Here is a 288,358-nt window from a genome sequence, read left to right as displayed (position 1 = left end):
TCATCAGAGAGGGTTAGGTCTGGAGCCCAGAGCCTGGCCCAGGTCCAAGTCCGGTCTCTGGAAGGGCCTGCCCACTGGCAGCAGTGCAACACTGGAAGAGGTGGGATGGGGGCTAGTTCTGGGCTAAGGGGGCTGTTTCTGATGGACTTTGGCTGTCTGCCTTCCAGGGGAATGTGCTCAGCTGTCGGAATGAGGTAAGGAGCTGCGGCCTCACTGTGGTGAGTGTGGGTGTGTGGGAATCAGAGAGCCCCCCTTTCATAACAAGCCCTCTAGCTCAATCCCTGGGGTCGGACATTTATTTGCAGAGTTTGATATACAGAGCTTGGGATCCTATGGCGTTGGCAGGTAGGGGAAGGGCTGGCATCAATGACCCCTTCCTGGTAGAGGATCTATTTCGGGCCAACTGTGAGAACAGGCACGTCCTGACTGGAATTGCAGGGAAGCAGAGTTCCCAAGTTGGCAAAGGCCCCATACTGGCTCCTTGTCCCCCTCCTCACCCCCTCCAAGAGCCCTGCAGGGTCCCCCACCCAGGCCATGTCTCCATCCTGTCCTTCCTCTGTCCCAGGAATTCAAATTCATCAAGGACATCGAGATGGTCCAGAAGGCTGCAAATCTGTACACCGTGCAGCCCAATGAGCATTTTGGTGCCTGGTTCCAGGCTGTGGAGCCCCTGAGTGAGGAGGCGAGGTGAGGCGGGGCAGGAGTTGGGTGAGGGGAGGGCGGACTCTCTCTGCAGACCAGCTCCAGTGTCCATGGCCGTGGCTCCATGGTCAGCCTCAGATCTGGCTGCATGGTGACCCCTGGGGCCCTGGGACTCCAGCTGCTGGGAGGCTCTGGGAGGCACAGCTCAGGCGTGGCTCCTGGGAGCCAACAACTCCACTCTGTCCTGTAGCTACAGCCTGTCCTGTCAGCTGGAGCCACGATACCAGTGGGCCAGAAAGATTCGACTCTTCTTCAAAGACAAGAAGAGCCACTCATCTTCCGGCCCAGGGCTGAGTGAGTGTCTGGACTGGCAGTGGCTAAATCCAGGGGCTCAGTACAGATTCAGGCCAAGTCTGGGCCAGGGGAGTCAGACAGCTGTGGTGCTGGGGCCCCAGCTCCTCCGCTGAGCAGTCCTGTCACGGGCGATTCCCCTTGCATTTCTGGGACTGGTTTGTTCCTCTGTGAAGTGGGTGACACTAAATATCAGCCCCTGTGTCAGGGACATGGGGTGCTGTTGGCTGACTGAGCACTCAGCACCGGGGCTGGGGCACAGGGTACAGTGGGTGCGGGGAGGGGGGAGAGTATGCTGTGTTTCTGGGGGAGGCCCCCTAGGAAAGTCCTCTCTCTATCCAGACACCAGGCCCCCAAAATAGAGCCCAGCGGTGGTGGCAGATGACGCTCCTGAGACCAGCTGAACTGCAGCAGGGACACAGCGGGGACACTCAGTTGCACAGGGCCACCTCTCAGAGGCTGATGTGAGTGAAAACTTTGTGATCCATTTCCTGGGGTCCCTGAAGGCAACAAGGGAGTGGAGGGAGTGGACGATCCCCCCATCTCCCTCACACATTTTCCCCAGCGCCTATTTCCCTCTTTGGAGGGGCCATGTTTTTGTTGTCAATGATAAATGCTAAGTTTGGGTATTCTATTAAATTTCTGATTTTTCTCAGCCTGGGAGTGGACATGTGATTCTTTCACTCTCTGTGCTCATGAAAATGAGATCCAGAATCTCACATTCCTCCTTGAATTCAGAAACCTCGCAGAGTCCTCAGCTCAGGGCATGTGGTGAAGGGAGAAGTGCCAGTGCCATCCCTGGCTGCTGAAGGACAGTCCCGTGTCCCCCTCACTCAGAGGACAGGATCATTGCAGTGTGGTTCACCTGGTCCTGGAGCAGAAGCGGCCCCTCCGATCTCCCGGGGCTGAGACGTTGGAGGGACTTTCTCTGGCAGAACAACAGCCATGGAAACGGGGGTGTCTTTAAAAGTAGCACTTGCTTGGGGCCAGCCCAGTGGTGCAGCGGTTCAGTTCCCATGATCCCCTTTGGCCGCCTGAGGTACGCTGGTACAGATCCTGAGTGCGGACCTAAGCATCCCTTGTCCAGCCACGCTGTGGCAGGTATCCTGCATATAAAGTAGAGGAAGATGGGCACGGATGTTAGCTCAGGGCCAGTCTTCCTCAGCAAAAATAGGAGGATTGGCTGCAGATGTTAGCTCAGACCTAACCTTCCTCAATAGCCAAAAAGCTGGCCCTGGCCTGTGCCTAACACAATTCCTGCCCAGGACCGTGGCTGCCTTTCTGCAGTTGGAGGACGAGGGAACATTTTCCCAGTTCCTCTTGCCCAAATGAGGAACTTGTTTTCTGATGCAGCCCCTGGAATTGCATCCACTGTAAGTGGGGAAAATCCTGTAAAACCTCAAAATGTGCACGTGGAGAGGGCGAGGCTGGAGGAAGGCCCTGTGCAAAGGGACTAAGGGCAGGCAGGACCCTCCCTCTCTGGGCCCCTCTAGGGTCTCCCTGTTCACCTTTGACCTGGGCTTGGTCCTCCTGGGATTCGGGTCCATGACTCTGATTCCCGCTTCCTGCTTATTTTCTCTCCAAGGGGAAAGATTGGGGAGGCAGATTTTAGCGCCACAGCCGGGTCTCCCTCCACGAACCTGGTGCTCCCTGTGAACTAGGATTTTCAGCATCCCTGCACTTCCGCATGCAATTCTCTCTTAGGGCAGAAATTCCCTAGATGCCCCTAGCCTTTCTGTCAGGTCCATCATGGCCACTCCTTCCAGGCTGGATCTGATGGATCCCAGGTGAGCTCTGGTTTTCCACACTAACAGACCATCATCCTGACCAGGAATGACCCCACAGTGTTCCTTGCTGCCCAGGGTGACCTCTGGGCCCGTGTGGTTCTCAGGTCCATGGACTTGGACAATCACCAGTTTACACACTCTGGTGTAATTTGACTGGCTTTTCCGAAAGTGGTAGCTGGGCCCGAGCCCATGAAGCATGTAGCCCCTGGGGTGACTGGGGTCTTTTCCACAGTCTTGTGCGGCGGTTCTGTCATCGAGGTGTGAACCTTTCCTGTTGGGAAGTTGGAAAGATGAGGCCTAAGAAAGGTGTGAGTTGGGGATCCTGCGGGCAATGCCACCAAACATGTTCTGTGGATGTGCATGGACACAGCCTCACCAAGTATAATCCGGAAATGCTCCCCATGTGGGTGTCCAACAGACACTGGTCTGGCTCAACCAGAGAACCCGCCTGAGAACCAACAGCTAAAGGGTGACCTCCCGGCCTTTCGAGCTTCATCCCCAGGAAACACCATGTAAGCAAGGAGCAGATGAATTGCTTGTCACTTCTGAGTTATCCCCTCCTTCCTGATCGCTGCAAGTGTCACTCAGACACTTGGCAGGCTGGACTCTGCCAGGGAGGCCGTCTCAGGACAGCCAGAAGCTGAGGATCAATCCTGGTTCCCGGCAGCCCAGGCCCTTGCTGATGCGGCACAGCCACCCAGGAAAGAGACTTGCCAGAGGAAGGTGGGGAAGGCTGTGCTGTCCCTCCAGGGAGAAAGAGTCACGGCAGGTCCCAGGGCTAGTCCAGGGCCAGGATGAAGGCATGGGTGTCCCACGAGTGTCTCCTCCAGGACTGGGGTGCTCCTGAGAGCCGACCCGGCAGGTAGCAACATTCAGTAAGTCACGTGGGTACAGCTGTGGCAGAGGAGGGACAATTTATCCCATCTTTGGGTTTCCAAATTGGAAATTGGTTGCTGAAGTCCATGAGTAAAGCAGTTAGAAAATCTGGATGACATGTTAATTTTTGAAGGAAAGTATGAGTTACCAAAACTGGCTTCCCAAGAGCTAACTAAAGGGAAGAGAAAATAACAATGTGAATCTCTTGAAATCCCTCAGGTGCATATAGTGTCAGAGAGAAATCATCAGAATATTTGAGGAACTGGAAAGCAGGGTTCTGTTTAAACTGTTGCAGGTGTAAGGTGGGGATGGGTGCTTGCATCTCGTCTTCCAGTGTAAGTGAAAACAAGATCACATTAGGAGTGAACTCAGTCTTTCCAAAGTGGTGTAAGACATGGGATTGTACTCCTCACTCACGTCCCTCAAGAATATCTTGCCACGTGGTCCATTCATTGATGCATCTTCCATTTACAGGAGCTAACAAAAAAATCTGTCCCATTGACAGCCATACCATCCAGCTAAATTCCACCTCACCCAACTCACAGTGTCCCGCAAGCCTCTCTTGGTGATCTGTCTCATCACAGTGAGGGATTCATGCCAGAGTATTCCAGAACCTTGGGAACCATATTCATACCACCTCCAATTGCCAAGACAGGAGGGTCTCTGAATGGGAAACCTGACTCTCAAACACTGCCTTTCCCTTGGCTCGCCTTAGGATTTCTCCCTGAATGACATGATTGGCCCATTCACCTGACTGCTGCCCCCTCGGTTTTGGTGGCTCTGGAAGAGGTACCAAGATGTACTGGCCTTTCCTTCACCATTGAGGAGACCAATGAGAACCCTTCTTGACTCCTCAACCTGCCCTTAGGTTTTGATGTGTACACTGCCTGTCCCAGTGACCACAAGACCTTGGAGACCACTCTGACTCTCCTTAGGGAATTGAACTCTAACTACAACCACCAGACTAGAGCAAAACTGGGGCCACTGTTTTAGGAACAACTTCAGCATTTGCAGCTAAGGTTGGAACACTTCTGGAGATCTACCAAAGCCCCTGGGTAAGGGGTCTGGATTCTGGAGAGAGAGATTCTGGTCTTCACCAATGGGTTCTCTCATCCAATCATAGGGAAAGGCAGAAGCTCTACGTATGTCATCCCAAGGACTTCTCAGTTTGTGAGATTATTAACTGGGTTGGGAAGGAAGATGATGGTGAAGAAGAAGTGCCATGGAAACATTGAGACTCAGCCCAGGGTCATGCTCAAGGCCAATGCATCCACCACACTGCTCCTGGGAACATTGGCTGAGGACAGCTCACAGCTCTTTCCCTCACAGGACATGCCCACAGCATAGGGAACCACCTAACCTTAGGACACAGCCCTCTCGAGGGACAGCCAGAGGCCCATGTCTGGCTGATAAGGGAATAAGAAGCCTGGTCTCAATTTGGGACAACACCAAAGGGCTGTCCCAGCTCCAGAGATCCTTGAGAGTTGGCAGAGACTCAGTGGCAACTGTCTTGGCCTTCAGCTTCTCCTTCAACTATCCCTGCCTTGCTAACTTCCCATAGGGATATCTCCCCAGAACGCTTCCCTAAACCTTCCACATGGAATCCTCCCCCTCACAGTCTCTTTTCAGGGTCCCATCTGTGACAGGCAGTAATCAGGAGACATTAATGCAGAACACAGCAGCATGAGATTCGGCAAATGCTGTTCTGGAAGAATGATCTGTTAGACAATCTGAGAGGGTAGGTCATTGTAATCTCCAGGATAACTTAGGTAATGCTCTGGTAATAAATGCAACAATTGAGAAATTCATGACTAAAGATGTATTTCTCCTCAGATTTACATCATATATTGATAGTCGAGGTGAAGGGACCCCTGCTTCCTAAGTGGGGCAAGGCTGATGGAGGCCCCACGATCTTGTTGGTACACCATCTGAAACTGATACCTTCTTCAGTTGCCACCAAAGGACAGAAAGAGCACCTAGGGTCTTACACCTCCTCTTTTATTCTTTGGCTTAAAAATGATGCCATTGGTTGGAAGGTGCCACATATCCTTTCCAAAACCAAGAGGTCTAGGAAACATAGTCTTCTGTGTGCCAGAGTGAAAGCAGAAGTGGATGCTGGCACCACACTCTCTTTTCACCAAATGATATGATTGCTTTCCCTCTCACATAGAGAATTCACTCACCCTCTTTCCCAAGGAGGACATCTGAAGACCCGGTAGACTCAGAAACCCTAGCCGACCCTTGGGCTAATGGGACAAAGACTTCAGGGGCCACACATGACAAAGAATACAGAACTCGCAGGAAATTTCAGAAATATCAGAAAATTCACTAAAGAAATGAACAAGGACTATTATAATAAGCAGAAACAAGAAACGCTGGGGATGGGGAGAACCTGACATCCTCAATTGTTACATCATCCTATTCCAAATACTCAGTCTCCTGCAAGAAGTTGCAGGGCATACAAAGGGACAAAGAAAGATGGCTCATACAGAGGAAAACTTCATGATTAGAAGGGGCCCTTGAGGAAGCACTGAGGGGTTACCGCAGAAACTTTTGTCTGCTTGTTGCTATTCACATTCCTGTGCTGAGCCTATGTCTTCATAAGCTTGTCGCGGGGATGCTTAACAGCTCTGTTTCAGGGTAAGACAGAGTCAGAGGTCATGGATACCAGCACCTGATTTGTCTATTCTCTTCTGTCTTTCTCCATGACTATATCTACTGTCTCATCTTGCTTTACAAGCAAAACCTGGAAAACCTACCAAAGCAATTGTTTTTGGGTTTTTCTACCAATAGTACAGAAAATATGGCTGTTACTTTTGGTGCTGAAACTCAATTTTGTGGAGCAAATTTCAACCTGAATTTGAAGTTTGTTTAAAATAGTTAAACATAGAATAACCTGATGACCTGGCACTTCCACTCCTAGATATTTACCCCCTAAAGTCGAACACAGGTATACAACCAACAATTTGTCTAGGAATATTCACATCAACCCTGTGCATAATAGTCCAAGGTGCAAGGTCCATCAACTGATGAAGGGAGAAACAAAAATGGGGACATCCATGCAATGGGATATGAATCAGCCATGGAAAGAAGTGAACTGCTGATGTGTGTATAATCTTTAAAAACACTATGCTAGTGAAAGAAGGCAGACACAAAAGGAGAAATCTTTATGTTTCTATAGATACGAAAAGTCCAGAAAAGGCAGATCAATAGATAGAATGTCCCTTCCTGGTTGCCAGAGGTTGGGCATAGGGTGGAGTGGGGAGCGACTGCTTAATTTATATGCGGTTTCCTTTAGGATGATGAAATCTTGTGGTCCAGACAGCAGTGATGATTGCACAGCACTGGGAATGTCCTAAACCCCACTGAATTGGGGGGTGATTCACCTTTTCACAGTGAATTTTACGTGACGTGAATTTTACCTTAATTTAAGAAAACAATACAGAGTTCATTAGCTCCCACAACAGAGTGTCAAGAGCCCCTGTGGCTCAAGGATGAAAGGGCTCTATCAACAACCTCATGACTACTCCAGGAGTGGTAGATTTTCATTTTCTCTCATAGTGAGAGTGTTCTGTCCATTGTCACAAGACTATTCGATTCTTGGCCCCAAATGTCCAAAGACAGTGAGAGAAAATATGCCCTGTCATACCCCTTTTCACTAGACAGGGCTTTCCTTCCAGAAGCCCCAAGGGAACTTTCTGGGTCAGGGTTGCAATCCAGCCCATCACTAAGCTACACTTTGAGCAGTGACAGGATTGCATTCAATTCCTTCCCCACTGTTCTCAGGTGAGAAGAAAAGGTCATGTCGCCTGAGTCCATGAGATGGGAAACACCCAAACCAAACTTAGGTTCTAGCAAGGAGAAAGCCATCAGTACACAAATAACTCCCTGTTCTAGGATTTAATTTTCTTATTAATAGACTTTACTTTTTAGAATAATTTTAAGTTTACAGAAAAATTCAGCATGGGGCTGGCTCAGTGGCATAGTCGTTAAGTTTGTATGTTCCAGTTTGGTGGCCCGGGTGTCCCAGGCTCGATCCCGGGTGCAGACCTATGTACCACTGATGAAGCCATGCTGTGGTGGTGTCCCACATACAAAATATAGGAAGATTGGCACAGATGTTAGCTCAGCAGCAGTCTTCCTCAAGCAAAAAGAGGAAGATTAGCAATACATGTTAGCCCAGGGCCAATCTTCCCCAGCAAAAAAAAAATATATATATATATATACAGCAGACAGCACAAGTTCCAATATCCTCCCTCATACCCCAGTTCACACACACTTTCCCTTGTCATCAATATCTTGCATTTGTGAGATACATTGGTTATATTTGATGAGCCAACACTGGTACAATATAAAGTAAACAGCTTATATTAGGGTTCACTCTGTGTGTTTTATCTTTAATGGGCTTTGAAGAATGTATAAGGACATCTATCCACTGTTACAGTATCATACACCATAATTTCTCTGCTATAAAATTCCTCTGTGCTCCTCCTATTCATTCCTCCCTCCCTCTGCCCAAGTCCTGGTGACTACTGAAGTTTTTACCATCTCCTTGGTTTTGTCTTCTCCAAAATGGCACATAATTGGAATCATACTGTGTGCAGCCTTTTCCAATTGGCTTCTTTTACTAAGAAATGTGCATTTAAGATTCCTCCATGTTTTTTTCTTGGCTTGATAATTCATTTCTTTTCTATTGTTGAATAATATTCCATTGTTTGAATAGACAACAGTTTGTTTATCCATTTACCTCTTGGAGGGCATCTTGTTTACTTGCCATCTTCTCCAATAATGAATAAAGCTGACATAAACATTCAACTGTAGGTTTTCTGTGGATATATGTTTTCAATTCATTCAAGTATATACCAAGGAGTGAAATTGCTGGATCTTAGGGCAAGAATGTCTAGCTTTGTAAGACACTTCCAAACTCTCCTCCAAAGTGGCCGCACTGTCTTGCATTCCCAACAGCGATGGATGAAGTTTCCTGTTGCCCCATGTCCGCCTCAGCGTTTGCGGTTGTTAGTGTTCTGGGTTTTGGCCGTTCTAATAGGCCTGTAGTTGTATCTGATTGTTATTTCTAATTTTCAGTTCCCTGATGGCAAGGATGTTGAGCATCTTTCTGTGTGCTCATTTGCCATCTGTGTATGAAAGGGCAGAAACAGAATGGACTGCAGGAAAAGAGATGGCTGGGATGACAGGAAAGTGGAGGCAGAGATGATCTTCAGGGCTAACTAGGCACTGACTATGCCCTCTGTCAGATAAATTGTGGTCTACCTAACATTGAGTTTTGAGTGAAAACTCCATAGTATCTGGTTGTGCACACATATATCTTATTGAGGCTTGAGTTTTTATATATGTTTTACTGAAAGATGCTGTAAGCCCTATGTATAAACAGGTTGCTGTACAGCAGGTGATGACAGTGTCAGAGATGATGAGAGTCTATCTTGAGTGGATGGTGTCTGCTATGCAAGCAGCATGTGTTGCCTATCACCAGAGGCAGAAACCCAAACACTTCTGCCACTGCGTCTTAGTATTGGAGTCTCCAAGGAAAACACAATGCAGCCAAGCACTGGGTGGGACAATGCTTTACTCACACAGAGGAGACAGAGCAAGATCAGTTTCAGTGGTAGGCAGTGGTCCCCCATGGCCAGTGGGTTCCTCCTGGCAGCTGAAGCAGCACAGCTGGCCTGCACACACCCTTCTCATGCTGTAGAAGAAAGAACCTGACCCTCTCTGAAAGGGACAAGTATAGCAGTGGAGTTGGCCAGCTGCCATGTGACGTCCAAGCTTAAGCAGAACGAAGGAGAACACATTGAGTCTGGAATGGGAAAAGATAGTCCCACAAGAGGTGACAAGTCCAGCACAGGCTGTGCAGACTCCTTACCTCTTGGTGAGGAAGTGTTCCCCGCCCAAGACTCCTTCCTAAGTGGCCCAGTGAGGGTCCACAGACCACATGAGCTGGATTGCCTCTCCCGGCAGTGTCAGTGGCAGCCAATGCCTCTCCCATTACACATTCTCATTTTGCATTTGCCACCAGAGAGAGCCCTGAGAGGAGCTACATCTCTTTTATCTCTTGGAGGACACTTCATTCCTGAGAAGTTTCCGTATTCTTGGCTAATTGGGTTCATAATCTAATCATTTTTATATTTGTGTATGTAGCATGCGCAGTATCCCCTCTCTAATGTTCAGTTCACTTGCAACACTGGAGGTGCTTACTATTATATTTCTATTTTAGAGCTGAAGATTCTGAGGTCAGAAGAGATTACATAACATCTACAAAGTTATTACGTTTACTAAGTGCTGAAGCCATGTTACCAGGTCAGACAAGCTTCCTTCAGAGCTGACCTTTTTAACCTCTAATGACTTCTTGTAGAAAAGAGAAGAGTAAATGCAAGTGCTTTCTCAAGATCATTGATTGAGGGAGTTCTTTGAAAAGAAAACAAAAAGCAACGCCTTCGTGTTAGGAAAAAAGCTTACAGTTCTCCTTTACCTGGTGTCTCATCTTAATTTTCACAAGGAACACCTCACTTCACCAAATCTATGTGGGTTTTCCCCACACCAAGCAATTCCGTGGACACCAGCTGGGCGTTCTACAATTTAACCTAATTCTGATGCTCTGTAGCTGGAGATAGCATCAGATCCCACTGGTTGAGGGCTCAGTCCCATGACACTGCCCCCCATTTCAGATGCCAATGGCAAGTGGTAGGTCCCCAGGTTACCCACATTTTCTGTCCAATTTAGCTACAAATCAGAGGTTACCACGACTTCCTCCTCAGGTTCGATTAATTTTCTAGAGCAGTTCACAGAACTCAGGGAAACATTTATATATGTTTACCAGTTTATTGAAGGATATGATGAACGATACAGATGAACAGCCTAATGAAGAGACACACAGGGTGAGGTTGGGGAGGGTCCCGAACATGAGAGCATTTGTCCCTGTGGAGTCGGGATGGATCACCCCCACTGTAGACAGATGTGTTCACCAACCTGGAGGCACCCCAAAGCCCACAGTATTGGGATTTCATGGAGGCTCCCTCACATAAGCATGACCGATTATTAACTCCACTTCCAGCCCCTCCTCTCTCTCTAGAGAAGTTGGAGGAGAAAGGGGGGATGGAAATCCCAAGCTTCTAATCACAGCCTGGTCTTTCTGGTGTCCAGCCTGCATCCAAAAGCCACACAGGAGCTCACCCAGAGTCGCCTAGTTAGAACAAAAGAAGCTTCTATTGCTCTTGGCACTTAGGAATTTACCAGTGTTCCAGGAGCGCTGTGTCAGGAACTGTGGGCAGAGACCTATCTATATTTCCTATTATCTCACAATGTTTTTTCCATTTCACATTACTGTCTCCAAATACTGACTGTCGATACAGCACATGTTTGCACCCTTCTCTGCTGTATTAAGCCTGGGTGGGCTTGACTGCTCCCAGAGGCCACAGACGGGGAAGCGTCCGTAATCTGTAACGCCTGTTCATGAGTATCTGACTACAAATACTCTGCTCCTCAGGCATATGCAGACATGGATAAACTGCAGCCAGAGGCTCAAAATCCGGAAAGAAGGGGCTATTAGAAGCTGAATCCCTATAGAGGATAGAGGGGGGAAGAATTTTCCCTCTATTCTTCTAGGTTCTTCTGGCTGTTCTAAGAGTTAAATTGACATAAGACAGAAAAAAGGAGAAAAAGAAAGCAAAGTTTAATAACATGTATGCATGGGAGAAACCTAGGAAAACTGAGTAACTCACCAAAACGGCTGAAGCCACCACCTTAATTACCAACTCAAGCTGAAGACACAGGGGATGTTGGCGGTGGGGGTTTGGGACTTCCAGGGGCAATTCATGTGGAGATGGAAAAGTAAATGTTTGGTAAATAATTGTTTGCCGTACCTGGCAGAGACTTTGGATACAGAGAGGACTGTGATCCACTGGGCCTTTCTGGGTTCCTCGCTGTCTGTCACACCTCGTTCATATCACACTGTAGTTTCCATGGTAAGAGTTCCCTCCTGGAACAGGCCTTCCATCTAAAATTCTTTTAGGCAGTTATGGGGAAGGTCAAAGTCTTTTGCTCTTAAAATTGATCAAGCCAAAGAGACACATTTTGGGGTAGCAAATTCTGCTCCCCTACAGTAGTAGTTAGATTCATGAGGAACTGGAGCAAATGGGAAATGTAAAGTTCTCCTCAAAGGAGGCCCACATTTTAGTTATCAGCATTATTACATATTTAAGTATGTAATGCATACATAGCACAACCGTTCAAAAGGCAAAAGGGGTCAGCAAACTTTCCTTCCAAGTGCTCAGACACACAGTAGTTCACTTCAGAGAGAACAGTGCTTTAATTTTGGTGTGTATCCTTGCAGAGAAGTTACTTTCATATACAAATAGGCAGATGCTGAAAATACACACACCTACCTATATGCATATATAAATATATAGGTCTATACTATGCTAATATGCAATCTCAAATACATATATGCATTTCTAAGTATTTATCTTTTTCTTCACACACATGTGGTTCCAAGTCAGTACATTAGACGTGTCGTCATTTCCCACAGCTTCAAGTTAGGTCACAGTATGTGTGGCTGCACCCTAGGCTAAATAACCCGTCTTCTACTAACATGCATTAAGGATTTCTCTGTATTCTTACAAGCAGCGCTCCAATTATTAAAACTGCATAAACTACAGTTTGCATCTATGTAGGCTTACACATAAGTTAAATTTTCAAAAGTGTATTTTCTGTGTGCATTTTCACTTGTGATGAGTTTTCACTTGAGTGTCTTTTCACTTGAAAAATTTCTCATGGTGACTGTACCATTTTACGTTTTCACAGCAATGTGTGAGTGTCTGTTTCCCCAGCCCACAGTTCCTACTCTGACTCTCCATTCTTCTTGCGCTAATGCTCTACTTTCTCCTCACCTCAAATATCATTCAAAGAGACATTTTCCCTCTGTGTCAAGGCTCAGCGAGGATTCCACACTTGTCACTTTAGCCACATCTGTACTACAAACAGGAGAACACTGCAATATTATTCCTTTTGTAGGTTCAGCAAAATAAAATCTCATTCACACACATATTTCTAAGATTACTTAGGGTATTTCAATCTCCGACAATGGATAAAAACTAGGCTGAGAACATGATCCAGTACCTCTATAAAGAGTTTAACTGTTTAAAAAAATGTTACGTTTTGTGGACACTGAAAGCTCATGGAATAGGAGTAAACATGAGTTGGGAACTGTGAAATAATAAGAAATATATATATTGATGTCAGCCCCTGGTTCCTGACACAGAGCTCCTAAAACCCTTGTAAAAACCTAAGTGGTGAGAGCAGTAGCAGCATCTTTTGTCCCAACAGGTGACTCTGGTGGGCCCCTGGATGACTCCAGGATGGGGGCTGGTTACCAGAAAGACCAAGTCTTGACTAGAAGTTTGGAATTTTGAGCCCCATCCTTCATCCTCCAGAGAGGGAGAGGGGCTGGAAACGGAGTTAATGATTGATCATGCCCACGAGAGAAAGCCTCCAGAAAACCCCAACAGTACAGCGTCTGGGGAGTTTCTGGGTGAACACGTGGAGGTGCTGGGAGAGTAGCACACCTGGAGAGTGCATGGATCTGTGCCGGTTCCCCATGCCTTGCCCTAGGCATCTCTTCCATTTCGTTGTTTCAGAGTTATATTCTTCTATGATAAACTGGTAATCTTAAAAGTAAAACATATCTCTGAGTTCTTTGAGCTGCTGTAGCAAATTAAATTGAGCCCAAGGAGGAGGTCGTGGGAACGTCTGATCTATAGCCTGTCGGTCAGAAGTGCAAGTGACAACCGGGGCTTGGGATTGGCATCTGAAGTTGTGGGGGGGAACAGTCTGGTAGGACTGAACCCTCAAACTGTGGAATCTGATGCTGTCTCCAGGTAAACAGTGTCAGAATTTGGGTGAATTGAGTTGCATTGTAGGACAGCCAGCTGGTCCAGGGTCCTGGGTCCAGGAACCTCAAAGAGGAACAGAGAAGGAAGTGACATGAAATAGCTGTTCTTTAATAATTCTAAGAATTAATAATATTATCTGAGGAAATGTGGAAATCACACAAGCCAGGAAAGGAGAGACAAATGGCCATAAGATGCTTGTACAATAAAAAGAAATGTGAAAATTTGTTTGTGTGCTATAGAATTTTGCTTGTGTGTGTGCATTTTAAAGTATTATAACTTAATATACAATTATAACCCAGTTTCAGCTATCAGTATCGTAACAAAATAATTTCCCCATACAAAAAAATAAACACATTTTAACGGCTACAAAATTATATTGAGGGTGTTTCGTTACTTAAACATCTCAATCTTTGGGAAATTTAGTTGTTTTCCATAATATGCGATTATAAACGATGCTGGTATTAACATATATTTATACTAAAACATTCTGTATATTTTTTATTTTCTTACGCTAGGCATATAAGAGAGCATGAACTGAGAAAAATTTTAATTGCCCCTAATTTATATTTCCACCAGCACTACATAAAGCTTCTTACCTCAACAGCGTTACCATAAGGGATTAGTATTTCTTTAAACAATAATTTTGGAAAGGGAGCCTTGGAATGCAATCACAAAGGTAACCATTGCAGGACAGGAATTCTGAGTTTCCTTCCTATATAGATTTTAAGAACTCTGCCTAAAGCCAAAGAGAAGCCTGATCTTCTTTTCTTTATTTTTTTATTTTTCCCAAGGATTGGCACCTGGGCTAACAACTGTTGCCAATCTTTTTTTCTCCTGCTTTTATCTCCCAAACCCCCCCTGTATAGTTGTATATCTTAGTTTCACGTCCTTCTAGTTGTGGGATGTGGGACACCGCCTCAACGTGGCCTGATGAGCAGTGCCATGTCTGCGCCCAGGATCCGAACCCTGGGCCGCCACAGCAGAGTGCATGAACTTAACCATTCGACCACGGAGCCGGTCCCTGGATCTTCTTTTATTTTATATGAATTTTTTTTTCTTTTTTACCCCTTTTACAAAAGAAAGATCCAACATCAAGTGATGGAGCCATTGGCCTCCCCAAAGATGTTCACAGATCGCTGCATCCTTTGTCTCTCTTTTCTGGGAGGGGTGCATGTGATCAGGCTGTGTTAAACAACTTGATCACGAATATCATGTTGAGCTAGCTGATTTAATTACTCCTTCCCTGAGACTTCAGTGCCACAGGGACTGCTGGATTTGGAAAAAATGACCCGAGACCAAAAGGGGATATTGGATAGGTTCCAGAACTTTTTAAAAATCTCTACTGCAGCGGAATGAATAAGACAACAGAGAGAAACTTTATTAAGCTGGATTTCAGGGTTTCTCAGCCTAGGCTTCCACTATAGGGATAATGTCCCGAGCAGAGAAATTTTTCTGTTAATCCTAGATCACTTAGAAGAACTATTACTTACTTTTGGAGTGCCAGAACTGACATGTTGAACTAGGACATTGGAAGCAGGAAGAGTTAACAGTGGATGTCTGTGGAGTCTGCTGAGGAAAAGTTTGTCTTGCCATGTCTCCTTAATGGACACAAGAAGGTTCATACGTATGAGGGAACTCCATTTTCCTATGAATATGTCCTTGCCTCATTGAAATACAGGAATTTTCTATAATTCAAAGGATGGAATATATCTTCAAGAAAATTCTGAATGAGAATCAAAGCAAACAATGCTTTATTTTGATAAAAAACAACAATAATAACAAAAACACTGAAGCAGTTATGCAGGTGCCATATCCCTCTGGTGTGCTGGGTTCCCTGCCCTGGTCTGAAGAGGAGAGTCCTCGCTACGACCTCACACAGCATTCCCTTCTGTATGTCTATGACATCTTCCATGTGTTTACTCCTGGAACACAAGGAGAGATCTCCAACTCAGTGACACCATGCCAGTTGATGCACGCGGGCCATCTGGCCACTGAGGGCTCTGACAGTCTTCACTGATGGTCATGAGCTCATGATGCATGGCACAGAACAATCTTCTCCACTTTGCCAAGTTTTAATATCCTCCACGATTACAGTGTTTAGACAATGAGTTACATGCTTATACTTTACAGTAGCTGGGAGGGGTTTCCTTCCAACTTCTGGTATTGGAGGGAAATAAAGGACAACTTTGCGAGTCAGTCAAGCCATAGGAGACACACAAAGGCTGTTCACATTGTAGGAAATAATCAGATCTATTTTTTTAAAAAAATCAGTCTGTTGATTGTTGAAGTCATTCTCTCCAACGTTTTGTCACTTGCAGAAATTCTTGTATGAATTCATTATAGGAGAAACCGAGTTTCTTCTGACTTTCTTATTATAATTAGAAACAGTGAGATGAAGGTGCTTAATAGGATTACTCCAGGGCAAGAGGGGTCCCTCTCTGAAGGGTCCTGTAGATGTGGATTTCCTACATAAAATAAGTAGAATGATGGGATTTCATCTTTAGTTTGAGAAGAGGTCTTTTCATTAAACGTTCTTGGAAACAAGAGGGCGAGATGTTCACAGTAGCAGGGATAATGAAACTATTTTGAAATAAGCAGAACTTCAAACTGAGGAAACCTAGGGGATTTTTCCAGTGGCAATGAGGAAAGCGGGAACTGGAGAGACTATGCCACCAGCTTGGGGTAACAGGAACCTCACAGCTCCAACGGTGATCTGTCAGCATGAAGGAGGGTTAAGTGGTCTGAATCATCAGAATATGAAGAAAAGGACAAAAAGAAGACACCACAAGTCAACTCAGACCTAGGAAGAGACCCAGAGGCTTCACTTTGGGATCCTCCATGGTTAATAAACCTGTGTTCTTTCATAATTGTGAAAGGAGGCTTGCCTCCCCCAACAGTCACATTCAATTTCTATTATTAAGTTGACAAAATTAAGAATTTTCTTCTTTCTCCTCCAAAGCATACTGACAAATAAATACTAGATTTGCTGAGGCAGGATTCCTGTTTTGAGATCCACAGAAAAAAGAGCCTGAGTGAATTGTAGCTCTGTGAAAATAATCTTTGAAAATGTCCAGTTAAGCTTATTTTAAGTACTGAGGCAATCAGATTGTAACCTACGGACTCAGAGGTCACTGTGAGCTGGTCATTGACGTGAAATACATTTACAAAGAACAGTTACACTTGTCCTGAAAACAGTGTTTGTGCTTTCAGTTTTTTAGAATCTGAATTTGGAGAAGAACCTGATTGACCAAAATTATAACTTTAAGAACTTCATGAATAGAGAAATTTCTTTCTTTTCACCTTCCTTTCTTCTATTTCATTTTCATTGTGAAATATACAAACACAAAAAATGGATACATATTAGACAAGGAGAACTGATCGGTGGTTACCAGGGGAAAGGGGGGGTGGGGGGAGGGCACAAAGGGTGAAGTGGTGTACCCACAACATGACCAACAATAATGTACAACTGAAATCTCACAAGGTTGTAAACTATCATAATCTTAACAAAAAAATGGATACATATAGATGGTTATTAAATAAACAACTGTGTGACATCAACCCAGGTCAAGAAATAGAGTACTACTACCACCAGTAGGTCTCCTGCATGCCCCCTAGTGTTGCTAGACTCCTCTTGCCCCCAGGGTATCGAATATCCAAATTAGCATAATAACCCTCCCTTGCATTTCTTTATACTCATGTCTATTTCTATGCCAAAATCATAGTCTGATTTTTGCCTGTTTTTTTTCCCTTGTGTAATTAGGGTAACATATATATACTGTTGCATCTGATTTCTTTCATTCAATATTAAGTATTTAAGATTCATACTCAGTGTTGCAAGTTAATCCTATTAATACACCATTTTGTTTATTCCTTCGATTGTTGATGGAGGTCTGGATTGTGTTCACTTTTGGCAGTTACAAATGATGCTTTTGAGACGATTCTTCTGTGTGTGTGTATATATATATACACATATATATATATCTGGTTACCATTCACATGGATTTACTTATGGTATTAAGCAGGGATCATAGGGTAACCATATCTTCAGCTTTACTGGGGATATTGTCATTTTTTTTCTTCAAAGTCAACAAACCAATTGATAGTCCCACACTGTAATTCCCGTATCTTCACATTCTTGCTGACACGTAATACTGTCCAGATTTTAATTTGAGGCTTCTGGCGGGTGTGTGGTGATGATTGTGGTGTAAATTTACTCAGCCTTTTCTTTTCTGTAACTCTGTCCCTGGTCAAGATTTGTGTGTGGGGGACAGGGTAGGAGGGAACCCGGGATTCCTACATCATCCTACGTGAAAATGTTTGTGGGGCACTGATATCATTTCTTTTACTTTACTTGGTATTTCAAGTGCACTGTCCAGTAGTGTGGCCAGGACACAGAGTCATTTCTCAAGGACCCCACGGAGTCTAAATATTAGACTCTAAATATTAGGTCTTCTTGTTTCCCTTTGAAATAGCTTCTTTTGTCCATCTGATAAAACAACCTCGAGTACTCTTTTTAAAAACAATAATTAAGATATAATTGACATATTATATTAGTTTCAGGTGTACAACATAGCGATTCAATATCTGTGTATATTGTGAAATGGTCACCACAATAAGTCTAGTTAACATCCATCACTATGCATAATTACATATTTTTTCTTCTGATGAGAAATTTTAGGATCTACTCAGCCACTTTCAAATACACAATATAGCGTTATTAACTATGGTTAATATAAATATAAATAGAGTCAACAAGTGCGTTACATCCCCAAGACATTTATTTATAGCTGGAAGTTTGTTATTCAACCCTCTTCATCCCTTTCACCCCCCACCTCAATTACTCTTGAGGGAGCATAAAATCCTCATACTGACTAATCGTGGGTACTTCCAAATTATTTGTCAGCTTCCACCCAGATCTTGCATTGAAAATCTCAAAGAGAGAGTTTAGATTTTCTTTCCTTCTCACTGCCTGACCTGACCAAAACGTCATGCATCGCTACTGGCCTATTGCTACATCCAGGAGAGTCACTTGAGGAATAGACAAAACTGGAGGAAAAAACACATGGATAATTTATCACTACATTGTCATCACAAGCATGGAATTCACCAATGATGCCTAGGAAGAAATTGGGATCATTTATGGAATAGTGTAAAGAGAATATAGGAGATATCTCAGCTGAAGAGAAAGAAGCTACAAAAAATAATTATGCAAAAGATGGAGCAATAAAATGCATCAGGAGATTCAGGAGCATAAACAGAGTTAAGGGAAAAAAATGACCCATATTTTCTTAGTTACTCATTATGGAGAGCAGGATCAATTCCTAAAAGGTCAAGTAATTCTGATTCTGATGTATTTGATGATAATGTTTATTACTAATGGTAATTTGTATTTTCAACTATCATCATGTAATGCTGATAATTTGCATATATAATTTATATTTCTATAGTTATTGCTACTCTCCTCTTAGACTAGTGACCATTATTTTGAGCGACAAAAACACAGTGCCTTGAGATTATCTGTCTGTTCACTATATGTGTTAAGTTATTGAATTTTTGTCTTGCATCAATTTTTATTTCATTAATTGATTGTCATTTAGATGATTCAGATGTTTACACATAATTATCAAGTCAAATCTCAGTATTCCTTTAGCATTTCTCTCTTCAGTTATGGTTGGAAAATCTGTCCCTAACTTAATATTACAAAAACATATGCAGATGTATCTCCAGATCGCTTTTACATTTAATTATTCATTCCATTTTGACTATTATAGCTTAGCCTAGAGAATTACGTAAATATGCATTACTTCACTCCTTCACACCTTTTAAACGCAGCTAACAGACACTGAATAAACCAGCTCATCCCAGGCGGTATCAGGAGTTACTTGCCCCACGTGCTGTCCCCAGGCTGCAGCCGCCTGAGGGGACTCGCCCGGGGCCCCGCCCTCAGAGCTCACACCCGCCGTGCGCTCTCGCCCCGGGGCCGCCCCGCCGACCCTCCCGCGCGGCTCTGCGCGCACAGGCCGGACGCTCGGAGCCGGCGCCAGGCCACCCTGCTCTGCCTCCCCGGCGCAGCGGCGCCTCTGGGCCGAGCACGCGCACCAGCGGCCTCCGCGCAGGCTCCGTGCCCGCGCACGCGCCCTCGCGTCGCGCTCCTGGCGGAGACACCTGCGCTCGGGCCCGGCTCCGGGCGGTTCTCCCGGTGCCGTTCCACCGGGACTTCCGCGCTTCGGCGGCCTTTCTGACGAGCCGCGGCGCCCGGAGATGTTCAGGTTGGAGCGACACTTCCCAGAGGGCAGCGGTCACGCCAGATCTTCGGCTTCCATTCCGTTTTCGCGCGGTTCTCCCTCTTCGCAAGGTGAGTGGAGCTCATTTGTGGATGTGTTAGCACAGGATGCGGGAATCCTGTGAAGCGAGTCAATTCGGAGCCCGACGTGAACCAGGAGGGGTGGCAGTGGAAGCGCTCACAGCGTGGAGGCCGGTAGTAGGGACGCCAGTCCTCACGGGACTCTCGGGCCTGAACGGCAGAGGACGGTGTGTGTGTGTCTGTGGGGACAGACAGGCAGCGTGTGGCGGGGTGTGTGTGAGAGACGCGAGTGAGCGGTGGGATGCGCCTCCGTGCCGTGGGTGTGGCTGCGAGGCTGTGACAGGTGCGTGGCTGTGCTGGGGTGACGGGGATTTGGTGCATGTCCTTCACCTGTGCGGGTGTGATGGCTGTGGCTCTGTGGCGTCACTGTCTGGTGGCTCTGGGCTCCCTGGCGCTTCCTCCTCTTCTCTTCTCACAGCTACTTGGCTGCAAGAGGGAAGTAGGATATTGAGCCCTAAAGAAGATTTCCAGCCAGGGGGCACCGAGGTTAGTTTGGGAAAGCCTGGGGAGTTCTCTACTTGGGAGCTCTGAGGGGCGGCTACTGTCTCAGAGCCTCGGGGTTCCCAGAGCTGGGACCCCAGGAACGTGCTGTAGACCTATTCCCGTAGTCCAGGCTCTGTCCTCCTGCCATCTGTTTATGAGCAGGGCGGGTGTGGACCTGGATAGTGTCCTACATGTAAGGGAGTCATTCTGTGCCCCAAGAACAGCCTCGTGCCTCCTGACTTCCTCCTCAGTCCTGCCATCCCCAAAAGAAGAACCTTGATGAGGGAAAAGAATTGGTTTACACACAAAAGTCAACATTGAGGATGGTTGATTTTCTTTCATAAAATCATTGATTTTAAATTATTGATAGAAGAAAAGTTTAACAAAACTTTGCATTAACATCTGATTTTTAGTTGTCTTCCCAAAAACATGTCCAAATACTAATTGAAATAGAAGAAAATAAGGAATCATTTTATTTACCCACATGCCTTTTGTTGCTGCTTAAGGGCACTGTCAGTCTTACTAATGTTCTCACTGTATGAGACGCTCGATCACATCGGATTTTTTGGGCAGGTTATAATTCACAAATGTCTCTTTGTTTCTGCTCCGTTTCGGTGGGAGGGAAATTTCCTCTTTCCTAGAAGCTCTTGATTTATAAATTAAAAATGCATTCTCAAGTAAAAGTCCTGATTTCCCCCCCCCTTTTTTTTTTGTGAGCATTATCAGAGCAGGGCTGATAAGCACAATTTTATCCTAAAAAGGCAAATTCTTTCTTTTATAATACCCAGTTAGGGGACATGCAATGTTCTTCAATAAAAATAGCTAACATATTTATACAGGATTACAACATATTATTAAGTTTTTATGTAGATGATATTTCTCTAAGATATTCATGCTTAAGAAGTGATCTTCATACTCTTGCCTCTACTGATGAAAACCCCAAGACGCTAATATGTCATGAACTCTAAGAGCAGTTACATTTAGAAAATCTGAGAACAGAATCTATGTCTTAAGTTTCAACTGGATACCTTTCCCCAGTTATGAGTGCGTACTTTACACTGGGACCAGTATCATCCTGATTAATAATCCTGTACATGCCATCACATAGCAGGACCAAATTAATTAACCTGTTCCCTCTTAGATTTTTGTGTTTCTAGTTTTGGCTGTCAAAAACTGCGTATTGAAGATACTCATATCTCTTCTAGCCCAGTCTCTTCTAGCCAGTGTTTACGTATTCACTGACCAGATTATTCTCTCCTATGTGCTCAACTTAGTAATATTAAGAGCTATAATGGAGGAAGGAAGAAATTAAGTCCTGTAAAGAAATGATTTGAGCTTCCCGTGTCAGGACTGTAGTTGCATGAGAGATGGAGATCCCATTTGGCCAAGCAGGGAAAGACTGACATTCTCACAGACATGAGTTTTCTGGATAAATGTGATAAAGCCCAGCAATGAACGGTCTCTGGAGGCGGAGATCCAATGCTCTGTGAGGTTTTTGGAATTGAATAGCAATATGAATTAGTGATTGTAATATATGGATCATGGTTCTTGGTAAGGAATTTCTGAATGATGAGTACAATGAATATTTTATTGCTGACTAGGAGGTGCTGAAATTGAATGACCTTAGTATAACTCTGCATCATCATATATCGAGTATTCTCTAAATCAGGAACCGCAAAAGTGTTCAGTGAGGGATTGTTAATGGCCATAAAAGAGAATAAAAACATAAGCTGTTTAAGTTATCAGAGATGAAGAACAGAAAAGACCTTAGATATGTTGTCCAACCTAGTGTACAGAAACCTAGTCAGCTGGAGATGATTAAATCTATTATAACTGTAAGTTTGAGTGCTATGCAGCCATTCAAAATATTTGTTAAAATAAGAAAACTATGTGGCATAGGATTTAACATAAAGAACTTCAGGATTGAAGACATCCCTTAGTTTATCAAACCCTCTTATTTTTCTATCCCTTGTGACAATGTCTTTATTTCATTTGGAGTGTTTAGTCCATTTACATTTAATGTAATTATTGATACATTTAGATTAAGATCATCCATTTTATTATTTTCTGTCTTTTCCATCTGGCTTTTGTTCCCATATTTCTCTGTTTTGTCTTCTTGGGTTAATTAAGTATTTATTTAAAATTCCATGTTAATTTGCTTCTTTGCTATACTTTGTGATCATTTTTAGTGGTCACGGTCTGTATTATAATATATATTCTTAACTATTCAGAATCTACTTAGAGTTAATATTGAACTCTGCTCTTACTCGTCAAGTGTAAGAACCTTGCAATTTATAGCCCCATCTTCTATATTGCAGCTGCCATATATATTGCATCTATCTTTATATAAAACTATAATACCATGTTTTTAATAACATCTGTATTGATATAGAACACAGCACATATTTAAAGTATACACTTGGATTCATTTATTTAAAATTTTGATATAATAGACCTATAACATTCTATTAGTTTCAGGTGTACAACATAATGATTCAATATTTGTATATATTGAGAACTGATCACACTAAGTCTAATAAATATCCATCGCCACATATAGTTACAAATGGATTCATTTTGAAATGTGTATACATCCATGAAACCATGACTACAGTCAAGATCATGAACAAATCCATCACTCCCAAAGCCTTTGTAATCCCTCCCACCTCCCAGCCTCCTCCCCCTCTGCCTCCAGACAACCACTGATCTGCTTTCTGTGACCATAAATTAGTTTGCAATTTCTAGAAATGTATATAAATGTAATCAAACAGTATGTTTTCTTTTTTGTCTTGTTTCTTCCACTCAGCATAATTACTTTGAGATTCATCCATGTTGTTTCATGTATCAGTTCAATCCAATATATAGCTGAGTAGTATTCCATTATATGGATATATTATAATTCATTTATCCTTTCTCCTGTCAACAGACATTTGAGTTGTTCCAGTTTGGGGCTATTATGAATAAAGCTGCTATAAACATTTCTGTGAGAGTATCTGAATGAGTCTAAGTTTTTATTTCTCTTAGGTAAATACCTAGGTGTAAAATTGTTAGGAAGTAAGGTAGTTGTATGTTTGACTTTAGGAGGAATTGACAAGCTGTTTTCCAATTTTTAAAACTGTTTTATATTCCCACTATTAATTTATGACTGCTCCATTGACTCCACATCTTTATCATCCTTCTTATTATCAGACTTTTGAATTTTAGCCATTCCCTCTAAACTCATTTTTAACCTGAATGTCACAAATTTTGACATGTTCTATCTTCATTATTATTCAGGTCAACATATTTTAAGTTCCATTTGAAATTTCTTCTTGGACTCATGGGTTATATAAATATGTATTGCCTAATTTCCAAACATTTCCCAGATATTTCTGTTACTGATTTTAATAATTCCATTTTGGTCTAAGAATACACTCTGTGTGATTGGATATTTCTAATTTATGAGACTAGAGTTTTGTTTCCCAACATATGGTCTAACCTGGTGACTGTTCCTCATGCACTTAAGAGAACAGGTGTTCTATTGTTGGGTGGAGTTTTCTATAATTGATAATTAAGTCTGTTTGGTAGGGTTTTCTTCTTTGCTATTACTGATTTGCTATCTATTTACTGAGAGAAGTGTGTTGAAGCATCTTTACCATTTTATTTTTTTCCTATTACTTTTCACTTCTGTTTGTTTCCTATGTTTTGAAGCTATTATTATGTACATTCACACTTGTGAATGTGGGCTTGAGGAATTGGATACTTTTTCATTATGAAATGGCTTTCTGACTCTGGTAATATTCCTTGTTCTGAAGTCTCCTTTGTCTGGTATTATCACAGCCACTACAGCTTTCTTTGGATTAGTGTTTCCATGATATTCTCTGTCTATCCTTTTACTTTTGACCTATTTTTCTTTAAAATGTATATATTGTGTAAATGTGTATATATATATTAAAATGTGTAGTATTGTCCTTTCTTTCTTAAACCCAGTCTGACAATCTCTAAATGTAATCATTAGACAATTTACAATTGATGTAATTATCTATATCAGCAGTTCTAAAACTTTAACTTGTAGAAGAGTCAGCCGGAGAGCTTGTTAAGCCATACTTTTCTGGACCCATCACCAGTATGTTCGGTGGAGCCCATGAATCTGCAATGCTATCAAGTTCATAGCTCGTTCTAATGCTGGTCCAATAACCACATATCTATGCATTTATGTCTCTCTGTACCACTGGTGCCTTTTTTCCTGTCTGCCTATCCGCTGCTTATTTCCTTTTCCCACTTTCTTGCCTTGTCTTAAATTGAATTTTTTCTTTTGTATTTCCACTTCGACTTATCAGATATACCCCTTTATTTTATTTTTTGAGATTATTCTATGGTTTCCAGTATTTACCCCAGTCCATCCTCAAATACTGTTATACTGCCTAGCATATAAGGTAATGTTCAACAGTATATTTACCTTTCACCTGCCTATCCTCTGGATTATTTTTATCATACAGCTCACTTCTGCCTATAATGTACATCATACAATGCATCATTATTATTTTTGCTTTATGCATTTAGTCCTTTTTTAAAGAAATTTTAAAAATTCATTCTTCCCCTCCAAAATTCTTACACCTGGCAGACACAAACTAAGGAGATCTCTCAGAGCTTCTTTTTATCTATTAATTTAAACCAAGTGGTAACATAATTTGATTGGAATACAGCCACACCCATTCGTTTATATATTGTCAATGGCGGCTTTCCAGCTACAACAGCAGAGCTGAGTAACTACAAAAATATTTATTATCTGGCCCTTTATGAAAAAAACTGCTGATCCTCAGTTAACGGCTCTAGAGGAACTACCAGAATGAGTGTCACTCAGGGGGATGCACTGCGGTGGTGCTCGAGGTGCTCTGCCCTGGGCTTCTTCCCTCCCCCTTGGCTTTCACTCACCAAGTGGACACAAAGTAGAGAGCAGCTTTGGTCTTCCTAAATATACGTTAGTGACAAGGTAGCTGGCATATTTAGGGGATTAAGAATTCCTTAATAACCAGACACCGAATAGCCAGACAGCTGAGGAGGACAGTGCAATAAAACCACATATAACAATGAATAAAACTGCATATAACACTTGAGGCAGAATATAACATGCTTGGCCATGGCATATTATTCTCTTGAAAAACTGCTCAGTTTTTCTTGTGAATATTTTAATCAGAAGTTTTGTACAAATATTCAAAATTGGTATTAATATTGATTTTATACATTAATACTCAAAATTAAGAATTTAATAGTCTTAAATTTTTATCGCCATTACATGTTCATTAAAAGTTAGAGGTGCAGGCCTGGTGGTTAAGCTCGCATGCTCCACTTTTGTGGCCCAGAATTCACAGGTTCAGATCCTGGGTATGGACCTCTACACTGCTCATCACAGCATGCTGTGGTGAGCATCCCACATACAAAATAGAGGAAGATTGGCACAGGTATTCGCTCAGCGACAAACTTCCTCAAGCAGAAAGAGGAAGATTGGCAACAGATGATAGCTCAGGGCCAATCTTCCTCACCAAAAAAATAAAAAAAAATATATACATACAACTTGATTGCTAACCCATAGGGCTGTTTTTTTCATTTCATTTCCTTTCTTGTGATTTTAATATTAGAGTGTTAACCACTTTCCCAAATTCATCTGACAGACTAGTGTTTCCATTTATACTTTGTTTGAAGCCAACAGATTACCTGGGTACCTGCCCCAGCCCAATTCCTTTGAGCACTTCTCATCCTGGTAGTACTGCTGAGTCCCACATAAAGGGAGCATCTCTAAATGAGCCCCTCAGTGAAAATCAGGTATCATGTGTTCTTGGCCAATAGTATGCTGGAGCTCAGGGCCATTCTACAAGAGTATAAAATGCCATGTGGCTGCTTAGCCGTGTTTCAATACTTACCAGCAAACTTAACAATAGTGCAGATTCTTTAATGTGTGAAGGTTTTAAAGCAGGGTGAGAAATATCCACTAATAGTTTTATTTGTTTAATGTACCATGCCTAAAGTTATAATTGTCAAATAATTGTCATTTCATTAAACTATCAACATCCCCTAGATTTGCACTGTCAGATACAATAGCCACTAGCTACTTGTGGCTATTTAAATTTAATTGATTAAAATTAAATAAAATTAAAAATTGAATCCTTCACGGGTACTAGCCATAACCAAGTGTTCACTAGCCACGTGTATTGGACTTTACAGATAAAGAAGTTTTCTATCATCATAAAACTTTCTATCAGATAGGAATATTCTGAATACCTACATTTGACATAAATAAAGAGAATTTTATGGATTTAACTAATTAAATACTGCCACACATTTAATCATTTGCAAAATTAATTGAGTACTGTAAAGCATATGGTTAAAATCATAAATCTTTGTCAGATATTTGAAAGCATCTTAATTCTTGTCTAGTAGAAACAATACGCAAAAATATTGTTTAAAAATAGTAAATTGGAAAAAAGTTGACTTACATTTTGTTATTACCATTTTTATGTTTATACATACTCATATTCTCATTTCTTACCATATTTCCCCTATGATTATGATAACTGGACGATTTTAGATAATTCCTGCAGTTTCCATGTTTTTGCCTCACACACACACAAAGTGTAATCACAAAAAGTGAATGTTTTGGATCTAGCTTATCAACCAAATATTTCTCAGTCAGGGCCTAGGTCTTGGTGACCTTGCGATGGAGGCCCCTAAATATCTCTCCTTTATTTCCTTCTTACAAACACGTGATTGAGATGGGTTAAGTTATAGTTTCAGACCCTTCCTCCCCTATGATGGAGTAACAAGGATAGCAGGCACTCTTTCACCTCAAACAATTTAAAAATATAAAAAATATGTGTGAAATGACAGTGTTCAGACATTAGTCAACTGCTCAAGACTAAGATCCCTGACTGCATAAACAGTCAAGGTGAACCCTAGTATTTCTCCAAAAGTAATGAACCAATAGCCACTGTGGAAAACCTCCATAATATATGGAATATTGGGTAAAGTATGCAAAAGGAGACTGGCTTAATAGAGAGGAAAAATTAGACCTATGACATAAAAAAGCCCTTAACCTTTTATAAGCTACTCCGGTCTTGCCTAACAAAGCTTAAAAATGCACCTTGAAAGGATCAAACACTTTCCAAGTTATACCACCTGCAAAGAAGCAGGAAAATGTGATACATGATCAGGAGAAAAATCAATATTTAAAACTGACTCAGATATAGAATTAGTAGACAGGTTATTAAAATAGTTATACCTATGTTTCATATGGTGACAAAGATAGAGCAAAATATGAGCATGTTAAGAGAGTCATGGGAGATTTTTAAAAACCCAAATTAAACATATGGAAATGAAAACTACAATGCCTGAAATGTAAAATACATTGGGGAAATTAACAACTGATTAGGTACTGCAGAGAAAAGATTATTGAGGTTGAAGGTATACTAATCAAAAAGAAACAGAATGAAAAGACTGTAAACTTATCAGTGAGCTGTGAGACAACTTTCAGTGACCTAATATTATCATTAAAGCTCCCAAAGAATGAAGAAAGAGGAGGGGACTGAAAAATTATTTGAAGAATATGGTAAACAATTTTCCAAAATTGATGAAAATTATAGACCTAAAATTAAAACTCAGTGAACTGTAATCATATGAATGTAGAAATATAAACCAAGGCTGATCATAACCCATGATTTTAAAACAGTGATGAAGTAAAGAGGAAGTCAGCAGAGAAAGGAGACTCATTATGTAAAGAACAAAAACAAGAATAAAATCAGATTTCCTTTGGGAAAACAAAGGTAGAAGGCAATTGAGCAAAATCCTCATGCAGTGCTGAAAAGAAAAATATTTCCTTGAATTCTATGCAAAGTAAAATATTTTCGTAAAAAAGTAAAAATTTGTGTATGTCCAATTTTCTCACAGACATAAGAAATGAAAGAATTGATTTAACAGCATACCTGCACTATAAAAATGTTAAAGTCCTCCAGACAGATAGAAAATAAAGTCAGATGAAAACTTAGATCTACACAAGACATGATAAAAATGTGTGTAAGTATATTTCTTTCTTATTTTTTAAATTAGTAAAAAGATAACTGAGTGGGACCCTCAGAATGGTGTCATGAGGAGCTTGGCAATTTTCCCCAAAAAGCAATGATGCAACTGCATAACATTATTAAAACAATTACTTTCACTCTATGGAAATTGAGCAAACACATAAACGAATCAAGACGCATTTATTCAAGCAAAACTACTGAAGTCCAGGAAGGGACATTGGGAGTGTCCAGAGTTTTAGCATAGGGATGCTCCCATCTCCCTCTGGCTGTTTTACCAGAGCTGAACAAGCTATGAAAACCAGCAGCTTTGAGCTCTGGGATACTGACATGAGTTGGAATGGAGTATGGAAAAACCCCATGCCTGGAGGTGTTGTGCAAAAGGAATATGAACCTCAGTGCAAACAACTGGGGATGGATAGCTAACACAGACGGTCTGAGGGTGCAATATCATGAGACTAACCAGAGGTTAATCAAGGCAATTCTGGAAATGAGAAAGCCAGAGAAGTTCTTAATAAGATTTGACATAGTGGTGGGGGTCCGGAAGGTTGGTTTATGCATAAAAGTTGTGAGAACCCTAGCCATCTGTCCATCTCTGGCTGAATACGAGGCCTTGAGTATGCAAAGAGGTGACAGGAGAAGGCCCTGCAGAAAGTAAAAAGCCAAGGATTTGGTTTTTTTTTATTTTTATTGAGGTCATAATAATTTATATCACTGTGAAATGTCAGTTGTACATTATCGTTTGTCAGTCACTATATAAATGTGCCCCTTCACGCCTTGTCCCTACCCCCCAACACCCTTCGCCTCTGGTAACACTAAACTGTTTGTGTGTTAGTTTATCTTCCACTTATGAGTGAAATCATATGGTGTTTGTCTTTCTCTGTCTGGTAAAAGCCAGGGATTTTAATGTGTTTCCCAACCAACACTCAGAGCCATTGCCAAGGGGTAGAAGGCTCACCTAATCAAGGGGCTTATGGACAACATCTGAGCATTCATTGGCTGACCACTAAGATATGCTGACCCAGAAGTGACTCTGTGAAGCCAAGCTTAAAGGAAAAAAAGAATTTAAAAAATAACAATAAACTGGTCAGAGACATCAGCATCTCCACGTTGCAAAGGAGACAGATTCCAGAATTAGTCAAGTCAGTACACAAAAGCAACAATATCAATTCCTGGGGGAGTAGTAGATCTAAATCCAGAGTTGGTGCAATATATTATCTAAAATATCCAGGTGTCAACAATAAAAAATGGGAACTGCAAAGAAATGGGAAAGTGTGAACCATACATGGGGAAAAGTGAACAGAAACTGTTTCTGGGGGAGGTGAAGATATTGGACTCAGGAAAAAAATACTTAAAAGGAGCTATTATAAATATATTCAAAGATCTAAATGAAACCATATTTGATGAACTAAAATAATGTGTACAATGGCTCATCAAATAGAGAATCAATAAAGAGAGATTACTTTTTAAAAAGAAGATAATAGAAATTCAAGACATAAAGTGTTGAATATCTGAAATGAAAAGTTACACAGACAAGCTCAACAGCAAATTGAGTTGTTAGAAGGAAGATTTTGTGAACCTGCTCATAGGTCAATGGAGATTATCCAGTCTGAAGAAACAAAGATAAAAGGAATAAAAATTAACAGAATGTCACAACCTGCTGGGAAAACAATCAAGCATAGCAAGCATACACATGACAGAAGTTCCAGGAGTATAGTAGTTACTTTGAAGGAGAGTAGAGAAAAGGACAGAAAAGTTCTTTGAAGAAATAATGGCCCAACATTTCCCCAAATGAGGAGAAACCAATCTACAAATCCAAGAAGGTCAACAAACTTCAAGTAGGATAAACAAAAGGAAATTCACATATAAACACATCATAGTCAAGCTACTGAATGCCAAAGACAAGTAGAAAATCTTGCAAGAAGCAAGAGAAAGAGGGCTCATTACGTACAAGGGAACCACAAGCAACTGACAGCTGACCTCTCTTCAGAAACAATGCAGGCCAGATGACATTGAAAATGCATTTTTCTCTTTTTTTTAACTGATTGTAAAGATGATTGCACAAAACAATGAAAAAACTGTAATGTTGGACCTATATAAATATGTAGTATGTGAAAATTGCACAAAGACAGGGAGGAATGGAGCTATATCGAAACAGTTTCTAAACCTTACTGGAAGTAAATATTAATCTGAATAGTATTATGTTAAGATGTATATTGTCTTCCCTTGAGTAACTACTAAGAAAATAATTCAGGCTATTAAGAGAACCAGTAAAATGTTTCTCTAGAAAAAAATATATTTGATATGAAAAAGCAGTAAAAAAGGCACAAAAGCACATAAGACATAGGAAACAGCAGAATGGGAGATAAAAAGTTAACAATATCGATAGTTGAATTAAATTTGAAATGTATGAAGTACTCCAATTGAAAGCTGAGATGGTTGGGGCCAACTCTGTGGCACAGTGGTTAAGTTCATGTGCTCTGCTTCGGTCACCCAAGGTTTGCAGGTTCTGATCTCAGGTGGGATCTATCAGCTCTCATCAGGCCACACTGCAGTGGCATCCCACTAAAGCAGAGCAAGATTGGCACAGATGTTAGCTCAGCAACAATCTTCTTCAAGCAAAAAGAGGAAGATTGGCAACAGCTGTTAGCTCAGGGCCAATCGTCCTGGGTGGGGGGGGGGGGGAGCAAAGATTGTCCGTCTCAAAACAAAACAATATACAACTGGATGCTGTTTACAAGAGACAAACTTTAAATTCAAATAGACAAATAGGTTCAAAGTAAAATTATAGGAAAGTACACCATGCAAATAGTAACAAAATAGCTGGAGTGGCTATATCAATATCAGGCAAAATACTGTTTGACGCAAAAAATGCCACTAGAGACAAAAAGGAATATTTTATAAGGAGGAAACTGGCAACTTACATAATTATTTAACAGTTATAAACATAAACATATTTGAGAGCTGAACAACAAAATATATGAAGCAAGTCTGGCAGAATTAAGATATAAACAAATTGTCAACAATAGCTGGGGTCTTTAATATGCCATTCTCAGTCTGCGTCCAATGAAGGAAGAGAAACCTCACAGTAATTTGAACAGGAAACTGTTAATATAAATGACTAACATAAGGGGATTAGAATAATGAGAGATTAGCAAGTAAGTAAACAGAATGCTACAGAATGTAAGACTAGAGATATAAGGAACACCAAACAGGGCTGAGATTGAGAGCCCATGGGAGATCCACTTGACAGGACTGAAATCCAGACCTTGTGGGAGAGGGCAAGGCCTTTACTTACTGAAAGGACTCTGCGAGTAAGCCATGGTAATGGATCTTCAAGAAGCCCACCCCCTAGTGTGCTGCGTAAAGCTGTCCGTGGGGAATCTCACCAGAGATACTTAAGTGCGAAACTGTGCAATGGAGGACACACATGGAAACTGCTGATTACTGAGAGCTGCTGGCATCAGGCACTGGAGAAGCTCTGAGTGACGCAGGAGCCAAGCAGATACTCTGCCATAAAATAATCCAAGGATAGGTGTGTGATTAAAGAGCACAGATGTATTTACAGAGCAGCCAGAATGAATGATATTATACCTGAGTCAATAATTTTTTAACTGTCAAACAGCATTCCCAATAATGGAGAGAAAAACTAGATTAAAAAATGAATATGAACAATCTTATCTGCCAATTTGAATGACGTCACATGTGTAGAATAGAGGCAGAGACCATATGCTAGGCTATAAAATGACTCAATATATTTAAAAGAACTGAAATAATGTAAAGTTCTCCTATCACAACATAATTGAATTAAAAAGCAACAGAAAGAAATGTGGGAAAATCTCAAAGTTTGGAAATTAAACTACATGCTTCTAAACCGCCCACATGTCAAAGAAGAAATCACAATGGAAACTAAAAATAATTTGAATGAATGAAACAAAAACAACATCTCACAACTGATAAGAAGTAAACGAGGATGCAGAGGAAAATTTATAGCTTTAACACCTATATTAGAAAAAATTATTTTAAATAAATACCTAATTGTTCACCTTAAGAAGGTAGAAAAGAGGAACAAACAAAACCAAAAGCAAGCAGAAGGAAGGAAATGATCAAGAATAGAGCAGAATTGGAAGTCTATTAGAAATAATCAAAAATTACAGCAAAGATGCAGGGTACAAAACAAACTTACAAAGATCAGTTGCATTTCTATACTCTAATAATGAACTAAGAGAATTCAAGAATACAATCCCATTTACAACTGCAACAAAATGAATAAAATATCTAGGAGTAAATTTAATCAAGGAGGTAAAACACCTATACAATGAAAACTATATGACATTACTGGAAGAAATTGATGATGACATAAAGAAATGGAAAGATATTCCATGAACTTGGATTGGAAGGATAAACATAGTTAAAATGTCCATACTACCTAAAGTGAGCTACAGATTCAATGCAATCCCAATCAGAATCCCAACGACATTCTTCATGGAAATAGAACAAAGAATCCTAAAATTCATATGGGGGAACAAAAGAACTCAAATAGCTAAAGCAATTCTGAGGAAAAAAACAAAGATGGAGGCATCACAATCCCTGACTTCAAAATATACTACAAAGATATAGTAATCAAAACAGCATGGTACTGGTAAGAAAACAGGCACACAGATCAGTGGAACAGAAGAGAAAGCCCAGAAATAAAACCACACATCTACAGACAGCTAATCTTTGACAAGGGGGCTAAGAACATACAATGTAGAAAGGAAAGACTCTTCAATAAATGACATTGGGAAAACTGGACAACCACATGCAGAAGAATGAAAGTAGACCATTATCTTTCACCATAAACAAAAATTAACTCAAAATGGATCAACTACTTGAAGGTAAGACATGAAACTATAAAACTGTTAGAAGAAAATATAGGCAGTAGACTCTTTGACATGGGTCTTACAAAGATATTTTTGAATACCATGTCTCTTCAGGCAAGGGAAAAAAAGAAATAACTGGGACTTCGTCAGACTAAAGAGCTTCTGGAAGGAAAAGGGAACAAGGATCAAAATGAAAAGACAACCAGGGCTGGCCCGGTGGTGCAGTGGTTAAGTTCGCACGTTCCACTTTGGCGGCCCAGGTTTCGCTGGTTTGGATTCAAGGTGTGGATCTGGCACCACTTGGCAAGCCATGCTGTGGCAGGCGTCCCACATATAAAGTAGAGGAAGATGGGCACGGATGTTAGCTCAGGGCAAGTCTTCCTCATCAAAAAGAGGAGGATTGGCAGTAGTTAGCTCAGGGCTAGTCTTCCTCAAAAAAAAAAAAAAGAAGAAAATAAAATATACTAAGGCAGCAGGGCAGAAGAAAATAACTTGCAAAGGAACCACATCAGGCTTTCAGTGGATTTCTCCGCAGAAACCTGACAGTCTAGGAGAGAGTGGAATGATCGATTCAAAATCCTGAATGACAAAACTTTCAGCCAAGAATACTCTATCCAATGAAAATCTCCTTCAGATATGACAGAGAAATAAAAACTTTCCCAGATAAACAAAAGCTAAGGGAGTTCATTCCCACAAGTGCCCCCCTACAAGAAATCCTCAAGAAGGCCCTCATATCTGAAAAAAGAAATAGGAAAGGTGCTACAAAACCCTGAGCAAGGAGATGAATAGGTAGGCAATGATCAAGAAGTGGCATATCTCTATCAGATCAGGTTAGTAAACAATTCTAACGTCAAGGATAATATAAACAGAAAATACCAAAACAAAAATGACCTCATCTTTTTATCCATAGACTCACAACACAAGTTGGAAAATGATATGACAAAATAACTAGAAGGGAAATAGTAAAGGGATGGAATCAGTATAGTCTAAGGAAGTAGGAGGCTGTCAGAAAATGGACTATCTCAACTATGAGATTGTTTATATGAACTTAAGGGTAACCAATAACAAATAATCAGAACAGACATCTTTACAATAAACGAGGAGGAAAAGAAGAAAACCAACAGAGAAAACTACCTAATCAAATTGGTAGTCCAAAATACACAGGAAGGAAACAAAGGAAATGCAGAAGAACCAGGAAATGTGTGAGAAGATGGTAGTGTTAAGCCCTGTATATCAATAATCTCTCCAAATGTAAATGGATTGAATTCTCCAATCAAAAGACACAGAGTGACAAGATGGATTAAAGAACAAAACCCAACAATATGCTGCCTCCAGGAAACATATCTCAGCTCTAGAGACAAACATAGGCTCAGAGTGAAGAGATAGAAGACAATACTCCAAGTCGATGGCAAACCAAAGAAAGCAGGTGATGCCATACTTATATCAGACAAAGTAGACTTCAAGATAAAACTGATAAAGAGAGACAAAGGGGCAGTGTATAATAATAAAAGGGACTCACCACCAAGAAGACATAACACTTATAAACATGTCTACACCCAACACAGGAGCACCAAAGTACATAAAGCGACTATTAACAAAGCTAAAAGGAGATATTACCAACAACACAATAATAGTAGGGGACCTCAACACTCCACTTACATCAATGGATAGATCATCCAGAGAAAAAGCCAACAAACAGATACTGGACTTAAATGAAAAACTAGATGAGATGAATGTAGTAGACATATATAGAGCCTTCCATCCCAAAACAGCAGAATACACATTCTTCTCAAGAACACATAGAACATTCTCAGGGATAGAGCAAATATTGGGAAACAAGGCAAACCTTAATAAATTTAGGTAGATTGAAATCATATCTACTATCTTTTATGACCATAATGCCATGAAACTAAAAATCAACTACAAGAAAAAAGCTTGGAGAAGAACCAAAAATGTGGAGACTAGACAACATGCTACTGAACAACCACAGGGTCGTCAGAAAAATGAAGAAATCAAAAGATATTTGGAGGCAAACATGAATGCAAACAGCATGTTGACTCTTATGAGATGCAGTAAAAGCAGTCCTAAGAGGGAAATTTATAGCAATACAGCACCACGTTAACAAACAAGAAAAAGCTCAAATAAACTATCTTAATCTACACCTAACAGAATTAGAAAAAGAAGAAGAAACAAAGCCCAAACTCAGGAGAAGCAGGAAAATTATAAAAATTAAGTGCAGAAATAAATGAAATAGAAACAAAAAACACTGTGAAAAGGATCAATGAAACAAGGAGCTGGTTCTTTGAGAGGATGAAGGAAATTGACAAACCCTTAGTGAGACTAAGAAAAAAAGAAAGAAGTCTCAAACAAAATTAGAAATGAAAGAGCAGAAATTTCCATGGATAGCACAGAAATACCAAAGATTATGAGAATACTATGAAAAACTATATGCTAACACACTGGACAATCTAGAAGAAATGGGTAAATTCTTAGACTCTTACAACCTCCCAAAACTGAATCAAGAATAAACAGAGAATCTGAATAGAGCAATCACAAGTAAAAAGAGTGAAACAGTAATCAAAAACCTCTCCAAAAATAAAATCCAGGACCAGATGGCTTCTCAGGAGAATCCTGCCAAACATTCAAAGACAATTTATTACCTATTCTTCTCAAACTATTCCAAAAAGTTGAGGAAGATGGAAGTACCCCTAACACATTCTATGAGGCCAACATCACCCTGATCCCACCACCAGACAAGAACAATACAAAGAAGGAAAATTACAGGTCAATATCGCTGATGAACATAGATGCAAAAATCCTCACCAAAATATTGGCAAACTGAATACAGTAATACATTAAGAAGATCATACACCATGATCAAGTGGGATTCATACCAGGGACACAGGAATGTTTCAACACCCACAAATCAGTAAATGTGATACACCATATAAACACAAAAGGAGGAACAAAAACCACATGATCATCTCTATAGAAGCAGAGAAAGCATTTGACAAGATCCAGCATCCATTCATGATAAAAATTCTCAATCAAATGGGTATAGAAGGAAAATATCCCAACATAGTAAAGGTCATATATGACAAACCCACAGCCAACATCATACTCAATGGGGGAAACTGAAAGCCATCCCACTGATAACAGGAACAAGACAAGGATGCCCACTCTCTCCACTCTTATTCAACATAGTACAGAGGTTTTGGTCAGAGCAATTAGGCAGGAAAAAGAAATAAAAAGAATCCAAATAGGCACTGAAGAAGTGAAACTTTCACTCTTTGCAGTCGACATCATTTCTATATATAAAATGTTTAGAAAACTCTAAAGAATCCATCGGAAAACTCTTAGAAATAATCAACAACTACAGCAAAGTTGTAGCATACAAAGTCAATGTACAAAAATCAGTGGCATTTCTATACTCTAATAACGAACTAATAGAGCAAGAACTCAAGAATACAACCCAATTTACAATTTCAACAAAAAGATTAAAATATCTAGGAATAAACTTAACCAAAGATGTGTAAAACCTATACAAGGAAAACTATAGGACATTACTGAAAGAAATCGATAATGACAAAGAAATGGAAAGATAGTCCATGTACACGGATTGGAAAAATAAACATAGTTAAAATGGCCATACTACCTAAAGCAATCCACAGATTCAATGCAATCACAATCAGAATCCCAATGACAATCTTCACAGAAATAGAACAAAGAATCTTAAAATTCGTATGGGGCAACAAAAAAACCAGAATAGCCAAAGCAGTCCTGAGAAACAAGAAGAAAACTGATGGCATTGAAGTCCCTGATTTCAGAACATATTACAAAACTGTAGTAATCAGAACAGCATGGTACCAGTACAAAAACAGGCACACAGGTCAGTGAAACAGAACTGAAAGCCCTGAAATAAAACCACACATACATGGACAGCAAATCTTCAATAAAGAAAGCAAGAGGGGCTGGCCTGGTGGTGCCGTGGTTAAGTTTGCACGTTCCTCTTTGGTGGCCCGGGGTTGGCCAGTTTGGATCCTGGGTGTGCACATGGCACCACTTGGCAAGCCATGCTGTGGTAGGCATCCCACATATAAAGTAGAGGAGGATGGGCACAGACGTTAGGTCAGGGCCAGTCTTCCTCAGCAAAAAGAGGAGAATTGGCAACAGACGTTAGCTCAGGGCTAATTTTCCTCAAAAACAAATAAGTAAATAAAAAATAAAGGAACCAAGAACATAGAATGGAGTAAGGAAAGCCTCTTCAATAAGTGGTGCTGAGAAAACTAAAGAGCCACGTCTAAAATATGAAAGTAGACCATTATCTTTCTCCATAGACAAAAATAGACCCAAAATGGATCAAAGACTTGAATGTTAGACCAGAAACTATAAAACTTATGGAAGCAAATATAGGCAGTATACTCTTTGTCATCAGCCTTAAAAGGATCTTCACAAACATAGTGTCCACTCAGACAAGGGAAACAAAAGAAACAATAAACAAGTGGGACTTCATCAGACTAAAGAGCTTCTGGAAGGCAAAAGAAACCAAGATCTAAATGAGAAAACAACCCAGGAACTGAGAGAAAATATTTGCAAATCATATATATGATAAGGGATTAATCTCTGCAATATATAAAGAGCTCACACAACTGAACTATGAAAGAATAAATGACCCAATCAATAAGTGGGCAGAGGATATGAAGAGACATTTTTCCAAAGAAGATATACAGATGGTCAATAGGCAGATGACAAGGTGCTAAACATCATTAATCATCAAGGAGATACAAATCAATGCTACAGTTAGATATCATCTTATGCCTGTTAGAACAGTTACAATGACCAAGACAAAAACATAACAAATGTTGGAAAGGTTGTGGAGAAAAGGGAACCCTCATCTACTGCTGGTGGGAACGCAAACTTGTGCAGCCACTTTGGAAAACAGTATGGAGATTTCTCAAAAAGTTAAAAATAGAATTACCATATGACCAGGCTATCCCACTACTGGGTATTTATCCAAAGATCTTGAAATCAACACTAAGAGACGTATGCACCTCTATGTTCATTGCAGCATTATTCACAATAGCCAAGATGTGGAAGCAACCCAAGTGCCCAACGACTGATGATTGGATAAAGATGATGTAGTATATATATACAATGGAATACTACTCCACCATAAAAAGCACATAATTGTCCCATTCACAACCACATTGGTGGAACTTGAGGGCATCATGTTGAGAGAAATAAGCCACACAGAGAGAGAAAAGAACATATGATTTCACTCATATGTGGAATATAAACAAACTTATGGACAAAGAGAACAATTTAGTGGTTACTGTGGCAGCAGGAGAGTGGGTACAAGGGGTGCGGTGGCACATCGATATGGTGTTTGATAAATACTGATGTACAACTGAAATTTCACAATGTTATAAACTAGTTAGACCACAATAATTTTTTTAAACTGGTTTTTTGGAAAGTTCAGAAAAGGTGAGACAACATGAGTGACATCAGCCTCATGGTGGAATTTTCCCCCTTGTCACTCCCCTCTAAGTTACAGCCAAATGGACATGCACTGACCAACATAGGATTTCCTATACAGCAGTAGAGGATGCCTAAGAGATCCATGCGTCTATACATCTGAATGTGGGTGGACTCAACCCCCAGTAAGCAGTGGAACTAGGGGAGAAGCCCCCACCACCCTCCCTGAGTGGCAGCAATCCAGGTTGTGGATCCTCACACAGTGGCTTGCACAAGTGGTGAGGACAGCCCAGCTCACCTGACTGCCAGTGGAGCATGGATGGTGGCAGCCTGGCCTGTGTGACTGCTGGCACAGTGGAGGTGGCCTGGCCCACACAACTGTGAGCAAACTGGGTGGGGGCAGAAGAAATAGCCCCTTTGCCCCAGCACTGGCAGGTGGAACCTGTGACCAGAGGCTTCAGGAAACACAGCAGATCTGGTGACCTAGCCCCCACTGGTGGCACCCCCCAACACCAGCTCAGCTGGAGATACATATAGTTCTCCAGGTCCCTGGCAGGGATAGTGACACCTATGAACCCAGCACCCCTGGCAGCAGTGCAACGAGCACCTTCAGACAACCCAGGACAAGCATCACCGGTCATGCATGGGGCAGCAGCATCCAAGCCTATGGGAGCCAACAGAAAGCCAGTGGGGTCTCAGATAAACCAGCTTCTCTATACCTGGAAGACCTAGAAAAAGAACAAACAAAGCCCAACGTCAGGAGAAGGAAGGAAATAATGAAATCAGAGCAGAAATAAATGAAACAGGAAGTAGAAAAACAATAGAAAGGATCAATGAAACTAAGAAGCGGTTCTCTGAGAAGATAAACAAAATTGACAATATCTCAGCCAGATTCAGAAAAAAAGAGAGAAGACTCGAATAAATACAATCAGAAATTATAGAGCAGTAACTACAATGGACACTGCAGAAACACATTGGATTACAGAAGAATACTATGAAACACTGTATGTCAACAGACTGAATAGCCTGGAAGAAATGGATAAATTCTTAGAACCATATGACCTCCGAAAACTGAATCACGAAGAAATAAAGAATCTGAATACACCAATCACAAGCAGAGATTGAAACTGTTATCAAAAGCCTCCCAAAGAAAAAGTCCAGGACCATACAGCTTCTCTGGTGAATTCTACCAAACATTCAGAGAAGATTTAATTCCTATGCTTCTCAAACTATTCTGAAAAATTGGGAGGATGCGACACTTCTGAATTCATTTTCTGAGGCAAACATTATCCTGATATGAAAACCAGACAAGGATGACACAAAAAAGGAAAATTACAGGCCAATATCAGTGATGAACATAGACGCAAAAGTACTCAACAAAATATTAGGAAATTGAATACAACAATACATTAATTGGATCATAGACCACGATCAGGTGGGATTTACTGTAGGGGTGCTGAAATGGTTCAACATTAGCATATCCATCAATGTGATGTACCACATTAACAAAATGAAGAATGAAAATCACATGATCATCTCAATAGATGGAGAGAAAACATCTGACAATTTCCAATATCCATTTATGATAAAAACTCTCAATAAAATGGGTATAGAGGGAAAGTACCTCAACATTACAAAGGCCATATAGCACCAACCCACCGCCAACATCATACGCAATGGTCAAAAAGTGAAAGCCATTCCTCTGAGAACAGGAACAAGACAAGGGTGCCCACTCTTGCCACTCTTCTTCAACATAGTACTGGAAATTTTAGCCAAACAAGTAAGGCAAGTAAAAGAAATAATAGGTATCCAAAAAGGAAAGGAAGAATTAAAACTGTCACTATTTGTGGTTGACATGATTCTATATACAGAAAACTGTAAAGAATCCAACAAAAAACTATTAGAAATAATCAACAAATACAGTAAAGCTGCAGGGTACAAAATCAACATTCAAAAATCATTTGCATTTCACTCCGTAATGGGGGCCTGCAGTTTGCTAGTTTGGATTCCGGGCATGGACCTACACACCGCTCATCAGGCCATGCTGTGGTGGCATCCCAAATAGAAGAACTAGAATGATTTACAACTAGGATATACAACTATGTACTGGGGCTTTGGGGAGAAAATAAAAGAGGAAGCTTGGCAAAATACGTTATCTCAAGGCCAGTCTTCCTCACACACACAAAATCACTTGCATTCCTATACACTAATAATGGATCAGCAGAAAGAGAAGTCAAGACTATAATCCCATTTACAATTGCAACAAAAAAGAATAAAATACCTGGAATAAATTTAACCAAGGAGGTGAATGCCATATACTCCAAAAACTATGACATTAATGAAATAACTCAAAGAAGACAAAGACATGGAAAGATATGCCATTCCCATGTATTGGAAGAATAAACACAGTTAAAATGTCCATATTACCTAAATCAATCTACAGACTGATCTACAGATCAATCTACAGATTTAATGCAAACACGAATGGAATACCAATGACATTCTTCATGAAAAGAGAGAAAAGAATCTTAAAATTTATATGGAAAAACAAATGACACTGAATAGCCAAAGCAATTCTGAGGGGGGAAAAAAAACACTTGGATGTATCATGCTCCCTGAACTCAAAATATACTACAAAGCTGTAGTAGTCAAAACAGCATGGTACTGGCATAAAAAACCCAGATATACAGATCAATGGAACAGAATTGAAAGCCCAGAAGTAAAACCACACATCAAGGGACAGCTAATCTTCAACAAAGAAGGCAAGAACACACAATGAAGAAAGGAAAGTCTCTTCAATTAATAGTGTTGGGAAGATTGGACAGCCACATGCAAAAGAATGAATGCAGACCATTGTCTCACGTGATACTCAAAAATTAACTCTAAATTGATTAAAGACTTGAATGTAAGACCTGAAACCATAAAACTCTTAGAAGAACATATAGGCAGTACAGATTGACGTAGGTCTTAGTAGTATCTTTCTGAATACCATGTCTCCACAGGCAAGGGAATCAAAAGACAAAATAAAGAAATAGGACTACATCAGACTAAAGAGCTTCTGCAAGGCAAAGGAAACCATCATCAAAATGAAAAGACAACGTACCAATGGGAAGAAAATATTTGCAAATCATACATCTGACAAGGCGTTACTTTCCAAAATATATAAAGAGCTCATACAACTCAATAACAAAAAAAAGAATAATCCAATCAAAAAAATGGACATAGGATACGAACAGACATTTTTCAAAGAAGATATCCAGATGGCCAATAGGCACACAAAAAGATGTTGGACATCACTAATCGTCAGGGAAATGCAAATCAAAATGACAATGAGGTATCACCTCACACCAGTCAAATGGCTATAATTACCAAGACAAAAAATAACAAATGTTGGAGGGGATGTGGAGTAAAGGGAATGCTCTTAAACTGGTGGTGGGAATGCAAACCGGTGCAGCCACTATGGAAAACAGTATGGAAATTTCTCAAAAACTTAAAAACAGAAATACTGTATGATCCAGCCATTCTGCTACTGGGTATTTATCAAAAGAACATGAAATCACTAATTCCAAAAGATATATGCACCCGTATGCTCACCACAGCATTATTCACAATAGGCAAGATATGGAAGCAACCTAGGTGCCCATCAAGGGACAAATGGATAAGAAGGTGTCGTATATATACACAATGGAATAGTACTCACCCATAAAAACAGACAAACTCATCCCATGTGAGACACCATGGATGGATCTTGAGCAAAACAAGTCAGACAGAGAAAGAAATACTGTATGATTTCACTCCTATGTGGAATATAAGCAAACACATAGATGAGACTAGATTAGTGGTTACCAGAAGAAAAAGGGATGAGGGAAGATGAAATGGTAAAGCCACATATGTATGGTGACGGATAAAAACTGAATTATTGGTGATGAACACAATGCAGTCTAAAGAGAAACTAAAATATAATGATAGACACTTGAAATGTATACAAGGTTGAAAGCCAATATGACCCAATAAAATAATTATATATATATATGTATATATAAATACATATATATACATATATATATTTAAATACAGACAGTGACCACTAAAAATAGGCACATATAGAAAAAGCAAGTTAAAATGGAATTTTAAATAAATATTATTAACCCCAAAGAAGAAAAAAAGAGAAAGGGGAACAAAAGCCAAATGGAAAAAAAGAAAACATACAGCAAAATGGATGACCTAAATCTGTCAATTATTACATTAAATGTAAAAGGATAAAATTCTCCAATTGAAACTTAGAGTTTGTCATAACAGATAGAAAAACAGGATTTAAAAAGAAACAAAAGAATATCTTAAATACTCAAAATCTTTGTTAAATTCTATCATACATAGTTTCCTTATTTTGACAAATATTTTGAATGGCTGCATAGCACTCTAACTTATGGTTATAATAGAATTAATCATGTTTAGGTGATTATGATTTTATACATTAAGTTTGACAACATATCTAAGGTCTTTTACTGTCACAGAACTATACACTGAAAAGTGGTTAAAATGGCAAATGTAATGCCATGTATACTTTCCAAAATAAAGTAAAAGAATGATGTGCTTATCTACCACATGGACGAACTTTGAAAACCTCATGCCAAGTGAGAGGAGCTAGACATAAAAGGACACATATTGCATGATTCCATGTAGACTGAATTTCAAGACTCAGCAAATCCATGGAGACAGAAGACGGGTTAGTGGTTTCCAGAGTATGGGAGGACCAGGGATAGGAAGTGACAGCTAACAAGGACAGGGTTTCTTACTAAGGTGATAAAATGTTTTGGAATTAGATAGTGGTACTCATTTGTACAACCTTGTGACTATAGTAAAATGTTTTCTTTTGAGTACATTTTTACAAGGTGAGTTTTGGGGCTGGCACAGTGGCATAGTGGTCAAGTTCAGCACACTTTGCTTTGTTGGCCCAGGTTCACAGGTTTGGATCCCAGGCATGGTCCTACACCACTCAACAAGTCATGCTGTGGTGGCATCCCACATACACAATAGAGGAAGATGGGCACAGATGTTTTCTCAGGGTCACTCTTCCTCAAGCAAAAAGAGGAAGACTGGCAACAGGTGTTCGCTCAGGGCCAATCTTCCTCACCAAAAAAAAGAAAAGAAAACAGTGAATTTTATGATCATGAATCTATCTCAACTTAAAAAGTAACGTAAAAATTTACAACATAAATTCCTTACCATCATGGTGCTCTCCTAGGTCATCAGAGTTTAATCACAACCCGACAGTGGTGACTGCAGTCAGAATGACATCACTGCCTTATAAAACACCAAGTCACATTATCTGAATCTCCCTAGTGGCCTTCGATGCATCTATTCCTATTCAGGGTTTACTTTACTTACCAGAAGGAACGTAAAAGTGTCAACTATGTCATTTGAATCTTTTTATCACCCCGAATACTAAGATGGCATGGTCTGGAATATCATAAGCACTTACTAAAAATCTGATTATTCTACCCCAAATTCTAGTTCTAGACATTTCTTAAGAAAATACTGAGATAAAGAAATGCATGTACGAGTATGTTCAATACTTAGTTTTTGACACCCAAAAACCAGAAACACAAAATTCTAACAGGGAACAGGTTAATTAATTTGGTTCTGCTACATGATGGCAGGTACAGCATTATTAATCAGGATGATACTGGTCCAAGTGTAAAATATGCACCCATAACTGGGGAACGGTATCCAGTTGAAACTTAAGACATAGATTCTGTTCTCAGATTTTCTAAAAGTAACTGCTCTTAGAGTTCATGACATTTTAATGTCTTGACTTTTTCATCAGTAAAACTAAGAGTGTGAAGATCACCTACTAAGCATGAATATCTTGGAGAAGTATAATCTACATAAAAACTTAATAATATGTTGTAATCCTATATAAATATGTTAGATATTTTTACTGAAGAACATTGCATGTCCTCTAATTCGGTATTATAAAAGAAAATTATTCTTAGATTAAAATTGTGCTTATCAGCCCTGCTCTGATAATGCTCACAAAACAAAGGGAAAAAAAATCAGGACTTTTGCTTGAGAATGCATTTTTAATTCATAAATCAAGAGCTTCTAGAAAAGAGGAGGAGGAAATTTCCCTCCCACCGAAATGCAGCAGAATCAAAGAGACATTTGTGAATCACAACCTGCCCAAAGAAGCTGATGTGATCAAGCGTCTCATAAAGTGAGAACATCAGTAAGACTCTCAGTGCCCTGAAGCAGCAAAGAAAGACGTGGGGAAATAAAATGATTCCTTATTTTCTTCTATTTCAATCAGTATTTGGAAATGTTTTTGGGAAGACAACTAAAAATCAGATATTATTGCAAAGTTTTGTTAAGTTTTTCTTATATCAATAAGTTAAAATCAATGATTTTATGAAAAAAAAAACTATCCTCAATGTTGACTTTTGTGTGTAAAACAATTCTTTCCCCTCATCAAGGTTCTTCTTTTGGGGATGGCAGGACTGAGGAGGAAGTCACGAGGCACCAGGCTGTTCTTGGGGCACAGAATGACTCCCTTACACGACACTCTCCAGGTCCACACCCGCCCTGCTCATACACATAAACAGATGGCAGGAGGACAGAGCCTGGACCACGGGAATAGGTCTACAGCACGTTCCTGGGGTCCCAGCTCTGGGAACCCCGAGGCTCTGAGACAGTAGCCGCCCCTCAGAGCTCCCAAGTAGAGAACTCCCCAGGCTTTCCCAAACTAACCTCGGTGCCCCCTGGCTGGAAATCTTCTTTAGGGCTCAATGTCCTACTTCCCTCTCTCAGCCAAGTAGCTGTGAGGAGAGAAGAGGAGGAAGCGCCAGGGAGCCCAGAGCCACCAGACAGTGACGCCACAGAGCCACAGCCATCACACCCGCACAGGTGAAGGACATGCACCAAATCCCCGTCACCCCAGCACAGCCACGCACCTGTCACAGCCTCGCAGCCACACCCACGGCACGGAGGCGCATCCCACCGCTCACTCGCGTCTCTCACACACACCCCGCCACACGCTGCCTGTCTGTCCCCACAGACACACACCGTCCTCCGCCGTTCAGGCCCGAGAGTCCCGTGAGGACTGGTGTCCCTACTACCGGCCTCCACGCTGTGAGCGCTTCCGCCGCCACCCCTCCTGGTTCACGTCGGGCTCCGAATTGACTCGCTTCACAGGATTCCCTCATCCTGTGCTAACACATCCACAAATGAGCTCCACTCACCTTGCGAAGAGGGAGAACCGCGCGAAAACGGAATGGAAGCCGAAGATCTGGCGTGACCGCTGCCCTCTGGGAAGTGTCGCTCCAACCTGAACATCTCCGGGCGCCGCGGCTCGTCAGAAAGGCCGCCGAAGCGCGGAAGTCCCGGTGGAACGGCACCGGGAGAACCGCCCGGAGCCGGGCCCGAGCGCAGGTGTCTCCGCCAGGAGCGCGACGCGAGGGCGCGTGCGCGGGCACGGAGCCTGCGCGGAGGCCGCTGGTGCGCGTGCTCGGCCCAGAGGCGCCGCTGCGCCGGGGAGGCAGAGCAGGGTGGCCTGGCGCCGGCTCCGAGCGTCCGGCCTGTGCGCGCAGAGCCGCGCGGGAGGGTCGGCGGGGCGGCCCCGGGGCGAGAGCGCACGGCGGGTGTGAGCTCTGAGGGCGGGGCCCCGGGCGAGTCCCCTCAGGCGGCTGCAGCCTGGGGACAGCACGTGGGGCAAGTAACTCCTGATACCGCCTGGAATGAGCTGGTTTATTCAGTGTCTGTTAGCTGCGTTTAAAAGGTGTGAAGGAGTGAAGTAATGCATATTTACGTAATTCTCTAGGCTAAGCTATAATAGTCAAAATGGAATGGATAATTATTTGTAGAAGTTCTGTGGTGAAAATTATGCAGATATTTTGTAATATTGATTCAGGGACAGATTTTCCAAGCATGCCCAAAGAGAGGAATGTTATTAAAATTTTAAGAGTTGACTAGATAATTATTTGTAATCATCCTAATCACTTGAATGCAAATCAATTAATAAAAGTTAATCCTAGACAAAGATTTGATAGACTTATTTTTAAAAAATATAAGGAGCACACTGATAGTAATCTTAATTCCATTTTTTCTCAATAAGATAGGTGTCAGTAATCTAAGTGGAAAGGGAATGGTGAACTACCATAGGACCCAGCTATCCCACTACTGGGTATCTCTTCAAAGAGCTTGAAGTCAGCAATTCCAAAAGTCCTGTGCACCCCAATGTTTATTGCAGCATTATTTACAATAGCCAAGACATGGAAACAACCTAAGTGCTTCCATGGATAAAGAAGTTGTGGTATGTATATGCAATGGAATACTACTCAGCCATAAAACAGAACAAAATGGTCCCATTTGCAACAACATGGATGGAGCTTGAGGGAATTATGTTAAGTGAAATAAGCCAGATAGAGAAGGACAATCTCTGTATGACTCCACTCCTATGAGGAATTTAAACATGTGGACAAAGAGAACAGATTAGTGGCTACCAGGGGAAAGATGGGGTGGGGGGTGGGCTCAAAGGGTGAAGGGCTGCACCTACAAAACGACTGACAAACAATGATGTACAAATGAAATTTCACAAGACTGTAACCCATCGTTAATAAAAATTTTAAAAAATAATTTTAAAAAATTAAATAAATAAGACTTTTAACACACCGCCTCCTCAATATTTATGACATATTTGATAAAGAATTCACACATTAAAATATGCCTATGGGCACTAGGCCTTTACTTTAAAAATTCACTATTAAATTCCTTCGCGTATTAGGAAGACCTGCTAAAAAATCCACACCGAAAAACAAACCCCCTTAGCTTTATACAGATAAACAAATAATTTAGCCAAAAAGAAATACTTGGGAAACGACTGGAAGGAAACACTAACAAAACTTAGCAAGAGTGACAAGGCAATGGTAATGAGCACGCCGTCTTTCAAAAGAAGGAATCATTCAAAATATTTCTTTATCAGAGACACAAAAACAATCATGTCCTCTGGTACAGTAAAACCACTTTAAAGATATATTCCAGCACCCTGCTCCATTCCATCCCATTTCCTGCATATATTCTCTATCAGTGCACATCACACTATATATATATATATATATATATATATATATATATATATATTCCAGCACCCTGCTCCATTCCATCCCATTTCCTGCATATATTCTCTATCAGTGCACATCACACTATATGTTTATTCCTGAGCTCTAAACTTCACGTACAAAATACACATCATCCTGAATAAGAGAGAGTGCAAGACGGCACAGTCAAGCACACAGACCCAGCGCCCTCTTCACAGTCTACTTTCCTTCAGAAGGTGGGCAAGTTCCTTGACCTCCAGATCTCGTTTTTCTCCTCTGCCAATATTTATTCATCGACTGCATCCTAGTTACTGTCCAAAGAAATTTATCAGCAGTTCTCTATATTTTAGATACCAGACTTCCCTCTGACATACTAATGGCAAGCATTACCCCATTCCATTGACTTTCTTTTTATCTTTGTTTTCTTTGGTGTAAATGTTTCTTATTTCCATATATATAGGATTTGAATTTTTCTTTTTTGCCACCAATAATTTCCTTTAATGTTTCTATAATTTCTATGTTACTCAGTAATTCCCCTGTCTGGGATTGTATCCTAAGAAATTAACATAGACTTGGACACACTGAAGGGGATCACACTTATGTGGAGATGGCAGTGGTGGGGAAGGACAGAAAGGGGTGGAAATGTATAAATTTTGCATTGTTTGACAGACATTTTTACTTCTTTCAGTTTTTAAAAGAGTGCCATTCCTGTCTTCCATTGTAAAGACCAGGGAAATAAAAACCTAATGTTGAGATATAAAAGAGAAGCTTGAACAAAAATTGACATTTTAAAAGATGTTAATTGAAGGATTATGTATAATAGGAACATTAGAAATACCTTAAATAGCTAATACAAAGAGAGTGATTAATTTGTAATATATAGCATATATAAAACATAAAAAATATACAGCAATTAATGAAAACATTTTCTTTTCAAGAAAGATGTGGGTTTTTAATAACTGAAAATTTAACATTTAATTAGATCATCAGGGACATAATTAGATTGAGCTATTTGCAGGAATTTTTAAACTATATTTTTTGTATAAAAACCATTATTACAATGCTGGAGGAAATTAAAACACAAGAAAGGGTCACGCGATCTTGCCAGATCACCCAGCTCCTCCCAGGCTTTGTCAATATGTGCGTGTGACTTGTAAATAATTGTAGTCTGTCAACTCTGTATTTATACATTTTCAGAGGTGATTTTGGAGATGTGTGCTTAAATTTTACAGAGATTTTTTAACAGTGTTTTCAATCATATTTTATGAGTTCTAAAGCACCATAAAAGAAAAATATTTGTCACCTTATATAAAACATCTACATAATAAAAACGCCAATCAACATCTTTATTGTATTTCTGCTATGTTTTCTCAGACAGTTTCTGAGGGAAGAACCATCAACAGGTTTTACTTATTGCTGGAAGAAAGCGGCAATCAGTGGATGAGAAAGGAAAGTCTGAGTGAGTTCTACTTTCTTTAAGTCTCCAAATGGACACTTAAGGGGGAAAATGCTGATCCAGAGCAATGGCTGACAGTGTTCCGGATTAAGTGAGAGCCTATTCATCCTCTAAACATGTAAGACTGATTGGGAAACAGCTCTATATTTGTTTTCTAGAAAGACTCCACAGTTTATACTTGTGGCCAAGTAATGTTAAATTTTGTCATTCTTACTAATTTTTTATAGCAATACCTCTTGCTCTTGATGTCTCAATACTTTAACTAAAAATGCTCATAATTTCTAATGGTAGATCCAAGGATATTGTTATTATTGTTGTTGTCATTATTAGTATTTTAAAGTACCATTTATTGAAAATCTACTATTTGCCAGGTACTCTAATATAATTTATCTTAAAACTCCATGGAGAAGAGACTGTTATCAAACTGAGGTTTATGAAGAATTACGTCTCTTGCCCAAGGCCATATATGGCCTTCAACCTTTGGATTTAAAACAGTGGCAGGGTAGAGATTAAAACCCAAGTCAAAACCCACACTCTTTGCCACTATCCTGTACTCATCTCGGGCTCCTGCTAGACACACTGGAACCACCTGTTGGATATGCCAGAAACATCTGTCAGCTACACTGAAACCACCTGCCAAATATGCCAGAATCAGGTCCCAGACATGGTGGAAACACCTGCCAGACACGTCCAAATCACCTGTCAGATATGCCAAAACCATGTGCCACGTATGCCAAAACCACCTCACGGACACATCTGCTGGATACTCCAGAAACAGGAAAAGCACAGGACGGAACCAGGTGCCAGACAAGCGTGAAGCCCCTTCCAGACTAGCCTGAACCACTTGCTGGACCAGCCTGAATCACTTTATGGACATTCCAGAACCACATGCCCAGCACGCTAGAACCGAGTGACTGACACGCCAGAACCACCTGCTGAGCACACCTGAACCAGTCACTGTGAAACCACCTGCCGGATACGCCAGAACCAGGTGCCGGACATGCCAGAACCACCTGCCAGATACGCCAGACACAGGTGTCGCACATGCTGAAACCAGGTTCCCAACATGACTGAACCACCTGCCAGACACGTTGGAGCCACCTGCCGGATATGCCAAAAACAGCTGTTGCACATGCTGGAACCAGGTGCTGGACACACCTGAACCACCTGCCGGACAAGCTTCAACCACCTGCTAGACACAAGGGACCCACTTGCCAGACACACCATCATCACCTTCAGGAAACGCCAGAACCATCAAGTGAACATGCCAGAAGCACCAGCCGAACATGCCAGAGCCAGGTGCTGGACATGCCATATCTGCCTGGCAGACATACTGAAATCACCTGCCAGATATGCCGGAACCAGGTCCCGGATACGCCAGAACCAACTTCCAGGCAAGCCAGAAAAACCTGCCGGACATGCCGGAACCACCCCTCAGACTGGCCAAAACCACGAAAATGAAATGACGGGATCATGTCCTGGACACGCTGGAATTAACCACCGGACATACTGGAACCAACTGCTGGACACCCAGGAAGCACCCACTGCACATGTCAGAACCACCTTCTGGACATACTGGAAACTCATGCCAAGTACACAGGAACCCCCTGCCTGACAAACTAGAACCACCTGAATGACATGCCAGTATCACTGGTTGGACATGCCAAAACCAGCTGCAAGACAAAACTGAAACACCTGCCAGACAAGACTGAACCAACTGCTGGACACACCTGAACCACTTGACAGCCACTCCGGAACCAAATCCTGGGCACGCTGGAAATACCTCTCAGATATGCCAGAACCAGGTGCTGGACACGCTGGAACCATCTTCCAGACAGACATGAACCACCTGCTGGACATGCCTGAACCACCTGCCGGACATGCCGAAATCGCCTGCCGGATACGCCAGACCCAGGCCCCTTATATGCCAGAACAACCCGCCAGACATGCCAGAAACACCCGCCAAACACACTGGAACCACCACACAGACACGCCAGAACCACCTGCCAGACATGCCAGAAACACCCACCAGACACGACTGAACCACCTGGAACCACCCACCAGACACACTGGAACCGCCACTCAGACACGCTGGAACCACCTGCCAAACACGCTGGAACCAACTCACGGACACTGCGGAAGCACCCACTGGACATGCCGGAACCATCTTCCAAACGTACCAGAACCACATGCCAAACACACAGGAACCACCTGCTAGACAGTTCGGAACCACCTGTTGGATATGCCGGAACCAGGTGCTGGACACTCCAGAAACACCTGCCAGACAGACCAGAACCACCTGCCTAACACACCGGAACAACCTGCTGGACACGCCAAAATCACCTGCTAGATACGCCAGAACCAGGTCCTGGATACGCGAGAACCAATTTCTGTAAAAGACCAGAACAACCTGCTGGATATGCCGGAATCACCCACCTGACATGTGGGAACGAACTGCCAGACAGACCAGAACCAACACCTGGACATGCTGAATGCACCAACCGGACACGACAGCATCAGGTCACGGACATGCCGTAGCCTCCTGCTGGACATGCCAGAATCATGTGCTGGACATGTAGGAACCAAGAGCAGGGCACGCTGGAAGCACCGAATGGACACATCAGAACCACCTTCTGGACATACCAGAAACTCATGGCAGACACACAGGAAGCCCCTGCCTGTCACGCTGGAACCACCTGAATGACACGCCAGTACCATCTGCCAGACATGCCATAACCATCTGCCAGAGAACACTGAAACACCTGCCAGACAAGACTGACCACTTGCCGGACATGCCTGAACCAGTTGATGGACACTCCAGAAACACATGCCGGGCATGCTAGAACCACATGTCAGATATGCCAGAACCAGATGCTGGACATGACTGAACCACCTGACTGACATGCCAGAACCACCTGAATGACACGTTGGTACCACTGACTGAACATGCCGAAACCACCCACCAGAAAAAACTGAACCACCTGCCAGACAAGACTGAACCACCTGCTGGATACACCTGAACCACTTGACAGACCCTCCAGAACCATATTCCAGGCATGCCAGAACCACATGTGAGATATGCCAGAACCAGGTTCCGGAGGTGCCGAAACCACCTTAAGGACAGGCCTGAACCACCTGCTGGACACGCCTGAACCACCTGACCGACATGCTTCAACCACCTGCTTGACTCCCCGGAACCACCTGCTGGGCACCTGTTGGATATGCCGGAACCAGGTGCTGCATACACTGAAACCACTTGCCAAATGCCCCAGAACCAGGTGCCAGACATGGTGGAACCAGCTGCCAGATATGTCCAAATGACCTGGCAGATATGCCAAAACCATGTGCTGGTCACACCAAAACCACCTCCAGGACATGCCGGAACGATCTGCCAGATACGCTAGAAACAGGTACAGCTAGGGTGGAACCAGGTGCCAGACAAGCCCGAAGCAGCTGCTGGACTAGCCTGAACCACCTGCTGGATGAGCCTGAACCACCTGCTGGACCATCCTGAATTACTTTATGGGCATTCTGGAACCACATGCCAGGCACGCTGTAACCAGCTGCCCAACATGCAAGAACCACCTGCTGAACACACCTGAACCACCTGCCAGCCTTGTGTGAACCACCTGCCAGACATGTGGGAACCACCTGCCGGATACACCAGAAACACATGCCGAAACCAGGTGCCGGACATGACTGAACCACCTGCCGGACATGCTGGAGCCACTTGCTGGATATGCCAAAAACATGTGTTGCACACCCCGGAACCAGGTGCTGAACATGACTGAACCACCTGCCGGACAAGCCTCAACCACCTGCTGGAAGTGACTGAACCACTTGCAGGACATGCCACCACCAACTTCAGGACACACCAGATCCATCTGGTGGACACGCCAGAAGCACCAGCCGAACATGCTGGAGCCAGGTGCCGGACACGCCAGAACTGCCTGCTGGCCACACCAAAATCACCTGCCAGGTATGCCGGAACCAGGTCCCGGTTATGCCTGAACCGACATCCGGACAGGCTGGAAAAACCTGCCAGTCACACCGGAAACACCAGTCAGATTCGCCGAAACCACCACCCCAATTTGACTGGATCAGGTCCTGGACACGTCGTAGCCAGCTGCTGGACACACTGGAATCACCTGCCGGATATGGGGCAACCAACTACTGGACACCCCAGAAGCACCCACTGGACACGTCGGAACCACCTCCTGGACATACTGGAAACTCATGCCAGACACACAGGAACCCCCTGCCTGACATGTTGGAACCACCTGAATGACACACTGGTACCACTGGCCGGACATGCTGGAACCACGTGCCAGACCAAACTGAACCACCTGCCAGACAAGACTGAACCACCTGACGGATACCCCTGAACCACTTGACAGACACTCCAGAAACACATGCCGAGCATGCCAGAACCACCTGTCAGGTATGCCAGAACCAGGTGCCGGACACGCCGGAACCACCTTCCAGACATACCTGAACCACCTGCCGGACATGCTGAAATCACCTGCCAGATATCCTGGAACCAGGCCCCTTATATGCCGGAACAACCCACCAGACATGCCGGAATCACCCACCAGAAACAGTGGAACTACCACACAGATACATCAGGACCACCCACCAGACACGCCAGAAACACACCCCAGATATGCCGGAACCACATGGAACCACCCACTGGACACACTGGAACCACCAACCAGACACACCGAACCAACTTCCGGACACAGCGGAAGCACCCACCAGACACGCCAGAACCATCTTCCAAACGTACCAGAACCACATGCCGGACACACAGGAACCACCTGCCAGACACACCAGAACCACCTGTTGGGTATGCTGGAACCAGGTGCCAGATACACTGAAACCACCTGCCAAATAAGCCAGAACCAGGAGCCAGACACGACAAAAACACCTGCCAGACGAGCCGGAACCACCTGCCTAACATGCCGGAAAAAACTGCCGGACATGCCGAAATCACCCTCCGGACACACCAGAAACAGCTCCTGGATATGCCAGAACCAATTTCCATAAAATGCTGGAACAACCTGCTGGACACGCCAGAATCAACCACCGGACACATCGGAACCATCTTCCTGACATACCAGAAACTCATGCCAGACTCACAGGAACCCCCTGCCTGTCACGCCGGAACCACCTGAATGACATGCCAGTACCATCGGCCAGACATGCCATAACCACCTGCCAGAGAAAACTGAACCACCTGCCAGAAAAGACTGAGCCACCTGCTGGACATGCCTGAACCACTTGACGGACATTCCAGAACCACATGCCAGATACGCTGGAACCACCCACAGTACAGGCCTCAACCACCTACTGGACACGCCTGAACCACCTGGTGGACACACCGCAACCACCTTCCGGATGCGCAGGTACCATCTGGTGGACATGCTGGAACCACCTGAATAACATGCCGGAACCACCTGACTAACATGCCGGAACCACGTGCCAGACACGCCAGCACCACCTGCTGGAAACCCCGGAACCACAGCCCAGACATACTGGAAGGACATGCTGGACACGCAGGAACCAATTGCTGCACACACCTGGACCACTTGCTGGACACCACCAAAGCACATCCTGGAGAGGCCTGAATCAGCTGCTGGACATGCCCAAACCACCATTTGGACACTTCAGGACCATGTTTCAGAAATGCCTGTACCACAGGACGGCCATGTCTGGACCATGTGCCAGATGCATCTGGACCAGCTGACAGACATGCCTGAACAACCAGCTGCACACCTGGCCGGAACTACCTGCCAGGCATACCGGAACCATCCACTGGAAATGCCTGAATCACCTGCCTGATATGTTGGAACCAACTGCCGGAAATGTTGGAAACAACACCCGGACAATCTGCAACCACCCACTGGAGACACCAGAATCAGATCCTGGACACACTGGAAGCACCTGCCGGACACTCTGGAACCACCTTCTGGAACCACTGGAATCACCCACCAGATACGAAGGAACCACCTTCCGGACACACCAGAACCACTTGTCAGATTCGGCGGAACCAGGTGCTGGACATGATGAAACCACCTGTCGGATATGCCAGAACCAGGTGCCAGACACGAGAGACCCACCTGCTGGACAAGCCAGAACCACCTGCCTGACATGCTGGAACAACCTGCCGGACACGCCAAAATCACCTGCCTCATACACCGGAACCAGGTCCTGGAAAAACCTGCCAGCCACACCAAAACCACCACCTGCACTCTCCGAAACCACCAACCCGATTCTGGCAGTTCCTGCAGGTGGTTCCAGCGTGTCTGGCAGGTGCTTCTGGTGTGCTGGGACCTGATTCTGCCATCTCCGGTGGGTGGTTCCAGAGTGTCCTTGTGGTGGTGTCCAGCAGTTGGTTCCAGCGTGTCAGGCAGGTGGTACAGGTGTTTCTGGGAGGTGCTTTGGGGGTGTCTGGCGAGTGGTCCAGGTGTGTCTGGCAAGTGGTTCCAGTATGTCTGGCGTGTCCTTCCAGTATGTCTGGCCTGTAATTCCTCATGTCCAGCCAGTGGTTCTGGCGTGTTCGTCACCTGGTTCTGGCATCTTTGGCAGGTGGTTCCGGCAAGTCCACCAGATGGTTCTGGCTCATCCTGAAGGTGGTTATGGCATATCTGGCAGGTGGTTCAATCATGTCCAGCAGGTAGTTCAGTCTTGTTCAGCAGGTGGTTCAGTCGTGTCCAGCACCTGCTTCTGGCATGTGAGAAAGCTGTTTCTGGCGTATCCGGCAGGTGGCTCCAGTGTGTCCGGCAGGTGGTTCAGTTGTGTCCAGCACCTTGTTTCTGTGCGTGTGACACCTGTTTCTGGCATATCAGGCAGGTATTTCTGGCATGTCCAGCAGGTTTTTCACTCAAGTCTGGCAGTTGGTTCAGGCGTGTCCAGCAGGTGGTTCTGGCGTGTTGGGCACCTGGTTCCAGCGTGCCCGGCATGTGATTTGGGAATGTCTGTAATGTGGTCCTCGCTGGTCCAGCAGGCGGTTCAGACTAGCATGGCAGCTGCTTCAGGCTTGTCTGCACCTGGTTCTGGCCTGTCCTGGACCTGTTTCTGGTATATCTGGCAGATGGTGCCGGTGTGTCTAAGAGGTGGTTCTGGTGTGTCTGGCAGATTGTTTTGGTGTACTCAGCAGGTGATTTGGAAGTGGCCAGCAGGTGTTTCCTCCATGTCTGGCAACTGGTTCTGGCGCATTTGGTAGGTGGTTTCAGTGTATCCGGCACCTGGTTCCCCCATATGCAAAAGGTGGTTCCAGCATGTCTGGCAGGTGGTTCCGGGGTGTCAGACCAGAGATTCTACCATGTTTTGCAGATGGATCAGTGCTGTCCAGCAGGTGGATCAGTCGTTCTGGCAGTGGGTTACAGCATATCTGGCGGTGGTTGTGGCGTGTCCAGAAGGTGGTTCTGTTGTGTCCAGCAGGTGGTTCTGGTGAGTCAAGAAGGTGGTTATGGCATGTTTGGCAGGTGGTTCAGGCGTGTCTGTCAGCTGGTCCAGGTGCATCTGGCACATGGTCCAGGCGTGGCCGTCCCGTGGTCCAGGCATTTCTGAAACATGGTTCTGACATGTCCGAAAGATGGTTTGGGTGCGTCTGGCATCTGATTCAGTCCTCTACGAGAGGTGCTCTGGGGGTGTCCCACGGGTGGTCCTGGTGTTTCCGGCCAGTGGTTCAGCATGTTCGGCATGTCATTCGAGGATGTCTGGTCTGGGTTTCCGGTTTGTATAGCAGGCGGATCCAGCGTGTCTGGCGCCTGGCTCCGGCATGCTTGGCAGGTGGTTCTGGCATGTCCACCAGATGGTTCCGGTGCATCCTGAAAGTGGTTATGGCATGTCCAGCAGGTGGTTCAGGCTTGTCCGTCACTTGGTTCCGTCGTGTCCAGCACCTGGTTCCAGCATTTGCGTCACCTGTTTCTGGCATATCTGGCAGGTGGCTCCAGCGTGTCCAATGGGTGGTTCAGTCATCTCCTGCACCTGGTTACGGTGTGTGCAACCGCTTTTTCTAGCGTATCCGGCAGGTGATTCCAGCATGTCCAGCAGGTGGTTCACGCTAGTTTGGCAGGTGTTTTGGGTGTGTCCAGCAGGCGGTTCCGGCCTTAGGGCACCAGGTTCCGCTGTGTCCAGCACTTGGTTCTGGCATATCCTGCAGGTGGTTTCAGTGTATCTGGCCCCTGGTTCCAGCATATCCAACAGGTGGTTCCGGCGTGTCTAGCAGGTGGTTCAGGTGTGTCTGGGAAGTGGTTCTGTTACATTCGGAAGGTGCTTCCAGCGTGTCTGGTGGGTGATTCCAGTGTGTCTGGCAGTTGGTTCCAGCATGTGTGGCTGGTGGTTCCATCGTGTCTGTTTGCTGGTTCTGATGTGTCCGGTGGGTGCTTCTGGGGTGTCCGGCAGTTGCTTCCCACATGTCCAGAGGGTGATTTCACCACATCCAGCAGGTGGCTATGGCGTGTCCAGGACCTGAATCCATCAAGTTGGGTGGTGGTTTTGGTATGTTTGGGTGGTGGTTCCTGCGTGTCCAGCAGGTGATTTTGGCGTGTCTGGCAGGTGGTTCTGGTGAGTCAAGCAGGTGGTTGCAGCGTGTCAGGCAGGTGGTTCAGGCGTGTCCAGCAGGTGGTTCAGGCCTGTTCGGACAGTGGTTTCGGTGCATCCAGCACCTGGTTCTGGCATATCTGACATGTCGTTCCGGCGTGCCCAGCATGTGATTCCAGATTGTCCATCAAGTGTTTCAGGCGTATCCAGCAGGTGTTTCAGTCTTTTCTGGCAGGTGGTTCCGGCATGTCCTGCCAGGGGTACTGGCATGTCATTCAGGTAGTTCCAGCGTGTCAGGCAGGGGCTTCCGACATGTCCAAGACCTGATTCTCGCGTCTCCGGTGCATGGCCCCAGAGTGTCCGGGTGGAGGTTCCGATGTGTCCAGCACTTGGTTCCAGCATGTCAGGCAGGTGGTTCAGGCGTTTCCAGGGGATGGTTCCGGTATGTCCAGCAGGTAGTTCAGGTGTGTCCAGCAGGTTGTTCAGGCATGTCTGTCAGCTGGTTCAGTTGCATCTGGGACATTGTCCTGGCATGGCCGTCCCATGGTCCAGGCATTTCTGAAACGTGGTTCTGATGTGTCCAAAAGGTGGTTTGGGCGTGTCCAGCATCTGATTCAGGACTGTCCAGGAGGTGCTTTGGTGGTATCTGGCAGGTGGTCCAGGTGTGTCCAGCATTGGTTCCGGCATGTCCAGTGTGTCTTTCTAGAATGTCTGGACTTTGGTTCTGGGATGTCCAGCAGGCGATTCCAGTGTGTCTGGCACCTGGCTCTGGCATTTCCAGTAGGTGGTTCCTGCATGTCCACCACATGGTCCCAGTGTGTCCTGAAGGTGGTTCCGGCATGTCCAGTAGGTATTTCAGTCCTGTCCAGTAGGTGGTTCAGGCTTGTTCGGCAGTTGGTTCAGTTGTGTCCAGCACCTGGTTCCAGCATGTGTGACTCCTGTTTCTGGCATTTCTGGCAGGTGTTTCCGGTGTGACCAGCAGTTGGTTCATGCAAGTCTGGCAGGTGATTCAAGCGTGTCCAGCAGGTGGCTCTGGCATGTCAGGCAGCTGGTTACACCTTGCCCAGCATGTGGTTCCAGAATGTCTGTAAAGTGGTTCAGGGTGGTCTAGCAGATGGTTGAGGCTAGTCATGCAGCAGCTGCAGGCTTGTCTGGCACCTGGTTCTGGCCTGTGCTGGACCTGTTTCTGGTGTATCCGGCAGGTGGTTCTGGCATGTCCTGCACATGGTTTTGGTGTATCTGACAGGTGATTTGGACGTGTCTGGCATGTGTTTCTGCCATGTCTGGCACCTGGTTCTGGTGTATTCGGCAGGTGGTTTCAGTGTATTTGGCACCTCGTTCCAGCATATCCAACAGGTGGTTCCGGTGTGTCAGGCAGGTGGTTCAGGTGTTTCTGGCATGTGATTCTGGTACATCTGTAAGGTGGTTCTGGGGTGTCCAGTGGGTGCATCCAGAGTGTCTGGCAGTTGGTTCCGGCATGTCTGGAGGGTGGTTCTGGCATGTCTGAGTGGTGGTTCCAGTGTGTCCGGTGGGTAGTTCTGGCATGTCTGTTGGGTTGTTCCGGTGTAAAAGAGGCCAGGTTCCGGCATATCTGGCAGGTGATTTCGGCGTGTCCAGCAGGTTGTTCCAGCGAGTCAAGCAGATGCTTGCTGTGTGTCCCAGTAGGTTGTTCAGGCATGTGCAAAATGTGGTTCAGGTCTGTCCTGAAGGTGGTTTCTGCATGTCTGGCACCTGGTTCTGGCATATCTGACATGTGGTTCCAGCGTGCCTGGCATGTGGTTCCAGACGTCTGTAAAGTGGTTCAGTAATATCCGACTGGTGGTTCAGTCTTGTCTGGCAGGTTGTTCAACTTTCTCTGGCTTGTGGTTCCAGCATGTCCTGCCAGTGGTACTGGCGTGTCATTCAGGTGGTTCCAGCATGTCCGGCAGGGGTTTCCTGAGTGTCTGGCATGAGTTTCCAGTGTGTCTGGAAGGTGGTTCTGACGTGTCAGGTGGGTGCTTCCAGGGTGTCTGGCAGTTGGTGCCCACATGCCCAGTGGGTGATTCCAGCGTGTCCGGCAGGTGGGTACAGCGTGTCCAGGACCTGATTCTGTCATGTCGGATGGTGGCTTTGGCATCTTTGGATGGTGGTTCTGGCGTGTCCAGCAGGTGATTTCAGCATGTACGGCAGGTTTTTCCACCCTGTGTGGAAGTTGGTTCTGGTGTATTCAGGACTTGGTTCTGGGGTATCCAGAAGTTGACTTTGGCGTGTCTGGCAGGCTGTTCTGGTGTGTCTGGCAGGTGGTTCTGGCTTGTCTGGCAGGTGGTTCTGGCATGTCCAGCACCTGGTTCTTGTGTATCTGGTGGGTGGTTTCATGGTGTCCAGCACCTGGTTCTGCTGTATCTGACAGGAGGTTCTGGCGTGACTGTCAGGTGTTTCCAGGGTCTCAGGCAGGTGGTTCTGGTGTGTCTGACTGGTGGTTCAGCTGTGTTTGGCAGGTGGATCAGTGCTGTCCAGCAGGTGGATCAGTTGTGTCTGGTGGTTGGTTTCAGCATATCTGGGGGTGGTTCCAGCATTTTCAGAAGGTGGTTCTGTCATGTCTGGCAGGTTCTTCTGGCATGTCAGTCAGGTGGTTCTGGCATGTCAAGAAGGTGGCTCCATCATGTCTAGCAGGGGCCCAATAGCCTGCATCCCTTGGCAGACAGTCCAGAACCACCTGCCAGGCATGCCAGCACCACCTGCCAGATAAGCCAGCACCAGGTGCCAGACATGACTAAACCACCTGCCGGACAACTTGAACCACCTGCTGGAGAGGTCTGAGCCACCTGCCAGACATGCCAGAACCACCATCCAAATGTGCTGGAACAATGTGGTGGACATACTGGAACCACCTGCCAGACATGCCGGAACCATGTCTTGGGCACGCCGGAACCACCTACTGAACAGGAAGGGAAAAGCTGAGAGACAGCCCTGATCCACCCAACGGACATGCCATAACCACAGTCCAGACGTGATAGCATCACCTTCTGGACATGACAGAACCACATTCTGGACATGCCAGAACCACTCCTCAGACACACCGGAACCACCCACCGGACATGACAGAACCACCTTCCAGACACGCCGGAACCACCTGACTGACACCCTGGAGCCATCTTACTGACATGCAGGCATCACCCACCGGACATGCCGGAACCACCTGCGGGACACACTGGCACCACCTGCTGGTTACACCAGAATGAGGTGGCAGGAATGCCAGAACCAGCTGCCACACCAGCCTGAAAAATCTGTCAGACCAGCCGGAACCACCTGCTGGACATGCCTCAATCACCAGGCAGACACACTTCATCCACCCGATACACATGCCAGAACCAACTGCAGGACCCACCGGAACCACCTGCCGGACACACAGGAACCAAATGCCAGTCACATGGGAACCACCTGTCAGATACACTGGAACCAGGTGCCTGGTTCACTGAAACAACAAGCTGGATAGGCCAAACCAGGTACCAGACACACTGGAACCAGGTACCAAATATGCTAAACCCACCTTCTGAATATGCCAAAACCAGGTGCTGGACACTCCCAAACCACCTGCTGGACACAGCCAAACCACCTTTTGGACATGTCAGATCCACGTTTCAGAAACACCTGGACCACGGGATGGCCATGTCTGGAAAACGTGCCAGGTGCACCTGGCCTACCTGATGGACATGCCTGAACAACCTGCTGGACATGCCCGAACTATCTGCCGGACATAATGAAATGATCCACTGTAAACACCAGAACCGCCCAGCAGACATGACAGAACCACCTTCTGGTCTCGCCCCAGCCACATGCTGGACACTCTGGAACCACCAGGTGGACAAGATGGAACCTCCTGCCAGATATGCCTTAACCACTGGAGGGACAATCTGGAACCACCTGCCTGGCACGCAGGATCCACCTGCCAGATATGCCAGAACCAGGTGCTGGAGTCGCCGGAACCACCCGCTGAACTGGAGGGAACCATCACCTGGACACGCCGGAACCACCTGCTGGACAACTCTTAACCACCAGCCAGACATGCTGGAACCACAGACCAGATATGCAGGAAGGTCATGCTAGACACAGCAGAGCCATCCGCCATACCTACCTGGACCAGCTGCCACACACACCTGAAGAACCTGCTAAACACTTCCGAACTGCCTCCAGACAAACCCAAACCACCATTCTGACACATCAGAAGCACGTTTCAGAAATGCCTGGACCACAGGACTGCCATGCCTGTAGCAGGTGCCAGAAGCACCTGCACCACCTGACGGGCATGCCTGAACAATCTGCCAGACATGCCAGAACTACCTGATGGACATGCGAGAACCACTTCCCTGAGATGATGGAACCACCTTTTTGACAAGCAGGAACCATGCCCCGGACACACAGTAACCACATGCAGGACACATTGATCCACCAGCTGGACACAACTGATCCACCCGCCGAACACAGCTGAATCACCCACGGGACACACCAGAATCACCTGCCAGACATGATGGAACCACCTTCCGGACATGCTGGAACCACTCATTGGACACACCGGAACTACCCACTGGACATGATGGAATCACCTTCTGGGCATGCCAGAGCCACCTGACTGACATGCAGGAACTAACAGACTGAGACACCAGAATCACCCGCCAGTCATGCCAGAACCTCCTGCCGGACACACCACAACCCCCTGCCAGTTACAGCAGAACCAGCTGGCAGGAACACCAGAACTGGCAGATGGACAAGTCTGAACAACCTGCCGGAGCAGCCTGAATCACCCACCGGACATGACTGAACCACCTGCCAGACACGCCAGAACCACATGCTTGACTCGCCAGAACAACTTACTGGACGTGCTGAAATCACCGGACGGATACTCCAGAACCAGGCCACTTATATGCAGGAACCACACACAGGACAAGCTGGAATGACCCGACGGGCAGCCTGAACCACAACTCAGACACACCGGAACCATCCACCAGACACCCCAGAGTCAGGCCCGGGACACAGCACAACCAACTGCAGGACATGTAGGAATCACCTGTAGGACACACCGGAACCACCTTAAGAACATACTGGAACCACATGCCAGACACACAGGAACCACCTGCCAGACACCAGGGAACCAACTGTCAGATACGCTGGAACCAGGCACCTGATATGCTGAAACCACCTGCTGAATACACCAGGACCATGTGCCAGACACGCCGGAAGCATGTGATGGATACACCAGAAACAGGTCCAGCACAGGCCAGAACCAGGCACAGGACATGCCTGAAACACCTGCTGGACACACCAGAAACACCTCCTAGACCATCCTGAACCACTTTACGGACAATCCGGAACCACATGCTAGGCACACCAGAACCAGGTGCCCAACACACCAGAGCCACCTGCTGGACATGCCTGAACCACCAGCCAGTCTTGTAAGAACCACCTGACAGATGCACCAGAACCACCTGCCAGATATGCCAGAAACAGGTGTCGCACATGCCAAAACCAGGTGCTGGACATGATTAAACCACTTGCAAGACACGCCAGAACCAGGTGCCGGACATGCTGGAACCACCTGCCACACATTGAAATCACCTGCCAGATATGCCAGAACCATGTGCCGGACATGCCAGAATCGCCTACCAGACATGCTGGGACCATCTGTTGGATACACTGGAACCAGGTGCCTGATTTGCTGAAACTACCTGCTGGACACGCCAGAAACAGGTGCTTGACATGCCAGGACAACCCACAGGACACGTCAAAATCACCTGCATGATACCCAGTAACCATGTGCCAGATATAACAGAACCACCTGCTGGACACACTGGAGCCACCTGCTGGATGTGCCAGAAACAGGTGCCCCACAAAACAGATCCACCTGCCAGACAAGACTGAACCATCTGCTGGTGGGGCCTGAATCACCTGCCAGACATGCTGAAATCACCTTCCGGATGCGCCAGAACCATCTGTTGCACACACCAGAACCACCACCAGACATGTGCAACACACCCGCGTGACACACTGGAACTAACTCTCAGACACATCAGAACCATCATCCGGACACTCTGGAAGCACCCACCAGAGATGCGAGAATCACGTCCAGAACATGCTGGAAGCACCTGCAGGACACGCCAGAACCACCTGACTCACATGCCAAAATCACCTGCCGGATACGCCTGAACCACTTGACGGACACTTCAGAATTACATGCCGGTCATGCCGGAACCATCTCTCAGATATGCCAGAACCGGTGCCAGACACGCTGGAACCACCTTCTGGACAGACCTGAACCAACTGTTGAACACGCCAGAACCACCTGCTTGACTCGCTGGAACCACATGCCGGACATGCCAAAATCATCTGCCAGATATGCTGGCACCAGGCCCCTTATACGCCAGAAAAAACTGACAGACATGCCAAAACCACCTGTCAGACACAGTGGAACCACCACACAGACATGCAAGAACCATCTGCCAGACACGCCTGAAGCACCTACCGGACACTACAGAACCACCTACAACCACCCACCTGACAAACTGGAACCACGACTCTGACATGCCAAAATCACCTGCCAGACATGCCAGAACCAACTTCCGGACACGCCGGAAGCACCCAATGGACATGCCGGAACCACCACTCAGATATGCCAGAACGACCCGCCAGACAAGCTGGAACAAACTGCCAGACATACCAGAAGCACCTTCCAGACACTCTGGAACCGCCTTCCAAACGTACCAGAACATCCCAGACACACAGGAACCACCTGACAGATACTTCGAACCACCTGTTGGCTATGCCAGAACCAGGTGCCGGATACACTGAAACCACCTGCCGAATACACCAGAACCAGGTGCCGGACATGCCAGAAGCACCTGCCAGAGAAGCCAGAACCACCAGCCTAACACGCCAGAACAACCTGCCAGACACGCCAAAATCACCTGTAGTTCCGGCATGTCCAGCACGTGGTTCTGGCATATCTGAGAGGTGGTTCCAGCATGCCGGGCATGTGATTTCAGAGTGTCCGTGAAGTGGTTCTGGAGTATCTGGCAGGTGATTTCGGTGCTCCGTCGTGTCCAGGACCTGGTTTTGGCATGTGCGACACCTGTTTCTGGTGTATCCAGGAGGTGGTTCTCACAAGATTGGCAGGTGGTTCAGGCTGGTCTAGCAGGTGGTTCTGGTATGTCGGGCATCTTGTTCTGGTGTGCCTGGCATGTGGTTCTGGATTGTCCATCAAGTGGTTCAGGCTGCTCTAGCAGGTGATTCAGGTGTGTGTGCCAGCTGTTTCAGGCGTGTCCGGCACCTGGTTCTGGCCTGTGCCAGACCTGTTTCTGGTGTATCCATCACATGGTTTAGGAGTGTCCAGCACACAGTTCTGGCATATTCTGCAGTTGGCTTCAGTATCCTGGGCGCCTGGTTCTGGCATATCTGACAGTTGGTTCCGTGGTGTCTGGCAGTTGGTTCCCGTGTGTCTTGTGTGTGTGTTTCCAGTACATTCTTAAGGTGGTTCCTGCGTGTCCGACTGGTGGCTACTGTGTATCCGCGACCTGATTCCGGCGTGTCCAGTTGGTGCTTTCAGAGTGTCCAGGTGCTGGTTCCGGCGTGTCTGGCAGTTGGTTCCCACATGTCCGGTGGGTGATTCTGGCGTGTCTGGCAGGTTGTTCTGGCCTTTGACAGAAATTGGCTCTAGCATATCCAGGACCTGGTTCCGGTGTATCTGGCAGGTGATTTTGGCATGTCTGGCAGGTTGTTCTTGCGTGTTAGGCTGGTGGTTCCAGCATGTGTGGCAGGTGTTTGTGGCATGTCCGGCAACTGGTTCTGGCGTATTCGGCAGATGGTTTCAGTGTATTTGGCACCTGGTTCTGGCATATCCAACAGGTGGTTCCGAAGTGTCTGGCAGGTGGTTCCTGTGTGTCTGGCCTGTGGTCCTGGTACATTTGGAAGATGGTTCCGACGTGTCTATTGGGTGCTTCTGGCATGTGCAGGAGTTGTTTCTGGCATTTCAATGTCATGGTTCCAGTGTGTCCGGTGGGTGGTTCCAGGTGGTCTGGCTTGTCAGGAGGGTGCTTACTGTGTGTCTGGCAGGTCATTGAGGCATGTCTGTGTGGTGGTTCCAGCGTGTCTGGTGGGTGGTTCCGGCATTTCTTTCGGAGTTTTACAGCGTCTAAGGGGCCTGGTTCCAGTGTATCCAGCAAGTGATTTTGTCGTGTCTGGCAGGTGGTTCTGGCGTGTTTGGCAGGTGGTTCAGGCATGCCCAGCAGGTGGTTCAGGTCTGTCCGGGAAGTGGTTCTGGCGTGTTCAGCACCTGGTTTTGGCCTGTGCTGGACCTGTTTCTGGTGTATCCGTCGCATGGTTCCGGCATGTCCGGCACATGGTTCTGGGTTATTTGGCAGGTGGCTTCAGCGTACCACGTGCCTGCTTCTGGCATATCTGACAGTTGGTTCCATGGGGTCTGGCATGGGTTTCTGGTACATTCTTAAGGTGGTTCCTGCATGTCCGGCAGATGCTTCAGTCTTGTCTGGCAGTTGGATCAGTCATGTGGGGCACCTGGTTCTGGCATGTGCTGTGCCTGTTTCTGGCGTATCCGGCAGGTGGCGCTGGCATGTCTGGCAGGTGGTTCCATTATGTCTGGCACATGGTTCCCAGGTATCATGCAGGTGATTTTGACGTGTCCTGTGGGTTGTCCCAGCGTGTCTGACACCTGATTCTGGCATGTCCAGGAGGTAGTTTCAGCGAATCAGGCACCTGGTTCCAGCATATCCAACAGGTGGTCCTGGCATGTCTGGTAGGTGATTCTGGTGTGTGCGGCACATGGTTTTAGTGTATCTGGCTGGTGATTTCGACGTATCCAGCAGGTGTTTCCAGCATATCTGGCACCTGGCTCTGTCATGTCTTGCAGGTTTTTCATTCATTTCCCGCACCTGGTTTTGGCGTGTGCAATACCTGTTTCTGGATTATACTTCAGGTAGTCCCAGTGTGCCCAGCAGGTGGTTCTTGCAAGTCTGGCATGTGGCTCAGGCATGTCCAGCAGGTGGTTCTGGCGTGTTGGACACCTTGTTCCAGCATTTCTGGCAGGTGGTTCCGGACCATTCAGCAGGAGGTTGCACCATGTCCCCTACCTGATTGCGACATGTGTTTTGGGTGGTTCTGGTGTGTCTCTGTAGTGCCTCCAGTGTGTCCTGCAGGTGGTTCTGGCATGTGTGGTTGGCTTTCCTGGCGTATACGGAGCTTGGTTCCAGCCATCAGTCGAGTCTGGCTGTTGGTTGCAGCTTATCCAGGGGTCGTTCTGGCATCTCCATAAGGTGGTTCCAGTGTGTCCAGCAGGTGATTCTGACATGTCTTGTGGGTGGTTACGGCACATAACCCTAGGCCAGATATAATCAAATGATACACTGGATATGCCAAACCACTAGCCAGAAACACCCAGACCAGCTGCTGGACACCACCAAAGCACTTCCCGGAGAGGAGCAAATCAGATGTCTGGTACACCCAAACCATCTTTTGGGCACATCAGAACCACGTTTCAGAAATGCCTGGAGAGGTCAGCCATGCCATGTGCCATGCCATGTGCCAGGTGCACCTGGACCAGCTGACTAACAGGCCTGAACATCTTGCCAGACTTGCCGAACTACCCTCTGGCCATACCACAACCATCCACCAGAAACGCCTCAACCACCTGCCTGGCACGCTGGAACCAACTGCTGCAAACATGGGAGCCACCACCTGCAAACTCTGGAACCAACCCCAGAGATGCAAGAATCGGGTCCCGAACATGCCGGAAGCACCTGCCGGACATGGTGGGACAACCTGCACGAACTGCCAGAATCACCCACTGAACACAATGGAACCACCTTCCTGACACGCCAGAAGAACCTGTCTAACATGCTGGAACCACCTGCCAGGCACGATGGAATCAGATTTTGGACATGCTGGAACCACCCTAGGACATGCTGCAACAAACCACCAGAGACGACTGATCTACCTGCTGGACAGAACTGATCCACCTGTCAACCATGGCTGAACCAGCAGCCGGACAGAGCGGAAACACCTGCCAGACACCCCAGACCCACCTTCCTGACAAGCTGGAACCACAGGTCGGATACAGCAGAAGTAGGTGCCAGACAATGCGAATGCACCTGCCAGATATGCCAGAACCAGGTTCCAGACATACCAGAACCACCCTCCAGACATGCCAGAGCTAACTGCCAGACACTCCGGAAGCACCCACCGGACACGCCAGAACCACCTTTCGAACATAACAGAACCACATGCCAGATACACCTGCCCCACCTGCCAGACATGCCTGAACCACCTGTTGGGTATGCCAGAACCAGGTGCCGGACACACCAGAACCACATGCCGAACAATCTGGAACCGCCTGCCAGACACGCCAAAACAACCTGCCGGACATGCCAAATTCACCTGCCACACATGCTGGAATCACCACCCAAACATGCCAAAACCACCATCTGACATGATGGAATCAGGTCCTGGACACGACATAGCCAGATTCAGGGCATGCCGTAATCACATGCCAGACATGTGGGCACCAACTGCTGGACACCCCGGAAGCACCCACCTGACACGTTGGAACCACCTTCCAGACATACCGGAAACTCATGCCAGACACTCAGGAACCCGCTGCCTGACATGCTGGCACCACCTGAATGACACGCCAGTACTACTGGCAGGGCATGCCAGAACCACCTGCCAGAAAAAGATGAACTACCTGCCAGACAAGACTGAACCACCTGCCAGATATTCCTGAATCACTTGACAGATAATCTGGAACCACATGCTGGGCATGCAAGAACCACATGTCAGATATGCCAGTAACCAGGTGCCGGATGCCCAAAAACCACCTTCACAACAAGCCTGAACCACCTTCTGGACAGGCCTGAACCACCTGCCGGACATGCGCAACCATCTGTTGACTTGCCGGAACAACGTGCCGGACACGCCAAAATCCCTTCCTGGATACACCAGAAGCACGCCATTATATGCCGGAACAACCCAACAGACATCTGGAATCAACTGCCGGACACTCCAGAAGCACCCACTGGACACGCCAGAGCCCCCTTCTGAACGTACCGGAATCACATGCCAGACATCTACCAGACATGCCAGAACCACCTATTCTATATGAGGGAACCAGGTGGCAAATACACTGAAACCACCTGCCAAATACACCAGAACCAGGTGCTGGACATGGCAGAAACACCTGCCGGAAACGTACAAATCAGCTGTCAGTTACACTGAAACCGTGTGCAGGACATGCCAAAACCATCTGCCGGATATGCCAGAAACAGGTCTAGCACAGGCCAAACCCCGGTGCCGGGCAAGCCTGCAGCTGCTGCAGGACTAGCCTGAACCATCTGCTAGACCACCCTGAACCACTTTACGGACATTCCAGAACCACATGCTGGGCACGCCAGAACAAGCTGCCCGAGACACCAGAACACACTTCCACACAGGCCGGAAAAGCCTGTGGTACATGCCTAAATCACCAGCCAGACACACAAGAACCACCTCCCAGACATGCCAAAACCACCACCTGAAATGAGGGAATCAGGTCCTGAACACACCATAGTCACCTGCCTGACACCACGCAAACACCTGCCAGACACACCAGTACAACCTGTCGCATACAGCAGAACCAGGTCCAGACACCCTGAAACCACTTGCCAAAGATGGCAGAACTAGGTGCCAGGCATGCCAGAACCACCTGCCAGACATGCCGGAACAACTTGCCAGACACACCAAAATCACCTGTCAGATATGCCAGAACCAGGTCCTGAATACACCAGAAGCAACTTCCACAGAGTCTGGAAAAACCTGCTGCACATGCTGAAATCACCTGCTGGACATGCCGGAACCACCAACTAGACATGCGAAAACCATGACCCAACATACAGAATCAGGTCCTGGACACACTGGAATCACCCTCCGGACATGCAGGAACCAAAAGCCGGACAACCTGGAAGCACCCACCTGACACATCACAACCACCTTCCAAAAATACCGGAAACTCATGCCTGACACACAGGAACCCCAAGCCTGACACACTGGAACCACCTGAGTGACACGCCAGTACCACTGGCAGGACATGCCAGAACCACCTGCCAAACAAGCTGAACCACCTGCCAGATACGCATGAACCACTTGATGGACAATGTGGAACCACATGCCGGGAATGCAGGAACCACATGTCAGATATGCCAGAACCTGGTGCCGGAAGTGCTGAAACCACCTTCTGGACAGGCCTGAACCCACCTGCTGGACATGCATGAACGACCTGCCAGACACACCGCAACCACCTGCTTGACTCGCTGGAACCGTCAGCCAGATAGGCCAAAATTATCTGCCAGATATGCTGGAACCAGGCCCCTAGACGCCAGAACAACCCAACAGACATGCCAGAACCACCCGTCGGACACACTGGTACCACCACTCAGACACGCCAGAACCACCCACCAGACATTCCGGAGCTAACTGCCAGACACGCTGGAAGCACCTACCAGACATGCCAGAACCACCTTCCGAACATAACAGAACCATATGCCAGATACCCCTGCACCACATGCCAGACATGCCAGAACCACCTGTTGGATATACCTGAACCAGGTGCCAGGTACACTGAAACCACCTGCCGAATATGCCAGAAACAGGTGCTGGACATGGCGGAACCTGGTGCCCTAAGTGCAGAGCCACCTGCTGGACACAACTGAACCACCTGCCAGACTTGTGCGAACCACCTGATGGACATGCTGGAATCACCTGCCAGATACTCTAGAAAAAGGTCTTGCACACGCCGAGACCAGGTGCCGGACATGACTGAACAAACTGCCGGACACGCTGGAGCCATCTGACGGATACACCAGAAACAGGTGTCACACACGCTGGAAGCAGGTGCTGCACACGACTGAACCAAGTGACGGAACAGCCTGAACCACCCACTCGACACATCGTAACCAACTTCAGGATGCACTGGAACCATCTGCTAGACATGCCGGAAGCACCTGCTGAGCACTCTGGAACCAGGTGCCAGACACACTGGAACCGCCTACTGGACATGCCAGAAACACAGGCAAGACACAATTGAAGGACACACCAGACATGCCGAACCACTTGCCAGAAACACCCAGACCACCTGCCAGACACCCCCAAAGCACCTCCTGAATAGGACTGAATCAGATGCCGGACATGCCCAAACAACATTTCGGACACATAAGAACCACGTTTCAGAAATGTGTGGAACATGGGATGGCCATGCCAGGACCAAGTGCCGGATGCAACTGGACCACCTTACAGACATGCTTGAACAACCTGCCGGACACACTGGAACTACCCACCAGACATACTGGTACCATCCACCAGAAAAACCTGAACTACCTGCCTGACGTGCTGGAACCAACTGCTGGGCACATTGGAACCACCACCCAGACACTCTGGAACCATGCACTGGAGATGCCAGAATCAGGTCCTGGACATGCTGGTACCACCTGCAGGAACTGGCAGAATCAGCTGCCGGATACGGTGGACCACCTTCTGGAAACGCCAGAACCATCTGCTGGACACAACGGAACCACCTTCTTGACACACTGGAACCACCCCTGGATATGCTGCAACCAACCACTGGACATGACTGATCCACTTGCCAGACAGCACTGATCCACCTGGCAAACACAGCTGAACCACCAACCAGACACACCAGAACCACCTGCCTGACACCCTGGAAACACCTGCCTGACATGCTGGAACCACCTGTAGGATATGGCAGAACCAGTTGCCGGACACTGTAAAACCACCAGCAGGATATGCCAGACGCAGATGCGGAACACACCACAACAACATGCTTGACATGCTGGAACCACCTGCCAGACACGCTGAAACAACCTGCTGGACACACTGAAATCACCTGCTGGATACGCCAGAACCAGGTCCTGAATACGCCAGAACAAACTTCTGCACAGATTGGAAAAACCTGGCGTACATGTCAAAATCAACTGCCGGACATGCCAGAACCACCACACAGACATGCCTAAACCACCATCCGACATGATGGAATCAGGTCCTGGACGTGCCGTAGCCATCTGCCAGACACGCTGGAATCACCCACCGGACATGTGGGAAACAACTGCCGGAAAACCCGTAAGCACCCACTAGACACATTGGAACCACCACACAGAAACGCCAGAACCACCAGCCTCACACGCTGGAACCAACTGCTGGACACCCTGGAAACACCCACTGGAAACGCCAGAACCGCTTTCCTAATGTAAAAGATCCACTTGCCAGACATACCACAAACACCTGCCAGACACACCGGAACCACCTATTGGATATGCCAGAAGCAGTTGCCGGACATGGTGGAATCTGGTGCCCTAAGGCCAGAACCACCTGCTGGACACGCCCGAAACACTTGCCAGACTTGCGTGTACCACCAGCCAGACATACCGGAATCACCTGCCAGATACGCTAGAAAAAGGTGTCGCACATGACGAAACCAGGTGCTGGACACGACTGAACCACCTGCCGGACACCCTGGAGCCACCTACTGGATACGCCAGAAACAGGTGTCACACATGCTGGAACCAGGTCTTGGACACGACTGAACCAAGTGACGGACAAGCCTGAACTACCTGATGAATTCATTGTAACCACTTTTAGGATGCGCCAGAACCATCTGGTGGACATGCTGGAAGCACCTGCCAAACACACTGGAGCCAGGTGCCAGACACACTGGAACCGCCTGCTGGACACGCCGGAACCCCAGGCCAGACATACTCAAAGGACATGCCGGCCATGCCAAACCACTTCCTGGATACACCCGGACCACCTGCCGGACAACCCCAAAGCACCTCCCGGAGAGGACTGAATCACATGCCAGACACTCCCAAACCATCATTCAGACACGTCAGAACCACGTTTCAGAAATGCCTGGACCACGGGACGGCCATGCCTGGACCATCTGCTGGATGCACCTTGACCAGATGACAAACACGCCTGACCCACCGGCCGTACACCCTGGAACCACCTGCTTGACTCGCCAGAACCACCTGCCCGACACGACAGAACCACCTTCTGGACACACTGCAACCACCCCAGGATATGCTGCAACCCACCACCCGACATGACTGATCCACCTGCTGGACAGCACTGATCCACCTGCGAAACACGGCGGAATCACCAGCCTGACACCCCAGAACCAACTGCCAGACATGCCGGAATCACCTCTCACATATGGCAGAATCAGGTACCGGATACCCTGAAACCACCTGCCGAATATGCCAGAACCAGTTGCCAGACATGGTGGAAACACCTGGTGGCCACGTCCAAATCACCTGCTGAATACACCAAAACCATCTGCCGGACACAGCCGAGCCACCTCTTGGACTTGCTGGAACCATCTGCTGGTTATGCCAGAAACAGGTCCAGGGCAGGCCAGAACCAGGTGCTGGACAAGCCTGAAGCAGCTGCCATACCAGCCTGGACAACCTGCTGGACCAGCGAGGACCACTTTATGGACATTCCAGAACCACACGCCAGACGTGCTGGAACCAGGTGCCTGACACACCGGAACCACCTGATGGACATGCCTGGACCACCAGCCAGGCTTGAGGGAAACACCTGCCAGACATGCCAGAACCACCTGCCAGATACGCCAGAAACAGGTGTTGCACATACCAGAACCAGGTGCTGGACATGACTGAAGCACCTCCCGAACAAGACTGAACCACCTGCCTGATGTTCCGTAACCATCTTCAGAATGCGCCAGAACCATCTGGTGGACATGCTGGAACCATCTGCTGAACACGCCGGAGCCAGGTGCCAGACACACCCGGACCACCTGCCGGGACCTGATTTTGGTGTCTCCGGGAGGTGTTTGCAGATTGTCCAGGTAGTGGTTCCAATTTTTACAGCGGTTGGTTCCAGAGTGTCTGGGAGGTGGTTCAGGAGTTTCTGGTGGATGCTGGGCGTATGTCCGGCGGGTAGTTCCAGAGTGTCCAGCAGGTTGTTCAGGCGTGTTGGGCAACTGGTTCTGGATTGTCCGTAAAGTGGTTCAGGCTGGTTTAGCAGGTGGTTCATGCGTGTCCGCCAGCTGTTTCAGGCGTGTCCAGCACTTGGTTCTGGCCTGTGCTGGACCTGTTACTGGTGTATCCCTCACATGGTTCCGTCATGTCTGGCACATGGTTCTGGCATATTCGGCAGGTGGCTTCAGCATACCGGGCGCCTGGTTCCAGCGTATCTGACAGTTGGTTCCATGGTGTCTGGCAGGTGGTTCCTGTGTGTCTGGCAGGTGGTTCTGGTACATTCTTAGGGTGGTACTGGCGTGTCCGGCAGGTTGCTGCTGTGTATACGGGACCCGATGCGATTGTGTCGGGTTGGTGCTTTCAGAGTGTCCGGGTGTTGGTTCCGGTGTGTGTGGCAGTTGGTTCCCATATATCCGGTGGGTGATTCTGGCGTGTCCAGCAGGTGTTTCCCGCGTTTTATGGAAATTGGCTCTGGCGTATCCAGGACGTGGTTCCAGTGTATCTGGCAGGTGATTTTGGTGTGTGTGGCAGGTTGTTCCAACATGTAAGGCTGGTGGTTCCGGCTTGTGTGGCAGGTGTTTGTGGGGTGTCCGGCACCTGGTTCTGGCGTCTTTGGCAGGAGGTTTCAGTGTATCTGGCACCTGGTTGCGTCATATCCAACAGGTGGTTGCGAAGTGTCTGGCAGGTGGTTCCTTGTGTCTGGCATGTGGTTCTGGTACGTTAGGAAGATGGTCCCAGCATGTCCGTTGGGTGCTTCTGGCATGTGCAGGAGTTGGTTCTGGAGTGTCAGAGTCATGGTTCCAGTGTGTCCGGCGGGTGGTTCCAGGTGGATCTGGCGTGTCCAGTGGGTGCTTCAGCTATGTCTGGAGTGTCATTCAGGCATGTCTGTGTGGTGGTTCCAGATTGTCCGGTGGGTGGTTCCCACGTGTCTGTTGGGTTTTTCCGGCGTCTAAGGGGCCTGGTTCCAGCGTATCCGGCAGGTGATTTTGTGGTGTCTGGCAGGTGGTTCCAGCGAGTCAAGCAAGTGGATTTGGCATGTTCGGCAGGTGTTTCAGGCATGTCCAGCAGGTGGTTCAGGTCTGTCCAGGAGGTGGTTCCGGCGTGTCCGGCACATGGTTCTGGCATATGTGAGAGGTGGTTCCGGTATGCCCTGCGTGTGATTCCAGAGTGTCCATCAAGTGGTTCTGGCATATCCGGCAGGTGATTTCGGCGTGTGAGTCAGGTGGTTCTGGCATGTCCTGCAGGTGCTTCTGGCGCCTTCTGGACCTGATTCTCGCATCTGTGATAGGTGGTTCCAGAGTGTCCAGATGATGGTTCCGATGTGTCCAAAAGTTGGTTCCAGCCTGTCAGTCAGGTGGTTCTGCTGTGTCTGGAATGTCATTCCCTGTTGTCCTGCATTTCGTTCTGGTATGTATGATGATTTGTTCCGGAGTGTCCAGAATTTGGTTACGTCGTGTCCAGCTTGTGGTTCCGGCATTTTAGTCACATGGTTCCGTCATGTCTGGAACATGCTTCTGTCTTGTCTGACCTGTGGTTCCAGCGTGTCCGTTGACTGGATCAGGCTTGTCTGTCAGCTTCTTACTTCCTGTTCAACAGGTGTTTCTGGCATGCCCATGAACTGGTTCCTGTGTGTCTGGCAGGTTGTTCTACTTTGTCCACCACATTGTTCCAGCACGTTTGGATGGTGGTTGTAGGGGGTCCAGCAGATGGCTCAGGTCTCTCCAGCAGGTGGTTCAGGTTGCCCGGCAGGTGGTTGAGTCATGTCCAGCACCTGGTTCTGGCTTATCTGGCAGATAGTGCTGGCATGCCCGACAGGTGGTTCTGGACTGTCCACCAAGTGATTCAGGCGTATTGGGCAAGTGCTTCATTCTTCTCTGACAGGTGGTTCAGGCCTGTCCAGAAGGTGGTTCTGGCGTGTCCAGCACCCAGTTCTGGCATATCTGACTGGTGGTTCCGGTGTGCCCAGCATGTAGTTCCAGAGTGTCTGTCAAATGTTTCAGGCGTATCCGGCAGGTGGTTCTGTCTTGTCTGGCAGGTGGTTCAGTTTTGTCTGGCAGGTGGCTCCGGCATGTCTGGCCAATGGAACTGACGTGTCATTCATGTGGTTCCAGTGAGTCCAGCAGGGGGTTCCTGTGTGTCTGGCATGAGTTGCCGGTATGTCTGTACGGTGGTTCTGACGTGTCTGGTGGGTGCTTCCGGGGTGTCTGGCAATTAGTTCCCACATGTCTGGTGGGTGATTTGGCGTGTCCAGGAGCTGATTCTATCATGTCTTGGTTGGTGGTATCAATGTTTCCGGGTGGTGGTTCCGGCATGTCCAGCAGGTTTTTCTGGCCTGTCTGGAAGATGATTCTGGTGCATTCTAGACTTGATACCAGCATGACCAGCAGGTGATTCACACAAGTCTGGCAGGTTGTTCAGGCTTGTCCAGCAGGTGGTTCTGGTGTTTCTGGCACTGGGCCCGGCATATCCAACGTGTGGTTCCAACGTGTCCGGTGTTTGCTTCTGGGGTGTCTGGCAGTGGATTCCTACATTTCCGGTGGGTGATTCCGGCATGTCCAGCAAATGGCTACAGCGTGTCCGAGACCTGATTGCATCAGGACGGGTTGGTGGTTTCGGCATGTCCAGGTGGTGGTTCCAGCATTTCTGGCAGCTATTTCCAGTCTGTCCGGAATTTGGTCCTGGCACATCTGGCCGGTGACTTCAGTGTGTCCAGCAGCCTGCTGTGGCATGTCTGGCAGGTGGTTCTCGCTTTTCTGGCAGGTGGATCTACTGTGTCCGGCACCTGGTTCTGGCATATCCAACAGGTGGTTCCAGAGATTCCAGCAGGTGGATCCAGGGTGTCAGGCAGGTGATTCCGGCGTGTCCGGCCGCTGGTTCAGCCATGTTTGGTGGGTGGATCAGTGCTATCCAGCAGGTGGATCAGTTGTGTCCAGTGGTTGGTTTCTGCATATCCGGGGGTTGCTCCAGCCTGTCAGTCAGTTGGTTCCGGTGTGTCCAGAAGATGGTTCCGTTGTGTCCGGTGGGTGATTTTCCACTTCCTGTATGTGATTCCAGCGTGTCCAGAAGATGCTTCCAGCCTGTCTGAGACCTGATTCTGGAGTCTCCAATGTCTGGTTCCAGAGTGTCTGGGTGGTGGTTCCGACATGTCTGGCATTTGGTTCTAGTGTGTCAGGCAGGTGGTTCACTGCCGGGAGCCATCAGCCTACAAGTTAAGCCTCTGCCTTTTGACACAGTCCAGGAGAGAGATGAAGGGACTCACGGCGACCCTCAAGGGAATCTACCAGGCTGCCCTTGAAACAAGTCTCCCTGGTACATTTGACTTTCCTGCTTCTGCTTACTCTGTTGTACATCTGGCGTTATTTCAGGGGAATGCAGCCCGGCCCTGGGAATGAGAATGATACAATACAATATTCTAGGGAAAGTTCTGGGGAAAAACATCTTCTAGGGAAAGAACATTCTGACCCGTCCTTCGGTCAGGTGAAGCGATGGGAGTGGAGAGGGAACAAAGAAATCTGTAGCCCCCACAGATCTCTCTGGGAGGATGGTGGTTGCCACGGCCCACTGAGTCAGGAGGCCGCTGGGGGTAGCCTCCTTGAAGTACAGAATTACAGAAGCTTGACTCCCCCCGGGCCTGCACACAATCCATTGCTCTTAGGACTATTGTCTACCTTACAATCAATTACTCTTAGGACTATTGTCTACCTTGCAAAAACCCGCTTACGCGAGCCAAAGATATGTCCTGGGACTGTTTCATGAAATCATCCTTGCATACCCTGAGCCCTATATAAATCATACATACACAAAATAAAGTTAGACTTGGACACTAAACTCCTTGTCTCACTGCCTGCTCCCTCGCCGACGCTGTCCATCCCTCAGGAGATCCTGTTCAGCTGGGGCTGGACCCCGGCATTTCACGTGTTTCTGTTGGATGGTTCCGGTGTGTCCAGTGGGTAGTTCTGGCATGTCCGGCAGGTTGTTCAGGCATGTCTGTCAGCTGGTCCAGGTGCATCAAGCACATGGTCAAGGAATGGCCCTTCTGAGGTCCACATATTTCTGAAACGTGGTTCTCATGTGTCCGAAAGGTGCGTTGTATGTCTGGCAGGTGATTCAGGCCTCTCTGGGCAGGGCTTTTGGGGTGTCCGGCAGGTGGTCCAGGTTGGTCTGGCAAGTGGTTCCTGCATGTCTGGCATGTCGTTCCAGTATGTCTGGCCTGTGGTTCCGGCGTGTCCAGCAGGTGGTTCTGGAGTGTCCCGTACCTGGTTCTGGCGTGCTGTGCAGGTGATTCCGGCATGTCCAACTGATGGTTCCAGTGCATGCTGAATGAGATTATGGCATGTCAGGCAGTTGGTCCTGTCGTGCCCACCAGGTGGTTCAGGCTGGTCAGGCAGGTGGTTCAGTCGTGTTCAGCACCTGGTTCTGGCATGTCTGACAACTGTATTTGGCATATCAGGCAGGTGGTTGCAGCGTGTCTGGCAGGTGGTTCATGCAAGGCTGTCAGGGGGTTCAGGCTTTTCCAGCATGTGTTTCAGTCGTGTCAAGCACCTGGTTCTGGCATGCACGACACATGTTTCTGGTGTATAAGGCAGGTGGCTCCATCGTGTCTGGCAGGTCTTCAGTCGTGTCCGGCACCTGGGTTCAGCATGTGCAAAAACTGTTTCAGGCATATCCAGCATGTGGCTCCAGCAGGTCCAGCAGGTGGTTCACACTAGGATGTGAGGTGGTTCAGGTGTGTCCAGCAGGTGGTACTTGTGTGTCAGGCATCTGGTTCCAGCATGCCCAGAATGGGGATCTGGAATGTCGGAATCACCACACACACATGCCAGAACAACCCATCACACTTGCCAGAAACAACTGCTGGGCACTCAAGAAGCACCCACTGGAAATGATGGAACCACCTTCCGAATGTACCAGAATCACATGCCAGACACACATTAGCCAACTGCCAGACACGCCAGAACCACCTGTTGGATAAGCTTGAACCAGGTGCCGGATACACTGAAACCACCTGACGAATATGCTATAACCAGGTGCTGGATACAGTGGAACCTGGTGCCCTAAGGCCTGAACCACCTGCTAGACAGGCCGGAACCACCTGCCAGACTTGTGTGAACCACCTGCCAGACACGCCGGAATCACCTGCCAGATAGGCTAGAAAATGTGTCTCACATGCAGAAACCAGGTGCTGGACATGAGGGAACCACCTGCCGGACATTCTGGAGCCATCTAACCGATATGCCAGAAACAGTTGTCGCACACACTGGAACCATGTGCTGCACACGACCGAACAAAGCGACGGACAAGCCTGAACCACCTGCTGGACATGACTGAACTACCTACCGGACATGCCAGAACCACCTGCCAGATATGCCAGAATTAGGTGTTGAACATGCCAGAAGCAGGTGCTGGACACGACTGAACCACCTGCTGAGAAAGACTGAACCAGCTGCTGGACATGATTGAACCACCTGCCGGATATTCCATAACCACCTTCAGGATGCACCAGAAACATCTGGTGAACATGACCCAACCACCTGCCGTACACGCCGGAGCCAGGTGTCACGCACACCCGGACCACCTGCCAGACACCCCAAAGCACCTCCTGGAAACGCCTGAACCACCTGCCCTGACATGCTGGAACCAATTGCCAGACACATCAGAACCACCACAAGGACACTCTGGAACCACCCACTGGAGACAGTAGAATAAGGTCCTGGCACGCCGCAAGCACCTGCCAGACATGCTGGAACCAGATGCGGGACCGCCAATATTGGGTTGGTGGTTTCAGCGTGTCCATCTGGTGGTTCCAGCATGTCTGGCAGGTTTTTACAGGACCTGGTTCTGGCATATGTGGCAGGTCATTTGGGCACGTCCAGCAGATTGCTCCAGCGTGTCCAGCAGGTGGTTCTGGCTTGTCCGGCAGGTGGTTCTGGCATATCTGAGAGGTGGTTCTGGCGTGTCCGGCATGTGATTCCAAAGTGTCCATCAATTGGCTCTGGCATATCCAGCAGGTGATTTTGGCATGTGAGTCAGGTGGTTCTGGCGTGTCCTGCAGGTGCTTCTGGCACTTTCTAGACCTGATTCTCGCATCTGCGTTGGGTGGTCCAGAGTGTCCAGATGATGGTTCCAACGTGTCCGCCAGTTGGTTCCAGCGTGTCAGGCAGGTGGGTCACGCATGTCCGGCGACTGGTTCCGGCGTGTGCCACAGACGGTTCCGGCGCATCCGGAAGGTGGTTTCGACATGTCCGGCAGAGGGTTCAGTCTTGTATGGCAGGTGGATCAGTCGTGTGGGGCACCTGGTTCCGGTGTGTGCTGCGCCTGTTTCTGGGGTATCTGGCAGGTGGCTCTGGTGTGTCAGGCAGGTGGTTCCGTTATGTCTGGCACATGGTTCCGGGGTATCATCCAGGTGATTTTGACGTTTCCTGTGGGTTGTCCAGGCGTGTCAGGTAGGTAGTTTCGGGAATCAGGCACCTGATTCTGGCGTATCCATGAGGTGGTCCCGGTATGTCTGGTAGGTGATTCTGGCGTGTGCAGCACATGGTTCTATCGTATCCGGCAGGGGATTTCAAAGTGTCCAGCAGGTGGTTCCAGCATGTCCAGCACCGGGTTCTGGCATGTCTTGCAGGTGATTCAGTCGTGTCCGGCACCTGGTTTTGGTGTGTGCGATACTATTTCTGGTGTGTCCATCAGGTGCTTCTCTCTAGAATGGCAGGGGGTTCAGGCATGTCCAGCAGTTGGTTCTGGCGTGTCGGGCACATGGTTCTGGCTTGCAGGGCATGTGGTTCTGGATTGTCCATCAAGTGGTTCAGGCTGTTCTAGCAGGTGGTTCAAGTGTGTCCGGCAGCTGTTTCAGGTGTGTCTGGCACCTGGTTCTGGCCTGTGCTGGACCTGTTTCTGGTGTATCCATCACATGGTTCTGGTGTGCCCAGCACATGGATCTGGCATATTCAGCATGTGGCTTCAGGGTACCGGGCACCTGGTTCTGGTGTTTCTGACATTTGGTTCCTGTGTGTCTGGCATGTGGTTCCAGTACGTTCTGAAGGTGGTTCCCGCGTGTCTGGCAGCTGGCTACTGTGTGTCTGGGACCTGATTCCGTCGTGTGCTGTTGGTACTTTCAGAGTATCCAGGTGTTTGTTCCGGCGTGTCTGGCAGTTCGTTCCCACATATGTGGTGGGTGATTCCGGTATGTCTGGCAGGTTATGCCAGCCTTTTCCAGAAATTGGTTGTGGCATATCCAGGACCTGGTTCCGCTGTATCCGGCAGCTGATTTTGGAGTGTCCGGCAGGTTGTTCTAGTGTGTTAGGCTAGTGGTTCCGGCTTGTGTGGCAGCTGTTTGTGGCTTGTCTGTCACCTGGTTCTCGCGTATTTGGCAGGTGGTTTCAGGCTATCTGGCACGTTGTTGCGGCATATCCAACAGGTGGTTCCGAAGTGTCTGGCATGTGGTTCTGGTATGTTTGGAAGATGGTTCTGGTGTGTGCTTTCGGTGCTTCTGGCATTTCCGGGAGTTGGCTCTGGTGTGTCAGAGTCATGGTTCCAGTGTCTCCGGCTGGTTGTTCCAGGTGGTTCTGGCGTGTCCAGTGGGTGTTTCCAGTGTGTCTGGCAGGATGTTCTGGCCTGTCTGTGTGGTGGTTCCAGAGTGTCCAGCGAGTGGTTCTGGTATGTCTGTCACTTTTTTCTGGCATATAATGGGCCTGGTTCCAGGGTATCTGGCAGGTGATTTTGGTGTGCCTGGCAGGTGGTTCTGGCCAGTCAAGCAGGTGGTTCCAGTATGTTCAGCAGGTGGTTCAGGCGTGTCCAGCAGGTGGTTCATGTCTTTCGGGGAGGTGGTTCCAGCATGTCTGGCACGTGATGCTGGCATATCTGAGAGGTGGTTCTGTCATTCCCGGCATGTGATTCCGGAGTGTCCGTTAAGTGGTTTTGGCATATCCGGCAGGTGATTTTGGCATGTGAAGCAGGTGGTTCTGGTGTGTCCTGCAGGTGCTTCCTGTGAGTTTTGGACATGATTCTCGCGTCTGAGGTGGGTGGTTCCAGAGTATTCAGATGATGGTTCCAACGTGTCCGACAGTTGGTTCCAGCATCTCAGGCAGGGTGGTCACACAGGTTCAGCAGGTGGTTCCCTTATGTCTGGCACATGGTTACAGGGTAGCATGCTGATGATTTACACGCGTCCTGTGGTTTTTCCAGGCGTATAGGACACCTGGTTCTGGTATGTCTGGCAGGTACTTTCAGCAAATCAGGCAGCTGGTTCCGGTATAGCAAAAAGGTGATCCCGGCGTGTCTGGTAGGTGATTCCAGCATGTGTAGCACATGGTTCCGGCATATCCAGCAGGTGATTTCAAATTGTCCAGCAGGTGGTTCCAGTGTGTGCGGCAGCTGGTTCTGGCGTGTCTTGCAAGTGATTCAGTTGTGTCCGGCACCTGGTTTTGGCGTGTGCGACACCTGTTTCTGGTGTATCTGGCATGTGATTCTCACTAGACAGGCAGGTAGCTCAGGCATTTCCAGCAGGTGGTTCTGGCATGTTGGGCACCTGGTTCTGGTGTGCCTGGCATGTGGTTCTGGATTGTCCGTCAAGTGGTTCAGGCTGGTCTAGCAGGTGGTTCTTGTGTGTCCAGCAGCTGTTTCAGGCGTGTCCGGCACCTGGTTCTGACCTGTGCTGGACCTGTTTCTGGTGTATCCATGACATGGTTCCAGCGTGTCCGGCACATGGTTCTGGCATATTTGGCATGTGGCTCTAGAGTACCAGGCGCCTGGTTCCGGCATATCTGACAGTTGGTTCCCTGGTGTCTGGCAGGTGGTTCCTGTGTGTCTGGCATGTGGTTCTGGTAGGTTCGAAAGATGGTTACGGCATGTCTGTTGGGTGCTTCTGGCGTGTCCAGGAGCTGGTTCTGGCATGTCAGAGTCATGGTTCCAGTGTGTCTGGTGGGTGGTTCCAGGTGGTTCTGGTGTGTCTGGTGGGTGCTTCTGGTGTGTATGTTGGGTCATTCAGGCATATCTGTATGGTGGTTCCAGAGTGTGCGGCAGGTGCTTCTGGCATGTCTGTTGGCTTTTTCCGGCTTCTAAGGGGCCTGGTTCCAGTGTATCCGGCAGGTGATTTTGGCTTGTCCAGAAGGTGGTTCTGGCTTGTGAAGCAGGTGTTTCAGGCATGTCCAGCAGGTGGTTCATGTCTGTCAGTGATGTGGTTCTGGCGTTTCCAGCACATGGTTCTGGCACTCTGAGAGATGGTTCTTTCATGCCTGTCATGTGATTCTGGATTGTCCTTCAAGTGGTTCTTGTGTATCCGGCAGGTGATTTTGGCGTTTGAGTCAGATGGTTCTGGTGTGTCCTGCAGGTGCTTCTGGCACGTTTTGGACCTGATTCTCACATCTGCGGTGGGTGGTTCCACCGTTTCCAGATGATGCTTCTGAAGTGTCCAACAGTTGGTTCCAGCATTTAAGGCAGGTGGGTCACACAAGTCCGGCCCAAATCTTTCGGCTGAGGCACAAATGATTGTCCTTCTACATGCTGATGAGGAGAGAGATGATAGGATTTTAACCAACCACTCTTTGGAAGTTAAGAAAAAACTTGCTTTCCACAGTGCTCTTACAGCATACTGGCAACCTCTCATGCCGCCCTTGTGCATGGGTGGAGAGAGTGTTCAGAAAGCAGCTATGGAAGAAAGGCCAAGTTTGCTCAGCAGAGTCCTACATTGCCCTAAAACTGCAAGGCACAAAACACTGCCTCCAACCCTCAAGGGGAGATGAGCAATAATCCATCTTGCTTCCAGCTCTTTAGGAAGCTGAGAAAGAACTCACTTTCCACATTATTCTTATAGTGTACCTTGAACATCTCATACAAAGGCACCTGAAATGCTATTTATTTGGAGCCCTTAACTCATTGCTTTAGAACTTCTGCTTTTGGGGCATTTCCATCTTGCCAACCCGGCTCAGACAAAATGCCTACATCTTCTCCTTAAGCAAGGAGGCTGAGGCCCGAATGCTTGTGTGTACACATGCTTAGGAGGAGAGAGACAATAGGCTTTTAACCAACCACCCTTTTGCACTGGAGGAGAGAGTGTGAGAAAGAACCTATGGAAGAAAGGCCCCTTTGCTCTCAGCCGTGCCCTACATTGCTCTAGAGGTGGAAGGCACAAAGCACTGCCTCTATCCCTCAAGGGGAGACAAGACACAAACCATCTTGCTTCCGGCTCTTTAGGAAGCTGAGAAAGAAGTCGCTTTCCACAGTGCTCTTACAGCATACTTGGAACCTCTCATAAACAGGCAGTTGAACACCATTTCCTCCCAGCCCTTAACTCGCTGCTTTAGAACTTCTGCTTCTGCCACATTTCCCTCTTGCCAACCCGGCTCAGGGGTAATGGCTACATCCTCCCCTTAAGCAATGGGGCCAAGGCCCGTATGATTGTGATTCCACAAGCTTAGGAGGATAGAGACAAGAGGCTTTTAACCAACCACCCTTGTGCACTCGTGGAGAGAGTGTCAGAAAGACCCTATTTCAGAAAGGCCAATTTGCTCTCAACCATGCCCAATATTGCTCGAGTGGTGGATGGCACAAAGCACTGCCTCCATCCCTCGAGGGGAGACAAGCCACAAACTGTCTTGCTTCCAGCTCTTTAGGAAGCTGAGAAAGAACTCACCTGCTGGATATGCTCGAACCAGGCACCTTAGATGCTGGAAAAACCCGACAGGCATGCCAAAAGCACCCGCCGAACACTCTGGAACCACCACACAGACATCCCATAACGACCCACCAGACTCACTGGAAGCACCCACCAGACACACCAGATCCACCTGGAACCACCCACTGGACACACTGGAAACATGAGTCTGACACGCCAGAACCAACTTCCAGACATGCTGGAAGCACCTAACGGACAGGCCGGAACCATCTTCCGAACCTACCAGAACCACATGCCAGACACACAGGAACCACCTGCCACACACTTCGGAACCACCTGTTGGATATCCCGGAACCAAGTACCAGATACACTGAAACTACCTCCCAAATATGCCAGAACCAGGTGCCGGACATGCCACAAACACCTGCCACACAAGCTGGAACCACCATCCTAACACGCCAGAACAACCTGACGGACACGCCAAAATCACCTGCCGGATACACCGGAACCAGGTCCTGGATAAGCCAGTACCAATTTCTGGAAAAGGCTGGAAAATCTGCCAGACACGCCAGAATCACCCACCGGACATGCGGGGACTAATTGCAAGACAGGCCAGAAACAAAGCCAGGACACTCTGAAAGCATCAACCGGACAGGATGGAATCAGGTCCCAGACACACTGTTGCAACCTTCTGGACATGCCGGAACCACCTTTCGAATGTACCAGAACCATATGCCAGACAGACAGGAACCACCTGCCAGACACCATGGAAGCAACTGTCAGATACACCGGAACCAGGCTCCCACTATGCTGAAGCCACCTACCGAATATGCCAGAACCATGTGCCAAACACGCTGGAACCATGTGGCAGATACACCAGAAACAGGTCCAGCACAGGCCAGAACCAGGTGCCGGACACGCCTGAAACAGCTGCCGGACACACCTGAAACACCTGCTAGACCAGCTTGTGCCACTTGACAGACAGTCCGGAACCACATGCCGGGCACACCAGAATCAGGTGCCCGACATGCCAGAACCACCTGCTGGACACGCCTGAAGCACCTGCCAGTCTTGTGAGGACCACCTGCCGAGAACTCCAGAAACAGGTGTCGCACATGCCAAAACCAGGTGCTGGGCATGAATGAACCACCTTAAAGAAATGCCAGAACCAGGTGCCAGACACGAGTGAGTCACCTGCAAGACATGCCAGAACCAGGTGCCTGACATGCTGGAACCGCCTGCCAGACACGTCAAAATCACCTGCTGGATACACCGGAACCATGTGCCGCACAGGCGGGAATCATGTACCAGACATGCCGGGACCACCTGTTGGATATGCCAGAACCAGGTACCTGATTCACTGAAACTACCTGCCGGACACACAAGAACCAGGTGTCAGACAGGCCTCAACAACCAACAGGACACGTTGAAATCACCTGCATGATACCCCGTAACCATGTGCCAGACAGAATGGGACCGCCTACCGGACACACCAGAGCCACCTCTCAGATATGCCAGAACCACATATTGGCCACGCCAGAACCACCTCCCGGACAGACCTGAACCACCTGCTGGACATGCCAAAATCACCTGCCTGATATGCTGGAACCAGGCACCTTGGATGCTGGAAAAACCTGGTAGACATGCTGTAACCACCTGCCACACACTCTGGAACCACCACACAGACATGCCAGAACGACCCGCCAGACACACTGGAAGCACCCACCAGACAAGGCAGAACCACCTGGAACCAGCTGATGGACATGCTGGGACCATGACTCTGACATGCCAGAACCAACTCCTGCACATGCCTGAAGCACCCAACGGACATGCCTGAGCCATCTTCCGAACGTACTAGAACCACATGCTAGACACTTCGGAACCACCTGTTGGATGTGCCGCAACCAGGTACCAGATACTCTGAAACCACCTGCTGTATACGCCAGAATCAGGTGCCAGACATGCCACAAACACCTGCCACGGAGGCCGGAACCACCAGCGTAACACGTCGGAACAAACTGCTGGACACACCAAAATCACCTGCCGGATACACCAGAACCAGGTCCTGGGTACGCCAGAAGCAATTTCTGGAAAAGGCCAGAACAACCTGCCAGACACACCGGAATCACCCCTGGACATGCGGGAACCAAAGGCCAGACATGCTGGAACCAACACCTGGACACTCTGAAAGTACCAACCGCACACGACCGAATCAGGTCCTGGACGCTTGGTAGCCACCTGACAGACACGCTGGAACCACATTCAGAGCATACCGGAACCACATGCCAGACACGCAGGAACTACCTGCCAGAAACCATGGAACCCACTGTCAGATACGCCGGAACCAGGCACCCAGTACGCTGAAGCCACCTGCCGAATATGCCAGAACCATGTGCCAGCCACGCTGGAACCATGTGATGGATACACCAGAAACAGGTACAGCAGAGGCCAGAACCAGGTGCCCGAAATGCCAGAACCACCTGCTTGACACACCTGAACCACCTGTCAGTCTTGTGAGAACCACTTGCCGGATACAACAGATGCAGGTGTTGCACATGCCAAAACCAGGTGCCAGACACATCTGAACCACCTGCCAGTCTTGTGAGTACCACCTGCCAGATACACCAGACACAGGTGTCGCACATGTCAAAACCAGGTGCCGACATGACGGAACCACCTGCAAAACATGCCAGAAACAGGTGCTGGACATGCTGGAACCACCTGCCAGACACGTCGAAATCCCCTGCCGGATACGCCGGAACCACATGTCACATGTGCTAGAATCGCCTACCAGACATGCCGGGACCACCTGTTGGATAAGCCGGAACCAGGTGCCTGATTCACTGAAACTACCTGCCGGACACGCCAGAATCAGGTGTCAGACATGCATGGAAAACACACAGGATATGTCGAAATCACCTGCATGATATCCCGTAACAATGTGCCAGAAAATAAACTACCTAGGATGTGTGAAATCCTATTGAGGCATATTCATATAATGCATTTATTATCATCTTTCTTGCTTTTTCTGTTTTATTGTTATTATTATTTTTTTTGAGGAAGATTAGCCCTGACTAACATCTACCACCAATCCTCCTCTTTTTGCTGAGGAAGACTGGCCCTGTGCTAACATCCATGCCCACCTTCCTCTACATTATATGTGGGACTCCTGCCACAGAATGGCTTGATGAGTGGTACGTAGGTCTGCACCCAGGATCTGAACCGGCAAACTCCGGGCCACTGAAGGAGAACATGCAAACCTAACCACTGTGCCACCATGCCGGCCCCAAGTTTTCTGTTTTTTTAAAGCAATTTCAATTCTTGCATTTGTTTCACCAGCAGTGGTATCATCATCTTGGACAGTTCCTCCAGAGTCACAGTATCTAAAATTTGGAGCATTTTTGTTGCTTGTTTGGATAAGTGATGTCAGAATGTCTAGTAAATCTTCCCTAGGAGAACTATCTAGAACTAAAAGACATTTCAATTTAGCAACTGGTGCCGTGGCCCCAATCCTGTGCAGTGGTGGCAGATCCTGAGTATTGCTGGCCAGGTAGGTCATGCTGGGGATGAGACTTAGGATGGTGCTCTGCAGCCCTTGAGCAGGCAGCTCCACACCTGCACAGCTGCAAATCCAGTCCACACTGGGTGCACATGGGGGAGCTTGGAAGCAGGAAGCCATCTGGGTGAGCAGCAGCAGGAAGTGGCTGAAGAAAAATTATGGGAAGATGAGGGGAAAAAATGCATAATAAATAAAGCTTGCCTTGTTGTGCAGATAAATCTCTCAGTTAAAAAAATTCTCTAGGGGTTGGCCTGGTGGTTCACTGGTTAAGTGGGCACGTTCCGCTTTGGTGTCCTGGGGTTCGCCGGTTCTGATCCCGGGTGCAGACATGGCACTACTTGGCATGCCATGCTGTGGCAGGTGTCCCACATATAAAGCAGAGGAAGATGGGCGTGGATGCTAGCTCAGGGCCAGTCTTCCTCAGCAAAAAGAGGAGGATTGGCAGCAGTTAGCTCAGGGCTAATCTTCCTCAAAAAAAAAAAAATTCTGTAGGGGCTGGCCTGGTGGCACACGGGTTAAATTCACACATTCTGCTTTGATGGCCTGGGGTTCACCAGTTCAGATCCCAGGTGCGGACCTACACAACACTTATCGAGCCATGCTGTGGCAGGCATCCCACGTGTAAAGTAGAGGAGGATGAGCATGGATGTTAGCTCAGGGCCAATCTTTTTAAGCAAAAAGAGGAGGGTTGGTGGGGAATGCTAGCTCAGGGCTAATCTTCCTAAAAAAAAAAATTCTCTAAGAGTCATTCTCTTTCTGGTGCAGATGCTTTTACTAATGGAAATTTCCTTTATAAACATACATTTCCTTTCCAAAGAGGAAGTCTATCCTTCATTTAAAGCAGTCAAGGTGGAGATCAAGAGTTTTTCCTGCATCTGCTGGCTCTCGATTGCTTTTGGCTCAAAATAATTTGTATGTCAAAGTACCATACTTTGGGCATCTTCAGCATTCCTTCAAGAAGAACCAACTTGTTCTTGGAAGTCTCTGTCTCCTCCCCAACCCAGATGCACTCAAGCTGTTAGGGGACAACAGCAAACAAGGTTCTGCCACAAGAAGCTTTGGGGAAGCCTCTTCACCCTCAAAGGCCTGAGACACACTAGAGAGATAGATCACTGCAGGTTCTTCAGCCATTGAAAATAATATAAACAGCTCCATTCTCATAAATTTAACAACTTGAAAACAAGGAACAATTTACCAAAAATTTCAAACTAACAAAACTCAACCAAGATGATAGTATTTTCCTCAATCGGGCACTGCCAGCCAAGCTTTTTGCCACAAAACTCAAGACTTGGATTCATGCGACACACCTAAAGAAAGCACAAACCCTGGGGGGAACTGTACATCATTTGGTGACTTAAAAATAAAGATTTATCCAAATGGAAGCAGACAGTATCTGATGCGAAGGTTTCCAAGGTGTCTGGACCAGGTCTGTTGGAAGTTTGTCTGCCAAACCTTTGATGATGACATGACACTTCAGATCATCTCCAATGCCTCTGATCTTGAAAACATACAAACTTTAGGTAAAAAGTGCCAGAGAGTTCTCCCTCCTCTCACTCCGTGTTCCTCAAATGTGGCCACAATAGGTTTCCAATCTGTGTGTTTTTCCTCCAACATGGGACATGACTCCCAGAGAAGGTCCTTCCTGGCATTGAGGGACGAGAGGCTACTGAAAGTGGAAAAATCTGACTGCAGATCAACAATGCTTTCAGAGAAAGATCGCAATCAAAATGGGGACAGGTGAAAGTTAATAAACGGAAACGTAGTTGAAATAGTGTTGGAAGGCTAATAGAGGGAGTTCTCATGCCCTATGTCAAAAGCACAGTGCAACAGGAAGAATAAAGATTTTCTCTTCCTGACCAGTCAGAAACTAAGCCAAGGAGAGACTGTCACAACTCTGCCAATGAAAACCACTGCCCTCAAGACTGTGTCCAATAGCCCCCCAATTTTCCCCACTCTGAGATAATAGAGCTTCTCCTCTCTTTCTTGCTGGGTGCTCCTGCATGGCTCGCCATGGTTGCACACTCCAAATGGCTATTCTTTACTAATCCCAGATAAACCAATTTTCGCCAGAGAAATAACTGGCTGTCTATTTGTTTAAGGTCAAGACTTGTTAATAAGCCAGAGATGTAGAGAAAACATTTGATAAAATCGAACTCCTGTTTGTCATAAAATTTTCTAGCAAGTTTGAAATAGATGGAAATTACTTTCACTTGTGAAGGTCATCTACAGAAAATGCACAGTTGACTTCATGCTTAACAGGGAAACACTAAATGATTCTCCCCATAATAAGGAACAAGGAAAGGAATACCACATTCACTATTCTTATTCAACAAAATACTGAAGCTTCTGGCAATAACAGAAGTAAAGGAAATAAAAGCCATAGAGTTTAGAAAGGAAAAAATATAACCATTCCTAGTTTCATTGTTGTCTGTGTAAAAAAACTCTGGGAACCTACAAAAAAAAAAATCAGAACTAATACATGAGTACAAAAAGTTCACCAAGTACAAGATCAACACACAAAAGACAATTTTATTTCTACAACTAATGATGAACCTGCAGATGATAAACTTGAAAATGCTGTATTATTTAAAACCACTCCGAAGAACATGAAGTATTCAGGCATATATTCAAGAACATGTGTACAGGATCTGATGCTGAAAATTATAAAATACCGATTACGGTAATTAAAGAAGATGCAAATAAATTGAGAGACTTACTATTGTCAAAGACAAATGCAGCAGAAATTAGTTAAAGTGGTGAAAGCAGATTTTATTCAGTAACGGCTGACAGAAGCTGAGCTGTGCTCAGATTTGTACGGAGGTGAATTTAGAACTTTAAAGAGGGAATGAAGGAGGAGGGTTCAGGGGCTCAGTAGAGTCAAAGAAGTGAAAAAGTACAAAGGTTGGTCAGTGTCACTGTGATTAGACCCACCGTGTTCGTTACTTTGCAGTTATCAAAGTTAGGATTCTATCCTCACTCAGAAGTTGAGAGAAAGAGTCTCTATCTGTCTTAATGATCGTATTTCAAAGGAGTGGCTCTTAGGTCCTTTAGAGAATTGTGAGAGATACATATCGACAGTTGTAAGCCCTCTTTAGTAAATACTATAAGAAGGGGGATCAGAGGCCTGTAATTGGGTGTTGACTAAAATAAATAGCAAATTTTTCTGTCAGCTTTGAGCTCTCAGGAAGGCATTTTAATGGTGGGCTGGAGTCATTCCGGTTACACAGACTTACGCTGCTAGAAGCCACGCCAGAGTTTGGTTGAGTCTCCTCCTGGTGTGGGGGTTTGGAAGGAGTTGTTATGTGCTGAGAATTCTGCAGTCCTCACCATGTTACTGGATAGAATAATGAGTACAGGTCTCAATTATCCCAAAATTGATCTATAGGTCTAATATTATTCTAATAAAAATTCCACCACAGTTTGTAGACAGAGACACCTTTTTCTAAAATTTATATAGAAAGGCACATAGCTGAGAGTAGCTAAAACAATCATGACAGGAAGAATAATGCGGCAGTAAACACTTTAACAATATTTAGTATTGCCTTGTAGATACTGTAATCACAGCATCATCATTTTCATTGTAGGGCAGCTACATAAATCAATGGAACAGAGTAGAGAATCCAGAAATGGACCACAGAGTTATACCCTAGTAATCTGTGACACCAAGAGTGAACCTTAATGTAAATTATGGACTTTGAGTGATAATGGTGTGCCTATGTATGTTCATCAATTGTGAAAAGTATACTACTCTGATGAGGGATATTGACAACAGAAAGGTTATGCATATGTGGGGGCAGGGACTATATGAGAACACTGTATATTTCATTAAATTTTGCTGTAAACGTAAAACTGCTCTAAAAAATAACATCCATTTATTTTTTAATAGGCAATACAAGAATACCTTGTGGTGATAAAACTAGTCATTATTTTAGCTGTGATGGATACACAAGCTTGCACATCTGATAAAATTGTACAGAACTAAATACACAGGAGGAAATTAGTACAAGTAAAACTGGAGAAATCTGAATAAGATAGTGGGTTATATCAATGCCAACAAGCTGGCTGTGGTATCGTCCTATAGTTTTGCAGAATGTTATCATTGTAAGGAACCAGGTAAAGTGTACACTGGAACTTTTGGAGTTATTCCTTACAGCAGTGTGGAATCTACAACGATCACACTATAAATTTCAATTAAAAATAGTTGGCAAATGGAAAGTCAGTCTATGTTCTAAGTTAGGAAGTTTCATTAAGTGGTCAGTCCCATTACTTTATAAATTGAATATAATGCCAATAAAAATTTTAACGAGCTTTTCTGTTGAGTTAGATAAATGATCCTACATGGAAAAAATAAACGCATAAGCTAAGCTAGGAAAATATGGACCAGGAAGAACTCTGAGGGAGGAACTGCTCTATCACACGTTAAAAATATTGCAGAGACTGTAATGCAACAGGAGAGGATTGTTGCATGTACAAGAAGAGGAGAGAAGGGAAAGGGAGGGGAGAGGGTGGCAGAGGTCAGGGGAGTGGGGGAGGGGTGGCCTGATTGGAAGTTGCTGACATGGGGAAGCTGGAGGTCACTAAGTAGAAGGCAGGCATCCTATGTGATGGTTTAGGGAGCATACGTGGCTTTCTCTGGTGGTCCTGTGCTGAAAGCAGAACGAGAGTTTTGGAAACTGGCAGTTATTGACCAAGTGCTGACTGCTCTGTGCTGAATGCTGCAGGGGCTGTGATTTGGCTTCTTGGGATGTTTGCTTCCCACGTTGGGGGTCAGAGTTATACTGTCATATATGATCTGGCCTTTGTCCATTTGTATATTCAGTCTCAAAAAAACAGTCGGTGCACAAATTCACCAGTTAGCTCGTCATTAAAAAATCGTCTCTTGGAAAGTTAAACCTTCAAAAGTTAAAAAGATGAAAATGTTAAAAAGACGAAAGTTGCAAAATAAGTTTTATAGATGAATATGAAGAAATTGAATAAGAATCTCAAAATTATCCTTCAACAGATTAGGGTGTCATGAAACAGGTTTCTCAAACTTAAAGTCCTATATTAACATTATTTTCTAAAAAAGAAATTTGGCAAAATGAATTAAAGGACTTAAAATGTCCTTAGCGTTGACTTCATGTTACACTTCTAGTAATTTACAATCAGGAAGTAATTCTAAATAGCAATATGTTTTATCTCCTAAATTGATTTTTTTGTGTAAATTATTGATTAAAAAAAGAAAAAAAAACTAAATCAAATGTCCAGCAGTTAAGTATATTTACTTGAGAATATATCATACAAACTATGTTTAAGTAGAGTGTCATTTTTATTATCAGCATAGGAGAAAAGATGAGTTATGGAAGGGATTCTGCTCATGCTCAGTTATTTCCTTTACTTAACATTAAATCTTGAATAAAGTATAATGTCAAGCTGACTCATTTACTCCTTCATTTTAAAAGCTGAAGACTATTTCCTTGGTTTTTAAATAATGAAGTGTAAAGAAGGGGGTGAGGTGTTGAAAATAACTTCCACTGAGATTGACAGTAGCAACTGCTCTTGATTTTTTTGAGAGCTGTGGGGTCACCCATCAAAGCAGGAATGCTATTTATGTTCAGAAATTAACAATCTGAATTTTATTAGAAATTTTGACTTCTATACACCCTCAAAAAGTAAACTCAGGAATTTATTTTAATTTTTAGCTCTGTTGAGGTATGAGTAATAGACGAAAAATGCACACGTTTTCTATATGTGTATTGATTAGTTTGGACATATGCATATACCCATCATATCAGCACCACAACCAAGTGCTGAACACATCCATGACCTCCAAAACTTTCCTTGTGATTTTTGTGTGTTTTTTTAAGCTTAGGAATTTCATGGATTTTAACCTTATGCTCAGATAAAAGAGGGAGAAGATGAGGTGTACATTGTTTCATTATGGTACCTTAAGACATAGGCTTTCAACATACACATGACTTCTGAAAAGCAATATTTATTACTCTCACAATGAAATATTTTCTCCTATTTCCTTCAAATATATGGCCTTCTTATTCTACCCCCCACCCACTTCCTTTTTGAGTAGGGACTCAGGAGAAATTCCCAATGGTACAAACAAACAGTGTCCAAGGGTTGGCTGCCCCTCAGCCCTGCAGGCTTTTCCCCTGTGAGAAGCGCCCACTTTGCATGTGTGTGAGCCAGTGTGGAACAGGATAGAGTATGTCTGCAGACTGGTTCAACCTGCTGAGCCTCTTTGCTGCTTCTAACCTATGGCCACAAAAAAGGCTAAATGGAGGGAAATTAAACTTTGATGTGTTGATGATTGAAAAGGAAAGTGCCTTGCTCTCTAAGGGATAAAGTCATTTGGAGGAAAATCAAATAACTATCATAGTTCTTTTTTCCTATCTTATTTTTCCACTGAAGCCACTAGATATTTCAATCTTTCTGACTTCCTAACAGAATCCAGTAGTACTTTCCTTTTCTAAGGCCAATGAACTGTTATGTAAGGGGCTTCTATTGCTTTTTCCAAACCGTCCTGGGATTCTGTTTATCTACTGTTCATTTTTCACCCCCTGCTTTTCAGATTGCTTTGTTCACTGTCCTTGTAAAATAAATGTGGCTCATTAAAATAACCAGCAGTAATATGTATCTTTTTCACTGCATTTTTTCTAATAAATATGCTGAAGATTTTCTGTATTCTGCATGTGAATCCTTTGTTGAATATTGGAACTGGGACAATCTCTTCGCATCCTGTGACTTGCAAATTCCTTCTTGTAATGTGTCTTATGATGAACCGAAAGCCTAAATTTTAATGAATCCCAGTTTACCGATATTTCTTTTATGGAGAGTGTGTGTGTGTGTGTGTGTCTTCTTTGAGAAGTTTTTCTACCCTGTGGTCCCGAGGATGTTTTCTTATGTTGTCTTCTAGAAGTTTCATTATTTTACCTTTCCCCTTTAGGTCAAAGTGCCCAGGAATTGAGTTTTGTGTATCGTGAGGGTAGGGCTCAAGGTTTCTTTTACATCCATATGCTCATCTCTACGAGTAATAACAGGCAGCATTGGGACACGTGGACACAAGCCTGGGAGTTAGGGGTCCTGTATTCTCAGCCTTAACCTTCCTTTAAAGCACCCTCTGAACTTGGGCAGGTGACTTTCCCAGTTCTCCCTCCTCTCAGACTCCTTCCTTCCTTTCTTCCTTCTATCCTTCCTCCCTCCCTCCCTCCCACCATTCTTTCCTTCCTTCCTTCCATCTATCCACCCGAGGATCTGTCCAGGTATCAATCTGTCCAACTGTCCTCCTGCCTGTTCGCCTGTTTCTCCTTCTCTCCTTCCATCCTCTTTCCTCCCATCTCTCCAACTTCTCTTCATTGTGTGTATTCTTCCTGCTTTCCCTGTGACCCTCCATTTGTCCGCTCTTCCTCTGTCCATCCAGGTATCCCCTCTATCTGTGCCTCTACCTATCTCTTTGTTGCGTCTCTCTCTTCTTCAAGCACACTGTCTCTCTTGGGTTCATCTCACTCACAGGCTCGAACATCCCTCTACTCACACAATCCCTCCTTCTGTCACTCACATTTATGGCTCACCTGTGAATGGTTGTCCCGGGACAGCCACTGTTGGAGTGCAGATGAGCCTGTGGGACTTCACCCACTGTGTGGGGTCTCTGTGTCTCCCAGACGACAGCCCTTTCCACAGCTCCTGAGCCAGGCAGAATGTTCCTGCCTACTTCCTCATTGATTAAGCAACCAGAAGCCACCACAGGCCTAGGGGGCCCCTCTTCCTTCCCCAGAGGAGCTCTCCAGCCCCACACCTCAACTGAACAATTCTTACTGGGCAGCTGGGAAGCCGAGGTGTGCAATTCTGCTTTGAGGGCAAGCATGCTGATCACAAGGATTATACCAATATTTCAATCTGATGCAGCCCTCAGAGAGGCCCTAGTCTTGTGAAAGTCACAGAAAATTCTAATACAAGGTGGGATGTTTTGAGGAGAAGCACCTGGCATCCTTTGGGTGGGAAGGGCTCTCTGGAGGATGTTTTGCCCAATTGGGGTCTTTAAGAAGGAGTAGGAGTTATATAGGGAAATAAGGTGTGGAACGTGTTCCTGGCAGAGGAAATTGCATGAGCAAGGGCCCTTAGGCAAAAACAGCATAGTGTACAGGGGAAGTGACAGGAATTTGGTTTGCCTGAAGCACAAAGCCTAACTCAGAGTGAGTGCATCAATGAGGCTGAAGAGTCAGCAGGAGCCAGATGTGCAAGGGCTTTGAGTGCCAGGTCAAGAAGTTTGAATTTAACCCTGAAGGCCTTAGGGAGCCATGGGTGATGCTAGAGCAGGAGTGTTCTAGTGAGATCTTCATTTCAGAAAAATGCTTCTAATGTTCAAGGCAGAGAACGTCCTTTAGACAATGCATCCAGTGAGTGAGTTGGTTCCGGTGAGAAAAGATCAGATCTACCTGGGGTGTGAATGAACAGAAGGAATGCATTGAGGAGCAATCTGTAAGTACAATTGGTGTTCCTGGCAGGTGAGGGAGGAGGAGCTGAGAGATATGCTGGCTTCAACTTGGATGAGCACAGCATTGGGTGGTGGTTCCACTGAGAGCAAAGGCAACAGATGATACTGAGTTCAGGACTCTGATCTGGTCTCAGGCCAGCTCTCAGTGATGGCCATCTCTCTCCCTCTCTTCTTGCAGCCAAGGGGCACGACCTGAAGGCCCTCACACTCAACTCCACCATCTCCAACATCCAGTATGTGACAGACATGAGCAAGGGCTCAGCCACATTGAACTCCACTGAGAGAGGCCTGCAGCACCTGATGAGACCCTGGTGCCAGCAGCTCCTGGCAGGATGAGTCCCAGCCAGCCGCACCCCACCTGCTGTCTGTCCTGCTCGTCCTCCTCCTGCCTCCTCCCCTGCTTGGATCCTTGTTCAAGAAGAGCAGCCTGGGCCCCTTGTCTTGGGCTGTAGACTGATCCCCCTCAGGGAAGTCCCTTTACTGAACATTTGAGAGTCATGCACACTTTCGGTGACTACCCCAGTTTTCACTCTTCCCACTGACTGCCAATTTTCTCCTCCCTCCCTCTGGCCCCCATTATCAGAGCATTCAGGACATCTCTCTAGAGTCCCCACATTCCTCTCTCCCCGGGCCTGCGGAGGATGGGGCAGCCTCCAGCATGGAAGCTGTCTGCACCCACCACACTGACCCCATGGCTCATGATGGAGAGTGTGACAGAGACCCCATGTGACAGAGAGCAGCATTCCTGGGTGCTGAACCAGCTGACCCACCATGTGACCCCGAGGGGCCTCTACTCCCTGGTCAGGGACAGCCTTTTTGTAAGTTGTGAGTGTTCGTGCTGAGCTGGATTGACAGTGATCATTACTTATGCCTGTTCTGCTTTATTTCCTCTCTAACAAGTCAGCCCAGGTTCTGAGTGGGGGACACAGAAACCACATATGTAAAAAGTTTCAACTTACAAACGGAGACTATGTAAATGAATTTGTTGATCCCAATAAAGAAAAATGTGAACTATCTCACTATTAATTTTTATATAGATTGCCTGGACAAATGGTAATATCTTGGTTATAATGGGTTTAAATATACCATTAAAATTAGTTTCACTTGTTTATTTTTACTTTTTTGAATGTGAGTATTTAAAAAAAGTTTAAATTTCATTAGATAGAGTGTGAAATTCTACTGTTGGACAGCACTGTTCAAGACGTGAAAATAAAGCCCAGAGAAAGTGGTTAGGGACAATTTTTCCAAGGAAAGAAGTCAATCTGACCCACGTGGCAAGATGCAGAAAACAGTCTCATATACACATACATACACACACACACACTTAGAAAGCAAGACCAACATCATCATAGAGTTGAACCACTACTTCTCAAGTGGCAAGAGGTTGCAGTCCTACATTGTTCTAAGTGGACAAACCTCAGGAAAGGAGCCAGGAGTCAAGAAAATTTACCGATCAGGAAGATCTAAAACCAGAGAGTAAAGGTCAGGATCTTTTGTGAAGTTCCCAGCCCTGGATTCTGTTAGAGACTCAATACGTTAGCGAGAACTTTGCAAGAAGGGTTGTTACAGAACTCACCTATCCTTTCCTATGTAAAAATACACAAGTTTTGTAAAGAATACTAGCTCCTGCCAATCAACGAAAAGATGGTAGAACACGAATATCGCCCTTGTAAATCACTCCTGGATTAGTGAGCCAGTCAGGGAACTGATGACAGTGGATTGAGCTGGACCTCACTAGGCTGATTCTGACTTCATGACCATCCTGTGGATTGTCTCATGCCAGGACCTCTAAAACATGCTGCCCCCACCACTCTTTTGCCACCAAGGTCCACCAACCAGACCTTGCTGACAAATGCCTTGGCTGGGCCCCTTCTGACAACACCTGGAGGACTCTCCCCAAATCCTACTCCGTCACAGCGCTCTTCCACCAGCCACTGGCCAGGGAGGCATTTCCTCCAAGGCTGATACTCTGTGTGCCCAGCTCTGGGAATGACACGTCTCCCTCAAGTGAAGAAAAGGATCTGAGTTCAGAGCCTGTGGGCTTCAGCCATTAGGACAAGGCCTGGGGTTTGCTGCCAGAGAGAAGAGAACCTGTGGTGGGTGTGGGTCCCAGGGTTCAAGAAGCCCCCGTGATTCCTGGATAGAATCCCAGAAGATGATGCAGGACAGAGGAGGAATGGTTGGGTGTGATTGTGCTTGGGAATGTCCATAGGGAGGCGGATGTGCCATTGGTAATGCCTTCAACAGTGTTGTTCATTCATCGATTCATCCTGTCTCAGGGAGTGCTGTCTACATCCTTCCAGCGCCTAGTCTCCCATCTGGAGCAAACAGACAGCATCAGAAGAACATTAGCATTTCATTCATAATGTATGCGTACAGGGCATGTAATGTGCTGGATGTTGCAAGTGTTTTGAAACATTAACTCCTTTAGCACTCTGCATCTCCTCACAAATTAGGTACGCTTATCCTTCTTGCCAACAACAGATAAAGAAACTGAGGCACCAAGGAGGTAAGTACTTTGCCCTCTACCAATATCTAGGAAGTGATTGAGGTGGAATTTGAACATAAGATGTTGGCTCCATATTCTCTGCTCTTAACCATGTTCTTTGCTCTCTAAGACTTCGCACCATGAAGACGATGGCTCAGTGTATCCATTTTCTTGTTACACCCAGTAGCCCCACTCTTTGATCTCTGTCTGAAAAAGATGCTATTCCCATCAAAACTGTTGCACATACACAACCAAAATGACTTCTCCCCATATCCCATGTCCTGGAAAATACATAGAGGACATTTCAAAACATTTCTTGCCCAGGCTGGGAGTGCTTCTGGGAAATCCCACTGTTTCTGTAATAAGCCAAGGGCAGGCTGGGAGCTGTGTCTCAGGGGAAAGGTGAGCTCAGGAGTTACCATGGGGTTACAAAATGGATGGGGGGCCTCAGCAGGAATTGACTTCAAGATCTGGTGGTGTTTCAAGCTGGGTGCTAATTTTCTGGCTTTGGGTGTAGGGGCTGGTGCTGGATTCCAGGGAGAGGGGAGTCTCCCTGTGTTCTTGGGGAAACCAGACCCTTGAAAGCAAGGGAATGAGAGTTTCCTTTCACAATGGACTTGGGAGGGGAAACATTCAGCCCAGAAGAGGCAGTCACGATCCTGAGGAAACCGGAAGAAGCTGCCTCCTCGTTCACCAAGCAGAAAGCCCTCCTTCATGGACTCACCTTATCCAGATGAGACCAAGAAGGAGGACATCATGAGATGCCCATGCAGGTGGGAGATCTGTGACAGTGGAGCCTATGCCTGGGAGGCTCTGAAAGCCATCATAGGGGTGACATTTGCTATGAGCAGGGTACCAGATGAGAGGCACGCCTGCCTGTGTCTGGGAACAGTTTGAGTGTCAGGGAGAAGGCACTGCTGGCGCAGAGACTCACAGGAAGAAGTGGGTCTGACCAGACAATGTCAGAAGGATGGCGGTGTAGCTGGAAGGAGCCTGAGAAGAGAGAGGAGGGCAGATAGGGACAGGCAGGCCCAGAGGGCAAGAACTGGCAGACAGTGCTTTTTCCCGTCGTTCTCTGATGACACTGCTCTAAGACGTTGCACCTAGAAAATACGAAGCCTTAACATCTCACAAAGTGTGTGTGCCAGGAATGGGGCACAGCTTAGCTGGGTGCCTCTGCCTCAAGGTCTCTGTGAAGTAGGGGCTGTGTCTCTATTGCGGCTTGACTCGTGGAGGGTTTGCTCCCAAGTTCACTCACATGCATGTTGACGGGGTCTGTTTGGACTGAAAGTCTGAGTTCCTGCCTGTCTGTTGGCCGATCATTCCCTCCGTTCTCTCCTATGGAACATCTTCATAGGACAACTGAAAACATGCACACTTGCTCCACCAGTTCCAGAGAATTAAGAGGCAGAGAGAGAGACAGAAAGATGGAAACAGGAGGAGGGAAACAGGGACGGGGCTGGAGAAAATGAGTAAGAAGGAAGGGCCAGGCTTTTTATTCTTAACCCTGGGTTGCGTGCCATCCCATCACCTTGGCTGCATTCTGTTCAGAAGCCAGCTCCTGACCACTGTGCATTCCACAAGGATGCACATAGCAGAAGACAGTGAGCACCAGGAGCCATGGTGGAGGCTGCCCACTACATAGGCCGACACAAGGCACTTGGGTCTGATTCTAAGTCAAACAGGAGACCACGCAAGGTTTCATGCCAGTGAATGGAAATATCTGAATTTCCCCTAATTTCCACCTCTTAGAGGTGCAGACCTGGAAACGAGGCCCAGAGGGGCAGTGACTTTCTCAAGGTCACAGAGCTGGAACCCAGGCCTGTTTTGAGGGCTACTCCACACTACATCCCACTCCTTCTTGTCATTCTTTCATCTCTAAGTGTGTGCATCAGACACATGGTAACCAGACCACAGGTGTTGTCGCTATTGTCTGTTCTACACCTGAGGATGTCCTGAGGGAGATATTTCTGGCCTCGTCCCCATCGTGCAGGTTGGGTGATTGAGGAGCGCCTGGGAGGCACAATGGCGTTTCCAGGACACAGAGCTTGTAGGAAAAAAGAGGTCGGAACTCAGCTGCATGTCCTCAAGCTTGAACCCTGCTTTCATCACAAGGTCCTGTGTTGGGATCTGTGCTGGCTATTTGTGTACAGTTCTGGAGGTGACATGGGCAAGGAGGGTGAGCAGCCAAGATCCCAGAGGGGTTTTCGGTGGGTATGATTGAAGGAAGGGGACCAGGTAAGGGAACCTTGAGGAAGTGACCTCACTTCCTTGGAGACAGACCCCAACAGAACTTACCACACTGGTCTCCAGGCGCCCACATTCTAGACATAGTGTCCTACGGAGCTCACTTGAGTGGAGACATTCAAGAGAACAGCATGTTTTCTTGTTGTCTCCCGAGTTGTGGAGGCTGTGGCTTCAGGAAAGCCAAGAAAAAGAGCGTTTTCAGTCACTATAGACACTGGCTTGGCCCTCACCTGCACCGCCTCTGTCCATTTGTCAGGAGGAGCCCTCTGGTAACACAGGGCAGGCCAACAGGGTTAGGCCACAACTGGGTGCCACCCGCACACCCCTTTGAGCCTCCTTGTGTGTCAGAGGGGGAATGGAGTGAGGGACGGCAGGGCAGAGCGGGGACCCACCCTGGGCAGGAGCCGTTTGCTCGGTGTTGGAAGCCTGACAGTGCGTCGTGTTCCCAGCCTAGGTGGTGGCTAACATGATAGGAGAGTGGGTGCTGGGGACCAAACTCCTCTACCCATAGGTTAGTCCCAAGCCATCCAGGTGTCATCTCATTCCCTCCCTGGCTGGAGGTCTATGCAGACACTGCTGAGTACCTGATCTGTGCTGGGGTTTCCTCCCGTGGCCAAGGCGAGGCAGGCCCCTCAGACCTCCCGGCCCGGCTCTCGGGCAGTGTCTTTGCAGAGCTGCACGCAGGAGGTGGTCGAAGAGCTGACGGATGGCTTCGGGTACTCCATCTCCCTGGACAGGGACCAGCTGCACCACATCATCATCAATAACCAGGGCAGCTCTGAGGTGAGAGTGGGCACAGAGGGGTCTTCCCACCCAGGCCCCTGAGATGACCAGGGCAGGCCCAGAATCCAACCTTAAACTGCCGTTCTCCTGGGACCCTAACAGGGCTGTCCCGCATGAGTGTCCCACAGTCCCAAAGGAATCTGGACTTCCGCTCCTCCCCACCAGCTGCATAGGAGGGTAGGAGGGCACTCTTTGCATTTCCCTAGGAAGATTAGAGAAAACGTTGTTGTCCTTGTCACTTCTCAATAGGCCCTGAGTATCTTTGAATTTTGCCTTTTTTGGAAAATGGAACCTCGACAACGAGGGTCTCCAAACTCCCTTTAATGTAAGAGAAAAAACCATCAGCGTGTTTTTGGAAGTCAAAGGGATTCTCAGAGTGTGTCACTGCTCTGTACACTGTTTCCAGACCGGGGCGGGGTGGGGTGGCTGCATAACATTTCCCTCCAGGTCAGGGCCCACTGAAGCCTCAGGCAATTAGAGGGGCTGGCCCTCAGCCCTCACTTTGGGAGGTTCTCAGCTCTGACCCACAGGACCTAGAGAAGCCACTTGGCATGCCTAAGCCTCTGTTCTCTGTGGAGAGGGGGTGTCTGTTGAGGATTCACTGGGCTGGTGCTCTTCACAGAGGGAGGTCTGTCATCCCTCAGTGAGCAAATGGCCTCGAGGGAGCTCAGTGTGGAATCCTTCGCAGGACCAAAGTCAGATTGTACTGTGAGAGCCCAGAGCCTTGCTGAGTGTGGGAGCCTCTGTCTCTCCTGTTGCACACGTCTAGGAGGGGCTAGGAGTTCCTGGGTCAGCTGCAGACCTTGATAATCCTGGTGGTTTGTAGTGGTGGCCCTGACCCTGTGTCCTCCTCGTCCCACCCAGAGTGAAGATGAGTCCACTCTGTCTGTAACTGAGGCCTGCAGGATGTGTGCCCTCCAGGCAGGCATGATGCAGAGGCTCTCAGAGTCTGTGCTACCAGCCTACCCCAGCAGAGTCCTCTGCAGTGTCATCACCTCCCTCTGCAGCGACTCAGGCACCAGCACAGCCCACCAGGTGCTGGACCAGCTGTTTCCCAGGTGACTGCCCGCCTCCTCCTCAGCACAGTCGTGACTCTGCCCACTGCCAGCTGTGTGTCTTGCCTTGGGAATGTCACCGCATCTCTCTGAGCCTGAGTTGGCTCCTCTGAAACGTGGGGTGGGAGAGGATGAACTTGCTAGGCTTCTCCCAGGGATGAATGGGCTCAGCCCTCCAGGTGCTGCCCTGGTGCCTGGCTCTGCAGAGAGGGTGGTGGGCCATGCTGTGGTTGCTGGTGGTGATTATTTCTCTGTCCCCCACAGAAAGTAGTCTTCCTCTCCCTTCACTGGCTTGTGGCTTTTTGAGTTTGGAAAAGCACCTGGAGAGCACCCTGTCAAGGAGTTTGAGAGGCCATCCAGCTGGTCCTGGTGCTTGTCCTTGGTGTAGCCATTTAGGGATCTCTAGGGCCACAGAGGGGCCACAGGCCCACTCAGACACCCGGGGTGGCTCTGGTTGGAGGTCATTCAACAATGTCTATGAAGGACCTACTCTGAGCAGGACTTCTGGACACACTAAGTGTCACTCAGTGAATGAAGCAGACAGCCACCCTGGTCCTCCCCTCTATTCTGAGAGTCAGACAGTCCCACTTGACATCATTCACAGGTCCCATCTACCCTCCATCCCGGGCGATGCCCTCATCCCCTTTGGGACACATGGAGGCAGCTTGGCCCATTGCGTGCAGGATGCTGGAGGACAGCACCACCTCCCAAAGTGAGTGGTCATTGGGTGCAGACGGAGGGCCTCCTGTCTCTAGCAAACAGGGTGCGGGGAGAGGATGGAGGCTGTGGCCGGGTCAGGCCTGGGAGAACCCTGCATCTCACCCATCTTGTGATTCCCATGGGAGGGCTGAGTTCTGGTGGCTTCCACTCTGGCAGGACTGGACTCAAAGAGAGCTGTGCATGGGTCCCAGGCCCCTTGAGAATTGGAAGGGAGGCTGGGCTGCATTGTCCCCTAGAGACCCACTCCCAGCAGAGTCCCAGCCCCTCCTGCCTCCCTTTCTCCACATCCACACCTTGTGAGCACCACAGCCAGGTCCATAATAGGAGGTGTGTGAGCAAGCTGCTCCCAAATCTGCTGGAGTCTTCATTCCAGTGGCCCACATGCATGCAGGGCTTGGGTAGGCTGTGTCCAGACCCTTGGGGAGGAGAGTATCGGTGGGAACCAGAGACTCTCACAGACTCTGTGTTCAGCCTGCTGGATGAGCAGGCCTGCCACAGCCAGGACAGCCAGCCAGGGCTCAGGGCTGGGATGGGGCCCTCCTCTGGAGGGGGAGGGTCTGGCACAGGGGCGCAGATGCTAACAAGAGTGCCTTGGGAGGGCGGTGTTTAAGGAAAGGCCAGGCCACTGACTCTCTGGCCCATCTGCCTCCCCGCAGTGCTATCTATTTCCTGCTGGGAACCTGGCTGGGCCAAGGGCAGGATTGCAGGGAGCCCCTGCAGTTTCCCTGTTGGACCCTGCAGCTGGCCACTCTGCACGTCAGCTTTGGTGGCTCCCACGTGGAGGGCCATGCCTACCTTCTGCCAGGCCACCTGGAGCATCTCAAGGCCATTGAGGCCAAACGGAAAGGTAAGGGGACTGGAGTCTGGGAAGACTGTCTGTGTTGAGGTTCATGGGCTAGCGTTCCCTTAGAGGCAGTGGAGTCCTTCCTACCTTTGGAAAGGCACAGAAACTGTCAGGTGTGTGCGTGAAACTTTCTCTTTATCCTGCTCCAGAGCCAGCTCCAAAGCTCCTGCCACTTCCAGAGCCAGAGCCAGTGCCAGCCCACGGGCTGGAGCCAGCTGCACCTCCAGTCTCACCACATGTGGTAGAGCTGGAGCCAGCAGCCCCTGAGTCGGCCACTCCAGGACCAGAGCAAGGGCCACCATTAGAGGCAGCCCCAGAGCCCAGCTGCCCCTGGGCCGTGACCACCGAGGACCAGCTGCAGGAGGAGAAGCCGAAGATCTTGGACTTCCCTCCCCAGCTGGTGGCAGAGCAGCTGACGAGGATGGCTGCGGTGAGTGGAGGAGCTCGCAGGGCGGGTGGCCCCTGCCTTCCCGGTGCCATGAGCCGCCCCACACCTGCCATTCCCTGCTCAGGATTCCGATGATCTGAGTCCAAATCCCTGCTCCCTCCCTTATCAACACTGTCACCTGGGCAGCTTTCTTTCTCTCCAAGCCTTCGCTGTCCCCTAGCGAACAGGGGACAGTAGAGACGGACACTCCGAGCACCTGCTGTACAGGGTGGCTGTGCCGATGAATGAGGTGGGAGAGAGTGGAAGGTGGGCAGAGTCTGGCCCTTTGGTGGGGGATGGGCACTCACTGAAGTGCTGCCAGGTCCTTGGGTGGATCCCCCATCTGCGCAGGTGGCCCGGACAGCCTCAGCACTTATCAGGAAGGTGATGTGTATTGACTCCAGTGGAGAGTCAAACAAAGCTGGGGGTTGTCCCTGCCTCGGGGGGAATGTGCATGGGAATGGGGAGTGGGACCCGAGGGGCACTGGGATGGGTGAATGATGGCCTTTCTGGTGGGCATGTGTGGGCTGCCTTCTGGAGTTTGGAGGAAGTGAGATGGGGCTGGGAGCAAATGTCCCCTCCCTTCCCCACAGTCCTGAGTCCGGGGTCATCCTGGACTGGGTGCATTCAGTGGACACAGACAAAACCCAGGGACTCCCACAAGCCTCAGGCCACATGCTCTGCTTCCTGAGCTCCAGTTCTGATCTCACCCTGCCTGGGCCTATGGGGGACTGTGGACGCTGAGCTGGGGTGCGGCAGGACCGGGTGACACTCCGCATCTTCTGCAGGAGCTGTTCAAGACGTTGGTGCCCGCCCACTGCCTCGGCTCCATCTGGTCTGAGCGCGACAACAGGGAACGCGAGTCCCTGGCACCCACCGTCCGTGACACTGTGATGCACGACAACACCGTGGCCAATTGCATCCTTGTCACCTGCCTTGGGGACGCGAGAATGACAGCGCAGGACAGGGCCAGGGTGGTTGAGCTGTGGATCAGGGTGGCTGAGGTAAGCCTTGGCACGCCCTGTCTGGATGCATGGGAATTGCCTCTTGTTTCTCAGCTCTCAGGATTGAAGTCTGGGGTCTTAGTCCCTGGACTGTCCCTTGACCCTCATGCCAGGGCCACGTTGACCTTGACTTGAGGTCCCAGTAGGGACAAGCTCAATTCCTTGTGAGCAGTGTTACTCGTCGGGTGGCAGGTGTGCCCTCCCTGGTTTCCCTGGGCATCTGTCTCCTCCAGGACAGGAGAAGTCCGTGAGGGGACAGAAACCAGAGGCAGCAGAGCTTCAGCTCCCCCTCACGGCTCCATCTCTTCGCTTCCCCAGGAGTGCCAAGGCCTCGGGAACTTCTGTTCCCTCCACACAATCCTTTCTGCCCTGCAGAGCCCTGCCATTGCCCGTCTCCAAGACACCTGGGGACAAGTTTCCAGGTGGGTAGTGGGTAGTCTGCTCTCCAGCCAAGCACCATGAGGGTGAGGTGGCCCAGGCAACCTGATTTGGGCCGGCATGTCCCCCAAAGTCAGCTGAGACCACCTGGGAGGCAGCGAATGCCGGGAACAGGGACTGACCTGGGTGCTGGGTCTGAGTCTCTCAGCGCCCTTAGGCCAGCAGTTCCATCCCAGGGATTCATTTCCTTCCAGACCAGATCCTGGCTTGAGCCCAGGTGGAGATTGTCAGGTGTTTCCTTTGCAGCAACAGAAGCCTCTATGCAGCTGAAACCAACACTGTTCCAAGGAGATCTGTTTGGGACATCTGGGAATGGAGGCCCCAAGGGACAAGAGGAGAGGCCCCTCCACAGTCCCATGGGGACCTTAGAGCTCAGAGCACCCCAGCGAAATCCCTCATCCAGGCCCCAGGCAGTTTGGATCTGCTGGGTTCTCAAACAAATGGGACTTGCCTTCAAGCATCCCACAGTTTTTCTTGCTTGCTTTCTTTCTTTCTTTCCCCACCCTGCAGGGAGAGTTCTCGAACCTGGAAGAAGTGGGTCAGGAGAGAGAAACGCGTGAGCAGGGAGCTGCTAGTGCAGGTAACCTGGAGGCTGGAGATCTGGAAGGAGGCCAGAAGGAGAGGGGAGGGGAACATCCCAAGGGGATCCTAGGAGATGGGGCTATGGCAAGGCTGGGCCCAGGGTGGGGGTCAGAGAGCCCTGTGAGGGTGGGGCAGGCTGGGGCCACTCAGCCAGGTCCCCCAAGACACCCTGCCCTCCCCCTCCCTGTCTGTTCAGCTGGGGTCTGGACGCACCCCTGGAGTCCAGAGGTCGGGGCCTTGGTCAGATTTGGAGCCAGGGGTGGGGTGAAGGTAGCGGGGACAGGGCCTGTAGCTGGCATGGGGAGCAGCCTCTCCCAGTGGGTCCTTGAGCCAGTCACTGCCCCTCTGGGGGCCTCCGTCTCCTCCTCTGGGAAGTGGAGGGAGATGATCAGCAGCGCAGGCCTCCCAGCGGGGTGCTACCATCCAAGGGAGGACAGGAACGGGAGGAGATTTGTGCCGGCTCCTCCTCGAGACGTGAGGGGAGAGCAGTGATGACACGCAGATGACTCAGTCCTCAGGAGACTCCTGGAAGCAGGTGACATTCTCCACACACTTTTCAGCTGAGGAAAGAGGGCCAGGGAGGCCTGGGCAGGCCCAAGGTCACACAGGACTGAGTCCTGGAGCTGGGACTGGTCTAGAATCAGAGCACCCTTCAGTTTGGAGCAGCAGAGGCAGCAGGGGACTGGAGCCGATGGCCAGGGTCTGAGATCAGGGGCTTTGGGGGGACATGTGGAGGGGAGTATGGGCACACTGACCCTGTCTTCGGCCCCAACAGGAGGCGACCTCTGTGTTAAAGACTGCAGAGAGGGCCCGCCAGGGAGCCCAGGAGAGGCAGTGGCAGCAGGTGAGGGTGACTGTGGGGGAGGGGCGTAGGAGTCAGAGGAGAGGGGGCGCCTCCTCCCAGCTGGAGGCCTCCCTCAGGAGAGGGGCCTTCCTCCTCAGGCGAATCTGCTGTGGCTGCCAAGCATGACAGGCCTGCAGTAGCAGTGAGCAGGAGGAGGCCTGGAAGGGCTGGCAGCAGGGCAGATTTGGGGTGGGGAAGGGCAGGGGCCACTGCCCCTGGGAGACGCCAACAGCCAGCCCTGGGACTTGACTGATGGAGTTTGGTGTTCTGGAGGGGAGCGGGGGAGGGAATTGTGTGTGTTGGGGTGTCCCGAGGATCCTAGGCTGCTCTGTGTGGGAGCGTGGGGTGGGCAGGAGGCTGGGCTGAGGGGTTTCAGGGGAAGGTTCATGGGGGCACCTGAGAGCGGGAGCTCATCACCATGCCCATCCCGATGGCGGCACAGGGTGTCGTCCCCTCCCTGGGGACGGTCTTCCGTTCCCTGGAGCTGCTGGACGCTACAATGGAGGATTATGTGGAGGTGAGTGAGCCCGGAGGTGGGTCCGGGGGCTCAGGCTCCTGAGGGTGGGGAGGAGAGAGTCCTGTCCTGAGCCCTGAGCTCTCTGCATTTGGCAAAGGTCCTCTCAGCAGGGCCTCCAGCCTCGTGTGGGAGTTGGGGTGTCAGGCCCATCTCCCCAGTGGGTGATTCAGGCTCTGCATAAGCCACTGTCCAGGTTCCCTGGGCTGCTGAGGCTCAGAGCCGCCTGATTGTGTGGCCGCAGGAGGTGGTGTCTGAGCTGGACTCAGCGTTTCCCTCTGGCCCTGCCAGTGAGGGAAGAGAAGTCGGGCCCCTCCCAGTCAGGAAGCACATCAGTGGCTGAGCTGTCCCTTCCTGCCTGAGGCCTCAGTCTCCCCACGTGTCATCAGAGAGGGTTGGGTTACAAGGTCTCTTGCCTCAGTTGCTCTGTGCCCCCTGCTCTGGAGCCCAGAGACTGGTCCAGGTCCAAGTCTGGGCTCTGGATGGGCCTGCCCACTGGCAGTAGTGCAGCATTGCAAGAGGTGTGGACGGGGGCTAGTGCTGGCCAAGGGGGCTGTTTCTGATGGACTGCGGCTGTCTGCTTTCCAGGGCAATGTACTCAACTGTCAGAAATGGAATGAGGTAAGCGGCTGTGGCCTCCCGGTGGGGAGGGTGGGGGTTGGAAATCAGAGACCCCCCAGCAGTGGGCAGGACCCCCTTTGGCCCAATCCCCAGGGTGGAACATTTATTTGCACAGTTTGATATACAGAGCTAGGGATCCTATGGCATTGGTGGGTGGGGGAAGGGCTGGCATCAAAGACTCCTTCCTGGAGGAGGAGCTATTTTGGGCCAAGTGTGAGAGCAGGCAAGTCCTGACTGGAATAGCAGGGAGGGAGGGTTCCCAAGTGGGCAAAGGCCTCAGACTGGCCCCTTGCCCCCTTCCTCACCCCCTCCACGAGCCCTGCAGGGTCCCCCACTCAGGCCCTGTAGGCATCCTGTGCTTGCTCTGTCCTAGCAATTCAAACTGATGGAGGAGATCGAGCTGCTCCAGGAGGCTGCAAATCTGTACACCATGCAGCCCGACGAGCACTTTGGGGCCTGGTTCCAGGCCGTGGAGCCCCTGAGCGAGGAGGAGAGGTGAGTCAGGTCAGGAGTTGGGGGAGGGCAGGGCAGACTCTCTCTGCTGACCAGCTCCAGAGCCCACGGCCATGGCTCCATGGTCAGCCTCAGATCTGGTTGCATGGCGACCCCTGGGGCCCTTCGACTCCAGCTGCTGGCAGGCTCCAGGATGCACATGTGATGTGTGGCTCCTGAGAGCTCCCAGCTCCGCTTTGTCCTGTAGCTACAGCCTGTCCTGCCAGCTGGAGCCCCGATACCACTGGGTCAGAAAGATTCTACTCTTCTTCAAACACAAGAAGGACCGCTCAGGGCAGAGTGAGTGTCTAGACCGGCAGTGGCTGAATCCACGGGCTCAGGAAACATTCAGGCTGAGCGTGGGCCTGGGGAGGCAGACAGCTGGCCCTGGGTTCCAGCTCCACTGCTGAGCAGTCCTGTCCTGGGCGGCTGCACTCACGTTCCTGGGATTGGTTTCCTCCTCTGTGAAATGGGTGACGCTAAATATCAGCCCCTGTGTCAGGGACAGATGGGGTGCTGTTGGCTGACTGAGCACTGAGCACAGGGCTGGAGCACAGAGCGCAGTGGGGGCCGGGATGGGGTGTGCACTGTGTTTCCAGGGCAGGCCGCTCAGGAAATGCCTCTCTTTCTCCAGACACCAGACCCCCAGCCAAGGGCCCAGTGTTGGTGGTCGATGACCCTCCTGAGACCAGCTGAGCTACAGCGGGGACACAGCGTTGACACTCAGGGTGCACAGGGCCACCTCCCCTGATTCTGATGAGGAGAACTTTGTGATCCGTTTCTTGGGGTCCCCTGTTGGCCACGAGGGAAGGCTCCAACCCCTCTTCTCCCTCCCCCCTTTTGCCCAGCACCTATTTCCCTATTTGGCGGGGCCATATTTTGTTGTCAATGGTAAATGCTCCGTTTGAGTATTATATTAAATTGTTGCTTCTTTCTAATCCTGGGAGTGGAGGTGTGAGTCTTTCGCTTGCAGCGCACATGGAAACCAGATCCAGAAACTCACATGCCTCCTCGAATTTAGAAATCTCCCAGAGTGAGCAGCTCAGTTTATGTGGAGAAGGGAGAAGTGCCAGTCCCTTCCCTGGCTACTGAAGGACATGCCCAAGTCCCCCTCCCGCCGAGGACAGGATCATTGCAGTGTGGTTCACCCTGTCCAGGAGCAGAGATAGCCCCTCCGACCTCTTGGGACTAAGCGGTTGGAGGCGTTTTCTCAGGCAGAGCCACAACCACTAAGCTGGGCGTGTCTGTCAAACTAGCACGTGCCTGTCCCTAGCACACGTCCTGCCCAGGACAGTGGCTGCCTTTCGACACTCTGCCGGAAGAGGGAACATTTTCCCAGTTTCTCTTGCACACAGATTAGGACCTTGTTTTCTGATTCAGTCTCTGGAATGGCTTCAGCTCTAAGTGGGGAAAATACCGTCAAAAGCTCAAAACGTGCACATAGAGAGGACGAGGCCAGAGGAAGGTCCTGTGGACATGGACCATGGGCAGGCAGGACTCTGCCTTCTTGGGCCCACTAGGGGCTCCCTGTTCACCTCTGACCTAGACTGGATCCCCCTGGGCTTCTGGTCCCTGACTCTGAATACCATTTCCTGCTTGTTGTCTATCCAAGGGGAAAGCTGTGGGATGCAGCTTTTAGGGCCTCAGCCAGGTCTCCCTCCAGAAACCTAGTGCTCCCAACAATCTGTTCCAGAAAATATCACCAGAGACAACACTTTCCAACTCATCTTATGAGGCCAGCAGAACCCTAAAAGCAAAACTAGAGTTTAAAAGTAGGGAAAACTTGAGAACAACAAGTCTCAGAAATGAGCAGTTACCGTTTTCTACGAAATATTAGAAAACTGAAGCCAACAATGTAAAACAATCATACACCAGGACAAAGAGGAAATTTTTTCAGGTATGCAAGGTTGTATCAGCATTCCAAAATTAAATCAATGTGATCCACCCTGTCATAGGCTAAAGGAGAAATTTATACATATATGTCAGTTGGTATGTGGGGGAAGTCATCAGATAGTACATATTAGATATGTCAGGTTCTTTCTCTATCAATTGCACCTCATTAAAGCTCTTACAAAAATGAACCTAGATATAGAATTTACACTTTCACAAACTTTTAGAAAATGGAACAGAGACCTAAATGTAATGCAAAACAATACAACTTCTAAAAAGATTATGCAACAAACTCTAAGTGGACTTGAATCTGGAATTATGTTATTAAGATACAAACTGAAAATATAATCTAGGAAAAAAAACTGATGTTAGACTTTCTTTATTATTTTGGTAAGGAAGGTTGACCCTGAGCTAACATCTGTGCCGATTTTCCTCTATTTGGCCTGTGGGATGCTGTCACGGCATGGCTTGACAAGCTGTGTGTAGGTCTACACCCAGGACCCGAACCTGTGAACCCCAGGCTGCCGAAGTGGAGTGCGTGAACTTAACCACTGTGCCAGTGGGCCGGCCCCAAGTTAGACTTTATTAAATTAAAAACTCCTGCTTTGTGGAAGGCAAAATCGATGAGTCAAAAGACAAATTACAGACTGGCAGACGATATTCGCAAAACAGATATATGATAAAGAAACTATGTCCAAGATATATGTAAAGAATTCTTAAAAGTCAACCATAACAAAAAAATAAACAACCTTATTGAAAAATGGGCAAAAGACCTGAATATATCCCTCACCAAAGAAGACATACAGATGGCAAACGAGCCTGAGGACAGATGACCACTGCCACAGGTCATTCTGGAATTTCATATAAAACCTCAATGAGATACTTCTACACACCTATTAGAACTGATAAATGCAGGAAACTGGAGCCCGGTTCCGGTGTATCTGACAGTTGGTTCCATGGTGTCTGGCAGGTGGTTCCTGTCTGTCTGGCATATGGTTCTGGTACATTCGAAAGGTGGTTCTGGCATGTCCAGAAGGTTGCAACAGTGTGTCTGGGACCTGATTCCATCCTGTCCGGTTGATGCTTTCAGAGTGTCCTGGCTTTGTTTCTGGCCTGTCTTGCAATTAGTTCCCGCATGTCTGGTGGGTGATTCTGGCGTGTCTGGCAGATTTTCCAGCCTTTTCCAGAAATTGGTACCCCCGTATCCAGGACCTGGTTCCGGTGTATCCGGCAGGTGATTTTGGCGTGTCCGTCAGGTTGTTCTGGCGTGTTAGGATGGTGGTTCCAGCTTGTGTGGCAGGTGTTTGTGGCATGTCTGGCACCTGGTCCTGGCATATTTGGGAGGTAGTTTCAGTGTATCTGGTACTTGGTTCCGGGATATCCAACAGGTGGTTCCGAAGTGTGTGGCAGGTGGTTCCTGTGTGTCTGGCATGTGGTTCTGGTAGGTTCGGAAGATGGTTCCGGCCTGTCCGTTAGGTGCTTCCAGCATGTCTGGAAGTTGGTTCTGGCATGTCAGACTCATGTTTCCAGTGTGTCCAGTGGGTGGTTCCAGGTGGATCTGGTGTGTCTGGTGGGTGCTTCCGGTGAGTCTGGTGGGTCGTTATGGGATGTCTGTGTGGTGGTTCCAGAGTGTTCGGCGGGTGCTTTTGGCATGCCTGTCGGGTTTTTCCAGCATCTAAGGTGCCTGGTTCGAGCATATCCAGCAGGTGAGTTCTTTCTCAGCTTCCTAAAGAGCTGGAAGCAAGACAGTTTGTGGCTTGTCTCCCCTTGAGGGATGGAGGCAGTGCTTTGTGCCATCCACCTCTCGAGCAATATTGGGCATGGTTGAGAGCAAATTGGCCTTTCTGAAATAGGGTCTTTCTGACACTCTCTCCACGAGTGCACAAGGGTGGTTGGTTAAAAGCCTCTTGTCTCTATCCTCCTAAGCTTGTGGAATCACAATCATACGGGCCTTGGCCCCATTGCTTAAGGGGAAGATGTAGCCATTACCCCTGAGCCGGGTTGGCAAGAGGGAAATGTGGCAGAAGCAGAAGTTCTAAAGCAGCGAGTTAAGGGCTGGGAGGAAATGGCGTTCAACTGCCTGTGTATGAGAGGTTCCCAGTATGCTGTAAGAGCACTGTGGAAAGCGACTTCTTTCTCAGCTTCCTAAAGAGCCGGAAGCAAGATGGTTCGTGTCTTGTCTCCCCTTGAGGGATGGAGGCAGTGCTTTGTGCCTTCCACCTCTAGAGCAATGTAGGGCACGGCTGAGACCAAAGGGGCTTTTCTTCCATAGGTGCTTTCTCACACTCTCTCCTCCAGTGCACAAGGGCGGTTTGTTAAAAGCCTATTGTCTCTCTCCTCCTAAGCATGTGTACACACAAGCATTCGGGCCTCAGCCTCCTTGCTTAAGGAGAAGATGTAGGCATTTTGTCTGAGCCAGGTTGGCAAGATGGAAATGCCCCAAAAGCAGAAGTTCTAAAGCAATGAGTTAAGGGCTCCAAATAAATAGCATTTCAGGTGCCTTTGTATGAGATGTTCAAGGTACACTATAAGAACAGTGTGGAAAGTGAGTTCTTTCTCAGCTTCCTAAAGAGCTGGAAGCAAGATGGATTATTGCTCATCTCCCCTTGAGGGTTGGAGGCAGTGTTTTGTGCCTTGCAGTTTTAGGGCAATGTAGGACTCTGCTGAGCAAACTTGGCCTTTCTTCCATAGCTGCTTTCTGAACACTCTCTCCACCCATGCACAAGGGCGGCATGAGAGGTTGCCGGTATGCTGTAAGAGCACTGTGGAAAGCGAGTTTTTTCTTAACTTCCAAAGAGTGGTTGGTTAAAATCCTATTGTCTCTCTCCTCCAAAGCATGTAGAAGGACAATCATTCATGCCTCAGCCGAATGATTTGGGCGGGTCTTGTGTGACCCACCTGCCTTAAATGCTGGAACCAACTGTTGGACACTTCAGAAGCATCATCTGGAAATGGTGGAACCACCCACCGCAGATGTGAGAATCAGGTCCAGAATGTGCCAGAGCACCTGCAGGACACACCAGAACCATCTGACTCAAACGCCAAAATCACCTGCCCGATACACAAGAACCACTTGATGGACACTCCAGAATCACATGACGGGCATGAAAGAACCATCTTTCAGAGTGCCAGAACCATGTGCTGGAAACGCCAGAACCACATCACTGACAGACATGAACCACCTGCTGGACACGCCTGAACCGTCTGCTTCACTCGCCAGAACCACCTTCTGGACAAGCCAAAATCACCTGCTGGATACACTGGAACCAGGCCCCTTAGAAGCCGGAAAAAGCCAACAGACATGCCAGAAGCACCTGCTGCACACTCTGAAACCACGATACAGACATGCCTGAATAACCCACCATACACACCAGAAGCACCCACCAGACACACCAGAACCACCTGGAACCACCCGCCGGACACACTGGAAGCATGACACTGACACGCCAGAACCATCTTGCAGACATGCCAGAAGCACCCAAAGGACATGCTGGAACCATCTTCCGAACGTACCAGAACCACATGCCAGACACACAGGAACCACCTGCCAGACACTTCGCAACCACCTGTTGGATATGCCGAGACCACGTGCCAGATACACTGAAACCACCTCCCGAATACACCAGAACCAGGTGCTGGCCATGCCACAAACACCTGCCAGACAAGCCAGAACCACCATCCTAACACGCCAGCACAACCTGCCAGACATGCCAAAATCACCTGCCGGATAAACTGGAACCAGGTCCTGGATACGCCAGAACTAATTTCCAGAAAAGGCCAGAACAACCTGCCAGGCAGCCTGGAATCCACTGCCAGGCATGCGGGAACCAACTGTCAAACACACCAGAACCAACACCTGGACACACTGAATGCACCAACCACACATGAAGGAATCAGGGTCCGGACACACAGTAGCCACCAGCCGGACACACCAGAACCACCTTCAGAACATACTGGAACCATATGCCAGACACACAGGAACTACCTGCCAGACACCATGGAACCAATGGTCAGATACGATGGAACCAGGCACCCAGTACACTGAAGCCACCTGCTGAACATGCCCAAACGCTGTGCTGGACATACCAGATCCATATGATGGATACACCAGAAACAGGTCCAGCACAGGCCAGAACCAGGTTCCAGAAACACCTGAAACAGCTGCCGGACACACCTGAACCACCTGTTAGACCAGCCTGAACCACTAGATGGAGAATCCTGAACCACATGCCAGGCACACCGGAACCAGGTGCCCCACACGCCAGAACCACCTTCTGGACATGTCTGAACCACCTACAAGTCTTGTGAGAACCACCTGCCGGATACAGCAGATACAGGTGTCACACACACCAAAACCAGGTGATGGACATGACTGACCACCTGCAAGACATGCCAGAACCAGGTGCCAGACACACTGGAACCACCTGCCAGACACCTCAAAATCCCCTGCTGGATACGACGGAACCTTGTGACACAAACGTTGGAATCATTTACCAGACATGCCGGGACCACCTCTTGGATATGCTGGAACCAGGTGCCTGATTCACTGAAAGTACCTGCCAGACACACCAGAACCAGGTGTCAGACACGCCTGGACAACCCACAGGACACGTCAAAATCACCTGCATGATACCCTGGAACCATGTGCTAGACATAACAGAACCACCTGTCAGTTACACCAGAAACAGGCGCAGTACATGCCGGAACCAGGTGCCCCACACGACTGATTCACCTGCCGGACAAGACTCAACCATCTGCCGGACATGCCGAAACAACCTTCTGGGTGCGCTGGAACAATCTGTGTGCACGCCTGAACCACCTGTCGCACAAGTGTGACCCATGTGCCTGACATGCTGTAACCAACTGTTGGACATGTTGGAACCATCATCTGGACACTCTGTAACCACTCACCACAGTCGTGAGAATCAGGTCCAGAATGCGCCGGAAGCACCTGCAGGAGACGCCAGAACCACCTGACTCACACGCCGAAATCACCTGCCGAATATGCCAGAACCACTTGACGGACACTCTGGAATCACATGCAGGGCATGCCAGAACCACCTCTCAGATATGCCAGAAACACATGCCGGACATGATGGAACCACTTTCTGGACAGACCTGAACCACCTGCCGAACACACCAGAACCACCTGCTTGACTCACCAGAACCACCTGCGAGACATGCCAAAATCACCTGCCGGATACACTAGAACAAGGCCCCTTAGACGCTGGAAAAACCCGACAGCCATGCTGGAACCAGCCTCTGCACACTCTTTAACCACCACACAGACATGCCAGACGACCCGCCAGACACACCGGAAGCACCCACCAGACACACCAGAACCACCTGGAAACACGTGCCGGACACACCGGAAACATGACTCTGACACACCAGAGCCAACTCCCGCACATGCCAGAAGCACCTAACGGACACATCGGAACCATCTTCCGAACGTACCAGAACCACATGCCAGACACACAGGAACCACCTGCCAGACACTTCGCAAACACCTGTTGGATATGCTGAGACCATGTGCCAGATACACTGAAACCAATGGCGAATACGCCAGAACCAGGTGCCGGACATGCCACAAAAACCTGTCAGACAAGCCAGAACCACCATCCTAACATGCTGGAAAAACCTGCCAGACATAACAAAATCACCTGCCAGATACACCAGAACCAGCTCCTGGATACACCAGAACCAATTTCTGGAAAAGGCTGGAATCCCCCACTGCACATGCGGGAACCGAATGCCAGACATGCAGGAATCAACACCTGGATACTGTGAGTGCACCAACCACACACAACTGAATCAGGTCCTGGACACACAGTAGCCACCTGCCAGACACGCTGGAACCACCTTCAGAACATACCGGAACCACCTGCCAGACACACAGGAAACACCTGTCAGACACCATGGAACCAACTGTCAGATACGGAACCAGGTGCCCGGTACGCTGAAGCCACTTGCTGAATACGCCAGAACCATGTGCCACACACGCAGGAACCATGTTATGGATACACCAGGAACAGGTCCAGCACAGGCCAGATCCAGGTGCCAGACACGCCTGAAACAGCTGCCAGACACCCTTGAATCACCTTCTAGACCAGCCTGAACCACTTGACAGAAAATCCATAACCTGGTTCTGGTGTGCCCAGAATGTGGTTACGGTATCCGGTACCTGATTCTGCCATATGTGAGAGGTGATTCCGGCATGTCTGACAGTTGGTTCCGGGATGTCAGGCTCGTGCTTCCGCTGTGTTTCATGGGTGGATCAGTGCTGTCCAGCACATGGATCAGTTGTGTCTGGTGGTGGGTTGCAGCATATCTAGGGGTCGTTGCAGTGTGTCCAGAAGGTCGTTCCGTCGTGTCCAGCATGTGGTTCTGGCGAGTCAAGCAGGTGGTTCCAGCGTGTACGGCAGGTGGGTCAGGCGTGTCTGTCAGCTGGTCGAGGTGCCTCTGCCAGATGGTCCAGGCATGGCTGTCCCCTGGCCCAGGCATTTCTGAAATGTGGTTCTGATGTGTCCAAATGATGTTTGGGCATGTCCTGCATGTGATTCAGTCCTCTCCGGGAGGTGCTTTGGGGTTGTCCGGCAGGTGGTCCGGATGTATCCAGGAAGTGGTTCGGCATAGCCGGTGTGTCCTTTGAGAATGTCTAGCCTGGGGTTCTGGCATATCCCACAGGTGGTTCCAGCGTGTCTTGCACCTGGATGTAGCGTGTTCGGCTTCCAGCATGTCCATCAGATGGTTCCAGCTCATCCTAAAGGTGGTTACAACGAGTTCATCAGGTGGTTCAGGCTTGTCCATCACTTGGTTCAGTCGTGTCCAGGACCTGGTTCCAGGATGTGCAACACCTCTTTCTGGTGTATCCAGTAGGTAGCTCCAGGGTGTCCTGCAGGTGGTTCAGTTTTGTCTGGCACCTCGTTTTGGTGTGTGCGACACCTTTTTCTAGAACATCTGGCAGGTGATTCTGGCATGTCTTGCAGGTGGTACTTGCATGTCTGGCAAGTGTTTTGGGCATGTCCAGCAGGTTTTTCTGGCCTTAGGGCACCAGATTCCGCCGTGTCCAGCAACTGCTTCTGGCATATCCAACAGGTGTTTCCGGCATATCTGGTAGGTGTTTGCGGTGTGTCTGGCAAGTGGTTCTGTTACATTGGTAAGGTGTTTCCAGCATTTCCAGTGGGTGCCTCCAGGGTGTCCAGCAGTTGGTTCTGACCTGTGTGGCTGGTGCTTCTGGCGTGCCTGTGTGGTGGTTCTGAAGTGCCTGGCTGGTGCGTCTGGGGTGTCTGGCAGTTGATTCCAGCGTGTCTGGCAGGTGGCTATGGTGTGTCCAGGACCTGATTTCGTCATGTCAGGTGGTGGTTTAGCATGTCTTGGTGGTGGTTCTGGCATGTCCATCAGTTGATTTTGACATTGAAGTTGGTTCTGGTGTATTCAGGACCTGGTTATGGCATATCCAGCAGATGATTTCAGCTTGTCCTGCCTGTTGTCTGGCGTGTCTAGCGGGTGGTTCCGGCATGCCCGGCAGGTGGTTGTGATGTGTTTGGCATCTGCTTCTGGCGTATCCTGCATGTGGTTTTACAGTGTCCGGCACCTGGTTCTGCCATGTCCGACAGGTGGCTCCAGTGTGTCAGGCAGGTGTTTCTGGGATGTCAGGCAGGTGGTTCTGGTGTGTCCGGCTCGTGGTTCAGCTATGTTTGGCAGGTGGATCAGTGCTGTCCAGCAGGTGGATCAGTCATGTCCGGTGGTTGGTGGCAGCATATCCAGGGGTGGTTCCAGCATGTCAAGAAGGTGGTTCCGTTGTGTCCAGCAGGTGGTTCTGGCATTTCCAGAAAGTGGGTCCACTGTGTCCAATGGGTGATTCTGCCAGTTCCTGCACGTGATTCCAGCGTGTCCAGGACCTGATTCTGGCATCTCCAGTGCATGGTTCCAGACTGTCTGGGTGGTGGTTCCAAGGTGCCCAGCAGTTGGTTCCAGCATGTCAGGCAGGTAGTTCAGGTTTTTCCAGTGGATTGTTTCAGTATGTCCAGTGGGTAGTTCAGGTGTGTCTGGCAGGTTGTTCAAGCATGTCTGTCAGCTGGTCCAGTTGCATCTGGCACTTGGTCCTGGCATGGCCGTCCCATGTTCCAGGCATTTCTGAAACATGGTTTTGATGTGTCCGAATGTGGTTTTGGCCTGTCTGGCATCTGATACATTCCTCTTCAGGAGATGCTTTGGGGTGTCCGGCAGGTGGTCTGGGTGTTTCCAGGAAGTGGTTTGGCATGTCCTTCAATTACGTCTTGCCTGTGTTTCTGGCGTGTCCAGCAGATGGTTACAGTGTCTCTGGTACCTGGCTCCTACGAGTGCAGCAGGGACTTCCAGCATGTCTAGCAGGTGGAGCCACCTGCTGGAAATGCCAGAAACAGGCACAGCCGGACATGCCAGAAGCACCTTAAGAATGTACCAGAACCACATGCGAGACACACAGAAACTACCTGCCAGACACCATGGAAACAACTGTCAAATATGCCGGAACCAGGAGCCCGGTACACTGAAGCCACCTGCTGAATACACCAGAACCATGTGCTGGACACGCTGGACCCATGTGATGGGTACACCAGAAACAGGGCCAGCACAGTCCAGAACCAGGTGCCGGACACACCTGAACCACCTTCTAGACCAGCCTGAACCATGTGATGGACAATCTAGAACCACATGCCGGGCACACCAGAACAAGTTGTCCAACATGCCAGAACCACCTGCTCGACACTCCTGAACCACCACTCAGTCTTGTGAGAACCACCTGCTGGATACACCAGAAACAGGTGTTGCACATGCCAAAACCAGGTGCTGGACATGACTGAACCACCTGAAAGACATGCGAGAACCAGATGGCACACATGCTGAAACCACCTGCAGGACACGTCAAAATCCCCTGCCGGATACAGGGAAACCATGTGCCGCACATGCCAGAATCACCTACCAGACATGCCAGGACCACCTGTAAGATATGCCAGAATCAGGTGCCTGATTCGTTGAAACTACCTGCCGGACATGCCAGAACCAGGTGTCAGACATGCCTGGACAACCCACATGACACGTTAAAATCACCTGCATGATACCCCGGAACCATGTGCCAGACATAATGGAACCACCAGCTGGACACAACAGAGCCACCTGCCAGATATGCCAGAAACAGGCACAGCACATGCAGGAACCAGGTGCCCAAGATGACTGATCCACCTGCCAGACAAGACTGAACCATCTGCCGGACATGCTGAAACCACCTTCTGGATGTGCCTGAACCATCTGTGGCACACTCTGGAACCACCCACCGGACATGTGTGATGCACCTGCCTGACAAGCTGGAACCAGCTGTCAGACACATAAGGACCATCATCTGGGCACTCTAGAACCACCCACCACAGACACGAGAATCAAGTCCAGAATGCGCCAGAAGCAACTTCAAGACATGCCAGAACCTCCTGACTCACATGCCAAAATCACCTGCCAGATATGCCAGAACCACTTGATGGACACTCCGGAAGCACATGCCAGGCATGCCTGAACCACCTCTCAGATATGCCAGAGCCATGTGCTGGACATGCCAAACCACCTCCCAGACACACCTGAACCACCTGCTGGACATGCCTGAACCACCTGCCAGATATGCTGTGACCAGACCCCTTAGACGCTGGAAAAGCCTGACAGACATGCTGGAACCACCCACTGGACACACCAGAACCACCTGGAACCACCAACCAGACACACTGGAACCATGACTCTGACATGCCAGAACCAGCTCCCGGACATGCCAGAAGCACCCAACAGACATGCCATAACCATCTTCCAAACCTACCAGAACCACATGCCAGACACACAGGAACCACCTGCCAGACACCAGGGAACCAACTGTCAGATATGCCGGAACCAGGCGCCTGGTACCCTAGAGCCACATGCCAAATATGCCAGAACCATGTGCCGGACACGCTGGAACCATGTCATGGATACACCAGAAACAGGTCCAGCACAGGTCAGAACCAGGTGCCGGACATGCCTGAAACAGCTGCTGGACACACAAGAACCACCGGCTAGACCAGCATGAACCACTTGACGGGCAATCCAGAACCACATGCCAGGCACACCAGAACCAGGTGCCCAACATGCCAGAAACACCTGCTGGACATGCCTGAACTACCTGCCTGTCTAGTGAGAATCACCTGCCAGATACACCAGAAACAGGTGTCGCACACACCAAAACCAGGTGCCGGACATGACTGAACCACCTGCAAGACACGCCAGAACCAGCTGCCGCACACACTGGAACCACCTGCTGGACAATTCGAAATCACCTGCCGGATATGCCAGAACCATGTGCTACACATGCCGGAATCACCTACCAGACATGCCGGGATCACCTTTTTGCTATACCGGAACCAGCTGCCTGATTTGCTGAAAGTACCTGCCAGACATACCAGAACCAGGTGTCCGATACGCCTGGAAAAACCACAGGATGCGTGTAAATCATCAGCATGCTACCCTGTAACCATGTGCCAGACATAAGGGAACCACCTGCCGTACATGCCAGAAACAGGTGCAGCACACACCGGAACCAGGTGCCCCACACGACTGATCCACCTGCCGGACGAGACTGAACCATCTGCCAGACACGCCGAAACCACCTTCTGGGTGTGCAGGAACCTGTGGCACACGCCGGAACCACCTGCTGAACCTGTGTGACCCCCCCTGCCTGAGATGCTGGAACCAACTGTGAGACACGTTGGAACCATCATCTGAATACTCAGGAACCACCCACCTCAGATGCAAGAATCAGGTCCAAAAGTCACAGGAAGCACCTGCAGGACACACCAGAACCACCTGCTTCACATGCCGAAATCACCTGCCGGATACGCCAGAACCACTTGACGGACACTCTGGAATCACATGCCGGGAATGACAGAACCACCTCTCAGATATGCCAGCATCACGTGCCAGACATGCTGGAACCACCTCCCCGAAAGACATGAACCACCTGCTGGACACGCCTGAACCACCTGCTGAACATACTGGAACCACCTGCTTGACTGGCCAGAACCACCTGCCAGGCACACCAAAATCATCTGCCAGATACCCTGGAACCAGGCCCATTATATGCCAGAAAAAAGTGACAGACATACCAGAACCACTCGCTGGACACTCTGGAACCACCACACAGACATGCCAGAACAACCTGCCAGACACACTGGAAACACCCACTGGACACGCCAGAACCAACTGGAACAACCAGCCGGAGACACTGGAACCATGACTCTGACACACCAGAACCAACTCCCGGAAATGCCAGAAGCACCGAAAGCACACACCAGAACCATCTTCCAAACATACCAGAACCACATGCCAGACACTTCGGAACCACCTGTTGGATATGCCGCAACCACGTGCCAAATACCCTAAAACCACCTGCCGAATACACCAGAACCAGGTGCCAGACAAGCCACAAACACCTGCCACACAAGCCGGAACCACTAGCCTAACACACTAGAACAACCTGCCGGACACTCCAAAATCAGCTGCCGGATACAGCAGAACCAGGACCTGGATATGCCACAACCAATTTCCGGAAAAGGCTGGCATAACCTGCCAGACATATGTGGGAACCAACTACCAGACACGCTGGAACAAACACCTGGATACTCTGAAAGTACCAACAGCACACGACGGAATCAGGTCCCGGACACACGGTAGCTAGCTGCCGGACACGCGGGAACCACCTTCAGAACGTGCAGGAATCACCTTCAGAACATAGTGGAACCACATGCCAGACACACAGGAACCAACTGTCAGAAACACCAGAACCAGGTGCCCGGTACCCTGAAGCCACATGCTGAATATGCCAGATCCATGTGCCAGACACCCCAGAACCGTGTGATGGACACACCAGGAACAGGTCCAGCACAGGCCAGAACCAGGTGCCGGACACACCTGAAACAGCTGCCGGACACACTTGAACCACCTGCTAGAACAGCCTGAAACACTTGACGGACAATCCGGAACCACATGCCCTGCACACTGGAACCATGTGCCCGACACGCCAGAACCAACTGCTGGACATGCCTGAACCCCCTGCCATTCTAGTGAGAAGCACCTGATGGATATACCAGAAACAGTATTGCACACACCAAAACCAGGTGCCGGACACGACTGAATCACATGCAAGACATGCCAGAACCAGGTGCTGGACACACTGGAACCACCTGCTGGACACTTTGAAATCCCCTGCCGGATACGATAGAACCATGTGCTGCACACGCTGGAATCACCTACCAGACATACCGGGACGACCTAATGGATACGCCAGAACCAGGTGCCTGATTCCCTGAAACTACCTGCCTGACACGACTGGACAACCCACAGGAAACGTCAAAATCAACTGGATGATACCCCGGAACCAGGTGCCAGACATAACGGAACCACCTGCCTGACACGCCAGAGCCACCTGGCAGATACACCAGAAACAGGTGCAGCACACACCGGAACCAGGTGCCCCACACGACTGATCCACCTGCCATACAAGACTGAACCCTCTGCCGGACATGCCGAAACCACCTTCCGGATGCGCCGGAACCGTCTGTGGCACACGCCGGAACCAGCCGCCGGACATGCGTGACCCACCTGCCTGACACGCTGGAACCAACTGGCGGACACGTTGGAACCATCATCTGGACACTCTGGACCACCCAACGCAGATGCGAGAATCAGGTCTAGAAAGTGCCAGAAGCACCTGCAGGACACGCCAGAACCACCTGACTCACATGCCAAAATCACCTGCTGGATATGCCAGAGCCAATTGACGGACACTTTGGAATCACATGCTGGACACGCCAGAACCACCTCTCAGATATGCCAGAACCACCGGCCGGACAAGCCAGAACCACCTGCTGGACACGCTGGAGCAATCTGCTGGACGTGCCCAAATGACCTGCCACATATGCCAGAACCAGGTCCTGTAAAAACCTGCCAGACATGCTGGAACCACCAGACAGACACGCTGAAACCACCAACCCAATATTGGCGGTCCCGCATCTGGTTCCAGCATGTCTGGCAGGTGCTTGCGGCGTGCCAGGACCTTATTCTACTGTCTCCAGTGGGTGGTTCCAGAGTGTCCTTGTGGTGGTTCTGATGTGTCCGGCAATTGGTTCCAGCATGTCAGGCAGGTGGTTCAGGCGTTTCCAGGAGGTGCATTGGGGTGTCTGGCAGGTGGTCCGGGTGTGTCTGGCACCTGGCTCCGGCGTGTTCAGCAGGTGGTTGGGTCATGTTCACCAGATGTTTCTGGTGCATCCTGAAGGTGGTTATGGAATATCCGGCAGGTGGTTCAATCATGTCCAGCAGCTGGTTCAGTCTTGCTCAGCAGGTGGTTCAGTCGTGTCCAGCACCTGCTTCTGGCATGTTCAACACCTGTTTCTGGCATATCCGGCAGGTGGTTCTGGCATGTCCGGTAGGTAGTTCAGTCATGTCCAGCAGGTGGTTCAGGCTTGTCTGTCACTTTGTTCGGTCGTGTGCAGCACATGGTTCCGGTGTGTGCGACAACTGTTTCTGGCATATCGGTTAGATGGCTCCAGAATGTCCGGCAGGTGGTTCACTCATGTCCAGCACCTGGTTTCTGCATGTGAGACACATTTTCTAGCCTATCTGGCAGGTGATTCTGGTGTGTTCGGCAGGTGGTTCAGACAAGTCTGGCAGGTGGTTCCGGCCTGTCCAGCAGGTGGTCTGGCCTTAGGGCACCAGGTTCCACTGTATCCAGCACCTGGTTCTGGCATATTCGTCAGGTGGTTTCAGTGTATCCGGCACCTGGTTCAAGCTTATCCAACAGGTGGTTCTGGCGTGTCTGGCAGTTGGCTAATGTGTGTCTGGCATGTGATTCTGGTACATTCGGAAGGTGGTTCCATCATTTCCAGTGGGTGCTTCTTGAGTGCCCAGCAGTTGTTTCTGGCAAGTGTGATGGGTTGTTCTGGCATGTGTGTGTGGTGATTCCGACATTCCAGATCGACATTCCAGGCATGCTGGAACCAGATGCCTGACACACAAGTACCACCTGCTGGACACACCTGAACCACCTCACATCCTAGTGTGACCACCTGCTGGACATCCTGGACCCACATGCTGGATATGCCTGAAACAGTTTTTGCACATGCTGAACTCAGGTGCTGGACACGACTGAAGACCTGCCAGACACGATGGAGCCACCTGCCTTAATCACCATAAATATGTGTTGTGCATGCCAGAACAAGGTGCTGGACACTACTGAAACACATGCTGGAAAAGCGTGAACCCCCTAACAGCCTTGCATGAATCACCTGCCAGACATGCTGGGACCACCTGCCTGATATGCCAAATACAGTTGTCAGACATGCCAGAACCAGGTGTTGAGCACGACTGAACCACCTGCCTGACCAGCCTGAACCACCTGGTGGGCACGACAGGACCAACTGCCTGATGTACCATAATCTAATTCATCATGCACTGGAACCATCAGTTGGACATGCTGGAATCACCTGCACAGCACGCCAGAGCCAGGTACCGGACACTCCAGAACCACCTGCTGGACACGCCGGAACCACAAGCCAGACATACTGGAATGACATGCCAGACATGCAGGAACCACATGCCAGACCAACCTGGACCACCTGCCTGACACCCGAATCCCCTTCCCAGAGAGGCCTGAATCACCTGCCAGACATGCCCAACGCACCTTTCGGACACATGAGAACCACGTTTCAGAAATATGGGGACCTCAGAAGGGCCATTCCTTGACCATGTGCTTGATGCACCTCGACCTGCTGACAGACATGCCTGAACAACCTGCCGGACATGCCAGAACTACCCACTGGACACACCGGAACCATCCAACAGAAACACGTGAAATGCCGGGGTCCAGCCCCAGCTGAACAGGATCTCCTGAGGGATGGACAGCGTCGGCGAGGGAGAAGGCAGTGAGACAAGGAGTTTAGTGTCCAAGTCTAACTTTATTTTGTGTATGTATGATTTATATAGGGCTCAGGGTATGCAAGGATGATTTCATGAAACAGTCCCAGGACATATCTTTGGCTCGCGTAAGCAGGTTTTTGCAAGGTAGACAATAGTCCTAAGAGTAATTGTAAGGTAGACAATAGTCCTAAGAGCAATGGATTGTGTGCAGGCCTGGGGGGAGTCAAGCTTCTGTAATTCTGCACTTCAAGGAGGCTACCCCCAGTGGCCTCCTGACTCAATGGGCCGTGGCAACCACCGTCCTCCCAGAGAGATCTGTGGGGGCCACAGATTTCTTTGTTCCCTCTCCACTCCCATCGCTTCACCTGACCGAAGGACGGGTCAGAATGTTCTTTCCCTAGAAGATGTTTTTCCCCAGAACTTTCCCTAGAATATTGTATTGTATCATTCTCATTCCCAGGGCCGGGCTGAATTCCCCTGAAATAACGCCAGGTGTAGAACAGAGTAAGCAGAAGCAGGAAAGTCAAATGTACCAGGGAGACTTGTTGCAAGGGCAGCCTGGTAGATTCCCTTGAGGGTCGCCGTGAGTCCCCTCATCTCTCTCCTGGACCATGTCACAAGGCAGAGGCTTAACTTGTAGGCTGATGGCTCCCGGCAGTGAACCACCTGCCTGACACGCTAGAACCAAATGCCAGACATGTCGGAACCACCACCCAGACACTCTGGAACCAGACATTGGAGACTCCAGAATCAGGTCTTGGACAGGCCAGAAGCACCTTCTGGACACGCTGGAATTACATACAGGAAGTGGAAAATCACCCACCGGACACAAAAGAACCATCTTCTGGGCACACCGGAACCAACTGACTGACAGGCTGGAACAACCCCCGGATATGCAGAAACCAACCGCCGGACACGACTGATCCACCTGCTGGATAGCACTGATCCACCCACCAAACATGGCTGAACCAGCGGCCGGACACGCCGGAATCACCTGCCTGACACGCTGGATCCACCTACCGGAATCTCTGGAACCACCTGTTGGATATGCCAGAACCAGGTGCCGGACACAGTAGATCCACCTGCCAGAAAAGCGAGAACCACCTGCCAGACATGCCGCAGCAGCCTGCTGGACACACTGAAATCACCGGCCAGATGTGCCAGGACCAGGTCCCAGATATGCCATAACCAAATTCCGGACAGACTGGAAATACCTGCCAGAAATGCTGGAACCACCACCTGGACATGCCGAAACCACCAACCCATCCCGATGCAATCAGGTCTCGGACACGCTGTAGCCATTTGCCGGACATGCTGGAATCACCCACCAGAAATGTAGGAATCCACTGCCAGACACCCCAGAAGCAAACACTGGACACGTTGGAACCACATGTTAAATATGCCGGGCCCAGGTGCCGGAAACACCAGAACCACCTGCTGGACAAGCCTGAACAACCTGCCAGACTTGTGTGAATCACCTGCTGGTCATGCTGGTATCAAGTCTAGAATGCACCAGAATCATCTTCCAGACAGGCCAGAAAAACCTGCCGGACATGCCAGAACCACCACCTGGAAACATTGATACCACCAACCAGACATGACAGAATCAGCTCCTGGACACGCCAAATCACCCACCAGACATGCAGGAACTAACTGCCAGACACCTCGGAAGCACCCACCGGACACGTCAGAACCACCTTACAGACATACCGGCAACTCATGCCAGACACACAGGAACCCCCTGCTGGACTCACTGGAACCACATGAATGACACATCAGTACCATTGGCCAGACATGCTGGAGCCACCTGCCAGACAAAACTGAACCACCTGCCAGACAAGACAGAACCACCTGCTGGATACGCCTGAAACATTTGACAGACACTCTGGAACTACATGCTGGGCATGCTGGAACCACCAGTCAGATATGCCAGAATTGGGTACTGGACACGCCAGAACCACCTTCTGGACAGGCCTGAACCACCTGTCAGAGAAGAATGAAGCACTTGCCCGATACGCCTGAATCACTTGGTGGACAGTCCAGAACCACCTGCCGGGCACGCCAGCACTATCTGCCAGATAAGCCAGAACCAGGTGCTGGACACAACTCAACCACCTGCCGGGCAACCTGAACCACCTGCTGGAGAGACCTGAGCCATCTGCCGGACCCCCTACAACCACCATCCAAACGTGCTGGAACAATGTGGTGGACAAACCAGAACCACCTGCCAGACACACAGGAACCAGTTCATGGGCATGCCAGAAACACCTGTTGAACAGGAAGTAAGAAGCTGACAGACAACCCTGATCCAGTCAACGGACACGCTGGAACCACAGGTCAGACAAGACAGAATCATGCTCCAGACATGACGGAATCATGTGACTAAAATGCCGGAACCACAAGCCGGACACGATGTAACCAAATTCTGGACACTCCGGAACAAATCATCATACATACCAGAACGAAATGCAGGACAACAGGGAATGACATTCCAGACACAGCAGAACCACCTGACTGACAGCCTGGAACCAACTTTTGGACACATCGGAACCATCATCTGGACACTCTGGAACCACCCACCACAGATGCAAGAATCAGGTCCAGAATGCGCCAGAAGCACCTGCAGGACACGCCAGAACCACCTGACTCACACGCTGAAATCACCTGCTGGATATGCCAGAACCACTTGATGGACACTCTGGAATCACACACAGGGCATGCCGGAACCACCTCTCACATATGCCAGAACCATGTGCCGGACACGCCGGAAACACCTCCCGGACAGACCTGAACCACCTGCTGGACATGCCAAATCCACGTGCTTGACTCGCTGGAACCACCTGTCGGACACGACAAAATCACCTGCCGGATACCCTGGAACCAGGCCCCTTAGATGCCGGAAAAACCCGACAGACACGTGGGAACCACCCGCCGGACATTCTGGAACCACCACACAGACATGCCTGAATGACACTCCAGACACACCTGAAGCACCCACTGGACACGCCAGATCCACCTGGAACCACCCGCCAGACACACTGAAACCATGACTCTGACACTCCAGAACCAACTCCTGCACATGCCAGAAGCACCCAACGGACATGCTGGGACCATCTTCCTAACGTACCAGAACCACATGCCAGACACAAGGAACCACCTGCCAGACACTTCGCAACCACCTGTTGGATATGACGCAACCAGGTGCCAGATACACTGAAACCTCCTGCCAAAGACGCCAGAACCAGGTGCCGGACACCCCACAAACACCTGCCACACAAGCCGGAACCACCAGCCTTACATGTTGGAACAACCTGCCACACACACCAAAATCACCTGCCAGATACACTGGAACCACGTCCTGGATACGCCAGAGCCAATTTCCATAAAACGCGGGAAACACCTGCTGGACACGCCAGAATCACCCACCGGATATATGGGAACCAACTGCCACACACACCGGAACCAACACCCGGACACTCTGAAAGCACCAACCCGACACAATCGCATCGGGTCCCGTACACACAGCAGCGACCTGCCGGACACGCCGGTATCACATTAAGAATGTACCAGAACCACCTGCCAGACACACAGGAACTACCTGCCAGACACCATGGAACCAACTGTCAGATACGCTGGAACCAGGCGCCCGGTATGCTGAAGCCACCTGCCGAATATGCCAGAACCATGTGCCAGACATGACGGAACCATGTGAGGGATACACCAGTAACAGGTCCAGCACAGGCCAGAACCAAGTGCTGGACACGCCTGAAACAGCTGGCGGACACGCATGAACCACCTGCTAAACCAGCCTGAACCACTTTACGGACAATCCAGAACCAGTTGCCCAACACGCCTGAACAACCTGCTGGACACTCTGGAACTACCTGCCAGACATACGCCCAGCGTCCACCAGAAACGCCTGAACCACCTCCCAGACACTCTGGAACCAACCGCTGTAAAAATCGGAACCACTACCTGGACAATCTGCAAACACCTCCCGGAAACACCAAAATCAGGTCCCGGCAGGTGGTCCGGGTGTGTCTGGCACCTGGCTCCGGCGTGTTCGGCAGATGGTTCCGGCATGTCCACCAGATGGTTCTGGCGCATTCTGAAGGTGGTTACGGAACATCAGGCAGTTGGTTCAATCATGTCCAGCAGCTGGTTCAGTCTTGTTTAGGAGGTGCTTCAGTCATGTCCAGCACCTGCTTCTGGTATGTGCAACACTTGTTCCTGGCATATCCAGCAGCTGGTTCAGTCGTGTCCGGCACCTTGTTTCTGTGTGTGCAGCACCTGTTTCTGGCGTATCTGGCAGGTGGTTCTGGCATGTCTGGCAGGTGTTTCCCTCAAGCCTGGCTGGTGGTCCAGGCATGTCCATCAGGTGGTTCCGGTGTGTCAGGCACCTGGTTCCAGCACGTCTGGCATGTGGTTCTGGAATGTCCATAAAGTGGTCCTCGCTGGTCCAGCAGGTTGTCCAGGCTGGTATGGCAGCTGCTTCAGGCTTGTCCAGCACCTGGTTCTGGCCTGCCCTGGACTTGTTTCTGGCGTAACCAGCAGATGGTTCCAGCGCGTCCAAGAGGTGGCTCGGCTGTGTCCGGCAGATGGTTTCGGTGTATTCAGCAGGTGATTTGGACGTGGCCACCAGGTGTTTCCACCATGTCTGGCAACTGGTTCTGGCATATTCGGCAGGTGGTTTCAGGGTATCCGGTACCTGATTCTGCCATATGTGAGAGGTGATTCCGGCATGTCTGGCAGTTGGTTCTGGGGTGTCAGGCTGGTGATTCTGCCGTGTTTCACAAGTGGATCAGTGCTGTCCAGCAGGTGGATCAGTCATGTCGGGTGGTGGGTTGCAGCATATCCTGGGGTGGTTGCAGTGTGTCCAGAAGGTGGTTCTGTCGTGTCGGGCAGGTGGTTCTGGCGAGTCAAGCAGGTGGTTCGGGCGTGTACGGCCGGTGGGTCAGGCATGTCTGTCATCTGGTCAAGGTGCATCCAGCAGATGGTCCAGGCATGGCCGTCCCGTGGTCCAGTCATTTCTGAAACGTGGTTCTGACGTGTCTGAATGATGGTTTGGGAGTGTCTGGCATGTGATTCAATCCTCTCCGGGAGGTGCTTTGGGGTTGTCCAGCAGGTGGTCCGGGTGTATCCAGGAAGTGGTTTGGCATGGCCGGCATGTCCTTGGAGTATGTCTGCCCTGGGGTTCTGGAGTGTCCAGCAGGCGGTTCCAGTGTGTCTGGCACCTGGCTCCAGTGTGTTTGGCAGATGCTTCTAGCATGTCCACCAGATGGTTCTGGCGCATCCTAAAAGTGGTTACGATGAATTCATCAGGTGGTTCAGGCTTGTCTGTCACTTGGTTCAGTCGTGTCCAAGACCTGGTTCCAGCATGTGTGACACCTGTTTCTGGCGTATCCAGTAGGTGGCTCCATGGTGTCTGGCAGGTGGTTCAGTCGTGTCCAGCACCTGGTTTCTTCATGTGCGACACCTTTTTCTAGCGTATCTGGCAGGTGATTCCGGTACGTCTGGCTGGTGGTACACACTAGTCTGGCAAGTGTTTCGGGCATGTCCAGCAGGTGGTTCTGGCCTTAGGGCACCAGATTCCACCATGTCCGGCAACTGCTTCTGGCATATCCAATAGGTGGTTCCGGTGTGTCTGGCAGGTGTTTGTGGTATGTCTGGCAAGTGGTTCTTTTACATTAGGAAAGTGGTTCTGGCGTTTCCAGAGGGTGCTTCCAGGGTGTCCAGCAGTTGGTTCCAGCGAGTGTGGCTGGTGGTTCTGGCATTTCTGTGTGGTGGTTCCAATGTGTCTGGTGGTTGCTTACGGGGTTTCCAGCAGTTGTTTCCCACGTGTCCGGTGGGTGATTCCAGCGTGTCTGGCAGGTGGCTACGGCACGTCCAGGACCTGATTCCGTCATGTCGGGTGGTGGTTTAGCCATGTCTGTGTGGTGGTTCTGTCATGTCCGGCAGTTGATTTCGAAATGTACGCCAGGTTTTTCCAGTGTGTGCAGAAGTTTCTTCTGGCGTATTCAGGACCTGGTTCTGGCGTATCCAGCAGGTGATTTCAGTGTGTCCAGCAGGTTGTTTTGGCATGTCTGGCCGGTGGTTCTGGCATGTCAAGCATGTTGTTGTGGTGTGTTCGGCATCTGCTTCTGGCGTATCCCGCAGGTGGTTTTACAGTGTCCGGCACCTGGTTCTGCCATATCCTACAGGTGGTTCCAGCATGTCAGGCAGGTGTTTCCAGGGTGTCAGGCAGGTGGTTCTGGTGTGTCTGGTTGGTGGTTCAGCCGTTTTTGCCAGGTGGATCAGTGCTGTCTGGCAAGTGGATCAGTCATGTCCAGCGGTTGGTTGCAGCATATCCAGGGGTGGTTCCAGTGTGTCAAGAAGGTGGTTCCATTGTGTCCAGCAGATGGTTCTGGCATTTCCAGAAGGTGGTCCACCGTATCCGGCAGCTGATTCTGCCAGTTCCTGCAGGTGGTACCAGCATGTCCAGGACCTGATTCTGGCATCTCCAGTGCATGGTTCCAGAGTGTCTGGGTGGTGGTTCCAATGTGCCCAGCAGTTGGTTCCAGCGTGTCAGGCAGGTAGTTCAGGTTTTTCTGGTGGATGGTACCAGTATGTCTGGTGGGTAGTTCCAGTGTGTCCGGCAGGTTGTTTAAGCATGTCTGTCAGGTGGTCCAGTTGCATCTGGCACTTGGTACTGGCATGGCCATCCTGTGTTCCACACATTTCTGAAACGTGGTTCTTATGTGTCTGAAATGTTGTTTGGGCATGTCCGGCATCTGATTCAGTCCTATTCAGGAGGTGCTTTGGGGGTGTCCGGCAGGTGGTCCGGGTGTTTCTGGCAAGTGGTTCGGCATGTCTGGTGTGTCCTTCAATTGTGTCTTGCCTGTGTTTCTGGCATGTCCGGTAGGCAGTTCCAGTGTGTCTAGCACCTGGTTCCAGCGTGCTCAGCAGGTGCTTCCGGCATGTCTAGCAGATGGTTCCAGTGCATCCTGAAGTTGGTTATGGTGTGTCGAGTGGGTGGTTCAGGCTGTTCCATCACTTGGTTCAGTCGTGTGCAGCACCTGCTTTCAGCGTGTGTGACACCTGTTTCTGGCGTATCCGTCAGATGGCTCCAGCGTGTCTGGCAGGTTGTTCAGTCATGTCCGGCACCTGGTTTCGGCGTGTGCGACACCTTTTTCTAGCATATCTGGCAGGTGATTCCAGCATGTCCATCAGGTGGTTCGCACAAGTCTGGCAGGTGGTTCAGTTGTGTCCAGCAGGTGGCTCTGCACTTAGGGCACCAGGTTCCGCCATGTCCAGCACCTGTTTCTGGCATATTCGGCAGGTGGTTTCAGTGTACCTGGCACCTGGTTCAGGCATATCCAACAGGTGGTTCTGGCATGTCTGGCATGTGGTGCAGGGGTATCTGGCATATGGTTCTGTTATGTTTGGAAGGTGGTTCTGGCGTGTCCGGTGGGTGCTTCTGGCGTGTCTGGCAGTTAGCTCTGGCATGTCTGGTGCGTGGTTCTGGCGTGTCTGAGTGGTGGTACCAGTGTGTCCGACGGGTGGTTCTGGCATGTCTGTTGGGTTGTTCTGGCGTCTAGGGGCCTGGTTCCAGCATATCTGGCAGATAATTTTGGCCTATCTGGCTGATGCTTCCAGAGAGTCAAGCAGCTGGTTTTGGTGTGCCTGGCAGGTCGTTCATGCATGTCCAGCAGGTGGGTTCAGGCCTGTCCAGAAGGTGATTTCAGCACTTCCAGCACCAGGTTCTGGCATATCTGACATGTGGTTCCTGCATTCCCGGCATGTGGTTCCACATTGTCCATCAAGTGGTTCATGCGTATCTGGCAGGTGGTTCAGCTTGTTTGGCAGGTGGTTCTGGCATGTCCTGCCAGTGGTACTGGCGTGTCACTCAGGTGGTTCCAGTGTGTCAGGCTTGGGGTTCCTGTGTGTCAGGCATGAGTTTCTGGTATTTTTGTAAGGTGGTTGTGATGTGTCAGGTGGGTGCTTCCAGGTTGTCCGGCTTTTGGTTCCTGCATGTCCGGAGGGTGATTCCAGTGTGTCCAGGACCTGATTCTGTATGTTGGGTAGTGGTTTTTGCATGTCTAGGTGGTGGTTCCGGCGTGTCCGGCAGGTGATTTCAGCATGTGCAGCAGGTTTTTCCAGACTCTGTGGAAGTTGCTTCTGGTGTATTCAGGACCTGGTTCTGGTGTATCCGGCAGGTGATTTTGGTGTGTCTGGCATCTTGTTCTGGCCTGTCTGGCAGGTGGTTCTGGCGTGTCTGGCACCTAGTTCTGCCATCTCTGGCAAGTGGTTTCAGGGTGTCTGGACATGGTTCTGCCATATCCGACAGGTTGTCCTGGTGTGTCTGGCAGGTGTTTGCGTGGTATCAGGCAGGTGACTACGGTGTGTTCAGGACCTGATTCCCTCATTTCAGGTGGTGGTTTTGGCATGTCTGGGAGGTGGTTCTTGTGTGTCTGTCTGGTGATTTAGGCATGTACCACAGGTTTTTCCGGCCTGTGTAGAAGTGTGTTCTGGTGTGTCGGGCAGCTTGTTCTGGCATGCCCGGCATGTGGTTCTGGAATGTCCGTAAAGTGGTTCAGGGTGGTCTAGCAGATGGTTCAGGCTAGACCTGCAGCAGCTGCAGGCTTGCCCGGCACTGGGGTCCGGCCTGTGCTGGACCTGTTTCTGGTGTATCCGGCAGATGGTTTCGGCATGTCCTGCACAGGGTTTCAGCATAACCAACAGCTGATTTGTATGTTTCAGGCAGGTGTTTCTGCCATGTCCGGCACCTGGTTCTGGTGTATTTGGCAGGTGGTTTCAGTGTATTTGCCACCTGGTTCCCGCATATAGAACAGGTGGTTCTGGCATGTCTGGCAGGTGTCTGGCATGTGATTCCGGTATGTTCAGAAGGTGGCTCCGGCATGTCCAGTGGGTGCTTCTGGAGTGTCCGGCAGTTGATTCTGGGATGTCTGTTGGGTTATTCCGGCATATAATGGCGTGCTTCTGGTGTATCCAGGAAGGGATTTCGGCGTGTCTGGCAGGTTGTTCCGGCAAGTCAACAGATGGTTGTGCATGTCCAGCAGGTGGTTCAGGCCTGTCCAGAAGGTGGTTCAGGCTTGTCGTGAAGGTGGTTTGTGGGTGTCCAGCACCTGGTACTGGCATATCTGACATGTGGTTCTTGCATGCCCAGCATGTGGTTCCAGATTATCTGTCAAGTGATTCAGGAATATCTGGCAGGTGGTTCAGTCTTGTCTGGCAGGTAGTTCATCTTTTTCTGGCAGGTGGTTCTGGCATGCCCTGCCAGTAGTACTGGCATGTCATTCAGGTGGTGCCAGCATGTCAGGCAGGGGGTTCCTGAGTGTCTGGCATGAGTTTCCGGTATGTCTGGAAGGTGGTTCCAACGTGTCAGGTGGGTGCTTCCGGGGTGTCCAGCAGTTGGTGCCCACATGTCTGGCATGTGATTACGGCATGCCCTGAATCTGGCTATGTCGTGTCCAGGACCTGATTCCATCATGTCAGATGGTGGTTTTGGCATGTTTGGGTGGTGATTCCAGCATGTGTGGCAGGTGAATTTGGCATGTCCGGCAGGTTGTTTTGGCGTGTCTGGCAGGCGGTTCCAGATTGTTCGGCATGTGGTTCTGGTGTGTCCGGCACCTGGTTCTGGCATACCCAACAGGTGGTTCAGGCATGTCTGGCAGGTGGGGCAGGTGTATCTGGCATGTGGTTCTGTTATGTTCGAAAGGTGGTTCTGGCGTGTCCGGTGGGTGCTTCCGGAGTGTCTGGCAGTTAGCTCTGGCATGTCTGGAGGGTGGTTCTGGTATGTCTGGAACCTGGTTCTGGCATATCTGGCAGGTGCATTCGCATTGTCTGGCACCTACTTCTGCTGTATCCGACCTGTGGTTCCAGCTTGTCGGGAAGGTGGGTCTGGGGTGTCTGGCAGGTGTTTCCGCTCTGTCCGGCTGCTGGTTCAGCCATGGTTGACAGGTGGATCAGTTCTGTCCAGCAGGTAGATCAGTCGTCTCTGGTGGTTTGTTGCATGTCCTAGGGTGGTTCCAGCATGTCCAAAATCTGATTCCATCGTGCCTGGCAGGTGGTTCCAGCGTGTCAGACAGGTTCTTCTGGCGTGTCAGGAAGGTGGTTCCATTGTGTTCGGTGGGTGATTCTGGCAGTTCATGCAGGTTGTCCCACCATGTCCGGCAGGTGCTTCCGGCGTGTTCGGGACTCGATTCTTCCTTCTCTGGGGTTGGTTCCAGAGTTTGCAGGTGGTGGCTCCCATGTTTCCAGCAGTTGGTTCCAGCGTGCCAGGCAGGTGGTTCAGGCGTTTCTGGTGGATGGTTGCGGTATGGCCAGAGGGTAGTTCGGCAAGTCTGGCAAGATGTTCAGGCCTGTTAGTCAGCTGGTCCAGGTGCACCTGGCACATGGCATGGCACATGGCATGGCCGACCTCTCCAGGCATTTCTGAAACGCGGTTCTGATGTGCCCAAAAGATGGTTTGGGTGTGCCAGACATCTGATTTGCTCCTCTCCGGGAAGTGCTTTGGGGGTGTCCAGCAGGTGGTCTGGGTGTTTCCAGCAAGTGGTTTGGCGTATCCAGTGTATCATTTAATTATATCTGGCCTAGGGTTATGTGCCGTAACCACCCACAAGACATGTCAGAATCACCTGCTGGACACACTGAAACCACCTTATGGAGATGCCAGAACCACCCCTGGATAAGCTGCAACCAACAGCCAGACTCGACTGACGGCTGGAACCAAGCTCCTTATATGCTGGGAAAACAGACCACATGTGCCAGAACCACCTGCAGGACACACTGGAGGCACTACAGAGACACACCAGAACCACCCAAAACACACGTCGCAATCAGGTAGGGGACATGGTGCAACCTCCTGCTGAATGGTCCGGAACCACCTGCCAGAAATGCTGGAACCAGGTGTCCAACACGCCAGAACCACCTGCTGGACATGCCTGAGCCACATGCCAGACTTGCAAGAACCACCTGCTGGGCACACTGGGACTACCTGAAGTATAATCCAGAAACAGGTATTGCACAGGCCAAAAACAGGTGCAGGTAATGAATGAAAAACCTGCAAGACATGACAGAACCAGGTGCCAGATATGCTGGAAACACCTGCTGGACACGTCGAAATCACCTGCCAGATACACCGCAACCATGTGCCACACACACCAGAATCACCTACCAGACATGCGAGGACCACCTGTTGGATACGCTGGAACCAGGTGCCTGATTCGCTGAAACTACCTCCTGGACATGCCAGAACCAGGTGTCGGACACGCTGGGACAACCCACAGGACACGTCAAAATCACCTGCATGATACCCGCGAACCATGTGCCAGACAGAATGGAACCACCTGCCGGACACGCCAGCGCCACCTGCCAGATACACCAGAAACAGGCGCAGCCCACACCAGAACCAGGTGTCCCACATGACTAATCAAACTGCCAGACAAGACTGAAGCATCTGCCGGACATGCAGGAACCACCTTAAGAATGTACCAGAAACACATGCCAGACCCCATGGAACCAACTGTCAGATACGCTGGAACCAGGCACGTGGTACGCTGAAGCCACCTGCCAAATAAGCCAGAACCATGTGCCAGACATGCTGGAACCACTTCCTGGACAGACCTGAACCACCTGCTGCGCACGCCTGAACCACCTGCCGAACACGCCAGAACCACCTGCTTGACTCACCGGAACCACCTGCCAGACACACCAAAATCACCTGCCGGATACACCAGAACCAGGTCCTGGATATGCCAGAACCAATTTCTGTCAAAAGCCAGAACAACCTGCCAGACACACCAGAATCACCCACCGGACATGTGGGAACCAACTGCCAGACACGTCGGAACCAACACCAGGACACTCTGAAAGCACCAACTGGACACGCCAGAATCAGGTCCCGGATACACAGTAGCCACCAGCCAGACACGCAGGAACCACCTTAAGAATGTACTGGAAACACACACACAAGACACACGGGAACCAACTGCCAGACACCACGGAACCAACTGTCAGATATGCCAGAACCAGGCGCCCAGGATACTGAAGCCAACTCCAGAATATGCCAGAACCATGTGCTGGACACTCCTAAAACATTCTGGTGTATCTGCTGGATACACCAGAAACAGGTCTGGCACAGGCCAGAAGCAGGTGCCGGACACGCCTGAAACAGCTGCCACACACACCTGAATCACCTGCTAGACCAGCCTGAACCACTTGATGGACAATCCGGAACCACATGCCAGGCACACCGGAACCAGGTGCCTGACACACCAGAACCACCTGCTAGACCAGCCTGAACCACCTGCCAATCTTGTGAGAACAACCTCCTGGATACACCAGAAACAGGTGTCGCACATGGCAAAACCAGGTCCCGGACACGACGGAGCACCGAAATCACCTGCCAGATATGCCAGAACCACTTCACGGACACTCTGAAATCACATGCCCGGCATGCTGGAACCACCTCTCAGATATGCCAGAACCACGTGCTGGACACGCCGGAACTACAGGTGATTTTGGCATGTCCAGCAGGTTGTTCTGGCATGTTAGGCTGGTGGTTCTGGCTTGTCTGGCAGGTGTTTGTGGCGTGTCCAGCACCTGGTTCTGGTGTATTCAGCAGGTGGTTTCAGTGTATCGGGCACCTGATTCCGGCATATCCAACAGGTGGTTCTGACGTGTCTGGCAGGTGGTTCCTGTGTGTCTGGCATGTGGTTCTTCTACGTTTGGAAGATGGTTCGGGCGTGTCCGTTGGGTGCTTCCGGCATGTCCGGGAGTTGGTTCTGGAGTGCCATAGTCATGGTTCCATCATGTCCAGAAGGTGGTTCCTGCATGTCAGTCAGGTGCTTCCAGTGTGTCCTGTGGGTACTTCTGGCATGTCCTGGCCCTGATTCTCGAGTCTCTGGTGGGTGGTTCCAGAGTGTCCCATTGGTGGTTCCAAGATTCCGGCAGTTCGTTCCATCGTGGCAGGCAGCTGGTTCACCCATGTCCAGTGGGCGGTTCTGGCATCTGCAACAGACGGTCCGGAAAGTGGTTTCGGCATGTCTGGCAGGTGGTTCAGGCCTCTCTGGCAGATGGTTCAGTCTTGTCCCTCAGGTGATTCAGTCGTGTGGGGCACCTGGTTCCGGTGTGTGCTGCACCTGCTTCTGACGTATCCAGCAGGTGGTTCCGGTGTGTCCAGCAGGTGTTTGTCATGTCTGGCACATGGTTCCAGAGTATCATGCAGGTGATTTCGACGTGTCCAGAGGGTTGTTCCAGTGTGTCAGGCACATGGTTCTGGCGTGTTCGTCAGGTAGTTTCTGCAAATCAGGAACCTGGTTCTGGCGTAACCAACAGGTGCTTCTGGCATGTCTGCTAGGTGGTTCTGGCGTTTCTGGCACGTGGTTCTGGCATATCTGGGAGATGATTTTGACGTGTCCAGCAGGTGGTTTCAGCATGTCCAGCACCTGGTTCTGGTGTATCTGACAATTGGCTCTGGAGTGTCCGGCATGTGGTTCTGGCGTGTCTGGCAGGTGGTTCCAGCATGCTGGGCACCTGGTTCTGGTGTCTCTTGCAGGTGGTTCAGTCATGTCCAGCACCTGGTTTGGGCACATGCGACACCTGTTTCTGGAGTATCCGTCAGGTGGTTCCGGCGTGTGTGGCAGGTGCTTCTCACAAGTCTGGCAGGTGGTTCAGGCATGTCCAGCAGGTGGTTCTGGCATATCAGGCACCTGGTTTTGGCACGTCCGGCAGGTGGTTCTGGACCATCTGGCAGGAGGCTGTGCCATGTCCCCTCCCTGATTCCAGCATGTGATTCCGGTGTGTCTTAGTGGTGGTTCCAGTGTGTCTGGCGGGTGGTTCTGGTACCTGCGGTGGGTGGTTCTGGCAGACAAGCTTGGTTCCAGCAAGTGACTTCAGCTTGTCCGGCAGGTGGCTCTGGGGAGTCAAGCAAGTGGTTCTGGTGAGTCAGAGAGTTGGTTCTGGTGTGTCCTGCAGGTGGTTTAGGCATGTCCAGAAGATGGTTCAGGCCTGTCTGGAAGGTGGTTCTGGAGTGTCTGGCACCTGGTTTTGGCATATCTGTCAGGTGGTTCTGGTGTGCCTGGCATGTGGTTCCAGAGTGTCCGTCAAATGATTCAGGCGTATCCAGCAGGTGGTTCAGTCTTGTCTGGCAGGTGGTTCAGTTTTGTCTGGCAGGTTGTTCCGGCATATCCGGCGGGTGTTACCAGCTTGTCATTAAGGTGGTTCCAGCATGCAAGGCAGGAGGTTCCTGTGTGTCTGGCATGAGTTACTGGTATGTCTGGAAGGTGGTTCCCATGTGTCCATTGGGTGCTTCTGGGGTGTCTGGCAGTTGGTTCCTGCATGTCCAGTGGGTGATTCCAGCCTGTCTGACAGGTGGCTATGGCATGTCTGGGACCTGATTTTGCCGTGTCCAGTTGGTGGTTTCAGCGTCTCCAAGAGGTGGTTCTGGCTTGTCCAGCATGTTTTTCTGGCCTGTCTTGAAGTTGCTTCAGGCATATCTGGGACCCGGTTATGGCACATATGCACGTGATTTCGGCTGTCCGGCAGGTTGTTCTGGCATGGCAGGCAGATGGTTCCAGAATGTCCATAAAGTGGTTCAGGCATCTCCAGCAGGTGTTTCAGGCTTGTCCCGCAGCTGCTTCAGGCATGTCCAGCACCTGGTTCCGGCCTGTTCTGAACCTGTTTCTGGTTTATCTGGGAGATGGTTCTGGCTTGTCTGGGAGGTGATTTTGGCGTGTCCGGCACATGGCTTTGGTGTATCTGACAGGTGATTTGGACATGTCCAGCAGGTGTTTCTGGCTTGTCTGGCACCTGGTTCTGGCATTTTCAGAAGGTGGTTTCAGTGTATCCAGCACCTGGTTCCAGTGTAACCAACATGTGGTTCTGGCGTGTCTGGCAAGTCATTCCTGTGTGTCTAGCACGTAGTTCATGTACATTCAGAAGGTGGATCCAGTGTGTGTGCTGGGTGCTTCTGGCATGTCGGACAGTTGGTTTGGGCATGTCTTGTGGCTGATTTCAACGTGTCCGGCAGGTGGTCCTGGAGCATCTGCCAGGTAATTGTGCTGTGTCCCGGACCTGATTCTGGAATGTGTGGAGCATGGTTCCAGCGTGTCTGTGTGGTGGTTCCAGTGTGTCCTGTAGGTGGTTCCGGCATGACTGGTGGGTGGTTCCGGTGTATAAGGAGCCTGGTTCTGGCATATCTGGCAGGCGGTTCTGGTGAGTCAAGCAGGTGCTTCCAGCATGTCAAGCAGGGGTTCAGGCATGTTCAGCAGGTTTTCCAGGCCTGTCCCGAAGGTGGTTCCAGAGTGTCCAGCAGTTGGTCCTGAGTTTCAGGCAGGTGGTTCAGGCGTTTCCAGTGGATGGTTCTGGTATGTCTGGTGGGTAGTCCCGGCATGTCCAGCAGGTTGTTCAGGCATGTATGTCAGCTGGTCCACGTGGATCTTATACATGGTCCAGGCATGGCCGTCCCATGGTCCAGGCATTTCTGAAATGTAGTTCTGATGTGTCCGAAATGTGGTTTCAGCATGCCCAGCACCTGATTCAGGCCTCTCCAGAAGGTGCTTTGGTGGTGTCGGGCGGGTCGTCTGAGTGTATCTGGCAATAGGTTCTGGTGTGTCTGGCGTGTCCTGCCAGTATGTGTGGCCTGTGGTTCCGGCATGTCCAGCAGTCAGTTCCAGCATGTCTGACACCTGGCTCCAGCGTGTTTGGTAGGTTATTCTGGCATGTCCAGCAGAGGGTTCCACCGTGTCCCAAAGGTGCTTACGGTGTGTCTGACAGGGGTTCAGTCATGTCCAGCAGGTTGTTCAGGCTTGTCCAGCTGCTGTTTCTGTCGTGTCCAGGACACGGTTCCAGAGTGTGCAACACCTATTTATGGTGTATCAGGCAGGTGGCTCCATTTCAGTCGGCATGTCTTCAATCATGTCCAGCACCAGGATTCAGCATGTGCCACAACCGTTTCTGGCATATCCAGTAGGTGGTTCAGGTTTGCCCAGCAGGTGATTCAGGCATGTCTAGAAGGTGGTACTAGAGTGTCGGGCACTTGGTTCCAGCGTGCCCAGCATGTGGCTCCAGACTGTCAGATTACTTGCTGGACACCCTGGAGCCACGTTTCAGACATGCCTGAACCACCAGCTAGACATGCCTGAACCACCTGCTGGACATCACGGAACCAACTTCTAGACATGCTGGAACTACCTGCCAGAAACGCTGGAACCACCAGTCAGATATGGTGGAACCTGGTGCTGGACACAGTGAAACCACCTGCCGGATATGCCAAAAGCAGGTGCCTGACAGGCTGGAACCACCTTCTGAACATACCAGAACCACATGCCAGTCACACAGGAGCCACCTGCCAGACACTCTGGAACCATATGTGGGAACCGGTGGAATCACCCTACGGACACCATGGAACCACCTTCCGGACATACCGGAAACTCATGCCAGACACACAGAAACCCCCACCTGACACGCTGGAACCACCTGAATGATGCACCAGTACCACTGGCAGACAGGCTGGACTCACCTGCCAGACAAGGCTGAGTCACCTGCCAGACAAGACTGAACCACCTGCTGGATACACCTGAACCACTTGACCAATAATCTGGAACCACATGCCGGGCATGCTGGAACCACATGTCAGATATGCCAGAATCAGGTTATGGACGTGCGGAAACCACCTTCCAGACATACCTGAACCACCTGCTGGACATGTCTGAACCACCTGCGAGACACGCCAAAATCACCTGCCGGATACACTGGAAACAGGCCCCTTATATGCTGGAACAACCCGACAGACATGCCAGAACCACCCTCTGGACACACTGGAAGCACCACTCAGACACACCAGAACCACCCAGCAGACATGTCAGAACCAACTGCTGCACATGACAGAAGAACCGAATGTACATGCCAGAATCACCTTCCGCACATACCAGACTCACATGCCAGACAAACCTGAATGAGCTGCTGGACAGGCCAGAACCACCTGCTAAATACACCAGAACCAGGTGCTGGACATGGAAGAAATACCTGCCGGACACGTCCAAATCACCTGTCTCATATGGCGAAATCATGTGTCGGACACGCTGGAACCATCTGCTGGGTATGCCAGAAACAGGTCCAGCACAGGCTGACACCAGGTGCCAGACAAGCCTGCAGCTGCTGCAGGACTAGACTCAACCATCTGCTGGACCAGCCTGAACCACTTTACAGACATTCTGGAACCACATGCCGAGCACGCTGGAACTAGGTGCCCGACATGGCAGAACCACCAGATGGACACACCTGAACCACCTGCCAGATTGCATGCACCAACTGATGGACATGCCAGAACCACCTGCCAGATACACCAGAAACAGGTGTCACACACGCTGGAACCAGGTGCTGGACATGACTGAACCAACTGCCAGACATGCCGGAAACACCTTCATGATGCCCCAGAACCATGTGGTGGACATGCCAGATCCACCTGCCGAACTCACTGCAGCCAGGTGCTGGACACACCAGAACCGCCTGCTGAACTTCCCAGAATCAAAGTCCAGACATTCTGGAAGCACACGCTGGACATGCCGGAACCACTTGCTGGACACACATAGACCATCTGTGAGACATCACCAAACCACCTCCCAGTGAGGCCTGAATCAGATGCCGGGCACGCCCAAACCACTTTTTGGACACATCAGAACAACGTTTCAGAAATGCCAGGACCACGGGATGGCCATGCCAGGACCATGTGCCGGATGCAATTGGACCAGCTGACAGACATGCTTGAACAACCTGCCAGACAAACTAGAACTACCTGTCGGATATACTGGAACCATCCACCGGAAACGCCTCAACCACCTGCCTGACATGTTGGAAGCAAATGTCGCACTCATCAGAACCACCACCTGGACACTCTGGAACCACGCACTGGAGATGCCAGAATCAGGTCCTGGACACACCAGAAGCACCTGCTGGACACACTGGAACCAGCTGCGGGAACCAGTGGAATCACCCACAGGACATGACGGAACCACCTTCCGGTCACCTGGAACCACCTGACTGACACGTCAGAACCACATATTGGAAATGTCAGAACCACCTCCGGATGTGCTGCAACCAACGACCTGACATGACTTATCCACCTGCTGGAAAGCACTGATCCACTGGCCAAACACGGCTGAACCACCGGCCGGACACACTGGAACCACCTGCCTGACACCCCAGAAACACCTGCCAGACACGCCGGTGCCACTTCTCATATATGGCGGAACCAGGTGCCGGACACCATGAAACCAACTGCTGGATATGCCAGAACCAGATGCTGGACATGCCAGAACCACATGCTGGACAAGCTGGAACCACCTGCCAGATATGCCGGAACAACCTGCTGGACACACCAAATTCACCTGCCGGATACACCAGAACCAGGTCCTGAATATGCCAGAACCAACTTCCACACAGGCCAGAAAAACCAGCTGTACATGCCAAAATCACCTGCCAGACACGCAGGATCCACCACCCAGGCATGCTGAAACCACCACCTGACATGACGGAATCAGATTCCAGACACACTGTAGCCACCTGCCAGACACACCGGAATCACACACTGGACATGTGGGAACCAACTGCCGGACATGCCAGAAGGACAGCAAACAGACATGCCGGAACCACCAGCCACACATGCTGGAACCAACTGCTGGGCATGCCAGAAGCACCCACCGGACACGCCAGAACCATCTTCCAAATGGAACAGAACCACTTGCCAGATCCACCTGAAGCAGCTGCCAGACATGCCAGAAACATCTGTTGGATATGCTGGAGCCAGGTGCTGGATACACTGAAACCACCTGCAGGATATGCCAGAACCAGGTGCCAGACATGGCGGAACCTGGTGCCCTAAGGCCAGAACCACTTGCTGGACATGCCTGAACCACCTGCCAGACACGCTGGAATCACCTGCCAGATATGCTAGAAAAAGGTGTCACACACACAGAAACCAGGTGCCGGACATGACTGAACCACCTGTTGAACACACTGGAGCCACCAGCTGGATACACTGGAAACAGATGTCGCACACGCTGGGACCAGGTGCTGGACACGACTGAGCCAAGTGACGGACAAGCCTGAACCACCTGCTGGACCCACAGTAACCACCTTCAGGATGCACCAGAACCATCCAGTGGACATGCTGGAACCACCTGCTGAACATGCCTGAGCCAGGTGCTGGACAGGCTGGAACCGCCTGCTGGACGTGCCAGAACGCCAGGCCAGACATACTCGATGGACACGCTGGACATGCCAGACCACTTGCTGGAAACACCCGTACCATCTGCTGGACACCCCGAAAGCACCACCCGAAGAGGACTGAATCAGATGCTGGACACGCCCACACCATCTTTCGCACACATCAGAAGCACATTTCAGAAATGCCTGGGCCACGGGATGGCCATGCCTGGACCATGTGCAGGATGTACCTGGATCAACTGACAGACATTCCTGAACCACCTGCTATACACGCTGGAACCACTGGCTTGACTCGCCAGAACCACCTGCTGGACACGACGGAACCACCTTCTGGACACTCTGCAACCACCCCCAGATATGCCGCAACCAACCGCCAGACATGACTGATCCTCCTGATGGGCAGCACTGATCCACCCGTGAAACACGGCAGAATCACCAGCCTGACACCCCAGAACCACCTGCCAGACCTGCTGGAACCACCTGTCATATCCGGCGGAACCAGGTGCCAGATACACTGAAACCACCTGCCGAATATGCCAGAACCAGTTGCCGGCCACGCTGGAAACACCTGCCAGCCACGGCCAAATCACCTGCTGAATACGCTGAATCCATCTGCCGGACACACTGGAACCATCTGACAGATATGCCAGAAACAGGTCCAGAACAGGCGGGAACCAGGTGTAGAGAAGCCTGAAGCAGCTGCCGTACTAGCCTGAACCACGTGCTGGACCAGCCAGGAGCACTTTACAGACATTCTGAAGCCAAATACTAGGCACACTGGAACCAGGTGCCCGACACGCCACAACCACCTGCTGGACACGCCTGAATCACCACCCAGACTTGTGTGAAACACCTGCCAGACACTCTGGAACCACCTGCTGGATATGCCAGAAACAGGTCTTGCACACACAGAAACAAGGTGCTGGACACGACTGAACCACCTTCTGGGCACGCTGGAGCCACCTGCTGGATATGCCAGAAGCAGGTGCCGAACAAGACTGAACCACCTGCTGGACATGATTGAACCTCCTGCTTGACATGCTGTAACCACCTTCAGGACACACCAGAACCATCTGGTGGACATGCCGGAACCACAGGCCAGACATACTGGAAGGACACACTGGACATGCTGGAACCACATGCTGGACACTCCTGGACCACCCGCCAATCACCCCCAAAGCAGCTCCTGGAAATGCCTGAACCACCTGCCTGACACGCTGGAACCAACTGCTGGACACCACCACAAGGACACTCTGGAACCACCCACCGGAGATGGCAGAATCAGGTCCCAGCACGCCGGAAGCACCTGTCAGACACGCTGGAACTCCCTGTGGGAACTTCCAGAATCGGGTTGGTGGTTTCGGCGTGTCTGGGTGGTGGTTCCATTGTGTTTGGCAGGTTTCTCCAGGACCTGGTTCTGGCGTATGCGGCAGGTGATTTCAGCGTGTCCGGCAGGTTGTTCTGTTGTGTCTGGCACCTGGTTCTGGCGTATCAGACAGGTGGTTTCATGGTGTCCGACACCTGGTTCCGCTGAATCTGACAGACGGTTCCGGCGTGTCCATAAGGTGGTCGCGTTGTATCTGGTGGGTGATTCAGGCGGTTACCGAAGGTGGGTCCAGAGTGTCCGGCATGTGCTTCCAGCATGTCCGGGACCTGATTCTGGTGTCTCCAGTGGGTGGTTCCAGATTGTCGGGGTGGTGGTTCCGACGTTTCTGGCAGTTGGTTCTAGCGTGTCAGGCAGGTGGTTCAGGCATGTCTGGTGGATGGTTCTGGTATGTCCAGTGGGTAGTTCTGGCGTGTCCAGCTGGTTTTTCAGGCATGTCTGTCAGCTGGTCCAGGTGCATCCGGCACATGGTCCAGACATGGCTGTCCCGTGGTACAGGCATTTCTGAAACGTGGTCCTGAAGTGTCCAAATGGTGGTTTGGGTGTGTCTGGCAGCTGATTCAGGCCTCTCCAGGAGGTGCTTTGGGGGTGTCCGGCAGGTGGTCCGGGTGTGTGCAGCAATTGGTTCCAGCGTGTCCATTGTGTCCTTGCAGTATGTCTGGCCTGTGGTTCCGGGGTTTCCAGCAGGTGGTTCCAGTGTGTTCAGCATGTGGTTCTGGCATGTTCGGCAGGTTGTTCCAGCATGTCCACCAGATGGTTCCTGCACATCTGGAAGGTGGTTGCAGCATGTCCACCAGGTGGTTTAGGCTTGTCCAGCAGGTGGTTCCAGTGTATCCAGCATGTTGTTCCAGAGTGTCCATCAAGTGGTTCAGGCGTTTCCAGCAAACAGTTCAGTCATATCCAGCACCTGGTTTCGGCATGTGTCACCGCTGTGTCTGGCTTATCTGACAGGTGGTTCCGGCATGTCCCCAGATGATTCTGGTGCATCCTGAAGATGGACATGGCCTGTCCAGCAGGTGGTTCAATTGTTTAGAGCAGGTGGTTCAGGCTTGTCCAGCACCTGGTTTCGACGTGTGTGACACATGTTTCTGGTCCAGGAGGTAGTTCCGGCGTGTTCAGCAAGTGGTTCTGGCGTTTTGGGCACCTGGTTCCAGCGTGCCTGGCATGTGGTTCCGGAATGTCTGTAAATTGGTTCAGGCTGGTCCAGCAGTTGATTCAGGCTGGTCCAACAGGTGGTTCAGGCTAGTCTGGCAGCTGCTTCAGGATTGTCTGGCACCTGGTTCCGGCGTAGCAGGACCTGTTTCTGGCGTACCTGGCAGATGGCTCCGGCATGCCTGGGAGGTGTGTCTGATGTGTCCAGCACATGGTTTTGGCATATCCGACAGGTGGTTTTGATGTACCCGGCATTGTTTCCACCATGTCCGGAACCTGGTGCTGGGGTATTTGGGAGGTGGCTTCCGTGTATGCAGCACCTGGTTCCGGCATATCCAACAGGTGGTTCCAGCATGTCTGGCAGGAGGTTCCTGTTGGTCTGGCATGTGGTTCTGCTACGTTCAGAAGGTGGGCCCGGCATGTCCGGTGGGTGCTTCCAGCGTGTCCAGTAGTTGGTTCCAGCGTGTCTGGCGGGTGGTTCCAGAGTGTCTGAGTGGTGGCTCCAGTGTTCCTTGGGGTTGTTTCATGCATTTTGGTCAGGTTGCTCTGTTGTATAATGGGCCTGGTTCTGGTGTATCCGTAAGGTGATTTCTGCACGTCCAGCATGTGGTTCTGACGAGTCAAGGAGGTGGTTCCGGCATGTTCAGTAGGTGCTTCAGGTCTCTCTGGAAGGTGGTTCCAGCGTGTCTGGCACCTAGTTCTGGCATGTCTGACAGGAGGTTCTGGCATGCCCAGCATGTGGTTCCGGAGTGTCCGGCATGTGGTTCAGGACTGTCCGGCAAGTGGTTCAGTCTTATCTGGCAGGTGGTTCAGTTTTCTCTGGCAGGTGGTTATGGCATGTCAGGCCGATGGTACTGGGGTGTCATTCAGGTGGTTCTGGCGTGACAGGCAGGGGGTTCTTGTGTGGCATCAATTTCCGGTATGTCCAGAACATGGTTCCAACATGTCTGGTGGGTACTTCCAGTGTGTCCTGATGTTGGTTCCCATATGTCCGGCAGGTGATTCCGGCGTGTCCAGCAGGTGGCTATGGAGTGTCTGGGACCTGATTCTGTCGTGTCTGGTTGATGCTTTCAGCATGTCCAGGTGTTGGTTCTGGCATGTCCAGCAGTTGGTTCACGCATGTCCAATGGGTGATTCCGGCATGTCTGGCAGGTTGTTCCGGCCATTTACAGACATTGGTTCTGGTGTATCCAGGACCTGCTTCCAGCGTACCCGATAGGTGATTTTGGCATTTCCAACAGGTTGTTCCGGCATGTCATTCAAGTGGTTCTGGCGTGTGCGGCAGGTTGTTTAGGCACGTGCAGTGCCTGGTTGTGTCACATCCGACAGGTGTTTCTGGCGTTCCCGGCATGTGATTCCGGAGTGTCTGTCAAGTAGTTCAGGCATATCCGGCTGGTGATTTCAGCATGTGAGTCACGTGGTTCTGGCATGTCCTGCAGGTGCTTCCGGTGTGTTCTGGACCTGATTCTCGCATCTTAGGTGGGTGGTTCCAGAGTGTCCGGATGATGGTTCCGACATGTCCGACAGTTGGTTCCAGCGTGTCAGGCAGGTATCTGACAGTTGGTTCCATGGTGTCTGGCAGGTGGTTCCTGTGTGTCTGGCATGTGGTTCTGATATGTTCTTAAGGTGGTTCTGGCGTGTCAGGCAGGTGGCTACCGTGTGTCCAGGACCTGATTCCGTCATGTCCAGTTGGTGATTTCAGAGTGTCCAGAGGTTAGTTCCAGCATGTCTGGCAGTTGGTTCCCGCATATCCGGTGGATGATTCTGTCATGTCTGTCAGGTTGTTCCAGCCTTTTATGGAAACTGGTTCTGGCATATCTGGCAGGTGATTTCGGCATGTCCGGCAGTTTGTTCCGGCGTGTTTGGCAGATGATTCCGGCTTGTCTGGCAGGTGTTTCTGGCATGTCCAGCACCTGCTTTTAGCGTATTCAGCAGGTGGTTTGAGTGCATCTGGCACCTGGTTCCGGCATATCCAACAGGTAGTTCCAGCGTGTCTGGCAGATGGTTCCTGTATATCTGGCGTGTGGCTCTGGTATGTTCGGAAGATGGTTCCGGCATGTCCGTTGGGTGCTTCCAGCATGTCCAGGAGTTGGTTCCAGCAAGTCTGGCACATGATTCCAGCGTGTCTGATTGGTGGTTACAGTGTGTCTGGTGGGTGGTTCCGGCGTGTCCAGTGGGTGCTTCCTGTGTGTCTGGCAGGTGGTTCTGGCATGTCTGTATGGTTGTTCCACTGTGTCCGGCAGGTGGTTCTGGAATGTCTGTCGGGTTTTTCTGGCATTTAAATGTTCTGCTTCCAGAGTATCTGGCAGGTGATTTCGGAATTTCTGGCAGGTGGTTCAGGCGTGTCCAGCAGGTGTTTCAGGTCTGTCCTGAAGGTGGTTCTGGCATATCTGAGAGGTGGTTCTGGCATGCCTGGCATGTGGTTCCAGAGTGTCCGTCAAGTGGTTCAGGCGTATCTGGCAGGTGGTTCAGTCTTGTATGGCAGGTGGTTCAATTTTGTCTTGCAGGTGGTTTTGGCATGTCCAGCCAGTGGTACCAGCGTATAATTCAGGTAGTTCCAGCATGTCAGACAGGGGGTTCCTCTGTGTCTGGCATGAGTTTCCCATATGTCAGGAAGGTGGTTCCCACATGTCTGGTGGGTGCTTCCGGGGTGTCCAGCAGTTGGTTCCTGCATGTCCAGCAGGTGGCTATGATGTGTCCGGGGCCTGATTCCATCATGTCAGGTTGGTGGTTGCGGCATGCCTGAATGATGATTCCAGCATGTCCGGCAGGTTTTTCCGGCCTGTCCGGAAGTTGCTTTTGGCATATCCGGGACCTGGTTCTGGCATATTCAGCAGGTGATTTTGGTGTGCCCAGCAGGCAATTTCGACATGTCTGGCACCTGGCTCTGGCATGTTCAGCTGGTGCTTCTGGCATGCCCACCAGATGGTTCTGGCATGTCCTGAATATGGTGATGGTGTGTCCGGCAAGTGGTTCAGTCTTGTCCAGCCAGTGGTTGAGGCTTGTGCAGCAGGTGGTTCAGTCGTGTCCAGCACCTGGTTCTGGTGTGTGCAACACCTGTTTCTGGTGTATCCGGCAGGTGGTTCTGGTGTGTCCGGCAGGTGGTTCACGCAAGGCTGGCAGGTGGTTCATGCATGTTCAGCAGGTGGTTCTGGTGTGTTGAGCACGTGGTTCCCGCATGCCCAGCATGTGGTTCCAGAATGTCCATAAAGTGGCTCCGGCTGGTCCAGCAGTTGGTTCAGGCTTGTACAGCAGGTGGTTCAGGCTAGTCCAGCATCCGCTGCAAGCTTGTCTGGGACCTGCTTCTGGCCTAGCATGACCTGTTTCTGGCATATCTGGCAGATGGCTCTGGCGTGTCCAGGAGGTGCTTCCGGTGTGTCCTGGCACATGGTTTTGGTGTATCCGACAGGTGATTTGTACATGTCCGGCTACTGGTTCTGCCATGTCTGGCACCTGGTTCTGGGGTATTTGGCAGGTGGTTTCAGTGTACGCGGCACCTTATTCTGCCATATCCAACAGGTGGTTCCAGCGTGTCTGGCAGGAGGTCCCTGTGTGTCTGGCATGTGGTTCTTGTACATTCAGAAGGTGGTTCCAGCATGTCTGGTGGGTGCTTCTGGCATCTCCAGCAGTTGGTTCTGGCGTGTCTGGCAGGTGGTTCCAGAGTGTTTGAGTGGTGGTTCCCATGTGTCCGGGGGTTGGTTCCGGGATTTCTGTCAGGTTGTTCCATTGTATAAAGAGCCTGGTTCTGGCATATCTGTCAGGTGATTTCTGCATGTTCAGCAGGTAGTTCTGGCGAGTCAAGGAGGTGGTTCCACCGTGTCTGGGAGATGGTTCAGGCACATCCAGCAGGTGGTTCAGGCCTGTCTGGAAGGTGGTTCCAGCGTGTCCAGCACCTGGTTCTGGCATATCTGAAAGGTGGTTCTGGCATACCCGGAATGTAGTTCCGGAGTATCCATCAAGTGGTTCAGGCGTATCTGGCTGGTGGTTCAGTTTTCTCTGGCTGGTAGTTACGGCATGTCCACCCGATGGTACCTGCATGCCATTCTGGTGGTTCTAGCATGCCAGGGAGGGGGTTCCTGTTGTCTGGCATGAGGTTCCAGTATGTCCAGAAGGTGGTTCTGACATGTGCGGTGGGTGCTTCCGGGGTGTCCAGCAGTTCGTTCCAGCATGTCCAGCGGTTGATTCCAGCGTGTCTGACATGTGGCTACGAAATGTCCAGGACATGATCCCGTCATTTCACTTTCGTGGTTTTGGCCAGTCTGAGGGGTGGTTCTGGCGTTTCCAGCAGATTTTTCTGGCTTGCCTGGAAGTTGGTTCTGGCATATCCGGGACCTGGTTCTGGCATATCTGGCAGGTGATTTCAGTGTGTCTGGCAGGCAGATACGGCGTGTCCAGCACCTGGCTCTGGCATGTTCGGCTGGTGCTTCCGGCACGTTCACTTGATGGTTCTGGCGTTTCCTGAAGGTGATGATGGCGTGTCCGGCAAGTGGGTCCCTTGTGTCTAGCAGGTGGTTGAAGCTTGTCCGGCAGGTAGTTCAGGTGTGTCCAGCACCTGGTTCCAGCATGTGCAACAGCTGTTTTTGGCATATCCGGCAGGTGGCTCCAACGTGTCTGGCAGGTGGTTCAGTCATGTTGGGAACCTGGTTTCAGCATGTGCGACACCTGTGTCTGGTGTATCTGGCAGGTGGTTCTGGCATGTCTGGCACCTGGTTCTGGCGTATCCGGCAGGTGGTTTCACAGTGACCGGTTCAGGTGTGCTCAGCAGGTGGTTCTGGTGTGTCAGTCACTCGGTTCTAGCGTGCTGGGCATGTGGTTCTGGAATGTCCATAAAGTGATTCAGGCTGGTCCAGTAAGTGGTTCAGGCTAGTCTGGAAGGGGCTTCATGCTGTCTGGCACCTGGTTCCGTCTTGTGCTTTTCCTGTTTCTGTAGTATCCAGCAGATGTGTCCGCAAGGTGGTTCCGGCATGTGTGGCACATGGTTTTGGCGTATCTGACAGGTGATTTGGACGTGTCTGGCAGGTGTTTCCACCATGTCCGGGACCTGATTCTGGCATATTTGGCAGGTGGTTTCAGCGTATCCAGCAGATGTTTCTGGCATATCCAACAGGTGGTTCCGGTGTGTCTAGCAGCGGCCCAAGATGTGTACAGGATAGTGGCAAAGAGTGTGGGTTTTGACTTGGGTTTTAATCTCTACCCTGCCACTGTTTTAAATCCAAAGGTTGAAGGCCATATATGGCCTTGGGCAAGAGACGTAGTCCTTCATAAACCTCAGTTTGATAACAGTCTCTTCTCCATGGAGTTTTAAGATAAATTATATTACAGTACCTGGCAAATAGTAGATTTTCAATAAATGGTACTTTAAAATACTAATAATGACAACAACAATAATAACAATATCCTTGGATCTACCATTAGAAATTATGAGCATTTTTAGTTAAAGTATTGAGACATCAAGAGCAAGAGGTATTGCTATAAAAAATTAGTAAGAATGACAAAATTTAACATTACTTGGCCACAAGTATAAACTGTGGAGTCTTTCTAGAAAACAAATATAGAGCTGTTTCCCAATCAGTCTTACATGTTTAGAGGATGAATAGGCTCTCACTTAATCCGGAACACTGTCAGTCATTGCTCTGGATCAGCCTTTTCCCCCTTAAGTGTCCATTTGGAGACTTAAAGAAAGTAGAACTCACTCAGACTTTCCTTTCTCATCCACTGATTGCTGCGTTCTTCCAGCAATAAGTAAAAGCTGTTGATGGTTCTTCCCTCAGAAACTGTCTGAGAAAACATAGCAGAAATACAATAAAGATGTTGATTGGCGTTTTTATTATGTAGATGTTTTATATAAGGTGACAAATATTTTTCTTTTATGCTGCTTTAGAACTCATAAAATATGATTGAAAACACTGTTAAAAAATCTCTGTAAAATTTAAGCACACATCTCCAAAATCACCTCTGAAAATGTATAAATACAGAGTTGACAGACTACAATTATTTACAAGTCACACACACATATTGACAAAGCCTGGGAGGAGCTGGGTGATCTGGCAAGATCGCGTGAACCTTTCTTGTTTTTTAAGTTCCACCAGCATTGTAATAAGGGTTTTTATACAAAAAGTATAGTTTAAAAATTCCTGCAAATAGCTCAATCTAATTATGTCCCTGATGATCTAATTAAATGTTAAATTTTCAGTTATTAAAAACCCACATCTTTCTTTAAAAGAAAATGTTTTAATTAATTGCTGTATATTTTTTATGTTTTACATATGCTATATATTACAAATTAATCACTCTGTTCGTATTAGCTATTTAAGCTATTTCTAATTTTCATATTATACATAATCCTTCAATTAACATCTTTTAAAAGGTCAACTTTTGTTCAAGCTTCTCTTTTATGTCTCAACATTAGATTTTTATTTCCCTGGTCTTTACAATGGAAGACAGGAATGGCACTCTTTTAAAAACTGAAAGAAGTAAAGATGCCTGTCAAACAATGCAAAATTTACACCTTTCCACCCCTTTCTGTCCTTCCCCACCACTGCCATCTCCACATAAGTGTGATCCCCTTCAGTGTGTCCAAGTTTCTGATAATTTCTTAGGATACAATCCGAGACAGGGGAGTTACTGAGTAAATTAGAAATTATAGAAACATTAAAGGAAATTATTGGTGGCAAAATAGAAAAATTCAAATCCTATATATATGGAAATAAGAAACATTTACATCAAAGAAAACAAAGATAAAAAGAAAGTCAATGGAATGGGGTAATGCTTGCCATTAGTATGTCAGAGGGAAGTCTGGTATCTAAAATATAGAGAACTGCTGATAAATTTTTTTGGACAGTAACTAGGATCTAGTGGATGAATAAATATTGGCAGAGGAGAAAAACGAGAGCTGGAGGGAAAGGAACTTGCCCACCTTCTGAAGGAAAGTAAACTGTGAAGAGCATGCTGAGTCTGTGTGCTTGATTGTGCCGTCTAGCACTCTCTCTTATTCAGGGTGATGAGTATTTTGTACACGAAGTTTAGATCTCATGAGTAAACATAAAGTGTGATGTGCACTGATAGAGAATATATGCAGGAAATGGGATGGAATGGAGCAGGGTGCTGCAATATATATATATATAGTGTTACATGCACTGATAGAGAATATATGCAGGAAATGGGATGGAATGGAGCAGGGTGCTGGAATATATATATATATATATATAGTGTGATGTGCACTGATAGAGAATATATGCAGGAAATGGGATGGAATGGAGCAGGGTGCTGGAATATATATATATAGTGTGACGTGCACTGATAGAGAATAGATGCAGGAAATGGGATGGAATGGAGCAGGGTGCTGGAATATGTATATACAGTGTGATGTGCACTGATAGAGAATATATACGGGAAATGGGATGGAATGGAGCAGGGTGCTGGAATATATCTTTAAAGTGGTTTTACTGTACCAGAGGACATGATTGTGTTTGCGACTCTGATAAAGAAATATTTTGAATGATTTCTTCTTTTGAAAGACAGCGTGCTCATTACCATTGCCTTGTCACTCTTGCTAATTTTTGTTAGTGTTTCCTTCTAGTCATTTCCCAAGTATTCCTGAGAAATGAAAAATCCACTTTGTGCAAGATTTTTTTTGCATCTCCTGCTGCATCTGACAGGCGAGCTCCGCGTGGAGATGGGGGCGAGGTGGGTGGGGTCGTGTGCAAACAGCAGGACGGGGGCCTCTCTGCAGGGTCGACAGCTGTCAATGCTGCCCAAGGACATGATGCCCCAGGGTCACGTGGCCTGGGAATAAATACTGAGCCCCTGGAGAAAGGAAAATGGACAGGAAGCGGCTCGGTTTAATAGATCGACTTATAAAAATCAGATGCATCGAACGCCGCAAGTGTCCACAGCTGCATAAATGGAGGAACAGCACACGGTCCATTGTGGAGGGAATATTACGCAGCCATGAAAAGGAAGGAGATTTGGACATGGGCTCCTTTTTCATGGCTGCATAATATTCCACTGCACAGATGGACCGTATTTTGCCCATTCGTTTTCGGTCTCATTTATTCCTCCTGCAAACAGTGCTCCTGAAAGCGGCTAGATCGCCGTCCCAGGATGCAGGCATCTGTTTTCGTGCTTTCGGCACCGAGGATGGAGCGTTGGTTTTTGCATGGGGAAGGAGACAAGCAAATGTGGGGACCAACTGGGCCCTTTTGATGGTGGTTTTGAGGTTGGGAGGCAATGCTGTCCGGGAGTCGGTTTGTGATGGGTGATTTGGGTCAGTCAGGTCCTGTGCATCTGAAGGACGGTGGTCAGACCTCGGAGGCGGAAGGAGGCAGCGCCCGCCATGCCCTGTGACCTCCCCACCACCAGGCTCGTCAAAGGGGGACGTGGCCTCTGACTCAAGACCCTAGTCATCCTTTGAATCAGAGATCAGTTTGTTTTTTTTCTGAGGAAGAGTGGCCCTGAACTCACATCCATGCCCGTTTTCCTGCATTTTGTATGCAAGATGCTGCCTCACATGGTTTGATGAGCAGAAGAGGCAGGAGGGACCCTCCCTGGAGGACCCGACCCCATGACCCTTCACCCCAACCAGCTCCGGGTCCCTCCCAGAGCACACCCCGCCCCCGCCTGCCTGGGTCAGTGTGCAAATGAGCGTCACCTGCTGCGTGGCCCTCGAGGCCCTTTGATGTGTGGCCGACACCGTGGGATGCTGCCTGGGAAACGACTCAGGAAAAGGCAGCCGGCTTAATTGAGGTGAACATGAAAGCCACTGCTATGTTAATTGGGGCCGCTTGGCCCCCAACCGAGTCAGGATTCACATCTTTCATGCAGCAAGCTGGGCGTTAATCACCCCCGGACACCGAGCGCTCGGCTGGGGAGCCCTGGGGGGGGCCGGGTGTCATCGGCCTGAATATAAAGGAATGGGGCGTGAGCCGGGGGTGTCTGCATATCAGATGCCGGAGGGAAGATGGGGTTTAGGGGAATCGTTAGTGGGGGGCAGTCGCCTCCGGTCCCACCACCCGGGTTGTCGGCCCGCCCTGTCGGGGCTGCCTGGGCCGCTCGGGGGCTGGGAATCAGGCTGAGGGGTGGCCAAGTCTGCAAAACGGGATTGGATGGGTGAGGCAGAGTGCAGGTCTGGAGAGTTCCAGGTGAAGGGCCGTTCAGGGGCTTGAACCCCAGGGATCCGTCCTACCCCATCCTGGAGCCCAGAGTCTGAGGTCAAGGGTTGCAGGGCTGTGCTCCCTCCGGAGGCTCCACGGGAGGGTCCCTCTGGCCTCTTCCAGCATCTGGGGCTCCAGGGTCCCTGGGCTGGTGGCCGCCTCCCTCCCGTCTCTGCCTCCATCCTCACGGGGCTGCTCCTCTGCATCTGTGTCTCCTCTTCTCATAAGGACCCCAGTCCCGTTGCATCAGGACCTCATTTCACCTCCTTAAAGAGCCATGTCCAAATCCTGACATGTGCCAAGGTCCTGTGGTCAGCGCTCCTGCCCTGTTCCAGCCTGCAGTGCCTGGTCCCCTGGGATGGGGAGGAGATGTCCTAGTTAGGTGTCTCAGGAGAGCTGATGAAAATTCATTTCAAGGGCATTGTGGTTTAGAGCGAGTCCCATGAGCAACAGACATTTTCAATATCTCATAGTAGCAATAACTTACTTTGGTTTACCACTTTCAAAGGGGAAATCTGCCTGTCTTTCTTCCTTTCCCCAGATATTATCCAGCTTTGTAATGCAAACAATGGCTCCCCTGTTGTTCTCACTGAAGTGCGGGTTACAGTGGAAGGCGACATCATGCCCTCTCTTGAAATCTCAAGCAAGCCTGTTTTAAACCAAAGACCAGAGTTAGTAAAATGATTCAAGCTGTGCATTTGCATCAAGTGAAGAACATGCAATTTTCTAAAGAGCAAATCATTGTATAAATACATGACAATTTTCTAAACAGAAAACACACTGACGGTACACTGGGCCAAGGACTGGATGTAATACATGAGCATCTGACAGGAAGCAAGACAACGTGCTGAGTTTTTTGCCTCGTTGTCTTGGTCACGTCATTCTAGTCAGCTGTCATTCCCTCTTTACCACCTCTACCCATGAAAGGTCTTCAAGGTTTTCTCACAGAGGTTTAGGGCCACTTTGAGGGCACTTTATGCTTTACTTTGCAGAGAATAACGGTTACCTCCTTCCTGCCCTGCCAGCCTGCTTTTAATCCCTATTAATAGCAAATAAGAGCTTTCAAATACTCGGCTTCCTCATAGTTAACCAAAAGCCAAGTCCTGACACAGCAAGAGCTAGACAACATCGTTAAAGTTCAGTATTCCGATGCTAAGTTGTAAAGTCGTGACAATAAATGTGGTAAACATTCCATGATGTCAAGTGGAACTAATGAAAGTGCTGCTTGGCTTTTTTTTTTTTTCTTCAAAGATTTTATTTTTTCCTTTTTCTCCCCAAAGCCCCCCGGTACAGAGCTGTATACTCTTAGCCGTGGGTCCCTCCAGTTGTGGCATGTGGGACACTGCCCCAGCGTGGATCGATGAGCAGTGCCATGTCCACGCCCAGAATTCGCTCCAATGAAACACTGGGCCGCATGCAGCAGAGCGTGAGAGCCTAACCCCTCGGCCACGGGGCCAACCCCACGAAAGTGCTGCTTGGCTTTTTGACCCCAGTTCCTGCACTTGGATGTCAAGGCAAACACAAGTCCTGGCTGTCGAATCACTAACTCTTTCCCTCAGTGTCTCAGCGAACCCCATAGAGCACTGACAGAATCAGCATGTGCTCTGGTTTTAAAGCAACGTCTGCACTCTAGACCTTTTAACAATGATTCTCTGTATGTTTTGATTCACCCAGTAATGAACACATACACCACACTGTGTCTTCCAATGATTAAATTCACAGGGAAAAGACCAAGATAGCCAATGGCAATAGAATTTGTATTTGACTGAAAATCCAATGCCTATATTTCCTCTGCAGTGAAAAGCAAGATACTGTCATCTCTACTGCCTTCAGTGTTCTTTTTTTCTTGTAATTCCTCACATAGAATTTGCAGGACCAAGCAATAATTTTTTCATTTTAGACCACCTTAACCACTTCAACCAGAATTAGTTCTGAGTGGCCGCAGTGTCAGTCTGCATCTCTAGTGTTCCTGGAGCTAAAGTTTCCAGTGCAATAACCCTAAATAAAGCAAAGATATGTATATCAGTGTGGTCCTGCATGAGAGGGGTCATACAGGGAGGAGAGCAGATATTAACAAATCATGAGTGCTGTGTGCACAGGGTAAGGTGTGCTGGGTCCTACCTTATGTTGGGAGGAAAGATGGACGAGGACATAGGCAGAGGGTATATATGTTTTGTACTTTGCTGTGAGGCAAGCTTTATTGTGCAGGGAAGAACTGTGCCATCAGAAGCTATACAGGCTGTGTGGAAGTAGCAGCTGACTTAGGGTGGTGACCTTCATGCAGAACCAGAGGAAGCTGGCTGGAGGTTGGAGTGAGTGGGCCATTTGGATGTAAAATGATCAGATCAGAGTTGAGTCTATCTCCTGCTAACAGAGGAGGTGGCTCCCTTTGATTCACCAGGAAAAAGGTGACAGACACTCATGGAGTCTGTTTGCAAATTATTGAATAAACCTGTGTGCATAGCTTGACTTTGTGCCTTTTGTGTCCTGGTCATAAGACCCAGAAACACAGATGAATTAATGGCTGCAGTAGCTTTAGTGGCACCACTGACCTCAGGGACGGGCGTACTGGACAGCTTCAGGATATCCTTAGCCTTCTTGTTTTACACGTAGGTATAACCAGTGGTGATCACCAGGCCCAGGCATCCCAGGGCAGCCATGGATCAGCACGGATTTACCTGTTAGCTCCAATCTTACCCCATCCTAGCTCACCTCAGTCAAACCAGTTCCAATGGCAAAGGTTGATTTATTTTGAGGAAGTCTTGTAACTTGAGGGATCTGTTCAAATCTTCTAAGTATATAGAGTCTGCTCAGAAAACTGGGGTTCTCCATCCTGCCACTTGTCAGCTGTAGACCAGGCTAACACCATAGGAATCTGTAACCCTGCTGTTGCCCCCACTATGAAGATAGAAATGGCAGCTGAGCTCGCAAGGTCCGAGACTGCACTGTGACCTGCACAACTGCGGGGAGGTTTGTACGCACATCAGGACAGAGTGGCATCACTTTCAAGCGCTCAGACCAACTCGGAACAATGTCCAGTGGGGTCTTTTTGTTTTCACACCTTGTTTTTGATGGGCATGTAGACATAATGTGCATGCTTGGTTTTTTAGACAATGTATGGCTCAGAGGTGGAGAGACGGCCAGGCATCACATTACAAAATCTCCACGTTTCCTTGAGCTCTAAGGTTTTCACTGCCAGGAAACACCAACAGAATGGGTTTCCTGCTATTCCTCTTTGTCCTCAGAAAGTAGGACTCTGTTTTATTCTTGATTCTTCTGGTTTAAGATTCAGTGAGGGAAACGTTGTCCCCGTATTGGGAATACATATTGATTTATGGGATAATCCCGTACTGTGGTATAGCCAAGATTCTAAATGTGTAGTTTTAAAAATTCTAAACCAATCAGCAAATACGACAGATTTGCTAATCTTGCTGTTCACCTATTTGCATTGCGCTTCACTGTGCCCAGAATTGTTATCAGCATGCAAGGCGTGACTCCTCCAGGCAAAGGCAGGTCACAAAGCACAGTCTGGGAATAAAAAAATATATATGTGGTAAATATTCCATTTGCACTTTTGGTATCCTCTTAATATGTTGCCTCTATGAATCATTACTGTGTTGTTTTGGTAGCAAATTTTCATTATTTAAAAAATTTTAATTTATGTTTTTATTTTTTATCATTTTAGTTGCAGTAACATTGGATTATAACATTATATAGCTTTCAGATATACATCATGATATATTTCAAATTCTGTGTAGACTGCATCATGTTCAACACACAAAAACGAATTATAGTCCACCCCCTCACATGTGAACCTAATCACCCCTTTTGCCCTGCTCCAGCCCCGATTCCCCTCTGGGAACCACCAATCCAATCTCTGTTGCTAGGTATTTGTTTGTCGTTATTTTTATCTTCTGAGTGAGATCATACGGTATTTGACTTTCTCCCTCCGACTAATTTCACTCAGCATAATACCCTCAAGGACCACCCATGTTGTCACAAATGGCCGGATTTCATCATTTCTTATGGCTGAGTAGTATTCCATTGTGTATACAGACCACATCTTCTTTATCCATTTGTCCCTTGATGGGCACCTAGGTTGCTTCCATGTCTTGGCTATTGTGTATAATGCTGCAATGAACATAGCAGTGCATGTATCTTTATGCCATTGTGCTTTCAAGTTCTTTGGATAAATACCCAGCAGTGGGATAGTTGGATCATATGGTAGATCTATGCTTAATTTTTGCAAGAGGCAGAGGAAATTCCAGGCCTGAAATGCAAAGGAAACGCATGCATTTCCCACACCAAGGGCCCCCCAACCTGTGCAAGGCTGGCTGCATCCCCAGATCCCTCCCCACGTTCCCTGCTTCTGGAGGACTCTTCCCAGAGAATGGGGGCCATGAACAGCAGCCAAAGCCTGATCAAGTCAGTGGGGACTGAAGGACAGTCTGGCAGCAGAAAAGCCATGCTGGCTTCCAGGAGAGGGGCTGGGTGGGTGATGGGAGGAAGCCTGGTCTCTAGGGAAAGTTGCTTCTCTTCTCCAAAGCAGGTATGTGGAAAGTAAGATGCCTCACAGGCCAGGCCAGGGCCACATGGCACTGCTACCGCTCTGCACACTGTCACCACTGTGGTGGAGAGAGATGCTGGAGCTCATGCCGACAGAGACCCTGAGTGCCTGTGCACAAGGAAGGAGTGGAGGCACCAGGTTTTCTATGTCCCTGTGTGGCCAGGACAGCGGCACTGCTCAGGGATGTCAATGCTATAATGAAGTCTGTGCTATTTATCTGGCTACTCAGAAAGGGTTTTCAAAGCAAGAGGAAAGAGGAAATAGGGTAGGAAGGCAGGCCCGGGCCAAGCGGCCTCCGTCACCTCCATGTGCTAAGCAGGCCCCCTCTCTGGAAGGGGTTTCATCGACAGCCTTTCTTTCTACTTCCTGGGCACAGAAACTGAGCAGGAACCCAATGAGAAGGAGGGTTCTGGCCTGGAATGGGGTGTAGCAGCTCCCCATTGGTTTGATCCGAAACTCCCAGGCCATGGAGACAGAGGCCAGGTATGGGGTCTTGGGTTCTTGCCTTTACGGGGGCCCCAAAGGCTTTAGGCTTCCCCCTCAGCTTCCTCTGGTGCACTAGAATGACTCTGGCATCAGTCTGAGGAAGGGAGGCTTTCTCAGAGATCAGCAGCTCTCCTCTGGAAAGGCCCCACCTCACCCCATGAGACTGACTCACAGCAGCGTGGCCCTGATGAAAGTTCACAGCTTCCAGAAACCAGAAGCCTCAAGGTGATGCTCTGAGGAGCAAGGGGCAAAGGAAAAGAGACTCTGCCTGGTTGGCTTCTGCTGGGGCTTGGGAGGGGTTGAGTGGAAGAGGCTGGGACCCCAGACCACCCGGGCTCTAACAGACCCTCAGGGAAGTGGGGGCTCTTCCCACCCTGTGATCACATGGCTCCTGCTACCAACAGAAAAGGTGAAGCTTGGCCAAGGCCAGCATTATTTGGGGGAGGGGACGTCACAGGGGAGGGAACGGCTAGGGAGCAGGAGCACCATCAAATTCCCTGGTCTGGGCCGAGCTTGTCTTCTGCACGTGCAGTTGCCTTATTTGGAGGCAGGAGGTCTGCTACGGCACTATTTCCAAGGTATTACTATGGAAATGCAGAGTAACCCTGAACGCTGTTATTCTGCCTGGGAGTTTTTTCTCTCAAACCAGCCAGCTTTGGGGGATTTGCATGTGTGTCTGCTGTTCCCCAGCAGGAAGCTGTTCAGTCTCCAGGAACAACTCCCATTTGATTTTGCCAGGGACACTACCTTCCAGAGGATGCTAGCCTAGGACTCCTTGGGGAGGGTAGACAGAGGGCAGACAATGACCATCAGCTGAGAGCAGGCCCAGAGCTGCACTCTACTAGTAGGAGGGTTTGCGCAGCAGCCCAGGGCAGGCAAATCCAGGGGAGACCCGGGGGGCGTAGAGGAGAAGGGGGACCCAGTTCCACCCAGGCTGATCTCTGCCACTCAGTGAAGGAGAGAGCACCAGGAAGGACTGCTGAACCCTGGGGGTAGCCACGTTCTGCTATGCCTGGACCTCTGCCAGGCTCTGGGCCTTGCAAGATGCCCAAGGGACCCCCAATCTCCACTCTGCTCATTCTCAGGGTTACTGCGAGTCTCGATCAGGCAAGAACACTTGGTAACAGTGAAGCCTGAGTGCAGAGGAAAGGAATAACATTTACTGAGCACCCACACTGGGCCCAAGACCTCCTTTCAAGCTCACAAATAATCCTATAACTGGATCAAAACAAGCCTATTTTGCAAATCAGTTCACTGAGGCTCAGAACCTTTCCTGGTGCCCTGAGCCCCTGGACCCTGGCTGGGGAAGAGAAGGAAGAGGAGAGGGGTCTTTGGGGAAGGACTGGACCTGGTGGGACCACCCCAGCCACCTCCCACTCTGGTCACATGGGAGTCAGAGCAGGGGCACAAAAATCAAGACCAGCACCAATTTTTTCCATTTATGGTCAAGGCCCCAGAGCAAGAGTAGGGTCCCCAAATTGCCCTTCACTTGGCTCCCCTTTCTCAGCCTGCTCTCTGCAAGAGCATCTCTGTGTCGAAAGTGGAACCGAGCTGAGTCCTTCCTTGGACTGTGGCGCACGAGGAGTGTGTGCAGCCAGCAACCCCTCCTGGCATGCTCTTTGCTTCCCAGCAGCTGGAAGGACAGCCAGGGGAAGAGACACACGCTCTGCTACTGCTTCTCAGCACCTGCCCCCTGGCTGGAAGCCTCCTGGGGCAGCCCCAGACCACACAAGCAGGCCACCCTGTCCCTGTAGTGGGTCCTGCCCTGTGGCTTGAAGAGGAGCATGCAGATTGTAGCCCACAGACCACTGGAAGGATGGAGACAACGTGCAGGGCTGGTGACCACCTCAGCCCTGACCTGAATCTTTCCCTCACCCCTAATTTTAGGCTGGGTCCTGAAGCCCTTGAATCTTCTGGGGTACTCTCGCTTTGCCCCAGCTCCTCATCTCTGAAACCACAAAGTGGACACCAACTGGCAAACCCACTGCCTACCTGTGGCGTGGGTGGCTCGACTTTCTGCTTCTTCTTCTGCTTCTGTTTGTTGGTCCTGGGATAGAACATGAGCATCTCCAGCCACCTGGGGAGAGAAGAGAGGACCGAATCAGACCCCTGCTCTCAGGAACTAGGACCATTTCTTGTTGGGTGGTCCAGGCACCAGGCTCAACACTTCCGGACTGGAGGCACCCACCCAGTGGCCAGGCCTTTGGACACCCAAGCAGGGCAGAGCACTGCCCAGATTAGAGCCTGCCACTGCTGGGGCAGGAAGTGCCAGCAGCACAGCCTAGGACAAGCACTGTGCCAGGGCGGAAATGTTCACTCTCTTGATTGTGCTGATGTTTTCAAAGGGGTATAAATTGTCAGAAGTTATCAAATTATGCATTTCAAATATGGACCCTTTATTATATGTCCAGTCCGTATTAATTAGAAGAGCTATAAATAAAACAAATAAGGTGTTGGCTTGACTTCTCGCTTCTGGTCCATGATGTTAGGAGCCTGGAAGTCTCCACTCCATCCCCAAACACTAAACAGCTGAACAAACTGAAAAGGCTCCAGCTGTTCTTAGGTTCATAAGAGCAGTGAGGTCATAAGGCAAATTGCCACCCCCAGATTGGGGAGACTCACAGATGAACACAGAGAATCACAACTGAGCCCCCGAGGGGACCAGTGCTGGGGCAGGGAAGCCTAACCTGTAATGGACAATCTGCAGGAGCCCCAGTGTGGACAAGTGTGGACCCTCAGAGAGTTAAAACTCCAGGAGGACCTGGTCACAGGGGCCCAAACTTTTGTGAGTTTTGCCTCCAGCAGCTGGACCTGCTTCTTACAGTGAATGTCTGAGAAAAAATATTGTGCTTCTCACAGAGGAAAGAAAAAATGAACAATTTTGAAATATGCTAGAGCATTCTGTTCTTAAAAAGTCTGCTCTAAGGAGAAACTATTTTACTAGAACCTGACGTGCTAAGGTTTGATCAGGGACACACCTACCTGTGGGGACTCCAGCCCACTTCAGCCATCCCACCCTGCCTACGTGGAGGACGCAGAGCACACGTGACGTTCTCTAAGCACATGGATGTGATCTCTTCTGATGCCTCTGGGAAGGAATTGGGTCCAAAGTTACCAGAAATGAAAGGAGAACGAACATTTATTGAGTATCCACTAAACGTCAAGTAGTTTATTAAAATGTCACCCCGTCAGATCCTCTCAACGCTGCATTTATAAACACTGTACATCTTTTTCAGAGAATACATTTAGTGAGATATTAATTCTTTCAATGTCAAACAATTCTAGTTTTCATTTATTCGAAATTATCTAATTTTGAAGTTTGATATTTCATGTACTACTCCTTCAGTTATATACTCTAAGCATTTTGTGATCACCAGAAATTGCCCAGTTTTTTTTTTATTGTGGTAAGAACCCTTACCCTATGGTCGGCCCACTTAACCAAGTCATAAGCGCACACTGCAGTACTGGGAACTCTGGGCACAGGGCTGTGAGCAGCTCTCTAGAACTTACTCATCTTGCACGACTGAAACTTTGTGCCTGTCGGACAGCAGCTCCCTCTTTCCTCTTCCCCCATCTCCTGGCAATCACCATTCTCCTCTGTTTCTGTGAGTTTGACATTTTTTTCTTCTTTTTTGGTTTGGGGGGGTATTTTTCCAGTTTTAATAGGGCATCACTGCCAAATAAACGTGTTATCTCTTTACAATGACATGATTTGATACATTGCAAAAGGATTCCCCTCATCAGGATAAATAGCACATCCGTCACCACACAGGTTTCTCTTTTCTTCTCTTTCTTTTTCTTGCGAGCATATTTAAGTTCTCTCTTCGCAAATTTCAATGACACAATGCAGTGTTGTCAACTATAGTGAGTTGAACCCTTTCAGATAGCTCGCATAAGTGGAATCACACAATATTTGTCTTTCTGTGACTGGCTTCTTTCACTCAGCACAATCCAGCGATCCCACTTTGGGGTATATATCCACCAGAATTGACATCAGAATCTCAAAGAGACATGTGCATTCTTGTGTTGACTGCAGCCTTGTTCGCAAGAGCCAAGATATGGAAACAGCTTAGTGTCCATCGACAGATGAATAGATAAAGATAATGCCAAGAAATATTACTCAGCCTGAAAAGAGGAGGGTATTTTGCATATGCAACAACATAAAGACATTTATTTGACAAGTGACTGCAGACTTCTGTTTGGGCCAAATGGAGTGAGCCCCATGCACCCTCTCTCTCTCTGATGACAAATGAAACTCTGGCCAGAGAACAAATAATTGCCATCTGATTTTCTAAATTCACCAAGTGAACAACTCCCAGTAACTTGAATCCTGATACTGACCAGGTCTGAGACAGGTTCTGTTGGGGTTTTTACATAAAACAATATTTATATATTACAAATGCTTTAAAAATATACGCAAAATAAATTTGAAAATATGCACCAAAATATGGGCAGAGCTTAATAAATGGTTATAAGGCAGTCCCCCTATTGACCACCACCAAGGTCATTCCCGTCCTCTGTGACATTTGTTCAGTCTTAGTTGTACAGGAGACTGCAAATTAGTACTTCCTGTGTCCCTATGTTACTGTCTCTCTAGGCATTTCATTGTGTGGAGTTCGTCAATGTCTCTGGAATGAATCATGAGAAGAATATTATTTATCGTATTATGTAAAGAATGACACTGAAATGAGTCTGACCGAGTTGGTGTGAACGTTATGCAGCATTTTAAACGCCCTTTTCCCTCAGCAGTGCTATCTGGGGCAGAAGGAATGGGCAGAGCAGCTGAGGGGATTTGGAATTAGAGAGGAGCAGGAGGAAGACAAAACTTCTCCAGTAATCTTTGCAATTTAACCACCACATTGGCGTTCTCACAGCGTGAAATCAAATATGATTTTATGTTCATTCCAGGATTGCTAGCACATCGTTTCATAAAATGTGCAGGGTTATTGTTTCCTTTCTCGTCATCTGTATTTGAGAGCCCCAACTCACCTCAGACAAAGGTCCATACTGAATTATTATGTGTCTTCTATTAAACAAAGGATTCTTTGATACAGTGCAGAAAAATACGTACTTTGATGAGCACGAAATTTGAAGAGAAGGAGCATCTAAAACTTAAGAGGAAAAAGAAGAATTAGAAAAAATAATTGAATTATCTGAAAAACACAAATAATATCAGCTTTCATAAGTCACTGTAAAATATAGAAATAAATGACTAATGACATACTACTTATAAATAGCTACTAAAATTAGGACATTTTTAGAGCTAACGCATTTATTATATATTCCATCACGAATAAGTTGGGAGGCCATAGTAATGAGCCAGGACCCCTGACCTCTGCAGGGAGCCCTGACCCAACCCCAGAAACTGTCTCAGACACTCTCAAGGCATCATGGGTCAGAATCATTCCTTCCTATAGGGAAGGTGTGGAGCCAGTGGTGAATGGAGGGATTGGGAAGCTGGATATGGGAGAAGAACCCGGGGCTCAGGGGCCCTTCACAGAGCAGGAAAGTGCAGGGAGGAGCTCCCCCTGGTGGCTGTTGGGTGATGCTGCTTGACCCAGGTCAGAGCTTTCCCTGGGCTGTGCTGTTTACGTCTGAAGGACCACGCTGATGCACACTGCCCACCATGGGCTAGAGGATCAATGAGTCCCGTTTCAGTGGGTCCAGTAACTTCATTTTCCTCTCCCGCAGTGTGTCAAGTCTCCACCGCTAGAAGCTCACAAGCTCTCTCTGCGCTTGGGGTGTCTGGCATGTGGCTCAGTGCGTCTTCATATCTGCTGTCCCCCAATTCTGTGTTCACCATCGCCCAGAGATTTCAATCATCTAGTCTCAGCCCAGATGCCCCCTGGGGTCAAGGTGAATGTTTCTGCATATAACGCGGATGGTACTTGCACCTATGCTCTGCTCAAGTGATACCGTTCCTGATGGTTTGGGTTTCATTATTTTCCTAGAATTGGAAAATGAAATTGCCCTACATCCTCTCTTCTTTTTCTCTCTCTCTATATGTAACATATAATATACAACATATATAAGATGCAACATGTAACACATAATATGCAATATGTAGCATTTCATACATTATAATGCATTTTACATACGAAGTTCTCTCCATATGATACATTACATATATTTATGTTTTTATATGTAATTTTATAATATGCATATTAGTTTAAAATAAATAGAAATTCCTTACTTTATATGACTGTTTGATGTAGCTAATATATTTTTAATCAAGTTCTGTAGTTTTACTCAGTGTGAGGGCTGATAGAACAGGAACGTTACTACAATGGAACCTCCTCCCTATGTTAGGGCTCTTCTCCCATTGCTGTACTAAAAACTCTCATAGCCTGTGACTGTAAGGTACTGGGCCCTAATCAAGATTTTTTTAAGAGCTCCCTGGAATTATTAAGTGTTAGGTGTCTAGGATCTGAATCCAAAAGAACAGATGTTTATCCAGCACTTTCCCAACCAAGGAACCACAGGGAAGAGCAGGAGACGTTGTGGATTGACCTGAGGGAGGTGAGCACTGAATGAGACGGCATTGAATGTGGAGATCACTGTGGGTGGTATTGATGGATACCTGTGCAGTATTGTCATCCAGTCCGTGAACATGGCTGCCCTTTCACTTATTTAAATTCGTTTTTTTCAGTAATGTTTGTAGTTTTCAGTTTACAGCCTTTTCTATTTTATTATTTTTGATGCTTTTGGAAATGGAACTGCTTTCTTAATATCCTCTTAATCTTGTTGTTTGTTGTTAATTAGAAAACCAACTGATTTTTGTAGAGTATTACTACCCTTAAGTCCCGTAGGAGATACCAGATAGAACCCATTAGGGTTATGATAGGAGTCGGTTTTCCTATTTTGAAACAGAAGGATAACAAGTATTGAGGCAGGTGGGAATATGAAAATGAAGCACTGCCATCCGTGAGCAGTACAATGAGTAACCCTGGATCCACCTCTAAAGGCATTGAGGAAAAGTAGGGATTTTCCTGAAGGTTTAGTGGAGGCCAGAGAATAGCTATCACAAAGTACACCTGAGAGCAAAGCTTCTTCAAAATCCCCTTCGAGTAGCTCTGTCTCCCTAGATTTCCATTCCTTTTGGCAGCTGCCCCAACTCTCTCTTCTCCCTCTCTGCTCGTTTTCCCCAGTCAAGCTCATTTCTCTCTGCATCTTTCTTCTCCAAACCCCCTCAGCTTGCATATCCACCCAGTGATAAATACCAAGCCCCACCTCGTGGTCATCCACTCCTCTGCAGCTTCTCAAGGTTGCCCCAGGACTCTGAAGCACCAGCATTCTTTCCATCTAGCATCACTTTGGAACGTGGTTAGTGACGTAACTCATCAGTGAACAACATGGGCTCTAAATTCTGACTTCATCTTCGCAAACCGGGTGACCTCAAACAAACGATATCCTTCCTCTGGAGCTGTTTTCCAATCTATAAAATAAGGATAATATAAGTACGTGGCCAGCATGATTGCCGTGAGTATTAAATGCGATGATGCCTGCAAAATACCGGTCTGTAGTGACTGTGCAGTAACTGTTAGCCATCAGTACTATTATTCATCTGCTGGAAAATTCTATGAGGTCAGTAGGGCAGTGGTTCCTGTTTTGATATGAACAAAGCAAGGACCCCAGTGGTGAATTGATTTGCTCAAGGTTGTACAAGACAGGCAGCCAAGCCAGAGGTCAAATCCCATCCCTTGAGTCCAGAGCCTTTGGATTTCTGCCCAATTTCTTGAGGTCAAGACCTGACAAGCAAGTGCTGGTGAATGGGGTCCCCCACAGCTTGGATGCTGTTTAAGAATTCTGAGGAGAGGCGATACCCCTTCCTGGCTTCAGTTTTCAGTGCCAACATTAAATTATGATGATGTATGACATGAGATTGTGTCCCCTGCTGGCCCCTGAAAGTTGCATTTCTTCTGAGGGTGACTACAGAGGATCCATTTTGCTGTTCTCAGTAGGTCTGGAGTGACCTACTCTAGTCCCTCTGCTTGGGACACAAAGCTCATTGCCCTCATGAGCCATTTCTCACAGCAGCCACTCAGGGACTTCCTACATACTTCTAGTTTGCCTGGATGGTGCCCCCCCTTAGGGTGTCATCACTTCATTAAAATACAGAATTAAAGTTTGTCACTGGACACCCAGCCAGCTGTCAGGATCCCCCCACTCCTCCTGCCAATGTCACACACTTGGTACTTCCCAGTATAGTGTGGTCTTTAGGGAATTCTGGAGTCAGACAGATATGAGTTCAAGGTCTAGGTGTGACACTAAATGTGGACTTGGTTCAATTTTTCAGCCTCTCTGAATCTCCATTTCTTCATCAGTAAAATGGGTATTTGGATAATGAAAAGCAGGCAGTTAATACTTCCTCGGACTCTGGTAGTTCATGAGACTGTGTCAGTGAGCTATGACTACACTAATGTCACATAACAGATAACCATAAACCTTAGGGGCACATGACAATCAGCAATCCACAGAAGAACAAATGTAAGTAGCCAACCCAAATGTGGACAGACTTCCCTGCATTAGTAAACAAAGCATGTCCAATTAAAGAAAACCCAAGATACCATTTTTCATCTATACTTAATGGGAACTCTTTAAAAGATAGACTTTACTTTTTAGAACAGTTTTGAGATTGATAGAAAATTTAAGAAAGACAGCACAGAGAGTTCCCATACACCTCTGTTCTGGTTTGCTATTACTAGCATCTTACCTCAATCGGGGATATTGGTTACAACAGATGAAATTATACAGGTTCATTGTTATTAACTAGATGTATGACTGTTGATGTTGACTTTGATCGCCTGGCTAAGGTAGTGCTTGTCCGTTTTCTCCACTGCAAAGTTACTGCCCCCTCTTTCCATACTGTGCATTTTAGGAAGGAATTCCATGCACAGGTCTCTCCCTGGTTGATGCCCCCTCAGCTCTCAGGATCAGGGCAGAAAAAGGAAGATGTGCACAGCTGACTCTCTCCCAGTTCAGGCCTCATCCTGATGCAGTACCACGTGACCTATATAGTGAGGGGTATGTCTTCAATAGCAAATATTTACTGAATACCTACCTGGTGTTGAGTCTGGTGGTTGGCAGTGGAATGCCAGGCTGTGCTAGACAGCCTCATCCCTGCTCAGGGAGCTTGCCCTGAAGTAGGAACATTAGGGTGGGAGGCATACATGGGGCCATCCTTCCCCAACTTCACCACTGGAGACAGGGAGGCCAGAGAGGACACTGCTGCACTCATGGGTCTGTGATGGGATGAGCGTTGGTGGGATGATAGGAGAGCAGGGAATCAGAGGCAACACGAGAGCTGAGGGCACCTGGGAATGACGTGAAGAGTCCTCGGGTTTAGGCGAAGATGTAGAAAAGTCCATGAAACGATATAAACAGAGGAAGATGGAGATAAACAACATGACCTGGGAGAAGTGAACTACCAGGGAAATGCGATTAAAATTCAGGAATTACGAGACCCTGGCAGGGCAAGTGCCTTAGGAATCCCAGAAGATGTGCTTTGGTTTGTCAGGTGGAGGGGCTTGGTCATTGGTTGAATGTGATCTACTGAGGCTGCTGGAAAGGAAGACAGGGAGAGGCCACATGTCAGCAGGGTGAGAAGTGAAGGGCGGGTGAGAGAGTTGACAGAGGGAGGACAGATTCCCCTCCAGGAAGCCTTGCATGGGAAGTGTAAGATGGAGGAGTCCAAATCTGGATGTCCTTCACTGTGTGTCATAAAAATAGAATAATGTTAATTTGTAGATTTTTGTCACAGGAGAAGATAAATTCAAAGCTTATAGATTGATTGCCCTTTAAAACATTAACTGTTTATGTCCAACAAAGAAAATTTGCTTCTTTGGCCCCAGCTTGGTGCCATAAAAGTACTATACTCAAAAACATTCTTTACCACCTTACTGGTCTCCTCAGTAAGATGAGCTGAATAACATTTGGACTCAAGTTTAGACTCTAGTGTGTGAGATTCATGTGTTTAACTTTGTGAAAATTGGTCTCTGACACGTTGGGAGCTTATTTCCTGAGATGTCTGAGAGGATCCTTCCATCTAATCTACTGACCCTGTGGTGACTGAGGACTGGAATCTTCAAGCTCAGGAATTACTGTTCTTGAGTCCTGAGGTGATTCCCAGGAGCTACGAAAACTTTCCTTTTCTGACCCTGTATTTTTCTAGAAATTCACCACCCCCACACACTTTTTTGTTACAAGGAGCTGAAAATGATTTCGGGGGCATTAGCTGACTGGTGTCTACGTGATGAGAACATAACGGAGGTAGTAGAATTTTGGAGAAAGCGTTCTTGGTGGGATATTACAGGAAGGAAAGGAAAGGAAAGGGTCGAGTATGATTGTGGAGACTCTAATCTTCAGTGACTGAAAGTATTGCAGACAGGGAGCTGGGTGGACCCACGCCACGTGGGGCTTCGGCGTCATTCTGCAGTTGTGCCTTTTTGTAAATCACTATCACTCTCACTGGCTTGGATTCAAGAGATTGCTTGGTTGACACTCCTGAAATGAAAAACCAACGATTGTCTTAGTATAAGCATATTCTCAGATACTAGACTCATCTCATTGCGATGAAATGGATTTTCCTAAAGACTTCCTCAGAGCATTGAGGTAAATGTCTGAAACCAAGAAATGTCAAAAATAGGAAGGGGCTCATGATACAGGCCCCCAGGTTCTGAATCTAAACTCTACCTTCTAGAATGGACTCCTGCCCATTAGCTGTGATTAGCGAGGCGCCAATAATACCAGCTCTAGCATCAGGGGCACTTCTACTAGCCTTCTTAAATACTTTTTCACAAATTTATTTTACATCCATTATCTTACTTAATCTTTACAACACTCCTAAGATTTAAACATTATTACCCCCCACAGTTTAGAGATGAAGAAACTGAAAACGAGCTAGAATAATTGGCCAAAGATCAAACAGCCAGGAAATGGTAGCACAGGAGTCTGCAGTACTCTGAAAGGTTGTCTGACATCAAGTCAGCTCCTTTTTTCTCAATGCTGCTGCTCCTCTTAATCTGTTTCAAAGAGCACTGGAATTCCTCGGTGCTTCAGGGACCCCTGAGCAGCAGCGCCTCGGGGCCCTCACTCTGGTTTCAACCAGAGCACATCTATTATACACATAATAGATTTGAAGTTTTGTTTGAAAAAGTTCCCAGACACTCTATTATCCCATGATGTCTCCTAAAGCTGTTACGAGCTGCACCAGCAACTTCTTGAAGTCAGAGACCTCGACTTCTTCTTTCTTTGGTCTCACAACAGTGTGCAACCCTGCCTGACCTGTGAGCCAGCCTGTGGAAGGAGGAGCAGATGGGAATCACTGCCCTTGGGATGTGCTCTGGGATCCCCCATCTAGGTATCTCCCATGACCCCTGGCGGCCTCGCTGCCTGTTTCTCACCGAAGTCAGTCGAAGGATCTGCAGCCTTCTCGCTGCCATCACAATGCGTGGACCTCTCCCCCAGGAGGGAAGCAATGTCTTCTCCGAAGTCAGTCGAAGGATCTGCAGCCTTCTCGCTGCCATCACAATGTGTGGAGCTCTCCCCCAGGAGGGAAGCAATGTCTTCTCCGAAGTCAGTCGAAGGATCTGCAGCCTTCTCGCTGCCATCACAATGCGTGGAGCTCTCCCCCAGGAGGGAAGCAATGTCTTCTCCGAAGTCAGTCGAAGGATCTGCAGCCTTCTCGCTGCCATCACAATGTGTGGAGCTCTCCCCCAGGAGGGAAGCAATGTCTTCTCCGAAGTCAGTCGAAGGATCTGCAGCCTTCTCGCTGCCATCACAATGCATGGAGCTCTCCCCCAGGAGGGAAGCAATGTCTTCTCTGAAGTCAGTCGAAGGATCTGCAGCCTTCTCGCTGCCATCACAATGCATGGAGCTCTCCCCCAGGAGGGAAGCAATGTCTTCTCCAAAGATCTGGAGGCTATTCTCAATCAAAAATTGCACAAGAGAAATCTGCAACACAAAAGGGTAAAAACGGGGTGTTCTTTTTCATATGGCATAGTTATAAATCACATTTCACACATGAATCTTGGCTCTAACAAAACTTGTGAAAGAATACTAAGAAAAATTCAGAGAACCAGTTTTCTCTAAGAACGAACTGTGATACTTTCGTGAGTACTTTGGGCACAGGTTTTAAAATACTTTTCATCAGTGGACTAAAGGCATAATTTGTGGTCTAGTTTAAAAGCTAACATTTTTATATCAATGGTTACATCTTGAAAACAAAGGCAATTTTCAAATGTAACCCACATAGGATGTTTGGGGGAAGATGTATAGTCTCTTATGAAATTTTATCTATTCATTTTCATTAAACATTCTTTCCAGTTTTGTTGAGATATAATAGACATATCGCATCTTAGGAAAATTTATAAAGCACCCAATAGACACGGATACGTGAAATTCATTTGTAAGTTTAGGTGCTGCTTAAACTTGGGCAGCAGAGATTTCTGTGGGTTTTTGTGAGGGAAGAAAGCAGCTGGAGAGACACCATTCAGTTTGTCTGGCTGCAGCCCCTCCTCTTGCATTGCCTGCCCCACCCTTACTTTCTGGGAAACTCTCTTGGGAAACAGCTATGATCTTATTGGGCATGTTGTAGCTCTGATAGGATGTTCTGGAATCTTTTACTAGTTTCCTCACCCTATAGCAGAGGCAAAATAGTAGCCAAGTATTTTTCTGAATGAGCCACAGCTGGCAGAGGCAGGCCAAGGTGTGTGGAGCCATGGGTGCTCATATTGCCCAAGCTGCCTAGGATGTGCCAGTAATGACCAGAGGAGCTGGGTGTTGTCACCATCGTGTGATGAAGAAACCATGGCTTGGAAACTTTGCCCAGGGTTACACATCCCTCAGTGATTAGGCTGAGAGTTGAACCTTGGCTTGTCACACTCCAAAGCCCAGGTTCTTTTCTGTCATATCGGGCCACTCCTCTCTCTGCTGTTCAGTCGGTCCAGAGTTTAGTCTCGTGGAAAGGAAGGGAGGAGAGACTCAACTGCTCACAGTTCCCCCTTAACAACCCTCCTTCCCATCCCCACAGAGGAGGATAAATGACTCTGCCACTCAATGGATACACTTTCAAAAACTGGTCTGTCAGAGTTAACACCGTCCATTTTGGGTTCCAAGTGGGGACTCTGACCCCTAGGGCATGCAAATGAGAGCTTTCATTACCTTTCTTGTGATGTCACTTTCTAATTCTGCGCTGCAGGCATTGGGCAAACAAAGAATGCTTGGGGCTATGCAGGTGGCTAAGTTGTAAGCTGTCATCTGATTGACGGACGAATGCTGCTGAATGTTGTGCAGCACTCCAAAAAGATAGCGCAGGAGCGCTGCATTGGCTCTGGGCAGCTCGTCCAAAAGCCTAAAGACACAAAAATGGACCTTTAAAGACAGCACGTCATTTTGCTCAGGAAGTTGGAAATACAGAGAAAGGGAACAGAGGACTTCTTTGTAGAGCAGGCACAAAGCCCAGTGAACATGCACGAGTATGCAGAAATGGCCCTCCTAAACATGCTGCCTGAAATATTTCCCTGAAACGCCTAGAACGTGTTCTCATTTGGGCCCATCTTATTAACATCGAATTTAATCTAAATATATTTTAAAACTCTGAAACATTGCAGAAACTCTTCAATTAAAGTTCACAAAAGCTCATTGATTAAATTAAACAGCGATGAAATTTCAAAGGCTCCCTTTGTTTTGAAGGTAGCAATATAGGAACACTATCTCAGGGTAAGAGCCCAGCAAAGTTCCAGGCAAAAATGTTTCATTGAGTTCAGTTCCTGAACCAGATAAGAACTTCTCTGGCTAGTTAAGTGTTTGACAAAGGTAAGACCATATCCCTGGCAGATTGGTCCTTTAGCATCTCTCTTGGACCAAAGGATTTCATCTGCTCTCAGTTTCATATTGTCAAATAAAAATGGCAAGTAATAGGATATATTGGAATATATGAGGAAGCCATTTTGGTGTACACCTAATTCGGGCCTGACCTTGTCTTTCCAAAAGGGCCTGACCGAGGCCGTTGAGCATGCATTGTATATCTGCTTTAGAGATTCCCTATGGCAAGAGCAAAAGGCCCTTGAGATAAAGGTGCAACTTCCCTCCCCCTGCCAACGTTGGTGTCTCCTTGAGGATTAAGCATCTTTGCTTAGGCTAGAAACTGATTGCTGCGCTCACCTGTGACTGCCCAGCTTGAGACAATAGACTTGTCTCCTGCTGCGCCCTTGGAGATAGCAGACCCACTACCTGCTGTGTCCATCAAGTGCTGTGCCGACAGCGCACTCTTGAGACTATTGTGGGAGGGACATTTCAATCATGTGAAACGCCCTCTTTGAGGGTATATAACCACCCTATGTACCCCCACTTCTTTGGAGTGCTCTGTTCCTTTGTGGAAAGACCTCCCGGGTTATAATCCTAAAATTTAAGCTCAGAATAAACTCACCCAAATTTTCATTTATTGATTGGTTATGGATTATTTTCGTCGACAACATATTCAGAAGGTATAAAATGGTCAAGGATTCCTTATTAACAAGACTAGGAGAAGAACAAGAACTCAATAAGAGCAGTAAGGCATGCCACTGTCTTTGAACTGGCCTCCGTGGGAGCGGTCAAATCAAACTCTTTGGCATTGGTCATTATTTTAGTGGACAAAGCTGTAAAGTATAAGCTAATATTTTCCTAAGAGTATGTTGATTGTACTTTGGAGGTGTGCCCCAGTAGAGTAATCATGGCATCATTACCTCTGAGTGGCAGCGATTTTCTCCTCCTCGTTCTCTCCATCAGTTATACTGACCCATTTAGCATAGAGGTCAGATGTAAAGACGCTCCCTGGGATGTTTCGAAGAAAATCCTTACACACATCAAAAGAAGAGTATTATTCTTATGGCAAATACATATTGGACAAATTACAGGGAAAACATGGAGTTGAAAAGTTGAGTTTCTGTCCCCACTTCCTTCTCAGGCTCCCCACACTGTGACCCATGCAGAGCTCAGCTCCACCTCTCCACTGACTTGCACACCCTGAAGTGGGTGCTTGGACTTCTAAAACTTAGAAGCATCAAAGCAGAGTGGGCCACAGTGGGAGCGAAGAGAAAGCCCCCTTCTATCACCTGGAACTTCCTCTTGGTGTCCATTTTAGTAAACTAGTAGAAACTGACAAGGTCCGGTGAGACGTCATCCTCAATCCTGCTAGTTTCTTGAGAAGAAATACCCATCCCCATTTGAGACTCAGTGCTTGCTCTTAACTCAAGCAAGAGAAGTTCTGAAACAAACCAAACGTGCACACCCTTGTGCTCTCGCACACATATTAAGAGAGAACTGAGCCTTCTGACTTGAGGTATGTGTGCTCCTTGGGAGAACACTGCGTCACAATAGCCTTGTTCATCCTGGTTTTAACTGTATGAACGTTCGATCCTGCAGACTGGGAAGCAGCAGACATTGGAAATATATCAAAATCCCCAATGGGTAACAATGTGTTACCCCTTACAGTCTGTGAGTGGGACATACATATCCTTCCAAAAGAAGAAACTTACTAAAAACTTAGATACATTGCAACTTCAGGCCTCTGAGTATCAGGGCTACAGATGCACAAATGTCAGCTTCCTAAGTGGAGGCCTGGAACATCTGTCACTTTAGAGGGCTGAGGAACAAGTTTAACATCGTAGAATTGGGCCTATTAAAATTGGCGAAGCTTTAATGTTTGTGCAAGACTGAGGGGAAGTTGTTACGTTGTCTTGCTAGCTTCCAAGCACACCTAGCTTCCATTGTTCTCACTCAGCAGCACATGCCTTCTCTTAGTCGTGGCTTGCTCGAGAAGTGCCTCAGGGCAACTATCCTAATTAGAATCTAATGATGGTTCACTCATGCTAATCCCTATTGAGCTGCTGTTAGTGCCAGGCACTGTTGTGAGCACTGGGGACAGAGCAGAGAAGCCAATGGACAGAGTCCCAGTCCTCTCACTTTGACTATGTTGATTGGTGTGTGGTACCCATGGTATTGTAGCTAGCCATGGTAGTTAGTGCTTTTCACCGTGTTTCCTATGGAGTGCTTCCAATATATTTGGAGGGAGGAAGCAGTCCAACTCTGGCCGGCTCTTTGAGTCTGGGAGCGTGCAGGAGGGCCCTTGCCTCATGCGTACCACACTACATGCACTCGGAGCATGTGTCTCCTTTCTGTTTCCTGAACCCTGTTCTGTGGAAGCCCATTGGTGAGGCTGAGTGTGGTGAAGCCAGAACATGACCCGAGCAGAATATGCCAAGGGTATTCACTGCTGGACCTCTGTTTTTAGACAGCTCAATGGCAAACTCAATGTGGTCCTGATGACGTACTCATTTCTTTTTTAGGTCAACACCCCAGTTCACTGGGCATGGTATTATCAAAGCCAAGTTGCAAAGTCTGATTCCCCACCAAGATCAGTCAACTTTAGGAATGTCTAAGAACTATACCCACAAGTGGCCTCCCCCTGGCTAGTCTGTACTTATAACAGAAAGATAGGCAAGACTCTGCTGATGGGCAACTCTAACTCTTGCTGGAAAATCAGTTCCAGGTGGGCACCTCACAGAAGGCAACACTCAACTTGCTATTTGCATGCCTAGTGTATATTTCTAATCATCCCAGTGTCACAGTGGTCGACTCTAAGCCACTTCTGAACTGTCCCTATTTATGACAGAGCTGAACAATCATGGGGAACAAGGAAAGACCAAATGGAATCTCGATTATAAGAGAATTTTAATAACCTATTGTAGTCATTTCTACTTATGACATTCCTCTTTAGAGCTGTTAACAAATACCAAGATGGATTGAGTCAATTCTTTCCCTGTTCTATGATTCCCTTCATAGAAACATAACTGGATATTTGTGATTTAGCGGTATCATTTAAAAACCTTTTTTGTATAAATCTATTGAATTTTCAGAATTCCAAACAAATTTTCGTTGCTGCACCTACTTTAAAAGTCAGATTTATAAGAAGAAGCATGTGGTAGGAGCTTGTTACTGTGTGACCATAATCGTGGGTGGTGGGTTAAGCTTAACAAACATTAATAAAGGATGCCAAATTTGGTAAGGGTGAAAGAAGGCAAAAAAATAGTGAAGTCACCCCTACACTACTTTTAAATTAAAAGAGACAGGCGAAAGAAGGATGAGGAAGTGAACGGAGCTTCTGGTCACTCATTGAGCATTTTTTGATTCATTGGATGACAAATGTTGGCTTACTGACTACGGTCAACCTCTCTATCTATTTTCAAATGTTTCGTACGAATTTTCTTTTGTACACTTTGCTTTCATTAGGACAATGGTGAAGAAGTCATCAAAAACAGGATGTTTGTTCTGGTAAACGTTCTGTATATCTAAGTGTGTGTTTAGAATTTTTATTATTATTATTCTGGGATAATGTTCAGGAATGAAGAAGGAGAAGGTAGTGTGTGATGAAAAAGGAAAGTATATCTAACATTTGGGGCTTTTAACACCCAAACTAACACCCTTAAATTTGGACTTCGTGAAGTGTTTTTCAGTTTCTCAATCTATTATGCCTATTATGGTTCCTGGGCAATCACGGTGAAGGAAATTGATCATGTACCTTCAGAGTTACGCTGTGTGTGGATAATGCTAGAAGTTTCCCTACCTTTAAGACACATGCGACCACAAGAACAGATTCACAGTCCAGGTTCACTTTGTCCCCAGCATTTAATGTCTCCTTTAGGGCTCTGCATGATTTCATATTGGCCGACTTTCTGAATATGCCCTCTGTGAGCGGCCCTTTTTGCTTAAGAAAGCAAAGCATATCCTATAGGGAAGAAGACAAAGGAAAAATCAATGGCACCTCGTATCCAGGAGCCCAGAGCACCCACTCCCCCCTTGTCAGAGCTGGGGTAAGCGAGGTACAGTGCTGGAGGGGGGGGCATGCAAGCAAACATGGAATTTTTTTTCTCAGTGTCTCTATTTTCTACCCAACCATCCCTTCTACATTCATATGCTGAAACATTTCAAACAGTTTTTAAGTCAGATTTTCCTTTTCAGTGAATTGACACTTTGGAATCAAACTTCCCTGCTTCCAGGCCTTTGTGGAATCACCCGCTCCTACTCCACCAATCTTTCCTCATCGTGCCCTAATATAGCTGCTCTTCCCCAGCTATGGAAATCTTCGTGCCATACCCGTGTCCCATTGTTCGTTCCCCTTTAAGGGGCTGCGTACCCCATTTCTACTTCCTGGATTGCTTTCCCTCTTTTCAAATCGGGCTCTCCAAACCCCTCTCCTCCTCCTCTAATTACATCCTCTTCTCATCACTCTTTCCTTTCCTTTTGCTGCATCTTCATGTCCTCTGCTTGTGGTGCAGAAAGGCTCTAGGTATTGGAGTCAGGTAATCCAAGGGACCTGAATCCTATGATGCTACATCTTGGCTGTGTGGCCTTGGGCACAGTGTACACTTTAGTGAGGTTTTTTTTTTCTCGTTTGTGAAGTGGGAATAATGATAATCATAGCTACCCCCTAAATTTGCTGTGAAACTTGCAAGGACTGAGGTAGTAGGAGCATGGGACTGGCATGACACATTTCTTCACCGTTAGCCTAAAATTCCCTAGATCTGGTAGAGTGCTTGGAGAGATACTGGACACTCAATAAATGTTGACACTGACAATTCCATACACCAATTTGAGTTAACACAGGCCAAATTCTGTGGCTGTCACTTGACACATTCTATTTGGATGAAAGGATCCACATATGCCAGAGGCTGAGTCTGTATGCTTCAGCACTGGAAATACAGGTCAAAGTCACCTGAGAGATTCTGAGGAGTGAGATTGAGTAGACTCAGCTGAAGGAGGCTGAAGACTACTGTGGAGTTCAGAGAAGATGAGATGGGGTGGACTCTCAGAGACTCATCCACATAAAGCCCATTTGCATTGATCTGAGCAGGCATATGTGGGTCTTTGCTGAAACCTATGGAATGGACATGGGTATCTTTTCTTTGTCGTGTTTGCTTTAGGACTCAGCAGTACCTAAATCAGATTTTATTCTTTGACGTAATATTAGCAAAGCTTTTCCCCCAAAGCCAGCGGCTGTCTAAAGATTTCTCCATTTAGGGATAGATTTAAACGAGACACTTGACCTCTCAGAGTTCTCCCTCCTCAGGAAAGCCACAGAAGACCAAAATGAGACCCACCAGAAGAGAAGGGGGCAGGCTGTCGCGTTCGCACACATCCCCGAGGCTGACACCGAAGAGCTGCCCTGGCTTTGCGGATGGTGGCGTCACGTACGGAAGGTCCTGGCAGGCGCTGGAGCCGCGCCGGAGGGCCCAGTTGCCCATAAAATTAATTCTCACTGACTTCTGGCCTGAATCCGAAGAAGAAGTGAGATTATCAGTAGTAGTTAGTTTAATTTACTTACGGCACATTCATTGCGATGGCAAGAAGAAAGAGGAACTGAGTCAGATTTTGCACAGAATTTCCCACGTTCGGAAATTGGCCAACTGCATCCTTGTGGTGTTAATGTGCTCTTCTTCCCCTCATCCTGCAAACCTAGAGGCTTGCTCAGACTCGGGGTCACTTCTTCCAGGGGAAATGCTTCCTAGGCAGTGCTCTCTCCTGCCTGCTGCATGAGACACTTCACTTGTACTTGTCCGTGTTTTCTGATGTTCAGTATGAACAGTGGATTCAGGTGACAGATCACATTTCGAAAGCTAACCAGGTTTGGTTTTCAAATCAAGCAGAGTTTGGCAATCATCTACTTTCATAGTAAGTCTTCTCCCACTCTTAGATTCCCTGTTTGCTTTCTGAACGCCCAACCATGGCCAACTTTCTTTCAGCAAAAGGATCTGCCTTTCAAGACACAACCTGCCTGAGCCCACTTCTCAGCCAGCCTCTGGCCTCTGCTCTGGGGGCCACAACGCTCAGGCAGCTCCATGATGACTATCAGCAGTCAGGGTCCTTGGGAAGTAGTCATTAAATGCTGGCTATGTGGTAAGATTCCAGGTGGCCGTGTTTCTTCGGACACCCCACAAAGCTACCCAGAGATGATTTTTAACTACCCAACAGAACCTCTCAAAAGAATGCTTTTCAAAAGAAAGGTGATCAGCAAGGAAAAGCTGAGTTCCAAGTTTCTACTGCTCAGCTATGAATGTTTACCTAAGAAGGTACCTTAACATTTGTTTAAATCACATGTTTATACCGAATACTAAAAATGTCAACAGAGGAGCCAAGTTGTAGAAGGATAAACAGTGAAGCAACATTTCACCAAGTAGCCTTCAACGCCCAACCACTCGGCCTTCCTGGGAAGGAGTGAGTGCATCTCCATGTCCACTCACGTGGATGCAGTGCTCCTGGGGCTGGACCAGAGAGAGCAGGATCCGAGAAACAGAAGGCTCCTGGTTCTGCCACTTAGTCGGATAAGTTTACTCAAAACTCTTTGAGCTTTGGTTTGGTCAACTTTAATGTAAATGATGCTACCTACACCTCTTTGGACTAAATACTAGAAGGTCCCACTCAGCATAAGGCATGGCTCATAGCAGCCTTGATAAATCTCATCTCCCTCACTCAGAGGGCCTAAGGAGGCCTAGACATCTGTCTCCTCCCCCCAAAGCAGACCCCACCCCCATTCTCCATTTGATTTCACTGCCTCCAGAAGGTAGCAGTCATGAAGGAATGCCACCACTCCCCTAACTAAGGCTTCTTCCTGCCTGGCATTTGATACCCCTACCATTTTAAAAAGAGAGAAGAAAGCCAATACATTCTTAACTCCAGGAGAAGATTTCTATATGTCTGCATGTACAAATGTTTGTCTCAGATACACGTTAAAATATAGGTTGAGTTGTTGTATGCAACCTGTTTTTCCTACTCTTAACCTGATTTTATTATTTCTAAAACTATCCAAATGTATTCCATTATTCAGCTTAAACAAGAATGCTCTGAAGAAGAGTGCTCTATCCCTTGATACAAAGCTACACATTCAGCTACTCTATGAGCATAGACAGAAAGTATAGACAGTGAGCTAACATCTGTTGCCAATCTCCTTTCTGCTTGAGGAAGAGTGGCCCTGAGCTGACATCTGAGCCTATCTTCCTATATTTTGTATGTGGGTCACCTCCACCGCTTGGCTTGATGAGTGGTGTAGGTCAGCACCTGGGATCCAAACCCACGAACCCTGGGCCACCGAAGTGGAGCGCACTGAACTTAACCACTACACCACCGGGCTGGCCCCCAAAACCTAGCTAGTTTTAAACAGTCCTGGCAAGATTTAGGTTAGTGTTTCCTCATGCTCCAATTAGGGTGTGTGTATTAAAAAATAAATTTTTTGAAACTTTATCCTTCTAGAATAACAATCATAATAAAAATACTTTGAAGTAGAAATTCTATTCTGGCTCAAATACTTCCCAAATAAATAAAATGTCTTCTTCAGAGAAAGAAATATCAATGGGAGAATATTGGAGTGGTAGGGGAAAAAATGACAAGAAGGAAGATAAAAAAGCCCTGACCGTAAACATTCAGTCTAGTTTTGGTCTCACCCTGGGTCTGAAGCAGACGTGGAAAGCGAGCTTGCTGTGGGAACAGACTTGAGAGTCCAGTTCTCTCTGGAATCCCAAGGCCACTTCAGCCGAAGCCCAGAAGAGAGTCCAGTTCAATTCCATAACTCTTTGCTCCACTGGAGTTTTTGATTCCAGGTGTGTCTAAGACATGTGGTCATTTGGTCCCCTCCCGTGACAGACTGAGATACTGGACAAATCCCTGAGATTGGGAAGGCACGTTCTCGGGTTGTAGAAGCACATGCTCTGAGAAGACACATGGATGTGCAGACACAGAACTATATGGCAACAGTGCTCTGGGGATACAGAGAAGGGAGCAACTGTCTACCCAGAAGAATTAAAAAAGAAAAAAACCTTCCTAGAATTGAGCTGGGTCTTGATTTCAGACCTTTGGAGTTTCTCTAAGCTTGATTCTGGGCAGGTACTGGGTTCCTGTCCACACGGGCCCTCCACCCACACATGGAAAATCAGCTCTGTGTCACGCGTTTGGGAAGTGGAGACATGAGCCAAGAGAAGGCGCTTGCCGGAGGGGAGGGGCTCACCTGTCCTCTGCTGGTTCCTGGCTGGGTGCCTTGGCTTCAGGATGAATTGGCCTTGCATGTCTGGGGACTCCTGGAAGGTGGAGCCCTCTGGTCCCTGTGGCAGGAGCCCAGTGGCTGGACGATGACTCATTTTAATTATGTAGGGATGCTCATGTCCTGTACAGAGAAAAATCTAACTATGCATCAGGATGATGGTGATGGATTAGGATCAAACCTCCTTACTGTGAGCGTGTGGGCCACACCAGTGTGTGCTGCCATTCTCCTTGAGCTTCTGGATGAAGAAGGCTGTGCTCCCGAGTGAGCGCCACGTGCACCCTCATGGGGGACACCTTGCAAAAAGCAGGTGCCCAAGCAAAAGAGTTTAAAAAGGAAAGAGAAAAAGATTTTTAACCACGTTGCTTTCTTTGGAATTCATAGATCTGTAAGTGCATTGCACAATGTTGACTTTTGCTGTGTTTCCCTCCAAGAATATTTAATGCCTTCTAGTTTCTGCCTTGACGCTAACTAGATCTGTATATCTGAGGGAAATTACTTGATCTCTCTGAGCCTGACATTCATCCTTTTAAATGCTTACCCTCACACAGACTTATAAGGATCAGGGAAAATATATTAATAAACATTGGTGGTCAATGGTTTTTAAAGAATTGGACCATATATGTTCAGAATTGCTGTGATCACTGTTGTCTCACTCGTAATGTCATTTGAACACAGATTTTTCGTTTCCTTTTGTCAGTTCTAAAGACAAGGGCTCCTCAAGAGCAGCAGGGCTCTGTGCCTTCAGCTGCCCTCCCACGGCTGCCCACCCTCCCAGGGCCCTGCCAGGCAGCCAGCAGAGGGAAGGCTGCATGGTGTTGGAAACCCAGAAGCAAAGTGCAAAACAGTGTTTACAGAGTGGAAAACTGCCCCCAACATCACCTGGAGTTGCCTGCCATGTGATTTGTTTTGCTCTTCCATGCTTTAAATTGCTTCCTCTCCACAGAGTTCTCTGTGGAGAATTGCACTTTTCCCCAACAGTGTGGTGTGGATTTCATTCTTGAAGAATACAGGCATGCCTAGTTTTATTGTGCTTCCCTTAATTGCATTTCACAGATACTGCACTTTTTACAAATTGAGAACTTCCGGCAACCCTATGTCAAGCAAATCGATCAGCACCGTGTTTCCAACGGTGTTTGCTCGCTTTATGTTGCTGTGTCATATTTTGATAGTTCTTGCAATATTCCAGTCTTTTTCATGATTATTATAGTTGTTATCGTGATCTGTGATCAGTGTCTTTGATGGTACTATTGTAATTGTTTTGGGGCACTATGAACACTGCTCATCTAAGATGGAGACCTTAATGGATAAATGTGTGTGTGTTCTGACCTCTCCACTGACCTGACATTCCCGTCTCTCTCCATATCCTCAGGCCTCCCTGTTCCCTGAGACACGACAATATGGAAATTAGGCCAGCTAGTAACCCTACAATGGCCTCTAAGTGTTCAATGAGAGGAAGAGTCACACACCTCTCACCTTAAATGAAAAGTGAGAAATGATTAAGCTTCCTGAGGAAGCCATGTCGCAAGCTGAGGCGGCTGAGAGCTAGTCTTCTGGCACCAGAGAGTTAGCCAAGTCATGAAAGCAAAAGAAAAGTTCTTGAAGGAAATTCAAAGTGCTCCTGCAGTGAACACACCTTATTGCCGACAGGGAGACAGTGTTAGTGGTCTGGATAGAAGATCAAACCAGCCACAACACTCCCTTCAGCCCAAGCTCATCCAGAGCAAGGTCCTCACTCTCTTCAATTCCGTGAAGGCTGAGAAGACCTCCTGCCAGGTCTGCGACAGAGCCTGTCCCTTCCCTTGTCTTAGTCCCTCTATTTTCCACACTGAACAAATTTGCTGATCCAAGAATTATTATTATTCTTTTAGCTCACTCGCTCTAATAACGATTTTAGGAGAGGTGTAATCGATTTATCAATAACCTCAAGAACAATGCTAGAAAACTCGGCCTGAGAAACAGCAAAGTACCGGTGGTTTAGTCAGTGAAGACGTGAGGAGTTAACTGCCATTATCTCATCTTCCTTATGATGCTGAGAAAAGTTTCAGACACAGAGCAAGTATTAAATAAATATTTGTACTTGGATTCAGAGGATTGGCTGGATTTTTTAAGATTCTCACAAAATAGAGGCTACTTAGTAGTTAGGAAATGGAACAGAGGAATTCAAGACAGGAATATAAAAAAATAAATAGATGGGAAAAGAAATTCCAATCCAGGTTGCCATCATACCTGAGGAAGTAAGTATGTATAAGTTTTTCAAGACAGCTCTGCTTGTCAAGTAAAAAAGTAAAGAAGAAAAACTCACATTTCCCACAAACTAGACCATAAGCCGTGGAATGAAGAGATGTTCTCAGTGCCTGGGATAGAGTAAGTGCTTAGTAATTATTTAATAAATGTAGGAAGGAATATTGCATAAGATTTTCACTTTTAAGGGTCTTGGAGCTTGAGACCGAGCAACCGTTCCTTTGAGACTTCAGAGTTGCAGTTTTCCACCCAATCAGCCCCCTCTGAGATGTTCCCCGACACTTACCAGTGAGTGGGCATGGGGCCTCTTTCTTGCCGGAACTGACCCACAGCTGGTAATCTTTCTCAGAGCCCTTGGAAACAAAAAGAACTATGTGTCACACTAAATCTTTCACAGCAGGTACCAGTTCCTTAGCATTTCTGCTTCCAAAAAGAAGAAATTGGGGCCAGTATAAATGCTATTTGGTCAATGGGGGTGGCTACAGTTTTTCGGAGTCAATGGCGCCGATTTCAGTAACCCCTTATCCCTCTCACAGCCTCCAATAGACCATCCCTGATTCTTGTCCCTGTTGATGAAGGCCAAGGATCCATGGAACCACAATGCAGTCAGCCCCTCAATTTGGGCGTGGCCGATAGCAAAAGAAATCACAGTTATGCCCCCTTTATTAAGGAGGAAAAGTCTAATCTTGAGAGTCCTGCCTTCTGCTATCTCCAGACTCCTTGGAGAATGTTGGCTTTTGCCTTCAAATGTCCCTGCCCAGACAAGCATGTTGTCCAGAGAGCCACACACCCTGCCATGACTGTTCCATGAAAGTAAAGCTTGAAAGGCCTCGATGGCTCAGCAACCCTGAGCTAAAGGAGGCGGAAGCCCAGGAGGCCTTGAGGAGATGGCCCAGCGAAGTCAGCGCACTGACTCTGGTGCAGACGCGGGAAAGAAGCCACAAGAACTGTAACCGAGAGAACAGGTCAGATGCAGAGCACAGCCACTCCCAGCAGAATCGTTGCCAGTAATGCTGTAAAGCCTACTCGGAACGAACAAGTCAAAATTATAAAGACTGCTGAATTATTTTAAAGAGTTCTCCAAGAGAGGATAAAGCAAAAAATGTTTGAAACGGAATTGTTGGTGATCGATAGGTACCGTGCTTGCCCTTGACTCCCGATTAAAAATCAGTCTAGCCCTTCTGAAGGAGAGTCCCAGCTATGGCAGCCATCACACACACATACACAGGCACACACACGTGCCTGCACAGCTAAATCTGCTCAAAATTGTGTTGCAAATAGGAAATGAGAGCTAATAAAAACCTTTTAAGGTAGGGATTGGAAACACTGTGTTGGAATCTCTTCAATCAGGCATACATATATAGCCAAATAAGCCCAACTCTTCATTAAAATAGAAATTTTTTGTCTAGTGAGATTGATCACTTTATGCTAAGGAAAATTAAAATCATGAAATAAAATGAGCTATATCATTAATCAATCTCCCTAACCTCATCCCTAAAAACACTCACTCTCTTCCAAGGTTTAATTGTTATTCAGAGTGTACATATCTTCTAGGTTAGAAATCAATGCAGAAGTGTGCTTTACTCATGCATATAAATTCCAATTCATTTAAAATGTATTATTATTAATTCTGTTTGTACAGAAATCATTGGCTCCTTATGGAAAATTCTGGGTGCCCTTAGCTTTTAAGAGGCTTTATTATACCATTGGGTTAGGCAAATTTTAAATACAAGTCTTGTAATTATGCCCTGTCACTGTAGCAGGGCATTTTCACATTTCCAGAGAATTTTATTTGAGGAGCCGTGCTTTACAAGTGCTTCCTTGTTTTCTGTCCATCTGCATGTCACTCTCCCTCTCTTTTCCCTGACACAACCTCGTCCTCAAACATATGTATCTCTCACCAAAAAGAATTTCAACAGCTCACACCAGCTCCATCAAAATATCAAAGAGCAGACACTTAAAAGCAGAACAGGATGAAAGTGATGTGGACACAAACGCCCCCGGATTCGTGGTCTCATTCAGAACTTGTCTCCTCCTTTACCAATTCACAAAGGGCATCAGCCAACTCATCCTCAGGGTCTGCATCAATGGGATGGAGCCTGTAGCCAGGTGGTCTTTATATCAAAGTTCACAAGAAAACATCTTATTTAGGGTTCATCATACTGAGATTGAGTCCTTGAATGACAACCAGGGCAAATGGCAATGGGAGGGGAGGAATCAGGAACGAATATACAGAAGGAACAGTCCAGTGGAGGAGGAAATATTTAGAATCTTATGTGATTGTCCATGTATAAGATACATACAATAAAAATGCATGTTGCCATTAGCACTCTAAAATTATAGCCCAATTTCATTATGCTATTACTTTCCATTTGCACAAAATTTAAAATGGGAATACAAGAATAGCAACCATATATAGGTTAATAATATAGCTTTGCTGCCTTCAATTTCCAAATTTGAAGGGGGACAAAATATGACTTTGAAATCCATAATAATCACTTGTCATGATGGGTGGTGCATTATGCAAACATACACACACACACACACAAATCTCAAAAATTAAAGTTGGTTTTTAAGTAAAAATAGTTTGCAGGTAACTTACAGTTATTCCAAGCATTGGTAGTGACATGTTGATAACGTTATTCACTGTATCCGAATTGGTCACTGTTACAGTTACAGACTGTAAAAAATAAATGCGAAAAATTGCTATAATTTAAATTTGAAAAATTTAAATAATTTTTGTCAAATTACTATCCGTATTCTAAAGGCAAGCTCGTTTTCAGGTGGTGACACAGCACAGCACATGCAGAGCACGAACCCCTAAATACCATTTACTTTCATTCCTTTGTATAACATGAGGCTAGTAGGAAGCATTTCAGTAAATCAAATATTTCTCTGAAAGGATTTGTGGCACAAAAAACATAACAGCTTAAGCAAGAAGGAGAAAGACTGAGAATTCTGGGCGGGCCCGTGGGCTGGTCCTCAGCACCTTGAGGCTATTTCTGTAATGGAGGGGGTGTGGTTTAAAAAGGAGGAGCTGAACCCTTTCTCTTCCTGAGTTGTGCTTTTGTAATATGGCTTTATTTCTTTGCAATTACATACTTGGTGTTGGTAAAATCAGAAGAACTGGCTATAAAAGGCATTTTTTAAAGCTATTCTTTAGTGAGTACTTTCTTTGTGTCTGGCATGATGGTCACTAAGTTTTCATTGTCAAGATATGTTGAGACAATTAAATGAAACCAATGAGTCCAGGAAATTAGACTGAAAATTTGAGAAACTCAAGTTGCATTCCAAACTCTGCCAGTGACTAGGGTATTCACAATAGCTCCCTGCCACACCTCACAGTGAGAAACTGCTCCATTAAAATAGGAAGACAGTTTACAGAAAAGTACCCGAAAGCGATTGATAGGATTCTGAGATATCTATTGAACTCTCTGAACTCCAAAAGACATTTTAAAAGAAGACAAACGGTAACCAAGAACACTGACTGCGCACATAGTTTGAGAGTATTATCAGGCAGGAAGGCCCCTGTCCTAAATCAACGGTGCTTAAAGAAGACAGACAGCATAAGGGGACACTCAGAGGCTTGAAGATGACATTAAAAACAAAGGGAATCCTTTCATAATTCATTCCTTGTCCTTTCATTGTATTTTTCTTCGTATGAATTCAATTGCTTGATATGACAGATGGCCCTGAAACTTGCTTATAATGGGACTTCTATCAATGAAAGCATTCATTGATTTCCAACTACTTGTAGCCCTAAGGACTATGAGAAAGTGCTTCAGAACCCAGTGGTAGAGCTCCGAGCGCCCAGACGCAGGCATGCTGGGAGCTTCCTGTGCTGACGTGTCTGGGGGCATTCAAACATGGGGTTTCCCTCGGGACCTAACCAGAAGTAAGGGTGCTGCTGTTTTTAAGATGTCTGAAGTCCCTTCAAGACAATCAAAAACTCTCCCATGAAAGATTTTTTAAAGTAAAAGAATCTCTTTTCAAATGCTAATCATCACTCCCTAATTTATCTGGTCTGTAACATAACGGTTTTTCCTGGCATAAGGAACATATTATATTCCAAATAGTCATTCCAGGGATGTGTGTATTTCTTCCTGCATGTTGTCTGTTCTCCAAAACAGATAAATTCCAGTAGACAGAGCTCTTTGCAAACAAACGCCTTAAAAAAAATAAACTATTTCATCAAATAATTTGAAAAAAATGGAAATGTGATTTTTTTCATAAGAACTAAAGTGTTACTTGATATATGAAGAACCAGGAAAATGTGATCAATTCTCAAGAGTTGAGGACAACCCTGAGATGATCTAAACGTTCAAATTATTAGCTAAAGACAGCTATTACAATTATGCTCAATTATAGAAATGAAAATATGGTCATAATAAACAAAAATATAGGAATCTCAGCATAGAAATTAAAAATATTGAAAAATAGAAATTTTTTATCTGAAATTTGAAAAAAAAATTGAAACTACACAGGCTAAATTGCATAATGAAGATGACAAATGGAAGAGGAAATGATTTTGAAAGTAGATAATAGAAATTATCCAATGTGAAGAGGAAAGGGGAAAAAAGAAGACTGAAAAAATTAACAGAACCTGAGGGGCCTGTGGACAACATCAAAGTGTCTGATATACGTGTAACTAGAATCTCAGAAAGAAAGAAGAGAAAAAACGGGGAAGAAAAAAAAATGAGGAAATAATGACCAAAATTTCCCAAACTTTAGACATAATTTACATTCATAAAGACATAAATTTAAAAACTCAAGAAGTTTAGAAAATGCCAAACAGGATTTTGTTTGGCAAAAAAACAGATTCAAGGAAAACCATGCTCTGATACTTACCCACACTGCTAAAAACCAAAAATCAGAAAAAAATCTTGAAAGCAGCTGAAGAAAAATGACAGATCATATGCAGATGATTAATGTTTGAATGATCACAGACAACTCATCAGAAACATAAAGACCAAAAGACAGTGGAACATCTTTAAAGCGCCGAAAGAAAAAAAATTGCAGGCAAAATTCTACATCCAGCAAACATATCTTTCAAGAGTGAAGGTGAAATAAAGACATTTTCAGATAAAAGAAACTAAGAAAATCTGTAGGCACCAGATCTGCATAAAAAGAAATGCTAAGGAAAGTTTCTCCAGGGTGAAATGAAATAGAATTAGAGGGAAATTTGGATCTTCGGGAATGAATGAAGAACATTAGAAATGTTTGTTTTGTGTCACGTTTATGCAATTAAAGTTCATTTTCAAAAATTTAAAGGTGATTTTCCATGAAAAATTCTGACTGCAACCCCTGCCCTAAGTGAAATGAGAGCAGGCAGTGTGCTTTGCTAGGGAACTCTCCAGTCTTATCTCCTCAAGCAGAGCATCTCTCGGATACTCAGCAACAGATCAGAATATTTGCATGGCTTTCCTACTGGCCAGGAAATAACTGTCTTAAACTGCCTCTTTTTCCACCTTCACATACTATCGTGTGTGATCGAGAGCTCCCGTAACAGATAACAGAACAAAGTGATATGAAAAACACCCAGAATATTTGCTCCTCAGGGTAAATGTCTTGGCTCCTGCACTACAGTTTCAGAGATCAAATTCTATAGAAACAACTGAGGTGAATGGTTTTTTTCCCCAGTGGCATCAACAAAATAAGGTAGAAATATACTGATCTCTTCAAAGTCTCAACCTTTTCAGTTCAATTAGTGCTGACATTCCTCAGAATGAAAGACTTTTCAAAACTTCTCCGCATTTTTAATACCTGACCCTCCAGTAGATTCTCTCCTAGAAGAGGGACATTACTGAGGCCAGCCGGCAAAATGGGAACATGAATGGTAGCTTCAAGTATTACACCAATGTTCAATGTACTAAAGGCGATAACTGTATGGTGTTATAGAAGGGAATACCCTTATGCTTAGGACATACCCAAGTGTTTAAGGATAAAGGACCATGACGTATGTGTGACCCTCAAAAATAGGTATCTTCATACACAATATGGAGAAGGAGAGAGAGACAACAAAATAAATGATAAAGCAAATGGAGGAAAATGTTAACCAAATAGGTGAATCTAGCTAAAGGGTATATGGGTGTTCTTTATACCTTTTGTATTTTTGCAACTTTTCTGTCACTTTACAATTATTCCAAATAAAACATCCTAGGAAGAAAAAAACTGTGGCAACAACCCAGGCCACTCTGCATGTAGCAACAATTGGGAAAAATGTTTCATTCTAATAGGAAATACCTGGTTGTGAAAATCACTTTATTACAACAAGCCACTATAATTACCATTAGCAGGATCCAGAGAAACATTAGGAACGTTTACCATGCAATATTCTTTCCATGCTTAAGCACTGAAGCCATCATAGATTCCTCTTGCTTCATATCACCTGGGATTCACGTTTTATGTCACAGTATGGATACAGGAAAATACAGTTTTCCACTTGGTACCTTCTAAATTCTTTCTCTTCCCCTCTCTTCCTTTCTCCCTCCCTCCCCCTCATCTCCCCTTCCTGTTTTTCTTTCCTTCTCTCTCCCTTTCTCTCTCTCTCTCTGTTTCTACCTCCATCTCTCTCTGTCTATGTCTTTCTCTTTCATTCTGCCCAAATAACGAACTTGGAATTTAATTTAATTTTTGCTCTTAAAAATACTCACACAGACACAGTTCTTAATGTCCTCAGTGATGATTTTGAGGGGAATGCTCTCTGGCTGGTCCTTCTCTTTGGCTAGATTGATGCACCTAATCACATTCAATAATAACCCAAAATAGAGTAGGATGGATTAGCTATTAGCTTCTTTTCAAATAATCTATACTGCTAATATTTTCAGTCTACTTGGTTATTTTTGAAAGCATATAAATAGACTCGGCAAAACCAAATTATGAGTTGGAAGAATATGCAAAAATACTTCATGAAAGTAAGACATGACCCAGAAAATAACGGGTTGCCCCTGTCGTGTGAGATTTGGCAGTAGATCCAGTCCTCAGAGCTTTCCTGCCTGGTTGAAGGGCCCAGCACCTTCCTGGGTTCAAGGGTAGGAAGTAGCAGCTGCTTTGAGAATCACTCAGTAGAGTAACCTGCACTTAGGGAAATTGAGCATGTGTTTTGAGAGTAACATTGGATCCAATCATTAGGTTGGAGAGAAGGGGAAGATGAGAGTGACAAGCAGAACTTCCTCAAAAATAAGCAAAACATGCATGTAAGTGAGAGGACATTTTTGCAGTAGCAGCCGGGTAAATCTAAACAAGGAGTTATTTGAGGATGCTCGGACAGCTTCTACTAGAGAGAGGGAGAATAGTTTGAGGGCGTTGCCATGAAGAGATCTGCAATCTTTTATTGTGGATCAAAGATTTAGAATATGTATACTGAAAAAATACCTTTGAAGGGAAGAGTGCCATTTTTCCTTTAGTTCTGAAGAACTGCAATTTAAAAAAAGGGAGAAAAAATTAACTACATAAAATACTTATACTAAGATATTAGAACTGCCATTGCAGATGAAAATAGCAGCAGCCGTTTATCACTGACGTGGATGTGCGTGTCAGTTGTGCTCTCCTCATCGTTGGGCATTTGATGGGCCCTGCTGTTTTCCAAGCAGTGTTACAGCGATGGGAAATAGATCGTAAAGTGGGAGAGCAGTTGGTGTGGAATCTAAACACGTAATTGCAACTATGTGAGGCAAGCTATGTGATCACGGGCAAATCAATTAACCACTCTTGAGTTTCAGTTTCCAGAACAGGAAAAGGGTTAATTATACCTCAGAGCGTTCCTGCAGCTGGCAGTGCTATTCAAATATAAAAAAGAACTCCTGTGAACCCAGAAGTGTAGACTCAGGATGTCCAGGGTCGGGGAGCCACATTCCCCATCCTCGTGCCAGTCTTAGAACATGTCTCGGAACACTAACTTGTACTCTGGGACCATACCTTTGTCTTGAATTGTCACCTCTCTATAGACACCAAATAAGACAATATGTACACAGCAATTCAGGCAACCCAGTATTTGATGACATGATTAATTTTATTTGTATAATTAGATACTATTTTTAAGGGAATGAATTTGAGAGTATAAAAGCAATTTTTCAAACTGACTTGGACTATTTAATAGTACTTGCTCACGGAAGATATTCCAGTGATTTAAAAACACAGCTACTCGCTGGGGATTAGGGGCAGGCTGTTGAGAGGGGCCTTAAACCTTACTCCATGTACCCTGAACACCCACCTCCCCAAGAAGCTCCTAGAGCCCATTTGAAAAAGCACTCATCCAAAAAGGAAAGGAAATTACTCCAATAGTTCCCACTGTTCATGATCAATTTGCACATAAAAACCTTTTGGGGGAAAGTACATACAAGTGTCATTATGAGAGGTCAGAAAAGGAGTCATTGAATACAAAAGCTGTAGGTCTTACCTGAAGGTGGCCACAAAGTTCACTGTGGGCCAGCCCAAAACAAAGGACCTCTTGGCAGAGGTGTCGGCTTCTCCAAATTTGTCCAAACAGTTGGCAATCCATATGGTGTTCAGGGGTACTTTATTTTTTATTTTAAAGTTTTTTTTGTAACTAGAAAGATAACCAAACAAGACCTCTGTTAGTTTGTTTCTTAAATGTTATGGGAACAGCTGTGCTCATGGTAAGATGCCAATTCTCACTGCCCCAGGGTGCAACATGCCTCCTTTAGCTCTGTGAGCCTCTGTGCTCTGCACAGTCAGGGGTTGGATGGGTCTTTACAAAGTGTGTGCTGAGTGACGCCTGGCCCAGGGAGGCCCTGAAAACACAATGGCAGCAAATAGCCATTTTTCTGCATGTTGAGGATTGAGTACGGACCATACTCTACATTTTAGAGCTTTTTTAGAGAACCATTAATTCATTTATTATTCATTTATTATTGTTATATTTATTATTATATTCACATATATCATTTTATTTACTTAATGATTTATTATTACTATAATTAATTTATTATTTGTTCATGTCTTGCTTACTTTAAAAAGCCTTTGAGTAGCTGAACAAAGATACATGATACATGATTTATAAAGATAATTATACAACTTTTTTCTTGAGAATCAGACTAAAACAGCAATAAGCTTGGATCAGAGGAATTTAAAATACATTCTCAGCCTTAATTTTTTAAAAGATTTTCTAGCGTTTAAGCATAGGTTATTTTAAATTTCCTTTATTAAGATTTCATTCATACCATTTTCTATCAGGTTCCGGATCAAACTGAAAAACTGTTAGCACGCGGACTGAGCTCAAAATTCAACCAATCAATCGATTGGTCCCACATCAGTGCCCAGGAGGTCTTACATGTGAGTCATGGAGATATTTCCCATTTATCTCTGAGGAATCGGAAGGTGATCGACTTTGTCAGCAATGAAATGGTTTTCCGACAGTTTCTGCCTAATCTCCTTTGACCTCTGACATGGAAACCACTATATCTCTCGGTTAACTCACAAATTTAACACTCAGGCGAGCCTGAGATTTAGATGGTACAAGTCCTCTGAAGGATGCCTAGGGAACACGGGCACGCCACTTCGGAATTGCCTCCTATTCAGAACCACATGTGGAAACGCTAAAGCTAAAATGAGATCCAAGACACCTCAGGTTCAAAAACCCCTAAGACTCTGCTGACTCATGGAACAGTTAAAGCAAAAAGGCTTTGATGGGATTTATGAAACGAAAATAATTCTGCAGGAAGCCTACCTGAAGGGTGACCTAGATTCAAACGTTAGGGTACAGTGGATGCAAATACGCCTTGTGACACAGGTGGCTTCTTAGACATTTATTTCACATTTTTACCCTATGTTGATGTATTTGAAGATTTGTGTGAAACACAATCAATTCTCAGATAAAATAATTGTTCTAGATCGTAACTCTAAAAGCATTACGAAGCTAAAAATAGTCTACTGCCTATAGGAAAGAGAGACATGTATCTACCTGTTTTTACAGATTTTAAAAGTTTTGTCATGTAGATGTCCATGTGTGGAGACACCTAAGGTACTGTGTGGAAAATTCCAAATATGTGCACCTGAAAGAGTCGTTTCTTTAATTCTCTCCAAAGTTCCATAAAGTCCCAAGATTATCCACTTCCATGAAACCAAACCACGGAGTTGTCAAAAGCCCAGAGTATGGTTTTCAGTCTCCTATAACATTTATTGAGCTCCCACCACATGCCAAGCACTATTCTACATATTTTACAAACATTACTTCACTTAATCCTCAATCCACTATATCTATTAGCTCCATTTTATAGATGAGGAAACTCACAGAGAGATTAAGAAAATTGCCAAAAGCAAGAGATGGGCTTTGAAGCCAGACAGCCTAAGTCATGAGCCTATGCTCACAACCACTCGGCCTCCATGAGTGCTGACCTGTACAGTTCCATGTAGTGCCCTCCTCATCATTCCTACCTTCAGCCTCCTTTCTCCCCCCAGAGCCATCAGGCTTTCTGACGGTATTGTTCTCTCGTTTGAGAGTGAGAGGATCAATCTCCTGACATTCTATCAACAAAGCTAAATGCTAGCCTGGAAATACTGAAAATGTATTACAGCAAAGGCTTGTACTACAGTGGATTCTCCTGAGATCTCACCACATTTCTCTGCTCTCAGTGTCTGACTCTTCAGATTATGTCAGTAGAAATGAGAAGGGATGAACCTTATGGAAACTGGCTCAAAGGGAGCAGGAGGAAAAAGGCAGTTTTTATTTCTACCGCGTGGGCCCTCGCTATCGATCTGCTAAGATGATGGTATCCCTCTTGCTTTCTTCTACCTCAACTTGGACACGGGAGCGTGAGCCCCGGTGAACTGTGGAAAGACACAGATTCTAGGGAGGTTCCCCTCATTCTAAGGCATGGGTGTTCCCTTAGATGCTGGGAGTAGCGGTCATGGTATCTTCTGCAAGAATCTTTGTGATGCCACTGATAATAAGCTAATAGTCATCTTCATCTTTTGACCTAAACAAAATTGGATTTCATTGTTTCTATATTCTTTAATAACTAAATATGAGGACAGAGATGTCTGAGGGGGGTGTGAGCTAAGTAAGTACAGTCTCTTCCTTTCTGTACGTTCTCCATGGGCCTCTACGAGTATTAGTATCTCATGAAGTAGATGCTGTTTAAAAAAACAAGTCATAATTTCATTTGAAAAATAACTTCTTATTTAGCATTCTAATGAATATCAAAAATGTTAACAAAGTTCCCATCTGACTTTAATTCTTGAGAACCAAAGTTTCTAATGTAGTATGAAAAAAATCTCCAAACGATTTCCACTGACTGTTATTAACATCCAGCACAACGGGAGAGATATAATTTCCTCATGAAGAAAGAACATATAAATCCCCTTTATTATTACACACAAACTAAAGTTCATTTAGTCTGACTAATATATATGCAGCAGTCAGTCAACTATTTACTCCCTTTGTGTTGGTTTCTGTAGCATCAACCTGGAGAAGAAAGAGTTTCCAACTGAAGCCTCAAGACACACTGAGGAAAAACGGAACCTAAGTCACTCCACCCCATTCCCTGAGTAGAAAAAGCAGGCACTAAACTCAGGTGATTAACTTGAACAGATCGATCCAGGACATAACACAATCCTCCATCTGAGAGCGAGGCATGACAGAAAGGAAATAAGCGGCTTGTTGCGGGTGGCTATTTCATTGAAGTTGTTATTTCTTGGTGGGAAAAAAATAAATAAATTTTCTCATATGAACAGTAATCACGAATGTCCCCAAATGTTTACTATGGAAATGATCTAGTAGCCAGCTTTCTAAAAGCTGTGGTAAACTCTTGTACAAGGTGGCAGCATTGAGTACTGCTTGCTTCCTGCTATGGACTGAATTGTGTCCCCAACTCCCACCCCACTCCCCACCCCTCAATTCATACCTTGAAGCCCTAACAGCCAATATGTCAGTTTTGGGAGATAAAGCTTAGAGGAGGTAATTAAGGTTAGATGAGGTCATAAGAGTGGGGTCCTAATCCAATAGGATTGGGAGGAAGAGAGAGAGCTCTTTCTCCACAGGCACACACTGAGGAGAGGTATGCGAGCCCATGGGGAGAAGGCGGCCATCTGCAAGCCGGGAGGGGAGCTCTCATGAGGACCCGACCCTGCTGACAGCCTCATCTCAGATTTCCAGCCTCCAGAACCATGACAAATTTCTGTAAATAAATAAATTTCTTTTCTGTGTGGTGAGGAAATGACTAACTCTCATCTGCTTGGTACCTGGTGAGAAATGGAACAGAATGCTCAGGGAACTGAAAAACAAATGAGAAGTCTAGCTATCAAAAAAAAAAAAAATCAGAGGCCAAAATAAAGATAAGAAAATATATTTAAGATGAGTGAAATTGCCTCCAGGTGTAGCCTTGGAGATGGTGATGTCATAAAGAGGACAGAGAGAAAAAGACTCTGTCCAGGGCTTGGCATGAGGTCCACTTGAAGCACTAATAATAAATAAATGAATCTCTGTAAATACATTTCTGTGGTTTAAGCCAAGCAGTCGATGATATTTGGTTTTGGTAGCCTGACCAGATGAAGACAGTTACCTTATCAAAAATCTCTGCTCTCTCTATATCAAGGTCTTCTGAAGCAAATCAAATGCCTTAGATCACCTACACTTTCCAACATTCCCAATGGATGTAGAAAGCATATAAAAGTAATCTTTCAGGAACTGAGTCTCATAAACAAGAATATTATTGAATAAATTGAATGAGATTGTGTCACATTATGAAACCCTTGAGCAGACACAGAGAGCTCTCTGAAAAGCAGTATGTGAAAGATGGTGGGCATCTTCTGTGATAATGGACCAACCAAAATAAAAATTCAGCTCTGAAATGGATGCAATTTGCTAGGAGAAAAGAACACTGTATCAATATAAAATGTTTTTAGCAGAGTACTGTAGGTTCTATCAGACCCATTCAGAAGTTAGCAGTATCTGAGAGAAGTGGCTTCTGGTAGGAAAATAAATGTCTCCTACTCTCCTAAATACTGTAATAATTACAAAGGTGAAAAGAAAAGTGAAGGAGAACGTATTCCCCTTAAAAATTGAATGTGAGTGGTCTGCAAAGTCCTGACAAGCAGGAGATGAGTGTTGTGGTTGCTTGCTTTTGTGTGTCTCAGGTTGAGCACAGAGGAATACAACATGGTGTGACAGGAAGAGCATGGCCTTGGGATGAAGGCAGACCTGCAGTGCAGTCTCTCCCACCATTTTCCTGTGTATGACATCGGGCCAGTTCCTGAGCCTTCCTCAGTCTTTGTCTTCCTATCTGAAGCCTGGAGATGATAACAGTACCTGCCTTGGAGGGCTATTGGGGAAACTAAACAAGCCATCTGTGATGCTCCTCGTGTGGTCCCAAGAATGCATCCAAGAAATTTCAGTCTCCTATACTAACCTTGCTTAAATAAAGAGATTGGCAACTAGTCTACACTTTTTAAAATAATGCCTCATTCCCTCTATCAGGAGCAGAGTGCCTTGAATGGACCTCACGCCAAGCCCTGGACAGAATCTTTTTCTCTCTGTCCTCTTTATGACATCGTCATCTCCAAGCCTACATCTGGAGGCAATTTCACTCATCTTAAATATATTTTATCGTCTTTATTTTGGCCTCTGATTTTTTTTTTTTTGATAGCTAGACTTCTCATTTGTTTCTCAGTTCCATTTCTCACCAGGATGTGAGGTAGCCATTTCCTCACCACAATGGAAAGGTTGATTTCAAGGATGAGAGAGAAACTAGTTGATTGTGGTGTGTTCTGTGAAATCCAGACAAAAGAGAGAATAGAGGCAGCAGCACCACAGGTTGGGTAAGAGCCTGTGTGCTGAAATTAACAGACCTAGTTTCAAACGTGGACTCCACTAATTGCTAAGGTGGTGACCTGGGGAAAGGCAGCAGACCTCCGGGCATCAAGGTCCTCCATAAGATAAGGAAAATGAGCCTATCTCACTGGGTAGTTGCAAGGGTCAGACAAGATTCGGTACATAAAGTCCTCAGCATAATTCCTGACAGAAAAAAACTTCTGATAAATCATGCTTCTTATTATTAACGTCGCTCAGATTAAATATGGCATTTTGCAAAGTCGGTACTTGCGTGTCTTACCTATGACATGGCGTAACTAACTGAGAGCTAGCGGTGAGGGCAGCCAAGAAAAGAGTTTTCATTTTCTCTAGTAATGAAAAAGCTTCTTGATAGTTTGTTTGGTGAAATATTCTTTGTCTTTTATAAATCATGAAAGCAGAGATGAAGAAAGTAAACAGATGACCTTGCATCCACCTACCGTTAGACATTAATTGAGCAATTACCATGTTCTAGGCTGGATATTGGTTACATTTGTGTCCAGGGTTGGGAAGAAAGTGCACCCATTTGGTTCTGTCTCCAACATATGTTCCAAATCTGTCTGCTGCCTCTTCTCACTGCCACTCCCAAGATGGAGTCCCTGTCATATTTCATCAGAACCACTGCCTCCCTAACCAGTCTCCCTGCGTCCACTCTTGCTTACCCACCAATCTGCTATCTAGCAATAGGCAGAACAATATGCTAAAAATATAAACCAGATATGGTCACTTGCTTAATTAAATATGCTTCAGCATAATATTTCAACCTTTGTGGTGGCCTGTGGAGACCCTGTGTGGCTGGGCCCCTGACCACAGTATCTTACCTGATATTGTGCCCCACACTGCAGGCTCCAGTCACATCAGCCTTTCCTGAACCCCTCCCTCCAGAGGGCTGAGTTGCACCCACTGAGTCCTGCTGGTCCCTCACCCTAGAAGGCTCAGCCACCTAGTCTAGGAATGCGGCTGCTTCTCACCCCATAGGTTTGGTTTAAATGCTGCCACCTCGGAGAGACCTTCATAGACAGCTCCTCTCTAGGATGGTCCCATTTTCTTCTCCACATGGTACCCTCTTCTCTCTCTTATGAGAAGCACTAACTTCAATGTGTAATTTCCCTCCTCTTATTTTTATCATCTGTCCGGAAGCTCCAGGCAGGAGAGACCCTGCCTGTCACATTCACAATCGTGTTCTCTACAGGGACACGGCACAGAACAAGACCTCTGTCGATACTTGTTGACTAAAGGGAGGATCAAAACATTTGCAAAAGCAAAAGAAGAAAACCACTTAATATTTTCCCACAGTAAGGGTTGGTGAAAACGCAATCTGATGGTAATCAGGAGAGCCTGTAGTGTACACGTACTTGGTGTTAGTTATCAGCAACAGATCGCTGAGCAAGAAGAGGTGTCGCTTCTGCCTCCTCCAGCCTCTTTTGAGTTCCACGGGGCCGTGGATCAGCAGAGTGCGACCGGTACTCTCAGATGACGTAGCATTTTCACTGTGGGTGTCCACCTCAACAGAAGAGCTTTCCCTGCAAAGCAACAAACACCACAGGACAACCAGTCACCCATCAAATACCTGATAGAGTTTTGTGCCAAAGGTCAAGGTTAACACGACACTAAAAATTAGCCTCGATCCCCAAAACAGAACTCTATAGCTCAAATTCAAGTCACCAATTACAGAAAGCTATTAAAAAAGATGAGGGCACACAGGGAGTTGAGGTAGATGGAGAACGGTTTCCAGGACATGCCCCGGGGCATGCCAACTCTTAGAGGTGGGGAGAAGGGGACAGCAGCAGAGCAAAGATGGCCACGAGCTGTTGGGAAGGGGAGAACCAAGAGGCCAAAGGTTGAGAATATTACAAGAAGGTAAAAAAAAAAACAAAAACCCAAAACCCAGGACAATTTGTGGCCTGAGACAGATAAAATAAAGTGACCTAGAGATTTGTGAAAAAGTAATTACAATTTAGTTTCATGTTAACATAAAAATTTAGATAACTGAAGATTCTGGAAAATTGACTCCAATCGTAGCTAAATCAGTATTCAAGTTTTGGGGGGAAATTCTCAAAGATCAGCAAATAATACTGGAAACATCAATAAGTTTCTAAACACAACAGGGTCTTAGATATTATTTTGTTGAGCTATAACTAAGCTCTAAGCTATGACTCTTTGGTCATAAAAGGTAAAACAACTAAATTTCACAGGACACAAAAACTCTTTCATGAATAGGGAGATATTGTCATAGTCTACAGAAAATTCTCTCTCATGGAGCCAAGAAAGAGTCTCCCTTGAGTATGTAAAGCCTGCTTTCTGTGCTCAGCAGCACTGAACCTTGTGAACATGAGTAGCTTTTCATGAAAGCAGTGCTGAAGGTAAGAATCAGTTCCCATGTTTTAGGAGAAACAAAACAGAACACTTCCTGTGACTGCTAGTCCCTTTGGACGATCAAGAGTAGTATATTCAAATACTACCTGCGGAGGTGAAGCCTTGAACGACCGCCTGAAAGCTGAAAGCGCTTTTTGATTGATGAAAACATCCCGTTTTCTTCAATTCTTGGCACTGACTATCGAGCACGTCTACAGCACTTGGCAGAGCACTGTAAACTAGGCCCTGAAGCCTGAGGATTCTGGAGTTGTCAAGGTCACCGGCTGTTATGACGTCAGGGTTCTAAGGCGCATGCCATAACTGACAAACTGACATATCTGTTTCCCTGGTTTTGCCTGCATCTTTTGAGTTTTTAAAACTAATCTATTTACTTTGAGATAATTGTAGATTCACAGGAAGTTGTAAGAAACAACCCAGAGAAATTACATCAACCTTGTACCTGGTTCCCCGAATGGTACTATCTCTCTAAACTACAGTACAATACCATAATTAAGATAGTAGCATTGATACAGTCAAGATACAGGACATTTATTTCCATCATCACAGGATCCTTTCTCTGCCCGGGCTCCATGATTTCTTCTGGTACCAGCATATCCAGTAATCGTCAACACTGAAGCAAGAGGTCAGGGTCCAGGAGAGTCTGGCTGTTTTTCCAGGAGATGCAGAGGGAGGGCAGCTGAGTCAGCACAGGCTGGGAGAGGGAACCTGCAGACACAGACAGGCATGGTTGCTGGGCAAGAATCATGGGAAATTTCTCAGAAGTCTAAGCAAGGGAGAAGTGATGTTGGGGGCTTCCCTCTGTCCCCAAAGCCTGTCCCCAACTGTGCAGTGAGAGAGGAGCACAAGGAGGAGGGGAGACCAGGCCATGGTGCACACATCCCCGTGGTCTCCACCCTGTGCCATAGTAGGGGCTGCCCATGAAAATGGGTTTCCATCCAGTGACTGCCCAGCCCCTCCCTGAGCCCTGGTGCTGGAGCTCAGCTCACACCACACACTGAGGAGGATGGAGGTTGGCCTCACCCCTTGGGAGAGCCCTGGGAGGAAGCACCTACTGAGACAACACAAAGGTCCCTGCTCAGGGGACTCTGCCAGGCCAGAGAGGACAGAGCTGCTCAGCCTCCTTCAGTAAGCACAGGGTCCAGCCCCCCGGCCCAGGCTCCTTGGAGTGAATGGTCCTTGCTGAGCAGCATTGTAGGGACCAAAGGGCTGTCCTGCCCCGCCCCCTCCTGGTCACAGGACACACCCCTCACCAGGGCCAAAGCCCTGAGAGCACAGCTGGTTTCTGCAGCTCACCAGGTCACTGTCTCTATTCACACATCCATGGTCTGATCATCTGTTAATGGCATTCACATACATTGGAGGCAATGTCTCTTGTATCACTCTCTCATAAGGCAGTGCACATGGAAGGTGGAAAAATGTACAGAAATTGGAATTTCAAGTGTTTTAACCATGAGACAAGATGTTGCAAACATCATATCCCTTCATTTTAATGTGGTTTAGGGAGCGCATCCATGTTCAGTGTTCCATCACTTGTGCATAAAGCAATGAATTCCCAATAATCTCACACAACCTTATCTGTGTTTTAAACTCCAATTTTTAGGTAATCTATTGCCTGTACTAGTGAGAAATCAAAGAAGCACAATGAATCCTAATATTTGAGCTGTGCAGCTCCCATCACGCCATCTTGTATTAGAGTAAAGTCCAACCTGGCAGAGAAAGTCTTAGACCCTCATTTGTTGGCTTCTGTCATCCATCTCTCCCTGTTCAGAATCATCTCTTCTATGGACACACAGCTTACCAACCCCATCATCCTCTCTTCACAGGTTTTCCCACTAGGGTCCTTCATAGGATTTTGGGTTAAAAAATTGAGTTTTAAAATTTCATTGATCTTGTGCTGGATCATGAGCTCTATATTTAACATCTTGTTAACAAATGTCTATCATTAGGGGCCGGCTTCATGGCCGAGTGGTTAAGTTCGCGCGCTCCACTGCGGCCCAGTGTTCAGATCCTGGGAGCGCACAGCTCGTCTGGCCACGTTGAGGCGATGTCTCACATCCCACAACTAGAAGGACCTGCAACTAAGATATACAACTGTGTACAGGGGGGGTTTGGGAAATAAGGCAGGAAAAAAAAAAAAAAGATTGGCAACAGTTGTTAGCCCAGGTGCCAATCCTTAAAAAAAAAAGTCTATCATACATGTTCTTAAGTGGAATGTTATTTGACTTCTATCAAGTTCACCCACACTCTGCAGTTTATTTGCTCATGGAGCTTGTCTCCTGTGCTCACAGTTTGTTCCCCCATCCGCCTGCACCCCATGGTGTTTTCCTCAGTCCCTGCAGGCCCAGCGCATCCTTCTCTTTCTCTGCGTGAAGCCGTGGAACCCAGTCCATCTCCCTGGTCACTGTCCCCAGGGTCAAGGGGGAGTTTCTCTTCTGTCCTATAGACAATGAGATCACCATTATTACTTAACCTCTACTCTTAATTCGACTCAGAACTCCAGGCTCAAGCTGTCCAGAAAGCAGAAATCATTATCTTTGCCTCAGATCTGCTCTTCAACAATGTTTGAAATTCAGGAGAATTCAAATACTCTTTCAGCAAACACTTGCTGAGTTTGTCCTTTGTGCCACAGTTTTCTGGGCTCTGTAGATACAGCAGTGACATAAGAGGGGAAAACTCCTATTCACATGGAAGTTAGATCCCAGCAGGAGAAAGAGGCAGTGCATAGACTCGCATAATTCCTCTGGGCATCTGGAGCCTGCTCCTGCTGGCTGAGAGCCCCTCATCTCCCTCAGGACGTGGACACTGAGATTCTCTGTGCTCTGTCCCCAGCCTCCCCTCAGCTGCACATGGCTCTGCCCCATTCCAGGTGCCGCGTGCAGGAGCCCAGCCCTGCTCCCCCAGCCTTGCAGAGTCCCTCAGTGTGGCCTCATCCCACAGTTTGCCCACTGTATTCCATTCTTTACTCTGTATTTAGAGCGATATTTCAAGCGCATGTATCTGATAAAGGCACCTCCCTGCTTAAACGTTTCACACAATTTCTCTCACTGTCAAGATTATGTAAAGCTGTTAAGTGTCACATTCAAAGTCTCTGTATATGTGACCATCTTTATTTCCGACCTCTTGGCTCACCTCTCCCCTGGAGCCTATACAAAAGCACAAGTAGGGCCCCTTTGCTAAGAGGATGCTTAACCCTGAAACCCAGTGTCCCCTTCTCCTTTTGGTACTTCTGGTCCTCCTGTCCCACCGCTGTCCCCTTCCTTCAGGACCAGGCTCACACATCACCTGCTGGAGATACTGACCACGCTGAGATGAGCAAATACCTGTTTTTATTATAATAATTTACTAGGAAATTTCCACACTTACATCTGATCCCATTGTGCATATTCCCTTAGATAAAATTTAAGCATAGAAATACTGAATAAAGAATGCAGTTATGATTCTTATCATCATTTTGTTTTTCTGATTAGTTTACCCTGTTTACATTCCCTATAGAAGTGGATGTATATTGTGTTATTACTTTTTATTTAAACATTTCATATTTCCAATTTGGTTGGTGAAGTATTATCCTTGGACTGAGTCAGACATCTAGGATAAAGGGTTGTAAGAAGAGATTTTATAGCATTTGAATTCCAGAACAACTTTACTATGACGGTCTGTAAAAATGTGACCCATTAGAGAGCCTGGAGGACTATTCCTCATGATCATTTAATTTAAAAACTGTGACAGACAAGGACGTCCCTGCGTGTGGGGCAGCTCATAATCTAGAACGTCCTCTGCAGGACCAAGGATGCTGCTCTCATAGCAATTCTAACAGATCGCTTCTTCTGATGTGTGACGTTTGTTTTATCTCTGTTTTAAATAGAGAAATTCTAATATAAAGTGACTTAGAATAATGATTTTTGATGATTTATTTATTTTCCTGTCTTCCGTCAGGGAATGGGACTTCCCTTTGATTCCAGTTTCCTGAGAGATTGTTTCAAAATCACAAACAAGTTCTGAAATTTTACCAAATTCTTTTCTGTTGAAATAGTCACTGGCTTTTCTTTAATGGATCACAAGCCTGTGGTCTGGAAATAGTGACCACTGACCACTGACTCGTCCCATATGAAAAACTCAATCTGATTTGAATCATAGTCATCAATATAAAAGTTAAAATCATAAGAGTTCTAGAAAAAATACAGTAACATCTTCATGTCCTGGCAATAGACAAATTCTTCCTAGGTTGAACACAAAATTGACTAACCATACGAGAACAAAATACATTACCTAAAATTTTTAAATATCACTTAACAGGCGAGTGACATCAGCAAGATGATGGAATAGGAGGTCCCCCACTCGTGTCCTCACTCAGCAACCATGATTTGGCGGCCATCCATGGAGAAAAGTGCCTTTGTGGGAGCTTCTGGATCCAGGTAGGAGACTGTGAAATCCTGGCGGAACCCAAGGCTGAGGAGTGGTGTTTGAGAAGGCAGGCCCGTGCTCAGGGGGTCCTGACCACAGGCCCAGATCAGTGCCACACCCCTGTGAACATGGCACATCTTTTTTTGGTCTTCTTCTTGTCACCTACACCATTTGTCAATGGACCCAGCAGGAGTCACTCCCGTCTGTGCCTCAGTTAGCAGGCCTGACAACCGTGTCCCTGGCTGTGAGCCCTGAAGCAGCCCGTGATCCAGTTCCAGCCCCTCTTAGCCACAGTCCAGGAGCAGTCCTGCCCATCCAGGAACTGCACAAGACAAATGCTCATGAGTGCCCCTGGAGGCAGGCCTGCTGACCTCAGTCTGATTGGGAATCTTGAGGCAGCCCTGTGCCCTGGCTCCAGCCCTGTGCAGAGTGGTCTGTGGGCAGAAAATGGGCTGGGGACAGGCCCATTTAAGCCCCAGGAAGCAGGCCTTCAGACTAGTACCAGCTGTGGACCCTGAAGCAGACTTCTGTCTCAGCACAGCCCTTATCAGCTGTGACCCAGGGCCAACCCTGCCCAACAAGGAAACTGTCCAGTGCCCAGGGGGGAGCCACACCCATCCATCCACTATCTTCTCTTGATTTTGGGGTAAAGCATTGCCTAGATCCTCCTTCTCACTGCGCTGAGGGGTTGTCTTTCTTGAAATGCATCCATCACACTTTGGTTTCTAGGAGAGTCTTCTTGATTTCTCCTACTAGACTCTGCTTGCCTGGGAAATGACGCCATCCTAACACCTGCTTCCCGGCACAGCCTTTCAGCCCCCACAGGGGATGACTGGGATCAGGATGTGTGGACTATCCTCCTGGACCCTTCCCAGTGGGAGAGCAGGCCCCCTCATATGAGGCCTGAGGTCCCATCTGGAGCCAAGTCTCAGCCTCTTCAGCCTGTCCTGTCTTGTTGGCCAATTTTCTTCCTCAAGAAAATAAGAAGAGAAGCCAAGGAGGCATTATCAATCTTTTTTGCATAGAATAAACCTCTGGAATCATTTTAACATGACCCCATTACAGAATCCCGCTCCTGAAGTTCAGATTAACTAATCTGGTAGAAAGGGTCATTTTCCGGCTTTTAAAAAGTGGAAAGTTTCTAATATGGGGGCAGCATTGAGAAGGAGGGGGCTGAGTTCATCCTTCGTGTTCTGTTCCTCTAACAAGATGCTGAAATTGAACAGGCACAGGTGAAGTTTTCATCAAATGGAAGAGGAGAGTAAACTAGAGATGCGCATGCCTGGCCTTCCTAATGAGTAGACATATTTGTCAGAGCTGATCATATCTCCTGAAAATGTGAGCTTCAAATAACCCTGTCTCAACTAGATGGAGCCATCATGTCTCAATTGATTGAATCACCCCACACCCGCACTTTTCCCAAGAGCCCAGCCTCAGTTCCTCTTTTTCCCAACACCATCCTTCAATACTTCCTTCCTCCAAGACATGGGGAATCCGAACTTATTCCTCTATCCCACCTGCTCCACCGGTTAGCCGGACTCACAGTCTGACATTTGTGTCGTCCACAGTTCCTACCTAGTCCCTACCTACATCCAATCCTCCTCCTCCTTCATTTTCTATGCAGCACCTGGGCCTCATAAACAAATCACATACTGTTCATCCCCTGACAACCCCTCTAATGCTCCCATCTCCACCCCACCAAGCTCACCCCTCCTTACTCTCCCAAAACAGCTTTCCTGTACAGTATATTTTGCTTGTTTGTACTCTCTCTTCCCCTAGACAGTGTCACCACTCTCAGCATGTGAACCCTTCCTATCTTGTCCACCTACACCCAAGTCTGACCCAAATTAGGTGTTCAGTAAATGGTGTGGATGCACATAATATGGAGAGTCAACTAGCCTGAGTCAAACAGAGCTGGACTTTGTTTCCCTGGTTCTGCCCTGACTCCCTGAGATGGACTGAACTGTGTCCCTCAAAATCCTAGGTTGAGACCCTAACCCTGATGTGACTGTCCATGGAGATAAGGCATTGAAGGAGGTAATTAAGGTAAATGAGGTCATGAGGGTGGTGCCCAAACAAGTGGGGCTGGTGTGTTTATAAGAAGAAGAAGAGAAACCAGGGATGAGCACACAGAGAAAGGTGCCTGTGAGGACACAGTGAGAAGGCAGCCACGCGCAAGCCAAGGAGAAACCAAACTGCCGTCACCTTGATCTTGGACTTCCAGCCTGCAGAAATGTGAGAAAACACATTTGTGGTTAATCCACCCCATCTGTGGTGTTATGTTATGGCAGCCCTGGCAGACTCACACACCCCTGGTGGACTCTGTCCCCAGGGCAGCCTGCCCCAGCATCCAGGAATGTCTGCTCGATTAGAGAAAAACAGACAATGGATTGAAACCAAGGACAAGTAGTGGTGGCAGTAATTGAAAGACACAGACTCTTTTCCTCTTATGTGATGTCTTCCTTGTTAGAGATTAAGCAGCGTGTCTCCAACACTCCAAATCTTTGCTTCAGAGGTCCTATTCCTGGTGGAATGGAAGTACTTTGATTTTTGCTACACTCTTCTCTTGGACCAATCCTTACCATTCACTGGTCTCCTCACTAATGTATGAATTGAATAGAATATTTCACATGGCTCATTCTCTACTTGTATGAGAGTGAACCATTCACTTTTCTGAGTCGGGCTAACTCTGATCCAAGCTCCAGGACACAGAAGAGGAAAGTAACTGGGACAGAGCCCCTGAGACCTGGGCCCTGTGAGGGGGAGAATCTCAGAAATGAGCCCTCAGTGACCTGAGGAATCACTTGTTTGGGGGAACGTGACAGAAGGGCTCTGGACTGGAGTGTGTGTCTAGACATCCATGAGCTGGGCCTCTAGGACAGGTCCTCACCTGAGAGAGGAGGCACTTGCAGGGGAGGAGCCCAGTGATGGCAGGCAATGGCCACTAGTGTGGGTTCTTGAGATGGAATCGCCCTTCTCACTCCCTCTGGGAAGAGGACGTCCTCATGAGGGAGTTTTGCCCCTTTCTCCCTCTCCAGAGAGTATTGAATTTCAGCCTGGGGCCTCCCTGATTGGAGTTGGTGTCATTTCACCTGAGACTGACCCTTTGCGGAAGATTAGAAAGACCAGGGCACCAGAAGCAGAGTCTTATGAGACAGGTGCCCCTGGCCTGTGTCCCCTGCCCAGCTCCTAGTGTGCACAGTAGTTGACCCAACATGAACTAACGATGAGGGTGGAGAGCACATGATGCTCATGCTGGGGCCACTGAGGGAAACCTTCTGTCCTTTCCTCTCCTCTCTGACCCCAAATCTCCCAGTCATGTGGTGAGCCTGTGATTTGCCCCAGCTCCAGCCCCAGGGACAGGCCTTTCATTTTCCAAACCAATCAGACAATCCCCTCCCTGCTCACCATGATGGAGTCAGGGGAGACAGTGTGAGGTATCTCTTCTGGTCCCGTCCTCATGAAGTCTGAGATTCCTGTTCCATGGATCAGGGAGGGCAATCTCTCTCATTCAGGAGAGTTTATTGTGTGGGTGTGATGCCTGGGACTGCAGGGACATTTTTGACCCACGTGGGATATCAGCCAAGGGACATGTGAGATCATGGACATTGGAAAACTCAGATAAATCTCAGAGAAGGAGGGAAGTCCATTGAGATGACGCACTTGACAACTACAACCTTCCTGTCACCACTGAACAAGGCAGGAAGGCTGTTGTCTATATTTCCATCACAAGGATGAGCTCAGGACCTCAACCCCCCAACGTGTGTCCATAGACCATCATTCAGGAGGTACAGCTCACTCACATCTCACCCAGTCCCCAAGGACCGTCCTCCAAACCTCTTCCCTAAATCCCCTTCCTTCCCTCCAAAAAACATGCGGCATCTGACCGAGGGAGAAGTGGGCTGGGTGGAGGCCCTGAGGCTCTGGGACCCTGGCATGGAGGTCACTGGACATGGGTCACAGACTCAGGTGGTGGCTGTTTTCCTAGCTGCCATCACCCCATGGAACCTCCAGCGACTGGCCCACAGTGCCTCCTGCTGCCCCAGCCCTTATTCCTCTCGGCCTGACATGAGGGGTTAGGAGCCCGTCAGACAGAGATCCCCTGCCTCCACCCCTGGCTCAGCTTCTGCCTCTCACTCCCCACAGGAAGGGGCCACACCCAGGCCTTGCTCAGGCTGCAGCCTCTTGGTCACATTCAGCTCAGAATTCACTGCTGTGGCCTTCTCGTTGAGGACCATCCACAACTGTCTCCACTGTCCCCATACTGATTCCACTGCTGGGCTGAGGTGGGGTGTCATAACCCATCCCCAGCACAGGGAATAAAAACACAAAGGCACCACAGATCTGACCCTGTGCACTCACAGTTTGGGACCCAAGAAATTTGGTCTCTGTCTCTCTTTCACTCTGTTTTCTCTCCAGCCTCTCCTTCCTGTCAAGCTGAGCCTCAGTCCTCGCTCCCTATGGGCAGAGGCTCCAGAACGACATAAGCAAGGAAGTGCTGAAGGGAGGACGTCATTGTCCCCACAGTGGGTGCTGCTCCAGTGCGGCCCCTCAGATATTAGAGGGAGGGACGGGTTAGCAGCAAATGCCAGTTAGTGGGCAGCACACGGGGTCACTGTGCCTGGTCCATGTCAGGCTCTGCAGTGGTGGCGTGTCACGTGCACCGTGACCTCTGCTTTCTCTAACCCACACTTTCTCAAGGGGAAACACGTATGAATAAGTCACAACATAAATAATAAAGGTGCCCATATAACCTGTCTACTCACTGCTGACATTTTTACTCTGTTTTCATGTAAGGAAACATTCCACCATTTGATCAATTTTTTATTTTATTACGTGCTGAAATTTGTAACTGTTTTTCTACAGATATGGTCAAATTTTTAATTTTTTATACTGGAAACAGAATCATATACATTTTGAACTACATTTTAGATTACATACTTTTAACATGAGATACTATGTTTATTCATTGTGACTCAGATAATTTTTTCATTCATCCTAATTAATTTTCAGTACAATCTCTAGACTTCTAGGTACATACTTATAGCTTTCATAATTAAAATCTAACTCTTCATATTTAAATGTTTTCTCTTTTTTTCTATTCTTGACTTGACACAAATCTCAGGGTAAACCTTTCAGAAGAGCTGTGTCGGCAGTCATCACGTGCGGTCCAAGACCGAAATGGAACAATTCTAGTCTTCTCTGTTCTGGGATAATGCTTTTCTCTGGTTTAAAGATACACCATCCTTAAGCCATTGAGGAAGTAGTCCTTATTGCTTTATTTCTATATTTATTTTTACAAAGGCAGGCATGGAGATGAATTTAATTGTCATCTTCTTAAGCATTTATTGAAAACGTCATCTGTGTTTTTCTACTTAAACCTTTGCAATGAGAAAGGAGCCAAAAAAGGATGGTTTTGAAACAAATCCACTCATTTCACTCTCACGATTGAGTCCCACTTCTGTCTCTCTTGGCTTATGGTAAACCTTTACATCCACTAATTCTGTGTTCGATTTCCAACACCAGCTGTGGAGTCTTCTTTTCCATTTCCAGAATCTTCCAGGGAACTGACAGACCTAAGGCCTGTGCCTTCATTGAGTGATAAATGATGAACAGTGGTCTCTACTTTGCCTTGATAAACTCTCACTGATTTCTCCTGATCTGGCTAGAGAAACACACGTTTGCAGTCTTGACACAGTCCTGAGGTCAGGGACACAAACCGTCCTGAGGATGTGGACACACAGGCGTCAAGGTACCCTCTTTCCCTCTGCCCAAGTGGGTCCTGTGACTCTCGGAGCAGCCTCGCCCCTGGGTTCCTGTTCATGCAGGAAGTTCAGTCCTCACAAGGGAGCCTGGGGTCTGAGGGCAGGGAGCCCCCAGGAAGCAAGATGCACAGAGCTGAGGGTCAGGCCCAGGGGATCAGGATGGAAGTGACTGCTCCTGGCCTCAAGAGGACAGGAAGAGGGCCACCATCCTGGGATTGGGTAAAACAGGAAAATAGAGGCATATTTTGGGTTTCTGACAAAGATCTGGGATTGGATTACATGGGTTCCTTGTGGTCAGATACTGGCAGGTTCTTAACTCGGCTGGACACATTGGCATCACCCTTCTGTTGACTCTTCCATCAATTATCTAGAGAGAATTTGTGCCCTGAAAAGAAAGCTTCTGTCTGTGCAGCAGTGATGAGGGTGAGAACAGGCTGTCAGGAATGGCGCAGCCATCCTCAGAGCCGCAGCTCCCACAAAGTCTCCAGACATTCAGGGATGGCAGCAGATGAACGGCAGAGTCACCCGGATGTAGACTCAGATGAGGAAGTGACCAGAGAGTGACGGGCTCACAGGGGGAGGGGGAGGGGCTGCATCGTGATTCCTCACGGATCTGGACACTGTGTCAAGATCATCTCATGTCTGGTCCCAGTGGCCCACCCCGTCCTAGGACAGGATCTAAGAGACCCTCAGGAAGCTTTCCTGCCAGACCTGAAGCCAGAGGGTCTGTCTCAGATGCTGTGAGAAAAGAACACCTGGGTCCACGTTTCTAGGGCTTCTGCCTGGATGCTGTTGTCGCCAGGCCACACTGATCATCTCAAGGTGCTGCTTTCTCTGCTGTGGATGATCCTGTTCCTGAGACCTGACCCGACACCACAGATGGATGTGTGAGCACAGCTTGGAAGCGGGAGCCTGAAACACATAAAAGATGGAGAAGGGGAGGTTTGGGGTCCCTGCTCATGTTGTCCACAGCCTGACTCACTTGAGGATTCACAGCAGACGTTTGGGATTGCCAGAGAGGATGATAAGTGAGGGGGAAATTGCAAAGATAACGGAGTCGCCCAGTATGGGAGCCACAAAACCTGAGCGTTGACTGAGAAGAAAGCTCTGGCTGTGGAGACTATGAGGGGAGGAGCTCCCAACTCGGGTTTCATGTCTTCACTGATCAGGTGAGGAGACACTCTGCAAATTTAATAATAATGCTACAAAGTCAGCCCCTCATTAGCACTGAAGGGGGGTGGACTCTTGCTGCCCAAGGAGTGTGACTCTCGGTCCCCAGCCCTCCCACACTGGAAGAGCACTGTGGCATCTGGGTTGTGCTGGTTAGTGATGCTAAGCTTCACCCTCGACTTGGAAACCAGAGCTGTTGGCCGACGGCCATGTGGAGACCGAGAAGAGAACTGAGGTTCTGAGAGTGTGGCTGTTCCGATGGGTCTGGAGCTTTAACTGGATATCCCAGGGGCTGATGTGTCAAAATCACTCCATTCTATCCAGCGCTTTTTTCCGGGGCAGCAGATCTTGGCTTTCCATCCGGGAATCCCAGTCCCCGCAGGAGGCCGGCTCAGCAGGGAGAGAAGCAGAGTCCTGTGCACACAGGACAGGTCCACGCTGCAGGGAGCAGGGCAGCCCTGGGCAGTGTGCCTAGACGTGTGTCAGGGAGCCATTAAAGGTGTGGTGTTCAAGGTCAGTGAGGAACAGGGGGACCCAAGGCATGGTGAAGACAACCTGAACCCTGCCCCTTAAGGCCCCAAAGGGGCCTGTGGAGGTTCATGTTATGTGTCAGCTTACGTATGCCATGATATTCGGTCAGGACCCAGATATTTGGTCGTACATGACTAAGAGTTTCTGTGAATACATGTTTAAATGAGATTAATACTTAAATCAGTAAACATTGATTGAAATTGATTACTATCCATAATGTGGGTGGGCCTCATCCAATCAGTTGAAGGACTTGATAGAGAGAAGACTGACCTCCCCTAGGAAGAGGGAATTCCGCCAGCTGACTGCCTTCAGAACCCAACTGTAACTTCTACTCTTCCTTCCCTGGGTCTCTAGCCTGCCAGCCTTCTGCACATTTTGGACTTGCCAGTCTCTATAATCATGTGAAACAATTTCTTAAAATAAATTTCCATAGATAGATACACACATACAGACACACATAGGTAGATGGATAGACGATAGTCAGATACATACATAGATACATGGATAAAGAGAGAGAGAGACACATCCTACTGATTCTGTGCTCAGAAGAACCATAAGTCGTACACAGCCCTTCATCCAAATCTCTGCCTGCTCTTCGCTCGTTCTGGCCCTTTGCAGGGTCCTGTCCTGTGGAACAATCTGTGATACACGGTGGCACAAGGGCAGCCTGTGCTCTGGGCCCTACACAGACCTCAGGATGTCGTGGTCACAGGGAAGCAGAGGTCCAGGAATATACCTGGATGGTTGTGCACTGTACACAACCCCATGAGACCAGGCTGTCGGCGCCCCATTTGTTGAAGGACGGATTCACACTCTTTCTGCGACAGGCCAGGCAGCTATCGCCAGTAATCCATGATTTTGTGAGAAGGGCCTTTGGGTTTCCTGTCCAGGATTCATGGATGCAGGTTCCACTTCTGAGCCTTGGAAATGATGTCAGGGACCCTGGGAGCACCTTCTTCTTTAGAGCCGCTGGGTCACAATCCTCATGCACAGGTGACAGATCAGAAGGTGCTCCTTGTGGTGAGGTGACAACAAGAAACCCATCACCCCCGGCGCACATGGTGGGTGCCAGCACGGGCTCAGGGCCCAGTGGCATCCAGCCCTGGCCTGCTGCACCCACCCTCTGCCCGTCAGCCCTCAGAGCAGGTTCCCCACCTGGCCTCTGACTCTTCTGGGACTAACGCTGCTCTCCTCGCCTCACCTTGATCATCAAAAACAACCTCTCTGTTCCTGGAGTTCAAAGACGATGCTCCACCCCTCCCTTCCCAGATGGATCTGCTCCCCGGGAGGGAGAGAAGGAGCATCCCAGGGCTGTGCGCCATTTGTGTCTGCTCTTAGCATTTTCTTTCTTTGCTGAGATCTTCTCCCTCATGGTTCATCGTGATTACATTTTACCTGAAGACCTTGCAGCGAGTCTTTGGATCATTTCGGGAAGAACTGTTATCTTAGTGACAGTCAGTTTTTTGACCCAGAAACTAGGAATATCTATTCATTCATTTATTTTTTAAATTTCTCTTGAAAGGTTTTGTAATTTTCAGTATACAAGATTTGCAATTTTTCTCAGATATATCCACGTTTCATTAAATATTAGTAATGTTGTATGTTATTGTTTTTCTTTAAAAATTGAAGGTTCATTACTGCTATATAGAATACAATTAATTTCTGCCTCTTGGCATTTTATCACAAAATCCAAACTGAAACGGTCAGACCGGAAGCATATCACAGTCACTCCTTGACCCTGCGCTGGGCATGGGCAGACTCGATCTCTTTTGGCCTCCTCAAATGTCTCCACTGAGAGAATCTTCTCTCTCAACAAGCAATTTTTGTCTATGCAAACATGAGTTGGATAAGAATATATTAGCAATGATATTCTTCATGATATGAAGAAAAGGGTATGACTTTGTCAACTGTTCTGGTTCTAGGAAAATCAGGTCTTGTCTAAGATGTGACAGCAGAAGCCATCTCCTGAGCCACCAGAGGGGCGAGCGCACCAGGCAGGAGAGGGGGGGGGCGGTTTGTGTCTCACGTCCTCGGGGGTCTGGAGAACATGTGAGCATTAGTGATGCCGGGCCATGTGTTACAGTAATAGTGAGCCTCGTCCTCAGGTTGCAGCCCGGGGACAAGCAGAACACCAGAGTTAGTTGTGTCATCTTTGGATCCAGAGAAGTGGCTGGGGATCCTGGGCCCTGATGCTCATTTGAGTCTGTGTGGCAGAGCAAGAGATACCTGGGGGCTCTCTGGCTTTGGCTGGTCCAGAATATCCTGTATCCACCAACACTGATGTCACTGCTGGCAGTGCAGGTGAGTCTGGCATATGCTCCAGGTGATGCAGAGGGAAGGTGGCTGAGTCAGCACTGGCCGGGAGAGGGAACCTGCAGACACAGACACCCGTGGATGATGAGGCAGAGACTAAGGTTAAGCAGCTAGAGGGTCTCAGCCACAGGGGGCTGACACAGGCTCAGGAGCTGACTCTGAACACTGCAGACTGTCCCTACCTGTGCAGGGAGAGAGAGGCATGAGGAGGAGAGGAGTCCCGGCCGTGGTGCAACAGCCTGCTGGGGCCCCAGATCAGGGCTGGGTGGCCCCCAAATCTTTGATCTTCTCCATTGACCTGAAAGAGAAGGGGCTGCTCACACAAATTTGTTCCCCCTAATGATGATCCCACTTTTATCCTGAGAACCAGCTGAGTCTGAGCTTGATTCCTTAGATGGAGGAGCTGATGGGTGAGTTCAGAGTTTGCCCCATCAGAGGGACCAGGGAGGAAGCAGCTGAGGGACCTTACTCAGACCTGTGAGCAGAGAGGACACAGCTACTGAGACCCCTCAGCAAACACAAGCACCAAGGTCCCAGCCCTGGAGGATTTGAGGGATTACACAGCAGGGGGCACCCAAGGTGCAACCTAGGGGAAGACCCACAGCGCCCCCTGCTGCTCACTGTTCTAACTTCAGTCTCAGGTTGGAAATGATGTCAGGGACACTGACTTGACAGCCTGCTCACTGTGGGTCCACAAATATCCATGCGCCACACCCTGTGCTCTGCCCCCACGTAAGTGATATTGATAAACAACCTGTTTAACGGTGGGCTTCCTGGACTACTAGGAGGAAGAGATGTGGAAATCTGACCACAGGACAATGAGACTGAGTCTGCAGTGAGTGAGGAAGCAGAGGGCTCTGGGAGCAAAGACCCGAGCAGCTCCTTCCACAGGGGCCACATGAAGGAGCCACTGGAGCCCTGGGTCTGAATGGAGACCGGGGTTCTGCTGGTGGACAAACAAAGCAATAACTGTTCCTAGGAAATATGCTTGATTCTTGGAAGATCGGCAGTGTTTGCAAATACTCAGGGACATTAAGTAGGCTAGGTTGGTGGTTGGGTGGCAAACCATACAGGGGACCTTTGCAGTGGTCTACGGCACTGAAGCTGTGGCTCTGAGGAGAGCTGGAGCCCAATTCGAAAGAACTTTTTCTTTCACCAAGAAGGGATTGAGATGTATTTATGACAGCTTTAGTGAGGTTTAATTTTCAAATAATTAACTGCCATTTTAAAGTGTGTAATTTGGCAAGCTCTCATGAATATACGAACACACTGGTGAATCCATCACCACCGTCAAGGCAATGACTGTATCTGTCATTATGTTGACATCACCAGTTTGAAACCACTCCATCCCGCCATCCCCTCCCCAATCCCTAGGTGATTGCTGATCTGCTTTTGTCTTTATAAATTAATGTCCATTGTGTAGAATTTTATATAATTCAAATCTTTGTTCTGGTTTCCCAGCTTTACTTGTCTGGCTTCCTTCATTGAGCATATGTATTTTGACACCCATCCCTGTTTTCACAGTTATCCACAGGCCATTCCTGGGCGCACAGTATGGACGGGCCGCAGTCTGCTTCTCCATCCGCCTGTTCATGAGCGTTTGGGTCTTTTACACTTTGGGCTATTTATACATAAAGCCGTTATTTAGGTTAGAAGTAAATTTATTTGTTTGCATTTATTTAATATGTGAATTTCATATATTAAGCAGTTAAAATAAAATTTAATATGTAACTTTATGTTATAAATGAATAAACCTGCTGAGTATTTGTGTACAAGTCTTTGAATGAGTATGCACTTTATTTTTTCTTGGGTAAACAGAGCAGCTGGGTCTTAAGAAGCTATATATTTAACCCTTTTAGAAACTGCTCAACTGTTTTCCTAACTAGTTTGTCGATTCCGTGCTCCCACCAGCCGTGTGAGAGTAGCTTTGCCGCCTCCTCTCAGTATTGTACTTTTGTCCCTTCTCATGTAGGTTTAGTGGCATATCATTTTCATTTTAATTTGCATTTCCATAATATATAATGATGTTGAAAAATTTTTCATGAGCTTATTTGCTATCATGTATCATCTTTGGTGCAGTGTCTGTTGAAATATCTTTCCTAATTTTAAATTGAACTCTCCTGTAATTATTGAATGGAAAGAACTCTGCAACATATTATCCACACAAGTCCTTTATTAGGTAAGTGATTTGCATGCATATTCTCCCAGTCGATGGCTGTCTTGTCCTTCTCTTAGCAGTGACTTTCAAAGTGCAGGGTATTTCATTTTTGATGAATTCCAAATTATCAATTTGTTTTTTTGGTTTTTCTTTTTTTGGTTGGAGCTTTTGGTGTTGCAACTAAAAGGTCTTTTCCAGCGTGAGCATTCTTACATATTTCCCTTTAGGACATTGTTTTCTTTCTTTCTTTTTTGTTTTGCTTAAATATATAAAACTGGAAAAGCTGAGTCAAACTAAATGTTTAGATTTCAATTGATCAGAAATTGGCAAAAGTTTTCAAAGCATCTCACATTCCAAATGAGTAATATAGGTGAGTTCCTCTGGCCCCACATCCCTGTCAACATTTGGTTTGTTAGACTTTCTTATTTCATCAGTTTCTGTAGGTGCATAGTTTCTTCTTCGTTTCTTTTTTTTTTGGGGGGGGGGAATATTAACCCTGAGCTAACATCTGCTGCCAATCCTCCTCTTGTTGCTGAGGAAGACTGGCCCTGAGCTAAGACCCGTGCCCATCTTCCGCTACTTTATATGTGGGACGCCTGCCACAGCATGGCTTGCTGAGAGGTGCCATGTCCACACCCGGGATCCAAATCAGCGAACCCCGGGCCGTCAAATTGGAAGGTGCAAATTCAACCACTGCGCCACCAGGCCGGCCCCAAGCAGGTGCATAATTTCCGTAGGTGCATATTCCTTCCTCTCCATTAAGCCGAGGCAGCTCTGATTGTGCTAATTGGCTCACTATGGGCCACCTTTTGGTCCAGGTCTCACTATAGTTGGAATTTCCCTTTTGCTGATGACTTATAAGGCCAAGCACTTTTTAAAATTTTTTATTATTTATTTTCCTTTGTGAATTGTTTGTTCAGATCTTTTGCCCATTTTAATGGATTCTTTCTCTTTTTATGTGAAAACGGCGATTATTAATGTACTTTTGATGTAGCCATTTTGGTCACACGTGTGTCATATGACACCTGGGCAGTTAGTGTGGAAGGTGAGGAGAAGTGACCAGGCCATGGTGGACACACCCAGGCCTGTTGAGGACTTACAGTGGAGACAGAGCTGTCCCGAGTCTGTGTCTCTTTTGTCACCCAAGCTCCAAGGGAACTAGGGCTCTCTCAGTCCCTTGGGCACCATCTGTCCCCAGGCCCCAGGGGCCGTAGGAAGTCACCCCCTGTGGGTCCCAGTGAGCACTGAGCAGGGCCGTGGATGAGCGAGAGGAGGAAAGGGCAGGCAGAATTCTGGCTGCAATGGCTGCCTCTGAGGCTGGAGTGCGTGCTTTTCAACAGGTCACAGAGTCCTGCCTTTCAGTCTCAGGGGTGTCAAGGGGGCCTTAATGCATCTTTCTCATTTCTCCCTCATTTTTCTGGATTAGCACCTCTTTTCTTCACTGTGATGGGGTCGGTCCCTCCTCCTTCTCTCTCACTCACCAAACCCAGGTCCTGGACACCTGAGATAAAATGTCTCAAGATATAAGAAAGAGTCAAGTGCTTTTACTCCCACCATTCTTACTGTTCCTATGTCTCTCTGCCTCTGTCTCTTTCTCTCCTCCTTAAATTAGCATGTGCTTTCGACTTTATTGCGAGACTTCTAAAATCCTTGGTCCAGAAGATCAGTGAGTTACCTCTAAAGTGGTCACTCCAATGAACTCCAGTGAGGCAGGAGTGAGGGGTGTCATCCTGGGGTTACCGCCTGGAGAGGAGAATATTCCTGCTCGCCTAGGGAATGACACCGCATGAGACAGCAGGGCGCACCAGGTTTGCTTTCTACATTTGCACTATTACTGCAGGACCAGGTCACTCTGTAGCAGCTTTCCAGCCACCTGCTGCCTGGGGAGCTCACGGTAGGAAGCTATATGCCTTGCTCTTCCCTTGAGAAACAAGAAGAAAAAATCCAACACTTTTGATGGTTCAGGATAGCAGACACTCTTTCTGGGAGCCATGTGACAGTGTCGGTAGCAGGTCAGAAGAAACAGGATCATCCCACTTCCCCATTCATCTGGATCACTGTGCTTCAACAAATGACACAGCAATGCTGTGAGATGCTCCACAGACTGGCTGGTGGGGATGGTTGAGTAGCGGTCAGCCCCAGAGCTGGAGCCCCAGAAATGATCAGGAATTCCATCCCCCTTGCTGTGGCTTCCTTCACTCTTCAGGCACGTCACATCCTGAGGGGCCTTCCTAGGGTGCTGTTGACACCATCCGATGTAGAAGGTGCTCTGCTCACTGCTCAGGGTGCAGCTGAGCATGGCCGAAGCTCCCAGGGAGGCAGATGCAGACAGTAACTGAGTCACACAGGCTGACTGAGTCTGGAAACACAAACAGCCATTATGGTGGAGGGAGGGAAGGAGGGAGGGACATTTCCTCCATGTGGTTGGGAGGTAGTTTTAGTGGGCTGGAGAATCAGGACCGTCCTGACCTGAGCAGTGCAGGAGGAAGGGGAGGAGAGTGGAATCCAGGCCCGTGGTGCAGACGTCCCAGAGCTCTGCTGAGAAGGACACGCTGCAGGTCTCTCTCATCCTCCCCTATCCCCAGAGAATAGAGCCCTTCATACAAATTTGCTCCTCTTCTCCTGGCCAACCAAACCCCTCCTTGGTTCCTGTTTGCCTCTCCCACCACACACACAATGTCCTGAGATCATTATTTCTGGGAGGGGTAGACCTGGGCTGAGACTGGGCTGAGAATCCCCAGGAACCCCGAGACATCCAGCTCCTGGGCCCAGGGAGCAGTGAGCAGAGACCAGGGGACAGGTGTCTGGTTTCCCAGCTCTCAAAGATCCCTTGGCAGCAAGCCTGCAGCGCCCCTGCTGCCCCAGGCCCAGGTCCATCATATCTGTGACCAGAGGACAGGTGACCCTGCCAGAGGCTCCTGCCTCCCCCACTGCTTTGATCACTGCCATTCCCTGCCCAAGGGCAGAGTGAGGCCCTCCTCAGGGGCAGCCTCCCACCTCATTTCAGTCTGTCGTTGTCTGCTTGGGCCTCCTCAGCAGGAATCAGAGACAGAGTTCACCCCCTTTGTAAAGAGCCCTCAGGGGAAGGGGCCTCATATACAAACCCTCCATGAAGGGAAAGATCCCTTAGCTGAGAACAGGGACAGGTCAGCCGTGAAGTCACTTCCCAGGCTGCTCAGGAATCCAGGTCCCTCTCCTCCTACCTGACCCCTCACTAGATGTGCACAGAGGACACACAGTGGTGAGAGTTTGGGAGGATGAAGGCTCACAATTGGTAGCTCCCTGGGGAATGAGAAGCCCAGGGAGGAGAAGGGGAAGGGACTCCTGTGGCTGGAAGAGTCAGGAAACTCGAGGGTCCTTAGGAACTAAGGGACCAGAGAGGTCGGGAAAGGAGAAGGGATGTGAGGAGCACTCCTGAGGACAGATCTGGGGAAAAGTCCACGTCTTATCTTCAGGAAGTCATCACAAATGACATTCTTTGAAGCATTTTCCTCAAACCTCTGAATCATTGTGAACAGAGCCTGGGCCCAGGGGAACGTGACATGTGTAGCTATTAGGATCAATCTTTCCTATTAGAGAGTTTTGAAAAGAATGTGGTTGATACTCAAGAACCAATGCTCTGGGTGGGGGTGGGGAGGTTAAAAACGACAAAGATTTATATGCTTTTATCTGGCAAAATGTCCACTCTACATGATTTTGCCAGAAAGATCACCTCCAGCCAAAAATAAAACAAAAAAAACAAAAACAGAAAAACATTGATTCTATTTACCAAAATAAAATTAAAAACATAAGCAGATAATAAGATCAAATAATAAGATTTCTATAGCCAAAAAACTTTGAGAATTCTATGCACCAGACTCTTAGCTGACTTGAGTCTGGGGAGCTGTTAGGGGCAGAGAGCACATCCTGGCTGTCAGTTTGGTGCGCTCTCTGTGTGTCACAGTGGGGTTGCGTTATTTTGAGATATTAATACACCAAAATGTTTAAATGGATTAGTGAAAATCTAAAGTCATTATTTAATCAAGAGTAGTCAATGAATTTTCCTGGGGGAAAAAAGCTGTATTTCAATTTTGCATTTACAACGATACCACCTCTTGAAATATTATTTTCTCTGTAAGTTTTGTTATTTTTAAACAATTTTGATTAAATCACACAACAGGCATTTTATGAAATTTTCCTCATTATTGAGCAGAAATTAATTTTTACAAAATATTTGCACCTTGAGTTTTTTTGGCACTGCTTCCTTTCTGATGATGCAGAAATGTTCATTGTGAATTTTATTTTGCTTTTCCTTCCACTTCAACAACCAAGGATTTGCAGGTCTGCCTAGTCTCTCACACACAGGATGAGGCTGCCTGTGTCCCCTCTCCCCATGGATGCTCTCTCTCTGGTGGGGCCCCCTCAGCTCTCAGGCTCAGGGCAGAGAGAGGAGCACGGGCACAGCTGACTCTCTCCCAGTTCAGGCCCCATCCTGATCCAGTACTACTCGGCCTGTGTAGTGAGGAGCATGTCTTCAATAGCAAATGTTTACTGAACACCAATCTGCTGTTGAGTCTGGGGGTTGGCAGTGGAATTCTAGGCTGTGCTAGACAGCCTCATCCCTGCTCACAGAGCTGAACCTGAAGAAGAAACACGACGGTGGGAGGCATACAGGGGGTCTCCCTTCCTCACTTTCACCACTGGAGGCAGGAGACCAGAGCAGACACTGCTGCACTCAGGGGTCTGTGGGGGATTGAAGGTTTGTGGGATCACAGGGGAGCAGGGAGTCAGAGACAACACGAGAGCTGAGAGGACATGGGCAGGACTTGAAGATTCTCTGGGTTTAGGTGAAGATGTAGAGAAGTCCAAAAAGTGGATACAAACAGAGGAAGACAGAGATAAATAACATGACCCCGGAGATATGGGCTACTAGGAAAAATCGGATTAGTTAGCAGGGCAAGTGCCTTAGGAATCCCAGATGCAGTTTGGTTTATCAGGTGAAGGGTCTTGCTCACTAGTTGAGCGTGATCTACTGGGAGTGCTGGAAAGGAAGACAGGGAGAGGCCATATGTCAGGAAGGTGAGAAGTGAAGAGTGGGTGAGAGAGTCAACAGAGAGAGGACAGATTCCCCTTTAGGAAAGATCGGATGGGAAGTGTAAGATGGAGGAATCTAAAGTCTAGCTGCCCTTCTCCATATGTTTCTTGTAAATGGAATCATGTTAATTTGTAGACTTTTACACAGAAGAGAAATCCAAAGCTCATAGATTTATTACCCTTGAAGACATTAACCAGTTTATTTCCAACGTAGAAAACTGGCTTCCTTGGCCCAGTCTTGGTAGAATAAATGTACTATATTTAAAAAATACCCTTTAACATCTATTACTGTCTCACTAGTCTCCTCAATGAAATATAAGTTGAATAAATTTTTGACACATGTTCTTACTCCATATGTTTAACTTTTGGAAAAATTTCCCTAACAATTTAGGAGGTTACTTACTGAGATCTCTGAGAGGATCCTTCTATCTAATCTATTGACCCTGTGGTGACTGAGGACTGGAATCTTTAAGGGTCAGGAATCGCTTCTCTCGAGTCCTGAAGTGATTCCCAGGAACAACTAAAACTTTGATTTTCTGATGCTATATTTTTCTAAAACTCCACCCCCGACACACATGTTTGTGACAATGGGCTGAAGATGCTTGGTTGGGGTCATTAGCTAACTGGTGGGAAGGAAATGAGAACATAAGAGAGATGGACGAATTTGGGAAAATCAATGATTCTAGGTCTGAGGACATTACATGATATGATTGGCTAGACAAAGGACATTCCAGAAGGACCTTGACATGTAGAGTCCAGGTGGGGGAAAAACCAGGACAGTTCAACTGCGGCTCTTAATAGTTTTCTCTATGTCCTCGATGGGCAGAGTCACAGCAGAGGTAGCGTCAGGCTGAGTGCTCTCATTCCCTCTGAACTTTACTCTGTGATGTGGACACTCCCAGAAATGACACAGTGGTGGCCAAGGGAGTAGTTGCTGTGGTTTGGGAGCAAAAGGAACTTCTATGTGGAGCATGTGGACAGAGGTAGTGGTTCATGTGATGGTTCCTGAGTCTGGTCCACATTGGAGAGAGTGAAGGCGGGGAGAGGTGTCCGGGTGAGCTTTGGAAGATGCCACCATGGAGGTTTCTTGAGCCTTCTTTACCTTCTTACTAAATCTGGGAAGAAGAGGTCATCAAGAGAAAGCGTTTTTTTTTCTTCTTTCTTCCTCTCATGAGACTACCTAAATTTCAGATCAACACATTGTGGATGGGAATGAATCTGTCTTGTCCCGGAATTGATCTCTTGTAGAAATATCGGAAAGGCCAGGGAGCCAAGCTATGGCTTTATGATACGGGAACAGTCTGGCCTGTGTCCCCTTCCCAGATCCGAGTGTCCACAGTACATGCCCCAACCTGAACTGACGATGAGGGTGCAGGGAAGAGTGAGGAAATGTTAGAGACCTATTTGGTAAAACTTCTATCATTTTCTTCTCCTATTTGGACTCCAAGTCTCCCAGACATGCAGTTGGCCTAGGATTGACCACACGTGCTCCTGGACAGCCCTCGTGTTAGCTAAACCAGTCAGACAATACCCTCCCTGCTCACCATGGTGGAGCTGGGTGATGGTGTAAGTGAGCTCGTCCAGCCCTCCTGAAAGCTGATTTCCTGATCAGTGGAACAGGGAGGGCAAGTCTCTCTCTTTATGGACTGATTGTTGTGTAGATATGATGCCTGGGACTGCAGAGGCAAGTTTGGTCCATGTGGGAAAACAGCCTGGAGACTCTCTATATACTCATGGAGGACGTAGAGACAATCACAGAGAATCCAGCAGCGTTCATCAGCCCTGCTTACAGTTGGTCCTTGTGAAATTTTGCCATTTGTCTTCCTGATACCACAATCCAAACTTTGTAGCCCATCCTGAATTTCTGGTTCTAAACAGACCAAAGTATCCCTCTGTCCCTCCTTCCTCGGAGAGAATTCTCCAGACCGAAGACTGTTAAGCAGCCAGGTTGAAAGCCCCTGCAAGATGAGGTTCTCTCCTACATGAGGGGGTCCCTGCGCCTGGCTCAGGGCCACTTTAAACTCACTTTAGCTCATATGTGTTTAACAATTGAAGGGACTGATTGAACTTCTGGAAAATCATATCTTCTGAATGAACGTATTAACCTAGTGATAGCATGACATACATATCTTAGAAAAATCCTCTCACTATTTTCATTTGGTTCTAATGTAAAGCATTGCCTAAGTCCTTCCTCCCTCCTCATCCCTGCAGTGAAGGGCTGTCTTTCTCTAGGTGCATCCATCACATTTCGATTTCTAGTAGAGTTTTCTATATTTCTCCTACTAGACTGTGTTCATCCTGGGACCTAATGAGCCCATCCTAACACCTGCTTCCCAGCACATCCTTCCCCGTCCCCCAGGGGATGACTGGGATCAGGATGTGTGGACACGTCTGCCTTGACCCTGCCCAGTGGGAGAGCAGACCCCCTGCTCTGAGGCCTGGGGTTGCATCTGCAAATGAGTCTCAGCGTCATCAGCCTGTCCATTCCTCTTGGCTCATTTTTCTCATCAACAGAATGACAGATGTAGCCAATTAGGGGTTATCTATTCATGATACATAAAAGAACTTTCTGGAAGCTTGTAAACACAAACATATTACAGAATCCCACTTATTGAGTTTAAAATTAAGTAATCTGGTGGAAATTCTGGTTTTCATCTTTTCCAAAGTGGAAGATTTCTAATATGGGGGCAGCATTGCAAACGAGGGGACTGAGTTCATCCTTCACATTCTATTCCTCCAACAACATGATAAAGTTTAACAGGCACAGGTGTAGTTTACATCAAATGTGAGATGAAAGTAAACCGGAGACGTGCATTCCTAGGACTTCATGTGAACAGTCCCATTTGTCAGGAGCTGATCATGTCTCCTGAAAATATAAGGTTTAAATAATCCTGTCATAAATATATGGGGTCATCATGTTGTCTCAAGTAATCGACTCACTTAACGTCCCGCACTGTTCCCAAGAGCCCAGCCTCGGTTCCTCTCTTTCCCATTTCCATTCTTCAGTCCCTCCTACCTTCAAGACATGGGGACCCTGACCTTTCTTCTCCATCCCACCTGCTCCTGCCCTCCTCCAGGGCTCCTAGTCTGACATTGTATCATCCACACCCCCACCTGGTCCCTGCCTTCACTCTCCCCTCCTCCTAGTTCACCTTCTGTGCAGCACCTGGATTAAATACACTTAAATCGCATTCTGCTGTTTCCTTGTTCACCGCCCTAATTCTCCCATCTCCACCAACCGCCATGCCTCTCCTCACTCTCCCAGGACATGTTTCTTTCAAAGCATGTTTTGTTTGTTTGTTCTCTCTCTTCCCCTGAGAGTGTCAGCTTCCTGAGCATGGGGACTTTCCCATATTTTCCACCTACTATCCTAAGCTCCTAACCAAAGTCTGACACATAATAGGTGTTCAATAAATTGTGTGGATGCACATCATCTGGACAGTCATCCTGAGTCAAACATAGCTGGACTCTGTGTCCTTGGTTCTTTTCTGACCCCTTGATATGGACTGAACTGTGTCCTTCAAAATCCTATGTTGAGACTCTAACCCCCAGTGTGACTGTCTTTGTATATAAGGCATTAAAGGAGGTAATTAAGGTAAAAGAGTTCATGGTGGGGGGTTCTCCTAAGCAAGTAGGGCTGGTGTCTTTCTAAAAAGAGGAAGAGAAACCAGGGGTAAGTACACAGAGAAAAAGCCACGTGAGGAGACAGTAAGAATGTACACATCTGTGGGCCAAGGAGGGTGGCCTCAGGAAAAAACAAACCTGCCAGCACCTTGATCTTGGACTTCCAGCCCACAGAACTGTGAGAAAATACCTTTCTTTGGATTAAGGCAACTCATCTGTGTTTTTTTGCTGTGGCAGCCCTGCCAGACTAACACACTGCATGGATGCTGTGGCCAGCTCAGCCTGCCCCCACATCCAGGAATGTCTGCTCAATTTGAGAAAATCAATAATGTGTTGAAACCAGACACAGGCAGCAGGGGAAGAATTTGAGAGGACGAGGACATAGTCTCTAAACAAAGCACCCTGGATTGAGTCATAGAAAGTTTGGGGCCAAAGAAACCAAGGAAGCAGCTGACGTGGCCGAGGAGTGGGGGCTGTGCAGGGAAGCCCCATGGCTGGGGGCGAAGCAGGTTTCTGTCTCACCTCCCCACAGGCCTGGAGCACTGTGTGAGCACTCAGGCTGGCATCATAGCACTCACAGTAATAATCAGCGTCGTCCTCAGACTTGAGCCCAGTGATGGTCAGGGTGGCCGAGTTGCCAGACTTGGAGCCAGAGAATCATTCTGGGACCCCAGATGGCCGTTTGCTGTTATCATAGATGATGAGTTTGGGGGCCATTCCCGGGAGCTGTTGGTATCAGTGCACATCATAATCACCGATGTGGGAGCTGCTTCCAGTGCAGGAGATGGTGACCCTCTGGCCCAGGTTCCCAGACACTGAGGCCGGCTGAGTCAGCACAGACTGGGCCCAGGATCCTAGAAGAGGGAAAGACACAGAGATGGTGATGCTGGGGTCTAGAAACAAGATGAGAAAGCAGGGTGACATGTATCTTCCCAGGGCCCCTTGTCCCCATTACTAGTCACCTGTGCAGAGAACAATGAGGGTGAGGAGAGGGGTCCAGGCCATGGTGGAGGTCATCACCGATTCCCACCATCTGTGGGCCCACAGCTGAAGCAGAGCTTCTCCCAGATCTCTCCCTTCCCCTCTTCATACTCTAACAGAGGGAGGGCCCACACATGCACATCAGACCCTCCCAGCTTTCTGATCTCTCACTGGGCCTTGGTCCAGGTCTCAGTGCCTAACGATGGCCAGGGAGTGGGGAGTTCACAGCTGTGATCCCTGAACGGAGGGCACCAGGCAGTGCCAGGGGGCTGGTCCCAGCTGTGATCAGCCACAAAAACCTCAGGAACGAGCACTGAGCACCCCCCGGTGTCCAGGCCATGATTCATCAGGTGTGACACAGTGACTAAAGCCAATTAGAAACAGCTCTGGTCCCCACTGCTCTGTCCACTCTCCCCTTGCCTTAGGGTCAGGCCAGGTGGCCCCTCATGTTGCCTCCCCACCACCCAAAGGCAGTCTTTATGCTCTGCTCAGCCTCCTCAGGGGTGAGCATGTTCATGTGGCCGTTGGCTGTTCAGCGGTCAGGACTGAGGGGGTGTCTCTTATCAAACTCCTCTTAGATCAGGATCAAGAACAGAGCAGTGACCGGCCCCATGGAGGCAGGTCCCCTTCTGTGCAGGACCCAGATTCTTTCCTCGTATGTGATCCCTCTCTTGTTAGAGATTAAGCAGTGCATCTCCAACACTCAAAAACTTTGCTCCAAAGCTTCTATTCCTGCTGAAATATAAGGACTTTGATTTTTGCTATGCTCTGTGACCAATCCTTACCATTTACTGGTCTCCTCACTAATGTATGAGTTGAATAAAATATTTTACACTGGTTCATTCTATACTTGTATGAGAGTCAGGTGTTTACCTTTTTGATTCAGGGTCACTCTGATCCCAACGCCCGAACATAGAAGTGGTAGGTGACTGGGATAGAACACCTGTGATCTGGACCCCATGAGGTGGAGAATCTCAGCAATGACCCCTCACTGACCTCGTGGAGCATGTGCTTGGGGATGGGGGTAGAAGGGGCCAGGAATGGAGCATGCATCCAGAGATTCAGGAGCTGACTCTCTGGGACTGGTCCTCACCTGAGGGACAGGGTAGATGGTGGAGAGGAGCGCATGTGATGATTGGCACCAGCCACTACTGTGGTTTCTTGAACCTTAATCATCCTCTCACTCCCTCTAGAGAGAGGATGTCCTCATGAAGGATTTTTGCTTCTTTCTACTTCTCCTGAGAATATTGAATTTCAGATTGATGCCTCACTGATGGAAGTGGGTGTGATTTCACCTGAGATCGATCCTTTGCAGACCATTAGAAAGGTCTGGGAGCCAGAAGCAGAGTTCTGTGAGACAGGAACCTGTGGCCTGTGTCCCCAGTTCAGCTCCCAGTGTCCACAGTGCTAGGATCAACATGAACTAATGATAGCGATGGAGGACAGAGTGATGTGCTTGGTGGGGATCACTTAGGAAACATTTTGCCTTTTCTTGTCCTCTCTAGACCCCTAATTTCCTAACCATGTGGTGAGCATGTGAAAAACCCCACTGCAGCTCCAGAAATAGGCCTTTAATTTCCCAAACCGATCAGAAAATCCCCTCCTGGGATGCCATGACGGAATCAGGGGAAATGGTCTAAGTGCTCTGGTCTGGACCTCATGACAACCAGGATTCCTGTTCAATGGATCAGGGAGGGAAGTCTCTCTCATTCAAGAGGATTTGTTGTGTGGATGCGATACCTAGGACTGCAGGGACATTTTTGATCCATGTGATAAATCAGCCTGTGGACACAAGAGATAATGGAGAGAGAACATCTCAAGTGAATCTCAGAGAAGAAGGAGTGAAGCTTATTGAGATTCCACACTTGACAACTAAAGAGAAAACATTCCTGTGTCACCACTGAGCATGGCATCCAGGACGCCAGTCTAATATTTGTAGCAAATCCACAACCCCCTAAAGGTCTCTGCCTTCACTCTCACCACCTACCCACTCATCTTCTTTGCAGCATCAGGACTTCATAAACTTAATCAGATTTCATATATTCCATGTCAAATCCTCTAATGCTTCCTATTCCCCATCTAGCCCAGCCAATTGTTGGTGCTTCCTAAATGGCGTGGATGGATGTACCCATGAACATTCGGCTACCCTGCATCAAACACAGCTAGACTATGTGTCTCTGGTTTTTCCCTGACCTATCGTGGACTCTGGCCTCATGGCAGCCTGACCTTGACATTGAGGAATATCTGATGAATGTGAGACGATCAGATAATTTGTTGCTGCCAAGGATGGGCTTTGGGAGCATAAACTGAGAAGATGGGGCTACAAGCTGTACACCATGTTCCCTAGACTGGGTATGAGAACCTAGTTTTAGGCCAAACAAACAAACTAAGGTATCAAAAAGCCTCACTTCAATGAGAAAACTCAATGCCCAAGTCTGCAAGAGCCAGTAGAGCATTCTCTGTGCCTGCTTTGCCCAGAACACTGCCCTCTCAGGACCTGTCCAACAGCTGGTCTCAGATCCAGGGGCCAGTGCCTCTGACTCCACTCAACTCTCCTGGAGGATGTCCTGATTTTGCTCACAGATCATTGTGATGTCACTACCCAGAATAGCAAAACAAGTAGGTCGTTTCATGGGATTTGAGTCTGAGACATTAATTGCCTGTAGATAACCAATGACCTCCAGATGGATAAATACGGGATGCATCGCACAGTCCTCATGGCGCCAGATATTTCAGGTTTACCCAACATTTTACTTTGCTTCTGCCATATGTCTGGAGCATCTTAAACCAAGTTCAAGGCCTAAGAATCTACAGTGTACTCTGTTGGTTCATACTGGTGAGAAATCTGTCTGGGATACCCTGACAGGCTGATTTATGTTGTTGTTGTCACCGTTATTGTTGCTGTTGTTGTTGTGAGGGACTCCTGTTAGACCCCCCCAACCCCACTGCATAAGTGCTGGTCATGCCTTCTCCAGTGGCCACTGGAACACGGCACTGTTGGAGAAAGGCGCCCTCCCTCCTGCTGATCACTCAGGCCTCATTTGCCCTTAATGGCTGTTCTGGAGATTTATTCTTTCTTCTTTTGAATCTGTGATATATTTCTGGTAGTTTTTCCTACTTTAGTCAAGTTTTGTCAATGTTTTTAGTCTGAATATTGATAAGTAAACCATTACTATGTGCATCTCTCTTTTTTGAGGTCCGCCCTCCCTCCTTGACTTAGTGGCATCCAAGATCTGTTACACAACTCACACTGGGCCCTGACCAGGTTTACTTGGTAGCTGCTCCATATGCTGATGTGATTAATGAACAGGGCTGCCTGTAAATTGTTTTGTAATATCAGGGCTCTCTGTGATAAGGAGGGTTGGGTCATAGGCTCTAGATCCCAATGACCTGAGATGCTTTCAAACATCTCCCCCTCCAAAATAAAATAAACACACAAAAAATCTGTAGCTGTAAAACCGGTAAGATTTGTGGGATTAAACTGGGGAAAGTGAGGAGGTGATGGGTGTGAGAACTCAGGGCATGATCAGCAAAGCCTGGGCCAGGCTCATGGGACATGTAGGGGACTGAGCAGAGGAGGACCTGGGTCTCCTGGCTCTCGCTGGCTGACTTCTCTTCTCCATGCATGCATGAGGCAGGGAGGTGCTTGTATAGGTTCTGGTGACAAAATGATTTGCTTGCATTGGAAAACCAGTAATAAAATGGTTTTTTTTTTTTTTTTTTTGCATCCATACAGGTGGACTGACTAAAAAGCATCAGTCCCTCTGGTTTTAGTAGCACAAGTGACAGCAGAAGCCAAAACCTGGGCTGGTGTTGCCTCCAGGCAGGGACAGAGGAGAGTTAGGTCAGACCGGGGAGTGGATCTCACTCCCCACAGACTAGGATTGGCATCGAGGTTGCATGCAGCTGTTTGACAGTGACAATCAGCCTCATCCTCTGGCTGGAGCCTGCAGTAGTCAAGGAGGTTATCTTTACAGACCTGGATCTGGAGATTGGTCTGGAACCCCTGCTGTCCTAGGACACACACTTAGGGGCTCTTTCTGGGAATCCTTGATGCTGATTTCCATTGTAACCTATGTTTCTGTTGATTCCCTTAAAGGAGACGGTTTGGGTCCTTCTAAAGAGCTTCCTGGGTTGGATTGACTTCATGCACATATCGGGGAGTTTCTGCTCGCTCATATTCCACTGTCCTTCTCTTACACTTTGTCTAATTGGAAAGGTCCACTGAGATACAAGAGGAGAGAAGAACTCAAGTGTGTACCTGTAGGCTCCAGATCACACACCAGAGGGAGTCCCATGTGCCCTGAGGGGGATCAGCAGTAGGAAAGTCACAACTGTGGGACATACTTCACCCAGCTTCCATGCTGCAGGCTCACCATTTTAGTCTCCCCTTCTTGCTGACATCACAACCGTAGGTCCAGGCACCCAGCAAGTGTGTCAGGCCAGCTCTGTGCCTGGAATTCCTCCTGGGATGTTTCTCACAACATCTTACATCTTAATCTTTTGTGCTTGAACACAGTGAGCCTCAGCCAGATCTGAGCACAAGAGCCTGGGAGGGAGGGAAGGTCTCCGCTCTGACCCCTCACAGAGCAGAGTCCCTGCTGTGGAGGACTGTGTATCTGCTGGATGGACCCTGGGTTCCCACCAAGAAGAAATCTAGCAAAGGCTAATTTCCCATCTTTCAAGACAAACAGCCCAGCTACAAAGGCTCTCATTTTATCACACACGGGTCACCAGGCAAAGATTCAGTGTCATCGTGAGATTTGTATTTTGTTTGGGTTGGTTTTCATTTTGGTGTTTGTTTACCTGAGATTGCAGGTATATTGACTGGAAAATTGGGAAGACAGCCGATGTGAACCAGAAACTACTTCCAGGCACAGCTACTGCGTCTACAAGTTACTGTAAAATTGCAGAAGCGTCTATTCCAAGTGCCTGAGTGGGCTGAGGTATTTGTCCCAATTTCCCATCTGCCTGTGTCACTGTGAGAAGCCCTATTGTGCACAATCACACAGTAATAATCAGCCTCATCCTCTGGCTGCTGCCCAGAGATGAGCAGAATCCTTGCGTTGGCCGAGGCATCTTTGGATCCAGAGAAGCAGCTGGGGACCTGGAGCCTGGTGCTTCTCTGAATCCGTGTGGTAGTAGAGGAGATGCTGGGAAGGGGACTGTGCATTCTGCTGGTACCCACGCTGCTTTGAGTAAAAGTCCTCCCTGAGCCGCTGTGTAGGGACCACAGGGCAGTCCCACATCACCCCCTGCTGGTCATATGTGGAAAAATGAAAAATGCCGAAAATGCAAGAGATAATGTCTGTGAAAAATAGGTAAAATATGTGCTTTTCTAGGAAGGATCAAAATTGTCTCTACTGGAAATAAAACAAGTAAGCTTACCTATTTTAATACAGAAATACAAAATGTTATGGACCCACTCCACAGAATGACTGAACAGACAGATATTCTCACATGGAAGCTCTAAAAACATCAGAGACCAGAGGGTTCCAATCTACTTGCTCTATTTTTAAATGACACTTAAAAGGATGGAAAACTTACCAGTTCTTTTAGAGATCAGTTATATCAGTTATAATGCATGTTACAGTTAAATTACAGAAAAATAAAAATGGCAGACGAACAACATTAGATACTACGCAAATGTTCTAAATAGAATATTAACAAAGAGATCTCAATTCTAGATTAATGAGTTGATGAATTATTACCAAGTGTCATTGATTCCAATGATGCAAGTTGTATGCAATAGTAAGAAATATTTTAATATAACACACAATATAAATATATATAGATAGATATGATCATACGGTCTCAAATGATAGTGGAAGGGATTTTGACCAAATTTAGCATCAATTCCTAATAAAAGCCACATAAAACTAAAAGCCACAAACAGAAACATTTATAATACGGCCAGACACACTCTCTCACACACATATAATGAAATCCTAGTGGCACCATCTTAGTCAATGGAGTGGTAAAGGGCAGCATTTCCAAAAAGATCAGCAATAGGCAAAGGTGATTTCCTTTGCCCATGTACCTCCATTAATATTCCACAGTATTCTGCAAGCATGAGAAAATCCAATTAAAGTAATGATATCAATGGTTTGGACATAGAATTCATGGGAACAAAGAAGTAGACATTCTTAATGATCCAAACGAACGTTGTGGCCTTAGATACTCTGGTCCCAGTGCAGAAGTGACAGCAGAGATCACCCCAGTGAGTGACTAGTCACTAACACTCACTAGTACTGGTAACAGGTAGTGACAGAGGCATGTGAGTGGAACAGGGGGAGCAAAGGGGAGGTCTTGGTCCACCTGCCCAGCAGTGAAGAGCATCTTGTAAGATATTAGGCAGTCACCTGAGGTCTGGGGTAATCATCTGCATCCCACTCACACTGCATCCCAAGTAACATCAGTCATCACACTTATGGGGCTTCTGTCTCAGAGCCAGAATAAGCCACATGCAGACTTCCAGGGCAGAAAGTGTGGGCTTTCTGCCCAAGTGACCAACACACTGAGACAGGCGTTGTGAGTCTGGTGTCACAGCACCTGCTCCATGTGGAACCAAGGAGAAGGCAGGTCCTGTGCCTAAAATCTTGTAAAGGTCCCCTACCAGAAGCTGGAAGAACAAGACTTCCGGGTTTGGTTGAGGCGCCACTGAGCTCTGTCTCCTGAGGGTCCACTGTGCGGACTCTGCCCACAAGCTGTGTCTTGTCTTCTGCACAGTCTTCCCAGGAGCCCACTTCCTCCTTGGAAGTGCATTGGGGCTCCTAATGGTCTGTCAGCCCCACCTTGTTCAAGACTCCCTGAGGAAAAAGGAGGCGATGACCTACATTTGAAGCCATCAGTTAGGAAGCCAAAACCAGGAGCTCACAGGGTCACGGGAAGCCTCATGGGTGAAGGCAAGTCCCACATCAGTGAGGACACAGGTCGCCCAACTGCCCTGGAGCCCAATGAGTGGTTGAACATCTGTCTGACCCAACACCTGCCTCTCCTAAGTCTGAGGATACTCCATTGCTGCCCCTGCTGGTGACTGCCCATCCCGCAGCCACTGTGACATCCCTAAGCACACCACGCAGAGTGTTCGATTTTACAGCAGTCTTCCCCAACGTTACTCCCAAGAGAGTGGAATGAGAAAGGCCTTCTAGGATTACATGGGGACAGTGATGCTCTCACACCTGCACTTCTATTTTCATGAAAGACTATAATTATTTTCAAACTGTCAGTCTCTGTCCATTCCACCCTAGAGCTCCAACCTTGCCTGCTGTGGCAGACACTGACCTCGGTGTGTGAGAGGACAGTGAAAGGGCGCAACAGGAACACACCTATGCTGACACGGCCCTGTGTGCATGTGGGTTGTGCACATGGCTCTGTGTTTTCTTGTGGGTTGTGCACATGGCTCTGTGTGCATGTGGGGTGTGCAGATGGCACATTGTGCATGTGGGGTGTGCCCTGGGATATTGGGACAAAAGAGCCTGGACGAAGCTGTGATATGTAAGCTGGGATCTGTGGGATGAGTCAAGTGATCACCCTGGGAAAGACTGGAAGAGCCTTCAAATCAGAGGTCAGGTCATGTACCGAGGTCAGGAAAAGAGGGGAGGCTGGTTGCTGGTGACGCTGGTGGATGGCCACTTGAGGTCGGAGAGATGGACCCTCTAAGCAGGGGAACCCAGCACCTCCAAATGGAATAGAAAAGAAAAATCTCGAAAAATTAATATTCTCTTACTTAAACCTTGAAATCATTTATTACACATTTTTAAGGTGTATGAATGTGCATCTTCATATAGCCACAAATGCATTCACAATGATGTTGCCTATACATTTGTTAATCATACAGATGAAGAAATTTTCACTTATTGTATTATTTTTAATACTCCTGAATAGGCCACACAATTGTCAGCTGGAACCCAGTCCCTGTCCTTTCCTTGGCAGTGAATGCTGCTCTGGGAGGTCCCCATGCGCTGGGTGAGCCTGGGGAGCTCAGGGTTTGTGTCTCCTTCCCCACTGGCCTGGGGCCCCGCGTGCACACTCAGGCTGCTGTCCCACACGGAGCAGTAATAATCAGCCTCGTTCCAGGCTGGAGCCCAGAGATGCTCAGGGGGCCACACTGCCTCACCTGGAGCCAGAGAATCTCTCGGAGACCCCAGAGGCCCAGATGTTATTCCTGCTGGTCAGGAGTGTGGGGACATGGCCTTGGGGTTGCTGCTGCAGCCACGCTGCCCCCTCATGGCCGACATTTTTGCTCTTTCCAGTGCAGGTGAGTGTGGCCGTCTGTCCTGGGGACTTGGTCACTGAGGGCGGCTGAGTGAGCCCTGCCTGGGCTACAGACACTGTAGGGCACAGAGAGGAGTGTGAGGGCAGGATCCCAGCTCACTGTGAAGGAGGGTGGGGGCGTGGGGCAGAGCTGGGGGTGGATCTCCATCCCGAGGGTAAGTCACTCGCACCTGTGTGGGGAGTGAGGAGGTGAGGAGGAGAGGAGCCCAGGGCACGGGAGAGACCCAGACTCTGAGCCCTAGAGCTGTGCTGTGGAGACGGAGCTGCCCTAAGTCTCTCTGGATCTCCTGAAACTTCCATTGGGGGTGGAGTGGATACACTCAAATCAGCCCTTGCTCTCTGTCTGCCTCTGGCCTCCCTGCCCTGGTCCTCACAGGGAGATGGAGGTAGAGGAGGGATGAGCTGACCCAGGGGGTGGAGGCCCTGGCTCTTGATGACCCTGGGTCCTGGAGGTCAGCACAGCCCAGTGAGCACACTGATGGCTGAACCCCTGGAGCCCTGGGTGGCTTCCCAGCTGGGAGGGGCCATCTCAGGATTGTCCCACACTGTCCCACATGCCCTCAGACCCCACCCCACCCGGCCTCTCTGACACACCTGGGCCCTCCGGTTAGAGGAGGACTGTTGTCCCGATGCTCTTCATGAAGCTGCTCCTGGTGTCAGAGAGGGACCTGGGCAGCTGGGATTCTAGACACCGGGGGTGTGGGTTGAGGGATGTCCCCGTCACTACAAAGAGGCCACAGCAGCTTGCCTTTCAGCTGCATCAGCAGAGTATGCACAGAATTTTATTAGATCATCGATTATAAGTCCAAAAATGGAGAATATTTTCTCTTTCAGTTTTTCATGAGAATTAGATCCCAAAAATTTAATACACTTATTTTCCTAACACTGTCGTCACCAGGAGCTTGGGATCGTGTGAGATCCGTGTCGGCTCCAGCGCAGTCTCTAGGTCCTTCTTGTTTCTGACATGACTGGAGTCAGCCTCCCTCTGTCCCCATCACTGTCTCTCTGGAGAGACCGGGTGCCCTGGAAAAGGAGCTCCTGCCTGTGTGGACATGAGCAGGCAGAGGTTGCATCGATGGGAATGGCTCAGTCTACAGGGGATCAGAGGAACGGACATGCTCAGATCGACAGACCCATGTAGGGGGCTCAGACCCTCAGATGCTGGTGACAGAGGTGATGTCAATCACAGAGGAGTGAAGGTGTGATCAGGGGCCCCAGGGGGGTGGTTTATGTCTCACTTCCTCGTGGGCACACAGCACTGAGTACACTGAGGTCTCTGTCATATGTGTGACAGTAACAATCACCTCGTCCTCAGGCTGGAGCCCACAGATGGTCAAAGAGACCACGTTGCCTGACTTGGAGACAGAGAATCATCTGGAATCTCTCAGGGCCTGGTACTTCCAAGAGTCAGAGTTTTGGGGCAGCACCACTGACAGCTGGAACCAACACACACTATGGGATCCAATGTTGCTGTTCCCGGAGCAGGAGATGGTGACCTCCTGGTCCAGGGTCCCTGACACCGAGGATGGCTGGGTCAGCAAAGACCATGCCCAGGACCCTGAAATGAGGGACACAGAGTCACAGAGGTGGAGAGTCAGGGCCCTTCCCACACCCCAGGCTGGACACCAAGGGGAAGGAAACGTCCCTGTATCCTCCTAGGGACCCGACCTGACCCCAGAGTCCAGTCACCTGTGAGTGAGTGAGGAGGGTGAGGAGAGGGGTCTGGACCATGACGGAGACGCCCCAGAGCTCTCTCTCCCTCCCCCAGATGACACAGGGCTGCCCAATTATCTATCCCTCATCCCTTCCCTCACTCTGATGGGAGCAAGAGCCCTTCATCCAAATTGTTTCCCCTTCTCCTCCCCTCACCTCTCCCAGCCTGTCTGTGAACCAAGATTCAATCCCCTTTGCCTTGGAGTTTATCATTGGATGACATGGAGCTGGTAACTTATGATATGGGCTCTTCTGGGACCTTGGGAGGAAGGATCTGCTGGGGCCCAGGGGTCACTGAGCAGAGGGCACCAGCTAAGCAGCCAGGTGCTTGGGTCACAACTCTCTCTCATCACATGTGGTTCAGACACATGCCCACCGCGTCCCCTGCTGGCCCTGGTGCGCTTTGCACCATGTCAGAATACACTGTCAGCATCCCACCTGCGGGAGGGCAGGGCCTCCCTAAGCATTGCCTTCTCCACAGTCCCCTCCTCACAAAGGGGTGGGACCCTCACCCAGGCCTTCACTGGGCTGCAACCTCCTCCCCACACTGACCCCTCAGTGTCATAGAGAGGCCTCCTCACATGGTGGGCTCTCTGATGCCCCTTCAGTTGTTACACAGTGGAGCGCAGGGCCCTGAGAACTGGCCCCAGAGGGACAATTTGTGCTGCTTTCTCACAGCAGAAGGACAAAGGCCCTGAGACCAGCTACGTCTCACTGGGAAGGTGGAGGCGCTCCCCCTCTCTCTGACCCCACTTTCCACTGAGGCAGGTGCAGGCCCCTCGACCCTCCCCCTTCATGCCTCTCATGTCCCCCCTGGTGGGGATGGGGGTCCATCAATAGGAACAAGGCAGGGAGGTATTGAGAAGAGGCTGTTCTTCATCCTCAGAAAGACAGAGGTTGGCTGCTCTGGGTCCCACCTCTCAGCACAGCTGTCCAGGATGACTCTGGGGCTGCAGCCCTGGGACCTAAGGGGATGGGGCTCGACGAAGATGGCAGCATCCCCAGGGTGAAACCGAGACCCTTGTAGGAGGGAGAGACTGAGGAGTGAAGGGGGTTTAAGGATTGAGACCCCAGGAGACAAGGAAAGCAGACTTTGAGTGACTGAGCCATGGCTGAGTGACAGGAGAAGGGAGGTTTCACACCATCCTCTGGCCCACAGGGACCCTCACATCAGAAGATGACAATGACCACACATTAGAGCAGATGGAGCTGAGGTGATGGGCTACTTTGAGCAGGGGTCATGCTAGAGGTCCGGGGACCTGCACAGCTGCCTCTATTTATCCCCACCAGGCACCTTCTTAAGGAAACATTCAGAAAGGTGTATTTTGCCTACTCTTTTCCTTTTATTTCTTTCTCTCTCCCTTCCACACACACACACAAATATAGGTTGAAATGTGTCGTGAATCAGCCATGATGGGCATTCGTACTGAAGAATTTCGTACCATGAAAGAGACCAACTTTGCTTTAAACTTGGCTACTCTCTCACTTTTGTCCTAAAATTTTTACCTGTTCTGTGTATTTTGTGTATCATCACTTCTCTTCCTATGTATAGTTTTCGTGAAAAAATAATAAACGTGTGTGATTGAGCATCAATTTATTAACTAGAACACAGCTTTAATCTTACTCTTTTTTGTATCTAAAATACTCCATTTACAAAATAATTATGTAATTTTTTACCCAACCTGTTCACTCTAACAGAACTGTACTAGTGAAAATATTGTGATATTTCTTTACTAATTTCTCAGTGAATAATTTAGCCTTTCACAGTGACAATGAACACAAATTTCTCAGTGAATTCATAGAGATAGGAAGTTCACTAAATACATAGTCTCCGTTGCATAGAGAGAAAAAGTAGGTAATATATAGAGATGACTAGAGAAGAATTTACATAATTTGATAACTCAGATAAATATGGCTTTTCAAATGGAATTTCCAATGATTCTATTTCCAAATGTGTGGAGGTATAATTAACAAGTAAATATTGTATTATATTTAAGGTGTGAAATGTGGTGATTTAATACATATATACACACACATTTTCAAATGATTACCACAAATAAGTTAATTAACACATCCATCACCTTTTTGTATTTGGTGAGAATACTTAAGATCTACTCTCTTAACAAGTTTAAAGTGTTCAACAATGTATTATTAACTATAGTCACCATGCTATATATTAGAGCCTCAGAAATTATTCATCTTTTTTTTTTGAGGAAGATTATCCCTGAGCTAACATCTGCTGCCAATGCTCCTCTTTTTGCGGAGGAAGATTGGCTCTGAGCTAACATCCGTGCCCATCTTCCTCTACTTTATATGTAGAAGGCCTACCATAGCATGGCTTGACAAGTGATGCATAGGTCCGTGCCTGGGATCCGAAACAGCAAACCCTGGGACACTGAAGCGGAGTGCACGACCTTAAATGCTGTGCCACTGGGCCAGCCCCAGCAATTATTCATATTAATACTGAAAATGTATACCATTTGCTACTTTTCATTTAAATAGGAACAAATTTTATGTTCTTTGTCCTAGAAATGTCAGGTGACATCTCAGAAATGGTAGAAATGGGTGGGTTGGTATTTCAAATTAAAAAAAAATGTACTGTATTTATTTCCATCACGTCAGCTTTTAGGCCTCTCACTCTACAATTTTCACTCTCCACTATAGTTGGGGTGCAGGTCTTTTTCCTACATATAGCTCATTTCCAGAAACAGAGAACAATTATTGTGACACTCTATTCAATTTTTCAAACAAACTACTCTTCAATGATGCACTACAAGATATAAAAACACACTTATATAGAGAACACCAGGTGGGCGCCACAGTGTGGGGCATATGTTCACTCTGATAATCCTATGATGACCCATCTCAGTGGTTCTGCGCTGATGGACACCTTGTCCTCCATTTTGTCACTCTGTCAGTGGGGAGGTCAGATTTGATGGCAGGTGAACAGTTCTTAGCTTTATACCAAGAGTCCTCCAAGATGGGAAACCAGCACTGCTGCTCTAGAAGTATGTTCACAAGGATTCTGTGAATGTGGTGACAACAAATGGCTGTCTAACTCTTCTCAGAATATTTGACACTACTTTTCATGTCCCCTTCTCCAATACATTATGCAGAGTTATAAATGCGTCTTATAATTTTCTTTTATTCCTCAGTTTATATTTTTGAAACTTCATTCAAATTGGTTGTGTTAAATTGTGTATCCATTTAGAAAAATGTACAATTTCCTAATTCCAATCTTGAACACTCTCCTCCAGAGAATATAAACAATGAGAACACACCCAACCCAAAATCCCTGAATTCAACACACAGAGGAGCTGGAGCCAAGAATCAGGTGCTGTATTTCCTGAGGAAGAGTGACAGGCAGGGTTCCCACTGTAGGGGAGGATGACAATTCCTCTACCCTCTACATCCTTCTGGTTAGTCTAAGAATTAAGTTGACATGAGACAGGATAACAGGAGAAAAATCAAAGTACAATAACATGTACACATGAAATAAATGCAGGAAAACCGAGTAACTCACCAAAATGGCCAAAGCCAGCACCTTAAATACCATCTTCGATGAAATAAGATGTAGATAAAGAAAACACAAACCAATAAACAAAACAACACAAAAATATCCCTAATAAATATTTACACAAAAGTCCAACCTCCCCCCAAAAAAACATACCAGCAAACCAAATTCAACTGTACCTTAAAAAATTTATACATTATGAACAAGTAAGATATTTGCTAGAATGCAAGGATGGTTTAACATATGAAAATCAATCAGTGTAATATAGTACATTAACAGTATGAAGGACAAAAAACACATGATCCTCTCAATTGATGTATAAGAAGCATTCAACAAGTTTCAACACTCTTTCATGATAGAAACAAGACCAAAAAATTCAACCAACTCAAAATAGAAGGGCCCTACCTCAAGATAATAAAGGTCATATATGGCAGAATCACAGCTAACATTGTACCAGATGATGAAAAGCTGAAAGTTTTTCCTCTAAGATCAGAAAGAACACAAGGATGCCCACTCTCACCACTTCTACTGACTATACCACTGGAAGTCCTGGCTAGAGCAATTAGGCAAGAAGAAGAAATAAAACACATCCAAATCAGAAAGGAACAGTTAAAACTGTCTCTGCAGATGATAGGATATTATATATAGATAACTCTAAAGACTCCACCAAAACCTGTTAGAATAAACAAACAAATTTAGAACATTTTCAGAATACAAAAACAAAATACAAAAGTCAGTTGTGCTTCCACACACTAACAACACACTACCTGCAAAAGAAATTTGGAAAACAATCCCATTTACAATGACATCAAAATGAATAAAACGCTTAGAAATAAATTTAACCAAGGAACTGAAACATCTGCACAGTGACAACTAAAGAACACTGATGAAATAAATGGAAAAAGACACAAATCAACAGAAAGATATCCAATGTCCATTGGAAAAATTAGTATTGGTAAAACATCTATACTACCTAAGGTGTTATATAGACTCAGTGCAATTACTTTCAAAATCCAAATGCTATCTGATACAGAAAGAAAAATATTTGACCCTAAACTTTACATGGAACCACAAAATACCTCAAACAGAAAAAAACAATGTTGAGAAAGAACAAAGCTGGAGGTCTCATAATTCCTGATTTCAAAACATATTGCAAAGCTACAATAGTCAATGAAGTATTACACTGGAAGAAAGACAGACATCTATACAAATGAAACAGAATAGAGAGCCCAGAAATAAAGTCACGCATAGATGGTCAACTGATCTTCAACAAGGTTGCCAAGAATACACAATGGAGAAACCATAGCTCTCCAAAAAAGGTTTGCAGAAAACTGAATATACATATTCAAAAGAATAAAATTGAGGAGTCTGATCTAACACCATACACAGAAATGATTTCCAAGTGGATTAGAATTAAACATAATAGTGGAGACTGTAAAAGTGTTAGAAGAAAACAGAATAAAAGGATAATGACATTGGTGTTGGCAATGATTTCTTGGGCATGACATCAAATCACAGGACACAAAAACAAAAATTAGAAAAGGGAGGTCACAATTATCTGAAAATATACACAGCAAAGGAAACAGCAAGTGAAAAGACAACTTATAGAATGGGAAAAGAATATTTGTAAGCTATATATCTGATATGAGGTTATTATAAAAAATACATAAAAGAACAACTATGACATAACAGAAAAAGTCAAATAAACTGATTGAAAAATGGGTAAATGTTTGATGTAAAGTGATGCAGCCACTGTGGAAAATAGTACAGGGTTTCCTCAAAAACCAAAAGTACAACTACTATATGATGCCGCTCTCCCACTTCTGGTACTTATCTAAAAAATTGAAATCAGGATCACAAAGAGAAAATTTCACTCCTGTGTTCATTGCAGCATTACGCACAATATTCATGAGGTAGAAACAACGTAAATGTCCTTTGACAAATGAAACAGTAAGGAAAAATTAATATATACATGCAATGGAATATAATTCAGTGAGGAACCAAAGAAACAAAAAGGAAATCCTGCCATATGCTACAACATGAATGAACCTCAAGGGGCATTATGCTAAGTGAAATAAGCCAGACACAGAAGGACAAATACTGTAATACGGCACGGTTCCAGTTATACGAGATTTCTAAAATAGTCAAACTCATCCAAATGCTGCAGGAGCAGCAACGGTACTCATGTCTTAGCCCTTGCCCTTTCTCCAGCAGTGGCAAATGGCACCTGAGACCTGAGGCTTCAGGAGCCACAGCAGAACCCACGACCCAGCCCCCAGTGGTGGCACTCCTGACACACACTCTACCAGCAGCAGGGAATGTCTACAAGAGCCTGGTCACCCAGCAATGACAGTGACACCTGTGAACCTACTGCTCCTGGCAGCAATGCTGCCATAAAACCTGGGAGCAGCAGCACAAGTGAAGCACAGGGCAGCCTCACCCAAGCCCATGGAGAGCCAGTGGGAAAATATGACACTCAGGAGACTCCAAATGCAGAGGAAGTGTTTGCAGGCTGGTCACCCTGATAGTGACACCTGAGAATGCAGGAACATCATAAACATCAAGGCACCAACAACCTTGGAATCACAAGCAGCACAGGGACGGTACTGACAATGCCTCTGCAGTGGCAGTGGATGGTGAAGTGTGCAGGCTCTCAAAAACATGCAGAAGCAGCCTAGAATCAAAGTACCCAAAGTCTTACCCAAATAAGAAAGGTGTTTACTGCCACAAATGCACTGGCAGAGGATCAACTCATCAAGCACCATGAAGAACTACAGTAACAAGGCAGAATAAAAAGGAAATGAGAAGTCTCTAGAAATCAAACTGGAAGTCATGGAAGACTGCCATCTGACTGACAGGGAACTCAAATAGCTGTCATGAAGACACTCAATGAGCTACAAGAAAACTCAGACAATTCAATGAGCTCAGAAATAAAATTAATGAAGAGAAGGAGTACGTCATCAAAGAGACTGAAACTTTAAAGAAACAAACAAACAGAAATTCAGGAGAAGAACACGATAAATGAGATGAAAAATAAAGTAGAAAGCACTGGAAATACAGCAGCCCATATCAAAGAGAGAAGTAGCAAACTCAAAGATAGAGACATAGAAATGATTCAGGTAGAAGAGGAGAGAGAACTAACATTTTTTAAAAAATAAAGAAATTCTATGAGGAATATATGAGTCAATTAGGAAAAGCAACATAAGGATAACAGGTATCCCAGAAGGAGAAGAGAGTGAGAAAGGAGCAGAGAGCTTAGTCAAAGAAACAATAGCTGAGAATTTCCCAATCCTGAGGAAAGAACTGGATATACCAGTACATGAAAGAAATAGAACTCCTAATTATCTCAATGCAAAAAGACCTCTCCAAGGCATGTAACATTAAAACTGTCAAAAGTCAATGATGAGAAAGAATATTGAGGGTGGCCAGAGAGATGAAAATAATTTACAAAGGGAACCCCCATGTAGCTATCAACAAATTCTTCAGCAGAAACTCTACAGGCTAGGAGAGAGTGGAATGTTATATTCAAAGTATTGAAAGACAAACACTATCAGCCAAAAATACTCTATCCAGCAAAGTTCTCCTTCAGATATAAAGGAGAAACAAAGGTTTTCACAAACAAATCTGAGCGAGTTTATCACCAGTAGACCTCCCTTACAAGCAAAGTTCAAAGGAGCATCGTACCTGAAACTAAAAGGAAAAGGTTGACAAGATTTCAGCTTGGTGATAAAGACACAGACAGAATCAGAAAATTGCAACTCTATATCATACTAAGTAAACAGTTATACCATAAAGGTTAATGGGAAAAAAACACATCAAAAATAACTATAACCACTTTAATATAACAAACTCACCACACATAAAGGATAATTTGTGACAATAAAAACATAGAACAGGATGAAGAAAAGGATAGTATCTTCATAGGCTAATGGAGATAAAGTGCTATCAGGAGAAAAAGGACCTCTCATCTAGGAGATCTTTTATACAAACCTTATGTTAACCACAAAACTGGAAAATCAGAGCAGAGTCATAAATCATAAATAAAAAGGAAAATGAGAAAAACATCACAAAAACCCAGCAGACTGAAACTGCAGACAGAATTACAAGGAAAAAGAAACAAGGAAACATAGAACAACCAGATAACAATAGATAAAATAGCAGTATTAAACCCTCGCATATCAATAATCACTCTAAATGGGAATAGATTGAATTCATCAATCAAAAGACACAGAGTGGCTGGATAGATTAAAAGACAAGACCCAATAATATGCTGCCTCCAAGAGAGCTAAGTCAGGTCTAAAGACACACAAAGGCTCAGAATGAATGGATGGAAGATAATACTCCAAGCAAATAGCAACTGAAAGAAAGTAGGTGTCACCACACTTATATTAGACAAAATAGACTTCAAGCCAAAAAAGATAGCAAGAGACAAAGGTGAGCATTCTATAATGATAAAAGGGACATTCCACCCAGAAGACATGACATATTCATATGTATGCATCAAACATAGGAGCACCAAATGATATAAAGGAACTATTAACAGAAGTAAAGAGAGAAATTGACAGTAACAGAATAATAGTAGGGAACTTTAACACCCTACTTACAATAATGGGTAGATCATCCAGACAGAAAGTCAACAAGGAAACATTGGCATTAAAGCAAACACTAGACCAGATGGACTTTCTCTCTCTATATATATAATATTCTACTGTAAAGTACCAGCATAGATATTCTAAACATTCTTCTCAAGTGCACATGGAACATTCTCAAAGATAGACCATATGTTGGAAAACAAAATAAGCATCAATAAATTTAAGAAGATTGAAATCATATCAAGCATCTTTTCTGACCACAGTGGTGTGAAATTAGAAATCAACTAGGAGAAGAAAACTAGAAAACTCACAAATGCATGGAGACTAAACTACATGCTACTGAACAACTATTGGATCAATGAAGAAATCAAAGGAGAAATCAAAAAAACACCCGGAGACAAATGAAATTGAAAACACAACATACGAAAACTTACAGGATGCAGTAAAAGCAGTATGGAGAAAAAACAGGAAAAATCTCAAATAAATAATCTAACTCTACCTAAAAGAAGTAGGAGAAAAAAGACAAATAAGCCCAAAGTCAGTAGAAGGAAGGAAATAATAAAAATCAGATCAGACATAAATGAAATATAGACTAAAAAAAGAAAAGAAAGGATCCACGAAAATAAGAGCTGCTTCTTCAAAAAGAAAAACAAAATTGACAAACCCTTAGCAAGACTCACAAATAAAAAAAGAATGTTCAAATAAAATGAGAAATGAAAGAAGAGAAATTACAACAGATACTACAGAAATAGAAAAGATTATTTGAAAGTACTAAGAAAAGCCTTATGCCAATATATTGAATAACCCAGAAGAATAAGATAAATTCTTAGAATCATATAACCTCCTGCAGCTGAATCAAGAAGAAATAAAGAGCCTGAATAGATCAGTCACTAGTAAGAAAGCTAAAACAGTAATACACACCTCCCAGAAAACAAAAGTCCAGGACCAAATGGCTTCTCTGGTGAATTCTACCAAACTTTCAAAGACTTAATATTTATCCTTATGAAATTCTTCCAAAAAGTTGAAGAGGATGGGACACTCCCAAACTCAGTTTATGAGGCCAACATTACCCTAAAACTAAAGCCAGATGAGGACAATGCGAAAAAGGAAAGTTACAGACTGATATTGCTGATGAACACATACGCAAAAATCCCTAACAAAATATTAGCAAATCAAATACAACAATACATTAAAAGAATCGTACATCATGATGAATTGGGATTTATTCCAGGGATGCAGGGATGGTTCAACATCATCCACAAAACAATCAATGTGAGACACCACATTAACAAAATGAAGAATAAAAAACTCATGAACATCTCAATAGATGCAGAGAAAGCACTTGTCAAGATCCAATATCCAATTATGATAATGACTCTCAATAAAGTAGGAATAGAAGGAAAGCACCTGAATGTAAAAAAGGCCATATACCACAAACCCTCAGCCAACATCACACTCAATGGTGAAAAAGTGAAAGCTATTCCTCTAAAGACAGGAACGAGACAAGGATGTACACTCTCACCATTATATTCCACATAGTATTAGAAGTCCTAGCCAGAGAATTTAGGCAATAAAAAGAAATAAAAAGGATCTGAATTGGAAAGGAAGAAGTTAAACTGTCACTAGTTTTGGATGGCATGATTTTCTATGTAGAAAACCCTAAAGAATTAACCAAAAACTACTAGAAATAATTAATGAATACAGTAAAGTTTCCGGATACAAAATCAACATATGAAAATCAGTTGTATTTCTATACACTAACAAGGAACTAGCAGAGAGAGAAGTCAAAAATAAAAATCCATTTACAGTCTCAAAAAAGTGAATAAAATACCTACGAATAAATTTAACCAAGGAGGTCAAAGACCCATACACTGAAAAATATGACACTATTGAAAGAAATTGAAGAAGACATAAAGAAATGGAAAGCTATTCCACGTACATGTACTGGAAGAATAAACAGAGTTAAAATGTCTTTATTACATAAAGCAATCTGCAGAATCAATGCACTGTGAATGAGAATCTCAGCAACATTTTTCATGGAAATACAATGATGAATCCTAAAATTTATATGGAACAACACAAAACTCTGAATAGCCAAAGGAATCCTGAGAGAAAAGAACAAAACTGGAGGTATCACACTTCCTGAATTCAAAATAGACTACAAAGCTACAGTAATCAAAACAGCATGGTAGTGGCAGAAAAACAGACACTCACATCCATGGAACAGAATTGAGAGCCCAGAAATAAACCACGCATCCATGGGCAGCTAATTTTCGACAAAGGAACCAAGAACGTACAAGAGAGAAAGGAAAGTCTTCAAAAAATGGTGTTGTGAAAATTGGACAGTCACATGGAAAAGAATGAAAGTAGACCATTATCTTACACCATACACAAAAATTAACTCAAAATGGATTGAAGACTTGAATGTAAGATCTGAAATCATAAAAGTCCTAGAAGAAAACACAAGCAATATACTCTTAAATGTCAGCTTTAGTATCTATTTGAATATCATGCACACTCAGGCAAGAGTAACAAAAGGAAAAATAAACACATGGGACTACATCAAACTAAAAAGCTTCTGCATAGCAAAGGAAACCATCAACAAAATGCAAAGACAAACTAAGTTAGGAGAAGACGTTTGCATTAATATTTGGATTAGTATCCAAAATACATAAAGAATTCATACAACTCAACATCAACAGTAAAACTAAATTAAATAATGGGCAGAGGATCTGAACAGACATTTTTCCAAAGAAGATATACAGATAAACAACAGGCACTTGAAAAGATGTTCATCACTAACGATTAGGGAAATGCAAATCAAAGCTACAGTGAGATACACCCTCACACCCAAGCAGAATGGCTATTCAAACAGACAAGAAATAGCAAGTGTGTTTTAGGATGTGGAGAAAGGAGAACCTCATATACTGCTGGTGGGATGTTAACTGTTGTAGCCACTTTGGAAAACAGGATGGAGATGCCTCAAAAACTGATACTTGAACTACCATATGAAAGAAAGATGGAATCCTTTCTCCCCCAATCCTAACTCCCTATGGCTTTTCACCCCAGATAGCCAATTTCTTTGCAAACTTATTAAGACTTAAAAGAAATTACACTGTTTAAATCTCCACGATAAACTTCCTGGGAAGCATAATGGATCTAGAAAGGAGATCTCTGCCCCAAATGATCGCAGGAAAGCGGGAAGGAGCATTTTGAGGACAAGCTGGCACAAAAAGCACGGCTCTCCACTCCTAATCATGTTTTCATTATGGTAAAATACATATAACCCAAAATTTACCGTTCCGACCGTATTTAAGTGTGCACGCAGCGGCATTAAGTCCAACCGCAATGCTGTGCAGCCATGACCACTACCCTTTTCCAGAACATTCCCCATCTCATACAAACCCTGTTCCCATTGAACATGAACGCCCAGCCCCCCCCTCAGGCCCTGGGACCCTCGGGTCCGCTCTCTGACCGTTGATCCGCCTGCTCCAGCTTCTCACGTCAGTGACATCGGCCCTTCAGTTCCACCCTCTCAACCACCACATCTATGGTTTGTAGTTTTCTCTCAAAACTGCCCCAAATGACACCGACAGGAAATGCAACTGCAAAACAGTGATTTTCCGTGATCGCTATCACATCAATCGATGATAAAGCCGTTGACAAACTACTTTCTGCAGTTTTTGAAATTTCAATATTACCCAAAAGACCTAAATGACGAGGCTGTTTAGAGTTGAAATCCTGCACAATTCGCCCTATTTTACCCTCGTGCTTCCCAAAGCCTCAAGTTAAATGAGCCAAACCCACTGACTCCGGGCTCAGGAGCCACTCGGACGCCCTGAGCCCCGCCCTGTGCCCCCTCGGCCGGACCTGGAGCCCTCGGTCCCTGAGGACAAACCTGCACATCCTCCTCAGGGGGCACGCGGGGCGGCCACACCTTCCAGTCAGTCAGCGCGTTCACGACGAGGAGCGCGAGCGGAGTCTGGTCCCTGCTCAGCGCCCGCGACTGTCGCCTGCCACACACGACCGGGGTCGGCGCCCTCACCAGGGTCCAGGCTGTGAGGGGCCGCTGCCGCCAACGTCCCCGCTGCCAAGTCCGCTGACGCCCAACGGTCGCCGCCGCCGCCGGCTCTGAGGGCCCTGGGGGAGGGGCTGGCCGCTGCGGCCCCGCCTCCAAGCGCCGACCACGCCCCCGACACGCCCACCGCGGACTTCCGGCTGGCGGGGGAATCCGCTTCTCACCTCAGGGCCGGCTCCTTTAGCGCCCTCTCTGGTAGCGGTGAGTAATGCAGGAGGGCTGTGCAGGGCTGCGTGATGGACATCCAAAATGCCGCCAACCACGCCTACCGTGTGCTCTTGATCTGCGTCTATCCTTCTACCAAAACCATTCAGCTCTGAACGCTGTAACTTTGACTTGTACAAGCTTGTGGCCTTATTTCTCCCACTTTATTCTCTTATTTAAGTGTTTTAGCTATGCGTGCTCCTTAGTTTCTCCATACACATTTTGGCATAATTTTTTCTGTATCTACAAAATGTCTTGTTGAGATTTTGATGGGAATTATATTAAATACATATATCAATTTAAAAGAAAATTGACTTCTTTACAATACTAAATTTTGCGACTCACGAATGTACTGCATTTCTCCATTTATTTAGATCGACTTTTTTTGATTAATTTCATCTGCATTTGAAAGTTCTCAGAATCCAAGATCTGTACAAGACTTCTACAAATTTTTTGTGTATTTCTTAGAATTACACTTAAGTTTTTCATCTTTGAAGAATAGTAACTGATTATATACTTTAAATTTCTGCCAATGCTGTCATTGCTAGTATACTGAAATACAAATGATTTTTGTATACTAATTTTGTGGCCTCCAAATTTGGTGAAGCCACTTATTACTTATAGAAATTTTCATTTGTAGATTCCGTGGAAATTTCTATGGAAACAGTCATGTCCTTTGCAAAAAAAGGCATGGTTGCATTTCTTCTTTTTCTATATGTATGTCTTTTCTTTCCTTGTCTCATTGCACTCACTGGAACTTCCAGTATGATATTAAATAAGAGTAGTGAGGATGGGCCTCCTTGCCTTGTTCTCAGTGATAGCAGGAAAGTGTTAAATATTTCCTTTTTAGGGATACTGATAGCTGTAGGTTTTTGTGGATCAATTTTATCAGGGTGAGGCTGTTCTTTATGCCTAACATACTGAGATTTTTTTTTAATCATGTGTTAAATTTTGTCAAATTGTTTTATACATTGATTGATATGATCATGTGATTTTTCTTCTTTAATCTTTTCATATGGTTAATTACGTTGATTGATTTTTCATATTGAGCTAGGCATGCATCCCTGCAGTAATACACCGTTGGACATGCTATATAATTCATTTTATATATTGCAAAATATAATTTGATAATATATTAAGGAATTTTATGTCTATAATTGTGAGGGATATTGGTCTATATATTTTTGTGCATTTTAAATTAATATATCTTCTATGTTGTTGGATTTAGTGTCTATGAATGTTGCTTGGATCTTATCAGTTCATCATGTTGAGTTCTCTTATATTCTTGCTGACTTTCTGTTGAGTTTTTTTTTTATTAATGTTATGATAGATTACAACCTTGTGAGATTTCAGTTGTACATTTTTGTTAGTCATGTTGTGGGTACACCACTTCCCCCTTTGTGCCCTCCCCCCCCCTTTTCCCTGGTAACCACCGATCTGATTTCCTTATCAATATACTAACTTCCACCTATGAGTGGAGTCATATAGAGTTCGTCTTTCTCTGACTGGCTTATTTCGCTTAGCATAATACCCTCGAGGTCCATCCACGTTGTTGTGAATGGGCCAATTTTGTCTTTTTTATGGCTGAGTAGTATTCCATTGTGTATATATACCACATCTTCTTTATCCTATCATCAGTTTCTGGGCATGTAGGCTGGTTCCACGTCTTGGCTATTGTAAATAATGCTGCGATGAACATAGGGGTGCAACGGACTCTTGAGATTTCTGATATCAGGTTGTTAGGATAGATACCCAGTAATGGGATGGCTGGGTCATAGGGTATTTCTATTTTTAACTTTTTGAGAAATCTCCATACTGTTTTCCATAGTGGCTGTACCAGTTTGCATTCCCACCAACAGTGTATGAGGGTTCCTTTTTCTCCACAACCTCTCCAACATTGGTCGCTCTTGGTTTTGGATGTTTTTGCCAATCTAACGGGTGTAAGGTGATATCTTAGTGTAGTTTTGATTTGCATTTCCCTGATGATTAGCGATGATGAACATCTTTTCATGTGTCTATTGGCCATATTCATATCTTCTTTTGAGAAATGTCTGTTCATATCCTCTGCCCATTTTTTGATCAGGTTGTTTGTTTTTTTGTTGTTAAGCAGTGTGAGTTCTTTGTATATTATGGAGATTAACCCTTTGTCGGATAAGTGGCTTGTAAATATTTTTTCCCAATTTGTGAGCTGTATTTTTGTTTCAATCCTGTTTTCCCTTACCTTGAAGAAGCTCTTTAGTCTGATGAAGTCCCATTTGTTTATTCTTTCTATTGTTTCCCTCAACTGAGGAGTTACAGTGTCCGAAAAGATTCTTTTGAAACTGATGTCAGAGAGTGTACTGCCTATATTCTCTTCCAAAAGACTTATTGTCTCAGGCCTAATCTTTAGGTCTTTGATCCATTTTGAGTTTATTTTGGTGTGTGGTGAAAAAGAATGGTCAATTTTCAATCTTTTGCATGTGGCTGTCCAGTTTTCCCAGCATCATTTGTTGAAGAGACTTTCTTTTCTCCATTGTAGGCCCTCTGCTCCTTTGTGGAAGATTAGCTGTCCATAGATGTGTGGTTTTATCTCTGGGCTTTCAATTCTGTTCCATTGATCTGTGGACCTGTTTTTGACCAGTACCATGCTGTTTTGATCACTGTAGCTTTGTAGTATGTTTTGAAATCGGGGATTGTGATTCCGCCGGCTTTGTTTTTGCTCAGGATTGCTTTAGCAATTCGCGGTCTTTTCTTGCCCCATATGAATTTTAGGATTGTTTGTTCAATTTCTGTGAAGAATGTTCTTGGGATTCTGATTGGGATAGCATTGAATCTGTAGATTGCTTTAGGTAGTATGGACATTTTAACTATGTTTATTCTTCCAATCCATGTGCATGGAATGTCTTTCCATCTCTTTATGTCATCATCAATTTCTTTCAAGAAAGTCTTGTAGTTTTCATTGTATAGATCCTTCACTTCCTTGGTTAAGTTTATTCCAACGTATTTTATTCTTTTCGTTGCGATTGTGAATGGGATTGAGTTCTTGAGTTCTTTTTCTGTTAGTTCATTGTTAGTGTATAGAAATGCTACTGATTTATGCACGTTAATTTTATACCCTGCTACTTTGCTGTAGTTGTTGATTATTTCTAATAGTTTTTCTATGGATTCTTTGGGGTTTTCTATATATAAGATCATGTCGTCTGCAAACAGCGAGAGTTTTACTTCTTCGTTACCTATTTGGATTCCTTTTATTTCTTTTTCCTGCCGAATTGCTCTGGCCAGCACCTCCAGTACTATGTTGAATAGGAGCGGTGAAAGTGGGCACCCTTGTCTTGTTCCTGTCCTCAGAGGGATGGCTTTCAGCTTTTGTCCATTGAGTATGATGTTGGCTGTGGGTCTGTCATATATGGCCTTTATTATGTTGAGGTACTTTCCTTCTATACCCATTTTATTGAGGGTTTTTATCATAAATGGGTTTTGGATCTTGTCGAATGCTTTCTCTGCATCTATTGAGATGATCATGTGGTTTTTGTTTTTCATTTTGTTGATGTAGTGTATCACGTTGATTGACTTGCAGATGTTGAACCATCCCTGTGTCCCTGGTATAAATCCCACTTGATCATGGTGTATAATCTTTTTGATGTATTGCTGTATTCGGTTTGCCAAAATTTTGTTGAGGATTTTTGCATCTATGTTCATCAGTGATATCGGCCTGTAGTTCTCCTGCTTTGTGTTGTCCTTGTCAGGTTTGGGGATCAGAGTGATGTTGGCTTCATAGAATGTGTTAGGGAGTACTCCATCTTTCTCAATTTTCTGGAAGAGTTTGAGGAGAATAGGTATTAAGTCTTCTTTGAATGTTTGGTAGAATTCTCCAGAGAAGCCGTCTGGTCCTGGACTCTTATTTTTGGGGAGGTTTTTGATTACCGTTTCTATTTCCTTACTTGTGATTGGCCTATTCAGATTCTCCATTTCTTCCTGATTCAGTTTGGGGAGATTGTAGGAGTCTAGGAATTTGTCCATTTCTTCCAGGTTGTTCAATTTGTTGGCATATAGTTTTTCATAGTATTCTCTTATGATCTCTTGTATTTCATTGGTATCTGTTGTGATTTCTCCTCTGTCATTCCTAATTTTATTAATTTGTGATTTCTCTCTTCTTTTCTTGGTGAGTCTGGCTAGGGGTTTGTCAATTTTGTTAATTCTTTCGAAGAACCAACTCTTTGTTTCATTGATCCTTTCTATTGTATTTTTTGTTTCAATATCGTTTATTTCTGCTCTTATTTTTATTATTTCCCTCCTTCTACTGACTCTGGGCTTTGTTTGTTCTTCTTTTTCTAGTTCTGTTAGGTGTCATTTGAGGTTGCTTATGTGAGCTTTTTCTTTAGTGAGGTGAGCCTGTATTGCGATGAATTTCTCTCTTAGGACTGCTTTTGCTGCATCCCAAATGATTTGGTATGTCGTGTTCTCATTTTCATTAGTCTACAGATAAAATTTGATTTCTTCTTTAATTTCTTCAATGATCCATTGTTTGTTCAGAAGCGTGTTGTTTAGTCTTCGCATTTTTGCACCTTTCTCTGCTTTTTTCTTGTAGTTGATTTCTAGTTTCATAGCATTATGATCAGAAAAGATGCTTGATATTATTTCAACTCTCTTGTATTTATTGATGTTTGCTTTGGTTCCCAAAATATGGTCAATCCTTGAAAATGTTCCATGTGCACTTGAGAAGAATGTGTAACCTGCTGTTTTTGGATGAAGTGTTCTATATATATCTATTAAGTCCATCTGGTCTAATTTTTCATTTAATTCTATTATTTCCTTGTTGATTTTCTGTCTGGATGTTCTGTCCATTGGTGTTAATGGTGTGTTGAGGTCCCCTACTATTATTGTATTGTTGTTGATGTCTTCTTTTAGTTCTATTAAGAGTTGCTTTACAAATTTTGGTGCTCCTGTGTTGGGTGCGTAAATATTTATAAGTGTTATGTCTTCTTGGTGGAGAGTCCCTTTTATCATTATATACTGTCCCTCTTTGTCTTTCTTTATCTGTTTTGCTTTGAAATCTACCTTGTCTGATATTAGTATAGCGACACCTGCTTTCTTTTGTTCATTATTAGCTTGGAGTATTGTTCTCCATCCCTTCACTCTGAGTCTGTGTTTGTCTTTGGGGCTGAGGTGTGTTTCCTGGAGGCAGCATATTGTTGGATCTTGTTCTTTGATCCATCCTGCCACTCTGTGTCTTTTGATTGGGGAGTTCAATCCATTTACATTTAGAGTGATTATTGAGATGTGGGGGCCTACCACTACCATTTTGTGTCTTGTTTTCTGGTTTTCTTCAATTTCCTTTGTTTCTCGTCCCATGGTTTAATCTGTTCTGATGTAGAGCTGCTACTCTCTGTTGTTGTCCTTCTACTTATCTCCTCTGCTCTTGGTTTTGTAGTCCCTTTCCTTTTTTGGATTTTTCAGGAATGAGGGTTTTCCTGAGGATTTCCTGTAGAGGAGGTTTTGTGGCAATGAACTCCCTTAATTTTTGTTTATCTGGGAAAGTTTTTATTTCTCCATCGTGTTTGAAGGATATTTTCGCTGGGTAGAGAATTCTCGGCTGTAGATTTTTGTCCTTCAGATTTTTGAATATATCATTCCACTCTCTTCTAGCCTGTAAAGTTTCTGCTGAGAAATCTGCTGATAGCCTGATGGGGGTTCCTTTGTAGGTTAGTTTCTTTTGCCTGGCTGTCCTTAGTATTTTCTCCTTGTCGTTGACTTTTGCTAGCTTCACTACTATATGCCGTGGAGTTGGTCTTCTTGCATTGATAAAGTTTGGAGATCTATTGGCTTCTGTCACCTGAAGATCCATCTCTCTCACCAGATTTGGGAAGTTCTCAGCCATTATTTCTTTGAATAGGCTTTCTGCCCCTTTCTCCTTCTCTTCTCCCTCTGGTATACCTATAATCCTTACGTTGCATCTCCTAATTGTTTCTGAAAATTCTCGGAGAGTTTCTTCATTTCTTTTTAGTCTTGCTTCTCTCTCCTCCTCTGCCTGCATCAATTCTATATTGCCATCTTCCAAATTGCTAATTCTTTCCTCCATATTATCGGCCCTACTGTTCAGAGCATCTAGATTTTTCTTAATCTCCTCTATTGTGTTCTTCATTTCCAATATTTCTGTTTGGTTCTTCTTTATCATATCAAAGTCTTTTGTGACATAGCTCCTGAACTCGTTGAGTTGTCGGTCAGAATTCTCTCTTAATTCATTGAGTATTTTAATGATGGCTGTTTTGAAGTCATCGTCATTTAGGTTATATATCTCATTTTCTTTGGGATTGTTTTCTGTGTATTTGTTACTTTCTTTCTGTTCTGGAGATTTAATGTATTTTTTCATATTGCTTGATGTTGTTGATTTGTGCCTCCGCATGGAGATAGAGTTTAGTTGCTCCTTTCACTTGTTTCAGCTGCTGCGGTGGGGGAGCAGCTGTTTATACTGCACCAACCAGGAACCCTGTCCGCAGTTGCTAACTGGGCCTGGGCCCCTCCTCATAGTCACAGTGGTCCTTTGGATTCCCTCCTCTGCCGTGGGGGCCGTCACAGGGGGGCTTCAGGCTGCTGGTGCCTACTGTTGCAGCCCACCTAGATGTGCTCCCTCCTTGGGGTCTGCAATGGTGTTATGGGCTTTTCCAGCGGCCAGGGATGGGATCACTTATATTTGTTGCTCCGTTGCTGTCGGCACCCACAAAATCTCACTTGTCCACTATGGGTCGCAGGAGAGCTATTGGCATCTACTACAGTCTGTGGTTAGTTCACCTAGCTATGCTGCTTTTGTCCTGCGGTCTTCCAGCCTTGTGGCTGCCGGCTGGGTGCTTTCTACTGGTGCTGTGCAGAGGCTTTCCCTAAGGCTGCTGTGAGCCTGTAGGGTTTCCCCCTAGGCTATGGAGCTGGGTCTCTGGAACTCCCCCCAGCCCCAGTCCTCTCCGAGATCTCAGGGAATCCCTAGACCCTCGGGGCGGGCAATGGCAGCTGGAGGTCACCCTGCCCTCTGGGCTTCTCTCCGGGACTTTCCCGGAGCCGAGTGCTGGGAATGGCCCCTCTGCTAATGGCAGACAGAGAGTTTTGTCTGCTGCCCGGGCGGAACTCTGGAGGTTCCCCTCCGGGGCGTGGAGTCCGCCTTTGGAGCTTCCCCCAGTCCCAGTCCGCTTGGAGATCTCTGGCAATCCCTAGCCCCACCGTGCCGGCAGTGGCAGCAGGGAGACCTCCGTACCCTCGGCAACTCTCTCTGGGACCCTCTGGGCGCCGCGAACACCAGGCGGGATCTCCCCGCCAATGGCAAGGAGAGACTCTCCCGTGGCCCAGGTGTGCAACTCCAAAGTTTCCCTCTGCATTTAGGAGTAATTGCGGGGGGTTTAGGTAGGGTTCTGGTCACCTGTTTCCACCGTCGCTCCTCTGTTGTGTGCTCGCTCCTGCCCTAGATGTGTGTCGATCTTCTGGGGGCGTCCTTTGGAAGAAAGCCGCTTGCGGGTACTAGGCTGCTCGGTCGGGGTCAGAGAGTTTTCACCTATTTCCACATCCTCCCGGAGGAAAGTCCGTCCGCCTTCCGATGTATAGTCGTGTGGGTATCTCAGACGTCCTGAGATGCTGTCTGGATATCCTTTGTTAAGCGATAAGTGTCCAAATACTTGTAGACTCAAAGGGGGAGAGACAAAGAGGACTACTCGGCGCCATTTTGGATCCGCTTCCATAAAATTCCTGCTCCATCTTTTTTCATAATTATTTTTTGTAGCTTCTTTCTCTTCAGCTGAGACATCTCCTATATTCTCTTTACACTATTCCATAAATGATCCCAGTTTCTTCCTAGGCATCATTGGTGAATTCCATGCTTGTGATGACAATGTAGTGATAAATTATCCATGTGTTTTTTCTTCCAGTTTTGTCTGTTCCTCAGGTGACTCTCCTGGACGTAGCAATAGGCCAGTAGCGATGCATGACATTTTGGTCAGCTCAGGCAGTGAGAAGGAAAGCAAATCTAAACTCTCTCTTTGAGGTTTTCAATGCAAGATCTGGGTGGAAGCCAACAAATAATTTGGAAGGACCCATGATTAGTCAGTATGAGGATTTTATGCTCTCTCAAGAGTAATTGAGGTGGGGGGTCGGGGTGGGGGGTGAAAGGGATGAAGAGGGTTGAATAACAAACTTCCAGCTATAAATAAATGTCTTGGGGGATGTAACGCACTTGTTTACTCTATTTATATTTATATTAACTATAGTTAATAACACTATATTGTATATTTGAAAGTGGCTGAGTAGATCTTAAAATTTCTCATCAGAAGAAAAAAATATGTAATTATGTATAGAGATGGATGTTAACTAGACTTATTGTGGTGACCATTTCACAATATACACAGATATTGAATCGCTATGTTGTACACCTGAAACTAATATAATATGTCAATTATATCTTAATTATTGTTTTTAAAAAGAGTACTCAGGGTTGTTTTATCAGATGGATAAAAGAAGCTATTTCAAAGGGAAACAAAAAGACCTAATATTTAGAGTCTAATATTTAGACTCCGTGGGGTCCTTGAGAAATGACTCTGTGTCCTGGCCACACTACTGGACAGTGCACTTGAAATACCAAGTAAAGTAAAAGAAATAAATGATATCAGTGCCCCACAAACATTTTCACATAGGATGACGTAGGAATCCCGGGCTCCCTCCTACCCTGTCCCCCACACACAAATCTTGACAAGGGACAGAATTACAGAAAAGAAAAGGCTGAGTAAATTTACACCACAATCATCACCACACACCCACCAGAAGCCTCAAATTAAAATTTGGACAGTATTATGTGTCAGCAAGAATGTGAAGATATGGGAATTACAGTGTGGGACTATCAATTGGTTTGTTGACTTTGAGGAAATAAGTGACAATATCCCCAGTAAAGCTGAAGATATGGTTACCCTATGATCCCTGCTTAATACCATAAGTAAATCCATGCGAATGGTAACCAGATATATATATATACACACACAGAAGAATCATCTCAGAAGCATCATTTGTAACTGCCAAAAATGAGCACAATCCAGACCTCCATCAACAATCGAAGGAATAAACAAAATGGTGTATTAATAGGATTAACTTGCAACACTGAGTATGAATCTTAAATACTTAATATTGAATGAAAGAAATCAGATGCAACAGTATATATATGTTACCCTAATTACACAAGGGAAAAAAAACAGGCAAAAATCAGACTGATTTTGGCATAGAAATAGATATGATAAAAGTATAAAGAAAGGCAAGGGAGGGTTATTATACTTATTTGGATATTCCATGCCCTGGGGGCAAGAGGAGTCTAGCAACAGTAGGGGGCATGCAGGAGACCTACTGGTGGTAGCAGTACTCTATTTCTTGACCTGGGTTGATGTCACACAGTTGTTTATTTAATAACCATCTTTATGTATCCATTTTTGTGCTTGTATATTTCACCATGAAAATGAAATAGAAGAAAAGAAGGTGAAAGGAAAGAAATTTCTCTATTCATCAAGTTCTTAAAGTTATATTTTTGGTCAATCAGGTTCTTCTCCAAATTCAGATTCTAAAAATGTGAAAGCACAAACACTGTTTTCAGGACAAGTGTAACTGTTCTTTGTAAATGTATTTCAAGTCAATGACCAGCTCACACTGACCTGTGAGTCTGTAGGTTACAATCTGATTGCCTCAGTACTTAAAATAAGCTTAACTGGACACTTTCAAAGATTATTTTCACAGAGCTGCAATTCACTCAGGCTCTTTTCTCTGTGGGTCTCAAAACAGGAATCGTGCCTCCACAAATCTAGTATTTATCTGTCATTATGCTTTGGAGGAGAAAGAAGAAACTTCTTAATTTTGTCAATTTAATCATAGAGATTGAATGTGACTGTTGGGGGAGGCAAGCCTCCTTTCACACTTATGAAAGAACACAGGTTTATTAACTGTGGAAGATCCCAAAGTGTAGCCTCTGGGTCTCTTCCTAGGTCTGAATTGACTTGTGGTGTCTTCTTTTTGTCCTTTTCTTCATATTCTGATGATTCAGACCACTCAACCCTCCTTCATGCTGACAGATCACCGTTTGGAGCTGTGAGGTTCCTGTTACCCCAAGCTGGTGGCATAGTCTCTCCAGTCCCCGCTTTCCTCATTGCCACTGGAACAATATGCAAGCTGAGGCAATCCACTAGGTTTCCTCAGTTTGTAGTTGTGCTTACTTCAAAATAGTTTCATTATCCCAGCTACTGCCAACATCTTGCCCTCTTATTTCCAAGAACAATGTTTAATGAAAAGACCTCTTCTCAAACTAAAGATGAAATCCCATCCTTCTACTTATTGTATGTAGGAAATCCACATCTACAGGACCCTTCAGAGAGGGATCCCTCTTGCCCTGGAGTAATGCTAATAAGCTCTTTCATCTCACTGTTTCTAATTATAATAAGAAAGTCAGAAGAAACTCAGTTTCTCCTATAATGAATTCATACAAGAATTTCTGCAAGTGACAAAACATTGGAGAGAATGACTTCAACACTCAACAGACTGATTTTGAAAGAAAGAATAGATCTGATTATTTCCTACAATGTGAACAGCCTTTGTGTGTCTCCTATGGCTTGGCTGACTCCCAAAGTTGTCCTTTCTTTCCCTCCAATGCCAGAAGTTGGAAGGAAACCCCTCCCAGCTACTGTAATGTATAAGCACGTAACTCATTGTTTAAACACTGCAAGCGTGGAGGATATTCAAACTTGGCAAAGTGGAGGAGATTGTTCTGTGCCATGCATCGTGAGGTCATGACCATCAGTGAAGATTGTCAGAGCCCTCAGTGGCCAGATGGCCAGCATGCATCAACTGGCGTGGTGTCACTGAGTTGGAGATCTCTCCTTGTGTTGCAGGAGTAAACACATGGAAGATGTCATAGACATACAGAAGGGAATGATGTGTGAGGTCGTAGCGAGGACTCTCCTCTTCAGACCAGGGCAGGGAACCCAGCACACCAGAGGGATATGGAACCTGCATAACTGCTTCAGTGTTTTTTGTTATTATTGTTGTTTTTTTATCAAAATAAAGCATTGTTTGCTTTGATTCTCATTCAGAATTTTCTTGATGATACATTCCATCCTTTTAATTATAGAAAATTCTTATATTTAAATGAGGCAAGGACATGTTCACAGGAAAATGGAGTTCCCTTGTACCTATGAACCTTCTTGTGTCCATTAAGGAGACATGGCAAGACAAGGATTTCCTCAGCACACTCCACAGACATCCACTGTTAACTCTTCCCTCTTCCAATGTCCTAGTTCAACATGTCAGTTCTGGCACTCCAAAAGTAAGTAATAGTTCTTCTAAGTGATCTAGGGTTAACAGAAAAATTTCTCTGCTCAGGACGTTATCCCTATAGTGGAAGTCTAGGCTGAGAGACCCTGAAATCCAGCTTAATAAAGTTTCTCTCTATTGTCTTATTCATTCCGCTGCAGTAGAGATTTTTAAAAAGTTCTGGAACCTACCCAGTATGCCCTTTAGGTCTCGGGTCATTTTTTCCAAATCCAGCAGTGCCTGTGGCACTGGAGTCTCAGGGAAGGAGTAATTAAATCAACTCAACGTGATATTCGTGATCAAGTTGTTTAACACAGCCTGGTCATAGGTACCACTCCCAGAAAAGAGAGACAAAAGATGCAGAGATCTGAGAATATCTTTGGGGAGGCCAATGGCTCCATCACTTGATGTTGGATCTTTCTTTTGTAAAAGGGGTAAAAAAGAAAAAATAAAATTTGTATAAAATAAAAGAAGATCTGGCTTCTCTTTGGCTTTAGGCAGAGCTCTTAAAATCTATATAGGAAGGAAACTCAGACTTCCTGTCCTGCAATGGTTACTCTTGTGATTGCGTTCCAAGTCTCCCTTTCCAAAATTATTGTTTAAAGAGATACTAATCCATTAGGGTAACACTGTTGAGGTAAGAAACTTATGTAGTGCTGGTGGAAATATAAATTAGGAGCAATTAAAATTTTTCTCAGTTCATGCTCTCTTATACGTCTAGCATAAGAAAATAAAAAATATACAGAATGTTTTAGTATGAATATATGTTAATACCAGCATCGTTTATAATCGAATATTATGGAAAACAACTAAATTTCCCAAAGATTGAGATGGTTAAGTAAGTAATGAAACACCCTCAATATAATTTTATAGCTGTTAAAATGTTTGTGTTTATTTTTTTGTATGGAGAAGTTGTTTTGTTATGATACTGATTGCTGAAACTGGGTTATAATTGTATATTAAGTTATAATACTTTAAAATGCACACACACACGCAAAATTCTATAGCACACAAATTTTCACATTGCTTTTTATTGTACAAGCATCTTATGGCCATTTGTCTCTCCTTTCCTGGCTTGTGTGATTTCCACATTTCCTCAGATAATATTATTAATTTTTGTACTAGAATTATTAAAGAACAGCTATTTCATGTCACTTCCTTCTCTGTTCCTCTTTGAGGTTCCTGGACCCAGGACCCTGGACCAGCTGGCTGTCCTACAATGCAACTCAATTCACCCAAATTCTGACACTGTTTACCTGGAGACAGCATCAGATTCCACAGGTTGAGGGTTCAGTCCTACCAGACTGTTCCCCCCCACAACTTCAGATGCCAATCCCAAGCCCAGGTTGTCACTTGCACTTCTGACCGACAGGCTATAGATCAGAGGTTCCCACGACCTCCTCCTTGGGTTCAGTTTAATTTGCTACAGCATCTCAAAGAACTCAGAAAAATGTTTTACTTTTAAGATTACCAGCTTATTATAGAAGAATATAACTCTGAAACAACCAGACGGTAGAGGTGCCTAGGGCAAGGTATGGGGAACCGGCACAGATCCATGCACTCTCCAGGCACACTACTGTCCCAGCACCTCCACATGTTCACCCAGAAGCTCCCCAGATGCTGTACTGTTGGGGTTTTCTGGAGGCTTTCTCTCGGGGGCATGATCAATCATTAACTCCGTCTCCAGCCCCTCTCCCCACTCTGGAGGATGAAGGATGGGGCTCAAATTTCCAAACTTCTAGTCAAGACTTGGTCTTTCTGGTAACCCGCTCCCATCCTGGAGTCATCCGGGGGCCCACCAGAGTCACCCGTTGGGACAAAAGATGCTCCTAGTGCTCTCACCACTTAGGTTTTTACAAGGGTTTTAGGAGCTCTGTGTCGGAACCAGGGGCTGACATCAATATATATATTTCTTATTATTTCACAGTTCCCAACTCATGTTTACTCCTATTCCACGAGCTTTCAGTGTCCACAAAACATAACTTTTTTCTTTAAACAATTAAACTCTTTATAGAGGTACTGGATCATGTTCTCAGCCTAGTTTTTATCCATTGTCAGAGACAGAAATACCCTAAGTAATCTTAGAAATATGTGTGTGAATGAGATGTTATTTTGCTGAACCTACAAAAGGAATAATATTCCAGTGTTCCCTGTTTGTACTACAGATGTGGCTAAAGTGACAAGTGTGGAATCCTCACTGAGCCTTGACACGAGGGAAAACGTCTCTCTGAATGATTATTTGAGGGGAGGAGAAGGTAGAGCATTAACACAAGAAGAACTGAAAGTCAGAGTAGGAACTGTGGGCTGGGGAAACAGACACTCACATTGCTGTGAAAACGTAAAATGGTACAGTCACCATGAGAAATTTTTCAAGTGAAAAGACACACAAGTGAAAATTCATCACAAGTGAAAATGCACACAGAAAATACACTTTTGAAAATTTAACTTACATGTGAGCCTACATATATGAAAACTGTAGTTTATGCAGGTTTAATAATTGGAGCGCTGCTTGTAAGAATGCAGGGAAATCCTGAATGCGTGTTAGTAGAAGACGGGTTATTTAACCTAGGCTGCAGCCACACATACTGTGACCTAATTTGAAGCTGTGGGAAATGATGACACGTCTAATGTACTGATTTGGAACCACATGCATGTGAAGAAAAAGATAAATACTTAGAAATGCATATATGTATTTCAGATTGCATATTAACATAGTATAGACCTATATATTTATATACGTATATAGGTAGGTGTGTGTATTTTCAGCATCTGCCTATTTGTATATGAAAGTAACTTCTCTGCAAGGATACACACCAAAATTAAAGCTCTGTTCTCTCTGAAGTGAACTACTGTGTGTCTGAGCACTTGGAAGGAAAGTTTGCTGACCCCTTTTACCTTTTGAACGGTTATGCTATGTATGTGTTACATACTTAAATATGTAATAATGCTGATAACTAAAATGTGGGCCTCCTTTGAGGAGAACTTTACATTTCCCATTTGCTCAAGTTCCTCATGAATCTAACTACTGTAGGGGAGCAGAATTTGCTACCCCAAAATGTTTCTCTTTGGCTTGATCAATTTTAATAGCAAAAGACTTTGACCTTCCCCATAACTGCCTAAAAGAATTTTAGATGGAAGGCTTGTTCCGGGAGGGAGCTCTCACCATGGAAACTACAGTGTGATATGAATGAGGTGGGATAGACAGCGGGGAGCCCGGCAAGGCCCATTTGCTCACAGTCCTCTCTGTATCCCAAAGTCTCTGCCAGGTACGGCAAACAATTATTTACCAAACATTTGCTTTTCCATCTCCACGTGAATTGCCCCTGGAAATCCCAAACCCCCACCGCTAACATCCCCTGTGTCTTCAGCTTGAGCTGGTAATTAAGGTGGTGGCTTCAGCCATTTTGGTGAGTTACTCAGTTTTCCTAGGTTTCTCCCATGCATACGTGTTATTAAACTTTGTTTTCTTTTCCTCCTTTTTTCTGTCTTATGCCAATTTAACTCTTAGAACAGCCAGAAGAACCTAGAAGAATAGAGGGAAAATTCTTCCCCCCCCCATCCTATGTAGGGATTCAACTTCTAATAGCCCCTTCTTTCCAGATTTTGAGCCTCTGGTCACAGTTTATCCATGTGTGCATATGCCTGAGGAGCATAGCATTTGTAGTCAGATACTCATGAACAGGCATTACAGATTACGGACGCTTCCCCATCTGCGGCCTCTGGGAGCAGTCAAGCCCACCCAGGCTTAATACAGCAGAGAAGGGTGCAAACATGTGCTGTATCGACAGTCAGTATCTGGAGACAGTAATGTGAAATGGAAAAAACATATTACGAAATATAGATAGGTCTCTGGCCACAGTTCCTGACACAGGGCTCCTGGAACACTGGTAAATTCCTAAGTGCCAAGAGCAATAGAAGCTTCTTTTGTTCTAACTAGGCGACTCTGGGTGGGCTCCTGTGTGGCTTTTGGATGCAGGCTGGACACCAGAAAGACCAGGCTGTGATTAGAAGCTTGGGATTTCCATCCCCCCTTTCTCCTCCAACTTCTCTAGAGAGAGAGGAGGGGCTGGAAGTGGAGTTAATAGTCGGTCATGCTTATGTGAGGGAGCCTCCATGAAATCCCAATACTATGGGCTTTGGGGTGCCTCCAGGTTGATGAACACATCTGTCTACAGTGGGGGTGATCCATCCCGACTCCACAGGGACAAATGCTCTCATGTTCGGGACCCTCCCCCACCTCACCCTGTGTGTCTCTTCATTAGGCTGTTCATCTGTATCGTTCATCATATCCTTCAATAAACTGGTAAACATATATAAATGTTTCCCTGAGTTCTGTGAGCTGCTCTAGAAAATTAATCGAACCTGAGGAGGAAGTCGTGGTAACCTCTGATTTGTAGCTAAATTGGACAGAAAATGTGGGTAACCTGGGGACCTACTGCTTGCCATTGGCATCTGAAGTAGGGAGCAATGTCATGGGACTGAGCCCTCAACCAGTGGGATCTGATGCTATCTCCAGCTACAGAGTGTCAGAATTAGGTTAAATTGTAGAACGCCCAGCTGGTGTCCATGGAATTGCTTGGTGTGGGGAAAACCCACATAGATTTGGTGAAGTGAGGTGTTCCGTGTGAAAATTAAGATGAGACACCGGGTAAAGGAGAACTGTAAGCTTTTTTCCTAACACGAAGGCGTTGCTTTTTGTTTTCTTTTCAAAGAACTCCTGCAATCAATGATCTTGAGAAAGAACCTGCATTCACTCTTCTCTTTTCTACAAGAAGTCATTAGAGGTTAAAAAGGTCAGCTCTGAAGGAAGCTTGTCTGACCTGGTAACATGGCTTCAGCACTTAGTAAATGTAATAACTTCGTAGAAGTTATGTAATCTCTTCTGACCTCAGAATCTTCAGCTCTAAAATAGAAATATAATAGTAAGCACCTCCAGTGTTGCAAGTGAACTGAACATTAGAGAGGGGATACTGCACATGCTACATACACGAATATAAAAATGATTAGATTATGAGCCCAATGTAGCCAAGAATACAGAAACTTCTCAGGAATGAAGTGTCTTCCAAGAGATAAAAGAGATGTAGCTCCTCTCAAAGCTCTCTCTGTTGGCAAATGCAAAATGAAAATGCGTAATGCGAGAGGCATTGGCTGCCACTGACACTGCCGGGAGAGGCAATCCAGCTCATCTGGTCTGTGGACCCTCACTGGGCCACTTAGGAAGGAGTCTTGGGCGGGGAACACTTCCTCACCAAGAGGTAAGGAGTCTGCACAGCCTGTGCTGGACTTGTCACCTCTTGTGGGACTATCTTTTCGCATTCCAGACTCAATGTGTTCTCCTTCGTTCTGCTTAAGCTTGGACATCACATGGCAGCTGGCCAACTCTGCTGCTATACTTGTCCCTTGCAGAGGGGGTCAGGTTCTTTCTTCTACAGTATGAGAAGGGTGTGTGCAGGCCAGCTGCGCTGCTTCAGCTGCCAGGAGGAGCCCACTGGCCATGGGGAACCAATGCCTACCACTGAAGCTGATCTTGCTCTGTCTCTTCTCTATGTGAGTAAAGCATTGTTCCACCCAGTGCTTGGCTGCGTTGTGTTTTCCTTGGAGACTCCAATACTAAGACGCAGTGGCAGAAGTGTTTGGGTTTCTGCCTCTGGTGACAGGCAACACATGCCGCTTGCGTGGCAGACACCATCCACTCAAGATAGACTCTCATCATCTCTGACACCGTCATCACCTGCTGTACAGCAACCTGTTTATACATAGGGCTTACAGCATCTTTCAGTAAAAATATATATAAAAACTCAAGCCTCAATAAGATATATGTGTGCACAACCAGATACTATGGAGTTTTCACTCAAAACTCAATGTTAGGTAGACCACAATTTATCTGACAGAGGGCATAGTCAGTGCCTAGTTAGCCCTGAAGATCATCTCTGCCTCTACCTTCCTGTCATCCCAGCCATCTCTTTTCCTGCAGTCCATTCTGTTTCTGCCCTTTCATATACAGATGGCAAATGAGCACACAGAAAGATGCTCAACATCCTTGCCATCAGGGAAATGCAAATTAGAAATAACAATCAGATACAAGTACAGGCCTATTAGAACGGCCAAAACCCAGAACACTAACAACTGCAAATGCTGAGGCGGACAGGGAGCAACAGGAAACTTCATCCATCGCTGTTGGGAATGCAAGACAGTGCGGCCACTTTGGAGGAGAGTTTGGAAGTGTCTTACAAAGCTAGACATTCTTGCCCTAAGATCCAGCAATTTCACTCCTTGGTACATACTTGAATGAATTGAAAACACATATCCACACAAAACCTATAGTTGAATGTTTATGTCAGCTTTATTCATTATTGGAAAAGATGGCAAATAAACAAGATGCCCTCCAAGAGGTAAATGGATAAACAAACTGTTGTCTATTCAAACAATGGAATATTATTCAGCAATAGAAAAGAAATGAATTATCAAGCCAAGAAAAAAACATGGATGAATCTTAAATGCACATTTCTTAGTAAAAGAAGCCAATTGGAAAAGGCTGCACACTGTATGATTCCAATTATGTGCCATTTTGGAGAAGACAAAACCAAGGAGATGGTAAAAACTTCAGTAGTTACCAGGACTTGGGCAGAGGGAGGGAGGAATGAATAGGAGGAGCACAGAGGAATTTTAGAACAGAGAAATTATGGTGTATGATACTGTAACAGTGGATAGATGTCCTTATACATTCTTCAAAGCCCATTAAAGATAAAACACACAGAGTGAACCCTAATATAAGCTGTTTACTTTATATTGTATCAGCGTTGGCTCATCAAATATAACCAATGTATCTCACAAATGCAAGATATTGATGACAAGGGAAAGTGTGTGTGAACTGGGGTATGAGGGAGGATATTGGGACTTGTGCTGTCTGCTGTATATATATATATATATATATATATATATATATATATATATATATATTGCTGGGGAAGATTGGCCCTGGGCTAACATGTATTGCTAATGCTCCTCTTTTTGCTTGAGGAAGACTGCTGCTGAGCTAACATCTGTGCCAATCTTCCTATATTTTGTATGTGGGACACCACCACAGCATGGCTTCATCAGTGGTACATAGGTCTGCATCCGGGATCAACCCTGGGACACCCGGGCCACCAAACTGGAACATACAGACTTAACCACTATGCCACTGAGCCAGCCCCATGCTGAATTTTTCTGTAAACTTAAAATTATTCTAAAAAGTAAAGTCTATTAATAAGAAAATTAAATCCTAGAACAGGGAGTTATTTGTGTACTGATGGCTTTCTCCTTGCTAGAACCTAAGTTTGGTTTGGGTGTTTCCCATCTCATGGACTCAGGTGACATGACCTTTTCTTCTTACCTGAGAACACTGGGGAAGGAATTGAATGCAATCCTGTCACTGCTCAAAGTGTAGCTTAGTGATGGGCTGGATTGCAACCCTGACCCAGAAAGTTCCCTTGGGGCTTCTGGAAGGAAAGCCCTGTCTAGTGAAAAGGGGTATGACAGGGCATATTTTCTCTCACTGTCTTTGGACATTTGGGACCAAGAATCGAATAGTCTTGTGACAATGGACAGAACACTCTCACTATGAGAGAAAATGAAAATCTACCACTCCTGGAGTAGTCATGAGGTTGTTGATAGAGCCCTTTCATCCTTGAGCCACAGGGGCTCTTGACACTCTGTTGTGGGAGCTAATGAACTCTGTATTGTTTTCTTAAATTAAGGTAAAATTCACGTCACGTAAAATTCACTGTGAAAAGGTGAATCACCCCCAATTCAGTGGGGTTTAGGACATTCCCAGTGCTGTGCAATCATCACTGCTGTCTGGACCACAAGATTTCATCATCCTAAAGGAAACCCCATACAAATTAAGCAGTCGCTCCCCATTCCACCCTACGCCCAGCCTCTGGCAATCAGGAAGGGACATTCTATCTATTGATCTGCCTTTTCTGGACTTTTCGTATGTATAGAAACATAAAGATTTCTCCTTTTGTGTCTGCCTTCTTTCACTAGCATAATGTTTTTAAAGATTATACACACATCAGCAGTTCACTTCTTTCCATGGCTGATTCATATCCCATTGAATGGATGTCCCCATTTTTGTTTCTCCCTTCATCAGTTGATGGACCTTGCACCTTGGACTATTACGCACAGGGCTGATGTGAATATTCCTAGACAAATTGTTGGTTGTATACCTGTGTTCGACTTTAGGGGGTAAATATCTAGGAGTGGAAGTGCCAGGTCATCAGGTTATTCTATGTTTAACTATTTTAAACAAACTTCAAATTCAGGTTGAAATTTGCTCCACAAAATTGAGTTTCAGCACCAAAAGTAACAGCCATATTTTCTGTACTATTGGTAGAAAAACCCAAAAACAATTGCTTTGGTAGGTTTTCTAGGTTTTGCTTGTAAAGCAAGATGAGACAGTAGATATAGTCATGGAGAAAGACAGAGAGAATAGACAAATCAGGTGCTGGTATCCATGACGTCTGACTCTGTCTTACCCTGAAACAGAGCTGTTCAGCATCCCCACGACAAGCTTATGAAGACATAGGCTCAGCACAGGAATGTGAATAGCAGCAAGCAGACAAAAGTTTCTGCAGTAACCCCTCAGTGCTTCCTCAAGGGCCCCTTCTAATCATGAAGTTTTCCTCTGTATGAGCCATCCTTCTTTGTCCCTTTGTATGCCCTGCAACTTCTTGCAGGAGACTGAGTATTTGGAATAGGATGATGTGACAATTGAGGATGTCAGGTTCTCCCCATCCCGAGCGTTTCTTGTTTCTGCTTATTACAATAGTCCTTGTTAGTTTCTTTAGTGAATTTTCTGATCCACTCCTGTGAGTTCTGTATTCTTTGTCATGTGTGGTCCCTGAAGTCTTTGTCCGATTAGCCCAAGGTCAGCTAGGGTTTCTGAGTCTACCGGGTCTTCAGATGTCCTCCTTGGGAAAGAGGGTGAGTGAATTCTCTATGTGAGAGGGAGAGCAATCATATCCTTTGGTGAAAAGAAAGAGAGTGTGGTGCCAGCATCCACTTCTGCTTCCACTCTGGCACACAGAAGACTATGTCTCCTAGACCTCTTGGTTTTGGAAAGGATGTGCGGCACCTTCCGACCAATGGCATCACTTTTAAGCCAAAGAATAAAAGATGAGGTGTAAGACCCTAGGTGCTCTTTCTGTCCTTTGGTGGCAACTGAAGAAGGCATCAGTTTCAGATGGTGTACCAATAAGATCGTGGGGCCTCCATCAGCCTTGCCCCACGTGACTTAGGAAGCAGGGGTCCCTTCACCTCAACTATCAATGTATGATGTAAATCTGAGGAGAAATACATCTTTAGTCATGAATTTCTCAATTGTTGCATTTATTACCAGAGCATTACCTAAGTTATCCTGGAGATTACAATGACCTACCCTCTCAGATTGTCTAACAGATCATTCTTCCAGAACAGCATTTGCCGAATCTCATGCTGCTGTGTTCAGCATTAATGTCTCCTGATTGCTGCTAGTCACAGATGGGGCCCTGGAAAGAGACTGTGAGGGGGAGGATTCCATGTGGAAGGTTTAGGGAAGCGTTCTGGGGAGATATCCCTATGGGAAGTTAGCAAGGCGGGGATAGTTGAAGGAGAAGCTGAAGCACAAGACAGTTGCCACTGAGTCTCTGCCAACCCTCAAGGATCCATTCAGCTGGGACGGCCCTTTGGTGTTGTCCCAAATTGAGACCAGGCTTCTTATTCCCTTATCAGCCAGACATGGGCCTCTGGCTGTCCCTCGAGAGGGCTGTGTCCTAAGGTTAGGTGGTTCCCTATGCTGTGGGCATGTCCTGTGAGGGAAAGAGCTGTGAGCTGTCCTCAGCCAAAGTTCCCAGAAGCAGTGCGGTGGATGCATTGGCCTTGAGCATGACCCTGGGCTGAGTCTCAATGTTTCCATGGCACTTCTCCTTCACCATCATCTTCCTTCCCAACCCAGTTAATAATCTCACAAACTGAGAAGTCCTTGGGATGACATGCGTAGAGCTTCTGCCTTTCCCTATGATTGGATGAGAGAACTGATTGGTGAAGACCAGAATCTCTCTCTCCAGAATCCAGACCCCTTACCCAGGGGCTTTGGTAGATCTCCAGAAGTGTTCCAACCTTAGCCGCAAATGCTGAAGTTGTTCCTAAAACAGTGGCCCCAGTTTTGCTCTAGTCTGGTGGTTGTAGTTAGAGAGAGTTCAATTCCCTAAGGAGAGTCAGAGTGGTCTCCAAGGTCTTGTGGTCACTGGGACAGGCAGTGTACACATCAAAACCTAAGGGCAGGTTGAGGAGTCAAGAAGGGTTCTCATTGGTCTCCTCAATGGTGAAGGAAAGGCCAGTACATCTTGGTACCTCTTCCAGAGCCACCAAAACCGAGGGGGCAGCAGTCGGGTGAATGGGCCAATCATGTCATTCAGGGAGAAATCCTAAGGCGAGCCAAGAGAAAGGCAGTGTTTGAGAGTCAGGTTTCCCATTCAGAGACCCTCCTGTCTTGGCAATTGGAGGTGGTATGAATATGCTTCCCAAGGTTCTGGAATACTCTGGCATGAATCCCTCACTGTGATGAGACAGATCACCAAGAGAGGCTTGCGGGGCACTGTGAGTGGGGTGAGGTGGCATTTAGCTGGATGGTATGGCTGTCAATGGGACAGATTTTTTGTTAGCTCCTGTAAATGGAAGATACATCAATGAATGGACCACGTGGCAAGAGATTCTTGAGGGACGTGAGTGAGGAGTACAGTCCCATGTCTTACACCACTTTGGAAAGACTGAGTTCACTCCTAATGTGATCTTGTTTTCACTTACACTGGAAGACGTGATGCAAGCACCCATCCCCACCTTACACCTGCAACATCTTAAACAGAACCCTCCCTTCCAGTTCCTCAAATATTTTGACGATTTCTCTCTGACACGATATGCACCTGAGGGATTTCAAGAGATTCACATTGTTATTTTCTCTTCCCTTTAGTTAGCTCTTAGGAAGTCAGTTTTCGTAACTCATACTTTCCTTCAAAAATAAACCTGTCATCCAGATTTTCTAACTGCTTTACTCACAGACTTCAGCAAACAATTTCCAATTTGGAAACCCAAAGATGGGATAAATTGTCCCTCCTCTGCCACAGCTGTACCCATGTGACTTACTGAATGTTGCTACCTGCCGGGTCGGCTCTCAGGAGCATCCCAGTCCTGGAGGAGACACTGTGGAACACCCATGCCTTCATCCTGGCCCTGGACTAGCCCTGGGACCTGCCACGACTCTTTCTCCCTGGAGGGACAGCACAGCCTTCGCCACCTTCCTCTGGCAAGTCTCTTTCCTGGGTGGCTGTGCTGCATCAGCAAGGGCCTGGGCTGCCGGGAACCAGGATTTATCCTCAGCTTCTGGCTGTCCTGAGATGGCCTCCCTGGCAGAGTCCAGCCTGCCGAGTGTCTGAGTGACACTTGCAGCCATCAGGAAGGAGGGGATAACTCAGAAGTGACAAGCGATTCATCTGGTCCTTGCTTACATGGTGTTTCCTGGGGATGAAGCTCAAAAGGCCGGGAGGTCACCCTTTAGCTGTTGGTTCTCAGGCGGGTTCTCCGGTTGAGCCAGACCAGTGTCTGTTGGACACCCACACGGGGAGCATTTCCAGATTATACTTGGTGAAGCTGTGTCCATGCACATCCACAGGACGTTAGTTTGGTGGCATTGCCCGCAGAACCCTCAACTCACACCTTTCTTAGGCCTCATCTTTCCAACTTCCCAACAGGAAAGGTTCACACCTCGATGACAGAACCACAGCACAAGACTGTGGAAAAGACCCCAGTCACCCCAGGGGCTACATGCTTCATGGGCTCGGGCCCAGCTACCACTTTAGGAAAAGCCAGTAAAATTACACCAGAGTGTGTAAACTGGTGATTGTCCAAGTCCATGGACCTGAGAACCACACAGGCCCAGAGGTCACCCTGGGCAGCAAGGAACACTGTGGGGTCATTCCTGGTCAGGATGATGGTCTGTTATCCTGGAAAACCAGAGCTCCCCTGGGATCCATCAGGTCCAGCCTGGAAGGAGTGGCCACGATGGACCTGACAGAAAGGCTAGGGGCATCTAGGGAATTTCTGCCCTAAGAGAGAATTGCATGCGGAAGTGCAGGGATGCTGAAAATCCTAGTTCACAGGGAGCACCAGCTTCGTGGAGGGAGACCCGGCTGTGGCGCTAAAAGCTGCCTCCCCAATCTTTCCCCTTGGAGAAAAATAAGCAGGAAGAGGGAATCAGAGTCATGGACCCGAATCCCAGGAGGACCAAGCCCAGGTCAAAGGTGAACAGGGAGACCCTAGAGGGGCCCAGAGAGGGAGAGTCCTGCCTGCCCTTAGTCCCTTTGCACAGGGCCTTCCTCTAGCCTTGCCCTCTCCACGTGCACATTTTGAGGTTTTACAGGATTTTCCCCACTTACAGTGGATGCAATTCCAGGGGCTGCATCAGAAAACAAGTTCCTCATTTGGGCAAGAGGAACTGGGAAAATGTTCCCTCGTCCTCCAAGTGCAGAAAGGCAGCCACGGTCCTGGGCAGGAATTGTGCTAGGCACAGGCCAGGGCAGCTTTTTGGCTGTTGAGGAAGTTTAGGTCTGAGCTAACATCTGCAGCCAATCCTCCTATTTTTGCTGAGGAAGACTGGCCCTGAGCTAACATCCGTGCCCATCTTCCTCTACTTTATATGCAGGACACCTGCCACAGCATGGCTGGACAAGGGATGCTTAGGTCCGCACTCAGGATCTGTACCAGCGTACCTCAGGCGGCCAAAGGGGACCATGGGAACTGAACCGCTGCACCACTGGGCTGGCCCCAAGCGAGTGCTACTTTTAAAGACACCCCTGTTTCCGTGGCTGTTGTTCTGCCAAAGTCCCTCCAACGTGTCAGCCCCAGGAGATCGGAGGGGCCGCTTCTGCTCCAGGACCAGGTGAACCACACTGCAATGATCCTGTCCTCTGAGTGAGGGTGACACGGGACTGTCCTTCAGCAGCCAGGGACGGCACTGGCACTTCTCTCTTCACCACGTGCCCTGAGCTGAGGACTCTGCGAGGTTTCTGAATTCAAGGAGGAATGTGAGATTCTGGATCTCATTTTCATGAGCACAGAGAGCGAAAGAACCACATGTCCACTCCCAGGCTGAGAAAAAAACAGAAATTTAATAGAATACCCAAACTTAGCATTTATCATTGACAACAAAAACATGGCCCCTCCAAAGAGGGAAATAGGCGCTGGGGAAAATGTGTGAGGGAGATGGGGGGATCGTCCACTCCCTTGTTGCCTTCAGGGACCCCAGGAAATGGATCACAAAGTTTTCATTCACATCAGCATCTGAGAGGTGGCCCCATGCACCTGAGTGTCCCTGCTGTGTCCCTGCTGTAGTTCAGCTGGTCTCAGGAGCGTCATCTGCCACCACCACTGGGCTCTTTTTTGGGGGCCTGGTGTCTGGATAGAGAGAGGAATTTCCTAGGGGGCCTCCCCCAGAAACACAGCATACTCTTCCCCCTCCCCGCACCCACTGTACCCTGTGCCCCAGCCCCTGTGCTGAGTGCTCAGTCAGCCAACAGCACCCCATGTCCCTGACACAGGGGCTGATATTTAGTGTCACCCACTTCACAGAGGAACAAACCAGTCCCAGAAATGCGAGGGGAATCGCCCGTGACAGGACTGCTCAGCAGTGGAGCTGGGGCCCCAGCACCACAGGTGTCCGACTCCCCTGGCTCAGACTTGGCCTGAATCTGTACTGAGCCCCTGGATTCAGCCACTGCCAGTCCAGACACTCACTCAGCCCTGGGCGGGAAGATGAGTGGCTCTTCTTGTCTTTGAAGAAGAGTCGAATCTTTCTGGTCCACTGGTATCTTGGCTCCAGCTGACAGGACAGGCTGTAGCTACAGGACAGAGTGGAGTTGTTGGCTCCCAGGAGCCACGCCTGAGCTGTGCCTCCCAGAGCCTCCCAGCAGCTGGAGTCCCAGGGCCCCAGGGGTCGCCATGCAGCCAAATCAGAGGCTGACCATGGAGCCACGGCCATGGACACTGGAGCTGGTCTGCAGAGAGAGTCTGCCCTGCCCTCACCCAACTGCTGCCCCGCCTCACCTCACCTCCTCGCTCAGGCGCTCCACGGCCTGGAACCAGGCCCCAAAATGCTCATCGGGATGCACGGTGTACAGATTTGCAGCCTTCTGGACCATCTCGATGTCCTTGATGAATTTGAATTCCTGGGACAGAGGAAGGACAGGATGGAGACATGGCCTGGGTGGGGGACCCTGCAGGGCTCTTGGAGGGGGTAAGGAGGGGGACAAGGAGCCAGTGTGGGGCCTTTGCCAACTTGGGAACTCTCCTTCCCTCCAATTCCAGTCAGGACGTGCCTGTTCTCACAGTTGGCCCGAAATAGATCCTCTACCAGGAAGGGGTCATTGATGCCAGCCCTTCCCCCACCCGCCAAAGCCATAGGATCCCCGGCTCTGTATATCAAACTCTGCAAATAAATGTCCGACCCCAGGGATCGAGCTAGAGGGCTTGTTATGAAAGGGGGGCTCTCTCATTCCCACACACCCACACTCACCACAGTGAGGCCACAGTTCCTTACCTCATTCCGACAGCTGAGCACATTGCCCTGGAAGGCAGACAGCCAAAGTCCATCAGAAACAGCCCCCTTAGCCCAGAACTAGCCCCCATCCCACCCCTTCCAGTGTTGCACTGCTGCCAGTGGGCAGGCCCTTCCAGAGACCAGACTTGGACCTGGGCCAGGCTCTGGGCTCCAGACCTTGGGGCAGAGGAGCTGAGACCTTGTAATCTAACCCTCTCTGATGACACAAGGGGAGACTGAGGCCTCAGGCAGGAAGGGACAGCTCAGCCACTGATGTGCTTCCTGACTGGGAGGGGCTCAACTTCTCTTCCCTCATGAGCAGGGCCAGAGGGAGAGGCTGAGTCCAGCTCAGACACCACCTCCTGCGGCCACACAGCCAGGCAGCTCTGAGCCTCAGCAGCCCAGGAAGCCTGCATGGCGGCCTAGGCAGAGCCTCCCATCACTCGTTGCTGAGATGGGCCTGATGCCCTGGCTTCCACAGGAGGCTGGGAGGCTCTGCAGAGGACCTTTCCAAGTGTGAGAGCTCAGGGCTCAGGCAGGACTCTCTCCTCCCAAACCCTCAGAAGCCTGATCCCAGGGCCCCACCTCCAGGCTCACCCACCTCCACATAATAATCCATCTCATCATGCAGCAGCTCCAGGTAACTGAAGATCATCTCAAGGGAGGGGATGACACCCTGCTCCATCAAGGTGGGGATGGTGATGAGTTCCAGCACTGAGGTGCCCCCATGAACCCTCCCCTGAAACCCCTTACCCCAGCCACCTGCCCACCCCAGGCTCCCACGTACAGTAGCCTAGGACCCTCAGGAGCCCCCACCACACACAATGCCCTCCTCCCCTCCCCTCCAGGAACACCAAACTCCCCCAGTCACATCCCAGGGCTGGGTGTAGGCCAATCCCAGGGGGTGTGGCCCCTGCCCCTCCCCACCCCAAAACCATCCTGCTCCCAGCCCTTCCAGGCCTCCTCCTGCTCACTGCCACTGCAGGCACTTCAGGCTCGGCAGCCACAGCAGATGCGCTGGAGGAGGAAGGCCCCTCTCCTGGGGCAGGCCTCTAGCTGGGAGGGGGAGCTCCCTCTCCTCTGACTCCTGGGCACCTCCCCCCCAGGCACCCTCACCTGCTGCCGCCGCCTCTCCCAGGCTCCATGGCAGCCCCTCTGTGCAGTGGCCAACACGGAGGTCGCCTCCTGTCAGTGCCGAGGACAGGGTCAGAAAGGCCCTGCTCCCTTCCACATGTCCCTCAAGGCCCCTGACCTCAGACCCTGGCCATCTGGCTCCAGTCCCCTGCTGCCTATGCTGTTCCCACCTCCAGGGTGCTCTGATTCTAGACCAGTCCTGGCTCCAGGACTCACTCTTGTCTGACCTTGGGCCTGCTCAGGCCTCCCTGAGACTCTTTCCTCATCAGGAAAGAGTGAGGAGAACTCCACCTGCCTCCAGGGCTCTCCTGAGGACTCCCTGTCATCTGACTGTCATCACTGCTCCCCCCTCAGCTCTCGAGGAAGAGCCAGCACAAATCTCCTCCCGTTCCTGTCCTCCCTTGGATGGTATCACCCCGCCGTGAGGCCTGCACCACGTCATCTCCCTCCATTTCCCAGAGGAGGAGACCGAGGCCCACAGAGGGGCAGAGACTTGCTCAAGGACCCACTGAGGAGAGGCCACTCTCTGTCCCAGCCAGAGTCCCTGTCCCCACTGCCTTCACCCCTCACCCTGCCCCACCACTGACCACCGTCCTGACCTCTGCACTCCCAGAGTGTGTCCCAACAATAGCCAAACTGAGACATGGAGGGAGAGGGCAGAGGGTGTTGGTGGTGGCCGTGTGGCATCTCCTTCCTGCCCCACCGACAGGGGTCTCTGAACCCCAGGATGGCCTTACCATAGCCTCACTTCCTAGGATGCCCTCAGGATGTTCCCGGCCCCCTCGCACACCCCTCCTCCCAGATCTCCAGCCCCAGGTTACCTTCAGGAACAGCCTCTTGCTCACATGCTGCTGTCCCCTGCACCACTTCTTAAAGGTGTAGGATCTCTCCCTGGGGGAGTGGGGAAAGAAAGAAAGAAAGAAAGAAAGATTATGGGGTGGTTGAAGGACAAATCCCATTTGTTTTAGATCCCAGAAGACCCAAACAGCCTGGGGCCTGGATGAGGGATTTCACTGGGCTGCTCTGAGCCCCGAGGTCCCCATGGGACTGGGGAGGGGCCTCTCCTGTTGTCACCTGGGGCCTCCATTCCCATATCTACCACACAGATCTGTTTTGAACACTCTTGGTTCCAGTTGGATGGAGATTTCTGTTGCTGCAAAGGAAACACTTGAGAATCTCCAACTGGGCTCAAGTCAGGATCTGATATTGAAGGAAATGAGTTCCTGGGCAGAACCACTGGCCTAAGGGCCCTGAGAGGCTCAGGGACCCAGGAACCAGATCAGTCCATGTCCCAGGCATTCACTGTCTCCCAGGTGGTCTCAGCTGACTGCGGGAGCCATGGCCACCCAATGCCGGGTGCAGGGTCCACCTCCCCCTCGTGGTGCTTGGATGGAGAGCAGCCTACCCACCTGGACACTTGTAACCAGGTGACTTTGAGATGCTTAATGGCAGGGCTCTGCAGAGCAGAAACGATCGTGTGGAAGGATGAGAAATTTCTGAGGCCTAGGCACCCCTAGGGAAGGGAAGAGATTGAGTTGTGAGTGGGGGCTGGAGCTCTCCAGCTCTGGATTCTGTCCCCTCATGGACTTCTCCTGTCCTGGATGAGACAGATGCCCAGGAAACCCAGGGAGGGCACACCTGGGACCTGAGGAGTAACACTGCCAGGCACAAGGATTTTTAGCTGAACACAAGGAAGGAGCACAGGAAGGAAGTGAGCTTGCCACCACCAGGACCTCAAGTCAAGGTCAGTGTGGCCCTGGCAGGAGTGTCTAGGGCCAGTGCAGGGACTCAGACCGCAGACTTCAATATCGACAGCTGAGAAACAAGAGGCAATTCCCATGACTCCAGACAGGGCCTCCATGGGCCTCCCATGACTTACCTCGGCCACATGAATCCACAGCTCCACCATCCTGGCCCTGTCCTGCGCTGTCATGCCCAGGGCCCCAAGGCACGTAGCTATGACACTGTTGGCCAAGGTGTTCGTGTGTGCCACAGTGTCACAGATGGTGGGTGCCAGGTACTTGTGGTCCCTGCGGTCTCGCTGGGACCAGATGGAGCCCAGGCAGTGGGCAGGCACCAATTTCTTGAACAGCTCCTGAGGAAGATTCAGAGTGTTGCCAGCACTGCCTCACCCCAGCTCGGCATCCATGGTCCTCCACAGTCCCAGGTGGGTTGAGGACAGAGCGGGAGCTCAGGAAACAGAGGATGTGATCTCTGAGGTGTGTGGGATTCCCTGTGTTTTGTCTGTGTCCACTGAAGGTGTCAGCACAAGATGAGCCGGGACACAGTGCTGTGCAGAAGGGAGGGCATTTGCTCCCAGCCCCATCTCACTTCCTCCAAGCTCCAGAACACAGCCCTCACAGGCCACCCCAAGGGACATCTTCCACCCATCGCAGTCCCCCTCGGGTCCCACTCCCCATTCCCATGCACATTACCCCGAGGCAGGGAGAAGCACCGGCTTTATGTGATTGTCTCCACTGGAGTCAGTACACATCCATGCCTGATGTGTGCTGAGGATTTGAAGGCCCCCTGTGCACACGCGTGATCGGCCCAAGGACCTGGCAGCACTTCCGTGAGCTCCCTCCTGCACCAAAGGGCCAGACCCTGCCCAACTTCCTCTCTTTTCCACCTCATTCATCGGCACAGCCACCCCGTGCAGCAGGTGCCCTTAGTGTCCGGCTCTGCTGTGCACGTGGGGACAGCGAGAGCTTGGGGTTAAGAAAGTGCCCAAGTCGCAGTGTTGGTAACGGGGGAGCAGGAATGTGGACCCAGATCATCAGATTTTGGATCAGGGAATGGCAGGTGTGGGGCAGCTCACAGCACAGGAAGGCAGGGCCCCCCTGCCCTGCAAGCCCCGCTGCTCACCACCTCCATCCTTGTCAGCTGCTCTGCCACCAGCCGGGGAGGGAAGTCCAAGATGTTCAGCTTCTCCTCCCGCAGCTGGTTTTTGGTGGTCACAGCCCAGAGTCCAGTGGGCTCTAGTTCAGGAGCTGGCACTGGGGCTGAAGCTAATGGTGCCCCTTCCTCCAGCCCTGTAGGGTCCGATGCAGGTGACGCTGGCTCCAGCTCTGCCACGGGTTGTGGGGCTGGAGCTGGAGATGGCTCTAGCCCAGGGGCTGGTTCTGGCTCTGGCTCTGGCTCTGGATGTGGCAGGAGCTTTGGAGCTGGCTCTGCAGCAGGATAAGGAGAAAGTTTCACCCACACACCTGACAGTGTCTGTGCCTTTCCAAAGACAGGAAGGACTCCACTGCCTTTAAGGGAACTCTAGCCCATGAACCTCAACACAGACAATCTTCTCAGACTCCAGTCCCCTCACCTTTCTGTTTGGCCTCAATGGCCTTCAGGTGCTCCAGGTGTCCTGGAAGAAGGTAGGCATGGCCCTCCACATGTGAGCCACCAAAGCTGACGTGCAGAGTGGCCAGCTGCAGGGTCCAGCATGGAAACTGTAGGGGCTCCCTGCAATCCTGCCCTTGGCCCAGCCAGGTTCCCAGCAGGAAATAGATAGCACTGCGGGGAGGCAGATGGGCCAGAGAGTCAGTGGCCCGGCCTTTCCTTAAACACTGCCCGCCCAAGGCACTCTTGTTAGCATCTGGGCCCCTGTGCCATCCCCTCCCCCTCCAGAGGAGGGGCCCATCCCAGCCCTGAGCCCCCGCTGGCTGTCCTGGCAGTGGCAGGCCTGCTCATCCAGCAGGCTGAACACAGAGTCTGTGAGAGTCTCTTGTTCCCACTGACACTCTCCTCCCCAAGGGTCTGGACACAGCTCACCCCAGCCCTCCATGCAAATGGGCCACTGGAATGAAGACTCCAGCAGATCTGTGAGCAGCTTGCTCACGCACCTCCTACTATGGACCTGGTGGTGGCGCTCACAAGGGGTGGATGTGGAGAAAGGGAGGCAGAAGGAGCAGGGACTCTGCTGGGATTGGGTCTCTAGGAGGCAACTCAGCCCAGCCTCCCTTCCGGTTCTCAGGGGGCCTGGGACCCATGCATAGCTCTCTTTGAGTCCAGTCCTGCTGGAGTGGAAGCCACCAGAACTCAGCCCTCCCATGGGAATCACAAGATGGGTGAGATGCAGGGTTCTCCCAGGCCTGACCTGGCCACAGCCTCCATCCTCTCCCCCCACCCTGTTTGCTAGAGACAGGAGGCCCTCCGTCTGCACCCAAAGACCACTCACTTTGGGAGGTGGTGCTGTCTTCCAGCATCCTGCACACAATGGGCCAAGCTGCCTCCATGTGTCAAAAAGGGGATGAGGGCATCGGCCAGGATGGAGGGTAGATGGGACCTGTGAATGATGTCAAGAGGGACTCTCTGACTCTCAGAATAGAGGGGAGGCCCAGGGAGGCTGTCTGCTTCATTTATTGAGTGACACTTAGTGTGTCCAGATGGCCTGCACACAGTACGTTCTTCATAGACATTGTTAAATGAACTCCAACCAGAACCACCTCAGGTGTCTGAGTGGGCCTGTGGCCCCTCTGTGGCCCTAGAGATCCCTAAATGGCTACACCAAGGACAAACACCAGGACCAGATGGATGGCATCTCAAACTCCTTGACAGGGTGCTCTCCAGGGGCTTTTCCAAACTCAAAAAGCCACAAGCCAGTGAAGGGAGAGGAAGACTACTTTTCATGGGAGACAGAGAAATAATCAACACCAGCAACCACAGCATGACCCAGCGCCCTCTCTGTAGAGCCGGGCACCAGGGCAGAACCTGGAGGGCTGATCCCATTCATCCCTGGGAGAAGCCTAGCAAGTTCATCCTCTGCCACTCCACATTTCAGAGGAGCCAACTCAGGCTCAGAGAGATGTGGTGACATTCCCAAGGCAAGACACACAGCTGGCAGTGGGCAGAGTCACCACTGTGCTGAGGAGGAGGTGGACAGTCACCTGGGAAACAGCTGGTCCAGCACCTGGTGGGCTGTGCTGGAGCCTGAGGAGCTGCAGAGGGAGGTGATGACACTGCAGAGGACTCTGCTGGGGAAGGCTGGCAGCACAGACTCTGAGAGCCTCTGCATCATGCCTGCCTGGAGGGCACGCATCCTGCAGGCCTCAGTTACAGACAGAGTGGACTCATCTTCACTCTGGGTGGGATGAGGAGGACACAGGGTCAGGACCACCACTTCAAACCACCAGGATTATCAAGGTCTGCAGCTGACCCAGGAACTCCTAGCCCCTCCCACACATCTGCAACAGGAGACACATGAGCTCCCACACTCAGCAAGGTTCTTGGCTTTCAAAGTACAATCTGACTTTGGGCATGCGAAGGATTCCACACTGAGCTCCCTCGAGGCCATTTGCTCGCTGAGGGACAACAGAGCTCCCTCTGTGCAGAGCACCAGCCCAGTGAACCCTCAACAGACACTCCCTCTCCACAGAGGAGAACAGAGGCTTAGGCATGCCAAGTGGCTTCTCTAGGTCCTGTGGGTCAGAGCTGAGAACCACCCAAAGTGAGGGCCGAGGGCCAGCCCCTCTAACTGCCTGAGGCTTCAGTGGGCCCTGACCTGGAGGGAAATGTTATGCAGCCACCCCACCCCTCCCAGGTCTGGAAACAGTGTACAAGGCAGTGACACACTCTGAGAATCCCTTTGACTTCCAAAAACACGCTGATGGTTTTTTCTCTTACATTAAAGGGAGTTTGGAGACCCTCGTTGTCGAGGTTCCATTTTCCAAAAAAGGCAAAATTCAAAGATACTCAGGGCCTATTGGGAAGTGACAACGACAACAACGTTTTCTCTAATCTTCCTAGGGAAATGCAAAGACTGCCCTCCTACCCTCCTATGCAGCTGGTGGGGAGGAGCGGAAGTCCTGATTCCTTTGGGACTGTGGGACACTCATGGGGGACAGCCCTGTTAGGATCCCAGGAGAACGGCAGTTTGAGGTTGGATTCTGGGCCTGCCCTGGTCATCTCAGGGGCCTGGGTGGGAAGACCCCTCCATGCCCACTCTCACCTCAGAGCAGCCCTGGTTATTGATGATGGTGTGGTGCAGCTGGTCCCTGTCCAGGGAGATGGAGTACCCGAAGCCATCCATCAGCTCTTCAACACCTCCTGTGTGCTGCTCTGCAAAGACAGTGCTCAAGAGCTGGGCAGGGAGGTTTCAGGGGCCTGCCTCGGCTTGGCCACAGGGGGAAACCCCAGCACAGATCAGGTACCCAGCAGCATCTGCATAGACCTCCAGCCAGGGAGGGAATGAGATGACACCTGGAGGGCTCAGGACTGACATATACGTAGAGGAGCTTGGTCCCCAGCACCCACTCTCCTATCATGTTAGCCACCACCTAGGCTGGGAACACGACGCACTGTCAGGCTTCCAACACCGAGCAAACGGCTCCTGCCCAGGGTGGGTCCCCGCTCTGCCCCGCCGTCCCTCACTCCTTCCCCCCCGACACACAAGGAGGCTCAAAGGGGTGTGCGGGTGGCACCCAGTTGTGGCCTAACCCTGTTGGCCTGCCCTGTGTTACCTGAGGGCTCCTCCTGACAAATGGACAGAGGCGGTGCAGGTGAGGGCCAAGCCAGTGTCTATAGTGACTGAAAAGTCTCTTTTTCTTGGCTTTCCTGAAGACACAGCCTCCACAACTTGGGAGACAACAGGAAAACATGCTGTTCTCTTGAATGTCTCCACTCAAGTGAGCTCCGTAGGACACTATGTCTAGAATGTGGGCGCCTGGAGACCAGTGTGCTAAGTTCTGTTGGGGTTTGTCTCCAAGGAAGTGAGGTCACTACCTCTGGGTTCCCTCACCTTGGCCCCTTCTTCAATCATACCCACCGAAAATCCCTCTGGGATCTTGGCTGCTCACCCTCCTTGCCCATGTCACCTCCAGAACTGTACACAAATAGCCAGCACAGATCCCAACACAGGACCTTATGATGAAAGCAGGGTTCAAGCTTGAGGACATGCAGCTGAGTTCCGACCTCTTTTTTCCTACAAGCTCTGTGTCCTGGAAACGCCATTGTGCCTCCCAGGGGCTCCTCAATCACCCAACCTGCACGATGGGGACGAGGCCAGAAATATCTCCCTCGGGACATCGTCAGGTGTAGAACAGACAATAGCGACAACACCTGTGGTCTGGTTACCATGTGTCTGATGCACACACTTAGAGATGAAAGAATGACAAGAAGGGGTGGGATGTAGTGTGGAGTAGCCCTCAAAACAGGCCTGGGTTCCAGCTCTGCACCTTTAAGAGGTGGAAATTAGGGGAAATTCAGATATTTCCATTCACTGGCATGAAACCTTGTATCGTCTCCTGTTTGACTTAGAATCAGACCCAAGTGCCTCGTGTCGGCCTATGTGGTGGGCAGCCTCCACCACGGCTCCCGGTGCTCACTGTCTTCTGCTGCATGCATCCTTGTGGAACCACACAGTGGTTAGGAAGTGGCTTCTGAACAGCAGAATGCAGCCAAGGTGATGGGATGGCACACAACCAAGGGTTAAGAACAAAAAGCCTGGCCCTTCCTTCTTACTCATTTTCTTCAGCCCCCTCCCTCTTTCCCTCCTCATGTTTCCATCTCTCTCTCTCCCTGTATCATATATCTCTGGAACTAGGGGAGCAAGTGTGCATGTTTTCAGTTGCCCTATGTAGAGGCTCTATAGGAGAGAACGGAGGGAATGATCGGCCAAGGACAGGCAGGAGAACCTGAGTTTGAATTTGGATTCTGGGCCGGCCCTGGTCATCTCAGGGTTCTGGGTGGGAACACCCCTCTGTGCCCACTCTCACCTCAGAGCAGCCCTGGTCACTATTGTTGGCGGGCTGGAGCTGCGCCCGGTCCAGGGAGATGGAGTACCCGAAGCCATCTGCCAGCTCTTCAACCACCTCGTGCATGCATCTCTGCAAAGACAGTGCCCGAGAGCTGGGCAGGGAGGTCTCAGGGGCCTGCCTCGACTTGGCCACAGGAGGAAGCCCCAGCACAGATCATGTACACAGCAGCATCTACATAGACCTCCAGCCAGGGAGGGAATGAGATGACACCCGGAGGGCTCAGGACTAACTTATGGGCAGAGGAGCTTGGTCCCCAGCACTCACTCTCCCATCCTGCTAGCCACCACCTAGGCTGGGAACATGACACACTGCAGGGTTCTAAGGCCAAGCAAATGTCTCATGTTCACGGTGGGTCCCCGCTCCGCAGCGCTGTCCCTTACTCCACTCCCCCACGACACACAAGGAGGCTCAAAGTGGTGTGTGGGTGGCATCCAATTGTGGCGTAACCTGGTTGGCTTTCCCTGTGTTACCTGAGTGCTCCTCCTGCCAGTTGGACAGAGGCGGTGCAGGTGAGGGCCAAGCCAGTGTCTATAGTGACTGAAAAGTCTCTTTTTCTTGACTTTCCTGAAGCCGGAGCCTCCACAATTCGGGAGACAACAGGAGAACATCCTCTTGTCTTCAGTGTCGCCACTCAAGTGGGCTCAATAGGATGCTATGTCTAGAATGTGGGCGCCTGGAGACCAGTGTGCTAAGTTCTGTTGGGGTCTGTCTCCAAGGAAGTGAGGTCACTTCCTCAAGTTTCCCTTACCTGGGCCCCTTCCTTCAATCACACCCACCAAAAACCTCTCTGGGATCTTGGCTGCAATGTAGGACTGCAACCTCTTGCCACTTGAGAAGTAGTGGTTCAACTCTATGATGATGTTGGTCTTGCTTTCTAAGTGTGTGTGTGTATGTATGTGTGTATGAGACTGTTTTCTGCATCTTGCCACGTGGGTCAGATTGACTTCTTTCCTTGGAAAAATTGTCCCTAACCACTTTCTCTGGGCTTTATTTTCATGTCTTGAACAGTGCTGTCCAACAGTGGAATTTCACACTTTATCTTATGAAATTTAAACTTTTTTTAAATACTCACATTTAAAAAAGCAAAAATAAACAAGTGAAACTAATTTTAATAGTATATTTAAACCCAGTATAACAAAGATATTACCATTTGTCCAGGCAATCTATATAAAAATTAATAGTGAGATAGTTCACATTTTTCTTTATTGGGATCAACAAATCCATTTACATAGTCTCCATTTGTAAGTTGAAACTTTTTACATATGTGGTTTCTGTGTCCCCCACTCAGAACCTGGGCTGACTTGTTAGAGAGGAAATAAAGCAGAACAGGCATAAGTAATGATCACTGTCAATCCAGCTCAGCACGAACACTCACAACTGACAAAAAGGCTGTCCCTGACCAGGGAGTAGAGGCCCCTCAGAGTCACATGGTGGATCAGCTGGTTCAGCACCCAGGAATGCTGCTCTCTGTCACATGGGGTCTCTGTCACACTCTCCATCATGAGCCATGGGGTCAGGGTGGTAGGTGCAGACAGCTTCCATGCTGGAGGCTGCCCCTTCCTCCGCAGGCCCGGGGAGGGAGGAATGTGGGGACTCTAGAGAGATGTCCTGAATCCTTTGATAATGGGGGCCAGAGGGAGGGAGGGGCAAATTGGCAGTCAGTGGGAAGAGTGAAAACTGGGGTGGTCAAAGAAAGTGTTCATGACTCTCAAATGCTCAGAAAAGGGACTTCCCTGAGGGAGATCAGTCTACAGCCAAAGACAAGGGGCCCAGGCTGCTCTTCTTGAACAAGGATCCAAGCAGGGGAGGAGGCAGGAGGAGGATGAGCAGGAGAGACAGCAGGTGGGGTGCGGCTGGCTGGGACTCATCCTGCCAGGAGCTGCTGGCACCAGGGTCTCATCAGGTGCTGCAGGCCTCTCTCAGTGGAGTTCAATGTGGCTGAGCCCTTGCTCATGTCTGTCAAATACTGGATGTTGGAGATGGTGGAGTTGAGTGTGAGGGCCTTCAGGTCGTGCCCCTTCGCTGCAAGAAGAGAGGGAGAGAGATGGCCATCACTGAGAGCTGGCCTGAGACCAGATCAGAAGCCTGAACTCAGTATCATCTGTTGCCTTTGCTCCCAGTGGAACCACCACCCAATGCTGTGCTCATCCAAGTTGAAGCCAGCATATCTCTCAGCTCCTCCTCCCTCACCTGCCAGGAACACCAATTGTACTTACAGATTGCT

The 288,358-nt window shown here is 47.5% G+C and overlaps 2 protein-coding genes across 2 annotated transcripts; one reads left to right on the top strand and one right to left on the bottom strand.

Annotated features, from left to right (window-relative positions):
• The first annotated feature begins 107,700 nt into the window (after positions 1-107,700).
• LOC139041019 (ral guanine nucleotide dissociation stimulator-like) lies at positions 107,701-110,567 on the top strand. The gene is made up of 6 exons (XM_070489154.1): positions 107,701-108,004; positions 108,447-108,521; positions 109,107-109,139; positions 109,513-109,634; positions 109,840-109,931; positions 110,266-110,567. Exons 2-6 carry the CDS (start codon positions 108,504-108,506, stop codon positions 110,325-110,327), a joined length of 327 nt encoding a protein of 108 aa, XP_070345255.1. The 5' UTR covers positions 107,701-108,004; positions 108,447-108,503; the 3' UTR covers positions 110,328-110,567.
• A 53,558-nt stretch (positions 110,568-164,125) lies between these two features.
• Positions 164,126-286,197, bottom strand: LOC123284116 (rho GTPase-activating protein 20-like). Its single transcript, XM_070489155.1, has 23 exons — positions 286,093-286,197; positions 281,703-281,808; positions 281,282-281,418; positions 280,266-280,481; positions 278,369-278,437; positions 277,854-277,928; positions 277,253-277,279; positions 276,760-276,881; positions 201,932-202,099; positions 195,168-195,317; positions 194,144-194,185; positions 193,423-193,507; positions 189,372-189,449; positions 187,056-187,122; positions 184,493-184,648; positions 181,596-181,765; positions 180,062-180,223; positions 177,183-177,292; positions 175,618-175,807; positions 174,301-174,408; positions 165,144-165,157; positions 164,449-164,533; positions 164,126-164,164 (listed from the first exon to the last, which is right to left on the bottom strand). Exons 1-23 carry the CDS (start codon positions 286,195-286,197, stop codon positions 164,126-164,128), a joined length of 2,481 nt encoding a protein of 826 aa, XP_070345256.1.
• Between the last annotated feature and the right edge of the window lie 2,161 nt (positions 286,198-288,358).

The sequence above is a fragment of the Equus asinus genome, chromosome 19 (assembly GCF_041296235.1).
Source record: "Equus asinus isolate D_3611 breed Donkey chromosome 19, EquAss-T2T_v2, whole genome shotgun sequence".
Classification (NCBI taxonomy): domain Eukaryota; kingdom Metazoa; phylum Chordata; class Mammalia; order Perissodactyla; family Equidae; genus Equus; species Equus asinus.
The sequence above is the reverse complement of the archived record's forward strand: the minus strand, read 5'-3'. Positions and strand labels throughout refer to the sequence as shown.

Excerpts from the sequence above, each read along its gene's own strand:
- LOC123284116 (XM_070489155.1), bottom strand. The coding sequence starts at position 286,197 with ATGCACGAGGTGGTTGAAGAGCTGGCAGATGGCTTCGGGTACTCCATC. Across the intron at positions 280,482-281,281 it reads TGGACTTCCCTCCCCGGCTG|GAGCTGTTCAAGAAATTGGT; the intron begins GTGGCAGAGCAG and ends AATCTTCCTCAG. Across the intron at positions 181,766-184,492 it reads CAGGAACCAGCAGAGGACAG|GCCAGAAGTCAGTGAGAATT; the intron begins GTGAGCCCCTCC and ends CTTCGGATTCAG.
- LOC139041019 (XM_070489154.1), top strand. Across the intron at positions 109,635-109,839 it reads CCCCTGAGCGAGGAGGAGAG|CTACAGCCTGTCCTGCCAGC; the intron begins GTGAGTCAGGTC and ends TTTGTCCTGTAG. Across the intron at positions 109,932-110,265 it reads GAAGGACCGCTCAGGGCAGA|ACACCAGACCCCCAGCCAAG; the intron begins GTGAGTGTCTAG and ends CTCTTTCTCCAG.